The sequence below is a fragment of the Vanacampus margaritifer genome, chromosome 10 (genome assembly GCF_051991255.1).
Source record: "Vanacampus margaritifer isolate UIUO_Vmar chromosome 10, RoL_Vmar_1.0, whole genome shotgun sequence".
In the NCBI taxonomy this organism is placed as follows: Eukaryota; Metazoa; Chordata; class Actinopteri; order Syngnathiformes; family Syngnathidae; genus Vanacampus; species Vanacampus margaritifer.
In genome coordinates this window covers 10,827,751-11,116,108 of record NC_135441.1, presented here as the reverse complement: position 1 = coordinate 11,116,108, position 288,358 = coordinate 10,827,751, and the positions used below count along the sequence as shown (strand labels likewise).

The 288,358-nt window shown below is 38.3% G+C and overlaps 6 protein-coding genes and 2 long non-coding RNA genes across 14 annotated transcripts; 2 read left to right on the top strand and 6 right to left on the bottom strand.

Moving 5' to 3' along the window:
- Nucleotides 1-21,379: 21,379 nt before the first annotated feature.
- LOC144059197 (uncharacterized) lies at nucleotides 21,380-29,281 on the bottom strand. Its single transcript, XR_013295596.1, has 3 exons — nucleotides 29,177-29,281; nucleotides 26,270-26,340; nucleotides 21,380-23,583 (listed from the first exon to the last, which is right to left on the bottom strand). It is a non-coding gene; the product is annotated as an uncharacterized LOC144059197 (long non-coding RNA).
- A 1,108-nt stretch (nucleotides 29,282-30,389) lies between these two features.
- On the bottom strand, nucleotides 30,390-79,309 carry LOC144059346 (uncharacterized). Of its 5 annotated transcripts, none has more exons than XM_077578352.1 (17): nucleotides 79,184-79,276; nucleotides 58,295-58,344; nucleotides 54,683-54,765; nucleotides 48,571-48,733; nucleotides 47,934-48,060; nucleotides 44,095-44,235; nucleotides 43,939-43,998; nucleotides 40,433-40,591; nucleotides 39,461-39,560; nucleotides 39,152-39,377; nucleotides 38,584-39,070; nucleotides 36,234-37,455; nucleotides 34,663-34,766; nucleotides 33,861-34,014; nucleotides 33,644-33,762; nucleotides 33,405-33,498; nucleotides 30,390-32,069 (listed from the first exon to the last, which is right to left on the bottom strand). In XM_077578352.1, exons 2-17 carry the CDS (start codon nucleotides 58,342-58,344, stop codon nucleotides 31,567-31,569), a joined length of 3,792 nt encoding a protein of 1,263 aa, XP_077434478.1. In that variant the 5' UTR covers nucleotides 79,184-79,276; the 3' UTR covers nucleotides 30,390-31,566. The 5 variants fall into 5 exon arrangements, with proteins under 5 accessions (XP_077434478.1, XP_077434474.1, XP_077434476.1 ...); XM_077578348.1 differs by lacking the exon at nucleotides 79,184-79,276 and adding an exon at nucleotides 66,839-67,367; XM_077578350.1 differs by lacking the exon at nucleotides 79,184-79,276 and adding an exon at nucleotides 66,839-67,367 and having other exon boundaries at nucleotides 54,683-54,762.
- Nucleotides 60,015-67,399, top strand: LOC144059347 (uncharacterized). The gene is made up of 3 exons (XR_013295636.1): nucleotides 60,015-60,099; nucleotides 60,384-60,535; nucleotides 67,269-67,399. It is a non-coding gene; the product is annotated as an uncharacterized LOC144059347 (long non-coding RNA).
- Nucleotides 79,310-80,197: 888 nt separating the features above from the next.
- dcps (decapping enzyme, scavenger) lies at nucleotides 80,198-82,587 on the bottom strand. The gene is made up of 6 exons (XM_077577893.1): nucleotides 82,319-82,587; nucleotides 81,888-82,038; nucleotides 81,670-81,815; nucleotides 81,483-81,596; nucleotides 81,220-81,330; nucleotides 80,198-81,140 (listed from the first exon to the last, which is right to left on the bottom strand). The coding sequence occupies exons 1-6, from the start codon at nucleotides 82,517-82,519 to the stop codon at nucleotides 80,874-80,876; spliced, it is 990 nt and encodes a 329-aa protein (XP_077434019.1). The 5' UTR covers nucleotides 82,520-82,587; the 3' UTR covers nucleotides 80,198-80,873.
- A 136-nt stretch (nucleotides 82,588-82,723) lies between these two features.
- Nucleotides 82,724-88,902, top strand: ids (iduronate 2-sulfatase). Of its 3 annotated transcripts, XM_077578972.1 has the most exons (13): nucleotides 82,726-82,924; nucleotides 83,244-83,380; nucleotides 83,485-83,662; nucleotides 83,796-83,884; nucleotides 84,295-84,495; nucleotides 84,893-85,063; nucleotides 85,153-85,279; nucleotides 85,636-85,806; nucleotides 85,906-86,012; nucleotides 87,234-87,350; nucleotides 87,476-87,586; nucleotides 87,713-87,841; nucleotides 87,915-88,902. In XM_077578972.1, the coding sequence occupies exons 1-13, from the start codon at nucleotides 82,852-82,854 to the stop codon at nucleotides 87,993-87,995; spliced, it is 1,692 nt and encodes a 563-aa protein (XP_077435098.1). In that variant the 5' UTR covers nucleotides 82,726-82,851; the 3' UTR covers nucleotides 87,996-88,902. The 3 variants fall into 3 exon arrangements, with proteins under 3 accessions (XP_077435101.1, XP_077435098.1, XP_077435100.1); XM_077578974.1 differs by lacking the exon at nucleotides 87,915-88,902 and having other exon boundaries at nucleotides 87,476-87,511; nucleotides 87,643-87,761; XM_077578975.1 differs by lacking the exons at nucleotides 85,636-85,806; nucleotides 85,906-86,012; nucleotides 87,234-87,350; ... (1 more) ...; nucleotides 87,713-87,841; nucleotides 87,915-88,902 and having other exon boundaries at nucleotides 82,724-82,924; nucleotides 85,153-85,284.
- A 13,938-nt stretch (nucleotides 88,903-102,840) lies between these two features.
- aff2 (AF4/FMR2 family, member 2) lies at nucleotides 102,841-248,205 on the bottom strand. The gene is made up of 26 exons (XM_077578694.1): nucleotides 247,987-248,205; nucleotides 194,533-194,653; nucleotides 188,397-189,069; nucleotides 186,536-186,924; nucleotides 160,544-160,588; nucleotides 154,501-154,587; nucleotides 153,659-153,695; nucleotides 152,302-152,362; nucleotides 149,842-149,896; nucleotides 140,761-140,798; nucleotides 126,454-126,571; nucleotides 125,039-125,144; nucleotides 124,784-124,934; nucleotides 124,419-124,634; nucleotides 123,007-123,208; nucleotides 120,450-121,502; nucleotides 119,013-119,128; nucleotides 115,552-115,780; nucleotides 114,090-114,223; nucleotides 113,589-113,652; nucleotides 112,982-113,118; nucleotides 110,837-110,908; nucleotides 108,869-108,962; nucleotides 107,259-107,311; nucleotides 105,347-105,564; nucleotides 102,841-103,160 (listed from the first exon to the last, which is right to left on the bottom strand). Exons 1-26 carry the CDS (start codon nucleotides 248,037-248,039, stop codon nucleotides 103,039-103,041), a joined length of 4,644 nt encoding a protein of 1,547 aa, XP_077434820.1. The 5' UTR covers nucleotides 248,040-248,205; the 3' UTR covers nucleotides 102,841-103,038.
- Nucleotides 248,206-252,643: 4,438 nt separating this feature from the next.
- On the bottom strand, nucleotides 252,644-274,523 carry fmr1 (fragile X messenger ribonucleoprotein 1). The gene is made up of 15 exons (XM_077577191.1): nucleotides 274,105-274,523; nucleotides 271,607-271,659; nucleotides 271,400-271,493; nucleotides 271,165-271,236; nucleotides 270,237-270,385; nucleotides 269,527-269,620; nucleotides 269,220-269,336; nucleotides 268,931-269,101; nucleotides 268,102-268,180; nucleotides 266,847-266,998; nucleotides 265,036-265,122; nucleotides 264,669-264,894; nucleotides 262,974-263,168; nucleotides 262,310-262,389; nucleotides 252,644-256,325 (listed from the first exon to the last, which is right to left on the bottom strand). Exons 1-15 carry the CDS (start codon nucleotides 274,153-274,155, stop codon nucleotides 256,131-256,133), a joined length of 1,815 nt encoding a protein of 604 aa, XP_077433317.1. The 5' UTR covers nucleotides 274,156-274,523; the 3' UTR covers nucleotides 252,644-256,130.
- Nucleotides 274,524-274,959: 436 nt separating this feature from the next.
- Nucleotides 274,960-285,153, bottom strand: rab33a (RAB33A, member RAS oncogene family). The gene is made up of 4 exons (XM_077577192.1): nucleotides 284,692-285,153; nucleotides 280,113-280,253; nucleotides 279,570-279,650; nucleotides 274,960-279,215 (listed from the first exon to the last, which is right to left on the bottom strand). Exons 1-4 carry the CDS (start codon nucleotides 285,049-285,051, stop codon nucleotides 278,991-278,993), a joined length of 807 nt encoding a protein of 268 aa, XP_077433318.1. The 5' UTR covers nucleotides 285,052-285,153; the 3' UTR covers nucleotides 274,960-278,990.
- Nucleotides 285,154-288,358: the final 3,205 nt, after the last annotated feature.

Genomic DNA, 288,358 nt, shown 5'->3' with positions numbered 1-288,358 from the left:
CGTAACACCACCGTAACATCACCGTATCATGATCCTGAGAGTAGACTTGATGGCAACATGGCCAAACACACACTGCAGTATATACTTGCTATTCCCCGGAAAAAAAAGCCAGCAAAAAAGTGTAGCGTCTGCAATGGCAGTGAAACTAATCTGTTGTGCAAATCTTGCTGCGTCCCCTTGCACGCAGGGGAGTGTTACAAAAAGAAAAACTGTATTTGAAACAACCTACACAATTGTAAATAGTACCACGGTTGCACACATTTGTAAATAGTTTGCCAAATTGTTTTGTCAAATTGTTACACTGTTGAATGTAAATAAAACGTATTTTGCTATCAAAAAACACTTTTTCATTGTTGGTGGTAGTGTTTTACAGAAGTAAAGCACTATTTAGGTGTTTGTGGCATCATTCATGGAAAAAAAAAGGTGTCAAATTCACTAGAGTGCATGAAATAATATCGTTTCACAAAAAGCTTGATTTCTCCGTATTTTGTTTCAAAACAGAGCATTTGGGTGAAACTAACCATTTTCTATTGTTGATTACTGAAAAACGGAATAAGGTAGAAACAAACGAGTCCAATCTTTCATTTGGTAGTATGTGTGTTTCCATAGTCCAAACACAAAATTTTCTGTGGACCTTGAAAGATCAGTCAAAATGCTTAAATCGGCTGGCACCCACGGCATCCCTTTTCTGAAAATGTCTGGCAGTCAAAGAGTTAATGAACCAACAAAAAGCGAACACCACGTGGACAAAAGATTGCTCAACAAAAGGCGACGACGACAAAAAGGTGTACATCGTGGGAAAAACAAGAAAACACAAAATCACGCCGGAGGGCGGATAAAACAGAGAGAAGTGTAGCAGACAAAGTTGATTAAAGAAAAACGCTATTAGTCTAATTACTAGTGGTGTCCACAACACCAAGAAAGATTGCGGCTAGAAAGATAGCAGTATCAAAACGTCAGGTATGGTGAGTAGCGTCACGGAGCAATAACCCGACACTCCTCTCTGTTGCTGCCAGGCTTTTATTTTGGCCTGATGACCTAATGGGCAGCAGTAGTGTCGGCAGGATCTGCCCTCCAGCTGTCTCCCCAGCAACTGCAAGGGAGAAATCATTAACAGCTGAAAACCAAAACATAACAGCTCAGGTCTCAGGTAACAACCAATCACAGCTTCAGAAAACAGGTGAACTGTGATTGGTTGTTGTCTCAGGTAACAACCAATCACAGCTTCAGAAAACAGGTGAACTGTGATTGGTTGTTGCCTGAGCCCTGAGCAACTGTGATGTCATCTTCAGTCGACAACAAGTGGCAAAATGTCCGCCCCCTGAGATGGATAAAAACGGCTGGATTTTACTGCATAACTCATCTTGCACAAATGTAGTATTAATTAGAATCTCATGTTTAGACTAGTGAGGTCACATATAACATATCATTGTCAGGAAATGCTAAAGGTTGACTTCCACTTAAAATAAAATGAAAAAGAATTACAGTAAACTGTTTTTCTCACACTTTACATCGAGTGAATGGTCATTGTGTTGCTTCACACTTTGGCAGTATCTGACCGACAGATACAGTATAGTGTACATGGACATCTGTACAGTATAGATGTCCAAACTCCTCCCAGCCTGTCTCAACTCCTTGCAGAGGATAAAGAATGCAAGGCTGTGAGTACTGTTATATTGAATATTATTACAGACTCGTTCACTACTACTCCACACTGATTTTTCAAACGCATGATTCCGACTAGTTAGCTTAACGACTCCTTCACTATCATGTGGTTTTGCATTGATGAGGAGGCGGAGCAACATGTACCAATTAAATGAGGTTGCCGAATGAATTGAGTCTGTCATCGTAATTGATTTAAATGGTCTCCTTTTTCTGACTGTGCAGCTTTGGTAAGTGACTGTGCAGAACCCGCTGCTGTGAGAACGAGGACAGGTTTCCCTGTTTGGCCATGTTGTGCAAACGTTACCTGGCTGTCCCAGCGGCAAGCATACTGTAGCTGGAAATACCATCACGAAACAGCAGTTCTGAATTCTATCTGCTCAGATAATTTGCATAAGAGCGGTCCATTGTCTGTGAATATAGATTACTGCAAGGCATTCCTTCCACCTGTGATTTGTGAACATCAAATAATGTCAACTTTAAAAAAATAAATAAATAAAAAACTGAGTTGTGCATCCCCTACTGTCAGGTTAACTAGATATATAGGGGTGCCTTGAGATATGAGTTTAATTCAGCCACTGACTGTGGAAATCACATTTCTCCATTGAAACAAATGGGAATAGCATTAATCCGTTCTAGCATCAGATTGCACACATTTTTGTGTTTGTGTTTAAGCAGGAACGTAGCTCTGTATAATATTGGACTTTGTCTAAAAGAGAGTAAAATTTGAATTAAATTGAATGTAAAGAATTGAACAGTTTGTGCATCATGATTTAATGCAATAATCCATTATCATCCATCCATCGTGCTGCTTCTTCAGATGTGCACCACAATAATTCGATGTGCTCCTACACATACAGACAAAATGGTGGTGTAATGCACCTCAGCTGTGTTGATTCCACAAGTGACTCCTTTGCCAGTGGCAACGGATCACCGGAGTGGTTGTAAAATTGGGGTGGGAGGGGTTGGTCATATGCAACACAGAAAGGCAAAGGAAGGGCAGCTCGAAGGAAAATGCTCAACTTCGGAAGGGTTTAAGGCTAACTCAGTCAGCCTCATAACTTTGCCATCATGACAACGTTACACTCTGTTGACAGATAGACCAGCGCTGTAAAAGTCCCTCGAGCCCCAAGTCAAGTGTCCTCTTATTGGGAACTTCCTTTCCTCTTAAACGCGGAAACATTAGCGACTGACTATGGTTACACGAGTCTCCAAGGAAAAGTATGGACGAGGAAACATGAGACACTTTGCTTACAAATTCGAAGGAAACAAGCAAAACCCCGAGGATTTCAACCGAGAGACACAAGAACGTTGAAACTTCCAACCAGCTCAGTGTGATTAAGTTCAGTTTGGTTTGTTCATACCTTACCACAAGACTGAACTACTTGAAAACTGTGAAAAACTGCATCTTACCAAAATGAACCACACTTCGTAGTAACATCAAAGTATGTGTAACCACACTTTCGGTTTTACTTCTAAGGTAAAGTAAAGTAGCACTGATGGTCACACCCACCTAAGGGGTTGCGCTTGGGAATCATTTGGTGATCTAACCCCCCAATTCAAACCCTTAAGCAAATGGGACCCATTTTTAATGTTTAATTTTTAATGACTGATTTGTACTCAAAATATTTTCAACACTTAGGTTGGTTAATCCATCCATGTGTTATCTGAACCGCTTCTCCTCACAAGGGCCACGGGGATGCTGGAGCCTATCCCAGCTGCCTTCGGCATGTAGGCGGGTTACACCCTGAACTGGTTGCCAGCCAATCGCAGGGCAAACAGACAAACAACATTCACACTCATGGACAATTAGAGTGTACAATAAACCTACCATGCATGTTTTTTGCAATGTGGGAGGAAACTCGAGTGCCCGGAGAAAACCGACGCAGGTCCTGAGAGAACATGCATTGCAAACGCCACCCTGGAAGGCCAAAGCCTGGATTCGATCTCACGACTTCTGCACTGTGAGGCGGACGTGCTAACCAGTCGGCGGACGTGCTAACCAGTCGGCGGACGTGCTAACCAGTTGTCCACCGTGCCGCCCAGTTGGTTAATATTACATACAAATAAAAGATTAAGTGGTGGAAGAACAATACAATGATATTGACCATATTTGGACATAAGGGGTTTCTGCCCGACAGCGATGATACATATTTGTATTGCTGTTATTTAGCTTTGTTTTACACTGCTGAGGCCAGGTCGGCATTGCCAATGAGAATCTGTTCTCAATTGCCATAAATAAAAGTTAAATGTATCCTAACCAAACTGAACTGAAACTTTTTACTTGGTGGAAACAAGGCTTTTGCGGCCAACCACAACCACATGTTTATCCAAGGCGTGCATGGCACCGGTTTTCTCTTGATGTGCATCGCTTTGCCTTAGCTTTCGCAATCCCAAAGAAACAATTTAGCTATGATGGAAAGGGTCGATGGGTGGGTTGGGGGGCTGCATTTGCAGCGTTATTATCTTGTTAAGACCAGTTAAGAGTCCGTGTCTCTAAGGGCTGAGCACAGCCTGTCAGGAAGGCGTCACTTTGCCGTTGAACCATGAAGGCATTAACAGTCATAGACAGACAGACAGACAGCCACATACACAACACGGGTCTCCAACAGTTAGTTTGCAAGCTACCAAATGGTCCACAAATATGTGGTTTTAGTCCCTTCAGTTCTTTAGTGATGAAAAAATATACCTAAAAAAAGATGACCCTGAGATCTGTAAGTAAATACACCACAAGCAAATGTGATCCGTCACATAAAAAAATAATTAAAAAAAACACTTTGGTAAAAGCAGTTCTCATAGCGTCAGCAAATTATGTGAACTAAAAGAGAAAATAATTACTATCATTTATTTTAATGCCTTTTTCACAGCCGCAGACAGACCGACAAAAAACAAGGACATTAACTGCAATTTTATTAAGTGCATGGATTGAATGGATTAAACTAAAACTGGTTATTATTGTAATTTTACTTGAGCGTAGTGAGTTAGTGGTTAGCACATCAGCGTCACAGTTCTGGGGTTCTCGGTTCAAATCCCTGCGTTTGCATGTTCTATCAGTGCATGTGTGCATTTTCTCAGGTTACTGCGACTTTCTTCCAGATTCCAAAAACATGAGAGTTACATTCAGTGCTGGCTCGTCAATGGAGTGCCACTCCAGATGAGACACATTGAAAGGAACAAAAATCAAGTAATGAAAATGGAAAAATTAGAATAAAAATACCTCAAACTACAGTATATGACTATCTATGTATATATGACCAGCATAAATAGTATACAGTTATTGATAGATGAAATTGGTTCATTTATCTCTCACATTTCAAACGATGACACTCTTCCAGTTTGGGTTTCAATAGATCTTCGCTAAAATTGTGACAAGCGCAGTTGGCCCTCGAGCAATACACATGTATTAGGAACCATAGGGTGTTGAATTCCACCACCACCAGCCAATAATGTGTAAAGGGAGTTACTGTTGATGTTGACGTCAATTCCTGCTCGGCCATGAGTGACACTTGCATTTCACTAGAACTTGCCACATCCAATATGGCTGCCATATCAGATGTTGCTCAGCCAGGCTCCTACAGTGTAACAATATCTAGTTTTGTCTTCATATACAATTCAGTCAAATCACTTCAAAATAATCTCCAAGGATACGAGCAGGTATGAAAAATGTATGGAGTTGCTTCTCAACCAAATTTCGGACCTACAAGGACTACTACGGGTACTTTCTTAGGCTATCTTAATGCCTTTGGCTGTAAGTCGTGTGCGGGGACTTTGATTATTTTACAATCTATTTAATTATCTTGTTACAATATGTAACACTACAGTACAGTGATATATTATAGAGTGATATTTTGCTTATTAAAAAACACATTACAAACATTTTTGCTGTTTTTTTGGCGGGTGGCTAGAACAGATCAATTTCATTTCCATTTATTTCAATGAGGAAAGATGATTTGTGATACGACTGTATCTTCCTTGTCTTCCTTGATAACCGTGCCATATTATGCGTGGTTCAATTTAAAAATAATAACAATAATCCTCGTACCCTCAAAATTCTTCCCGATTAGAAAATTGAAATTGCAGTATTTTAGTTGCAGAGATATGTGTGAGGATCAACCGACAAGTGTGTGGGACTGCAGCTTTTCCCTGATTGTCCAGTTCAGTTGTGTTCGGCAGTGTCACTTGTAGCGGGCTTAATGAAGACAATCACTATGGAAAATGGATGGAGTTTTTCGCACTGTTGCCAACATACTCAAACATAGCACGGTTCTAAAAGCGTAAAATTGGTAGAATAGATCCCCCAAAATGTTCTTCCTCGTTGAAGTATTCAGCCCATGTGTGCGCATGGAAGTTGCACTTGGAGTAAGAAACCGAAGCAGCAGCCTGATTGCTCGGGGAGCCAAAAGACAAACATGGAAATGGACGACAACGGATGACCGTGGCTGACCTTTAATTACACACTGGGCCAGTGATTGGCTGTCTCTCAGAGATCACCAAATGGCTGTCAGATGCCCACTGGCAGCCCACTCCAAATCAAAGTGATTCTCCAATCAGCAGCATAAGCTTGGAAAAAAGAAAAGCAAGTGAAGGATGACTTGAAAAAGAGTGAGTGCTTCAAGTAGGTGAAATAGTCCTGGAATAGATTGAGGACTTTTGTCTACTGCATATTGTGAAGTAGGTAGTAAATATTATTTTTATTTTAAAATGCTATTTTTTTAAATTTTAATCCTGTAACAGCAAATGTTACTATAATGAAACAAATACTGTATAATAAAAACAATGCAAAAAAGAAGAAGGGATTTATTCAATTCAAACATGTACTATACAATTGCACATAATTAAAATGTGGTAAACTATTTTCCATCTTATCCATGAAAATAAATAAATATGTTTGGTTTAACAATTTTTAATCATGTGCTATCAGAAATTAAGCACTTTCTTTTGGTGGTGTTTTATTGCATATTTACTACTAGTGTTTTTCCATTTTTTTGGGCAATAACCTCCCATTAAACATTAGGTAAGCCGCATCAGTGTCAATTTTCTTGAAAACTCGTCTTAAAAGCCATTTTTTATTCTTTGGCATTCAACTCGGCGAGAGACTGCATAGTTTTAGTGTTTTTCCTGTTTTTATGTTGCTATAAATTTAATGTTTTAATTGTCTTGTGTTTAGCTGTTTTTATATATAAGATAAAATATAAGATTTTTACTTCATGTACAGCAGTTACTCTAAATAAAGTTTTATTGAGTTGAGACTTTAATTATGGTAACTTGTATTTAGAAAATAGAAATATAACATTACTATTTAATATTCTGATTCATATTTAATGTATTATGTTTACCAATAAGGATTTTAATTCAATTTTGTACTTTAATATTATGATGTAATTTGGTTCAGTTACTTTACTTTTGTTAGTTTTTTATTTTATTTTTACATTTTGTCACTCTTATATGAGAACGAATTTTGGTGGGGTCATAATTCATTTTCTCTTTACTTTGAATTCCATCTGCTAATGTAAATTTCTTATTCCTTATTTATTTATGTTAATTGTTGTTGCAGTATCATGTTATATATATAAATTTATATATATATATAAATGTAAAAAAAAGAGAAAAAAAAGATGTGTCTGTAAATTTAAATTATTTAAATTCTATAACAAAAAAATCGATTAAGATGTTGGTGCTGTGGACACATTTTTTAGGCATGGCAAGACGCTTGAGGCAAGCCATTATGAAAGCAGCATGAAAACGTCATTAGTGCTGCATTGAGTCAGTGGGCATCTTTCCGATTGGAAGAATGTGCTACCTTGCTCAAGGGCACATCAGCCTTAAATGTGAATGACGGTTGAGGGAATCAACCACATGACCACGTCTGCCAAAAAAAACAAAACACATTTTAGCGTGTCTAAATCAAACATTCATGTGGAGAAAGTTAACCGGAAAGCATTTGGGCCGCATCCAGCCATGAATGAATAATGTGCCAGCCCAGATTAGACCAACTCTATTTAAACATAATAGCAGATTTCCTTTAAATCACTGGCCAAACTCCACCGTTTAATCGGCATCTGAGGATGCTCTGCAAAAGTGTTGCCATTAGCCATCAGGCAGTTTGGGAAGTCTTTAATGTGGGTCAAGCTTGCAGACCTGCAGCTGCTCGGAATAAAAGCCCGAATCAGCAGCTCTGCCTGTGCTGGCTTCCTTATCTGCCCGCACAGCTGAGAAGCACACGTGCGCTTACTGCCAATCTTGCAGCAGCACAATTACTCAGCCAAGCATCGGAGTGGTCAGAAGTAGCTAGGTGCATTTGAGCCCGTTGAAAATACAATCGATTTACATCCAAAGCGGTATAAAAGGCATCATTAGATTTGTCACTTGAACAATGCTATAACAACCGTATGCTATAAAATTAAGAATTAAACCGGTGCCTTGAGATTCGAGTGACCGGACTTAGTTTTTCAAGAAATGAGCTGGTTAGAGAGCAAACTTGAGATACGAGTGCCGTATGATAACAGTGAACTCAGTAATTTACCTCACAATAAGCAGATTGGCAAATAGTAAGCAATCCATCAAAAAAAGAGCCTTCAAGCTGTTTAATTCAGACACCAGCCACCAGATTGACTAGCGATGAAAATAATTTGTTATAAATAGTTCCTGGTGAGTAGTAAATGTATATTTGATATGCAGTAAAATTGTAGTGTCCCAGTTTTTGATTTTTAAAATCTGGTCACCCTCGGTAAAACAGCACACGTAGACAAATAATATAACAATACTCACAGGCACATATTCTTTATCCTATGCAAAGAAAGATAAATATCACTATTACTGAGGAGCTGTAACTATCTCCATGTATAACTGTATGTCTGTATTATATGGCCCGCAGGTGGGCATGACACGCAGAGTTAGGATGCATGCAGCACAATGCACAAAAATGATTTAAATGAATCATGTATATTCTATTCAATTATGTCTGTTTACAATATTTTTCGGGGGCTTTGTACAACATAGAACAATGTTATAGAATAACATTTCCCTAACTACTAAAAAAAAAACATATTTTTTGCTCCGGCTGGTTCAATTCATTTTAATTGTGAAAAATTATTTGAGAAAGGAGTGTGTGAGATGAATTAAGCTCATATCTCAAGGCACCATTAACACTATGAAAAATGTTGATTTATTTAACCAAATCTGCAAATTTTACAAATGTTACTTCTATGCCGTCAATATCGTTCTTGTATCTTAATCTTGTATACATTGAGTGGCATAAAATCTATTACTTTAAAAAAAGAAATGTTTTTTTGCTTTAACCTCATTTTGTACAAGAGATCTTCAAATATATAATTCTCACTTCATAAGTAAATAATGCTGCTTTGTTAAAATGTTGATGTCAAATGAAATCAGAGGTTGAATACATCGGACGATTATCAACGGTTATCCGGTTAACAGGGTGAACAAAACAGGCTGTTCTGAAGAACCCCGATTTGAACCCTATTGAACATCTGTGAAAGTAGCTGAAACATTCAGTCAGTGACCATTGTAGGTTTTTAGAGGCAATTCAGCCCTCAAACGGAATTACCCCAGACAAGCAGAATTTGTAGAAGTTTTGCCGGCATTCATGTTGGAAATGTACACAAGAGTGCAAACAAGAGCCATATGCAAATATCAGAGAATTGTCCTTGGCTGCACATTCCCACTGGAGCGCCTCAACACATTCCCATTTCTCCTTCAGGATGCTAATTGATTAAAAATTCAACATTATGCTAATTGGAGGGAGACTGTGCTCGCAGGCGATAGTCCCCGCAGTAAATCAAAGTGGCGTCTTATCAGCTAATTAACTGCAGCGAGTTGTTTTTCAAACAATAACGACTGATTTCCTCCTCGGCAACAGTTTGTGTGTGTGTCTGTGTGTGGGCAGTGGGTGACATCTCTGGCTAACAGTGCGTGCACACACATCAGCAGTATGCAGCAGACACGCGGGGCCACCTGACCCCAGGGGGGGCCGCAGAAAAGATGAGTCAGGACGGCAGCAGGGTGCCGAGCATGACGGAGGTGCAGAGGGTTAATGCTGCAAACAGCATTTAATATGACACGCCGCTTAATAATCTCATTCATCAGTCTGCCGGTCACTTTGTGCAAAACTGTACTGTTCTGATGATTTTTTTTTTACATAATAAATATGAACATTCTACTTTAAAGTTTACTACATGACCCTGATGGAGTGCGTACGGATATCGGGTTTTGTTGAAAATTGTTGAATTAGAACAAAACAAACATTTTTTTAGGACTACTTTACTTTCAGACTTTTTGCTTTGACTTGAGGGCGCAAACTATGGATGGACTGATTTTGACGAATATCAGCATCGACAATTTTGAAGAATCATAGATCAATTTAAAACTGTATTAACTTAACTCAGGGAACTATTTCTAAATATTCAGCATTTTTTATCAGAGATGCTGCTGACACTGCATGGAACTTTCTGCACCTTTTGTTTGTGTTTGCAATTATAACAAAGATAAATGAAAACATTCAACACTTCAGATATTTTGAAGTTTTGGAAAAATGGCATTAACTGGAGAAAACAATTGGGAGCTATTTACTTGTTTAAGTTTTTATTAAACTTTTGAACGACATGCTAATGACCCTAGGAGGTCCCTCAACTTTTTGTTAAAATTTAAAAGCACACGTCTATTTACTAAGATTTAAAAAAATTAATAAAAATCCAATATTTTGCAAATCTTAAAAGTTGTTCAATAAATAGATGCTTCAAAAAATTCAACAAATTTAAGAGTTGGAATTTTCATTTTTATTTTTTTTAATTTGGGTGCCAAGATGTTCTCTTTTATTAAAAACTAATATTGGTTCCAAATATTGGCTTTTGGCTTCCTTGACTTGTAATAATCGGTATTGGCCCTGGAAAAAAAAAACATATCGTGCAAACATAAAAAAGGACTGTATTCACTTCACAATAAGCAGCAGTTTCTCAAATATTGCTCATCAAGAAAGAGGTCTCAAGTTGCTTATTGCTACTTCTCATTTACTGTCAAACATAATACAAAGAGAATTGCATGTTGTGTATTAAAAACAACCCAAATGCTATGCCATAGGAACTTAGCTGAATGCTAACAAACAACACAAAAAGACATTACAATGCTAGCGGTTAGCATAAAAATTAGCAGCTTTAAAAGCGATGAATGTTTAAAACACAAATGGTTGAGCAACATAGATCGGTAGATAATATAACAATACTCACAGGCATATATTCTAGAACAAATGACTAATATCACTACATATTTCTGTCCCTTATGGTAGCCTACATTGTAGTGGATGAAAAAGTAATATTATTGTTTATGCTTTATAATCTTGTTTATGTCTGCAAGACTGTTATCCTGTCTCCTAAAGGCCAAGACGGGCACACCAAAAGGAGCAACACAAATGAATTACAACATAAATAATATTTCTGATTTAGATCAGGGGATGACGCGGATCTTTGTCAACTGTGGGCTCTTCTTTCTTCACTATATGGGATTCTCGAATGTTTCCTTGCCCTTTTGAGAAATTTAGATCAGGGGATGCAGCTAATATTTTTGTCAACAAACAAGCTAGTTGAGGCAGACGTCAAGGCTCTGTCAGCCAGCCAATCAGGAGGCTGAAAAACAACGAGGCTAAAGGCTAACGTGTCGTCAACTCTGACTGATAAGACTTTTACTGGTTTACCATGTGGGCGTCTGCTAACACCCAAATATTGTTGCCACATTGACATGACATTAAATAGGATCGCCGGTGACCATCAGCGCAGAGGCGTAAGTGGACTCTTGTTAGATCAACAAAAGTCTTAAAACTGATCCTGGGGTTACACTTTGTAAAACCAGACTACTTGTTAAATCCCCAAATATGTACAAGCCTAACACACGGTGCTTAACAGAGAAATTCAGTGGCACTTTCTTAAGTTGAGATATAAATCATGCGTGTATGTTTGAGTGTTTGTGTGTGTGAGAGTGGCTGCAGGCCAACTCCATGTGTTCCTGTCATCATGGATTCAAAAGCAGCACATGACCTTCGCTAGATAGACTGTTTCCTTCCCACACTTCCTTCTATGTTCCAAATGTGCACTATCTAGCGAGCCAGAGGCTTCCTTAATGCGCACACACCGATGTACTATATCTATAGCATGTCCCTAAATAGATACTGGCATATTGCTAACGTAATTGCCTTAATCATTTTTCGTATTAGTAAACAAGGTCCGCTTGCCTAGATTCAACCTTTGTGGAGTACCCTGACCTGGATGACAAAGAATCTACACAGACAAAAACACAATTTTTAGTAAGCATATTGGTATTTTTAATTGATATTATGACAGTAAGTTAAAAGGCAATTATGCTATTAAGCTAACAATGTTGCTCTTGGTTTATAATGATGTCAACCATCATCACACTGAAGACGTTTGTTTATATTTAAAGGACCCCAGGATTGATGCAAAGTGGCACTTATTTTATAGTTCTGGTGTAAAAATTTTTTATCTCAGCAATAAAAATACCCAATAGTGATTCTAGGCTTGTTTTCTGACCTTATTCAGCAGTTTTAAACAACCTGTAGTCGGTCAGGTGAAGCTTTATCAATTTCCCAATCATCTGCTGAACTGTAGTCGTCACCTTTTTCCAGGTGGTAATTTTGCAATTTCGCTCTAATGTCAATTGTAGGTTTCCAAAAAGTGCAAAATCTTAGTTGTCATTGGACTTTACACCGATCTGATCGGCTGGCAAAATCGGTGATCGGCTATATTGTCTTAATTTTCCCGATCGATCAACGACATCATTGATCGGCTCTACGAAATGACATTACATGTTATATTTTGTTGTTATAAATTATTTTACATGGATTTAAATTTCAATCTATATCAATTATTTGTGGGGTTTTCATTATTCATGGGCCAAGCCAGTGCTTATCCACCGCAAATATGGCTACGGTAAATATTGATATAACATTAAAAATTAAACAATTAAAAAAAGATATATTGCTTCATCCTCTGATCAAATTGGTAATTGGTCCTAATTTTTTTTCAAACTCGTTGATCGCTGATTGATGATCTGCCGAAAAATCCTGATTGTGTAAAGCCTGGGGGAGTCATGCCTGTACAAATGATACCCCCCCCCCAAAAAACTGTAAAAGGAAGTACTGTATATCGTGACTTTTGGGACACACCAACTATTGTATGATGTATAAATTGTTTGTGACTGGGAAAGCACAGACAGAGCAATGTCACAAAAAAAGCATAGTGGCTAAATATGCCAAGGACTCATTTCTGCATTCCTCAGAAGTACCTGGGTCCCGAAAAGGTCAACAATACGGATTGAAGGTGGTCTTCAAATGTTCACTGCACAGTGCAGATCTATGAGCTACCTGGCCACGGAGGTCTGCTTGCACTTCCTTATATATGCACTTTGCATGCTTTGATCTGCTGCCGGACTGAAGCAATCAGTTTCTTTTTCTGCCATGTTGAGGACTATCAAGTGTATTTAAAGGGAATGACAGGAGCCACGTCAATTGGCAGCAATTTAAGTTGACTGCTTTCATGCCCACAAAGGTGCAAAACACCCTCGTTTAAGATGGACATGTTGGCTTGTGCACGTCAGCAAAAATGCCAACACTCGGTCTAACATGCCTCCACACAGATTTAGACCACGGCTCACGCTAGATTTGCCTACATATAAACAAAGTAGATGACTATTTCTTCTGGCAGAATTGTTGCTTTAGGTTATCTTATAAAAGCCTTTTATTATTGTTTTAGTTAAAGTGGTATTGTTAGGCAATATTTGAATTTACATTCCCACTCTAGTATTTTGTCTAGTTCATGTTCATTTAAAAACAAAACAAAAAAAAACATCAGAAATTACTAGCCAGTTACTCATTACTTGAGTGTTTTTTCGCTGAATACTTACTCAAGTAATTATTTGGAGAACTTCTTTTTACTCTTATTGGAGTCAAACTAACTGACAACTATAATTCGACACCTTGACGATGAACTGCTTACTCATAACAGTGTGGTAAAAAAAAAAAAAAGGCCCAACATTAACTCATTCACTGCGCTTTAAATGTCAAAAATTCATTTGAACTATTTCTATTAGTTTAACATTTTTTCCACTTTTGTTAACAAGAGTATGAAAACCTAGAACTTTCTATTACACATTTAGAACAGATATAAAATTTGTGATTAATCGTGAGTTAACTAGTGAAGTCATGCAATTAATTACAAATAAAAAAAAATTATCGCCTCTTGCCCCTCATTTTTAATAATATTTTTATTTGATTTTTTTATGAATTTATGGCAGTGAATGAGTTAGAAGTGGCAGGTTGAGCAGTGGCTAATTTGCATGGGACCTGACTGACCGCCCAATCAAAACAGACTAAAACAGGGTGTGTAAAATGTAATACTGTACTGTAATGTAATTTGTGATCATTTGATGAAATCAAGACACTTGTAAACCACTGTAAATTGTGGCGGAAAAAAAGGGCACGTCTCCTTTTGTTCCTGTCATTACGCACGCATTCATTACGCATGCGCTGCAAGACTGCAAAGGACTGGACTTGGTATGAATATCAACGATGATGCCACTTGTCACCTGGCAAAAAATGCACACGCGTGTTCTACATAACAAATGGCAGCCACGTATGATTAGAGACATGTTTATGCAGTCGCCATGGCAACAAGGTGCAGCAGCAGAGGCATTTCTCTCACAAGAGATTTGCCACTAGACTGGGTCAACTGTTCAAAGAGCATCTTCTTGTCATGTGTGGGAATAAGGACACGTCATGTAACATATAGACGGGCTTTGTTTATGTATGATGTAAATGATAGATAGACTCCATTTGTTTTTACATGAATTGCTAGTTATTGAAGATGGAAGATAATTTTTCCCATGATTGAGAAGCGCATCCCGTGCAAAATAAATATAACCGTATCCGTCTTTAGAGGTTTGGCGAGTTTAGGTATTTTATTTCCTTTTGGGTTATACAAACACACCATGGGCCATAAAATACATTTCTCATAAATGCGCCCGCAAACAAATCTGCTTCCTTTGCTACTGACGTGGGATACAGTGTTCCACAACAATCCACAAGGGCATTGTGTGGGCCTATTAAAAAAGGCCCTCTGGTTTAACAGTCAATTAATTAGCTTGTTATTCCCTCTTAAATGCACACATGTGCTCCTTAAAAATAGTGTTTTTCCTTATTGATGTCAAAATGCATCCAGGTTTACAGGCACTTTAATGCTTCATATGAAAATAATTAGACTTATGCTGAAGGCTATAAGTAAATGTAGAATGAGTTGCACCTTTGACATTTTAATAAAATCCCATTTAAACACGCTCAGCTATTATGAGGTTCAGATCAGCCATTCTGTCGGGCACCATTCTCCAAAAAGAGACTTCACCTCCAGAATGGCTGCTTGCATGAAGATTAAATACGTTTTGATTTGGTGGAGCCATGTTGTAAACTTCCTGTGTGCTTGCGCTGTCTGGCCTGGCATGAACACTATTATTATCCCAGCAAATTAGCAGCCCCCTACTCCAGATCCCGCCTTGCTAACCCCTCATTTCTCACCCTGTCTGGACGCTCGGACCCCGGGATCCCCCACTCCACCGACCACCATCAGCTACCATCCCCATCTAGCCAGATCTTAACCCCTGTGAATATTAAGCAGGCTGCAGGAATGCTTCAACTAAATTGGCAGCAGATGTCGTTGAGGGGATTTGCCGCTGAGGTGTTTTGTCTGCAACGTAAGCTGTAAAACATCGGCCGGGCTGACAGCTCCTCCAACGAAGCGGCACAAGGTAGCCCTGTGTGTGTGCGTATGTGTGTAGTTCTACTTGGACACAAACATGGCGGAACGCTCCACCTTCCGGTGAATGCTCACTTAGGGAAGGTTTCAGGGGACGCGCTGCTAAAACGGATTATTATGAGTTAAAGTGAATCTTTATGTTGTCATTGGGTATGAATTAGCTGGAAATGACCAAAGAAAGTGGCAGATAGCTAGCTAGCTATCTGCTATCTAGCTAAATAGATAGATAGATAGATAGATAGATAGATAGATAGATAGATAGATAGATAGATAGATAGATAGATAGATAGAAAATGGTTGATTGTATGTGTCAATATCCTAATGGCATAGTAGCTCAGAATACATTTTTCAAAAGAGACGTTATTTTGCTTAGCTGATTGGCTCAGATAAATTACACGGTTCTGCTGGCTCAAAGTGAGGTACTTTAAATACACACTAAGTAAAGTATGGATGCTGGCATTATAAAGTTATATAAAGTTAGCAGTAGCACACAAATAATATATTGTAGAAATCCAGTTGAAAACGTGGATGTGAATTTATCCAGAGATGACATAAAAAAAGAAAACGTTACATGGTATAATTTGACAAAATTACATGGACTTGGCAAATGTTTTTACCTGCCGGTCACGTCACTTTGACAGGAAGCAGGCGCGAGTTTTCATAGTGTCTGGAAAAAAAGATGAATGACTGACTATGGAGGACAAAATGATTAGGTCGTTTGCAGCAAATTCTAAAACAGCAGTTTCTCCAGGCTACTACTGCCGACATAAACTGTGACACATGTGATTTTTTTTTTTTTTTTTTAACTCTCGGACGAAATTATGAGTGCTCGGAACTCCTGCAAAACTCTTGGCTCCGAGCGTGTGGGACACAAGCTCAAAAAAGTCAAAAGATGCTAAGAGGGGCTTTCAAGTAGCTCAGTATTATATGCGAAAGGAAGCATTACTGATTCCAGTGCATGACCTTCTTAATGATTTAAGTATTTAAGTAGTCAGTATTTGGAATTGTGCATAATGCCCTCCACCTTGTTTAAGGTTCTAGCTGAAAAGAAAAAAACATCACGATACAATAAATATCACAATATGAACCTCACAATACGATATTGTGGGGAGGTTAGCCATATAAAAATCTCACGATACTGTGTAAAAACTCCCGATATTGTGCAATTTTTTTTTAAAGCACATAAAAAATAAAAATAAAAAAAAACCTTATGCTGGGACCCCCCCCATATTTTTTTTTATATTTAGTTTTTTTTGACGGTTATGTTGACAAATATCTGCTGGTCCACAGTGGCCAAAACATTCCTAATTAAAATTAAAACGCACTAATGAACTAATGGGTGGTAGAACTGCACAAATGGAAAACCGTTTGCTGTGTACCTGTATATAGGGCTGTATATATAGGCTTACAGTATTAAAATAATTTTGTGTAAAATCCTAAATTGTTGTGTGAACAAGCACTCTAAATGCACGGAATGTGTAGGCCAAAATAATCAGGTCATTGTTTTTTGCGGGGTTTTTTTAAGCTCATGCTATACTATCACAAATGAATATGTTCAAATCCAACAGAACCGAGTCAAGCTCTAACACGGGTAAATGTAGCGAACAGTTGGTTTATTTACTGACAAGACAGTAGTCAAAATACGATTTTAATTCATTGCCGGCCAAGACCCATCCAAGTCTTCTGCCAAGAATCCACTACGGCAAGTAGTTGGACGTATGTAAAGCCCAAGCTGACACTCAACTATTTACACTTCAAATATACTGTATACTGGAAGGCCTGCACAGGTCTTGCATCGGCTCGCGATTGAATTCTAACCACTTCCATCCTTGTGAATGTTCAGGAGCAGGAGAGAAACATTCATTTATCATTATTTGTTCCAAAACGTTTAAGTTCCAGGTAAATGTAGTTCTAGAACTTAAGGATTCTAATTATCCTGGAACTTTTGAAGGAACTACTAACTTTTTTTACTCCAATTTTACCTAATCGGGTAGTAGTTTGTGTGATTCTTAAAAAGTTCCTGGAGTAGTTTCCGAGGGATGGTCTGACTCACTAAATATTCTCAAGTTCCTTGACCTTCTAGTTCTTGATGCTTGGTTCTAAAGGCTTCCAATCAGTTGTGTTCATAGATGCAAACACTCTCCAAGATATTCTTCTTCAGTTGCCGGCCGGCCGCTGCCAGGACATAGAAGTACACTAAATACACATAAAACAACAATACTTAATTAACCATATTTAAAATATCATATGTAAAAGTGGTTCCATTCTAACCACACGCCCCCAAAAAAGGTCAATGGAAAAGGGATCACACAGAGCAGAGCAAGGCTGTTTTGGGGTACAACCAGTACTACATCTCTCCCGAGCTTTTACATTTTCCAATTTATAGGAACCTTACCAGAGGACAGCCGCCTTTACAAGATCCTTGTTCGCCTCTCTGATAAAACACCCTAGCAATATTATGTGTGTGTGTACTTTTCAAGTTTTATGATTTGTACCTAAACTCAATGGGATCCAAGAAATCAAGTCGTCAAGATGGCAGCCCGGGGAAAGCAAAGGTGCAGCTGATGTCGGCGGGTCCCGGCACCTGCTTAGGGACTGGGCGTGAGGGGAATGACGGGGTAAATGTGAGGTCATGGCTGTCAGCAGCCTCTCGATTATAGAGGCCAAGTGGGACTGTAGATATGAGGAGCTGGGTGGGTGGGTAAGGGGGAGAAACGGCTCTGGTGATGACGTGACGGAGGAACTTTGGAGGTTCCACACTGACGCCATCTGTAATTGTATGCTTTGCAAAGTGGGTTTTCCCACAATTTAGCATTTTTCCCAGGAAAAAAAAAGTTCCTCATCTTTCAAGCCAGTTTATGCCATCATATTTACACAAGCCTTTCCATAATTCCACATTTCAATTTCAACAGAAAATAATGATGCTGCCACATAAGGTATTAAGAGATGGATGCTCACTTCCTTCCACCCCTTACGTTTGCCAGCACTGCCTCAAGGGAGGCCCCACAACGTATGATTTGTTAAGAGATCCTCATCTTTGTTTATTTTTGCTTTTTTTATTTTCTTCATCGATTCCACCTCCTGTCCTCTCGTATTTATTTGCTTTCTTAACAGCGGCTCGCTCGTCACAGGCCGACGTTTTTAAAAAATGACCTCAGGCCTCGGCAAGGACGGGTGTTTATTTGTGTAGGTGAACCCGAAAGCACACGATTATTTTGCCGATACCTACGTTTAGGCGACAGGCTGACCTTGGCTTGCGTTACCTCCGGCCTTCAATGGCATTCCCCTGCCGCTCGCTGAAGATGTTTGAACTGATACAAGCGGCTTGGGTGTCATAATTGTTAGACCTGAGCTGCCATTCTTGGAGCGAAGGCATTCCTGCACCGTGTGATATTAATGGCATGTTATGTCCTCTACACACGTTGTTTGAAATGCTTTCCCTTCTGCACAAGCAAAGCGTCAAGTAAAGTCATGCTGAAAAGGTTCAGTCCGACACTAAATGTTTTCTAAAGGGACCCTCACCATTTCTTTTGTTTGTTTCTGTTTGTCAGTTTATTTCCCTCCCCCTATGCTCGTCGGCGGGAACCGTCAAGGCTAACTAAAAGGCATGAAAAGGCCACGCCGCTGCGGAGGCGCCGATCCATGACCGGCCTTTGAAAGTGTGCGCATTGAAATCAAGTTGTCCGGCTTCAAGGAGCAGGAGGTGCCACAGTGCTGCCTCGGGCCACTCGGTGTCACTGAGCACATTTGAGGGGTTAATGCGCATTTTTCCTCACTTGTCAAGTAACTCGTGATGGGGGGCACAGAATAACATAGTGCTGAGGTCACCACACTTGCACACAGAAGTAGTAGTAGTAGTAGTAGAAATAGTCCATTGTGTTTAGAAAAGCAGTTAAAGTGTTACTTATTGTTTTATCTATTTTGTATGAATTTATTCGTACACAAATGGATCCCACTATGAGTAGCGTTAAGTTTTGAGTCTTTGCCTACTTGTGTTTTCTCGATGACATTTCTGTGCCAGGGTAAGTGTAGATTAGCATGTTTGTGAATTTGGTAGCTGCACTACGCCTCCCTGGACGGGCTGGACTGAACTGGCCGCCCCGGCAATAAGAAGTAGACTAGATTTTAGACTCAGTAAAGGGTCACAGTACCAAATCAAAGAAAACTCCATCTAGACTTGCACTGGGAACGAAAATAGGGCCCATTTAGTTAATAAACATTCTCAGCTGGCCATTTCATTTCATCAGGCCCTGTAGTGTGCGTATTGTGTTTATTAGGGGTGTTAGAAAAAATCGATTCCAGAAAAAAAGAAGAAAAAAAATAACAAAGAAAAAAAAAAAGAGAAAAAATCGATTCAGCAATATATCGCGATATTACTGCACACAATTCTCGAATCGATTCAATATGCGGCCGAATCGATTTTTAAACATCAACAAAATGTCTTACTTAGGGTTAGGATTCACAAATTAAGCATGGAAGAATGTTATATTAATGGAACATTAAGCGTTAAAATTTTATTTCATATTTTATTTCAGTGCTGTTCAAACATCAAACAGACTGCAACCTGTTTGTTAAATGCAGTGGCTCAGTTATAACCCAGAATTTTCAGATAAATAAATACATTCTCATACAAATCTTAAAGTGTACATGTACAAGTTTACTACAAATGACTAAATTTGAATAAAAAATCGCAATAATCAATTTATAGATTCGTATCTGGATTAATCGGTATCGAATTGAATCGTGACCTATGAATCGTGATACGAATCGAAAGGTACTAGGCAATTCACACCCCTTGTGTTTTTGATCAATAAAAATTGATTTTTAAAATTAAAATTTTGAAAATATATTACAAAACGATGTGTTTAAAAAATAGATTGAGGCATGATGTGTTTAGGTACAGTTAAAGCAAACTTCATACACTCCACCCTTGTGAGCATTTGTATAAAACTGCAAACTAAAACCACACTCACTTGCTCCCAAAAACGTATAATAACGTTCTATTTTAAATATTGCCATGGTCCCAAAAACATATGTTTTTTTTAAAGGTTTTTTTATGCTAGAGCTTGCAGAAAGAAGGCTTTGATGCAGCCGCTGACCCGAAAAGGTTGCGTATACCAATGGTAGTCATTGCACACACAAACAACGGCCAGCAGAGTACAGTATAAGAGATCAACCAGGGCCATGTTGCAACAAGCTCTTTTTCCCAGTTGAAACGGATACAAATGTACTTTTTTTTCCTGATGAAAGAAGAGTCTATAATCTTTCTTTTGGCTTTTTATAGCAATATAACTGAATTTTCTGTGGACCTAAATCCAGTAAAACAGCCGGGAGCGAAGGGGGTTGCTTCAGTGAAAATGTCCTGGAGTGAATGAGCTGAACATTTTGTATCTTTGTAAAGATTGAATTTTTGGCACAGCTCTTGCACTGAATCTCATTAGACAGATTAATAGTGTAGAGAACATTGCTGAAGTAATAAGATCTTATACAGTAGATCTTCTCTTCAATGTGCATGATTTAGCATTTTGGCACGGAGAGAACAGGCTCAAGGCTTCCTTCTCAAGTCATCCATGTTTCACGTCAAGACAATTAAACAAGCCACCCAGTACAGTACCAGACATTCAAGCTATTACACACATAACCGCAAGTTCACTGACTGTGTGCTAATCTCATTTGATACATTACCAACCTCTTTACGGCAGTGCTAACAAGCCTCGGAGATCATTAATGGCCACGGAAAGTTCAAATCTCACGAAGATAAATGCAAGAGGGATCACTCGACATTAATCACCGCACTCCTTGCATAGTTTTATAGCAAGGGTTAAAGCCTTAAGCCCAGTGGTTCGCAAGTAAGTCTCAAATCCACAAAAGAAATCATGCAACGGATCTCTAGGAACACTTGATTTATTCAGGTTAATTCCAAAGTACATTCAGATGCTTGAAGTCAAAGCCCGAGCCAAAAAGGACTTACAGTAGCTACAAAAAAGATGAAAGAGAAGTTCACATGTACACATTATTATATATATATATGAGACCATACACTCAAAAGGCCTCCACTCAAAAAGACGCCGAGCCCCAATTACTTCCAGGTGAACAGTGTAAAGCAGCGCCTTGAGATATGAGTTAACTTTGTATTACATTTTTTGTTGGGTTGGGCTGGAAAGGATTCATTTCACTACATTTCAATGGGGTAAGATGGTTTAACACAAGTGATTTGAGTTATGCGCATGGTCACGTAATGAAACCTTAGGCAGCCTTGTATTATTACATTGTATTCAAACATGATTTAAAAAAAATATAAAATCAGGATAAAAGAAATCCACGACATGCAAAGTAGGCAACTCAAAGATAAAAAACATGAGTATGACATCTAACTCCATCCGTTAATGTCAAATATGCATGGGTGTCAATTTTGCATGTTGGTGGCCTATTTTAACTCCACCCACTCCCGCCACCCACCCTCAATAGCGCCCCAGGGGGGTCCTTCCCAGCTAGTAGATAACGTAATCTTAGTCAGTACATTTTTTGTTTGTGATGTGTCATCGGGAAAATATCAGTCAACACCCCTCCCATTGATGAGGCCCAGCTGGGAGCCCTTCATCGCGATTATGGGGGCACATATTTTGGTGCGACACCTCTGCAAATGCAAATACTCTATGAGGTATGACAAAAACTGGAATTTGAACAAGGGTGTGTAGACTTTTAATATACACTCTATAGCTAAAATGAAAGAATGTGACCTTTCAAGATTGCATGTAGTCATCTCATCCCGTTATTCGAAATAGTGTGGATTTATTGCAGCAGCGGTAGCCGCGGCTTTTAAATTGCGGGATGAGTGCAACATAACCGTCTTCAAATATGAGCTACTTGTTGCTCGTATTCCAACAGCCCGGTGATTATACTGCTGCATATCAGTGTAATGTGGCTCACATTAATGGTGAGAAGAAGAAGCTGGCAGCATCTGAGATGCTTTTACGGGCGATAAGGCGTCCAGTAATGGCACCTCAGGGGTCATTAAGGTCTGCTGTGCAGACACGAGGAGAATAAACAAGCGCCGCATGCAGCAGGCTTCCATTTGGTATTCACCATTTTAATCACGGATGACAAAACATCCAGTAAATAAAGAAAAGGGCTTGTGGAAATAAAAGGGGAGTTGGCGCCGTCTGAACGTCTTTCTGTCACTTACTTTCAGACACTTTTTTTGGGTGATGAGGGGGTTTTTGAAGTGTGGTGAAGCTACAAATGTGGGTAAAAGATGAGCAGGACTGGAGGGGGTGACTTTAACAGGCAAGCTTGGAAAAATACTGGCAGAGGCCCAGCACCCATTCTAATGAGGGGCTTGGAGGGTCTCAGGCCTGGCGTGGGCCGCCGGGGGGTTCCCTCGGTCAGGTGGTCCGGTCCGGTCATGGAGGAAGTGCGTGCTAAATTATGTCATTCCAAATACCAGCATGGCAGATGGTTGCAAAAACAAAAACAAAAAAACAAGGAGTATCTCACAGGAAATACAGTAACATCACACTCCAAAGCTGTTTCCTTTTAGATTTGCGGTGATGTAAGGCCTTTGTTTGAAGAAAATATCTCAATAGTGACGTCAACACCACAATAAGACGGAATAACTCAAGAGCTTGAGAAATTCCTCTTGTGTTATTCATATTTGTGCTAATGCCCTTGAACGATACCCTAAGTCCAATTTTCTCTCACTGGACACTGCATTAGGTACACCTGCATTCAGTGTACTTCAACAACAAGAATAGCAAATTATGAAACGTAGCAGTATCATGCATGCCAGATCCACCACACCAGCATCTATCGAAACTCAGACACAATTTGTTTCTCCCTCAGGTCATTGATTCGGTGGAGGCTGGTGTCTGTGGATCTCACTGTGCTTCGTCTGTCCTTTCTACCTTTCCTCAGTTTCTCCTTTGGGCCCTTGAGGTCTCCCTGATTTGTTGGAATTTAGATGTCTCTGGGGTTGGTGAAGGACTCTGGTTAGTGGTGGTTAGTGGTGGTTAGTGGTGTCTAGTCGGTGCTGGGCTTCGCTTTTCTTTCTTTTCTTTGGTCCCTCTTCGGGTCTCCTGGCGGCCCCACGACTCTGGTTGGATTTTGAAGTGTTCGGTTTAGTTGAACGGTATGGGAATTCTTTTTTTTTTTTTTTACACGCACGCACGCACACGCACAAACACACATACAAAAAAAAAAAAGGGAGAACAATGATGATGACATGTCAAATGATCAATACTGAGCTCTCCCCAAAAAACAAACAAAAAAAAAAAAACGAAGCAGTATAATAGTCATGCAGACACAAAGATGAGTAGTACTTGTTTTTCTACTAGTACAAGTCACAGAAAGATGCTGTAATATTAGTCATTTGAAGAGGATAAAGCAAATACGCCTGTGAGTATTGTTATTTGTCATTTGTGTACATACATTGCTCTACCGTTGAGTTTAAATATTAAGATATTCCTTCTAAAATTGCTGCTATTCATGCTAACTGTTAGCATGTCAGTTACAGTCTGTATTATTTTTTAGCATTGAAGGGACAGTGTGTACAATTTTTTAGATTTTTCCAATGCTCATTCGTTTGAAAAACTATTCATTTCAATAATACCGGAAAAATATGTCCTATCACATACACGTAAATTATTTTTATATGATCATAGGTCTAGTAATCGCTAATATTACATAGGTAGTGCTGCACATTATAGCAGGCTGACATGTTTCACCGCCATTTTCTTGCTATGGTTACCCGGATGAGGCAAACTTAGCGAACGTAGTAATTGGTGGTAGATTTGTGTGGCCTCTCATTTCAAAATGCACATGCTTCGAGCTTAGATTATTACATTCTATTAGTTTGCCACTAGATGGCAAACATTTCTATACAATGTCAAGTTGACTTCCCTAAGGCAAAGCTATGTTTTCACTTTTGTTTATCTTTACTTTGACAGTAGGCTAAACCTCAACTGCAAGTGGCAATGAACTGAGTTTGCGGCTCGTATTACAAATGTTTGCTAGCAAGTCACCAAAGTCAGCTGCACTAGACCCTTAAAAATGGGGATTTCACCAAGACACAAATCTGCTGCGTATTTTGATTAATACAATAATAATAATCATAATTCATTTTAATTGCATTTTTTTTTAAACAGAGATTGGGTGAGTTTACTTCTGTTGCCATTATTTCCCATAGGTTATTTTTTTTTCCATGGTAGTACTGTAGTTCTGTGAACTGTATGTAACACTTTTCTGTCTTTTACATTAGAAAAGTTATACCACACCATCGTAAACTACAATCACAAAACTAAACATCATGAGGACCATAAATGGCACCTATCCGACAGTGTCGATCAAATCCCAATTCCAGATCATGTGCAGTGGAAGAGTTGGTCACATGGAAAGAATTTTTTAAATAAACACGAAGTGAAATGAATTTAAATTTAAATGAAATCACGCCACGATCTTCGCATCGGTCATAATTCCTGTGGACACTTTTAAACAAAGCAAAGCCCTCCATGGCGCACCATAAGGGATTGTCTGTTTTCATTTCAGTCAAGATGGAGCTACACTTTTTTTTTTTTTATGTCATGGTGTCTGATTGATTTTTAATTGTAACAGTAGGTGAGGTCATGAAGTGAGCACCATTAATCACAGAGGACCAACGCATCAGTGAAGTGACCTGGCGCGATGTTTATGTTGAAATGGAAAACCTGCAGACATCATGATGAGCATCCATCTCCAGTTCATCCCTAACAATTGCACCACAGTGTCCTAATGTATTCTCATCTAATTGTACCAAGATGTATGTGACATTATCAATCAAGCATGGGCTCGAGCTCGACAAACCTTTTTTTAACACCTGAACCTCTCAAGGGGAAGATGGTAATGAAGGTCATTGCGTGTGGAGACATTTTGTATAAACACTGTATAATGTGGGGTAATATGAGCAAATTAATAAGCTTTAACCTTCCCTTTAACCCAAACCCGTCATGCTGCCTCATCCAGAACTCCATCTGTGGATTTTTTGGTGTGCCCCCATAAATTACATTCAAATCGTATTTCTTAGAGCCATGCTCACACTAGGCCTTATGCTCCACTCCAAGTAGAAATTAATTCCCAGAAGATTTGGTGTGATGGCGGCAGGCCAGAAGAAAGAATGGGTAAAAGACAGACAATGTCCCAAGTTTGGGATCAAGAAGAAAATGATGTAAAGCAGAACTGACCTACTGTACATAGCAAATCTACAACTGATGTCAAAGGGTATTGTAGTTAGCTAATTTAATATAGCCTACCAATGCTAATTAGAACATAGTGCAAAGCTCCTACATGTGGTCAAGGGTAGACACTGGCAGAACAAAAAGGAACAAAATAAACTCATAAAAAGCGCATTTACACTTGAGCTGCTATGGCCACAACTGACGTCCAGACACTCAAGATGCAGGCTAGTTAGCAGTTAGCTTAACAGCCACACGCTAGCCTAAAATCCGTACTCTAGCGGTTTCTCAAATTTGCGTTCCTGTCCGTTCCACATATCATATCAGCCGCGGCCCAAGTACTGTTCCAATTGAAAGTAAAGAAGAAAAAGAAAAAATAATCTACTTGTCAGCTATCTTAAACCAAAGACACAACAGTTGGATAGTGAAGGCTTGACTAGCAAACTATCCCAAGATGCATTTTGTGCTGTTATCACAGGAACACATCACAATCAATGGGATACACAACCATTCCAATTTACAAAAAGGTTGACATTCTTAAGAAAAACTTTCTCTTAGGAAGACCGTACTTACAAGCTCATACGCTGTGTTCTTCATATTGAGAAACTGCATCTCATTTGCTGATCCCCACATCACTCACCAGGCTGCCACAGACAGTGAAAGCCACTGGTATTAGAGCGTGGAACATAAGGACAACAATAATACCTGCAAATGTGGTTGTTTAATAATGCAAATATTATTTTTGTTATCTGATTAGTCGATTTACTGTCTAAATAATTAGTATAATAATTGATTCAAAAAATGACAGTCCAAAGCTAAGTTTAGCCCGGTTTATTGGTAGATGTCATGTCTTTGCTTCATGTGCAAGTACACACGCATGTTGCCGACTTGTTTGCAATATCAAATAGTCTGTAAAATATTTCGTTTCAAGGCTAATGTAAGACATGTTTGAAATGATATTTAAGTATTTTGGCATTGTAGTTTGTTTAAACCAGGGGTGTTCAAACCTTTTACTCTTTACTTTTTAACTGAAGGATGCAACGGCCACTTTCAATTATTTTTTTTAACTTTTACTTTTTTTTTTACAAAACAGGATCAATCTGTTGTAAGATGGCCATTTTTTAAACCTGTCACTTGGGAATCATACATGTGATATTTTCATAATTTAGACCTTGATACTGCAGAGCAGAAAAAAACATTTTTGCATGAAGCAATTAATTATCTTTATTCACCACAGTGGTATGCACAGAAATGTTACTTGTTTAATTGTAAATAGTTAATATGGATCTTTACATACGGTATTTAGAAAAGTTCTAGTTATAAAAACACATTTATTAGTAGCAAAGGTCATTTTTAGTATAGGATGTGCCGCAGGCCGCTTAAAAGTGGATGGTGGACCACAAATGGCCCCTGGCGCCATAGTTTGGACACCACTTGTTTAAACTATTAATATCGACAACAATAAACATGTTTAGGGGAGCATTAATTGCATTTTTGTTTTCTTTCGCAGGAGGGATATGCCCCTTCGGCCATCCATATATTACTAAAATTGTACTGTTTTAGTCTGTTTTAAAATTAACTTCGAGATCAAATATGTTTGTGTGTGTGTGTGTGTGTGTATAGAATTGCATTTTAATTATCCAACTTCCTAAAAAACAAAACAAAAAACAAGGTCTTAAACAAATGCAGCGTCATGTTCCGGCCCTCACTCCATGTGTGTGTATGTGTGTGAAAGTGAGTAATTACAGCAATCTCACAAGCTGAGCAATTAGCTGTGGCGGCCTAATGGGGATGATGCAGCTGTGCAGGTCGTCTTTCAGTGAGATCATGTGAGGCGAGGAAGACTCTCAGTTCCTCCTCGCTGCCTGATGACAGCCTACCAACCTGGCAATCTCATTTCCTCACAAACACACACAGACTCCTCCATTCCCTTTGGCATGACGGTTGGCGACTGCATGGTGGTGTGTGTGCGTGCGTGCACACGTGTTCAAGCCATTAGGGCCTTCTTTATTATATACAGTTGTGCACCGGGGGCTGATTCCACCGCAGTGTTTGTTTGGCCATGCAGGAGGATACAGACCTGAGGCATCCATCACACAAGAGACCGTCCAGAGCTGAGAGGTGGTCCTTGAGACGCACACCGCACTAATGAGAACCAAACTGCTTTGTTAAGCGACTGCGGGCTGACCACTGATGGACGTAAAGGTCCGTTACTTAAGACGCCGTCTATTTCAATCAAAGTCAGCTTGATATCCTTTCCTTTTCACCCACATCAGAGCTTATTTCTCTTCTTCTATTAGAAAAGGAAGTCTTCAGTGAGTTTAAATGTGTGTGTGTGAAGTGAAAAAAACTGTATTTAATAATAGAGGACATCAAGGGTGATAAATTCCAAAGTCCTTAACATCTCCCGCTGAAAGAGAGTGTAAAGTCAACATGCCAGTCAGCAGGAAGTCGCACACTGTTTTAATTCCGCTGCCACTCAACTTTCGTTTACTCCCTCACAGCCACACAGGGAATCTTAATTTTCATGATTTAATCTAGTTTAAAGGCCAGTGGCTAAAGCAAAGCCAGTTGTGAGATTTAAGGCTATTTTGGGACACTGGGCCGGCCATACACTTCGTTTAGCTCCAAGTTAGCTTCTGCTAATGGCGCTAGCACCTTTTTGTAGCCCATGAGCTTCCGTTAGCACCAAGCTAGTTTAATCTTTTTTGAATTACGTCAAAGGAGAAATGAGGCGCGGATTTGTGATGATGTTGTTCGTTGATTTTTGACTTGCATATTCTCAATTAAATATCGGAATGGTGTTTACATTTTATGTTTGTATAGAATTAAACCTTCCTTTTTGCTTTGAACATACATTTCTTGGTTTTATTGACAATCCACTTGTAACAAAAAGTTTTATTACAAATTTTTATAAAATGTTTTTTTTTAAACCTTATTTTTAAAGTCTTGAGCATGAAACGCAACCGTCTTTGCGTAGACACTACGTAACATCCAGGGCCAGCCCTATGTGATTGGTTGCTATTGTGTACTTCACTTCCTATTAGTTACGCAATGCCAACTGGACATTTTCATGAATTTATAAAACCCTCGGACGCCCCAACAGCACGTAAGAAAATGGTCTGTCCTCACAAAACAAGACACATTTGGTCACCCTAGCATATACTATAAATTAATTGCCTTAAATTATTACCTTTTATAGCCTTGACAATCTCTTGAGTACAATTTATATTGTAAATAAACATTTTAACCTTGCCTGTTGCCTTTATAAATACCTTAGAACAAAAATAAACCATACAGAAATACAGATTCTTAGTCAATAAAACAGAATCTTGAGCAATAGCATTGCTAAATATTTACCAAGGAGCGTTAGCACACTCCAGTGGTTGAAAATTGTAATTTTACTATTCAGGAAATTACACAATGAACATGAAATATAGCAACATTAGTTAAACAATAAATTATTGCTCTAAAACGAACCTCGTTCCCTTCTCAGCCAGGTGCTAAAGAATCATTCACTGAATTAGTTTTAAACTTCAGTTTTCTCTGATTTCCTGTGGCGCGCACATGTCTTCTCTGACCTAGAAGACGGCGCTACTAAGTACGTTGGTCACTTACGTCAGTTCCTACCGGTTTATGAGACCTTTTCCTGTATCCTTCAAAATAAAAGTATCAACTATATAATAATAGCACAATAAAACAACGCAATTCTGCAATACAAAAATTGAGAAAACAAAATTAATAGCAGGGTAATTTATTTACATATTTTGTTTGAGAAAACCTGAGGGAGGGGAAAAAAGTTTTTGCTTTTTTTTTTTTTTTTGCCCAGCAATCTGGCACCCACTCCACTAGATGGCGCCCTATGCGTCTGCCTAGTTCGTCTTGATTCTTGATTGTGGCATTTTTCCCTCTGGGAAACCTCATAAAATGTTAAGTCTTTTACTTAACTTACTTCTGTTGAACTCTCCCAATGAATGTCCGTTTTTGTTGCAGTTTTTAAATACTCGGCAAATAAGACAATATGTATTTCATCTATGTTGTGGCTTTTCACATTTGCCACATTTTTCTGCGCCATGACCTTATTTCACTTTTTCTTATTTCCCCATTCGTTGATTTGTCCTTCGCCCTTTGAAACCAGGCCTGGGTGGATGGGTATGTTGTGTTGGACGATTAAGCTGTTGTATGTTGTGCAACGCCTCCCCCTGCTGTCTGATTTGCAGCTCCACATCCACAGCTTGACCCTTTGAATGACTATATGTCCAACGTGATAATCAATGAGCAGCAGTTTATTTGACACCGCTTTTGTTATATTCCCACTTATCGCTCTTATTCTTTTCTTCATATTAACAATTTTCAGAGAGTTCATATGAAAGTCTAATTTAATTATCCGCTTTAATCCCCTGTCTGTAGACATGCTTTTTGTCCGTGGACAAAGTAGTCATCTCTTCCAAGCGAATAAACTGACTTTCCACTTCCGTACGCAATCTATTTATGCAGCCAATAGATTCCCGTAATTCTAATCGCATGATAAACAAAGGTGTCAAATTCAAGTCCACCCTGTGGCTTACCCCACCACCACTTTGCTGCGTTACCTGCTAATACAGGTAAAACATTTTTTTTAAAAAAAAGCATGGTGATGCTTAAAAAATATATATATTTATCAGATGTGAATTGAAATACAAAAACACAAGGAAATGATCTCATTTGTCATTTACTGCACCATATACTGTATGTACACGAAAAAGACTCAAAAGGCAATACAAAATAAAACATAGTGAGATAGATTAATTTGATAGCAATGCCATCTCTCTTGCCTTTCTTGATGCTTTCCTCTACATTAGCAGAACATGAATCTCCAAATGGCTACTGCTTCTATGTAAGACTTTCTGTGTCATTAACGTACTGTACATTTGTTAGTGATTAGATATTAAACAACCCGCATATGGCTGCCAACATGATGCAGTAAAAAAAAAATAAAAATAAAGACTTAAATCTGTGTAATAAACATTTTAAGATCACGTTCCTGTAGGATGACAGACAAAGACTTAAAATGCATTGACCACCTGAAAAGTAATGGTGGCCCTTTAAGGAAACGTTTAGGTGAAACACCAGCACAACTTTGGTCCGTTAACTTCTGGTCAAATCCCTCAAAATTGTATTAAATCCTAAAATAAACCTTGTCTCACTTGGCCTCTGTTAACCATGTTGGGCAGTAAACACTTTTCAACAAAAAGTTATCAAATATGGAAATTACGAGAGAGAGAAAATAACAGGTACAAGGGAAAAATAGACCGAATTTGTAATTGACTAATGTCAGAATTCTTTCCCCCAGGCATGGCCATGTTAGTTAGAGCATTACAAGTACAGACTGTTTTACAATGAAACATTTGAGGATCTTAAGAAATCCAGAAGTGTTGCTATTACCCGATTTAGATAAACTTTTACGGGTCGGTCTATGTTTTTTGTCCATTGGGGTTTTCACTTTTTCCAATATATATATTTTTTTAGTTTGGCCATTCATAATTTCAAAAAATATGTTTTTTTCTCTCAAACAGGCACTTTCTTATAAACTAAAAGTGCACACGTGTGGACAAACCTTTCAAGTTAGAGCTACATACAATATATATTTTGGAGGTACTTACCCTGTCATTAATGCAACATTTGCTGTACAACATCTTAAGAATTTGTGTGAGACATGCTTAGAAAGAAGAAGCAAGGAAGCAAGAGAGAACAATTAACATTTCAATAATGTGCAAATGCATTCAGACTCTTTATAGAGTCAAGTCATCAAATGTGAACCTTTTGGGCCTTCAATGCACAGGTCACACTGGACCAGAGTACCGAACCTTCTATAAGCCGCGCCCCGACTGTCACTGAACTATCTGTGGCATCTCACTCCAGGCTTTGGCCTTCTTCTTGGCCAGAGCCATCCACGGTGGCTCGTCCTGGGGCAAAGATGGAGGTGGGAGAGCGCGTTGAGATGCTGCAGACGGGCCGGAAAGTGCAGGAACTCTCGCAGCCGGCAGCGGAGGGTTGGTTCTTGATGAAAAAGGGGGCGAGGTGAGTGTTGTGTTGGGGGTCTGCGCTGGCTTGGGTTCTGGGGCGGGTTTGGACAGAGTGGGCGGCGGTTTGGAGTTAGAAGGAACTTTGATGGCAACTGGAACAGGAGTAGGAGGGGATAGGGATCGATAGGAGGGGGCAGCCTGTGGTGCAGGTTTGGATGAGATCGACGGAAGCGCTGGTTTGGGGGTCAGAGGGCAGGGAAGTGACTGAGATTTTGCAGGTTGAGGTGGCACTGAAGTCAAAGGGGACAGAGACTTCCTGGTCTCGTTTTCTGTACATGATGAAGGCTTGCTCATCTCGGATGAACTCACTGGAGGAAGAAAAAAATATCATTGAGTGCATGTCAGAGGAAAAATTTCAGATGATTTTTTTTTATTAAGAAATGCACCAAAAATGACTTCAATCATCAATAGACTATTGAAACTAACATTAAAATACAGCTGTCTAGTAGGCCAGAGTGGTCATCAAAAATGGAGGTTTTAATCATAAAATGTACACTATAATTAATGTTAGTATAGTGTGTGTATAGAGTAATAGTATTATAGGCAACTGTAACATTATGCACATATTTTAACATTAACACTACACTTAAAGACTGTATACACTATACTCAAATTATTCGTTTAAAATGGACTGCACATTCAATCAAATGATATTGCTTTATAAGAGTAATTAAATTGTTTAGAATGACTTGAATGAATCCAAAATGACTTAATTCAAGAAATTGCTGATGCACATTTAGCACTTATTTTTACTGGTGGAAAAATCTATCATTTGCGTTTATAATAATGATGCAGCTGTATAATTTATGTATACATTATATTTAAATAATAACATGTTCATTATTAGCATTTATTTTGTTTGCTGATTGGCTGAGAGGAGCTTTCAGTATAATTGACCAAATATTGTGTGGTCCCTTCAAAGGATGGATAGGGAATATCTTTGTCTGAATTTCTGTCCTCGTTAATGATCCTTTTTCCACATTTTTTCATGTTGCCATTGTCACAGTTTATTTCCGTCCTAAGTCCCAAAATGTCAATCAATGAAGATCTCAATTGCAGTTAAATATCTTTTTATTTTCAATTTGTGTCAACATGCACGGAGGCTAAAGCAACAAGTCCATTATGAGAAAAATACCATCCAAAGTACAAAGTAGGGTAAAAGTTGTTGGGAAAAAAATACTAAAGAAAAGGTAAGAGTAACAGTAAAAGAAAAGTAACCTTAGTCTCATACTTGAAAAACCCACTCATTAAAAAAAATAAATAAATAAAATAAATAAATAAATACAACTAATTGGACTCAAGTACAAAATACTGATGCCTCCCCCCTGCACACCAATGAAAGTCTAGCAAAGCTTTTTTTTTTTGTAATTCAAAAATGTTGAGAAATGAGAAATGACAAAAACAACAACAGAATTCTCAAAAGGGGGCACTTATTTATGGTGAGCACTGCATGTTTATATGAGATGTTTATAGTGTGTGCTCTGAAGGTAATCATAATTTACAACAAGGATGGAGCCCGCAAATAGAGTTTGACACCTGTGCTAAGACTTAACTCATTTTACAGTACTGACTTCAGAACGTGCGTGTAAGCGTGCACGAGTTTCTCCGAGAGCTCCTTTTTGGATGTGTGCTTGCGTTCAGACCTTTTGCAGAGAATTCAGGTGTTTTGGTGCAGATTTCCTTTTTGGATGCCGAGTTGACGCACGCAGGCAATAAAGGCTGCGTGTCCTCTTCCTCCTGATGACAAATGAAAAGCGGCACATTCATTTGTCATTCAAGTATGCACAGGCAGCAACCAGGGGGAATAAAAAACACAAATGACGATCATCAAAGTCCAAATCTGAATAATGTTTTTAGATTGAGAATTAAACTGACGACTTACCTTCTTGATGGTCATCTCATCCAATGAATTTTCTTTGTAGATCTTTTGTTTCTGTCTGGCCACGGAGATCCAGCTGGGACCCTCCGATTCAGCAGAATCACCACAAGCTGTGGCAGGCTCTAAATGAGACACAGGATTCATTTCATTGGAACTTGTTTGCAAATGTTGGTTTTATGTTCTCAAATGTGTGTGTACATGCACGTGAGTTTATATGCACCTGAGACACGCTTGGTTTTCAGGCCAGGCTCCCCATGGATATCTGGTTTCTTGGGAAGGGCAGGTTTGGTGCCAACCGGTTGGCTTATGGCGGGTTTGAAACTGGTTACTTCAACCTTGCAACTAACAGGTGGTGCTGAAGGCTCAACAGGTGGCTAAAATGAGGACATATCAAATGCGGTAATCGGTACAAGTTCACAGCTGCATTTCCCATTTCAGCCACTAGGAGTCACCAGATAAACATTGGAAACATTTCAGCAGGCTTTGCAATTCTTTTGCAAGAGCCAACATGCACACTTTTTGATTTGGAATTTGAAAGTAGTCCAGAATAAATAAAAAAAAAACCCTCTAAGCATATACACTAATAGTGCCAAAATAATTCCTTATTTTCTCTGTTACAGATATACAATTAAATGTTGTTATCGCTGTGGCATTAACTTTGGAAATTGTGAAGACTTTTTTGAAATTGCAATATCTATACACAAACATACTGAAAGTTGTGGGTGATTCACATCCGCTGTGCACAAGAAATTGGCCAATTTCATTTAAAGAAAACATTTAAAAAAAGTACTGTATTTACTATAAATAATTTTAATGTTAATCCATGTCAGTAATGGGGACGGGCAGAACAATAAAATGATATTCCACTAGATGGCAGTAGTACAATCAAGTTGCATATAACCCTGTTGCCATATACAGCAGTATCAGATTTCAGATGTCCCTTTCCCAGAACATTTCATCTAACCTGAAAGGTTAAAGAATGAACCCAGAAAAGACATCAGGAATCGAACATTGGTTTTCACCTCTGTGATTTCCTCCTCCGAGCTGAATCGGTGCACAATTGTTGTCTTCCTCAGCCGAACTCCAAAGGGAGTGTTGTAGTTACCCTCTGTCACCACAGCACTCTCTGTAGATAGAAGTCCAGGATAAACTGTACTTTAATTTTGGTAGAAGATAAAACTCTTTTAAATGGGATATATTATGGAACATTTACTTTTTATATGTTAAAAAAACAACACACAATTAATATGAGTATAATTGTGCAAGTGACATTTATTTGCATTCTCTAGAACAGAGGTGGGCATCGAGGGCTGGAATCCTGCAGGTTTTGCATGTTGCCCTTCTCCAACACAGCTGATATATGATCAGCTCATCAGCGAGCTCTGCATAAGCCTGATAACGATCCTGTTGATTGGAATCAGCGTGTGTTGGAAGTGAGAAACCGCCCAAAACCTGCAGGACTCCGGCCCTTCGAGGACCGAGATTGCCCACCTCTGCTCGAGAAGTAAGAAGAAAGCCACAAAAAGTCACCACATTTGCTGATCACTGCTTAAAAAAAGTTGTCAAAGGGGTTAGAAAGTGGCTTAATGAAGCTGTTGCTAAATTGGTTACATTGAGTAGCTGCTGCCCTTGGTCGTCACGGTAACAAATACCGTACTTGGCATTTGCACTAGACAGAACTTTCCCAGGTTTCAAACAGTCGATATTAAATGTGGTACCATATATATATTTTTTGTTTCATTAAAGTTTTTACCATTTGTGTATTTTTCCTGAATAATGTTAGAGACTACTGAAGTCAGTTTTGAAAAATTTGAGTACCGGTATGTCTCCAGTCCTAGCTACAGTGAACCGTACAGTAAATGATGCCCCATAAAAGGTCTAAATACCTTAAGATACCACAAGATGGCAGCAAAGGACTTTTTTTGTTGTCAAAATAACACAATTAGTTTCAACACGGTTCAACGGTGAATCTCGTCATGTCGACTTTAAATCTTGCCACACCACTTTAAATCTCGTCACAAAAGTCTCGGTGCATTGACTTTAAATCTAGTCATGATGAATTTAAACCCCATCATGATGAGTTTGAATCTCATTTTTGTAATCTTTTTTTGTTGCTAGGTGACAATAATATGCTGTTGTGGCAATTTAATGCTTTTATAATTTTGTCTTTAGCACAAAATAGAGTCAATTGGTAAGTTTTTCAGCAAATAACAGGATAGATAGAAACAAATGGGTGACTTTGTGAAAATCAATCTGCAAAAATTACCCATGAAGATCACAGTCCTAAAAAGCACATCTATGGCGTCGGGCCAAAAATTCACAAGTCACAATTAGTTTTTTGTTGTTTCTTTCTTAAAAAATCCATACTTTTGGTCAGTCCACAGGTATGGGTGTCTTTTTAAAAAAAAATAAAAATTTATTGTACAAATTACTGACCGATCTTAAGTGTTGCTCATGGCTTGCTCTCTTTGATCATGCAATGATGCAATGTTTTTGGGGTCTCCTGAACAGTGACGACTTTGGAGGTACAAGCGACATGCATATTTCAAGCACATGCAGTAAATTGACATCTCCACCCACAATGTTTTCTCACCTTCTTTGGCTGCAGTAACCGAGGCTTGTGCTCTGACTGGCTCTTGGACCACAACATTTGGAGCTTTGACAGCAGTCCCACCAGCCACTGCTGTTTTCACATTTTTTTCCATCTGGGTCTCCACCTCTGGCTCCTTCTTGGTGGTCTCCTCCACATCCTCATCCTCAGGCCCTGCGCTGGGGGCTGATGAAGAGGGCGGGATCTCTTTGGCCTCCCCACCAGAGAGCGATCTCTGCCAGGCGGGGGCGACGGTGAAGCGAACTTTGCTCTCATTGGGACGTTCAAGCGTCTGATTGGCTACTTCCCCCTCGGGTTCTTCCACCACAGCAGCTGTATCACAGATGGGCGTCACCGGCTCTTCTTTTACTTCTGTCACTGTGCCAGTGGTCTCTTCAGCAGCATGTTGCTCTGTTGTATAAAAAGATGCCACTTTGGAACCTTCGTCAGTTGGGGATAACTGAAAGGCAAATGTGCCTGATTTTGAGTTTGGAGAGGCGAGGTTTATGTGCACAGTAGTGGTTGCTGTCTTCGAGAAGGGCTCAGTGGGAACGTTGATCTGGGTGGGAATGGTGGTCTCTTCGGGAGTTGTACTGACAGCGAGGGTCTCACCGTCTTGTGAAGGACATTCAAAGAGCGAAGAAGACGAAGACAGTTGAAGTGATATTGTTTGGTTTGCTTCTATTTCTTCTTTCAGCTCCAGTAATTCTTCCTGCTCCACATCCCCATCCTTCTCCCGGTCTGCTTCTTCCTGTGGTTGTGATTGTAGCCCTGTGTGCTTAAAGTGGTCATCCTCCTCCACTTCCCCCTCACTTGCTTTCCTTCCGCGGTCGTTTTCATTGGGAGACATTTGGCTCTTATGGACAGAGTCGGCTAACAGATCACATGACTCTTGAGGTGCGGTATTCATGACATCATCTTCTGCATCTTCCCTTTGCACCTGCAATATGGACACATTGCAAACTTCTTGGCGTGCTTCATCAGGAATAATTTCCCACTCTTCTTCTTCTGACTCTTCTATCCACTGTTGATTTTCCTCGACCTCCTCATCCCCCCTCACCTCATGACTTTCTTCCTCCTTTTCAATATCTGTTACCTTCTGCTCTTCCTCAGTTGCTTCAGTTTCTTGTTCATCCCAGTGATTTGATTCTGTTTGGTGGAAGTCATGTTGTTCATCAGGTTTGACTTCCTGTGGCGAGTCTTGTGGTGTATCCTCTAATTGGACCTGAAAGGAGAAACAAATTAAATCATTTTTGCGCACATTTTCAACACAAATTAAACACATGGAGTACCTATTTTCTAGGGGTAATTCTTATACTCATCAACACACAGTAGGTCCTGCCTTAAGAGTCTGCTTTGGGTTTGGATTATCAAATGTTGATAATAATATAATGATGTTTGTTATTGTGGTTGTTTGCAGTGATGTACAGTCATTAGAAAATGTTTGACAGCGGGTCAAATTTGTATTTTACCAACTTACATTAGCTGCATCAGTATTTTTATCGAATATGCTATACATGTCTCTATTGCATTCTTAAAAAAAAATTAAAGCTCAAAATTTCCAAAAATGTTTGCACAAAAATTGCACAGGCAATTTAAATGTAGACAAATAAATACAACAGCAGCCTAAACATGAAAACGATAACAGCAAATTTAGTTGAAAGAGTTAATTAGTTAATTTATCATATTTATGATTTATTTATTTAGGGACACAAGGACTAAAAAAATCCCAAATTTTACATAAAATTCAGTATGATGCAGTGCCACTACTACTACCACAACAATAAAGACAGGATCTAAATACATTGTGTACAACTGCAATGTGAAAGTGTACCCAAAATTTGTCTCATTTACAAAACACATTTGTTCTTTTTCACTCATTTTGCATACATAAAAGGTGGAACATGCCCACAATGCAATGTGTTATAACTAGGGGTGGCCGAGTACCGATACCAGGTATCGGCATCGGGCTGATATTGGCCTTATTTCAATGTATTGGTACTCGCAACGGCGGCTGACTCTTGTGGCCGTGCTACAATCACGAACGAACTAGACATCATAAGAATAGAAAATTGCCGTTTATTTAATGCAATTTTAAGGAAAAAAAATCCATATTTAGATACTTCGGTCTTTCCATAAAATTATCATTTTTTTTTTGTTTTGTTTTTAAGTACCAAAAATACAAGTAGTATCGGTACTTGGTATTGGTAAATGTATCAAAGTCTGTAAAAAGGTGGTCCAATTTCAGTCTAATCAATTAAAATCAAAACTTATTTGTGTATAAATAAGATCATGGTAAGTTCCTGGGAATGGATGATATTTTAATAATAATAATAATAATAAAATAACATACACAAGGCTGACTGAATCTTTCCACGACAAGTTCCTCCTCCTCCTCCTCCTCCTCCTCCTCCTCCTCCTCTTCTTCTTTTTCATCATCATCTTCACTTTCCTGCTCTTCCTCAACATGTAGAGAAGGACTGGTCAAAGTGGCTGCCTCCTCCTTCTCCTCTTCCTCACTGGACTGATCCAACAGGAGGGTCTCACAAGGAGCAATATGCTGAAACGCAGGCTCATCCTTCACCTCCTCTTCATCTTCTGCCTCCTTGTTGTCTTCCTTCACCTCCAGGACAACATCCTCAGAGTCCACACATGAAGCGCAAGAAGGTAGAGATGTCTTCAGGGAGCTCAGCACTTCTTGTAAGAAGGAGCCGTCATCCTCCACACCTTCCCCAAATCCATCTTCTTCTTGATCTGGTTCATCCATGTTCTCCTCTTTTCCACTCACAAATGAATGGACTGTGAGGTCTTCGTGGCCAGCAGGGAGCTCTGGTGTGGCTCTGGAAACAGCAAGGATAGGGTTTGATTAGTAGGAGAAATCAAAACAAGTCAAATAAAATGAGGAACTGATGTTTAATCACCTGAGACTGTCCAGAGAGGAGCTTCTGGTACTGAGTTGGGGAGAGGGGGGAGGCTCAACGTCAGCTGCTACCACCTCCGATTGACAGGAAGCGCCCTGAGCGAGTGAGACATTCTGCTCTGCTTCGGACTCATCCTCTCCCTCTGATCCCTGCATCGAGGGCTGTTCTTTCTCCCGACCTTCTTCCTCTTCTTTGAGCTTTTGTTTAAGGACATCTCCAATTGCATCTGAATCAGCAGCCAGAAACAGATAAAAGTGACAACAGAGGTAGATGGTAGCAAGCAGGAAGTGTGGCAACATAAGCACTAACCTCTTATCTTCTCTTCCTCTTGTGCCTCTGAACTTTCTAGGGAGGGGATGCTCAACGATCCATCCATACCGTTGTGTTCCTCTGATTTAATCTCAAGCCTCTGCATGGAACAGACACCAAACGATCAGCAGGGCAACTATTGGTCCAGAGAAGAAGTTAGGAAACACGCAAGGTGCAAGGCAAAACTATCAAAGTGCATCATAAGGTTCTCAAACTTTTACACATCAAGTACTTGTAAAAAAAAAAAAATAATAAAAAAAAATAATTGAATTTTGTACTGTTACCATTTTTAGGTCACAAAAAAAGTAGAAAAAGTAATTTTGGACTGTATTGAGTGGTTCTGCTGTATGTGGTAACCAGCTATCCAATGAGGCATGATGTATGATAAATACAATAATAAAAAATAAAAAAAAAGTTAGTGAATAAATAATACTTTTGTTGTGCTGTGAATGCGGAAAAATTTCATGGTAGTCCACTGCATCCATGATGTCATTCCATTCTTAAAAGCAACAAACAAACAACTGCTCTTTCACTGAGGTGGACACTACTGAACAAAAGTCTTTGGAAACACCCTGAAAGAACAGTAATACATCAGTCAGGGTTGTCCTTGGCTGGTAAGTGTGCACAGTTTCGAGAAGGCCCTTTTCTATTTCAACTTGACTGTGGCAGTGAACATAATGATCACACCGGTCCATACTTATGTCTACATAGTCCAAGTTGTTCCAATACAACCTTGTGCAAACATGAATTTTCTCCCCAACAAGTTAGGAGTTAGGAACTAAAATGGGTCACAGCAAGTTTTTATCGGAGAGCTGATTGCCACAGTAAAAATGCTGAAAGCTATTTTATTGATCATCAGGCAGGCCAGGCACGCATCATTTTCAGCATGTCGATGCTAGAACAGTTTGGCTCCCAGGAAGCGACCGCTTTTCAACAGTATGAGAAATACGCAGTACATATCCGTGTTCTTACATTGGCAGGTTTCCTTCTGTTGCAGGCCTTGTGTCTCAGGCCCAGCTTGTGTTTGGCAGCAGCGTTATCCAGGCAGCCAAACGGGCTCGCAGGCTGGCTGAAATCTCCCGGAACCGCCACCAGGGGGCTCACTGCTCTGCTGGAGGCCGCGCATGACAGCTGAGAAGAGAACAGGAAAAGAAGGTTTCAATTAAATCTGTCACGTCACGTATTTAGCCATCCATCTTCTTTACTGCTTGTCCTCATGAGGGTCATGGGTGAGCAGGAGACTATCCCAGCTGACAGGAAGCTGATTGCCAGCCAATCACAGGGCACATTTAAATAAACAACTGTTCACACTCACATTTATGCCTTGTGACAATTTTGAGTCTTCAATAGAGATTCAAACACGGGAGGTCTCGATTGTGATTCAGACATGCTAACCGCTACTACACTGTGATGCCTTCAAGTGAGATACCATTTACAGAAACCTATGGATGATGTTTTTTCGTTAAAACAAATCTTAACCAATGATCTTGGCGAAATGAATCTCAAATACCAACAGTAACCACAGCCTTGTCCGCCATTGTTTGAGGAGATTCGTTCCAGACAGTGCAGCTCACATCACACATGAGTCACTGACTTGTTGTGGCTTTGAGAAGGAAACTTCAAACCATGAAATGATGGTTGGTTGGTGTTGAAAAGTTAAGATTCTTACTTGAATGATGAAGTCTGCAGATAGGAAACCAAAAAGGAAATAGAGCACGACTGTGTGTGAGTGTGTCCAGCTGTATAAATATTAGCTGTGCTTTAAACACGGCGCTAACACTTGTGGTGTTGATTATACTGCAAAGGCTGTGTTCTGCTCCATCAGGAGAAGATTTCAGAATTGGAAAGGTTTCAAGAAAAACTGAAGTATGACAAAAGAGAACTCACTTTCCAAGTGGAGGTGAAATGTACGCTGTTAACAGCGTGTTGTATTTAACCTCTTCATATTCCCCCCATTATGTCATGTTGTAGCCGTATTACAAATTTACCGACATGGAATATTTTACACTTTAGATTTCTTTCACATTAATTTTAATCCCTCCTCAATCTATATATCCATCCCGTGTGTTTGTATTTATGCCTTGCAATTGCAACCATCTTAGCAGGGTTATGTAATAGTTTGGGATTTTTGTTTTATTTTTAATTTTGTTGTTTATATTAAGTTATATTCAATTAGTTTTTAGAGCAAGTTTGTTAGTTTTATTAGTTTTTACTTTTTCAAAAATTATTTTTGTTTAGTTTTATTTGTTTGTTTGCAAGATTTAAAAAAAAAAAAGCCACTAAATGTTACGTTAAAAAAAGGGGGGCGGGTTGCCTAAGTGTGATTGCTCTAATCATGCATACCTAGGAATGATGTCTGGAATGATTTTGCATGATCACGTACGGCAGGGGGCAGAAGAGGGAGTGGAAACCCCGCACACGTCTGCCATGCTTCAAATGGCCAAGTGTGCATACGCCCTAAAATGCTCTGGAAGTCATCTTTAACAGCTGCATTCAGTTACTGTGGGGTTTTCATCATATTCCTGTATGTATGTAAAAGCATTTCAGGGTTTTTAACCCCCCCCAGACTTTTCTGTGCATGTTTGTTGCTCAACATTTGGAGTGGTTTCAGAAGGAAAAGTTCACACTTGCTAGAATAACTTCAAGTACATCATTTAATACTTATACTTTTGCTGACTGCACTTTCTGTGCACATTAAAGGCAGTAAACTTGTACCCATCTTTAATTGGGATATTTACTTTGCCATAGATCTAAAAAAAAAGCTTAAAAAAACAAAAAACAATCCCATTAGGTTTATTTAAGTGCTAAAGCATTAGCACTACAACAGGTCAAGAGATTCACAATTGAAGTAGAAAGAGTGCGGTTCATGACAAAACAGATTTCTAAGGGTTTGAACAAGGTGGCGAGATGGAGCTGAAGAGAGAAGGAGGTCAAAACACATGAAGGGGGCTTTTAGAGTAACCACAAGTGATTCAACTGAATCATGAGATGTTTTTTTCCGTCGTCATCACATGGGAAATATCTCAATTATACAAAGCTCTGCTGCTCAGCCTAAATTGTCCTCCTGGCTTTCATAAATCACATAAATGTTCTTAATTCTGCTGGCTTGGATGGATTTCCTGGCCTACATTTAAATACCTGACTTCTTTCTGCAAAGCATTAACTTTCTTTTCTAGAAAACTTTGTATTTGACTAGATCAAAATGGTGTCTTACATCTGCTGGCAGAGGGGAGATGACCAGGGCAGGGCTTGCTGAGCTTCCCAGCTTTTGAGTCAACCGAATTTAAAAGAATTAAATGTGAGGCCATGGGTTCAAGAAGACACTGAACCTAAAAACACCAGCAAATCTACAAGTGAATGGTGAAAAAGGAAAGACATTGCTATTGTAATGGCTCAGTAAAAAAGTCTACATCTCAACCTAATTCAAATTCTGTTGAAGGACTTAAAGAAAACTGTATCCAAGTAAAACCCAACCACACTCAATGAACTCATGTCATTTTGTAAAGAAGAACAGGCCAAAACAATGTGAAGGACTGAAAACATCATACTGAAAATGACAACTTTGAGTCGTCACTACAAATAAAGCAAGAGCAGGTATTAACCTTGCTTTGTTTTTATTATGTCCTTCCTGTTATGGCTTCATGTTGTCGTAGCAAATTGTCAGTTGCCACATTTCTGATGGAGTTCCCGTTCTATATCTACTAGGTGTGGGAATCTTTGAATGTCTCACGATTCGATTCCGATTTTTGGGTCTGCGGTTCGATTCAAAATCGATTTTGGTTAAGAATTTTGATTAAAAGTGATTTGATTGACAATTATTTTTGCTCCAATCTATAGATGTGCAAGGAATCGTAATGATCTACTCCAGTCTGACACGCTAATGCTAAATAGCGCGCTACTCGCGGCACTTTTATCACTCAAAAGAACGGCGCCACGCCGAAAAAAAACCAAACTTTGATTGGAATAACTTGATCGTGACTTTTTCCTTCTACACTCTAATGTGGCTACAACTTAACAGTGTATTAGACCGCATGAAACCACACTGCCCCTCAGTGGCCAAACCGGGTATATCATGAACAGCGCTCCAAATAAAGGCACACACAGACAAAGGCAAGACAGTATAAAATAATTGAAATAAAATAGATTTTGGGACATTTAAAATCGATTCTGAAGTGTACTAAATGAGAATCGCGGTTTTTATGAGAATAGATTTTTTGGCACACCCCTAATATCTACATGAGAGCCAGAATAGGTCGTAATCTATCACTAGCCTACGTTACTGCATTAGAAAAACTTGAATGAAATCATCCCCCCCAAAAAGTTACGTTGGTAACTGAACATGCTTACTTGTGCTGCATGATGATATAATCTGACACTACTACACAAACTACTTACATTAACCAGCGCTAGAACTTTGAAACCAACTCTCCAGTTGAATAAGACCAAGGCTGAGTGTTTGGTACCGTCTCTATGGTTACCTGGTCCTCATCACTGTCTACTCCCTCCAGGCTGACGGAACTGTTTCTCTGCACCTGATTCTGAAAGACACAGGAGGAGAGAAACACATTTCGGCATGTGTGAGAAGTTGTGGCAACAAAATGGGCCATGTAGTGCAACACCAAGGTTTGTGTTACCATGGCTGCTTGAGATGAAGTGTACTCAGGAGGACTGCAGGGCAGACCGTCATCCTCCGACATGGCTCCGGCATCTTCTGTCCTCTTGACGCACATCAGCGATGGGGGAGAGCCCAATCGGATGGCCTGCTTCAGCTGGAGCTGCAATAATAAAATATGCTATACACTGTATATGATTTTGGAATCCCAGTGTCTACTTGGGTTCGATTCCGCATACGACATTTCAAGGCTACATATGGGGCCCAATGAACTAGAATTAATGGTGATTATTTACTGTTTTTAATTTGAATGTTTTGTCTTTATGGCCTACGTGTTTCAATTTACAGAGGTCGCTGCTATTTTTTTTTCTCCTAAAAACACTTTTTTTTCTTGTTTTGGGGTGGACTGGAGCAGATTAATGGCATTTCATTCATTTTATTGTGGAACATTTGTACCGAAGCGTGGAGCTGCCAAAGTGGAGTAAAAAGTTTGTTTTTTCTAAAAACACTTTTTTTCCCTTTTTTATTTTTTTTATTTTTTAAGTGTTTTGGGGGGGACTGGAGCAGATTAATGGCATTTCAATCATTTTATTGTGGAACATTTGTACAGAAGCGTAGAGCTGCCAAAGTGGAGTAAAATGTTATTTTTTTCTAAAAACACTTTTTTCTTTTCTTTTTAAAGGGAAAAAAAAGGTGTTTTTAGAAAAAAAAAAGTTTCAATTTACAGAGGTTGCTGCAATTTTTTTTTCTCCCCAAAACACTTTTTTTTTAAAGTGTTTTGGGGGGGACTGGAGCAGATAAATGGCATTTCAATCATTTTATTGTGGAACATTTGTAGAGAAGCTTGGCGCTGCCAAAGTGGAGTAAAAAGTTTTGACTGGGCTATGCCATTCAAACATACTGCACTGTATTGCTAAAGTTCCTAGCTAAATACTAAAATATGACATTGTTTTCCCATAATGCCATGAGGTATTAACTTGTGCATGTGTCATTGGCTGTGTCCAAATGTGCACCCCACTCCCTATATATTCTAAATTTTGTAGTGGCGTCCGAATGTCCAGGGACTGGGTTGATATAGACCACAATGCATTGCAACTATGAAAAAAACATGGCGCGAGAGTCAAAGCGATGCATATACTACGGAAATCATAAATTCTTTTAAGTTGAAAATATGTACAACAAAGGAAATAAAGTACAGTTTTAAAACATTTTTATTCACAACAAATAGTCGGATATTTATGCGCCGGTGCGTCGTAACAGTAAACGGTGGTCATGTGATATGCGACGAGGAGAAAGTAGAATGAGGGCAATACATATTAGGCCACTATATAGTGCGGGGCTATGTGGTGAACGAGGGGTTAGGGGATAAGGGTGGACATTCGGACGGCGCCATTGTGAATTACAGCTACTTCACAGGTGGGCGGGACAAAGCTTGCCAACAGTGACACTTAAATAAGTAAACATTTGGTTAGAAATTTTTTAAACTTTAAACCGGATTATCTACAAACTTTCGCAGCTCCACGCATCTGTTATTTAGCTTGGCCATGCAACCAATTAACTGCCAAGCCAAAGTACCGCTGTACAGTATTTACTCTAATTATGACTTTACTACCGCATTCACACCCAGTAGGTCAATTATAAACTAGAATGCATTTCTTGTTTTTTTGTGTGTTTTCAGTACTGTATTATACACAGGCAGAATTCTGGCTTTTCCAACATTGCTCTATTAGATAGATTAATTTTTTTACTACATATCGTGGAATGAGATCGTATAGCCCATTATAAAGATATAAGTATTGTTAGAGGCAAAAACAACAGTTTGAGAGTGTCTTCCCATGTTTACATAGGACAGTCTCACTGGTGTAGAGTATGATTAACAGACAATGACTTGCAGTCACTACAGAGGGGTAAGTGTTTAATTTTGGCAGTGTGTGTGTGTGTGTGCGTCTGTTTGCCGGTAAGTATCACAGAAACTAAAACAAGCATACTTTAGTGACTGCTTCATGTTACTCTGATATTGTCAGTCAGTGACTCATTTATCAAAATGCAAAACACAATCTAACGAAACCCATACATTTTCCATTTCTTCATCATACAGTATTTAGATCTAGGCACATGAAAACTGATGGCGTTGTATTTCCATCACGCAGTGGTCTGCAACCTGCGGCTCTGGAGCCACATGTGGCTCTTTAGTCCCTCTCCTGTGGCAACAAAAACATACTTAGATATTTATTAAAAAATTTTTTTTTAGATAAAATATTCTTTAAATGAATTAATAATTAAATAAAAGAATAAAAATGAAATATTTAAAAAGTCCAAATTTTTACGTTATGAAAGGTAGATGAAAAAGTAAAAAAAAAAAGTACCATAAAATCTCCAAGAAAATTGCCAAAAATCTCCAAATACAATTGCAAAAAAGTCCGAAATTTTTTATTAAGGCAGAAAAGAAGATTTTTTTAAAAGTAACTATAAAATGTCCAAAATCAAAAGAAGAAATCCGAAAAATTATCATAGAATGTACACAAAATTGCCAAAAATGTCAGAAAATTGTTAGCAAAAAAGGAAGGGAAAAAAATTCTAAAATAGCCATAAAATGTCCAAAAAAGGAAGAAGAGAGGTTTCTTAAAGGTTTTTTTTTTTAAAAATTCATTTATTCAAAAATAATTCCTGTGCAAAAACGTTCAGACAACAATAATGTCATTATGTCATGACATTATTGATGTCTGAACGTTTTTGCACAGGAATTATTTTTGAATAAATGAAACTTTTAAATAAATGTTTGTTGGGTTTATTAGATAAAAATCGATTAAAATTGATTAAAATCGTAATCGTCTTGAATGAGTGCAAAAATCGAGATCTCAGTACATTAGACCAACACACTGTTTCGTTCATCACAATGTTTGAATGTTTTGCGGCTCCAGACATATTTTTGGTTATTTATTTGACCTAAAATGTCTCTTGACAGGAAAGGTTGCTGACCCCATCACACAAATTCACAACAGCTCTGTCATTCATCTGAAATTAAAACGTCATCAAATCTTAAGCAGATACAAGTTTTGACACGTGTCATGAAACAGAACGCACACATAAAAATACTTTGACTGGGATCATGTGGTGGGATGGAGGGCAAACATTCAGAAACAAGGCCACTCTGTGGGTGGCAAAATGTGCAATCTCTATCCAATGTGCAGCTTGCTTGTTGCGTAATGTTTTGACGCCAAATTTGGCTCCTTTTGTATCAAAATGACACGTCAGTTCAGGGTTGAGGTTATGGTCAAGATTTCTTGATCAAAGTTGAGTTGTTCTTTTTGTTGAATGCATAAATCTTTTACAAATAAACAGCTCATTCTTTCTAATTATGTTATTTGATATTGTCTTTCCTGTTAAACATTTGGTGACAGACACTGTGGAAGAAGCGAAAGTTTCTTCAGTGTCAAATCTTCTTAAGGGGTTTCATTGTGTAGACAGCTTAGAAGAGCAGTTTAACTGGGGGTCAATCCAAGTCTTAGTTCTTCTTTTTGTGGCCGCTTGTTGTGACACACAATGTCCTTTCATCTGTTCTTTTTACCATCATTAAAATAAAATCTGTTTGGACACTTTCTTTAGTTTTAGCTCCGACCGACTGGAATTTCTATTACAATTAGCACATGAAGATGCTATCACCATACAAGCACTCTTATATAAGCGATTTTACTGGTACACTTATTATTGTTATTATTCCCTAGCTTGTTTTTTTAAACTTGTGTCGACAATCTTTTTTTTTTTTCTGAATGGAAAATCTGAAATTGCCTTTCAACACTGACTGTGGCTGCAGAACACATGATCGCTCCGTTTGTGATCGATCACTGTTGTGAAGCGTACCTGAAGGGATTTCACTTTCCCATGAATGCTGTCCTGAGAAGCCCCCAGGGCTTCATTGGCCTCGGACGAGTCCGAGACAAAGACAGAGTCGTGTGACAAGGCCTTGCTGCCCAGGCTGACCTTTGACCTTTGGAAAACAGGAAATGGGGAGGGGAAAAAAATTAAAAGTCTCACCAAAACAGACAGCCCTTTTTCTTCTACCCGTGTTAACATTTCCTCCTAATGTGGTTTGTTCTTCCATTTTAAAACTGGGGTTTATCTATCCAGTGAAAATGTGTAGGAGCCACAACAGGAAGTGACGACACTTTTTTTTTTCTAAAGAAAGGAAATTAGGACTGTTCCAAGGAAGAGATGCTCCAATACTTAAAACAAACACAGGAAAAAGAAGTCCTTCATTGCAACTGCAAGATCAGGATGGAGACAAAATACTTTATTTCACATTTGCAAACAATATGAAGGAAAATAACACTTTAGATGACCAACAACACGTTGACTACTTTTGTAAATTCTCTCTCTCGACAAACATTAAATATAATCTGAATAGAATTTAAAACGTTATTCCTATTGACTGATATTACACGTCCAGCAAAGCCAATATGAGCATGTGTACAGTAAATATGTGCGAGCAAGATCTTACCCTTTCTCTTTCTCCGAGCGACTCAGCGTATTCTTGTCGGACGTTTTACTGATATCGTCACTCGACTGGCTGCCTTTAAGCTCGGCATGATCTCCCGACGGCTCCTTTTTCTTCTTCCTGACAAAGAAGTTTTTAAAAGTCTGGAACTTGGACTTCTTCTTTCCTGAAGGGACACATGAGAGGAGCATGTTTGAAATGTGCTTGCAGATTTCTGCTCTCCTGTTGGTCGTCTCCTGACTCATTCAAACAAACACCGCAGTGGTACTCTAATGAGGCAATCACGCACACAGCGTCTTTATACACTGCCGAAATATGAAGTGCAGTTCCAGCAATTCGCCTGTTGGCTTTTATAGCCCAGGTAGGCACATGAAGGAAAACCACATGTGCATGCGTGTTCACACAGATAAGCACATAAACACAACACACGCTGGCAAAGGCTTCCCCTCAAGTGACTGCGGCTCCATTAGCACTGTAGTGGAAAACTCAACAAGCCTTTTATGACATTTTAAACGCTTTTAGTGAGAAGGTCAAAATGCAGTTGTGAGGGGGGGGGGGGGTGAGTCGGTGAATAGTGGGTTGAGACAATGATACAATTTCAGGCTGATACACTGAGGGTGAGCTCTCTCTCTTTTTCTTTTTTTTTACATCAATAATAATTTTTAAAAAAATGCTAGTAATTATGGGACTGCTGAAAGCAGCACATATTACTCTCCACCCTAGAAAATCCCCAGATTTTTCCGCAAAAATGCGGCCCGTACCGTAGATCGCACCGGGACAAATGAGGTATCAAATGATGCGGCTCGATCTGACTCGGTGCGGCATTACTTTTCTAGGAATTCCGAGTTACCATGGCGACGCAATTCCCAAAAAACTCCCATAGGAAATGAATGGAGAAAGGGGGGACAAATTACAGATCAAGCACCTTTTTCCAAGACACGCTGCGCGCGCATACATTATCCGACCGATATGAATTTTAGCTCATTTTGTAGCAATTTTTCCCATCTTTAGCTCAGTGTCGAAATTTATTTTAAGGAATGAAAGCTCTCCCCCCTGTGCGGGTTCAAAGACAGTGAGTGAAATAGCCTTCTATTACACTCTGTGGAGCAATTAGGCTTTGAGTGGCGGGAACCAAAAAAAAATATTTCCAAAAGTCAAAAGTTTCACTTCAACTCGTCACCATGGCCACAATCTTTGCTCACTAGACATCAAATTCTCACATTTTGTAGTGACAAGTCTCTTCTTTCAGACAAACTAACTTTTATTTGGCTAAGGTGTCATTTAGTACCTTTATTTTCACTTTAAGCGAGGAGAAGTCGGACTAACTCGCCTATCTTTTCCATGTTAAATTCGCCTCCTTTTTCCTCTTCATTTTGGATAAATCATAAGTTTTCAACCTGCTCTCATTTGGTCATTTTTCATCCGATTAAAAAAGTGAGAACATGCTCGCGTTCCCCAAACCCTTGCCGTTCTAACGAGCCATTTATTGAATCTGCATCTTAAACCGTTAAGTCGTGAGAGGCTTTTGTTCGAGGTGTGGTCTCTCATACAATATCAATGGAATGTGGGTGCGTGACGTCTCCAAGTCAAATGTGTGTGCGTGAAAAGTGCATTTTTCTTAAAGGGACAGTGAGATACTTTTAGTTGATGTTGATTATGGTTAACTTCCACATTTCTTGACGATTCCAGTCGTTTAAATTTTAAACTGTTCAGCTCATTTACAAGAGTCAGAAGTCCCATTCAAAATTTCCGCGGGAATTTTTCTAGTTTTATGGATAACATACCGGTAATTCTAACTGGTTCATCTCAGTAGTTAGGGGCCCCGCAATAAGAGCAACATCATTTTGGCCCTTGGTCTTTAAACAGGCATTTAAGCTTTAAACATCAAGAATAAAGTAGAATACAGAATAAGAATACATAATAATTATTACAGCTCTAAAAATCTACTTTTTAAAAATATATATATATTTAGGTAAATAAAAAAAATATATATACACACTGTATATACTGTATATTAGGGGTGTTAGAAAAAATTCGATTCGGCAATATATCGTGATATTACAGCGCGCAGTTCTCAAATCAATTCAATATGCGTCCAGATCGATTTTTAAACATCAATTTTGTATGGGAATATTCAACAAAAGAAATGTTATATTAATGGAACATTAAGCCTTAATATATGATTTCAGTGCTGTTCAAACATGAAACAGACTGCAACCTGAATTTTCAGATAAATACATTTTCATACAAATCATACTGTGTACATGTACAAGTTTACTGATTAGTATGCTCAAAATTTGAGTAAAAAAAATAAAATAAATCGCAATAATCAATTTATAGATACGTATTGGGATTAATCGGTATCGAATCGAATCGTGACCTATGAATCGTGATATGAATCGAATCGCCAGGTACTAGGCAATTCACACCTACTGTATATATACTGTATATATATAAATATATATATATTTTTTTCAATGTGAAGTACATCGAGTTGCCTTGTGTATGAAATGTGTTATGTAAATAAAGCTGCCTTGCCTCGTCTTGAGGCTGTGATAAAAGCTGAATTGTTTTGTTTTACCTTTTCCAATACTTTATGACTTTAAACCTGCTGCTTCAATAAAAATCAAGTTGCTTTCTAAGTTGCGTATCAGATGCAGATGTAAATACCTGGACCTTGTGATCTCTTCTTACATATTCATCTTTTTCTGTGAAACACAAATGTTTTCATGTCTACGGCTACAGGAAACAAACAAAGAGGAATTTTCCTCACTATTCCATTATTTTTCGAGGGGGATGCAGGTCAAAGACAGCCTACCTCCCTGCCTAATTTGCTGTGTTGCCTAGTTATTTGGAATTAACACAAAAACAAAAACAAAAAAAAGGCCCCTTAAGGACAGCAGATCTCAAAGTTCTTTTTTTGGAAAAGCGTAAGTCATGAGGCTATTTAAACGCGGTTCATGGTTGTGATGTAATTTGAACAGAAAGGGCTCTTCAGTCTCTATTTGAATTCCAAACACATTTTAGACCATTTAGGGTATTACATTATATTGGGGTAATAAAACATATGACATGAATCCCATTTTCCATATTTGAGAGAATTCTTGAGCATTCCTTTAAGTCTCGTTTGAACCAAGTTACAGTTGAAAATATGTTTGGAATCTGAGGACGGGAGTTGCACATTTGGCCTGCGAACGCTTCAATCAGTATTTGACACATTTGATCTATATTAAATGACTACCTTTATGTCAAATATGAAAGAACGTATTTTTCCCAGTCATTGTTGTGTGTGTCGGAATGTTGGCAACTAATACTCATTTTCCTTTGTCTGACAACACAAAGTGAACGCTTTAGCTATACTTGAAGACCTTCCAGCATGCTCTTGATGAGGCTTCAGAGGCCTTTTGGCAATACAAACGCCAAAGTCAGCTACTCTCATTGTGCTATTTCAGGTACAATGTACCACCAATGCAAGGGTCTGCACACTGGGGCCGCTCAGACAATGATAGGTGAGCCTGAGTAACTGTCAGAAAAAAGTGATATTTTACCCAATTACAGTCTTTCCACATCCATGTTATCATTTAGTGTGATGGGAATTGACCCCGCAGTGGGAAAATGGTGACCTTTGACAGGGCAGGAAATAGAAAGGGAGGTAAAGCACATCAACACTGACATTGCATCAGCATGTGTTCGGAGTGAAACTATGAGGTCATGTTTCTGAGAGCAGTTGGCCTCGTGACTTTCAAGCGACTGGAAGGACAAAATACAAGAAAGCAGAAGAAAAGTCGACGACGGATTTACCAGTTCTGAATTAAGAATAATTCCTTTAACAAAAAAAAAAACAATACCAATGTAATTACTAAACCGTGGAAAATTAATGGATGGATGTCTTTTCATTCTGCGCTATTTATAGAATTTTATGGGGTAGATGCCACGGACTTCCGACTTTTACACATCAGCGCCGTTTCCGGCCACTGCTGGCCGCGTTCCAACACTCGCACCCCCGCACCCCGCGGCCCCCCAACCGCGCGCTCCCCCGCTCATCGGCGGGAGTGCGTCTCGGCTATCTGAAATGCTTCGGACACTGAGACAGACACTACACACTCGCAGCCTCGCACCTTTCGTCGGGAACGCGCAACCGAGGGGCGCAAAGGCGGAAGCGCAAGTATTGGGACGCGGCCCACATGTCGCAAACCAGAAAGGGAAACAAAGTTGATGGGTGAAAACCCGGAAGTCGGAAGTTGTGCTTCCTCCCGTCCATTTCGGTGGACCTCAATCGTATATGCCAGTGGTCCCCAACCTTTTCTGTACCACGGACCGGTTTAATGTCTGACAATATTTTCACGGCCCAATCTAAAGGTTTAGCTGATAAAGACAAAATAAAATGACAAGAAAAAAACTGTGGCATTTTCTCTATAATAATAATGAACGAAAATCTACTGTGTAATCATGTGCAACTTTATTAACGGCGTCCGTAACGTCGCACCAACAACAGAGTTGTCAAGTGAGACGGATGTAACAGACAGAATCCGGCCACTTTTCAAAATAAAACAGCATTTTCAAAAAAAATAAAAATAATGCAATTTTTTTTCTTTCGGTACCAAATGACCCACGGCCCGGTACCAAATGACCCACGGCCCGGTGGTTGGGGACCACTGGTATATGCTTCACGTAAAAAAAAAACAAAAAAAAACATCCGATCAAAACAGAATTTTGTTTTATTACACATGTATGGGAGATAAGTAAGTTACAATCATATCATCAGCGTGTTATTAAATTGTGTGACGATGTGTTGTGCTTGGACATGTGAGATAATCTTAGGTTTCTCTGCTTCTTCATTTCCTGCTGGCAGCAGCACGAAGGCCATCGAAATATCTGCAGCGGCCTGCCATCATTTGCTGTGTGTGACACAGACAAAACGTCATTTTCCTTCGATATAACATCCGAAGGCAAATATTGCTATCTTTTCTGTTAATCTTCAATGCAACCTCTAAATACTAAAGTTGTGAAATTATTTATTACATTAAAATCTGGGATAAAATACACCTCAAAAGGGGTGGGGCGGGCGTTTCGTATGTGACTCAAATCAAAGAGGGCTCATTAAAATATTTATATTTTACAATGCTTTCAATGATGGCTTGATTAGAATTCCATAACTAAATCAAATTCCCTTTTTGTTTAATTCACTACCATTGACAATTATATTTGTATTTTTTTTTTCAACGGGGCCAGGTGGGGGAGAATCTGATTATGCTCCACTGTAAATGTCAAACTTGGAAACAACTTTACTGATCCACATCCAGTAGATGACATCATTGCCCTATTTTATACAAAATAAACACAGTTAGAGAGTCCATTGGCGTAATAGCCGCATTTTGCGCAACCTACATTTTTCTACTGTCAATTATAAAAGACCGGGAAAAGGCAGAAAGGAGAGAGTCTATTCTGTCATTTGGCAGTTTTGGTGTATATGTATAATTATTGAAAATTTATATCGTGTGTGTATTGATCATTTTGAAATGTTCTAAAATGACTGGCATTAAATGAGTTAGAAGCTAAAACCTTGTCAAATCATCATAAGTGCTCCCACTGAACACACAACAAGATGGTGAACAGTTATAGGAGGAAAAAAAACAACAAGAAGCTACAAGAAAAAAGTAAAGGCACGTTAGAACAAAAAGAATGATTATAGATTAGATTTGACTGAAGCAAAAAATAACAATAAGAATAAAAATAAATAAATAAATAAAATGAACACGCGTACATGTAATCTAAATTCTTTTCTTTTTTTTGTCCAAGTCACAACCTCTGCTCCTTTAAAGGGAAAGCACAGCACAAACGAACCTGGAAAAGAAAATCAATTATCTATAATAAATTGGAAATCAACTATAGAACAGATTTTGGGCAATTCTGTTGACTGTAGTAAAAATTTGACGGTGTATACAATAGGTGTCTTTGCAGAAGTGACATTTCCCTGCAAACACAAGGTAAGGATAACATATAGTGTTTTCAAAAATGAAAGATACAGTAGAGCCATTAAAATGTGATATATGGAGATATGAGTAAAAGGAAAGACAGAAATGTGGAGTGTTTTGTGTTGAGAGAATGAATCTACCTGAGCAGTCTTCTGCAACCTCAGCAGGCTCCTGGTTGGCCATCACATCTGGAGGTCCTGATGCCATGGCGGCAGGGTCACTGCTGCAAAAGAGATGAGCACGGTGAGCCCCGACACTCCTGCAGTCATTTATTTGCTATCAGTTTTGCGTGCTGTAGGGGCTACATTGAAAAAGTACGATAACCATACTGTGTGTTCTAACGAGTTCTATTGGATCTTCATTATCCCTCATTTGCTCCGGTTGCCTAATCACTTGCAAAGGGATCAGACTCACATGATTATAATGTGATTCAAGTTTAATTCAAGTGAAAGTGTCTCTAATTTAAGTAAATGTTTCTTCTTGTGGCTGGATGGAGAAAAAAAAAATCAGTTTTCAGTTACTACAAGGGACTTCTATTTTTACTACAATCCGAGAACCTCAAACAAACTGCACCATCAAGTTAAAATAATCCCACAAAAACGTTTGAGCTATATTTAGCATCGCCTGCTGCCGATGGCCATGTAGCTCAATCAGAAAAAGGGGAAATTGTCATAATAAAAAAGCACCAGCTGTTTCTTTTTAAACGTTAATAATTGATCTCATACCAGGAAGTTTGATGCATGAGAGTACGGCCCGAAAATGTTGCAACCAAAAAAGCACTCAACGAAAGAATCATTGGAAGACACTTTTTTGTGAAGACAAATTGTCACGTCACAATGTTTAGTTTTCTTCCTTGGAACTTGATATTTTATAAAGGTGATCGAAATACAGTATGTTCAGTCACACTGTAGGGAAAATAATTTGATCTAAAGCAGTGCTTCATATGACTCAATAGTCTTTAAAATATATGTTTTGTCAATGTATTAAGCATGATTCAATTCTATGGTTTTCAAGTATGAGAAAATCATAATGCAAGTGTGAAGCTCACATTAATGATACATTTTGGGAACTTTTGAATCACTTCTGAATGTAAAACCTCACATAATACGACAGCACAGTTTTCATTAGAACAATTATGCATATTTTCTATTGTTTTTTTGTTGTTGTACTATATATACAGTATATATATATTTTTTAAGGCAGTCTACAAGTCAACCATGCTCGCCATTATGCTTGTTTCTGTTTTCACGAGTGTTCTCTATTTTTCCATTAAGGAATCTGTGTTTAGATGACATAATTGCAGCAAATGGAAAATTCTGGAGTTTATCAACATACTGACGGCCTCTCTACAACAACAAATATCGCCAAGCGCTTTGCAAAAAGCCTTCTTCACCATTCTGCACAGCAGAGAGAATTTGTTAAAAGCTAATTGCTTTGGAAGGAAAGAAAGAAAGAAAAAAAGTGTTTTCTCATGTCACACAAACATTAAGTCAGTGATGAGCTAGCTAAAAAATTGTGATGGAATAATTTCCAACCCTCATTTGTATGAGTGTGTGTGCATGTGTGTTTAATTGTAGCTTTTTTGGCAATTGTGTTTTTTTTACATCAGATCTTGTGACTGAAAAACAAATGTTGATTTTATGATTAAAAGTGAGTTTATACCTGTGCTTTTTGACTCAACCAGCAGTTGATTTAAACCACAGGCAGGGTCAGAAAATACACCAACCAGACGAACAGCTGGATCAACACGACAAGATTGATTTTGAGAAAAGATCGAATGGGTACTCGTGGCTCGCAGTCAGTTTTTTTGATCGACCACATCACAAGATTCCGTCTTTCAGTCTCCATCTGGCAACTGCAATCTGCCTCTGTTCTAATGGTGAGCTCTTCCTTTAGACTAAACGTGGTTATTCGCTGTCCTGTTTTAAAAGTGATACAGTTGATGTCACACTTGTCTGTGACACAAAGTCAAAGCTAATAATTAATAATAACTAATAATCTAAATTAATCAGGAAGTCTCGCCATCTGTGGCTTGGTACAGTTAATGCTCCAAACGACAGCAACTACTGGCTTCGCTTATCGTTTATTTGTCGACCTGTGCCAAAATTCCGTATCGAGTATTACAACGAGGAAAAAGGCAACGTCTTATACCAATGAAATCAAGTCATAGCTTTGATTTTCACAAGTCCCATCCCATCATTGTATGACTGTTTGCTAATGTCTCTCTTTTCATTAATGTGTAATGAGCCCCGTGCACATTTTTGTATTGGTCAATGCACTTATTGCAAATTTGGAGAGGAAAAGAGAGGACTTCCAGGGCTCCAACTGGCTAAAAAGATATACAAAAGATTCCTGGAACGTCAAATAAAGTAGCAGCTGCTAATCTTTTTAGGACTCACGGCATTCATTGAAAAGATCATCTGGTGTAGGCAATCGTCTCCGTTTTGTTGAGTCATTGCAGCTGGATCAAAAATCTCCGCCACTCGAAGGGCATCGATAAAAACATCTACTGCAGCCAAAATTTTCTATCATGCCCAGATGATTTAGGTTGTTGGAAGTTTTCTTGACAAACTTAAATTCTATAATTCTGGTGAGATAGTAATCAAGGGAGGAAGACGGCAGCAATTGATAGACAAAATTGACCTAGGCCACGTTTTTCCTTTCTGTTTGGGAAAAGTTGCACACATAGATAACAACAACTGATCTTGAAAATGTTCAGCTTTTTAACGCCATTTACATCTGCCAAGCTAGGGGTGCAGCGATTAAACATGTTTTTTCTGCCCCCAGGGATCCGGGCCGCGGCCGGGTGGGGGAGCTCCCGTGAGTCCCCCTTCCACGGCCACCCACTCGAGAGGCCATAGGCTGAAACTTTGGAAGCCGCGGGGCCGCCATCTTGGGACCCCCAAGAAACATATCTTGGCATACGCATTTCGCTGCAAAATGCCTACATGAGTAGCCGTAAACTGCACAAATCGCCAATTTAAAGGCTGTGGACGAACATTTCACCTGTAAGTATGGTTGAAATTGAAAAATGAAAAAAAAAAAATGTTTTTTTTTTTTTTAAGATGAAAGAAAAAGAGGGTTAATACCATCCACTTGTTATACATAGTGCCCAGGCCCTATTTTAAGAGCCTACGAGACGTCTATGTCTAAACTGCTGTATTTGTTTTAAAAGGCAGCAACTTGCAAAAAAAAAAAAAAAAATATATATATATATATATATATATATATTTTCAGTTTTTTATTGTTGTTAAAAACACACATTTCCAAAGAAGGTTGATGTGATTTTTTTTTTATGTCAACAAGAATAACCATAAAAAACGTAAAACAGCTTTTTTTTCTCAGACTATAAATCATACACCAAAATTTGAAACCGTTGCATCACTAGCCAAGACATAACACCATTTTCAGCATTTAGATTTAAAAGTGTTTCTAAAAATGGAATTTCAGGCTCCAAAGCACCTTTTTAATGTAAAGGAATGGCTAAACCTGCACACTGTTGACCTGTTTTGAGTTGAAAAAGCCTTTTTCCCCCACATTGCTTTTCCCAAAGTGTTAGGGTAATTGTGTTTAGCTTGGGCCTCTTGTGTCAGTCAACATTCTGCAATACCAGTTTTTGTGTGTGCATAAAAGACGATTACAATTTTCAACTCCAGAAGCCCTTAGCACTGTCCAATCCTAGAAATTGGCAAGGTTACATAGCCTTAATATTTCTGTGGAAACATCAGGGAGCCGAGGTCTAATTGACTGACCTTCGCCCACTTCCAAAGCTGGCTCCCCATGGCGACATCCTCCGCTTCATCTATGAGGACGATGGGGGGACGATGAAGAAGAACGATGGCGGAGAAAAGATGAGCAGTCACGATGAGGTCATGCGTGAAGAGCAAAGGACAGAAAGTGAGCTTATGAGAAAACAGTGGGGACAAATAAGGGAGAAGGAGCGCAAGAGGAGGGGGGGGGGGTCACAGATGGGGTTGTGGGAAAAGGCAACATGAAGAGAAAGAAAAGGCAGTTAGATAAAATGATGATCAGGAAGAGGAGGAAAGCAGACTTACAGTAAACACAAGAGCCCTTCCAGCATAAAGCACCAGTGTGTGTTTTTTAACCAAACATGGCAAAAAGCCCACTGCAGCCTCGTACACACTGACAGGCTTTTTACTGTCTTTTTACCAGCTTAATGTCTTGTGTGTAAGCTACTAATGCCGGACGGGGATTCTGAGGCGTACCAAGCAGAATGCACCCAATGTGTATGAGTTTAACATCTGAGAGTTACCTCTTTGTGTTGAAAGCAATTGTCACCACAAACCTGACAGGTCATCTTAAATATCTATCAATCTAAATCATCTTAATGCGGGAACAGGCAATGGCTGTGTGAATGTGCACAGCAATGTCCTACTTCAAGTTTGACCTGAAGTGGAAAGGCAAATAAATGCTGGATTTATTGTCACGGTACTTACTGATTTGTCAATTTACCGGAAACGTAAGCTGCTAGTCAAACTTCTTTTTAAGTCATCGATTTTACTCGTAGGGATAGTAACACATCCAAGCCGACAAATGACTTTTTGGACCACCAAATGTGAACTGACATCGCAGCAACAATCAAATTGGGAAGAACAGTGACAAGTTGTGAATACGCCTTGGTTGATATAGCATGACTCCATAAATTAAATACATTTGCAAAAACATTATGTCATGTGGCCGTCAGAATGGCTTACGCTGCCTTTCTACTGCACAGTATTGGCTAATAGCTAGACCTACTTGTGCAAAATTGTAGCTACCTGTGTGTAGAACACGGAAAAGCTAGCATTTCCTGAATTTACTTCACGGGCTGGTTGCTATTGGACATGTTACGCGCCAGGTGGCACGTAATTGATGTTGTGGCGCGGGTAGCACACATGGAGGAGGGGAGGGACGGAAAGGTGGGCACAAACGGGTGGACATGGGGAGGACACGCAACAACACAAACACACAGACACTACACCTCACGACAAATGAAATGGAATGGAGCCAACTGCTTCCAAAGTCCCAACTGCCAAAGTGACACCCGACTGAATACTCACTACACAAATAGGGAAACTACTGTTATGGCGAACACCAATGAGCGGAGAGACGACTTATGGCGAACGGTGCACTACACGAAAGACAGCGGACTTAACACAAAACAAACGAAAGAGGCATAAGGACTGCGTGGGACTGCGTGGGACTGCGTGCTGGAACCAAAAAAAAAAAAACAAGCAAACACAAGAGGACAAGCAAACAGCCACCCAGCTCCCCGACTGGAGGCAACAAAAAGCTTTTATTGAGCTGGCACACCTGAAGCCAATGCGGTAATTAGTGCTCCTCCCTTGCACCGATTGGTGGCCTGAGCCGGGGACGAGGACCACCAATCAGGGAGGAGCACCAATACACGCAAAAAAACGGCCATGAAACAACACGACACTGTAAGCCAACACATTATATGCTGAAGGCTGACGGCAAACAAAAGAAACCGACGACGGCGGCAATGTAGAGACTGAAGAATAACACTGAATCGTCTGAGCCAAGGGACAGCAATAAGGTAAGCTAATTTTAGCGTGTGTATGTGTGTGTGTGTTTTTGTCATTTCCTGAAGTGTATCCTCAAATGTTAAACTTGATGTGGTTTTCATCCCCTCATATTGCACATAAATTAGATACACTTGGAATCCTGGCTGACAGGTACAAGAAATACTAACGCCTCAATGTAGTACTAGGTTTTCCTGGTTTTGCTAATAAAAAGTATTTAAATCAAGTAAGTGTGGTATTGTGGAAAAAAGAACATTACAGTTATTGTTGGTGTTTTTGTACATTTGCATTTTCCCAGAACGGTAACAGCGACCAGTCCAGGGTGTAGTCTGCCTTTCACTCGATGTCAGTTGGGATACGCTCCAGCCTTGAACAGGAGAAACACTATAGAAAATGGATGGATGGCTCATTTAGAACAGGGGTCACCAATGTGGTGACCACGAGCACCAGGTAACCATGAGCATGTTCTAAAAATAGCTTACTAATGATAGGACATTGTGATTTTCTAGGAATAGTCTAGAAGAATTCATTTGAATATGTGAACATTGGCAGAGATTTATAAAAAATAAAGTGCAGGGGTTTTTCCCGGCTCAAATTGAGGCAGAGGTCGTATCATCCTGACTATGGAGCGTGACAACCAATACCATGTAAATTGGTATCAGAGCTAATACCAGTCGAATCAGTCGTACGCCCTCTGGACAATGTATGTATGGTGTTGATAAAGCGCTCTATTTACCGTTTTGATCAAAATAGTTTTCTCATTTGTTGGACTATGATATCTTTTTTGACAATAGTGCAATTAGTATTGATTTTTATCTGTTCCCTAATTACTGAGAGAAAACATTAACATGATCAGTCTCTTGTCATAAATGAATATCACTTAATAATAATAATAATAATAATAATAATAAAATGGTAACCTGAGCCTAATTGTTCATTCAGGAGCGTGTATCAAACTGTTAGGCTTTCCCAAGTGCTGTAGTCCTTATTTTCAAAAAAGTTGGTGATCCCTGATTTGGAACCTTTTTTTCTTTTTCTTTGTTTTTCCAAATGTTCCTGGCGCTTTACCAGGGTTGGAGAACTTTTACGATATCTAAAAACAATCAGCCCAATGAAATACTTCAAACCGCACAGTCCTCCTTTTTAAGGATTAAAAACGGAATGAACAAGACACTAGGAACTGAGAGGGTAAATGGGAGAAAACTGTGAAATAAGAGTAGAACAGCATGTCAAAGGCCCGAGCGAGAAGCTGTGGGTGGGTGGGCAGTGTGGAAAGGAGGATAAAGGGGGCGTCAAGTTGGGGGTGTGCAGGGTCAAGCATACAGGATGTGTTGCTGAGATAGACACAGGAAGGGCTCCGCTCATGCAACAGAACACTTGGGAGCCATTGTTGCATCACTGGGTCATGGTGCTCAGGGGGTTTGGGCGGCTTGTTAAAACTTATATACAACCCAAAATTGACAGGAATCAACAAAAGTGTTGTCTTGACTACACACTACTACAGTTTATAGAAGCCCTTTACGTCTGTGCTAATAAAGAGCACATGACTTGGTAGTTAATTTTGGCTAACAAGTTTGGTAAGGAAGAGCAGAGACCAGTACTTGCTGGCCCAACATCACAAATGTCCTTCTGAATGATTGGACAAACATTTCCACAGACACTTAAACATGTATAAATACTTTCTGAAGAGTAGAAGCTGCTTTAGTTCCGAAAATGTCTACAAAACAGAAATTATTGTGCACCAGGCAGTGTAGAAGTTTTCCTCTTGTATTGTGATAAATTAATCTAGAAGGATATAAACACTATGTAAGACTAATTATATAACGATGGCAACAAACAGTGAACCCAAAATATAGTTTAACACATATGAAAGAGTGGCAAACCTTGTAAATGTGTTTGACTCCTTTATTATTATGTTGAAACATTTCACAAGCTGCAGTCCCACGTTTCGTTTCAAACAAGTTTCATCATTCGGGAGGTCTGAACATGTTCAAAGTTGTAAAATGCAAAACCTCAAATGCCACATTCAGGTCTTAACTGATTCATTTCGCCAGGCATCTGACTGTTCTCTTTCTTTGCCCCCAAGATGACTGTCTAATGACTTGGAGTTAATTAAAAACAATATTTCAATATTCTCTTAAAACCACTAAGTGTCAACATGGTATTACTGAGCTGGAACACAACAGCCCTTGTCTATGAAGTGGAAATGTGTGTTTGTGCCAGAAACCTTACATAACAATGGATTAGCACATAAAAGCCTGCCTTTATTAGGCAGATAAAATAACATCAGTTTCACATATAAACATGCAGTCAGTATAAAGGTTTTCCTCAAAGCAGAAGGCCAAGTGAGACTATCAAAACGTGTGCTGAGGTTAGACATGTTGAGATGACTGCAGAACAGAAGGGATGTATGTGTGCAAATAAACAGCCAAATGGGTATAGCTTGTTCTTATGGCCCCTGCCCGAATGACGTAACACAAATCCAGCCTAATTCGCCTTAATTCCTCAATGAAACTAGTGTCACCAGACTCACTGCATTGCAGGCACACGCCACTTAATAATGGACAACTTCCAGGCTCAATAAGATGACTGTGACTCCACAATGACAAACGTCCCTAAGCTATATAAAAACAATTATCTGGACATAGAAGTACATGTCCCTATTTCTAAATTTGAATAAAAAGGCATTATAACTAAAGCCTTAAGCATCTCATCTAAATCCACACAGATTTCCATCCAGTTTTCTAAAAAGTGAGATGACAACACATTTTCATTTTAGAAGGCCACTAAAACCTACCAAAATGATTCATTATGACATACTGTCACAAACACTAGCCACCCAATCCTCATGTTTCCATATGCGCCTGATTTGACCACATCTCACATGCCATCAAAATGTTCACTGACTATTTAATAATTATTAGCATGACAGCCATGGTAATATCTGAATTTGAATTTCCCAACGAGTTCATTCAGAGGAAACCCATGATTGCACTAATAAATTCAGTTTTGCACAAAGCAAGCATTAAACCTCATTATTGGAAATTTCTTGTTACACATTCACACATACAGTATACAGTACTGTACTCTTGAGCATGAGATCACTTAGCTTCAATAGCCTGACCTTACAATTAGCCATTGCCTATTGCTGTCGAAGATCTGCTTCGCGTTATTCCTCATATTGCATTTTTGAGACACAAAACAAATTGTAGCTCTGCATAGCGAGGCCAGATGAAGCAAACCAGAGGAAGTGCAGATGGATTGAGTTTAGTAATGTGACGTTGGTGACTCGATGATGAACCACAGGTCTTCAATTTACAGAGTGAGGCGGAAAAGCAGAAGGGAATCGAGGCTAGGAGAATAACTGAGCAGATAAATGCTACATCGACACCAGCTACATTCTTGGATCTTCCCAAAATTGCATTCATTATTAGAACACCCATGGAAAAAAAGTAGGTACAGTAACATCCATCATGTTGCCAGAAGCCTCCCAAAACACTGTTGGATAAAAACAACAATTGTATCCATTATCAATTCAATTTAAATCCAAACCCTGCTTTGGGGATACAACACATATTTGTGCACTAAATCCAGTGCCTCCCAACCACCGAACATTAGTGTGCCGTGAGAATTCATCAGATGTGTCATGGAAAATTATCCACAGACTAAATCATGGCTTCCTGCAAGTGCGTCAGCTTTGTGCTCAACTAAACAGACCCATATTTCCCAATAAGTCAATTTGTGAGTCACTTGCAGTATATTAAAGTCACAATATCAATTATCAACAACAGACGAAAGCTTCAAAGTAGCAAGCAAATTTTATTATGCATCTATAGTTTTAAATGATATGCATATGACAACAAAATATATGCATGCGAGGTGCAGGTATTAGTTTTGTCCACTTTGAGTTGCCATCGTCACGTTCACAGTATCTATGCCGTTAAATGTGTGTGCTTTAAAGTGACTGAGCCTATACACTCTCTATCCTAACCACCAACTAAATTAGCCAACAATATTTGATTTACTGTGGTTGAACAATTTTATAATGTAATACATCTGTACTTTTTTATAGGCACATTGAACTTTACTCTCTTTTATTATGTGTGAAATGAACCCAAACTAAAATATTTGCCAACCGGGCGGCTACAACGAACGACATGCGCCAGATTCTCTTCATCGACCCGGCGCGTATCATATGTGATGCTAGCTCATCATGATATGTGACGCTAGCTGATGCTCAGGCCTATAAAGCACTGGGGGGAAACTGTATAGTTACAGAAAACCTAACGTGAAAGTGTCTAAATAATAGTCATAACAGTGTGCTATCATCTTGCCTCTGCTCATCTGTCTTTCCAGTCTCAAAGGAATCAATCAATCAGTCAATCAATCAATCAAGCAATCAATTCCTTCAGATGCTCTTCTCCTGTAGACAAGTGACTACAAGCTAAACGATCGTATTTTACTCTTTAAATTCTAGTTTTATTAGAGACATTGGCAAAAATAATGAGTTCAATGTACTCCGAAAGCTCAGAGTGATCTTTTGTGAGAATTTTGGTTTTAGTACTGTTTTGCACACATGTAATCCAACAGTCACAAGGGAGCTTGGCCACAAGTTGAGTCTTTCAAATAAAAAAAGGTTTGTAACAAAGTGAACTAGTCAAGGCCTGAATAGCTGCGGGGAAATCACTCAATTGGAAATGTGAGGAATTTGTCAGAGAGGATATCCTTAACCGTGTTCTACTTTTCACTGGAACAACAACATGACATTTGACAATGTCTTCTACACAGTACTTTGTAAAATAAAAATATATACCCGGTATAAAGTAAACTTAGACATTTGGTGTTTTAATGATTCGAACAGAACCTCTCTCTCTTCTCAAAGATGCTTGTAAACGTGTGCACTTAAAACTTTGAATGCTCATAGACACACGTTTACGAACCATTCTTAGGCTCTGGGATTTTCTCATCAGGCACGTCCATCCAACACATTCTCTTCTTCCCCCACCACCAATCACACACACTCCCCTGCTTGAATGCGAATGTGTTCTTAGCAACGGACCTTACAAGGACTCCAGACAGAACCTGACCAAACACTGTCATCAGTCACGCTGCCCTGTCTACGCTACATTCATTTACATCTGCATCACCATTCCTGCTAAACAAACTACTCCCGCACCAGCTGGCTTCTGCCTGTACAAACCTTCCATTCAACATTGTAAAATTAAACTACCGGTAGATTATTTTTCTTTAGAGTGTGTTATAGATGTAGCCCCCATTAATGTAAAAAAAGTAGCAACCTTTGCATGTGGTTCGTTTCTGATAGTCTGGGGGTGCCGTGAATGCAACATGCAACTGTTTTTATAAACTACGCACCGTTAAACAGTTGTTATGGTATTGGTGTGGTTACGGCAGGTAGTAACGGTTCCATATTGGCATTAAAGAATTGTTGCTAGCTTGCCGCATTAATTATGCCCTATCGCAATAAAAAATAAAAATATTAAGCAGCTTTGGTTGTTTATGCAGAAAGTAGTAAGGCTGGCAAGAGCAGCCCCATTAATTGCAGAATTCTCTGGGCCGTCTACTTTAAGCTGATTTTTGTGGTCTATTTTAGGAACAAATTGATCCGCAAGTACCTCAGCTCCCAACTTCTTTGTGTCAGTGGTCAAACAGAATCAGAATCCGGCACAATTTTAGTTTGCTGGCTGAAGCAGTTTTACAGCTGCAATGGAGCAACAGCATTATTCTTTGGGCAGCATTACGCCACTTAATTTTTTTCCGTTAAGTTGTCAAAGAAATAGACTCAAATGACAATCCCTCAATTGCAATGATTATGCTATCAATATCTCAACAACATATCTAATGTTAAATGTTATGACCGCTGCAAACACACAGTAATCAGCAAAACTGTGTTTTGACACCTAAAATAAAGAATAGGTCACTTACGCTCACTGTGTTACATAAACAAACCACATTTGTCTGTGTCATATCTGCCAAGTGAACCTTAAAAGCCTACATTGTTGCTGTGTCATGAAACTGAGGGCAGAAATAAAGAAAGTAAAATGGTAAGCAGTGACACATCTTGTATAAAAATGATGCTTGACTGTAGCTTAAATAGCTCAAAGCGCTTATTACACTAACCTCTGTGCTCCAATCACACTGCCAAGCCCAGCAAAATGCTATATATATGCTGTATAACCAATTCAAAGCACAAACTTTAAATCACTGAGGGACAAAAGCCAAAGCAAGCTATCAACTAAGCAAAAATATGACTGATGCTGAGTCATGTTCATCATTCTAATTTTCCTGCATCACAACCACGGACAAAAAGCAGGCTCATTTCTGAAATTGTGTGACCAATCATTTACTCACAGTGTAAAAAAATAAAAACGAAAAAATCAATTCATCAGCTCTGAGTCTTCCACCTGACTGTCAGTGCCAACTACAAGTCATCAGCTGTCTCAAACAAAGACAAACAAAAGCTTCATTAGACAGCATTCTGGGACAAAAAGACAGATTCAACTCTGTGGGGTGACAACGTGCCATACAAGTTAAAACCAGCACACTTTGATGAATACATTGGACTTTTACTAGCAGAGTGCAAACCTATAATTTGCTTCCAGAGCACGCCATCTCATCTCTGGCTACTTAACATGTAATGTGAATGAAAATGACATAGCAGCCTTTAAGAAGAGACGGATATCTTGTTCTGGTTGCTAGACAAATAAAGACTGACAGAGAAAACTTGAAACTTACTTTTTGCTCTTGAAGCATCCATACATTCCGGCCGTGCTGTAGAACGACTCAAATCTTGGTAGTTATAATCAAATCTATCTTCCTCTGGTTTGTCCAACAGCAGAAACTGATAATTTCCGTTGAAACTTCAGAGGAGCGATGACCTCCCTGTCTTAAAGTAAAGTTGTCTCTCTGTGTGAGATGATCATTCTCGTCCCAGTCCGACCATCCTCTGAGGTTCCTCCCACTTATGGAACTTCACTGTTGTCAAATTACATACAGAATTCCCTTTAACCAAATGTTGGCCAGGGAAAAAAAAAACTGGGCAGGAAAAGCAAGCCAAACTTTACCGCTCTAGTATTTGCATGCACAATACCACAAAAGCATTCATTCTTTTCAAGTGAGTCAGGATTTTGTGAGCCTTCAAAAACAGTTTCTTTTTTTCCTCCAGTAGTTTGTGAGCGATCCAATGAGGGCTAGAGTGCAGTGTTGAACTAAAGGGGAAACAATGGACTACATGACTAAGTGGCTGACGCCTGCATGCCTCGTTCCTCTCGTCCCGGTCACCATGGATGGTAATGCTGCAGAGGGAGGAGGGCAGGGGCAGGGGCAGGGGCAGGGCCGCAAGAGGGAGGAGGGCGAGACTGCCCACTAAACTTTCTCGACTCAACTCTATTTTATCTCCTTAAATTGTGTATATTCCAATTTCTTGCGGCTTGGTACTTGTTTAGAGAAAGGTTCACATGCTGCTTGTTTGTAGGTCTTACTGCTTTCAGTTTTGTGTTCTCAAAGTTGAAAATGAGCTATTAAATGAATGCTTTTCTTCTACCTAGTTTCCATTTTGCATTATTTTGATACAATTTGTACTTTGCTGTATTCATCTGACAAGAGAATCTGATTCCAGAACACTGCTTATTTTTTTGGGAAAACCAGAGCATGGCAGGCAGACAATTACATGTGTTTCAAAGTTCTAACCTAGATGCTTAATCATTTCTCGAATATACTGTAAACAAATGAAGAACTGTGAATTGCACTAGGACTGGTCAAGGTGTTTTATTATTGCTTTGGAAGAAAGGAAGAAAGAGATGAATGAGGAAAGCTAGGACCAGACTCCTGATGAAGATTTTATTACAGCATCTGCAGTGCCGTACAAGCAGATAATACATCACTAGTAGATATGGGCCGATATTGGATTCTGACAACAATCATAACCATGAGCAAAAATATTGCGGTATCATGGTACTAAAGGTATAGCTTTAATGTTTTTCTTTCTTTCTCTCTTTTTTTACACATACTTGGGTAAATATAAACACTATTCCATTGAACACAATGTACTTAATTTTTAAACCAAATATTTTTTTATACTTTTACAAAATGTTTTTTTTTACCATGCTAAGAGACAGACAAAGAAAAAAAATGTTTAGAACAAAGCTTTAGAACGGAGCTCATGCTGCTCATTTTTGTCCTTGGGGCTAACTAGTATCCCGGTGGCACCATTTTATTTTGTTGTAGTACAATACACATTAATCGACGGAGCAAAAAGGCATCTATCTGTATATGCTCTCGTCTTCGTCCCTCCTGCCCTTCTCCCGCCTGTGTGCAACTGCACAATCCTCCCCTCTCTGTTCAGCGTAGCTCCACAAAGTTTGTTTAGTGATCTCTGCAAGCAGCCAATCATCATGCATCAGGACTTTGTCTGCTTTGCAATCCCCTCAACTAAACTGTCTAAACTGTGAGGTGTGGTTGCTTTCAGTGACAGTTCGAAAACAGCATATGGCCTTCAATCAATGAATCAACCTATCTATAGCCTACATTCTTTTTAATAGATGTCAATCACACAATGATTTTTTTTGCTATTGGTAGGCTGAGAAGGTCCCCATCATCCGCAAATAGCAGGGGCACATTGTATACAATATATATTGTGGTGATATTTATTTTTATTTTGTCTTCATCAGCATACTCTGTATTGGAGTAATCCAAAAGTGATCGAGTTGTATTACTTTATTATTATTATGGTACTTGGATTAAATTACTAACTACATTTTTTAGCAGCTAACTTGTAACAGTAACGGGAAAAAAATCAAAAGCAACCCTCCCAACACTGTCTATGAAGCACACACTCAGTACTCACTGCTTACAACGTTAGCTGTACATGGAAAAGCCGATCCAAGAGCACTATAAAAAAAATTACAGCAAAGTACGTACATCAAAGCACAAAAACAGAATTCCACACAATTTGGAAAATAATGCAGCAGTCATTGCCTGTCATGTTACTGCTTTGAGATTTTACATCATTTTAATGCCATATTACCAATTTTTCCCCTTTGTGTACGTTCAAAAAAATACACACACCGACCAGTTACAAACATGCCTTTAAAAATATGATTTTCTCAATTAAAAAAAAGAAATGATATAGCGTTGGATATCATTACAATGTGCGAGTGGTCATAATGTTGCCAGCTGGTGCATATCGAACGGGATTTAACAGTTCCCTGCAACATTGTCATGCTCCACTTTCAAAAAATGAGTTTCCATTGTGCAGAAAAATCAATATCGCGGTTTGTATTGATGACTAAATGTCTGTGATGGGTCTTCCATTCATTTTGCAGCCACTGTATGCATCACTACTACCAGCAAGGGGACAAAAGCGGAATGAGTTAGGGTTGTATTGTGGTCACCCTGGTTCGATTTAACACAGACAAGGGACGCTTGACGGGCCTCGTGTTACTCATTTGATATGTCATAGCAGGGGGCCAAGAGACTGCAAACGGCCCGTTGCAGTTGATCTCGGTAAGTAGGAAGCTTACAGTAAATAACGACAGCAAGTCCAGCTCCACAGGCTTATCGGTGTGTGTATGTGTGGCAGGGAGGGGACATGAGGCTTGATCCTGAGCTGGCCTCTTGTTAGATCCTCCCATGGTGGATCCTTTCAGATACAACAGCATGCTTTTCAAACGAGAGGGTCAATCTTAGCCAACTGACAAGTTTATTGAAATGATTATAGGGTGGATTCGGTTCAGAGGAGGCACATTTCAACTTGCCAGGTCAACGTTTCCATGTAGGAGGATTATCAAGCTTTCAAAAGTAAAGAAGATTGTGGAATAAAGCTGTGCCGATCCACGCAGTATCAAATTTGCTCTAGTGACAAAAATACAGTGCTGGATGTGAAAAAGAAAAAGTTGCGGCACGTTTCTCAATCTTAACAAGCTTGAACTTAGTCTTGTCTGCGTCATACTCAATAGCGAAATCTCCAAGGTGTGTACAAGCATGACACGACCAACAGGAAATTTTCAAAATTTCCATTAAATGGCATGTGCATTCTGAGGAAACATGTTTTTTTTCCCGAAGAAATCATGAAAAAGGCACCAGTTAAAAGATTACAACAGAAAATTTGCTAAACTGTACCTGGCATAATATGCAAATATGAGCAGGATAACAGAGCAGATTGGACAGTGATAATCCTAATTTCATAATCTATAATATACAGTATCTAAATCATTATTTAATAGAAGTGATAACTGTGTGAAATGCATATTTGTACCATCAATATTTTATTTAAAAAAATTGTGAGCAACCGTCAACCTAGAATGCACCTTTAAAACTTTTAGTATTTTAGGGGTTTATTTTCATAGACCGGTGCACGAGCGCTCGGCGTACAAACAAGCATTTTAGTACCGGTGCAAGTCTACTCTACCGTGTTTGGGACTTTGTTGCACCTCTCTCGGCGTTCCGGTTGACACAGCAGCCGCAGCCCAGCGCGTCTGGCAATTTGGTAACATAAAGTAGACTACGCTCGGTAAAAAAATATAGGCGCATCCTCATTTTCTAAGTCTACAAGTTTAGTGTGTTTGTGAATTTGGTAGACAAATGTAGGCAATCCGGCTGCCGTGCCACCTGACGCATCTAGCAATTTGGTGACCAAAAGTTGACAACATTTTAGAATGAATAAAACCAGGTCTATCTAAGTGGCGCAAGTGGTGTAACGCAATTTGGTGGACGGATTGCGCACACCACGAATGTGTGGTGGGTGTCAGTGTACTTTATTCATAAATATGACAACAGCATTTATCAAACACTCGAACACGAATCATTATAAAAATCAATTTATTGAACAAATTATTGTCATTGTCATCTTAATAATGTTTTAATAGGAAATCGCCCGACCACGCAACAACTATGTGGGGGATTGAGGGGGTCACACACGGACGCATGATAAGGGATGCAAGGCAATCTTAGATTGCACACGTCACGTGCGCAGCCAACTACATCATCCACAAAGGGAAATCTTGCAGTTTACCGGTTATACACACACGTTGCACGTGGACCCCAGCAAGTCCATTTGTGCTTCCGCAATGTGCGCTCCCACCACCCTGATTTTAATGGGAATGAGGGGAGCCGCTTCATTTGGCCAGAAGTCGGCTGTGTTCCATCCAAGAATGGCACAAACATCCCCTACGCCAATTCTACCTATGCAGAGTCTTGGAAAATACCAAAATAAAGAAAACACCATTCATGTGCACAGTTAGACTGTGCCTTGCACTAGACTTACGCTTGGCATGAAAATAGGGCCCTTGCAGGAAAAAAAAAGAAGAAGCTTAAAACGTGAACTGCAAAATTTGTGTGCTCACTTTTATATTCACATAATATTTGATATATATTTTTTATATACATTTTACACATTCTGCTTTGTCTGAACCTTGGATGCTGCCTTTCCCTGCCTCGATTGACTCCAGATGGGGTGTAATTACATACCAGAAGGGCACCGAGTAAATAGAAGACCTTTGCCAAGGCTAATAACCAACTGTACATACATGCCAATCTGTAACTAACACAACACATCCCTTTCCCCCAAAAAAATGTTTCGAATAAAATGTAATGACATGTAAACCACATTCAAGCTTGGCTTCGGCTACTTAAAAGTAGGAAAGTAGGTCACAGCAAGTTGGCGCTTGGCTGCCAAACAATGGAGTGCACAATAATACACAGGTTAAACACACCAAAGGCAGACTGTGTCATTAGAAGTCATCTGGTGCCCTCACAGTTCTAACTTTGTAGTTAATGTAAATTATATTACCTTAAATAAAACCAGAAGTCACTTTACCATGGAATTCCACAGTAGCAAGTACAGTGGACTCTCCTAGCAATAGGAATTTGGGTTAAATCCATGTCTCAAATCACACAATTGAAGAAAAAAAATTCTAAACAAAGTTATGGAACAAACTGTGATTGTGTCCACTGTTGCTAAATACCAGTGATCATATTTTGGATTTCTCTCTTTGTATGATTTCATACATATTTTATTTGAGATATGTTGGTGAGACTACAAGCCCAGTTAAGTGGGAGATATTGACAGCATTTCCATTAGGATAATCAATGCAATACTTTCTGCACCACTATGCCCACTCACTGCCCATGCCATTAAGGCTCACAATTCCAGAGTTGGTGTGTGAGGGAAATGTGATGCTCTTTTGCTAAACGGTGCTTCTATAAAATTTCTACAGCGCAATGAGTAGATCGTCCCGTTTTGTCTGGGACAGTCCTCGTTTTTAAGCCTTGGGTCCGGCCTCCTGGGGGATTTTGCCAAACTCATTGTTTGGTCCCGCCTGTTACGCAAGTACCGTATTGGCATCCCGTTTTTTTTGCCTTTAAGTGTACGTCAATCACACAGTTCTCTTGGTGATTCATACAATAAACCCATTAAAAGGGAATTTGACTTCCCATCTACTTCCAAATTCACATTTGCGTTCTCATTCGCATCCAATCGGTAGCATGATAGATGTAGCAGGCGGTGACCGAAGCTAGAACTACTTGCTGCTTTCGCATTTAAGAATCATGGGAAATGTAGTTTTCACTACGGTCGTCAGTCGCTTGTCAGACAACGCCAGGTGAGCTTTCTAGCGGTTTATTTCCAATGATATAATGTGCGACAGTCACCGGTGCGAGGTAAATGGCAGAGCCACTCAGCCAACTTCCAATAGCTGTCGGGACGGAGCAAAAAAGATTGGATAATGGTGAGAGCATTGACCAGCTCTGATGAACAGTCAACCAAGATGGCATTTATTTAGCATTAGTGATTGATGCGTATGTCGGCCGTCTTTTGCATCCCCCAATGGATGAAGACAAAGACTAGCAATGGAATTTGGGTTTTTTTTTTGTATAATATACAGCATCCTGCTTTTTATTTATGAAAATTTGGTCAACTTAATCCAAAGCAACTGCAATTCTATATAAGATAGCATGTCGGATCATCACCACGAGGATCATCTCTGATGTTTTAAAAACACACTTACCAAATGTTTAAAATGCACAAATGTTGACTTTCTCAACATTAAACGTGTTCCTCCAAAATATGTGTGAGGATACATATTTATCAATTATGTGACTTTCTGTTTATACTGTACAGCCAAGAGGAATGTCGGTCAAGTGAGTTTCCCTCGGAAGAAAAAAGTAGATATTGGTATTTCCTGAACGAGTCCGGAGAACACCCACTTTGTCTCCTTGCACTTTTGCAACAGGGGAAGCCTTGCTCTCAAGCCATTAGGCCTTCATCTCATCTTTTGCAGGGTGGTTGGTTACTGAGGTCAAAGCTCTCTTTTGCACAGACCGCCAGTTAAGAGTATCGGAATTCCCCACTTTGGATTTCTTATCATGATTTATTAAAGCATTAATGGAATGTTGCCATTAGGCTGATAGAAGTTTTAATTAAAGCGAATTTCAGTGAAGCTTTGTTTATCATTGTGTTTGTAGTTTGCAGTGGTGTAGGAATTAACTGTTTTATACTGTAGATGGGATTATGAGGGCATTGAATAGTACAGTTTACATACATCACTGCAAACTAGTTACAATTCTGAATGAAAAATGTGTTTGCTCTGCTGCCTCAATCCTCATGTATCCTTAAAAATCAATTTGTTCGTCAAATATGATGGAAGTTAACAATCAGTAAATCTTTTAATTGACATTTTCCATCCATCCATTAACTTTATTTACTGCTTGTCCTTATATGGACTATCTGAGGAAACCGGGGTAACTCAGAGAAAACCCACACAAGCACAGAGATCACATGCAAACTTCATAAAAATGGGCAGGAGCTAACGTTCAAATCCTGCAACCTATAACTGTCAGACAGATGGTAATTATTATTATCATCATCATCATCTCTCTGAATGTTCTGAATATGCCAGTGTCACATTGTCAAGTCATTTTTATAGCACTTTCAAACAGCTGCAGCTTACACAACACATACCAAATTAACAATAATACAATTTGGAGCAAACCAACAAACCTTTTTTTTCCATTCCTGCCTACGCTTTGATTTTTGACGCGGTTTTAGATGAAAGAGGAAAGATTCAGCCTCCTTTCAACAGTTTATCAGAAACGCCATGACACACATCGTACATGACGTCCCAAATGTCTGCTATAAGCTACATTGAGCAGTTGATCTCAAACAGCACCCCTGCTGGTTGCAATCAAGCAGTGCAGTCCATATTTGCTTTGATAATAGGCTCCAGCACGTCTGCGACCGTCATGAGGATTAGCGGTACAGATAACGGATGGGTGGAGGGATTTCCGAGATGTGATAAGTAACAATCCAACTCTACATAATTCTTAACATATTAACTCATTCACTGCCCATTGACAGCTATAAACGTCAAAAATTCATTTGAACTATTTCTATTAGTTTAACATTTGTTTCCCACTTTTGTTCACAAGAGTATAAAAAACGCGATTTTTTTTTATTGTACATTTAGAACAGATATAAAATTTTTGATTAATCGTGAGTTAACTAGTGAAGTCATGCGATTAATTACAATTAAAAAATGTAATCGCCCGACGAGATGATTATTAAAAATTAGGGGCGTCAGGCGATTTACATTTTTAATCGTAATTAATCGCATGGCCTCAATAGTTAACTCACAATTAATCACAAATGTTATATCTGTTCTAAATGTACAATAAAAAATATTTTAGGTTTTCATACTCTTGTTAACAAAAGCAGGAATAAAATGTTAAACTAATAGAAATAGTCAAAATTATTTTTGATGTTTATAACCGTCAATGGCAATGAATGAGTTAATATCATGCTCATTCTGATTTAAAAATGATTGGTGTTATTGGAACATGGTATTGATATATATGACTACTTGAGAGTTGAGTACTCGTATGTACGTAATGTATCGGTCTGAAAAAAAAGTGGTATTAGACATCTCTAAAAGCTAATGCACACACTGTTCTCCTGTATGCAAATGTACTATCATTTGGCTTTTCCTGACCTACCCAGCTAAGTATATTTTTGAGTAATTCTTAAACAACAGCCGCATCAGAAAGCTATCATGGAAGATTTCCATGCTCCTCTTTTAACATCTCTTCCTTCTTTTTTATTGTGAGGTTTCTCTCCAGATCTCATTCTGTATCTTCATGTGAAGAGGAGGAAGAGGAGGAAGAGGAGGAGGAGTTCTGCGCCGCTGCTCTCTGGCGCCCTTGAATTCCACCCTACATCTGGAAGCCATCTTCTCTCTCTCTTTCTCTCTTGCTTTATCAAACACTCGCTGGTTTTTGGTGAAACTCTCTGCTGTAATGTAAATAACACTGTAATCATACCCCTGCCCTCAGTTTGCCACCCTCCATGCCGTCCGTGCGTGTATGTTTTCACATAGAAAACACTCTCCCACCTAAGAGCATCTTTTTCTTCCTCACCATTCCAAGCTGAGACTTTCTGCGTGTTGAAAACAAAACAATCAACAGTTCTATTCATTGCTTTACAATCAACTGTGTGTCTTCATTATGCTCGTATCATAGCTTACACTATATTTTTTTTCTAACATTTGTAACATATCTTTCTACTCTGTTATTTTGCAACGGTTGCCAACATATTTTCCCCCTTAAAGGGTTTGTATGATGCTCGCATATATAAATAAAACTGACTTGGCACAACTTTAAATTCCTCGGTTTGAGGTCCAGTGGGTTGCATGGTTTGATTTGAAGTTGAGTTAGTTTCTATTTCATGTACATTTTTTCTTAATCATAGCTTTGTTTTTTGATTGTTTGAAATCAAATATATTTTTAGTGTTTTTTGTATGTGCAGATTAAATGTTTTTTTCTGTCATGACGTAAACTAAACTCATGAGAGCTTGTATTATAATCATGTCAAAATGATTTTTGGATACTGTGCCAGTTTAAAATATCTCTAGTGCGGCAACATCAAAGCAAAAATGTAACGAAATGATGCCATTCATAGATGAGCGACCATCAAAGCCAAACTTGGAGGAAGTATGTTGAGTTGATTTTGTGTATAAAAGTTTAGGACACTGAGGGTCTCCAAGAGGGTCTGTGATGGAGGAAGTCAGACAATGACAGTTTTTATGCATTTGCACCATTTGAATTAAAACAATATAAAAGTAGAAAATTACATGTAACTGAGGATGTTTTACGAAAAATAATATGTAATTTACCATTTAGGATTACAGCTACCGGTAAGCATTACGTTAGCTTTACAGCGGTTCTGGGTTCGAATCTCGGTGTCAGGCCCTCCTGTGTGGAGTTTGCATGTTCTCTCCGTGTTTGTGTGAATTTCCTCGGGTTCTACGGCTTACTCCCACATTCCAAAAATATACATGTCATCTTAAAGACTCTAAATTAGGGGTGTAAAAAAAATACTTGAGTCACCATGGAGTTTTGCATATCGTGCTAAGTGTTCTATAATTTCCAACTGTATCCGACGGCAGTGTAGGCTACTATAGAAATATAAGTTGAAGTCCTGAGTTATGAAATAATAAATCCAAAATGTGCGGAAGGCAGAGAAGACAGCTAATTTGGCTGTTGTAATGTCAACCAATGCTTCTTGGGAATTAATCTTTTACAGTTGGAAAGCCTGATTATTTCCCTTTTAAATGGTGTCACATTTGCAAAATGCATTTGTGGGATGAGCAGCAGTGCTGAGTATGTGGTCAGGGCACATTAACATAAACTTAAAATAAATATTAGGGAAGAACACAAACTTATTATTTACAGTATCATTATTGTATATACATACTGGTTTGGCTGAGTTGACATCAAATTGGCCTGATGACAACAAGATTCAAATCCCTGCTCTAAGCTTCTAGATCTAGCTCTACATTAAATAAATGCTGGTCAACTTACATTTATGGCTTGATTGGTGGTAATTAATTAGATTAGCTGGGGAAAGTTCCCCAAATCATGAAAATACTATTACAAATTATATATATGATAAATTATGCGATTGGTTGGCAACCAGTTCAGGGTGTACCCCGCCTACCGCCTGAAGCCAGCTGGGATAGGCTCCAGCACCCCCCGCAACCCTTGTGAGGACAAGCGGTTAAGAAAATGGATGGATGGATATATTATAAATGATCACTTCTAGAACATTCCTAGAAAATCACAATGCCCCATCACTAGTGAGTGACTTTTAGAAAAGGCCTGCAGGCTATTCAGGTGGTCCTTGGGGGCTATCTGGTCCACGTTGGTGACGCCCGGGCCCACATCCAAGGACTATGCCACACTGTGTAGCTTTGCAAAGTGTCATCTTAAGAACAAATGGATTTGTATAAACGACAGATGTTTTTTTTATATTCAGAGAACAATTACTGTAAGTGTGAGCAGCTCTAACAGTGTGCTCATCAAGGGACAACCAATGGTGAAACCGAGCTTTTCCATGGCGACACAGTGTACATGTCACAGTGAATGAAAACAAGCATCAAATTGTCTACTGATGTACCATGAGTGATCACGATAGAGGACTGAACATGACATCTCTGTACACGCTCTCACATGGTTTGTCCAATGACCTAGTGAGAGATGACCTGATCAGGCCTCTCTAATCAGGATGCCTGGGAGACGTGCACATGCGCACAAATGCACTTCAAGCTTATCAGTCAGATTACCAGCACTAAAGCTTTCAAATGTATGTATCCCCATCCAAAATAGTTTGTCATATCTCTTGATCACATCACAATCAATTTGAAGGCCTACAAGAAGTCATTGAAGCATTTCAAGTGTGCTAAATTGACCATGTTCAAGCAGCCATGCCTTTTGTTGTCACTTGTGAGACAGTTTAGCACTAGTAAAATAACTTACATGTGACATTTTTGCCCCACAACTGCCTTTCACAAGTGACATTTTTACGCACTAGTACAATGACTGGGTTGCACTGACTAGTAAAATGACTACATTTACAAGTGGAGAAAAACTAGTTGACAACTGGGTGCTACTCATTAGTGACATAAAATCCTACTAGTTCATATGGCTCTTGTGCTTCATTATCTGTAGCAAGCAGATGTCAACTACAAGTTTTGTCACACTAGTAACATTTAGTTCCTCTACTTACTAGTGCACATTTCTATTTGTGTGCATAAATGTCATATAGTAGTGGAAAGCAGAAAAACAAAATGGGAGCCCAAGTTGCGTTACTAGTGCACCCCAGTCATTCTACTGGTGGGGCGAATTACTTGTGAATACAAAAGCGTACATGGACAATTCATCACACTAGTTGGAATACATCGCATAGGTGTCAAACTCCGGTCCTCGAGGGCCACAGTCCTGCAGGTTTTGGAGGTTTCCCTCTTCCAACACAAGTTGATTCTAATCAGCAGGATCATTATCAGGCTTATGCAGAGTTTGCTGATGAGCTGATCACATATCAGGTGTGTTGAAGAAGGGAAACATCCAAAACCTGCAGGACTACGGCCCTCCAGGACCGGAGTTTGACACCTATAGAGCATCAAATTAATGCTCTTTTTTTTTTTTAAATGTCCTTAAGAGGCCAGGTCTCCGTGTCACGCCCTCTTACGCGCGCGCACGCACAGCAAAGCAACGCAACAGGCGTACATCAGAATCCCTCAATCTGTGTTTAGGATTACAGTGGTTCCATCACAGTTAAAGATAACTGTTTAATCTGGGGCGCCCTTGACTTCTCTGTACTGTCACTATGTACTTTTTGTACAGTAGTACCGTGGAGGAACAGGACTAAAATATATGACAAGATGCCGTCACATAAATGTCCGAGGTGGTTCATGCAAACAAATCAACAATGAGCTGGCACGGGGCATATAATGGTTACAAAACTGCCTATTAAAAAAAACATAACAATTATGCACGTTTATATTGGAATGTTCTAAGGGGGGAGCAAACGCTTAAAAGTGGAATTGGGTGATGGGCAGAGAGCCTTAAACGCAAGTGACGAAATGACAACGTTTCTGACTGAAATAAACTACAACAAAGCATTTAATGGACCGCATGTATCGATCACCAATCACTACTCCACGCACTCAGCCCACAAACTCGTCAAAGTTACTCTGGCACACACAGCCAAAGTTGGCGTGCTAAAGGTTTATGAGAACAAAATTCACTTACGGTGTTTCCTGGATCTCAAACGGCCTCAGAGTGAAGTCATCTCTCAGTGAGTGAAACCAAGACATCAGCGCTGTTGGTGGACTAATGATTGGATTATTTGTCTCAGTCCTGCCCAGCTTCCTCGGCTCTCCCTCGATGCATTCAAGGACGCCTCGGAAATTTCCGCTTTACAAAAAGTACTTGACATTTCTTCTGACGTTTATAAAATGCGGGTGGGCCGTATGTTTCTTATCACACAATAATACATGAGGGTATTGAAATAAAAAGAACAAAGGACATAATCACATTAAAGGCGAAAAAGATGTTGTATTTACTATATTATATATATATACTTTTATTGTTTTACAACAATATCTTGACCTTATGGAAGTTGTACAGAACATGGATGGATGGATGGATGTTAATTGATTTATTAGATAGAAAATACATATAACAGCAATTGATTGCAAAATTCAATTTGGATTTTATTGAACTGAATATGAATTATAGCATAGGCAATTTCAATGGCACTGAATGAATTTTCGTTACGAATTACGTTAAATTGTTTTGGATTAAACACTGCCACCTAGTGTTAATTTTTGGGAACACAAAATATTTACTACACTGAAGCCTTCAAGGATTCAAGGAATTTTATTGTACTACCAGTCTACCAATGCACATTTCCACATGATATGGCACGAAATACGATTCAGAGGTCAAGTTTAGCCCAGTAAGAGTAAAACTTGAAAATAAAAAAAACTTAATCAGATTAAATACAAGTCCACCATCATCTTCTTCACATTAATGAAAGGTTATCTTTGCGCCAGCCCACCAAATGTTCCATTTCCTCTTTTTTTGTTTTAACTCATCATTGTTTGTGATGCTTCCCACTACCACTGTGTCGTCCGCAAACTTCACTATATGACAGGCAGTTTGGGATCCTGATAGTCTGTGGTCTGATGGTCAACAAGTCCACAACCAAGTTCCCCATTGATGAAACCTTTATACGTCAGAGAAAAAAAATGCCATAAAATGTCACTGATCATGATGGTTTATTTATTTATGTATTTTAAATGGTACTCTTTGAAGTCGACTGCTTCTCTAAACAACTGCTTGACTTATGAAAAAATGTATGACGTGTAACCACAACAACTGGAATTAATATTTTTTTCCCCAATGTACTGTACTGTATGTACAGTAAATGGCTATGTACAGTACAAATTCTACAAGAGAATGCCATTATCATGTGGTTCAGGGTGTATGTCAGCGATTTAAAGAAAATTACATTTCAATGAGTCCACTTTGACACTTTATATTATATAGGAAAGATTGACTTTAACATAACTTCCAATGCATATTTAATATTTACAATCTTCAGAGCATACTGTACGAGCTAAAACAATATGATACATCATTTGTCAGGTTTTAATTAGTGTGCCCATTTTCCAAAATCTATCAGCATCATTATAATTTCATAGGCTCTGAATCTTTAGAAACCACACTTTATAGAATCAGGCACAGAGGCCATTTATTCAATGATTTAGGTTGTAAGACAAAAAAAACTTTTTAAAAAACTCCGGCATAAAAAAAAGTATGTCGCTTAAAGTACACATTCACCCGCGAGCAAGCAGTTTTTAAAAATAAAATAAAAAACAAATGGTCAAATGTATAAAAAGAGATTAAAAAACTGTTGTCTCCTGCAGGGGGCGCATTATAACTTCCCAGCTTTCTTAAACTGGCCAAGCAATCCGTCATCTGCCCGCAGAGGAAAAGACAGAGTCCTGGTTTTATAGTAGTGTGGGTCGGAGTGAAGGTTCTGGATGACGTCTGTGAGGAGGTGGGCGCGCTCCACTCCACAACCCGGTGCCTCATAGCCAAGCTTGGTGAAGTGGATGTGAAGGTGGTAGTAAGATGGCTGGTAGTGCAAGTAGACTCTCATCTTGCTGGCTGGTAGGCTGTAGCGCTGCAAGATGGCCTCCTAATGACACATGGCACACGATTAGATCAGTGTATAATATAAGTATTAAGACTAAAGTTCTTCATAAGTGTGACGTCACCTTTCCTTTCTGCAAAATATTTTGAAGGAGTGGCAAATGCTCCGATCTTAGATCTCTCAGACTTTTGATGTTTCTCTGATGTGTGATGGCAATCAGGTACAAATTATCCGTCTGAAAGGAGACACAATATATTGAGTATAATATTGAGCAAAAAATGGGAGAGATCTTTTACTAAGAGGTCTGGGAATTATTTTAAAACCATGGGAAAAGTACACAATATGTCTCCTTAAATAAAGTACTGGTGTAGATCATGCATGTTTCACCTGTTTCTGGTCCCATTTGAAATCTGGGAGGAGGACAAAACCAAGCTTTGGGTCTGAATCTTCAAATACTATCCGCTCAGACTCTGCCTTCTTCTCCAGGATGTTGTATACCCACTAGGGAGTGAATGTGATGTCAAGAACAGTATCCCCACAATATAAGCGCTGACATTGTTTCAGGCTGACTAACCTGCACACTAAAACTCTGCTTTTGGATGAAGGGAAGAGTGATGGACTGGTAGTCATCTGCTGTCTCCTCCACCAGGAAGCTCTCCTGACGCTGGTATTTCTTCACATGCTTCTCAGTGGCTGGACATACCAAAGTCGCCTTCATTTCTGAAAATCACATATACACAAGTCATCCATCTTTCCTGCTTCAGACATTTGATGGATTAGTAATATGTGTACCGTTAAGATGAGGTGGAGCCTGGAGCCGGTAGGTGCTGTAGATGTCATTCCTTATATCAAGCTCCAGGGTCGAAGCTTTGAATATTTCAGATAGGATGTCTTCATTGATGGGAGTCTTCTCTAGGATGACTACAGCATTCTGGTCAGCGAGCTGATGATCATGTGAACAACCAAAACATAAATGCAGAGAAATAATAATAATCTAAACAAAAATAATGAACAGACTCAGGTGGACTCCTCTTCATATTAAGTCAAATAATTAAAAACCCAATAATGTAAATAAATCCCGCCAAAACAACGTCAAGGCAGGGTCGACAACAAAGTCTAAATTGATCACTCTCGTTCCAATACTACCGTTAAAAAAACAGCGATCGCGTTACGAATTAGCGATACATATTACAAGCTAGAAGCTAAACATTCATATTATTTACTTTTCCGTGGACGAAGATGGTTTTCTCCCTGGCAGAATCACTCAGCACGGTAGTCGTTTGAAAGCCAGACAGGACATTTTTTCCAGATTCCTCTCCATTCTCTCCTCGACCATCTTCATGGTCTGTTTTTGCCTTCTTGATTCTTTGAGAAAAATCTTCGGTTGCTTCAGGGTTATTTTCACGTTTAGAAACGTCCGCCATGTTTGACGGCACTTCCTCACTTCTCAAAGAGTGTCTATGGCAGAAAGAAAACTCCCTCTGACCCACAACAAAGCCGGCAAAATCGTGCGCTACAGCGCATGCGTGGAAACAGAATCTCTATTAGACTCCGCCTAGGGGCGGGGTTACTCCAGAGTAGACCAATGAGGATACATTCAGACTTTAATCGGAAGCTATTAAATAGGAAGAGCACTTATATGTTATTTATGTGATGATGTTTGGAGGCGACTGAAGCTTTGGAGCAGGGATGCAAAATCTATTTTACGTTAATTTATGTAGATGACTAAGGGTGCTAGCTGGGCGTAGAAAGCAACATGCATATTAACATTACTGCCCATAAATGTCTAATCGTCGTCCTTCACGCGCTTGTAGTGATTGCGAGACAAGGTAAACCTTCAAAGTTTTGAAAATTATATATTGTAATACTAAAGAACACGTGTTAACAACAAGAACAAGGGCTCAATTGTCATTTTTATTACTTCAAGTCAAGTGTTTAATCTTATTTAGCAGTGATTCGTGATAATTAGATGCTTGTTATCCACTTTGTCGCTGGACTAAGTTATAAAATAGTTCAGCGTTAGTTTCGATTCTAGTTTGCTTGCACAGATTTATTACTTCCTCTTCACATTTTACAGTTCAAGTTTAAAGCTCAGTTTTCATAATTTCAGTTGATGTTTGTCTAACATTTTTTTTTCTTTGCATATAGACAGACGAAATGTTCTTTTCATCATAGCTGACGACCTGAGGACATCTTTGGGCTGTTATGGAGACGTAACAGTAAAATCTCCTAACATTGACCAATTGGCATCCAAAAGTCATGTTTTTCTCAACGCATTTGCACAGGTAGCTAACTTTGGTATTTTAATACATTTTAAAATGTGACGCGAGCACATACTGTGGTCTTTGCTTGCACATTTGAATGTGTTTCTGCCTGTTGTTGTTTGCAGCAAGCTGTGTGTGCACCTAGTCGAACATCCATGTTAACAAGTCGCAGACCGGATACAACCAGGTTGTATGATTTTAAATCCTACTGGAGAGTGCACTCTGGAAACTACACCACTCTTCCACAGTATTTTAAATCACAAGGTTATGCTACCATGTCTGTGGGCAAAGTTTTTCACCCAGGTAAATTGAATTAATGACATACTGCATTTATTGGCAATTTTCTTCTCATGTGCTGCAATTTTGGACAATCTGCTTTGTCATCCTGCTTCCAATTGAATGTTGGGAACAATGGTTTTGCTGTATTTGTCTGCAGGCATTGCCTCAAACCACACTGATGACTATCCTTACAGCTGGTCCATCCCTGCATACCATCCTGCTTCATTTCGATTTGAGAAAGAAAAGGTACAGTACAGGCAAGAACAAAACTTTATAGGACATTACTAAACCTGTGTAGCCACACTGTCTTTGTTGGGACTAGACCACACTGATAGTAATTTCACAAACTGAGGCAATACAAATATAGGCTACAGGATGAACCTAAAATACACAATAACATTTACAGCTTCAATGAATAGAGATGCAGAGAGACAGGAAGAGTCACAAAAAGGCCTAAAAATGTCTGTCTTTGAAAATGATTCACTGATCAAACGTTGTGAACCTTCGAGAACAACAAGTTGTGCAAAGAGTACTTGAGTGGAGTAGTGAACAGTTAGGTGTGCACTCAAAAGTTCAAAGGTCAAATTAAGTTCACCTGCAAAGGTTAAAGAGCATTTCAGATACATCCTGAAGTAAATTTGTTGCTTTGTTTTCAGATGTGTAAAGGAGAGGATGGTCACCTGCATGCCAACCTGTTGTGTGCCGTGAATGTCACAGAGCAGCCTGGAGGAACGTTGCCAGACATGGAGAGCGTAGATGAGGCGGTGAGACTTCTGAAGACTCGGACCAATGATGACAATCCTTTCTTCCTGGCTGTGGGCTTTCACAAACCGCACATTCCCTTCCGGATACCACAAGTATGCAATGAAGTTGATCCACTTGTTGGGACATTGACTGCATGATGTTTTTAATACAACCAATTAACATACAAACTCACCTCCAAAAGTGTATTGCAACAATAGACTAAAAACATTTAGTTGGAACATCAAAAGATGAATATTAAAAAAATTTTATAGCATACTTTTGTACGCAAGTTTAATGGTATTAACGAATGTTAATGCAGTATAGCAATTTGAATGTAATGATGAGGAAAGAAACTGTAATGTGGAAAAACCACACTCCACCGATGGCAAGATGTGACGGTACACGCCATGGTCACAAAAACAAAACAATACAAAGTATGTCAACATTTAGACTTTGAGTCACACTGATACAGTATATGTTTTTGTTAGTGCTCTGACTTTTGTATTCCAGGAGTATTTGCGCCTCTATCCTATAGACCGAATGACTTTAGCCCCTGACCCGGATGTTCCGAAAGGCCTTCCCCCTGTGGCCTACAATCCTTGGATCGACATTAGGAAGCGAGATGATGTCCACAAACTCAATATCAGCTTTCCTTATGGACCGATTCCTAAAGACTTTCAAGTATGAATTTTACTCCTCGAACTTAAAAAAAACTAAATTCATTAGCATAATCGACCTTTTGTCTTTCCTTTTAATATGTTGTCTTCTAGCTGCGTATCCGCCAGCACTACTATGCTGCTGTGTCCTACATGGATGCCCAGGTTGGACGGCTGCTCAGTGCCCTCGATGCCCTGGGGCTGGCTCAGAGCACAATAGTGGTTTTCACCTCCGATCATGGTTAGTCATGACTCGTGCTTTGGAAAATGATTTGTGTGGGATGTTGTAGTTAAAACATGCCAGGTCATTGCTTTCACAGGAGATTTGTTTTTTAGTGCGTATTCAGCAATGTTTTTGTATAATGGGCGTGAACACATTTAGGTGCGGCTATTAAATGCTAGCCACCAGAGGGCAGTGTTGTAACAGTAATGATGCTATTTTGGTTTAGGTGAATACTTCTCAAGATATTTTGATGCAAAAACGTACAGCCCACCTAAAAGTTATTATACCGTATTCAATTGAAAGAAAACTGTCAAAGTAAAATCTTTACTTATTTCTTGGACACTTTTCGTGTTCTCATTCCCATTTTGTTTCAGGTTGGTCACTAGGTGAGCATGGTGAATGGGCAAAATACTCCAACTTTGACGTGGCAACACATGTCCCTCTTATATTTTATGTCCCTGAACCTCCCACATCTTACAGGGGGCTGAAAGAATCTACCTTTCCCCTTTTAGATGTATTTAGTCAATCAGAGTTCATCTTCAAGAGTAAGAACCCATTTTTCTCAAAACATGTTTTTTTTTTAGTCATAAATAATTTCCTCAATTTGAAGCTTCTTGAAATTGATTTAGTCATGTCATTTCCAGCTGATAAAGTTGTGGAAAATGTGGTGGAGCTCGTGGCTGTTTTTCCAACCGTCTCTCACTTGGCTGGCCTGAAAGCACCTGCTCCCTGTCCTGATGTTTCTTTCCAGGTATTTATCATGATGCTATAAATAACTCCTTTTACATTTTTTTCCCCCCTACAAACTAATAAAAAAAATCATTTAGAACCATGCTTGCCATGTTAGTAAATCTTTCACTCTGACCAAAATGCGGCCAAGATGAAGCAGCAAAATAAATGTTTTAGTATTCAGTGATTGCATTAAAAAAAAAAAAAGTGGCTGATCATACACATCCTAAATACTCCTACATTTATGGAATTTATTTTTTAAGACCATTACTTACCCTTAAAATGTAATCATTTGGGAGTATAATGTTATAAGACGGTAGGATCTTATCTGTTCCATCATTACTGTGCCTCAGTGCACAATACACAATCCATAAAGGAATGGCTGGAAACTCAAGACCATCAAACACCTTTGGGATGAACTCGATTGCTAGTGTGTCAATGAATGGACAAAACACACAAGCTGTTTAAGTCACAAAGGGGAGTTCAACTCCATGTTTTTTAATTTGTGTACAAGGCTGGGGTTTTCCTTTTTAATATATAATGTACAAACAGTTTTTATTACATATGTTGCATGCATGTCATCAATGACATGTTTGCCTGTTAAAGCTGTGGCTACTTAAGTAGCTTACCGCTACCACTATGTGAATGTGTGAGTGCATGAATAATGTATTCATTCCATCGTAAAGCATCTTTGAGTGTCTAGAAAAGCGCTATATAAATCTGATGCATTATATATTTTTTATTATTAATTGGCTAGAACAAAATAAAATAAGATTTTTTTTGTAATGCTATCAGCAGAGACTTTGATTCTTAATATTAATTCCTGTTCTTAATATTGTTAAATACATAAATGTTGTATAGCATAACAGTGCGAGAATGATTAGCTGCACTGACTAATTGTTGAAATAAGAGTGTAAGCCAACTGTAATTGCAGCAATATAATCCACATTGCACCAGTAAATGTACTGAAGGTAACAGGCCAGTGTTGAAAGCTTCTCATAAAAACAAAAAATCCCTCAACCAAACCAGTTTGTGTTCTTGCTCATGTGGTGAAAATTACCAATACGCACACAGAGAAGTTGATTGTCTGAAAAATAATTCTGGTGTAAACAGCTGGATGTCTTGATGCTGTTTTGTGTTCACATTAGAACTATGATAGGCCTATGAATACTCAAGGCATGAAAGTTTTTTAAGAATGATCTAACAAGATGTGGATGAGCGTTGACATTTCTTCTTTCTTCAGGAGCAGCTGTGTACAGAGGGAATGAACTTTGCACATGAGTTCAAACCTAAAAAGAAAAAAATTAATGAGGAGGCCGTTTCTTTCAGCCAGTATCCGCGGCCTGCTGACACACCACAGGTACTATCATTGTGATGCCGCTTGAGTTTTTTATGTGCACCGGACATACGATGTCCTAAAATGTTCACTGTACCGATCGATGTCTGCTTCAAGTCTACGGTGTCATGTTTGTCATCATCTGTTAGGAGAACTCGGACCTTCCTGACCTCAAAGACATAAAGGTGATGGGCTACTCTCTGCGCGCCTACGACTACCGATTCACTCTGTGGCTGGGCTTTGACCCCAAAACATATCAAGTAGGAATTCACTCTTCGATATAAGCACACAACATTAACTCCATCTTTCTTTAAAGCTTGTCTGCAGGATGACTGATCCTCTGTCTTTATGTGGTTGACATTTGCCACTATCGTCAATTTCTAAAGATCAACGTGTCTGATGTCCATGCTGGAGAGCTGTACATGCTAGTAGACGACCCCGGTGAGGACAACAACGTCTATCGTGACTATGAGCAGCACAGCATGATGATGAGGAAGATGAAGAACATGTCTCCTGTAAGTTTGCTAAGTTATGTCAATTATTTGAGAGTGTTCAGTGATGTGATTCATTGCTTTCTTTCCTGTCCAGACTGTGAGTGTACAGATGAGGATGAAGCTCCAACTCCTCTACCTCACAGCGGGAGTGAAGATGAGTGGAAGTAACGCATGATGACAGAGTGCACACAGGCAATAAAAGCCAGAGAAGGGAAAAATATTGACTTTTTTTTTTTCAAAATAGATGTAATCTACGGTTAAACTTTCAACATGAGCCATCTTTATTAATATTTGAGCTTCAAAGATCAAACCGTGTCTTAATTCAGTTGTAATTCAGCACTTTTTTGCGAGGCAGCCACAAGGTCAAATTTCCAACAGCATGCACTCTTGATAAACCGCTTTAATTAGTTGAAAATTATTCACTGAATTTTACACGCTGCTTCCTCCAGGAATTTTGATAATGAGTGTTGAACTTGTTTTTCTAGAAGTTTTCTCCACAGGTGTTGCGTTAACAGTGACATTTCCAAAGCACTTTGTCACCTTGTAAACATGTGAACTCATTTTGTGCGCACGTGCCATCTGTTATAATTCAGTACAAAAGTGTTTCCGCTCTACCTGATGTTCCACAGAATGTGTGTTTGTAAAAATGTATTGTTTGAAATATTGCCTTTGAAAATATGTATGTCACTCATATTAAACATACACACAAACAACGGTAAATCATAGTAAATACAGTATTTGGATAAAAAAAAGACATGAATATACAACAACTAAACAAAAAGCACTGACTAATATGAAGGTACTGTCGTAAACCAAGGATTGGTTTATTGTTTTCCTACCTGTCCTGACCCAGCAGTTGAGACTGTCCTAGGATGTATGACGGTACAATACAGTGTTGCAATGATAGCTTTGCACATTTTGCATTCTTCAGTTTCTCTGCTTCTGTGATTTTATATAAATAAAACAAATTTGTACAGTACAAAATAGTCAATTTTGACACCTCATTGTTGAACTTGGAGATATTACTCAATTACTGTGATGCTTTGCCCTTGTGATGGGAAAACGAAGGTTCATGAACCACTTGCAATTATTGAATTTTTTCACTCCTCCAGGTGGTCCTCAAGAGCAGGGTTATTATAGTTTTGGAATTTTCATATTAATTAGGTTTGATTTTTGTTTTTAAATTTAGTTAGTTTTAATTAGTTTCCGGGGTGGTTCTGTTAGTTTTGATTACGTTTAGTTGTTTAATAAATACTTATAGTTTAGTTTAGTTTGTTTTAGGATTATTTTTATTCCAAAAAAATTGTATAATATATTTAAAAACACCATGGTAAAATGAAAAAAAAAAACAAAGTAATTAATTTCTTACCTAGTGTTGCATTTCGTCTGAGTTAAATGAAAAAGGAGGTGAGCTTTTAAGTATGCAAAATTGTCTCCTAGGAGCGACGCCATCTGAAGATACTTTTCTATTGGCTGCTGCTAGATGAAGTCACTTCTGCATGACACACTTTCAAGCGTCCTTATTCCAGTTAATATCAAAATAAATCTAGCTAATATCACTTTTAAAATCATTCCCAAAAGCTCATGCATTAATTTAATTAACAAAGACTAAAACTAAGGACATTTTCGCTATAATTATAGTAAACGTAAAATGTTATTTCAGTTTTATTTATTTTTTTTAAAAGCATTTTTATTTTATTTCATTATTAATTCTTTTTATTTTATTTTTAATTTTCGTTGAGTAAAATAACTTGGCTCGAGAGCTGCTGTCCTGTTAAAGATAGTATACAGTATGATTGGGGTATCCATGTCCTAAAAGTAAAAACCCTGAAACCGTTTGGCTTTACCATTTAGCCACAGGTGCTTCTACTCAACAGGTGGAGACGAGCTAATTTAACTGCCAGTTGAGTAGAAGCACCTGTGGCTAAAGCCAAACGGTTTCAGGGTTTTTACTTTTAGGACATGGATTTCCCAATCCTGATGAATACTTGTTTTGTTGTTGTACATGTACCAGTCGTACCTTTAGCATTAAAAGTTTTTTTTTTTTTTTTAATGATGCTGCATAGTGTTTCAGGCCAATAGTAGCCTGTATATATTAATGTTGCTGTGACCACAGATCATCTAGACTACTTGAGTAGTGGATTTTAGCATGTGTGAGATGTACGGCGGCAATACACCCTCGCACCCCAAAATGATATGTGCTACCTGATGTGCAGCTAAAGCATAAAGGCATGACCTGTTAAACGTGGTCATTTGTATGAGGATTCAGATGACAGCCTCTCGTCTTTAGGAGTACCAGGGGACATGCATGGTGGCGTATCTTCTCCGCATGTGCACGTTTGCAGAAAACGTGCTTTACAAGGTCAATAATTTCAACCAGATTGCATTATTTCCATGCAGGAGAAAGTGATTCACCCCCACGCCCCCACCAGCACCTCCACCACTCTGCCAAAATGTTGGTCACGTAATAGGATGGTAAAACACACACAATGCCACAGGGAATAACAACAGCTGTTATCAATAAACATGCAATTCCTAACACTATTTTACAAAATGCTATTAGGCATGCTGTAAAGTACAGCCTTGGAAAGATGATGCTGGGAGTCCCAGCATGCTTAGCGGCACATTTTATCATTGTGCATAAGAATATAATTGCTGCAATTAGGTTCTGTTCAATTTATATTAACGTGTGCATGCAGGATTTGTGTTAATCGTGTAATTGTAATTACTCTTGGTTGTTTGATTCTAACTGATTTATTGAATATATTTGAAAGAAAATAATACACTTTTAAGAGAAAAAAGAAGTGAGGTCTATTCCAGTGTGTTATTCTTAGATTGTACTTGTGACCATGCCAAATGAGCTTAGAGTTCAAAGGTGCTGCAAATCCATACACAACATGACACTAGACAGCAAAATGATTTAAAAGCAAGCGCACCCAACCAGCCATTTCTATACGGATTGTACTCACTGGGTCACGGGTGAGCTACTCCAGCTATCTTTAGATGTGAGGAGGGTTACACCCTGGACTGCAGTGGTCACCACCCAGTCGCAAGAGACACAGACAAGCAACCATTGTGTTAAACTACATGTTGTCGGATTGTGGTCGGAAGGCAGAGAACCCACAGTAAAATCAAGCAAACGCCACGCATGAGGACCCGAGTTGAAACTTTAACCTATGACCTCTCAACTGTGACGCAGACTTGCTAACCACTAGTCGAGTGTTTGTAAAAAAATGTAAATTTCACATAAGAAATTCATTTTAGCACACAAATTGAAATTGTCTCATTGAAACGATCGCTGATGTGGGAACGATTAAATTAACCAGACGTGGCACCGTTCATTTTCAAGCTGGAAATACAGTCACTATTTTGACTTGTCAGCTAAAAACAAAAATATTACGGTTTGTTGCACGATGTGCTGTCGACAAATTGTTTTCTAGCTTCAATAACACTTTAATAACACTCATAAATGTAACTATTAAAGTAACTTGTAATTCAATTAGTTACATAAAATAATCATTTTACTGTACTTTTAAAAGCAAGTAATCAGTAAAATAACCAAGCTACTTTTTCAAGGTAACTGAGGCAACCCTGGCCTTGAGCTTTGTGGGATGCAGAAATTAGCTTTACCAAGGAGTATTAGCTTTCGATAATGCAAAAGGCAATTTTTTTGTTCAGTGAAGTTGTCAATGTGGTAGGGGTGAAGGCTTTTAGCACAAAAAAATGAAATTGTCTCATTGAAACGATTGCTGATGTGGGAAGGTTGAAATTAACCAGTCGTGGCACCATTCATTATCAAGACGGAAATACGGTCACTATTTTGGACTTGTGTCAGCAAAAAACAAAAATGTCAAGGTTTGTTGCACACTGTGCTGTCCACAATTTTTTTTATCTAGTTTCAATAACACTACTGAAGATAACTATTAAAGTAACTTGTATTCTAACTTAGTTACATAAAAAAACAAAACATTTTAATGTTTTTTTAAAAACAAATTAGCTTTAGCTAACAGTATTAGCTTTCGATTACGCAAAAGGCACTTGTTTGCTCAGCAAAGTTGTCAATGTGGTAGGGGTGAAGACTTTAAGCACCAAAAAAAATGAAATTGTCACATTGAAACGATTGCTGATGTGGGAAGGATTAAATTAACCAGTCGTGGCACCATTCATTTTCAAGTCGAAAATACAGTCACTATTTTGGACTTGTGTCAGTGAAAAATAAAAATATCAAGCTCTGTTGCACACTGTGCTGTCCACAAAAAAAAATAAAAATTCTAGCTTCAATAACACTACTGAAGATAAATATTAAAGTAACTTGTATTCTAACTTAGTTACATAAAAAAAACAAAAAAAACATTTTAATGGTTTTTTTTTAAAAAACAAATTAGCTTTAGCTAACAGTATTAGCTTTCGATTACGCAAAAGGCACTTGTTTGCTCAGCAAAGTTGTCAATTTGGTAGGGGTGAAGGCTTTTAGCACAAAAAAAATTAAATTGTCACATTGAAACGATTGCTGATGTGGGAAGGATTAAATTAACCAGTCGTAGCACCATTCATTTTCAAGACGGAAATACAGTCACTATTTTGGACTTGTGTCAGCGAAAAACAAAAATATCAAGGTTTGTTGCACACTGTGCTGTCCACAATTTTTTTAATCTAGTTTCAATAACACTACTGAAGATAACTATTAAAGTAACTTGTATTCTAACTTAGTTACATAAAAAAACAAAAACATTTTACTGTTCTTTTAAAAACAAATTAGCTTTAGCTAACAGTATTAGCTTTCGATTACGGCACTTGTTTGCTCAGCGAAGATGTCGATATGGAAGGGGTGGTACAGTATTTGTGTTTGGCGATAGGCCTATGCAGCAGGCATTTTGCAACACATAGACAAGTTTTCACCAAAATGTGACTGCCTCCACACGGAAAAATATAATCCATGTTTTCTCATACGGGCTTAAATGTATGAACTTTGCAGTTCGCGCCAGGTTTGTCATCAAATTTTAGGAGCATTTTGTCTGGTGTGTTTGGCTCTCAGCAGTTCAGCTTCAGTTTCATGTTGTTTGTATGAATATAAAGCAGTGGGTCACTGTGGCCGTGCCTGTCTTGTGTCAGCCTGGAAATGCGCCTCACTGGTTTCATCCGATCAATATTTATCATCCCGAGCAGTGATCTCTTACCACGATCACATTGATCTAATGACAATTACGTTAGTGTTTACCTGCTGCCTCCTTTTTGACATATGCAGCTGCCCCTTCTCCTCCAGCCACTCTGTCTTTGTCACACTCTCATTATAATTCATACACTGCTAATCACATTACCACTATGGGCTCATAGCCTGACAGGTCACCGTGCCTTTCTGTTAACATTGGTGACATACACAATTACATTAGAGAGATGGAGTGTGGGCGTGCGTGTGAAAAAGCTTAGCTCAGCTACCTTGCACCAGGGTTGGTCTCAACTGTGTGTACGTGAATGTGCGTTTGTGTGTGAGAATCAAGAAGAACAAGCTCACTTTCCACTTAAGTCCCAGAAAACTTCACCGTTTTCCTCATGGAATGTATCCAATACACATTAAATCTGCTTTTGGGGCTAATTGCTTCTCTCTGTAGGCTATTAACTTCACCTTAGTGGGAAATGATTCATATATTTTTATTGTGCAATATTTCATGAACTATTCACCTCAAACAGTAGAGAGTTGCTGTATAAACAAATAAATGAACTGAAAACATCACACATGCTGGATTTATTTTATATAGTTTTATGTTTTTTGTCCCTGAAGGAATTAAGCCCATGAAAGCCTGTATACGTACAGGGTTATGTGTGCTTCTATTTATCTATCTACTGGATTTCTTCTAGTATTCTGGCTTTCCCGACCTTTTAAAAATCAGCAAATTAGGTTATTTGAGGACTCCAAATTGTCCTTAGATATGAATATGCGTGCGCCCAGTCCAGGGTGCACCTAACTTCTTACCCAAAGACAGCTGGAGTTGGCTGCCTGAAGCTCACCTGTGACCTTTAAGGAGGACAAACCGTATATGGTGGTCCATTTAGAGAATGAATGGATGCTGTACAGTACCATGAAAAACTATTTGGCCCCTTTGAAATTCTTTTTAAGGTATATACTGTAGCTCTCAACCATATATATAGTTCGAACAATTTCCCTGGTCTGCAGATGAATGGAGTTTGTCTCCTGTGTCTTGTGTACATATGCAAATTTGGCTGTGTGAGCTCTTGCTCCTGATTGGTGGACTGGTCTTTGGCTTCCTCAGCGTCAGTTTTGAATGTTGTGTTTACAAACTGCAACGGAAATCCGTCGGACCAAGATAACCTAAGTGAACCTAAAATACACTTTTGGTGATTTGCTTTATTAAAATTTAATTATACTTAGTTTTTATTATGAGTTTTGCTTTTTAAATGCAGTTAGTTTTAAATTAGTTGTCAGAATGAGTTTGTTAGCTTTCATTTCATTGTAGTTTATTTTTTAATCAGTTCTGGAATTGGTTTTAGTTTGAAAAAACAACAACATTTTGTGCAATAGTAGGCCTACTTGTAATTTCGCGACCATAAAACTCGCTGGATTAAAAGGCACAGTTTCAATTATGTGTGATATTTCTGTATTTTCCTTTGGCCTTTCCTGTATATAAGTAATGTGTCAGCGGCACGGGAAATGCTCCAACAGTCAGTTAAGCAGAGCGCTTATCAAAGTCACACAACAGCATTTGCAGATTTTCAAACTGCACACTGCGTCGCACCTTAGGCGCACATTAACTCATTCACTGCCATTGACGACTATAGACGTCAAAAATTCATGTGAACTATGAAAACCTAGAATTTTTAACATTTTACATTTAGAACAGATATAAAATGATCTTGCGATTGATTACGATTAAATGCCCCTTATTTGAATATTTTTTTTAAATTAGGGCCATCAGGCGATACAAATTTTTAATTGTACAGTAATTAATCACGACTTCACTAGTTAACTAACGATTAATCACAAATTTTATTTCTGTTCTAAATTTGCAATGTTTTTTCCCCCCTAGGTTTTCATACTCTTGTTAGCAAAAGTGGATTTTTTTTAAACTAAAATAAATAGTTAAAATTATTTTTTTACGTCTGTAGCTGTCAATGGCAGTGAATGAGTTAAGGTGCTCTGTCGATTTTTTTTTTTAAACCAAAATCAGATAAGTACTTTATTGTAGAAACTCAACACAAATATTATTTAAAAAAACTACCATCCACTACTGAAATACAAGGTCTGTATAACAGTTCACAAACTTTTAAGTACAATATGTACATAAAACTGCTTGTGAAGTTAGATGCGAGCTGAGTTTTTTTTCTGGAGAGCTCAGTATTGTTCATTCGGTAATTTTACCAATTTGACATGTCATCATCATTGCTCTCCAGAAAAAAAAAAGGAAAAAAAAAGAAAAAAAAAGATGCGGGCTGAGTTCAGTGATAAAAGCTGGGAAGCCATACCAAACGCAAGCGCACGGCCATCGTTAACGAGCTACGTCATCCAGTGGCACTTTTTGGATGACGTCACTTCAAGGTGACACACAGTGAAAGGACTACAACTCCCAGACGATTGTTCAACTTCCCATTTTGCAGTTAGCAGCCATGCTGTACAGGTAATACTGAATTAATACATTTAAAAATCAACCCCAAAGGCTTCTTTATTATATTAATTGACAAAGGTAAAAACAAAAGACATATTCAATATTATAAATTGTTAAACTGCATTTTGGGTTTACTTGTGTTGTCTTTGACTAATATTTAAATTCATATGATACTGGTAAACATTTAAATGTAAACAAATAGCCTATGCCTAAAATAAATCACACCACCACAATTACTTTTTTTTCTTCTGGCCAGCCATTCAAGAGCCGTTTAAAAATGTCATGAAGTAAATAATTGGAACATACCACTGAGTGGATTGAGATTAAAAGTAACAATCATGGTCTGAATTTGTACAGCAGTGTAACATAATTCAAAATTGCATTTGCACAGTTTAATAATGCCGACAATACACAAAAGTCATTAAAGAAGTCTGCATAAACCGTTACATTTACATTGATACATAAATCCTGAAGTTATGATCGCTGAGGGACAAAATGGATCACTCCGCATCTAAAATTCAACAACACACACACAGGTTAATAGTCGTCATGATACATGTTTGGTCTGCTGATTTGATATGAAGATGCAAATCATTGGGCCGAGTAGTAGATCATAATGATAAATATCACATTTGCTCATAGGCAAGGTGTGAAAGGCATACGCTTTATTATTTCAAGTTCATGACTTTGAATATCGAGTCCTTCTTATATTGAATCTTCTTATTTTCTTTCTTAGCCTCCTCCAAATGTAGGCCTTTTTCTTTCATTCTGAAATGTATTCTATTAATATATATGCACTAAAGTCAATGAATTAAAGATCCACTGCAAAGGAGGCTAATAGTTGAATGAATGTAGAAATAAGTATCCATTAGCTTGAAGAGGATAAACATGCCTGTGTTAATGGAAGGCCTCTTTATAGCAAACAGACCTTGCTGAGTGCACCTGTGAGGTTTTATTCATTAAAAATCATGCTCCAATTATGAGTATCCATTAATGGTGTTCTTTATGACCATGAATACACTAGTAGCTGTAGATTTCAGATGTGCTACTGCTTTGTGAAAATTCAAGGTTTTACTTTTCTTCTTTACATTAACTTTCCTCCCCCACTGCACACAAAACTTAATTTCTCATTTTAAAAACACACGTGTATCTTAATGGTGTTAAAACAGCAGCCATTTTGGCAGTTGCTGCTTGTTTGCAGACCTTGCTGCCTTCCATTTTCAAAAGCATGCTCCATTAGCGTGAAAGCAGACAACTGACTACACCATTAGGGAATATTTATCTTGACTGGCAGATCAAGTTCAGACATGTGATCAAATTGAGCACTTCTTGGACTTCATATTGGTGTTTTGCAACCTTCTGTGAGTCAATCATCCAAACACTTCTAAACTACTGACAGGGAAGCAAAAAGGACCCAAAAGCACAATTCACAGCAAAAACAGCACTGGATTTATTGAGTGTTCAACAGGGATCCTAAAGCACAACGCTGGAAAAAATACAAGAAAGTAATAACGTTGAATCTCAGCAAAGCTGGTAAAAGCCGAAAAGAAACGTAGCAACAAAACGTCATGGCAAAAATGAACCCAGGAAGCACGAGAAACAAAGTGATGGGCAGATGAAGCTTTTTGAACACTCAAAGCTTTCCATCCAATTGGTTCACAAAAAAGTTCAGTTTGTGAGGCTTCATGTGCAAATAAAGCCCCCTGGTGGCCAAAGCCGTGATTGTTATTTGAACTGTGTTTCCCATCTCGAACAACAGTTGTAGTTGTATTAACAACAGTTACTAGAATCAAAACACTAACATGAGTTATTCTGTATGTTCTGGGTTTCACTTTTTATTAACATTACTTGTGTTTATGAAAAAAAAGAAAAAGAAAAAGAAAACAAAAGAAAGAAAACATCATTCCTGTGTTTGTTTGCCTACACTGTAAAAACCAACCAACAAAAAAAATTCTCGCAAGTATTTGCACTCACTCCAATTAAGTAAATTCTACTGCTCAATATCAAGTACTGTATATCACACTCACCAGAATTAAGTAACATTTACATGATGCAACTAAAGATTACATGTAGGAAAATATTAAGTAACTCTGACTAAATGTAATTATAAAGTTTCTTAGGGTAATGTAGTAAGATTTAGTTATTGTAATTAGGTTATAGCCATTGCCTATTTAGTAAATCTTAATAACATGAAATGGTTACCAATATGAAACAAATAGTAATTGTATTAACGTTTTTTTTTTTTAAACTTTACATAATTATACTGAATTCTTAACCCAATACATCTTAGTACTGTTAAAAAATTTGCTGAAATGAATACAAAGAACCATACACGCTCACAATCTCACCAAGGGACAGTTTAACACTTCTATTAACCTACCATGCATGTATTTCGGAATTTTTTAGGAAACTGAAGGCACGGGGAGAACATGCAAACTCCACCCAGGAAGGCCGAAGCCCGGACTCGATCTCACGTCCTCTGTCAGCCACCGTGCCGCCTCTAATAAACATTGACAGATCATTTTAAAGAAAGCCCTTTTAGTTTTGAAAAAAAGCAAAACAGTCACTCTGCAATAGACTCAAATTACAAAATAAAATACAGTTTACCTCAAATTTAGGATTCATTTATAATAAATTAATCAAAGTGCAGAAAATTTTTTGAAAACAAATTGAAATGAAAAATAAAATTAAGCACGTGAACTGAGTAAATCTTAATTATTAATTCAATTAAAAAAATTTGGGGTCTCACTGATAAGCTCTTTTACGCACAGAAAGGGGACAGAAAGATACGCAGGGCACATTCATAACAACGTTTTGATGGCAATGGCAGTAAGCTTAACTCAAGATAACTGATTCATAAAATACAATTCTTCCTGGATTTGGACATTTACAGCAGGAGACGGCAGGGTTTTGTGTTGAACACAGCAATAATGTCCTGATAGTCCAGAGAATCGGTCAATTCTTTTTCGAAAGAAAGCAGGGTTCAGTCTATCAGTCAACATTGTGGCACTGTTGCGTGTTTTGATCCTTTTGACAGCTGAAGATAGTCTTTCTACATGTTGTCATGGGTGAGGTGAGGAGCGCGCATGCAGGAGACTGTTGATATTGGTGAATACATCCCCGGGGCGTGCGTCGAGCACTTCGATGAGCGTTTCCTCGTTGGCTTTTGGCTTCTTTTTGAGCTGCTGCACAAACACCGTGTGCTCTGCGTCCCCCACGGAGATGGAAAAGTGGTCAGAGACGGATTGGATGTACGCACTTTGTCCTCAGCGCGTGACAGGCAGCAGCGCTATCATGCAGCCGCATGTGTCACACGTACTGTGGGCCCGGGTTAAAAATGGGTGGGCCAATGGAAAAAAATTCTTTAACTTTACGCCTTGAATTGAAATCTATTAATAATAGATGCAGTCACCAGGTTTGACAGATCACAGTGTATGTGCTATTATAATCTATTTACATTTCTCCTCCCACTTTGCCAAATAGTGTGTAAATGCCGCATCTTGCATATTCATTGAGGCAAACGTACTACCTGGATTAGGGCTATTTTATAATAATCATAATAATAATAATAATACATTTCATTTAAAAACAGCACCTTTCAGAACACCCAAGGTCACTTTACAAAGCATAAAAACACAGCAAAAGTTGAGCTAAAACAATAAAAATGAAGCTATTGGAAAAGCTGTTTTAAATAAGTGGATTTTGCACATTTGAAAAACGCAGTCCTTAGTGCACACTATAAGTAAATTGGGTTGTACATTTATCTTTGTGTTTTTACTGTGCTATGAGGTCCAAATGCTCCTGGTCCAGCCCATCTGTCAAAATTTCAAACCCATTGTGGCCCGCAAGTCAAAAAGTTTGCCCACCCCTGACCTAAACCGAACACTTCCAGCCAGTCGTGAGGCCGTCAGGAGACCCGAGGAAGGACCAAAGAAAAGAAAGGAAAGTGAAATCCAGACACCACCCACCACCCACCAGGCCACAAAAAAAAAAAAAAAAAAATAATAATAATTTTTTTTTTTTTTTAAACAAAACAAAACAAAAGAGAGAGCAATGATGATGACATGTCAAATCGGTAAAATTACCGAATGAACAATAGTGAGCTCTCCAGAGAAAAAATAAAATAAAAAATTACCTCAACATTTGCTGTAAAAAATATTACATGAAAAACACATTGCCCATTGAAATATACATAGTGTTTTTAAGTTTAAAAAAGAAAAGAAAAAGTAATATAAGTAAGAAACTAAGGTAAAATTAACAGGGGCAAAAAAAAAACAACATTTTTTTTATCAGTGTCTATGCACCTTTCAGATACTGAAAGGGAATTTTCTTTTTTTTCAAATTCCCTCTTGGATTTGCTCGACACATGCTTCGAACCCTCGGCACATTTTGACCCATCACTACAAAAAAAATCCTGCATCCCGTATTTTTTTTTTTAGGGGGGGGGGGTTAACGTATTTAACTGTTGATTTCCTTCCTATGTATTTACTTACACATTCACATTTGTGTTCTCATTCTCATCCGCATCTAATCGTTAGCAGGCCTGTATTTGTCCCACCAGAGCTAGAATTACTTCTTGCTTCCATGTCTAACAATCATGGGAGTCCTGCAGTCCTACTAGCTCGCCTAATACTGCGGTCGCTGGTCAGACCCAACGCAAGCTGCATTGTTTAACTGTCAACCAAGATAGCATTTAGCATTAGCTGAAGTAATAAGACAACCACCGTTCACCAGATTGACTAGCGATTAAATTTGTTACAAGTAGTTCTTAGTCAAAATTTATTATTTATTGTGTTTGATTTTCAGCGAAATTGTAGTATCTCGTTTTTATCTGGTCACCCTATTCCACTGTAATACATATTTCAAGAAATGGTAACACTGTATTTATAGCAAGCTTGTAATACTATTTGAACATTCCACCACACATGACACAAGTATTTGTTGGACGCTACCATTTATTGCATGCAACGTTTTTTTATGTCAGGCATTTCAGACGAACCCTCAAAACATCAAGAAAAAGAACAATGGAAACTTGACACTTTGAATCACGTATTTTCCTTAAAGCCAAACCCCAATGTCATCATACAGTAAATGCTAGTAAAAAGCTCATGGAAACATTTGATTTTACAAAAAACAATCTCATATTTGTACCAATATGGTATGGAAAATCACTTAGATTCAGTATTTGTTCTTAAATAAATAGAGCAATTCCCACTGGACACGAATAGAGGCACTTAAGTTTTTTTTTCTTCTTTTTTCTATTTTGTCAAATGTTCTTCACATCCGCATTGTCTTCCATACACATTCAGCAGTGGTTACATGACTGAGAACCAAAACACTCACTCTTAGATTTACAGAGACCTGCATGACAACAAAAAATAAATACAATCAAAATCAAATAAAAAGAAACTGCACAGGAGGAAGCTTGGAGTTTTCATGTGGTTGGATTTGTTACCGTGCCGATGCGACAGTGAACAAACGCACTTCTTTCTCTCACTCACACACAAAAAACGCTCACACAGACACGCATGACACAATATAGATGTTCACTATCTTGTTTCACATCATTCAATTGTCCGGCCACTTTGAACTGACACAAACAATCACAACAACAACAACACAACAACATTACTGTTTGCAGGAGTCACAGTCCCTATATTGTGGAACACAAACATCACTGTTGTGGAGTCTTTTTCCAAAGACTCGACAAACACTCCGCTGTACACGTATACACACAACAACACATCAAACGACCAAAATGTCCAGTGGCGATTTCATCAGATTCAATTTTGTGCAAAGTTGCCATTGTTGCACAGTCTTTTGGTGGGGGGAGTGGCGAGCCTCGTATTCTATACCCAACTTTGGACAGTTAGCTGGGTTGGTGGGTTACCGTGGGAGCCAGAACTGGATGGACTTCCCTAAAAATAACCGGTAAGACCTAGAAATAACTCAAAGATCCCCAAAATGTGTTATTCTTTGTGTGCTGAGATTGGTAGACTGATTATTCTTTGGTGAACATTTTCACTTAGAACAATGACAGAAAGGTCCCAAGCAAATTTTGATTATCTCCACTGGTTGGATTTGGTTCATGTTTTAAGATTTCCAACAGTACAACCAACAATTTAGGAACAATGAGGTTAAGATACTAAAAGAGGCATTGTCAGCAAATGATTGAAGTCAGGATTTAGTGCAAAGGCAATAGACATAAAAATAACTAATCCCAAGATTAGTTTTGCACATAAATATGCGGTCTAGGACTCATCAGACCACAGCAAAAACTTTCAATACTGTATTGTTATCTACATAAAGTTTCAAACGAAATCTGCAGATTAACATTGTAAAGCAGAAATGATCACTTTAGTTGCTGAAAATGCAACCATATTAGTTAAATTTTGAAAGAAAAAAAACAAAAAAATAACAAAAGGACACAATCACAAAAATCAAACTACTTTGCGATTAATTGCCACAGGAGAATTTAGATCTTAAGAAGACTAACACATGATGGTGACAGATGTGATTCTTTTGTTCGTCTATATAAATTATTTATAATTTTTCTAAGCAAGCCGGCCTTTACCTACGGAAGAGTATTAGGACCAGTGAAGAGAGAGAAAAAAAGTTTGGCAGCATTATGAGTTTATTCTCACTTTAATCTCAGAATTCTGACTTTGAAGTGAGAATTCAGACTTTAATCTCAGAATTCTGACTTTAAATATTTATATATGACTTTAAAGTCAGAATTCTTACTTTATTCTCAGAATTCTCACTTTAATCACACAATTCTGACTTTAAAGTGAGAACTGTCATAATTCTGACTTTAAAGTGAGAATTCTGACTTTATTCTCAGGATTCTGACTTTAAAGTGAGAATTCTGACTTTATTCTCAGAATTCTCACTTTAAAGTGAGAATAATAGTAGCACTAATAAAGTGAGAATAATATTAGCACTAATAAAGTCAGAATTCTCACTTTAAAGTCAGAATTCTGCGATTAAAGGCAGGATTCTCACTTTAAAGTCAGAATTCAGAATTTCAAGTGAGAATTCTGAGAATAAAGTCAGAATCCTGCCCAACTTTTTTTTTGCTCTTCATTGGCCCTAATTCTCTTCCGTATTTGCCTGTATGCCCCTTATCTACAGTACTTTAGCAGCTGGATCAATATCAGTACATTTTTCTTGGAGCCTTAATAGAGCTTCCTTCCAAGAGTCATCCTCTTTCATCACAATCAGCTTGAACATTCCCTTTTGAAAATGAGCCCATCTAGTTAAAAATACATCTAACTTATATTCCTATTCAGGGAGGAATTTAAACAGAGTATAATTGTTGTCTTTCCAAAGAGGCACATCAATTTAATTATGCTAATTTGTACTCAGTGAGTCACATTCAAATGATGTAGTTACTGTTAATTCCTAAGTGCAGATTGATTTTTGCCCAATTAATCCAGCTAGTCAATGCCATTACTTTATGACTGCATGTTGAGTCATTTGAAGGACCCCAGCGGGGACTAAAGCATCATTGTGTGAGTCATCTCTCTGATCCCAGTTCTAGCTCCCAGGCCCATTTTATGATTTTTCCTTTTTTTATAGCTGGCTGTGGTCCAGCGCCTACAGCAGGTGAGCCTCGATGCGGAGCCAGTGCAGCCCCTGTCTGATGTAACGAACCAGCTCGGTCATGCCGCTCTGCTGACTCAAAGGCTCCATCACCGAGTCAAGCTCCTGGAAGAACTCTGCAGGGAGACAAGGAGACACTCCAAGTGAAACATTTAACTACACTTGAGGTTCTTTCACTGATACAGCTGAGAAGATTAGCAAACGACATAAGAGCACTGAGGCTGTTTACAATAACGGGGTTGATGTTTGTGAATCCAACAGTGAACTCATGATGCACCATCACAATTTAATGAGATGCAATGTAAGACATGTATAAAAAACATCAACTGTAACTAAAATGTAGCTGTTCATACTGGCTATAAGGGAACCACTGCTTATTCACGGTTCGGCATTTGCAAATTCAGTTGTTTAAAAAAATGTTTTTTGGGGGGGATATGTCCCCTTTTCCTGGGTGGTTTTTGTAAAGGCCATCTTGTGGCAACTATCTGTCAATGAGCTCTGTTGAAATATGTTGAGGAGCTTCATTTAGAGTATTGTCATCTACAAGCCAATTCCGAAGCCCTTTTCGCACTGCACTTGCTCAGTGTGGAAGGGTCAAGCGACAGCACGGACCGACAAAAGTGTCCCGGTTGCCTGCGTGCCTTTCTTTGGCATAGACCGCACCTCAATACACAAAAGTATGTAATATTTTGAGAAAAAAATCATACATTTACAAGAAATAAACTCGCACATTTGCCACTTTATAAAGTGGCAAATTTGCGCAGAAAATCTGTGAGCTTATTTCTCGTAAATGTAACTAAAAAAAATTTGCGCAAATGTACCACTAAATGTCAAAAGTTTTTGAGTTAATTTTTCGTAAATTTACACATTTTTTTCTTAAAGTGGCAAATTTACGAATATATTTCTCGTAAATTTGAGAGAATCCTTGAACAAGAATGCTTTGTTATTATTATATAATTCATTGATTGTTCTATACCTGAACTATTGCATTGAAGTGTGGGAGTGTGCAGCCAAAACCTACACTGAATCCATCTTTCTTTTACAGAAAAGTGCTATTCGTGTTGTTTGTGGTTGTGGATACAGAGACCACATATTATTAATACAACTAAAAACTTTAAAATTTAATGAATTGATGGAGTTTAACCACCTTAAACTATTCTATAAAGCCAATCATGAAATTTTACCAGTCAATTTACAAACCAAATTTATAAAAAGGGAAAGTGAGTAAAAATTAAGAGGAACATATATTTTTTCCAAACCTAAATACAGAACAAAAAACAAACAAACAGATGTATTTCAACTCAAGGTGTTGGTCTGGATTGTAAAACAAAATCTTCTCAGTCTATTTGTTTTTGTTTTTTTTAATATAAAAGTACAATTACTGCAAATATATAAATATAGCACAAGGACACACCGTTTAATTATTTTGATTTATTTTGTATTATTGTTATACTGAAAGCGTCTTGACTGCTTGCTGTCATTCATTTTGTGTTTTTTTTTTGTTGTTGATCAAGGGCAGACAAAACAAGTTTTACTTCTTTCTGTCCCCTTTAATTTATTTTATTTTAAAGAGTGAAATAAAATGTTAATTAAATTGAATTTGAATTCAAATTTAAGATTTTTTTCTCAGAATATTCCCCCCAGAATATATATATATATATATATATATATATATATATATATATATATACCGATACTGGTATCAGCAGAGGCCCCGATACTGCATTAAAACAGTGATGTCGTATCGGTGAGTACTAACAAGTAACATGTCGATACCATTAGTTCTGACGCAAATTTTGACGATTTTGGATGCAGCATCTTGTGTCTTGCTCATGCACGACATTCACTGATGTGTGACGTGTTCACTGCATGCCGAGCTAACATATTCTATTGGCCCTTGAATGCTCTTAACCGTTGGCAGCTTTTTCATGTTGAGGAAAAAAAAGTTCGGTATCGGTATGGTATCGGGATCGGCCGATACTGCAAAGTTGGGTAGCGTAATCGGGGGCCAAAAAACGGTATCGGAACAACACTAATATATATATATATATATATATGTATATATATATATATATATATATATATATATATATATATATATATATATATATATATACTACACGCCTTCATAGGAATATGACGGTATTGTAGCCTTTTTTATTTTATTGTAGTGGGGGAACAGTTCAGTTCTGTAACTCAATTGGCAAATAAACAAGAAATGTTTGTTAGGTGAGTAATCATTTGGTTTAACTAAAAAAAAAATCAGTTACATCAAAACAAAACAGCCTTTTCATTTACCTACCTTGACTACCAGTGGCCAATCTTTCAGCCGTCTCCCAGTGCTCGTAGCTACGTAGGATGTTGTTGGTGATGTTTACATGACTGGCCGCCATGTGGTGGATGCGTTGTGGAATCGCTATACTGCCTGTTGAATTTGGTGCACCTCCTGATACTCCTCCCCCAACGCCGCCACTGGCCGGGGAGAGGCTGAGAGAGAGTGGAGATGGAGTCCCGTTGATCCTGTAACACACGGAGTGGTTGTGGGAACCCGTGAGATTTAAATCGGAACCTATGGGCTCAAGGTAGTTAGAGGAACATCAGGCGTATATGCACTCGGCGTAAAAAGTGGCGTATCTTCATTTTCGTGACGGGGCAAGTTTAGTATACCGTGTTTGGGAAAATAGAAAATAGACTAGCTGAAAGCAGATCTAACTTGTGGTGCAGGTGGGGGAGAAAAAGAGCTGTCACACAGGACGCACGATTGGAAGTAGAAGGTGGTTTCCAAATGCCAACTCCACAACTTTACATCAGATGGAAATCTTCTTGCATTTCCTTTAAAATATAATTTGCACATGCCAATCTACATGTCATCACCTGTGTGCTACACTCTAAAAACAGTTGGGTCAAAAATAACCCAATTGTGGGTCAAACAATGGATTGATCCTCTACTTGGGTAGATTTGACCTAACTTTAAGTCAAGAAATGGGTCTTTCAGCGTAAAACAACTCATCAATATTGGTCAGATCTTTTATCCATCCATTTTCTTAACCGCTTGTCCTCACAAGGGTCGCGGGGGGGGGGAGCTGGAGCCTATCCCAGCTGGCTTTGGGCAGTAGGCGGTGTACACCCTGAACTGGTTGCCAGCCAATCACAGAGCACACAGAGACGAACAACCATCCACACTCACAATCACACCTACGGACAATTTGGAGTGTTCAATTAACCTGCCATGCATGTCTTTGGAATGTGGGAGGAAACCGGAGTACCCGGAGAAAACCCACGCAAGCCCAGGGAGAACATGCAAACTCCACCCAGGAAGGCCGAAGCCCAGACTCGATCTTACGTCCTCATAACTGGGAGGCGAACATGCTAACCAGGCAGCCACTGTGCCGCCCGTCAGATCTTTTACTTGGGTAAAAAAAAAAGAAGGTTATTTTGTATAAAACAACCCAGAAAGTTGGGTCAAATAGACCCATTAAGTGGATCAGTCCATTTTTGATTCATAATTGGGTTACTTTTGACCCAACTGTTTTTAGAGTGTATAGTTAAAGAGAATGAGGGGTGCCTTTTCCATTGGCTGACAAACAAACTGGCTGTGTTCCCTCCCACACCGGCGCAAATGCACTGGGCGCCAACCTGTAAAGATTTTTCTCTCCTTATTTACTGTTCAACCTGGCGTTAATTATTTTTTAATTAACAATAATCACGTTACTGAAAATAAAAAGTGAGATGTTTTGTCGCAAAGTAATATTAAACTTTCAAGTGGGAAAATCTCCTGCTGCGTCACGTAGCGGGTGTGTGACTGTGACATTGACGTCGTGTCTGCGATTGTGGCCCTCGCTAAGCCACAGACTTGCTCCTCCTTGGCTACGCACACATCCCTCACTCACACGCTGAGGTCCGGTCCTGCTGTTATGCAGCGTCAGAGCTGTTTAAACTCATTAGCTTCACATCCACAGTCCCTCCATGCACCTCCTCTATCTATCACCACCCACTCCATCTCACCTCAGCCAGCACTCGACAACCCCTCCAGTCTTCTCCTGCTCAAATCTACAGCAATTCAATCACTCTCTTATTTTTTTTTTGTAACTTCCTGAGGGGTTTGTTTGTCTACAAGACTGTTAAGGACGCCATGGTATTTTGCAGCGGAGCGCCAGTGAATTCTAAAATCAAAATGATCTCAAGAGAGCAAGCATGTGTATATGTGTACTCACTTTCCATTTATCCTCCAGGGAGAGGGTGCTTGATGGGAGCTTTTGGCGGAGTTCTGGTATACAAAGAGACACATAAGAAAACTGCTTGAGAGTACCACAGTTGTATAATTTTGGTTCTTCTAACCCCCCTCCACTCCAGATATTCACAGTGTTCTTTGCCATGAGGTGCCATGTTGAACTTCCAGTGACCAGTATGAGAGTGTGTGAGAGTGATAATTCCATATTTACTACACACCTACCAGTACTACCCATTCACACGTGAGACCTTGTAACACCGAAGAGTCACATGACACCGGGGAGGGAAAATGGCTATTTGGGCCAAATTTGGACAGTTTCAGTTAGGGGTGTAATCACCTTTGTTGCCAGCAGTTTAGACAAGGGGACAGTAAATTTAGGCTGTTACACAAGCTGTACATTGACCATTCTATATTTTAGCAATGTGTCAAATTTTCAAATATTATGAATAATATAATTATTCAATAATTATGAATAAGCAATGTTTACTTAATTTTTGATTGGATTTGTATACAGTAATCTAGGCCAAATGCTAAAAAATAGCATTTGTTTTTACCTGCACAATGCACATGCATGTGACATTATGGGGGAAAAAATATTTAGCATTTAGCCTACAAGTACGTTCAAATGTATTTGCAAGTACGTTTGAACAAATATGTTTTGAAGTATCAGAACTGCACCACGATTTAGAATGGTTCATACACACTGTCACACAAGTGGCGCGCCAGAACCCTAATTTCTGATATACAGTAATTATAATTGATACAGATTAGTGATTCAATTGCAAAATAAGTATGCAGTTATACTGGAGTCCAATGAACTCTTCATAGCAACAGTTTAACTCGTGGGCAGTATTTTATTTTGAAAGCCAAAAACGGGTCACAATAACGCCTAGGGGTTAAAAATAAAGCTTTCCTGATTTTTATAATCTCATAGAACATTGCAGTTGAAAGAGAAGTTGTAAAGAATAAAAAAACACATCAGTCAGAAAGTATGCTACTATAGTTTTACCAAACCACTATTTTTATTTAATATGAAAACACCGTCAAATTAGCTGGATATTCATTATCTTACACTTATTTATTACCTTACACTTCGACACACACTGACCATTTAAAATGTGTACAGTATATTGGTGGTTTCCATTCGTTAGAATGTGATTTTATTCATGTTTTTGTCTCCTCAACACACACTGCAGCCTGAGCACTGCACGCATGCACACGCACAGCTCCCACAAATTCCCATTCCGTTGCTTCCCAGAAAACCAATCCCATCACTGCAAATGGCAACTGTGATAATGACATCCTCCGTAATTAATTAAACTACACATAATTAATCAAAACAAGTACATTAAACCCAACAATTCTCTCTAATGATTGATGGAGCTAATGAATGCGTTAATATCAAAGAGAAAGCATGGATTTTAATAATGCCATGCAAAATTAATGCACAGCACCATGAAAACGAATATGAAATGTGTTGTAATTGGCTTTGAATGTTTTTCACCCATAGTGGAAAATTAGTGAGGAAGAAAAGTCACTATCTCAGCCAGTGTGTGTGTGTGTGTGTGTGTGTATAACGTGTGTGCGTGTTACCTTGAAATACTCCATCAGCGAACGCGAGTACTTGACAGCATGGTCTTTCTTCAGATGGAACATCCGCAGATACAGCAGAGACAGACAGCGGTTACTATGGAAACAAAACCATTAGAAGGCAGATGAATCCTCTGTACAAATTCACCGTAAAAGCCTCATCCTCAACACTGTATTATCTTCATGTCGTGCAAAACAAACAAACAAAAAAAAACAGTCAGGTTTCATGTCCTCACAGAGTCAGATGAGCACCTATGAGGCACATGAAAGGCAAAAACACAGAATGTGTTTATCTAATCATCCGGTATTTTTTTCCCCCTTAACAGAAACAACAACGGAAAGAAGAACAGAGGTGAAAAGAAACTCAAAACATGTAAGGGCATAACCTTGTAAGGCTGATAGACTTATAAAATGCACATTTGTAATCTTATATATCCATCTGGCATGCTTCCATTGAGACATCTTGGAAAAAAAGAGAGACCAAGACAATCCAGTGAGGACATAGAGAAACTCTTAAGGCCAATAAAAAACATTAGCATGAATGTTGCCACAACAGTTTTATCAGAACTGGGCATCATTTTATCATTTACAGATAACCATAAAGAGCACTTTTCCTGATGGAAAATGTTTTTTTCCCTCATGACTGGCTTCAACGAGATAGAAGATGTCATGTTATGTATTTTACAAGTGTACAGTATATCCTCACATAGAGGCCTCTGCTCTAATAGACTGTAGAGTAGACGATGAGTCCCATTTAGCTGCTGAGTAGCCTACACAATTGACAAATAAATAACTCTTCTCAAATAGCCACCTTTTTTCTGTCGTTTAAACAGTGGACCCCCGCACACTCATATAGAGAGATTAGTTAGCACTATCAACTGTACAGGAAATGTACTCGTGTAATATTTATTGTTGGAAATTGATTTGTGATTTTAATGACCCATTCTAGGCTCTCTTGCATCCGCCCATGGGACTGCCAATGAAAATTAGCTTAATTTAGCTAACTTGGGCACATTTACATTGTGAAATGTTAATTAATGTGCATTGTCCTTTTCAAATAAATAAATTCAAATACTTGAGGTTTGGCACCTGCTGATTCAGATATTCATGGGTTGGGTTTTTTACCCCCAAAAAATGTGCTGTGAAATTACTTGTAAATATTTAAATAATATATGATGGATGGATGGATTTAAAATATTAAAGATTACTCTTATACCCCCCACCAAAAAATATATAATTAGTTGTAAATATTTAAATAATATATAAAAATGTTAAAGGTTACTTTCCTCTACTTTTTTTTAATTGTCAAAATTGAAACAGTTATTATATTTTGTCAAGCAGTTCCACAAAAAACTTTTGTTCCCCCAAAATATAAAATTATTTGTAAATATTTAAAAAATATATATTTTAAATAGTATAACATCCTGTACAACATTTTTTTTTAAATGCCAAAATTGAAACAGTTAAGTTAATTAACATTTTCTTTAATAAATAAATAAATAATATCCAACTATGTTCCATAGTGTTTATCCTGTTCAGGGTTGCACAGACCTGGCTTATATCTGACTTAGATAAAAATGCACAAACACAGATTCTCATATAGAGATAGACAGCTATTAACGCTGACATTCATATCATCACTAAGTAATAACTAAACCCACGCTTCCTGCACCAAAGACAGGTGAGTGAACCACTTCACTGTCTGTGACTTCTTGTTTGCGAAACATTAACATGCCAGAAATTGAACTAATAGAGTCCAATTATGTGTGACAAGATGACAATAAAACATTAATTAATAACATCAAGGTTTAATGAAGGGGAAAAAAAAATTAATAATAAAAAAAGAAAAAGAAAAAAAGAGAGCAATGATGATGATGTCAAATTACCGAATGAACAATACTGAGCTCTCAGGAAAAAAAAAAAAAACGGTTTAATGGAGTGTTCCGATATAAAGACAAATGGTAATCATACCACAATACAGCAAGTTTCTTCTCAGCTATGGTGGCTGAGTGGCTGGTGAAGTTCTTCAACCTCATGGCATACCTAGAGAGATGGTGGGCGAAAAAAATCCATTCATCAATATATACTTTTTTTAGTGCCTTGTGAGGCAGACATGATAAACTGTACCACATTGTGTTGATCATTAGTAAACAGGTACAGTACACTATTCTTCAAGGTTTGAATACATCTGGAAACTGAAAGGACACATTTGACCATTTATTTATTTATTTCAAAAAGGAGCTACAGGTCTGCCATGTTGCCTGCTGCCCTGAGTGACCAAATCAGCTCAGTGCGATCACTTCCTGAAGTGGTTATTCAGTCTTATGATATTCAGCAATGACAAATGAATCAAAGACGACGATTTGGGCATTTATGCTTTATTGATCTTTAAAAAAATAAGCTTCCTTCCTCCTATTCCCTCTGTTTATCTTAGCCACATTTTTTTTTAATGATGATCAGGAATTGCAATGATCAAGAAGTGACATCAAATGTACGCAGATGGATACTTTGGTGGACCCGTTTCCGTTTCTTTTGTTAACCTTCTTTTAATTTTAAAACATGACACTGAATTTTACAGTAATTGAAGTAATTTATATAGTGGGTGGCTATCTATTATCATGTGCAATTTGGTGCAGATCCATTTATGCATTTTACAAAAGTTTGCAAAGTGTTTTCGTATTCATTCCAAGTGTCTTTCTTGTAAAACTGAAATGAAATGGCAAAAGATTGAATGAAGTTGTGCACTAATAATCTATTCTCCACGGTCAGTGTTTTTAGAGCAGGTCAAGTATTCTGAACTAGAACCTATTTGTCAGAATTTCTTACCAGGGTATGCGTTATCTTGGGTTTAGCTATAGGATGTAGGCGCACATTTGGAATAAAAAAAAAAAGAACATATTTTTCCACAGCGCACTTTTTATGTATGTTTTTGTTGTCAGCATAAGCCTTAACCTCTTACTACTTTCAATGAAACTACAGTATATCATAATAAGAGCTGTCAATTTTTTTTTTATCAGATTAATCATATCTTAGAATTTTGATTAATCACGATTAATCACTTAATTAAAAAGGCTTTTGATCAATATTTTTTGCCCGCCAAATTTGAAGCGCACCTGTTAGGAGGACGTCTTCAAAAAATGTTTTGATCCAATGCACACTCTCATCTTTCTCTGTTTCTAATCAGTTAACTACTTGTATAATTTTAAATGAAAAAAATGACCATAATAGTTTAACATGAACAAATGTTCAAAATGTCATACGCAAACATTTATTAAATGCCTTACTTTAATGCATGTAGTAATGTTTATTGCTCAAACACAACCTGTGCTACCTTTAACGTAACCATCCGCTGAGCAAAAAGATCATTTGCGGTCAAGATTAATAGTGTGATTGATCTGCGTAAATACGTGATAAATTTTTTGTGATTAATCAATGAGTTAAGGCTTTAACTTTGACAGCACTAATAATAATACAAAATTATCTGGGTGGCAATTTGATTAGATCCAGAAGGTTTTATGTCAATGGCAATAATGTCTTCTTGTCCTTTTGTCTTTCCACCATTAGATAATATGCATCATTGCCACCTGGGTTCGATCTCATGCTATTGTGACCACGTCAAAGTATTCTTGAAGAAGATACCGAACCCCCAGTTGCTCCTGAGGCTGCGTCAACAGTAGGTGAATGAGTAGTCGAATGTAAAGCGCGTTGAAGGCCTCGTAACGTGGAAAAGCGCTATATAAATGAAGTACCGTTTACCATTTACCTTCAGGACATGAAAGCAACCTGATTTTTATTATTCAGTCTTGGTTTCCATCTAAGTTCCATTGTTTACTCCTGTTTCTGCCTCTATTGCTAATGTTTTGTCTGCAATTTATTCCACCTAAAGTGGTCTCGTTGTAAAAACAATATTACTCTCACTCAAGTTTATGTTAATTGTCTAAAAAGCTAATGAGCTACTTAGCTAACTTAGCTGTAAAAGTCAGTATTTTGGTTACAACTTGATTCCCTGCAAAAGCTAACAAACTAAATAAAAAAATCAGTATTATTATTTTGTGTTTCTTTTTTTATGCATTGTTTTAATCCATTTCACTTACTAACATGACTTCTAACGCATACCTGATTAGCTCGACGGTTTCCGAGTACATCGTGTATGGAGATTTGGCCTCAAGAGGATCACGCTCCATAGCATTTCCACACTCAATGAAAGAGAGCGCGCCGTCCGCGTAGTTCACCGCTTTACCAAATTTGTCCATCTACAAACAGAGAAGGAGAAAAATACAATAATTAGACACCTGCACGTTTAAAGGGCTTTGTGTTAGATAGTCTTCTCTTTGTGTAATCCCCCCACTAAGCCGCAAATCCGCAGATAAATCTGAGGAAACAATATGTAAATATAAGATAAATAACAGCTGACTACATTTTAATCAGATCATTATTTTAATAATGTAGCATGTTGGAGGCATCATCAGTCCTTGAATGTTTACTTGGATAAAATGGAGCACTACATTTCTGCAATATAGTCTTTGAAACAATGTACACGGCCAAGCTTAGCGCTAGCACTCCTATTATTATAGCCAGCACATGCGTTTTTATTTTTTATTCATGTTTTTATTTACATTTTTGTGTAGCTAACTCCTGGTATGTACTAGTTTGTGTAAGTGTCATTGTGTGTGTGTCCGTGTGTGTAAGATCTTTATCCCGTACTGCTTGCAGATAAACGTACCAAAGCGTCGGCCTTGTGCTTTAGCCTTTTGGCCTCCTGCATATAGTAGTCTGCACTGTGGACACTGAATACAGCACAGAGAACATATAAATAGGCATAAATAGTTACGTGTGGGTTGACAAGTCATTCAGCAAAAAAATAAACTCTTCTTCATGTTTTAGTGAAAACAAAATAAATACCAACATGGTGGGTCCAAATATAACTCAGGCAGGGTCACACGGTGCTTTATAATTGAACGCAGGAAGCTAAATGTCTTAGACAGCCTCAGGGAAAATGTTTTTTTTTCTGAGGAGGATCTGCTCTTTCTTACATGACTTGATTTATTTATTTTAGCTTAAACAGACTCAGCACTGCAATTAAATCATGAGTCACCTATTCAGCAAAATAAACAAAGTATTTCTCTGGTAACAAAGGGAAAAGTACAAGATAAAAGTCAAAAGTAAGCCATAATTACTGTGTTAGGGTTTTATTTATAGTAACTGTCTCTGTTCTTGTACATACGTGTCACTAAAGGACAGTCTTGGTCTCGGAGGTTCTGCAGGTTCTGTCAGAGGTTCTGACCACGCATCTGAGTTGGACTGCCCGTTGGCATGGAAACTGTCTCCACAGGGCTTCTTGCTGTGATGATCTGTTAGCTGTAGAAGAGAGGTCATTGGAAGACCACCTTTTGATCATATTACAATTTATACTGTATAAAACATAAATTCTGAGTTTAACAACAATAATAGGAAGCGGGTGTGGGTGGGGAGCAGGGGGGTCGTGGGGAGAGCGGGGTCTGTGGGCTGGTGGGGTGGCTGGTGAGCCTTCCGTACTCCGTTCTGCTGCGTTGGGCTTGTGTTGGGGTGGGGGGGGGTTCCGGGCTCCTGGGTTTGCTCTCCGGCCGGTGGCCCCAGCGGGGGGCCGGGGGTTGTGCCTTGGCACTGCCGTGGCTTGGGGGGCCCTGGGGGAGGCTCTGTCCTGGCCAGGGTCGACGGCTCCCCTCTTTGGTGGAGGTTTTCATGCATGCCAGATCCACCACACCAGCATCCACTGAAATTTAAACACAATCTGCTTCTTCCTCTGGTCGTTGAATCGGTGGAGGCGGATGTCTGTAGATCTCACTCCGCCTCATCTATCCTTCCTTCCTTTCCTCAGTCTTTCCTTTGGTCTCTTGAGGTCTCCCTAATTTGTTGGAATTGAGATGTTTCTGGGGTTGGTGAAAGATTCTGGTTGGTAACTGAGTGGGTAGTAGGTGATGTCTGGTCGGTGCTGGATTTCACTTTTCTTTCTTTTCTTTGATCCTTCCTCGGGTCACCTGACAACTTCACGACTAGCGGGATTCTGAAGTATTCGGCTTAGGTGAACGGTATGGGATTCTTAATACTCACACGCACGCGCATATGCATACACACACTTGCACGTGCACATACTAACGCATATACAAAAAAAAAAGAGGGAGAGCAATGATGATAACATGTCGAATCGGTAAGATTACAAAATGAACAATACTGAGCTCTCTCCCCCCCCCAAAAAACTAGTAAGAATTGTTGTTTGTTTAAAAAAATAACTCCTGGTGCTGAATCAATTTTTCATTAGGTTACAATTTGGTGATGGGATTATGAGGAAAAAGAGTTAAAAAATAATTAAATTTTTGTATGTGAATCTCAAGTTTCAACTTACTATAAATTCTGCATTCTTTGTTTATTGGCACTCCATTATGATATAATCATCACTGTATGCAAAATATCACAAATAATGATGGATTGTGAGTTACTAAATAACCACGTCTAAAATATTTTTTTAATAAATACTTTAAAATCTAAATTTTTCATTGATAAAATGTTCCACATTTTTATCTTTATCTTTATTGTCCGTAAACTGATTGAAATTTAAACTGACAGGAATTTACATGCAATAAACAACCAATAATATGTTGGCCAGTTTAGCAACTCTAGTTAACTACTGGGCACATCTTCAGACTTACACTTATGGCAACATTTCTGGCATGTGATAATCCTCTGCTATCTCCTCTCCTGTGTCTGTGTGTGGAGGAAGTGACGGGGCAAGGCACCGCTGAGGTGGCGCCGCCATCCTGGCTGAGAGATGAACTGCTCTCACAGGTACGTTTATGAGGGGGCTCTTCAGAAAGGGGGGATAGTAGTGGAGGAAGGAGCTTCTCATCTTGCCGCCGGGACTGCTTCCTGTTTAGAGATCTGAGGAACACACACACATGCACTTAAAGATGCAATAAATGTACCAGCGGATATCATGAATAGCTCGCCCTAATGTTTGAGCTTATCACATCGAAATGGGGTATTTGCACTTAATGCCGTGATGTCATATTTGTTGGGGATAATATACTTTCGTTCGGTTTTGAGCAATATGGCAGCTTTGTCTTTATAGTCTCAAGTAAACAGCTAAGTATGAGGAGTATGAGACATAAAAATGATCTTTTTTCCCCTAAAAGATAATAATACCATGAACATGGTTCCATCATCCTAATCCTAAAATAAACCTACCACAGATTCCCAGTGATGTTGAACTCATTCAGTATTGTATTGCCCAGTCCCAGAACCTGCTTGTTGGGTTTTGCAGTGCATGGAAACATTCAATTAAAAGGAGAAATAGACTCATTAAGAAATAGGTGTAAAACGAACTAAAAAAAAAACCCCTCTACGTTTGGATTATAGAAGGTAAAATGGGGTAAAGCTAACCACAATGTTAAGCAGCCCTTCATTTACACTCTGTGGTTTTCCGTGCTTCTGGATCTGAAACAGAACAACCCAAGACCTTTCTGGCCGGCTGTCTAGTAGAACTTAAATACAAATATAAATAAATAATAATCCCATGAATAACACGCACCTATATACAATACATACAGCCCCCCACCCCCTCCTGGCCCACAAATCACGCTTAAAAAGCAATTTGTTCTCTGTACTGTATTATACAGTCCCCTGATTTGCTGGTATCTTCTATTATGAGAGTGAATAATATGAGTAAATACAAATTCAAAAACATACCAATAAAGTGTAATTGCAGGTTAAAAGCTATACTCTTTTCCCATACCTATGAATAATGTCTTTCAATGTATTTTTAAAATCATTTTGACAAAATTTGGTTCTTGTACTGTACACTCTGCTAGAAGCTATTTTTTTATTTTTTATTTCTTTACTTTGCTTTTAAATCTCTTTAACTCTGTAACTGATTTTAAATATTGTACTTTTAATTATAGTTTGCAAAGCATATTGAGTCCAGTTGTGTATGAAATTTACTATAAATCAGTGATTCCAGTTTTTTTTTTTTTAACCCCTAGGTTCTGCCTAGATACTGATATACGTCTCGGTGCTACTCACACTGGTGTATGGAAGGTGCGAATGTTTGGCTACTTAAGTAGCTTACCGCCACCACAGTGTGAATGTGTGAGTGCATGAATAATGTATCCATTCCACTGTAAAGCAACTTTGTGTCTAGAGTGTCTAGAAAAACGCTATATAAATCCAATTATTATTATTATTATTATTAAACCATGTGCAAATGTTTGGTTTCTTGTTAAGCCCCCTGAATAACAACCCCCCCCCTCAATTTTTTTTTTCCTTGCGAAAAAATATTTATTCACAACATTTTATAGTACACAGAGACCACAATGTTAGATATTTTCTATCTAAATATCTGGAAATGTTCAGAATAACATTAGTATATGCATAGTCCTACCACTTACCTAGATACTAATCTATATCCAATGTAACCACAGCGTCCAGAGGAATACTGATTTATACGGTAACTTCATGCTGTATCTATGGACCATGTGCAGGTCTTACAGTTATGTAATGTCTTCTATGATGTGTGCTCCGTTTTTTTTCCAAGTTCACACTGTGCCCCCCTTTCAAGAACCAACTTTGGTCTTTTTATTTTCCCTCCCGCTTTCTATTTTTCTTTTTTTAATAAACAAAATAAGAAACTTGTGCCGGTGAAAGCCCTGTTGGTCATGATTGTCTCCATGTTTCTTGGACGGGTTGTGACTGGGAAAATTGCCCTTTCAGGGATCAATAATGTAATCTGAATATGAACAAATATGTTATTAGAATAAATGTACTTGTCATTTCACATTTTCTCTAAATCTCTTCATAACATGGGGAGCAAAACCAAAATTCTGAATGCTTTCTGTGCTATCTACCATATTATGTCGAGAGACTTCATTTGTAGTTGAAAGATAGTTTAGAAAGTCAAAGTGGTCTTTTCTTTTCTTTTGCTGATAGAACACAGATGATTAATCCCTCAGTTGCCCTATTGTAGCTCCTGTGACTCATATTGTTTGCAACACCAGAGATAATATTTTTTTGTTTTTCCTCTCCCGAGAAGCTCTGGGGGGTTGATGCAATGCAAAAGTTGCTGAGCTCGCAGAACAGCACCGCAGGCTTCGACATTAGTGATAATATACAAAACCTGGGAGACAAAACTAATTAGTGGCTGAGCGTGTGAGTGTGTGCGTTTGTCTGTGCGGTGTACAGAATAATGGATGTGAGCAATGTGCATGACTATGCTAATATGCATGTGTTTGTGTGTTGTTTCTAAATGAATGCTGGTATGTGTGTTTTCCAGGGCAGTCATGAATATTTTAGGATGACAACTACCAACCAATGTTAAAAGCACAAAATGACTACATGATATCTGCCAAATATTATGATGCATTTGATGAAATGTTACTTGGCCAGTTGTGGATATTTTCCAGCTTTCAAAATTGCAAAGCCGCTTTTCCCAAACGCTCATTTTCAGCCATTAATTTATATTGTCATGATTTCACCGACTGAGCGGCGATAATCTGTCAAAAGTCACAGATTAGAAAATGGTGAAAGGCTCTGAGTCGGGTAATCACATCAGCCAGTTTACAGCTACTATAAAAAGCCTCTTGGGTGAAATACAGACGCTCCACACACTGAGGCGTCTGGCGCACAATGTCGAGGGTTCAACTCCAGGTCACCCCGACTTTCCCTCCCATCTTCCTTGCTATATAATCTGCGATCGTGATGAGATGCTTAGTAAATCTCAGTAGATGCCACGTTGATTTTTATGCAACGAGACAGTCGGCTTCATCTGTTTTCAGAAATTCACAAAGAGGAAATCGTATGTCATTAGTGTCATAATGAAATTTGTGCTCCCCACTGCTTTCATTAACATTCAATTTAATTTAAACCACTGTGTAGTTTAGGGCTTTAAGGAGGTTTTAAACATGGATCTTTCGTCATCTCTAGCAGTGAGTTAGGTGTAAGCATAACAGTTGAAACTAGCTATGGACCAAAATTGACCAAGGAAGATTTGGACACTTTTGCAAGCTTGCCCTCATTCTCCGCACATACTGTACTGTATATATTGTATGTACTGACTCTTGAAGTGTGCCTTTGAACATAACAGCATGTGTGCTGGAGAGTACTCATTGTCAGTACTTACTCCATGGAGTTGTTTTTGTGGTTGTGTATTGGGGAGATACAAGGTGGAAGGAGCTGACAGTCTTTGTCCAATTGTAGCTTTTTATTGCTGCTGCTGGATGGCTCTATGTGGTCCAACTGGGAATAGAAAGAAGACAAACATGAGTTCGAAAGAGCGACGGGGATTGCGCACAAGCAAGACAAAGTCAATTTATAGCCATGGGCAGTGGCGGCTTGTCAGTAGAGGGTGCTAGGGCACTGCCCCACCATGGCCATCACAATATCACTCTCCTTGAAGATAAGAAGCAATCATGTACAATAAACATAATTTGAATTATTTGTATTTAATTCTAGATGAGCAGAATAAAAAGTCTTTACGGATTGATTAAAAGTTTCATATGTGCAGATGCTCCTCTCTAATGCGACAGATAGTGCAAAGCAGGTGGGCTACATTTCAGCGCCCTGAACTCCGACATCATAGCTCGGTGGCTCTGCCACCACAAATGTCTGCGTAGACATTGTTTATGGATGTCTACATACTGTATGTCACACATCACTACGACGTTCATTTGCTGTTGATCTAACTCAAATTTTACATCTAATCGTAACTCTGCAACTTTGAAGGTAAGTTAGCTAACCTTGGTAGCAAGTGCAGGACCAGGTATTTTGAGAGAGAGAGCAAGAGAGATAGAGAGAGAGAGAGAGATAGAGAGAGAACAAATAGAAGGCCAAGTTGATTTTTCAATAATTTGACTTTCTTGATTTAAGTAAATATATATATATATATGGGGGGCGGGGGCAGCTTTAGCTTTAGGGCCTGAATTTGTTTTATTCTGTATTTTGTATGCAATACAGAGCAATGACCGATCACTAATTTAATGTATGTATAGAAACTTAGCTCATTCACTGCCATTGACGGCTAAAAACGTCGAAAATTAATTTGAACTATTTCCATTTGTTTAAATTTTTTTCCCTCGTTTGTTAACACGAGTATGAAAAGCTAGATTTTTTTTATTGTACATTTAGAACAGATATGAAATTTGTGATTAATCGTGAGTTAACTAGTGAAGTCATGAGATTAATCACGATTTAAATTTTAATCACCTGACGCCCCAAATTTTTAATAATCTTTTCTTTTCTTTTTATTCATTCACTGCCATTGACGGCTATAAACGTTGAAAATTAATTTGAACTATTGATATTAGATTAACATTTTTCCACTTTTGTTAACAAGAGTATGAAAACCTAGATTTTTTTTTCATTGTACGTTTAGAACAGATATCAAATTTGCGATTAATCGTGAGTTAACTAGTGAAGTCATGCGATTAATTACAATTCAAATTTTTAATTGCCTGTCGCCCCTAATTTTTAATAATCCTTTAAAAAAAATGTATTTATGGCAGTGAATGAGTTAATCATGATTGTGCTGTTTTGGTAGAAATTTGCAAACAATTTTAACCTTATGTTTTCTCTTGTTCTTGCTGGTGTGCTTCTCTGTCGGGAGCACCAAGCCGCCAGTAGCTTGCCTCCTGTGTTTTCCTCCGCTCTCTCCTCTTTCCGTCCTGCCAGGCAGCCTTGGAAGCGTCTTGTCCTGCACTGGGGGGTTGTCCAGGCCTCTCAGCCCCTGACATCCCTTTTCTCTTCTTTCCATCACCTTGTCTCGCTCTCCTAAGTTGAACCTTTCTCTCTCCTCTCTGTCCGCCTGCCTGTCCCTCTCTGTTAATCTACTGCTGTCACACTGCCTCTCTGCGTCATGCACTAATGGCTCATTTTCTTCATTCTGCTGCTCCCCTTTAGGTAACTTGGGTCTTTCCCTGAGCCCTTGCCACTCTCTATCACCTTGTTTTTGTCTCTCTCTGTCTGACGCCATGACCCTTTCCCCTGGCCTCTCGCATCCTCGTCCTTCATTTCCGTCCTTTTCTATCATCCCCAGTCGAGATATTTGACCAAAACCCTGTCCTGGCACCCTGTTAAGCAAGCTCAGGTCAATTTTCACCCATAGAGTCTCCTGGTATTCCATAAGTGGGGAGAGGGGCAAATCTTGTCCCATGTTGAAGTGTGGTGACAAGGACTCCAGGTTCTTGCACGGTCCACCTAACCCTCCCGGGTCAGGTACAGAGGTACCAAATGAACCACTTATGTTGATAATGCTTAGCGTGTTACAGCTACTGCTACTAGTACCAGAGCCACTGCTGCTGATGCTACTAGCGCTACTACTAATACTGGTGGTTACACTACTACCATTTTCCACACAAAGTCCCTTCCCGCCGAAGACTCCCAGACTTCCCATACCGCTGGCCGAGCCAAAACAGTGAAGGGGGGGTGTGTGCGAGTTGGACTGAGGTTGCGTGTTAATTGCGGCACGTGTTGACTGAAGCGGCAAAGCAGGGATTTTCATGACTTCCTCTGAATCCGATTGGCATTCCGACGAGGAGGAGGAAGAATCTGTTTCGACAAACTCTTTGGACTTGGGTGTGATTTTGCTACTTGGGCCTCTGTGCTTTCTCTTGTCCTGTTTTTTTTGGGGACAAATAGCGCATGAAAAATAAATCAGACTGCAGCATTTCACAACTGTGGACAGAATAAGACATTAAAGATCATGGATGGAGAGATGATAAGCCTTATTACTTTTATTGGCTTATGTTGCTCACTGACTGGCCATAACATTCAACTTGGTAATCAATTAATTTTCTAGCACAGAAAAAAAAAGATGTTCTTGCTCCCAGATTGCACCGATATACTGCAGTATATCATCTGCTGTAGAACCTGGCAAAGTAAGCCAATTATATATTTTTACAGCATACGATAATGATGACAAACAAGGCAGAGCAGACAGACGTGTTTTACTGATGTGTGAAATGAAACATGTTTTGGCTCTCTATTGTTTGAATGTCGCTGATATTCACAGCACACGTGTCACACAAATGAGCACATGCATGTCTGTCACATGCAAATTGAGAGGCAGTGATACCATCTTGCCGTGAACACTTGGCAGACTTTACAAATTGTCAGTGGACCGTCCGCAGAACTCCTGAAGAAATGTCCAACCAATTGTACAGCCTTTTTAATTTTCAAAGATTTTGCATTCTATTAGCCTAGAATGCAAAGTAGAGATTGTACATGCTTTCTAACCTCAACTAATTAAGCCATGCTCATTAACTCAGGTCAAGCCTTTAGTGGAATAAATACAAATAATTTGTTGAACTTGGTTTGTTCCCTTGGCAAACATAAAAGGCATGTAAAAGAATGTTGGTTTGTGGTTTGAACTTCTGCTTAACTGAATCGTAAATTTTCAGAAAACATGGTAGACGTCAAGGTCATGTCTGTCTGGTTTTCTGCATCACAGATTAGTTGCTGTTTACTTGTTCTTGAGGTCATAAATGAGGTCATATATTTTTTTTTGCTGTTGAACTCTGCCTGTTTTCATTCATATTTTTTTACCGTTGTGTTTTCATGTTGTTTTTCAAAGGCAACAAACACAAAGCCCTAAAGGTGAACTCGATCACAACACACCGTCAGTGATGCGTAAAGAGATCGTTACTTCCTGTGTTCCTTTAAAGGTGCTCGTATTGATCTTTGGATGAGTCAAGATTACTTGAGGGATTTTATAACATTTGGGAGTTTTCATGACTTGATTATTTAAAAGCTCCAGATTTTTGCTTAGGATCCAAATCACTCTTAACTCAACCCAGAGGATATAAAATTTGATCTCAAACCCTTTGCTTGTTATGATTAGTCTTTAAACAACAATAATAGTAATAACAACACACAATTTTATTTTAAGCACTATGAATTTGTGTTTGCTTTCTCAATCTACTAAATCACAAAATTTTATCTTGTCATAAATTGCATTCTCACGCTGTATTTCAATTATGCTACAAACCAGGAAATATTGATCCAGATAATAGTCCTAATGCCCCGGCGGCTATGAAGATGAAGTGCTCATTAGATAATGCGAACTGACATTTCTTTCTACCATTGTTTCCATCAGGGGTGTAAACACAAGCAAAACTAACCTGGTTGACACTGACAGTAGGTATTGGCACAGTTGTTTGTTGTAGTGCTAGCGGTTGTGCAACGATGTTATTTGAGTTGGTGGAACTACGAGGTTCTTTCCTGGGAGCTGTTTTCCCACTGGGGGGTTTGGTTCTTGGCTTGGGCGGGTTCTGATGCTCCAGGGAGGCAGGAGGGTGCGGGTCCTTTTCCCTCACTGCAGGGCTATGGATCAGACAGCAATTGTGTGAAAGGGGATGCAATTAAATACACAAAAGATACTGCACAAAAAAAGTTAAATGACTAAACAAAAGTGCAATTTGACATTAGTTTAATAAAAAAAAAAATTGTTCCTAGCTGCTCTGTTTACTTTGAATGACAGCAAATTTCACTGCCCTCAAACTGAACACTGGCAAAAAATGTATTTGTACACTACATGCTAAAAACTTTGACTTCAGCATAAGCACGCCTCTTGGCATTTTGGGAAAAATTATCACCGGAAATCATGCACTCCAGAGATAATAATCCAACCATCCATTTTTTGAACAATAAATCATAAAAATTCTGAATATGTTTGCTTACTTTTTCAACATATTGATATAATGAAGGCCAAATGCAAAAAAAAACAACATCAACATTTTTTTAACTGCCGCATGTTCAAGTCAATACCCGATGGGATTATGGGGAAAAAATGCTAAAATATTAGCATTTAGCCTACAAGTACGTTCGAATGTATTTTGGAAATACGTTCAAACTTTGAACATATTTGCAAGTTTGAACTTGAAGCGTATTTAAATACATTCAAACGTATTTGCCAGTCAAAAATCTTTACTCCACATGGGCAGTTTCATGCTTCCATATACATATAATTTAAAGTTTGTCTGAAGTGTAATTTGTTTGTGGGATTTAATTTTTTTGTTTAATTTGGCAAGTAATAGGGGTTAATGGCCTAAAATGGAAATATACTCTCAATGGGCATCAAGTCAAGTCAAAGATGCCCACATTGTCCAAACACGGAATTTTAGGTAAATATTGCGTTTGTGAAATATGAACAAATCAGCAAGATTCACCTGTTTTTATCCATCGGACATTTTGCCGCTTGAAGTCGATTGAAAATGATATCACATTTCCCCAGCGCTCAGGTAACAACCAATCATGACTCACCTTTTTGTCTGAGATTGGTCATGCGAGCCGTGAAATTTAATTAATTAAGTTTAAATTTGAATTTCAAATGAGTAAACACATGTACTGTGCAGTAGCCTATGCCAATTCACTTCCTGTTTAGCTACCATGCCAAGGAGTAGTTCACCATGTTTGACAAATTATTATCTTTGCTTTTCCTATATTAAGTTAATGTTTTAAGTGTTTTTATTAGCTAAACAATAACAGGTGGAAGTTTTCCCTCAATGGTAGTGCAGTGTCCTTCCTCCCTCACCTTTGTTGGTTTGATCTGCTCCATGTCTGACTCTGATTATCCTCCACACTGTTCGACCTCTCTGTCCGTCTGGGCTGTTTCTTCCCTGTAGTGGTCCTCCTCGGTGTGGTGACCTCTGGTCCAGACATCAGTCCTGGCGACAGCCTCATCTTTGTCCTCTGACCCTCACCCGATGTCTTCTGGCTGAGCTTGGCCTTCGTTTTCTCTCTGCCTGGGCTGCGACACAGAAACGCGATTGATTTTTATTATTTTATTGGAAGAACATCACTAAGGTCACTCAACCTTAAATAAAACCCCCAAAATACAATTTATAAATATATATTTTATATATCTAATATTTTGAAACAGATGAATGCAGTTGATACCAGAATGTTCCCCTGGCATCTTTGTGCTCCACTGCTGGCGCTGTGGTAAGAGCAGCACCGCTGGCTCCACAAGGTTTGGTTTTGGCTGCAGCACCCACTCCTGTTGCTTCGCTCCGCTGTGAGAATGTTTCCTGACTCTGGGTGACAGAACCTGGGCAGTGGATCATCAGAGCACAGGCTTTCCAGATTAAACCAAGAGGATTAATGTTCCTGTTAGACATAGTCACTTTTACATTTGTAAACACAATTACTAACCTGTGCCATGATGATCTTGCTGTTGGGCCACCAGAGGTTTAGTTTGAGCTTGGACCTTATTCAACCAGCTGTCCAGCTGCCACTTGTTAGTTGAGGATGGCTCAGGCTGCAGGGAAGCAACAAATATTTTACATATAGCAGCACACTATGAATCTTTATACAGCTATTAGGGGTGTCAAAATTAGTGAATTAATTTTGAGTTAATTTAAAGGTCCTGAAACGTTTTTTTTTTAACGTACGATTATTGACCCTACTTGGAAAGCCTGTACTGGGGGAATTCCAGTCGCAATGCAACAGACACATCGACTTCAAAATTTAGCAGTAATAAATTTAACAATAATGCATATATTTGTGGAGACTGGAGTCAAGTTGGATTTTACACATTTTAAAAATGTGCAGAATTTTACAAGTTACTTCATGTTAAAGATTAGATAGCTCTTAATATGCACTGAGCTGTCATCAACGTCTTACAAATGCAATTATGCCATCTAGTGGCAGAAAAATGACTTCCAAACAAATCAATATCACACTTATAACTCGGTTCTATGAATTATTATGAAATTACTGTATCAATGACTAAAAGATGCAGCCATATTTCTATTTAACATTTTTCCCCCACTTTTATGTTAACAAGGGTAAGAAAAATGAGAAAAAACACACATTTTATTGTACATTTAGAGCAGATATAAAATAGAATATAAAATTGATAAAAAATGTTAATGAATTGCAAAGTTTTATTTTAATTGCAATCATAACAAATCAGGCAGCCTTATATTCTCCCCTAAAAAAAAATTAATGGATGGATGGATTAATGGGTCAATAGATAGCTCAATTTGACATCGGCCGGTATAAATCTGACTGTATAACATGAGCAAAAACATATCACAGTATTAAAGTTACAGTTCTAAAGTGACCTATTTTAAAATATTTCGGTAAAAAAAAAACAGCATTTTCATTCATTCATTCATTTTCCAAACATTCATTTTCCATTCATTTTATATAATGTTTGGTTCAGAATACATACCATGTTAAGTTGAAAAAAGTAAAAATAATAATAATAATAATAAAAAATAATAAATATAAATGATTTTTTTCCTATTTATTGTTGACTATTTTCACAATTGTAGATTGCGGTGTCAAATACTGTATCTACATTGCATTATACTGTATTACGGTTACCCTAGTCAGCTACCTGATTAGTTTGATGCAGTGCAGACAGGCGGGCCAACTAAAGTACTGTGTCTAAAATACAACTGACATCTCCATTAATTCAACTGGTAATAGGACAAGACAAGAAAAGGATACAGCTAATAACACCCACACATGGTCACGCATTTGTTCCTGGAACAATGTCTGTCAATATGTATTGTGTCTTTCGCAGCCCATTGTTAACACACGCATGCTTGTCATGGTACCTCAGGGGAGGTGGTGCGGGTGGCCTGGTTATACTCGCTGTCACTGGAGCTGCTCTCTGATTCGTCTGTGTCCGACTCGGAGCTGCTCTCAGATTCACTGCTGCTCCCTGATGCACCACTTTAGAGGATACAGAGCAGACAGATTTAATTGACATGTCACAAAGTAGCAAAAACAATAGACAGGCCTTGATTCACTTGACACAAGCAAAGCTCATTCATGTCGTCTTAGATCGCTAACAGGGTTACATCATGATTCACAAATAGATTCACTCATCCTCGCTTGTGCGTTGTGTCTACTTTCAATAAACCACTGGCTTGTACGTCTCGATGATTGTTTACGTCATTCACTCAATGCTTTCTACACTGAAAATGACTCAGTCAATTAATGTCGTACCTTCCGCTGCCATCCTTCATATGATAATACAATTTGGAGCCAATGTGTTATCATGTCATCCACCACATACTTTAGTAACTGCTACTCATATTTTCAAGGTAAGGTTGAAAAAAAAGGACAACAAAAATTTTAACGCCACCATTTGTAACCCATAACAATAGACAAGAAATAACATTGCATCCTGCACTCAACCCTTTTACAATTCTGTAAACACTCCCCTGTTTTCATCGCATCTAAATAAAAGGTGTTGCAGGCAACAGTGTGCAGCTCCCACAAAACAATAGTATACAGCAGCTGAGAATTTTTTTTTGTTTGTTTGTGTTATGAATTTTAAAAATCGTTCACTCCCAGCCATTTTCACTGAAGCAACAGCCTTCACTCCCGGCTGTTTTACTGGATTTTGACTGATTTTGCAAGGCCCACAGTATATGTTGTGTTCTATTACTATAAAAACATGAAACCTACCAAAAGCAAGGTTAGACTCTCTTTTTTCATCAGGAAAAAAAAAGTACATTTCTAAAACTATCTGTTTCAGATTTGCAGCAATTAGCATTAGAATATAGCTAAGTTTCATCATTATTCACAAATCTGTTTAAAACCGTGGGGAAAAGAGCTTTTTGCAACAAGGCCCTGGTTGATCTCGTATACTCTGCTGCCACCCACTGGCCGTTTTTTGTAATGACTACCATTGCTTCAAGCATTCTCTTCAGTTCAGAGGCTGCACCTTCTGCATGCTCTAGCATAAAAAAACAACAACATAAAAACATAAATTTGTTTTTGGGACTATGGTAGCATTTAAAATAGAACGCATTTATACGTTTTTAGGGAGCAAATGAGTTAAGTTTAATAAATTAATATGAATTAAAATTAATTTAGGGATCAAAAGTGTACTGTAAATGTAAAAAAATATATATCAATAGTGTACTATAAAAAATTGCCCATTTGGTAGTGAGATAAATCATTTTAGAATTTTTACATATTTAGTATACTGTTTGGAAAGTATGTATGTTGACCACCTCTTAATATATGAAGACATTCACTCAGAATTAACCAACACATGACCATTTCATTCAAACTTATTTGAAATAGTAGTTGTTAAAAACAAAAAGTATTCTACTTAATAAAGATTAACTGTCCCTGTAGAATTTTTCTGACAGATTAATTGCCCCGGAGAAAGGGGTTCACTTTGGACAAAACTAGTTGATGAAAGGTATCAGTCAGGAGACGTAAACATGTGGCATAACCTTGACATTACAAACAACAATACATTGATGCAAAATTGAACAAGAAGAAAATTGGTTAAAGAAGCTGCCAAGAGGCCAGTGGCAAAATGAAAAACTGATTGAAGATGTGACAAGTTATGGTTGTGTACAAAATGTGACAGAAATCTCGCATATGGTTGATACAGTACTTCAGACGAGCCATGATTTAACGTTTGGCAATACTTTCAAAATGTATGTTCAGCATATGTCTGTCACCTCATTAGTGCAGTTGTTAATAAGAAAATTTGTGAGTGTGTGTGTGTGCGTGTTAACATTTTAATTTAATTTGTAATATGGACTATTTTGCCTCTATTTGTTGAGTTCATGGCTTGAAAAGCTGACATAAAGATGTTAAGCAAATGAAAAGTGGAGTTAACTGGAATGAGATATCTTCCCTCAATATAAATATCAACGTGACATACTTAAGGGACCACATCAGAACGTGACGGACTGGGAGGGAATGAACTGGCATTCGTGTTCATCCATTGTGTTCAGCAGCCCCTCCTCCCCATAGCCCGTCACGGACATCGTGACAGACCGTGAAAATACTTAGTAAGACCTGATTATGGTGAGAGAAAAAAAAGTAAAAAAAAACATGGCATATTATGTTTCAGGCAAACGGAGCTGCCGTGGCTGTTAGGCACAAAGTGTAAATAAGGCCTAAGCACCACAAACTGTGTACAGTGTGGATTACTAGAACAAGAGTGAAATGAATTAAATATGAATGGTGATATATACAATTGTGCTCATAAGTTTACATACCTACTTATGAGCACAACTGTATGTCTCCCAAGTGGTGAATGCTGATGTATACAGTTGTGTAAATTTACATACAGCTGTACTCACTTATGAGCACAGCTGTATGTCTGTAAACTAGTGGTGAATGTTGACATATACAATTGTGCTCATAAGTTTACATACCAATTTATAAACACAACCGTATGCCTGCCAACTAGTGATGTATACAGTACATATTTTTTGTCATGACATTTTTATTCAGACAAAAATGAAACGAAAACTAAAATAGCAGTCATTCATTGAGACGATGACGATATCTAAAATTGACTGACAATTTCGTCAGTGACTAAAATTGAAAACAACACAGTGACCCGGAAGTTAGGTGAGCATCAACTTCCGGTGTCACAGCGTCAGAACAACGCCGCGGGCGAAAAACAAAAGCCACGGTATCGTACTGGGATGCTCTTACTGTGTTTTAAACTTTATTAAAGCAGCCTTACCTTTCATTTCATTCATTTCCCTGCAACACGGAACTAAAACAGAAGTGGATTCGAGCGATTCAACGGGATTAAAGACCACATTTTATTATCAGGAAAGGGCAGCACGCAAGTCTACAATAGCATTTCACCTCAGAGGATTTCGTGTTGGGGCTAAAGTGTCAGATGCCCGAAACCCGAGGCTGTTCTAAGACTTTTCCCTTGGATTAACTTTACGCCGCCTCCTACGAGGGAATCTATGTTTTTAATCGATGGGATGCTGCGAGACCTCACCGGAAAGTTGGTCAGTACATACTGGGATTACGACACACACGTACAAAAACACAAACACACATCACACGTTGCCATCAGCATAATTGAAAACAGATTATATTACTTATATAAGGCCCTCTATATCCTTATGATGAATTAGTGCAACATACCTTCATACCTTATGAGAGATTGTGTGGGCGTACGTATCTTAATTTCAGAAAACGGCCAATTGTAAACAAAGTGATCATATTACTATTTTAAGAGACTGATGTAGGCCTAAATTAGAGTCATGTGCCCAGTTCAACCTCTGAAAATATAAAAACAATCGCCGCAGTATTTTGAATTGGCATTCAGCCTTCCTACCCATAGACGCTCACTATAACAAATCTTAACATGTTAACTACTACCAAATCAATCGCCACCAGAATTGACATGCATCTCTAATTTAGATCTACATCAATCTCTTAAAATAGACATGCTGTTGTTACTTTATGTTTAGGGGCTTCAAAACAAAGAAAAAAAAATCTGGGGAAAATTTCACTGGGGGAAAAAAAATGGCTGGTGGAAATTGTGTTTGGCCACATAAAAAAAATTAATTTAGAGCCCTGCCACTTAGAAATTGTTCACAGACTTTATTTAATGTTCAAAAATGTTTGCATTCATTGTGCAGCTGTAAAATTATTATTATTTTTTATTATTTAAGTGAAAACTAAGTTTTATGATGGCATATTATTGTCAGTTCAACGTGTTTCATTGTAACAAGGTTTACTAAAGACACCGTTATGTTAAATGTGTCTTGCGTGTTAAACTACAGTTACACATTGGTGTGTTATAGTTTCTGTATAAAAGCTGAAAACGTCGACTAAATTCTCAATTCAGTTAAATCGCTTTTTATTTCGTCGACTAAAAATGGCCAAAAACTAAAATACAATAGGATGACTAAATTATGACTAAAACTTTAATTTAAGTCAAAAGACTATAACTTAAACGAAATTAACATTTCTTGTCAAAATCAACACTGCTACCAACTAGAGGTGAATAATGATGTACAGTTGACTTTTTTTCTAATTAGCAGAAACCCTCTCTGTCAAGTAATATGAATTTGGCTTTTCATATTAGTATCCTTTGAGTTCTTCACATTTCTAATTTCATCAAGTAAAAAAGACCAAGCAGTATGAGACATGATCCACCAATATTAAGCATTAATAGAAAATATAATCACATATCCAGTGATAATTGCTGAAATGCAGTCTTTTGAACCATTTCAATTATCTCTTTCTAGTGCTTTTGCTAGTTCATCTGTCCTTCCACAACCCTTTGAAATGGTCTCCTAGAGGCAACACAACCGCTGACACAACTTGAGAACACACAAACACACACGCGCGCAGATATAGCTAACGTGTGTAGCGCGTGCGTCTGAGTGTGTACGTGCAATTTCAGTCCAAGGCTGCCGTCACAGCAGGCACCAATCTGTGTGAGCAGTCAAGCAGCAAATCCATCAACTGTTCCTCGGGCAACACACACGCACGCACGCACTAGGCGCACACACATATTTATATGCACGCACACAGGAATTGTGATTCCTTCTATCATTTCTCATCTCTTCTCGTCTTCTCGCGCTCGTGCCTTTCTCTTTCAATTTTAATACGTTTTCTTCTCAGTTTTCGCTATTAGTGTCGCATGGTGTTTAACTCCTCCTGCACGGTTGTATTGTTCTCAGCTGATGAATTCAACTCCAACGTTTTCTTATTTTAGTTTTGTTCCAAGCTCAGCATAGTGACATGAATTGGGATTTATTTTATACGAAATAGCTTAAAAATGTTGAATAGGGAAATAAGTTCATCTATTTATTCACATCAGTTTATATTTGGCTCCTGTATTGATTTAGTCAAAAACTAACACATGGGATTTCAACGTATGCCCTTTCTAATTCGTTTAATGTTTATTTGAGAGTCAAGATCTATTTCCATTTGTTTTTAGATTGCCACACATAGCTGAGTGAGGAGCCATACCTCATTTAAATTTTTCTTTGGGTGTCAATGTCTATTTTCCATTTTGGTAAGTTACAACAAGCAGTAAATTCTGTATACTGGATGCTGATCCATTTTGTTTTTGTATAAATAGCATCATGTGAAGTCAAAGAAAGGGTGTTTGCTGCTCAATGAGACATTCAGTCGAGCACTCTGCAGCCTATTTTATTCTGGCACCATAAACAAGAGTGTTGCAGGAACAAGATGAAAGGAGCTGAATACATGTGTGAAAGTATTACATCTGGCCCGCTTCCCTCCACTCTCCTCAGGAATCAGGCAGGCATCAGCCGTCAAACATAATTTAGCACCGTTGTCTGTGCCAAATTGAAATGCGGCACCAGCTGGTGCAATCTGACAGGCAAGCATTTCACTGGACACCTTAAATACATCTCATGATGTCAGGTCTTAAATGAAGATACACTCTTCAGTTCATCCAGGGGCGAATTGGATCACTTTGCAGCATTGTGTCCTATTTTATGATGGACTCATTTGATGGGCATTTTAAAATTTCTAGATGTGAATCACTGATGTAGTCCTTGAAGCGGCTTACACACATATTGATTTTTCAAATATTAAAATGGGGACTCACACATGACTGGGAAAAAAATTGGCAAGTGTGTGCTAGCTACTTTTATGGTATGTGAGGGCCAACATAACAAATCAACCACATAAAGATATGTCACATCTTCCAAACCAGATGTCTGTTGTAGTACCGAGACTGACCAGTGATGGCGCCACAGGGCATTCAAACGGCCATAAATATACAAACAAGAAGAAGGATAGTAGAAGGTGGGCTATCAGGAAACAACCACAGATTTGCATGGTAATTATTAAAATATTAAGATTAATATTTACGATTGTCAGCCCCAGCAGTTTTTCCAAGCATAAAAAACACTCTTACTCGCAACACAGGATAATCAGTCAGGGTAATCTTTCAATCGGCGCTTTGTGGAATGTGAGTATCCTGCTTTATCAGCAAGGAACCGTATTTTAATTGGCGACATTAACTTGAGTTAAAATAGACATCACATGCTCTATTATTCAATAGCGGAACTTGGGAATTCCAGCAATTAGCAAAGAAAGGTTATAACGGTAGCACATATGAACTCATTCACTCAGCCATTGATGGCTATAAACGTCAAAAATTCATTTGAACTATTTCTATTGATTTAGTTTTCCACTTTTGTTGAAAATCTAGATTTTTTTTAATGTACGTTTAGTTTTGTACGTAAAAATTGTGATTAATCGTGAGTTAACTAGTGAAGTCATGTGATTAATTATGATTAGAAACCTTAATCGCCTGACGCCTCAAATTTTTAATAATATTTTCTTTTTTTTCCTTTTTTTTATTCATTCACTGTCATTTAATTATTTTTGAAGTTTTTTTCCACCTTTGGTAACAAGAGTATTATAACCTAGAATTTTTTTATTGTCCATATAGAATTTGTGATTAATCGTGAGTTAACTAGTGAAGTCATGTAATTAATTACAATTTAAACAATTTAATTGCTTCTTGCCCCTAATTTTTAATAATCTTTTTTTTTTTAATGAATTTATGGCAGTGAGTGAGTTAATATTGGAAATATTATGATAAACGTAGAAAGGATACCATTTATTGGCATGCATCTAATTAAATAATACCTATGTGGTGAGTGTGAATGGTTGTTTGTTTAATCCTTTGCCTCTCACCCAAAGTAAATAAGCTCCAGTTCACCCGTGATGTAATGAGGTAAAACACTACAGAAATGACACATTTAAGCAATGTTATCGAAGTACCAGAGGATTTACAGCCAATCAGATTACATTCACGGTATCTGGAGATTGCTATGATGTGCCGTTATGCATTAACTACGACTATTGATGTCTTTTTTGCATCTCTCTGCATTCATGGGTAATTTAGAGGCGCATGATGATCTGTGTGTAAGAATTTCCCTGAATAAAATAAGACAACATTTTTTCTTCAGTGTTTCAAACGAGATTCTTTTTTCCTTATCAGTAAAAAATGATTTACAACACAAAACTGTCTGTCTCTGCCTTTGTGTTGCAGAAGAAAATAATATATATAACCTTTGTCAGATTCTCAGAGTGCAGCCAAGCCTTTGGTATGCGCCTGTTGGTTTGTATGATAAAATCATCCTCAACAGGGGAAATGAAAGCCTCACAGCCTTGACAAAGTGAGCCGTTGGCTTGATATGCCCAATGGGCCTCGCAAGAACCCCGTGATCCTCAAAGGCGGCCGTTAAACGACTGATAGCGCCGCAGATAAGAGGCTGAAACTTAAAAAGATATACCGTACTTGTGGTCATATTAATTGTGTGTGTGTGCGTGTGTGTGTGTGTGCGGGGGGGCATGATAAAATAGGCTGTTTAAAAATATTTTCATAACATGACTAGAAACTGAGCTACGAATAGATAAATGCAGAATGGTGCTTTTGTTTTAAAATTGATGTGTGTAGTGTGGGAGTAGCTAAAGATTCGAAGAAGGCAAGTAATTAAAAATGAACCTAAAACAAATTGCTGATTTGCATTAATTAATAAGAACAATTTAACTCTTGGCAAAGTATCTGCAATTAATGCAAAATTTGATTACAATGCAACCACTCATTTCAGTTCCTGATGTGTTTTCAAATAATTCCTACACTTTACGCTCTGCCCCATTTCAATAGCCTTCATGTAGTCTTAATTAATTTCAGAGGAATTTACATCGGTTGTCTTGAATTTCACACACCATAAAGTTTATGTGATTAAATGTCGATGACTTCAAAAGGGACATTCTTGCAATTTTGAGATTGGAATATAAACAATGTTGATTTACATGATAACTCATATGTTAAAGTATATAGTCATAAACATTACGGATTTCCTTTTGAAGCTCTATTCTGTCAGGCTTGTTATGTTTGTTAAGGCTGAGTGTTGAAGGTGTTTAGCTTTCAATTGAACTTTTTTGGCAGCTATTTCCCCCCTAATATAGTAGTCATATTAGCTTACAACCATGTACTATGCCAGTTTACACATATGTATGTTCAATGTTTTGTTAGACATATTTAATTTTCATATTCATGAGTCAAATACACTAACGTCCACCCCACATATCAGCAGAGCACAGAACCTGTCTGCCTCAATCCAATCACCTTACATCACCTGCACCACAACTTAGTCTTGGTTTCACCAGGTCTACAATATAGTCTACTTTATATATCTATATATATCTATATATCTATATATCTATCTATATATACTGTATATATATATATATATATATATATATATATATATATATATATATATGTATATATATATATATATGTGTGTGTGTGTGTTTGTGTAAGGAAAAGCAAGATGTCCCAGCTTTTAAATCAGACATACAGATGTTTACATTATGTCAACGATATAAGTAATTACTTTCCTCCATGTGTTTATGCAAACTAACAGACACAATTTTACATACATTGACAAGAATGGACTGAAGAATAATTTGAGGAACCTATAATGTCCTAATAATTATGAATAGTAAATCAATCTTATTTTTTTCACAGATCTTAGCAAGGATATAAAGCATGTTGGTTTACTGCATTTTAAAATCTTTTTACATCTTAGCTGTTGAATTCCAAACAAATACTGTAGCTACCTGTAGTTACTCTTTCAGAAAATGATTCAAGCCTCCAGGCTACGTGTGTGTTACAGCGCATGATTGTGTTTGCCTTGTGTCAATTAACGAGCAGGAATAGAAGCAACAAAAGAGCGTCAACAGTCAATCGTTTTCTTCCTTCCGCCAATCGCCTCTGCAATAGACTAAATCGATTAGCTTCTGACATCAATGAACTGAGTAGCTTAGAGTCGGACGGACCTTGGATCCGATAAACAGCAAGATGTAGCAGAGTGTGACACGGGAGGATACAGTTCACAACAAGAGTTGAAGTCAGAGGTAAATATAGTCTCTCAAATTGACCAAAGAGCTGTGTGAAAGTAGAAGAGTCACGGTGGTATTTTGGGACGTTTGAGTGAAGATGTGGACGCCATCTGGACTCAGTTCGTCTGTCATCAAATCATCTTCCACTTGGCAGGACTTCGCCCTGCACAGCTGGCTCGAAAATCTTCCTCTCTGTCTCTCTTTAAATCACCCTCACACACTTGTGCATATCATGTGTGTTTTAGCCACCATTTGAGATTCGAGCAAACAGATGAAACGAGCCAGTACTATCTTTTAATGCATATTTGCTCAATCATCAAATATTGTTATTTTTCATATCAATTAGCTACTTGCATACTGTAAACATACATAAACTAGTTCAAATTATAGTTTATGTGTTGAATTAATTTTTTTTTCATTCACCAGAGGCCAAGCCAAAGTGCTACAATCGATATTGTAGGAAAAGCTGTAATACATTTCCATTTGTATATACGGTTTGTAGTGAAATTCACCCTGGTAGCACAAGTGTGTACATATGTATCATATCACACTTGATACACTTGACTGACATGATTAGTAGCACCACTTTGACCCCACTTCCAAAATACTACCAATAAATATGAGGGTGTTCATATAAAAGAGGAAAGAACCAAATTTAGATATAGATTATAGACTACAAGGGTTTATTTAAAATGTTTCACTCCACCCATGTCCTATACCACCTATTGATAACCAGAAGGAAGGAATGTAAACCACACAATTAGTGGGAAACTAAAGTATATATATATAGTTGAGCTGTATCAAATTGTTTACCATTACAAAGGTAATAATGTTAGGTTTTGATTTGGGCTGTGCACAAATCGTTGACTTGAATTGAGATTCGGCCTTTAAAAACGAATGTTGAATCAGAATTTTCAAGGAAGTCCACAAAATCATGTGATGCACGCTCTTCGAGAGCCGACACCTGGAAGTAGTTACGAGAATGTTTACCTGGCATTATCAAGCAATGAGTCAACAAAGCCCATCTAGGAAATGTATCAATGCCTTTGTCGTTACTTCACTGTTGGCCTCTGACCTAGTACGAACTAGCTTGCAAACTTGGATGCTGGATAAAAGAGACGAACAGTCCTAGGCTAGCTTAGCACTAGCTAGCTATTAGCACAACAGATACAACACGCAATGTAAATTTATCAAAAGCGAAAAAATACCCTGGATTCTGCTGTTGCCAGTGTATAGTGAGGGATTATGGAGGTAGAAGGAAGTTATTTTAAACTTAAAAGGAAAGTAGCGTGGCTGCCTCAGTCTTGGTACACTCTGTTATGTTTTCAAAAGAGTGAATACAGGGAGTCTTCAAGTTACGGCAGAGTTAAAATTCCTACGCTGGCGATGTAACCCGAATTTCCACTTAAGTCGGATTTCACCATTAAAATCGATATTTACATCAAAATACTTTGCACAGTAATTTTATAAAACATATTTGTGCCAACCGGAAGAGCCAGAACCAATATTTTGTGTTTCCACATGGACATCCATTACTTAAACATGGAAATGTGACGGGCTTGATGGCGAGCCGACCTGCTCGATGGACGTCCGTTGCTGGAGGTTTACAACAACACAACTTTAAATAACTTCTAAATGGTGTGATTGCTGTAGGAAATTAATGAAAAACAAGGTGCTACGGACGAGTCACGGGCGCCGTAAAGTCGAAATGATGCAGGTCGCGTACGTCGTAACTCGAGGACTCCCTGTATGAGGCTTGGTAAAGCCCTTTGGACAACATATGGTGTAGATAAAGTGCTATCTAAGAGCACTCCATTATGATCACATTGGATATTTCATTTTTTGGACTACGACATGTTTTTCAGCAAAAGTACAATTAGTAGTCTATGCGAATGGATTCGGGGTTTGGTGGTTAAATGGTAAACAAATATGCAAATGCAGATTTGTCCATCCATCCATCCATCCATTTTCTTGACCACTTTTCCTCACTAGGGTCACGGGGGTCCTGGAGCCTATCCCAGCTGGCTTCGGGCAGTAGGCAGGGTACACCCTGAACTGGTTGCCAGCCAATCGCAGGGCACACAGAGACAAACAACCATCAACACTCACAATCACACCTATGGACAATTTGGAGTGCTCAATTAACCTGCCATGCTTGTCTTTGGAATATGGGAGGAAACCGGAGCACCCGGTGAAAACCCACGCAAGCACGGGGAGAACATGCAAACTCCACCCAGGAAGGCCAAAGCCCGGACTCGATCTCACGTCCTCTGCAATGGGAGGCGGACGTGCTAACCAGTCAGCCACCGTGCTGCCCTTACGGATTTGTCATATAATGGTTATCTCAATATGAGCCCAAAATCTCTCAGCAGTAGTACACTTCAACATCACCACCACTACACACTTGTGAAGGGTTGCAGCAAAAATAATCACTATATTTAAAAAAAAAAGCTGAACACTACCTTCGTGTTTGATAATGACATGTTGAAGTCTTAATGATTTGAATGTGAGATCTTGTGAGGAGCGCTGATGTGACATCAAGTACAACACTGGTTCAAATTAACAATTTTATGAGACTTCAGTCATATTTTTTTATGATAATTTGTGTCAAATTCTAAATTGAGTAATTTTAGGGACATTCACATTAAAGGGTTACTCATGATTACTCTTCTTGCTACATTTATTCATTCTACTTTACACTTTGACTAAATGTGCTTCATTACTTGCACTAGTACAAGATGAACTATAAGACTCAATTGTGACATCATGAAACAAATATGATGGAATAATATGAGAAGCAGAACGTTTTTTTTGGAACTACTGAAAGAAGACATGGTAAATGTGATTTCTGGGATGGGTGATGGGGTTGTGCATTGCACTAGTAGAAAAAAAAATAGGAGTTAAGTTGTCAGAGCAAGATTAAAACAATAGCTGTATAGGCAGTATACATCTGTATATTTAGACATGTTTTGTGTGTGTGTGTGTGTGCGCGTGCGTGCACGTGTGTGAGTGTTTCTATTGGATATAGCCCATGGATCGCTTGCAGCAACTTCAGTTGCAGCATCCCTGTGGATACATGTCTGTGTGTGTGCCCGCTCTGCTCGGGCTCATTAGCAGCAGCAAAAGTAACACATGGCCTGAGGCACACACAGAAACATGGCACATTCTCTTTCTACCACACACACTTACACACACATTCACACACACACACACAGACTGAGAACACAAGGCTAATTTGTGAAATGTTTTGACATTCTTATGCACCAGTTGGAGCTTGACTTTTTAATGACAGGCAGAATGCATTTCTCTAAGCACATTAATATCTCGTGTAATTTATAATATGTGAAATAATTTTTTAATCAATGTTGTGTGATGTACCAAAGTGTACACAATATTCATATCAAAACACACACTAACAAAATCTAATGTCAAGCTGCAGATTGGCGTTACAGAACAGCGTTAGTGCTAATCATTACATTAGCTTTAATGTAACTTATTTTGTTAACAGCTATTAGTACGATATCATCAATCAAGGGTGTAATTTTGTAAGAGCAAGGACGCACCAACACTTCCTTTCAAAAGTATTGGAATATTAAAGCAAATAATTTTTTGCTGTAGACTGACAACATTTAGGTTCGACATTTAGATGAGTATTAATATGAGACAAAACATCAACATTTTTAACAATTTTAATTCCCGGAATTTATGTCTGTATCATTCACAGATTCAAAGACAGCATTATTTGTAACAAATCTCCAAATTAGTGTAAGTTTTGGAACAGATAAGAAAAAGGAGTATACAGTTTAGTTGCAAATGCTTTGCTGCATCAAGCCTGTGACCCACTGACATCACCAAGCCTTTGTATTTGTCTTTTGGGATGCTTTTCCAGGCTTTTACTGCAAACACAAAAATGTATTCTCTACAACAGGGGTCATCAAACTGGTGCCCATGGACCACCTAGGTAGCCCACAGGCCTGTTCTAAAAATAGCTCAGAAGTGATGATTTCCTAGGAATGCTGTAAAAATGATCATTTGAAAATGTAAACACTTCAGTGATTGATTGAAAAACATGGTGAATTTCCTGTCATTCTTGCTAATGACTTTTTTTTGTTTTTGTTTGCATTTTCCAGTGTGCAGACGTTACGGTACCTTCACTCCTACCCTCAGGAGATTATTGCTTGATGTCACTAACAGTTTATTTTATCGTCTTTCTTCACAACGCTGAACGTTTCTGTCGCAACTGTTGCTGTTTTCTTTGTTCTACCATTTCAACCACTGTCAACCAGTTGTCTGTGGCCAGAGTTTGTAATAACTCTGATCCATCTTCACTCAGCTTCACAATTGCTTGTTTAGAAAGTGCATGGACGTGTAGAACTGTCAATGTGGAGTAAACAATTTTGGCTGGACTATGTTCAGATCTACTGCAAAGTTATTTGAACGTATTGATAAAGTTGTTTGAGTATATTGGTCAAATGAAGGCCAAATGCTAAAAACAACTTGTTTGAGGTATTTTCCCATAATACTACAATTACGCATGCACAAGTCAATAAATACCCTGAGGCATTATGGGGGGAAAAAAATGTTTGTAGCATTTAGTCTACATTTTGCCAATACGTTTGAACAACTTCACCAATATGTCTGAATGAATTTATTTCCCCAAGTAACAGTACATTTACTTGAGTATAGTTTTTGGCTACTTTGCCTAAAAAGATGCATTGAGACCTTTTGGTTAAAATGGTTTCCTGCTGGTTTGGGACTTTAAATCACACATCATTTATGTATATATGTGTGTGTATTTAGTTAGTTAGTTAGTTGGTTAGTTAGTTAGTTTGTTAGTTAGCGGTATTATCCCAAAATTACACCAATGATTTCCCTGCTATTGTGGATTTGTCGGAGGGGTTCAGACAATAATCAAGGTGACAAACATCCAAACAGCAACATAAACAGAAACTAATGGGCTACATGCAGACAGATGTGCAGTGGTTTATGCATGAACCAACAAATAGTGGCACCTGCTGCCTTGTGAGGAATGTTTGTGTTGGTGCAAAATGGTGAGGGAAGTTCACAGAGCACACGGCATTGCAGATGTTTCGGATAATTACAGCCACAGTGCTTCCAGATTGCCTGATGGGGATTATGTTCACAATAACCTTGAAACACTCCTACTTCTAAAAAGTGCATGCGACAAGAGCAACTTTATTGAACAACAGAAGTGTGTGTCTTACCTCAGGGCTGTCGCTCGGGCTTTGGGCTTGTCGGATACCTGTCAACAAACGCAGACATGTATGTTCAAATCTTCTGCTTGTTAGTACCATGTCAATATTAGCATGTATAGAGTTGCCAAAATGTCGAATGACATACTATATATGTAGTTTATGAAAATTTGCAGAGACCTGAAAATTACATTGAAGTGATTTGCAAAAAATACATTCTTTATGATCAATTATAAATTAATAATATTTACATATAACTGTCAAATACTTGCTTTTTAAATATGAATACACTCAGTTTTACTAAGTGTATGCAATCAAGTGAATTAATACTATTAATGATATAGTAAACATAATTTGAGTGGAATGATTTTCCTTCATTATGACACATCATCCCTATCGGTCCATTTTATACATGGCTACTTCAGTTACAATAAGAAAACAAAAATAGTTAATTCAGTTTTACAATTTATTCATCTTCATCTGCTAATTAAAATAGATTCATATTTAGCTTCTTTTTCTGTCTCTCAAGGAAATGAGGTGATTAACGGCACCAGTGGTTTTGTGGTTCTGATAGTTTGAAGTTGAGCTACAGTCTTGAATAATAAACCTTGTCATCTCTTTGGCTCAGGGAGATTTGCAGGGTTCATGAAGAGGATCTGTGTGGGAATATATCCCGCAGGGGTTTAAAGAACAACACGGGCTGCAATTATTCACTTAATCCTCAAAACATGGCTGCGGCATGGACGGCAAGTCGGTCTACTGTTGATATTTGCTCTCAAGTTCGGATATGCTTCATTGCAGACTGGAATCAAAATCGCAATCTGATATGTATTGGCTGTCTGCCAAGTCAACCGCAGCATAAATACAAAATGTATATCTGATACACAACCAACAATGTGAGCTTAATGTTATCTTAATACTTTACATCGATTACTGAGGTATACACAGCCAAGCCTACCTAAGACAACACAAAAAAAACTCCATTGTAAATCTAAATTACAGCTGATTGTTTCAAGTGTTCTGTCAGTATTGTAAACATATCGAATAAGTAACTTGAAATGCACACGCAAATAGTTGAAAAAAAAAGCATATTGGCATTAAAGCTAGTGTTGTTCCGATACCGTTTTTTTGACCCCCGATACCGATTCCGATACCCAGCTTTGCAGTATCGGCCGATGCCAATACCATACTGAAACGTAAGTTTTTTTTCTCAACATGAAAAAGCTGTCCTGCCATTGGTTCAAAACATTCAAGGGCCAGTAGGATATCTTATATCTATCTATCAGATATCTATCTGCATCCAAAATCCTATATTAGCGTCAGAATTAATGGTATCGACATGTTACTTGTTAGTACTCACCGATGCCGATACCGCTGTTTTAATGCAGTATCGGGGCCTCTGCCGATACCAGTATTGGTATCGGAACAACACTAATTAAAGCAGAATTGGGCACTGGGACTGCAGTGTAAATCCAGTTTAAGGCCTTGTCACATTAAAAGTGCGCCGTCAACAAACCTATTCATTGTATATGCACTGCCGCGGTACAGCAGGTGGTAAACAAGGTGGGTGATTGCTGCTGTGACAGGTTCACTGGAATTGGAAAAAGTTCATATCCAATAGGTGAAATGGTGGTAGAGTGATTTCAGAGTGACAATAGAGATTTTCAAGGAGTTCTACAACGAAAACAATATAGAAACAAATCTAAGGGGAAAACTAGAGGAATCAATTAATGTATCCTATACGCTTTATTGTCATTGGGGGTGTTTTTAACATCCAAACCAGTGGGAAAATAACACAGGTTACTTCCTATTTGGTCGCTTAGCGACCAGCACCAAATATGGGCAAGCATGTGCCCCGCCACCAATCTCCCTGCGATGTCCAATCGTGTGGCGGGTGCCGTGAAAAGTAAGCGCATTGAGAGTGCTGGAGAAATGAATTTGGTCATTCATACACAAGTCACTGATTGTGTAGTATTTCTTCAGTGCAGGCAGTGTCAGTTTAGTTCCCACACAGTAAGACTGTAAATGTGAGTGTGAAGGGTTGTCTGTCTCTATATGTGCACTGAGACGGGCTGGCAACCCGCCCGGACTGTAGTCAGCCTTTCAACTAAAGTCAGCTGCGATAGACTCCAGCTTTCTGCAACCTTAATCAGGATAAGCGGTATAGAAAGTAGATGGATGGAGGATTGTTGATGAATATATCATTTTAATTGTCGATTGTAGTGGTGTAGACCTGTTTCTTATAACCCCCGTTATATAACTAAGATAAAAAAATTTTTTTTTTAAAGCTCTTAGTATGATGCTGTGTAATTTTAAACCAATGAAAACTATAAGTATCATTAATAACTCTTATGATTAATTAACCCTATGAAACCAAGCGTATCATATTAAATACAATACATTTTGAGTCCTCTATTTCATTAGTATAATCTTTTTCCCCCATTAAAACCCTGACGTATATGATCTGACACATGCATTGCACGGATCATCCATTAGAGGGCAGTATCACTCAATTGATGGCTTTTCCGGCGACCTTGCAAGATCGCGCCAAATGAGAAAGGATAGACACCTATACTTAGTAGGAAATTTTCTTTCTGATTTTTGGAAATACTAATATGTTTGCTATGTCTGTTTATTATAATATTTTTGACAGTTCATAAATGTATGAATTTAACGCATTGTGACGGGATACATCAATTATGATACAAATCCAAATTTCATGAGCAAAAGTTTATTTAAAAACAAAAACTTCAAAAGGACAGATAAATACTCTATTTACAAATAATCTGATTTTTTTCTCATATATTTCATGGTTTAGGCTTTATAGGGTACGTGAAAGAAAAATGATAAAAAAAATTATATTGTATTGCATTCTGCAGAATAGTACATTAATTCAGTTCCTAAACCCTGTCCTCCAATACTTACAGTATTTTTCAGATATTTGTGGATGCAAGCCCAAGTTCCATTTTCAGTTCTTTGGTCATAATTAGTGTTGTGTAAAAAGAATCAATTAATCAATACATTGGATTATTCTCTCATCCCCAATTAAATACCAGTGGTGGGCATAGGAAATAGACAAAAGTAGGTATTTTATAGGCAAAACTAAAGTATTGAAGTAACATGACAAATATGTGTAACCACTTACACCAATACCACGCGGTTCATGATTTCCATACTGACTTAGAGGGTTCAGTGCATGCTGTTGTCGTATTTGCATATGAAATATGATAACATCTATCACACATGTACACGGGGCTGAGAATGTCTGCCTGCGCCTTGATCAAATGCACCAAAATCACATTAGATCACCTGCGCCAAACCTTAGACATGGTTCCAGCAGGTGTCAAATGCTAGTAGCAGACTATTTGCTACTTTGTTGTCCCTTTAGTCAAAATGACTGCTGTAAAAAAAATGGCCCTCGACTTTAGTGACAGTAGTAGTAGGTAGGCTATTTATTTCCCATGTTCACTAAGATATGGGAGATTAATATATTTACACACCTGCTTTGAGGCCCACCAAGTCACTTTCACAGGCAATTTGCACCTCAACCCAATGAACTCATTGGTCGAGGCCTTTTAAGACATTGCTCATGTTTGCTGTAGTATGAGCTGACCATCAAGCTCGATTGGACCATCTGTTACAAGTTATTTCTCCTTCAAGGTCAATTAAAGAGGCACTCATCCCCATATCAAAATCCTTCTGTAGGTGCAGTTCTCTGTCAACACGTGTTTATTTTGGGTGATGAATGATAAAGAATAATTGTATTTTTTCAGCTTCCAATATATTATATTATAAGTAAAATTTGCTTGGAGGCCATTGTGGTAAACATAAATATAAATGCAACATAAGCATGCTTTTTTTTTTCTTCTCAAGAAAACGACTACATTTGTTCAAATAAACATCATCTGATATTTTTGTTTGCAGTACGCTCAGATTTTAAAAGTAGCATTAGCACTGACCCTAAGTTGACACAACATAAGAACATTTTCCAAGCTGGTCCACCAAAACTGTAGGCCCCAAAAATTGGTGATTAGGGACTATTTTCTTTCCTGTCCAATCCATCCAGTTCTATAGCACTTATCTTGTAAATGGTTACGGCAGCTAGCTGAGGCCCATCCCAGCTGACTCAGGGCCAAAGGCAGACCACATCCTGCACTGGATGCCACTCAATCACAGGGTGACGGTGAATGGGTCATTGAGTCGGGAATCGATCCCACAGCAGCCGCATGAAAATAAACTATGTGAACCGCGACACTACTATTGGCGAGTTAGTCCAAGTCACTGCAGCCAATGATTTTGATGCTGATATTGTTAAAATGTTTATTCTTGTAGCGACGGAAGATGAGGGCATGAAAGGCAATAAACAGAGTATTGCACAATAGTTGGCATTCCGTCAATATTGACAAAAGGTCTGTCAATCTGTCAATGACAGATGGCCATTTTGTTGATGGGAAGATTTCAAGATACTGATAGCTAACTGTGTTATAGAGCTCATCTGACGACAGACCGCAATGATAATGTTTTCCTCTTCTTGTAAATTCCTCATTATTGACTTTAGTGCTCAGTTCATTTATTTGACATCCACCACACTGTTAAACAGCTCAGGGTCCTTCAGTGCCCCATTTTAAGTCAGGCAAATTATTGAACAGCTAAGTGTCCTAAAAAGGTGAGGTGTAGTTCATTGATCGTGCACGGCGGTCGGCACTTATGACCGTGTGCATATACTATATGTGGCAACATTAGTGAGGAAAAAGATTAGTAACACAATGTCAAGCGTACTGAGTGAGTGTTGAATCTTTGTAAATCGAAGTTGAGCTGTCATTAAAGCTGCATTGTTCCTTGGGCTGTGTCCGGCCATGCTCTTTGACTTGAGTGCTTGAGTGGATGAGGTGGTTGACAGACTGACGATTGACGGACCGTGCCCATGAAATCTACTATTGGTCCTAAAATAGTGGCGATTGACGATTAGAGTTTGGTTCAGTTTGAAATAATTGACGATCGACAGTGACGGAAGAGTGTTCTAGCTATTGACGAATGACGGACGCTCAAAATTCATTGATGCACCCACTTCTGGTATTACCGTATTTTCCGGACTATAAGCTGGTTTGCTACTTTTTCCATGCACTCTGAGCCCTGCGACCAATGTGACGGTGCAGCTAATGTATTGTTTGTTTGCTTTTGCCGCGGATATCACTGTGAGAACGCGCACTCCTGATTGGTGGGCTGGTTTCACGCTTGTTCCTGGTTGGCTGCTTCCTCGGGCAAGCTATTATCAGTGGCAATACAGTATTATAAATATGGATGAAGTGCCTTTGACGTTAGACCTGCCTCTAACTCGATGCAGACATACTGAGGCTCTTCAACTCCGACATGGATGAAAACGACTTTAGTGGTTTCAGTGAATAGGAGGATGAATAAAAACAAGTACTTTTCTGCTATGTTTGAGCCGTTCTATTACCGTGTTACAGACACTGCTTGGAAGCAAGGTATGTACCTAAAAAATGACTGGTACAATATATTTCTGTGTAAGTATCAAATTTCACAACATACGGTATGTATCCGTTTTATAATCCAGCGTGGCCAATATGTGGAGAAAAAAAAATCCACAACAGGTGGGCGCGGCTTATAACCTGATGCGCTTTTTAGTCGAGAAAATACAGCAGACTAATTTCGTACTATTTTCAAATTGCTGCTCCAGTCATTAACAGAGTAACTTGATGGAGAGAAACGGTTATAAGGATACCAACGGTTAATGTGAGCCATATGACACAAGTGCCCCCCCTCACCCCTCCCTTATCACATTAAACAAAACAATATGACACTTATGTTAGCACGATGAGCTATCAGAAAGTGCATTTTGCGTTGAGCAGATTTGAAGTAGACATTGCCCGAGTTGTGGCCAATTTTACCAGCTGCAATTCAACTTTTATAGAAAGCCAGAGCGTTTTAGTGTGACCTTGCTTTGACCAAGGTGATCTGTCATCACAGAGAGAAATGTGCAGGGAGCTCGAGACAAAGGACATTCGTGCAGTGGTAATTGGGTTGGTGTTTTTCTTTCAGCTTTTAAAGTCACCAGGAACATCTCTCTTCTTCCCTTCTCTCTCTCTCTCTTCCTCTCCTCTCCTTCTATCAACCCCTCTTTCCTCTGCTCCTTCTTTCAATTCCCCGCCCTCCTTCGTGTCTTTGCTCAGTGCAAAAACATATTCATCATACTCGTCTGCTGCCCTCACAGTGCCGCGCCACAGAATACTAATGACAGTGTGTCTGTGTGTGAGAGGCTGCCAACATTTGCACAACACACACGCATCTGTGTATTTGATTATGAATGTATGTGTGTGTTGTGCTTTACTTGAGGCTATAAAAGCTTGATAATACACCGTGCACTCATTTGCTATAAGCCTATTAAGTGCATGCACAGGAAAATGCCATTGGATTCATGTCAGCCTCTCTCTTCTTCGTCTTAGCATCCTTCCCTCTCTTCATCACCTCCTGTCTGCACTGTTATCAGTATGTCTGCTCCGTCTTTGTCTCTCCAGTCGCTCTTTTTTTTTTTTTTTTAACTTTCTATTCTGTTTATTCTTCCCATATCCATCTTGCACTGTCATGCTGGAGGCTTAAAGCAATAGTTCAACAACTTTGGAGAGATTCACTTTATTTCTCAGGGTGAGCCAGGAAATGATTTGCATATACTGTAATGTCTGTGGGTTATATGTGAAGATGCAAAAGTGGGAGGAGATATATCAAGCACCTCTCGTTCTGAAAATAAAAATACCATTCAATCTTCCCGACCATATAGTCTGACTCACATCCTGATAAAACGTATAGAGTGCAACCTCCTAAGTTACACATCGATCCAAACCATTTTAACAAATGTGGTGCAAGAATGCACATAAAAAACTTGGGGGGAGACTTCTTAAGTGCACTTGAGCTCCACTGTAATCAAGTATATAGAGATGACGTGATTATGGAGGCCACTTGCCACAATTCTGTAATTAACAGATCCACTTTCAACATGATTACAAAAAACTAAAAACCACTAAATACAACCTGCCGGAATTTATAATTATAGCCTCGATCATCGCATAATTATTCAATCAGAGAGACAGTTAAAAAAAGAATGAGAGGAACTGGTATATTTTCATTAGCATTTCATGGACTCTTTGACAAGCACTGATGTGAGGGGGAGGCACAGTGGCCTGACCCCCTACTGGCATCATGAGTGCACAAAGATTGTGATTAGTGGCGAGTGAGCCTCTATGACACTTCTCATACATATTCAGTTCTTTTTTTATGTTGCTTTTGAATGAATGTGCTAAAGCCAATGGTAAATTTGAATTGTTCAATATTTGATTGCTCAGGGATGTCAAAACTTAAAGCACATCAGACTGCGCACAGAGGTGGGGCGGTGGGGGTGGAGGGGAGTCGATTTTTATTTATTTAGGCTATACATATGCATGTAGAAATATGATTTCTTTTTCTTTTAAAATATGTGCCTGTGCCAATTGCGGCATCCATCCTATGCCACTGTGTAAAAAAACTGTTATTGTTTAAAATCAAGCTTTGTTACAAGAATGCGCAATATACTGTTTTGTTTTAAATTTGTAATCCTTTTGCACATGCACATTTCATAACTACTGTAATTTGTCTTGTTTAAATGCACACAGATACACTGTCTGAACAAAAGTATTTGGACACACCCTAATGATCAATTAAAGCAGAGATGGGTAACTTAAATGCTGGAGGGTGCCACCATTTTTCATTAGTACTAATGTGGGCCACAAAGGAACGCACAGTTCCTAAACAGATGTGTGGCAAAAATGCGATTTTATACTGTATATGGCAAAATACGAGCATACGTGCAAAATACGTGAGCCTAATGTATTTCATTTTTGATAATACATTTCTCACTGCATAAAAGATCTACTATTCTAACCCAACAACAAGGGGTTTGAAGCAAACAACAAAATAACTACATGCATTTGTTTTCCAATGCATAAGGCTCTCTTGCAATTAACATTCGAGGGCATATAACTGTTGGACAAGAAATCAACATTCTGTGCAAGAATTCATTTTGTGCATTTTTCCCCCCACAAAAATTAATTCACTCAAAATGTTTAAATTATTAAGGTCCTTCATATCATTCAAAATACGGCAAAAAGTATTAGGCCTACTCACGTTGTAGTATAGGGCAGGATAGGACTCAGTGTACTCGACCCTGCATATTCGCAGTTTGACACCCACGGATTTGTGAATTTGCAGATTTTTTCCTTTTTTCTTCACATTTTGAATTTTCCCCATTTTTGCTAGGATTTTCCCTCAGTTTTCTGTTGAAAATGTATATTTACTATTAATCTGTATTTCTTTTAACAAATTTTTGGGGGGGTGAAAAAAATGAAAAGGTGTATTTATTTATTTATTTTATTTATTTTATTTATTTTATTTATTTTATTTATTTTATTTATTTATTTATTTTATTGTTTTTATTTTATTATTATTATTTATTTTATGTATTTATTTATTATTATTTTTTATTTATTTAAAAAAAATCGAATTGGGCATCCGAGAATTAAAGAATCTTAGAGGGTCAGCTACATTTTTTTTTATTTTAATCAATGCCTCTGTGATAATTTAGCCAAAGGTACTTTTCTGCTCAATCATGACTCTGTCCCAGTGACAGCCATAAAGGCAATGAATGGTTGGGTGTTTTTGTTGTGGAAGAATTTGGGAGCCTCAACATCCTTAAAAATCTTTGAAACACAAATTGTGAGCCAGGCTATCTTGTTCAACATCAGTAACCTCTGGATGAAAGGACAAAACTCCCAGGGCGTACTTGACACTGTGCAGCCAATACTCTACTACTGTTAGCAAATTAAAACAGTTGATTGCCAAGGTATGCATGATTCAACTGATGACAGGAGAAAGGAAATGAAAATTAATAGTGGATGAACGCTTTCAGTTAAACAAATTGAACAGATGTTGAGACTGATGAGCAAATCAGTCCAAAGAAGAACTGGTTGTAATTGAATGAAAGACAAATGGTGGCAGGCCAATATGACGGATAAATGGATAGACTACAGTCTAGAAGCAACTCACCTGTTGCTCGGCCTCTTCCTCATCACTGCTGATCTTTAGGTCATCCTCCAGCATTCTGCACAACGACAAAATAACATGTTTAATGGCAGCCCTGAACTCAACATCTGCTTGAATTAGATAAAATACCGCACACTGTTAGCTGCCATTCCCTTTAAAGTGCTGTCCTGGCAAATGGATTAATTGCATAGGCAAAGTCGCACTGGCTTATGTTAGGGAATGAGGAAGAGAACGGTGGATGAGGCATAGCGGGGCAGAAAAGCAACCAGATGTGGAGTATGGAGAGAAAAGCCAGATTGTTTTTTCACCTGGAAACGTTCTGTGTTGAGAAGTGCTGACCTGCTGCCAAGAATTCTTTGGTAACAAGAGGGTACGCTGAGAAGAGAGAGCCCACTGAGTCCAAATTCAACTTCTAATCGGGAGAAGTTGCTTTTACCCTCCATTTGCAGAAAAATAAATATATGTACAATGAAGACGCAACATGTACTTGTGTGCTAGATGACCTCCCTGGTAACAAATTATTTTGTATTTATGTGCTGTGCATTGGCAAGTTACCACATGTTTTATTGCTTTATATAAACCATCCACGCATGCTACTGTTATTTTAAGATAGCACTGCTATTGTTATGACAGGAGAATCCCCTAAAGGGATTTTTACTGCCTCACGAACTGCTCTCTTCACTGCTCTCGCCACTAAAAAACACTCCCCAATGTCGCTGTGTTTTCAGATGGGACCGTGCGAGTCGTGAATGAGCGGAGCGCAATGAGAAAAGCTTCACAGATAAGGGCGCAGTGCAGCACATAGGCGGTGATAGATATATTTGGATGAATGAAAAATGGAGCCATGCTTTATTTCATAAGAAGGCACAGATGGCTAGCGTAAGATAGGGAGGTAAGATGGAGATGATAATGACGGGGGAAGTGGAGGACAGGTACCCAGGAGGCTGAATGGTGGCAGAAGGATGGGAAATGAAATAAAATGCAAGCAAGGATGAGCAAATGTAGAACGAGCATTTAATCTTACACCATAGCTGGCAAGTGGGTGTTAAATATGCCAGAGAAGTCAAATCATCTTGGAACTCAAAGCAGAATTTCATCACCACACGAGTTCAGTGACTATCTACTGCAATGGATTCTCCACAAGTGTGTTTTACTTTTTATATGGCTTTTTTGTCAAACGTATTGTGACAAAGGATCTGGCCGCTCAGTGCAGGAGCAATAAAATTGATTGAACATCCATTACATGAACAAATCAATGTCATCAAGCAGATGCTGATAAAAACAACGACAAAAGCTTGAGGGCTGCTTTACATTTGATTTTTTATCCTGATGTGATTTAAAGTGTTGTTCGTAAAAATACTAAATTATGTGTTTACTACTGCAGAAGCGTAAGTCAGTAGGTTAGGGCAGACATGTTTGGACTTATGTACAAATTTGGATAATGTTGCCACGGTAGGACTGGGAATTTGTATTTGTATGGCAGTTAAGAATGCTATAAAAAAAAAAAAACAGCAGCTGCCATATTGGATGTGGCCATCATATTGTTCACAAAATCCAAATTCTATTCGTAAAATGGCATTTGAATGGCTTAATTCAATCAAATGTAATGGTTTACTTGGTCACATGAGTTGTGGCTTTGAGTGTAAAAATGGGTGAATAACGGCCAATATGGCTGCCGTGTTCCTATCAAAGGCAGGAGCCTTTTTATTGTGGTATGGATGTTTTGTATAGCACCTTCAGTAGCATTTTAATGTTTGAAAGCTGCTATATAAATAAAGTTTGATTGATTGATAGATAAAATGACCAAGTGTACAAACTTGTGTAGCCATGAAGCATGCTAAAATGTTGCCTATACAGTTCCTAAATGTTTTATTATACCTTATTTATTGAACTAGAAAAAAAGTAATTTAATCCTTCACAAACAGATGCATATAATAAAGCAAAATAGATTTGTTATTGATTGCTTAGCATTGTAGGACGAATGATGCCTGGGAATGCATCTAATATGTGACATCCTTTTGGTGGAGATTGGCAACTTTGGAACATGCACACAATCTGAATCTTAACAGACTTCTTTTATCGTTCCAAAGCACACGCTGAACATGTTCTGTTTGGTGGATTCAGCGTAACATTAATTTTGTAAAACAAAATCATTATGCCTGTGTGGCAGATTTACAAGCAGCGATTCCTGCCTTTCCAATCCCAGCCAGCCATGAATCCTGCTGTGTTGCTATGCGAGTGAAGTGGAGTGGGCTGCAGCCTGAGATGTTGCAATATGCCCCTGGCTCACGTTAAATTAATGTAGCTGCACTTTCCCGCTCTGATCCACATAATCTTTTTTTTTTCTCTCTCCTACCAGCACTGAATTTCATCCAAGAGTCAAACTTAATTTTACCTTGAGGGAAACATAACATTGGGTCAGAAATGGTGTGTATGTGTTTAGAGAGATAGAGGCACACTTACGACTTTTGTGGTGCCGTTGGTGGTTTCACAGCTGGCTTGCTAGCTGATACAGTACATCGCTCTGTAACAATAAAAAGGGTAGTATAATCATTCCACGTCTGTTTGTTATGCTTGCTAGTATCACAATACAAAACATGACAATCCACTAGTAATGCGTTTGTTTCCGTTAGTCAACCAATAAGGGAAGGTAAAAATTGTTCCAGACATTATTTCATGTTTATCAAAAGCACTATTGATTTTTTTAAATACTGTATGCTTATTGCCATGATTTACAAAAAAATATCTAAAAATATGAGGATCTTTTTTCCAGTAGATTTCCTTAGTGAATTTATTCCCTAGTGTTTCTTTTCTTTATTGTGTAATTTCTTCTTCTTCCTGGTTATTGCTTTTGCGAGCATTTTTTGCTCCCCCAGGTTACAACAAAACATTTCCTTTGCTGACTGCGGCATCCACATGAGTCAATTCCCTTCTTTCGTGCCTCAGAGACATATTTTGTTGTGACTCACAAACCAAAACCTGCTGTTTTGTGTATCAGTTTTTTTCCCCAAATGAATCCTTGATTTAAAAAAGGAAGGGTCCTGACAGGTGACAGGTAACTCAAATATCAACCTGCTCTCTTCTTTCTGCCCTTAACAATGCCGCTGTATCATTGTGCTTTAAGTGTATTGTAGAGCTGCACCGCATCATACTGACAGATGTTTCCCCCCGCGTGATGCAGTGCAGCTCTTGCACAACTGCTACCGGCAATAAAATAATACTTCCTTGACAGTGTCAATTAAAACAGAGCAATTATTAGTTTTTGATAAAATACTTGTACACAAGTCTGATTTTGAGTTCTATTTCAGCTCTGAACATGATTATTATGTTCAATAGAGCAACAATTCTCTCCTAAAGTGTCTCGTTGATTTGGATTGGTATTAAAAAGAGAAGCAAATTAGTATTTGTTGTAACTAAACTAAATCTATCTATCTATCTATCTATCTATCTATCTATCTATCTATCTATCTATCTATCTATCTATCTATCTATCTATCTATCTATCTATCTAACTATCTATCTATCTATCTATCTATCTATCTATCTATCCATCCATCCATCCATCCATCCATCCATCCAGCTAGCTAGCTATCTAGCTAGCTATCTGGCTATCTCTAGCACATGTCTGTCTGTCCGTCCGTCTGTCCGTCCATCCGTTGCCTGCCTGTCTGCCTCTCTAAAAAGGAATCAATCCATGTTTTTTTTACTAGTTTAAGAGAGCATATTTTAAATAATAGTTTTCTTTAGTCTTGTGGGTGGTACTGCCTTTCCCAATTAACACCGAATGTTGATGATTCCACTTTGAAGCTGGGAAACTTACTCTGGGTGTTGTAGCTTGAGGTCACATGCTGCGACTCCTAGGGTGAGAGAAACCGGATCAAAGCAGAGGCAAATGTGTTCAAGAAATGAACCATCAGAGGTCATTATTGATCTCACAGTATTAAATTGATTTCAGTGCAGTCAATTATGTGTAGTTCTAGCTACATTATAATGCAGTTGTATTTACTAGTGGTACTTAATTTCTCCACACAATAAAAACATTCATATGTTTCAGAACAGGTGGTAGTTTACATCTACTTCTATGTTATAATGTTTTTTATATAGTTATTTACACAGCCTTCACAGCAAACTTAAAAATACTAGCAAGAGCATACATTAGCCGCTAATCTAACTTCGCTCTTTGAAGTGTTTCCCAACATTTACTGAGCCAAGGAATTAATTTTACATTTAAAAAACCTCATAGCATACAATCCAACATCAGTAGGACAAAATGTATGTGGATGAAAGCATGATGATCTTGTCTCAATGTACTCACAAATTGAATTACTCTGAGCCTTTTTAACTAACAAAAACTGAATAGCCTACTCAGAGGAGGCCATGACTTATTCTGCTGTCAATAGGCAACAGGTGGATATACAAATTAATTGTACCTTCTACCATCTAATGGAAGATCATATATATACGTCGTGGGCTATATAGCTGAACAAAGATATATTGTAATTAAGTAAGTAGTAGTATTTATACTTGAACTTGAGATCAAATTCACGATGGCATGGTTGGCAAACGTATGATATTGGGGATTCTTGCATGCATTGCTCCCCTACACTGTGTTTTGCATTTCTGTTCTCATAGCGAAAGTGAGCGAGGCAAAGCCTTACTAACCTTGCTTGGAATGGGGAACTTGGTTTGATCAGCTTTTCCAGGGGTGTGAATGGCTGTGAGAGGGGGTGGCCAGGAGTGAGTCATCTCCTAAATTCAAATACACACACACACACACACACACACACACACATGTTATTAAGGGCATTTGACAATTACAGATAATCCAATTTACTCTAAACAAAAGAGAGCTATAAATTGTGTGAAAACAATTCTGACTCCAGTTTGCAATTCTGATGACAGGGATTTATTTGTACAAGCGCGTGGATGCAGAGGTAGCATTCAGTTATAGTTTTGTAGACTCACACAGATCCGACTGGACTGTATTATAACTCACAATATAAAGTGAGAAGTGTATTGGGAGTTGGCAGCATGCTCAGGGATCTGAGCATGAACTAAGTGCAGTGTTCAGTGTCCAAAATAAAAGCTGACTCCAGCTGGTTGTATTAAGAGCTAAACGCCGGCACTGCCGCAGCGTTGTGATTTAATCACTAATCACACAGTCTCTCTCAGTTCAATTCTAGCCTCAATGTGTGGGAGTTTCAATTAGTTAACAGAATAATCATCTGATGTATGCCTGCCGTTGTGTGTGTGAGTGTGTGTGTTAGTTTTGCGGCGCTAAACAATCTCTAAGGCACAGCAGTCTAGAGGAAGTTGAGAGATACTGTGTTGAAAAATAAAATGTATTTTTTTTATCCATGACAATAATACTCAGAGAGGGATTACATTAATAATATGTGTATCATTGTTGTTGTAGTTTGCCGTATGTAGAAATGCACCGCTTTATACTCGTGTGTTTATCCGATCTCATGTAGCTAAATGCGATTACCAAAACAATAAAAGCATATCGTAGGATGCATTGCAATTGTAAAAAAAAAAAAAAAACATGAAGTGACTATCTGTCGAACAGAGATGAATCAAAACTGAAAATAATTGTCAGAAGAGACCAAGGTTGTATTCAAGAAGAAACTTAACTCTAGGGGCTCTATATTCGTAGACAGGGCGAGCACCCGCTTCCATCGGCTGTGAAGCAAGTCTGCTGTGTTCACACCCATAATGGCGCAAATCACCCGTTTCAAACTGTACGCGTCTGTGAAAATACCAGTAGAAAGTATAGCCCACCCATGTGCACAGTTCAGCCAAGCAAGACTTGCTTGGGCACGGATATAGAGCGCTCAGTGCTAATTGAAGCAGTTTCCTAAAAATGCCATCCATCATTTATTTAACAACTACAGTGATGTTATGTAGCGTTGCACAACTTTCATTGGATGAAAGTATTTGGACAAAGTGACCAAAAAACTAATAAAACAGTCACTGTCTAAAAAATCTTTCTTTTACACACTAGCTCTGTTGGTCGCTTGCCACACAACAAATGAATGATCGCTGTACTTTTCTTGTCTTGACTTTTATTACCCTATTTTAACTTTATTTATATTTAAAATTTGTTCTTTAACCTGCCAATGGACTAAAAATGGAAACTAGCCAATCTGTCATATATATACATGTAAATGTCCAATAAAATGTATGGTCCCTTTTTAAATAATTAACATTAAATTAAAAAAATATATACTGCCACTCATTGTTACTTTTGCACCATATTTACTTTAATATCATTGTAGTCGGTTACTCAGCTAGACCATACTCAAGTAACACCGATGTAACTTTTGTTTTTGGAGGCAGTTATCTTATTGTAATTCACTTTGAACACATAAAGACAAATCTGTGACACACAGGTCACTGTGTGAGAGACGTCTACGTCACAGCTTCATCATCAGACATCTCCTCAGTGGATTGGATGACTCATCAGATGAGTCATGTTTATATCAGAGTAGGTCTATGCATTGGTGTGAGCTGATGTTTAATCCATTGAACTAGGGACTCCAAGGTGCACACTGTGTTGATGATGTAGTGCACATTTGTATAACTGCAATTCTTGTACTTTTTAGTCTGATGCAGATTGTGTTTCCAAGTAACTCTCTGACATGACTATATTGTGACAGACTGATTATGCATGTATGTGTATTTTAATTATGTGTATTTGCTTCTATAAATGTTAATGTGAGTGATTATCTCAGTAAGTCACAAATCCTCCCTCCTTCTCTCTCTCTCTCCCCATGCGCACATAGACTTGTATGTCAAAGTGATTTTGTGTTATTGTCATCTAGTCCCATGAACACTTCTGCTGTATTTATTCCACAAACCAAAAGCCTTCAGTATTCACTGGATATAAAAGGTAATGAGTCATCTGTTCTACATCTAAAAAAACAACCAACTATTTTTGCAATGTGCCTTTTAATGAGAAAATAACACTTAATAATGTTGTACAAACATGTAATATATGGAGGATAAATAAATAGAATGTAAAAAGCAAACACATTTTTGCCACACTTTTTGCTGCAATTAAATGGACATTGTGCTACTCCTCCTGGAGTGCAAGCAATGGTCATCTGGGGGCAAACATCGAGACTGTCTCACATGTACAGTATATACCCCATACTGAGACTCAGCTTCTCTGTAAAGCATGGTTAAAGGGTTTTGACAGCGCCACATAGTTGCTATTTATTCGCTTGTCAACAACATTCCCCATTAGATGTTAGCGTAGCACTAAGCTAGCGGACTAGTGGACTCCTGTGGACTGATTTTGCCAAACCCCATCAATTTGTGTCACTTTTACACAGGTCCCATCCTCATTTTTTTGTTTTTGTTTTTAAGTCCTGTCAGCAAGACAATAGTTTGGGCCACCCATGTGTACCGGTATTTCAATCACACAGTTGTCATAGCGATCCATACAATAAACCAATTAATAAAGAATTTAACTGTTAAATTCCTTCCTATTTACTTTCACATTCACGTTTGTGTTCTCATTCTCATCTAATTGCAACAAGCGTATTTTCGTCATACCAGAACTAGAACTACTTCCTGCTTACGTGTCAACAAATCATGGGAAACACTCCTAGCCTAATGCTGCGGTCGCTGGTCAGACCCAATGCAAGCTCATCTTTTCTAGTGACATATTTCCAATGTTACAACGCGGGACAGGCGTCAGGTAAAGGACTCAGGATAAAAGGTTGGATAATAGTGAGTGCATTGACTTCTTTAGCGCAAGATAGCATTTAGCATTAGCTATAAACAAAATTACTGGTCACCAGATTGACTAGCGATTAAACTTGTTATAAATAGTTAATTGTGAGAATTTATTGTATATTTGATTTACAGCAAAATTGTAGTGTCCTGGTTTATAATTTTGAAAATCTGGTCATCCTACTTAATGGCTGTGCTATGAAGTTGAGTTTGATGGTAAACTTCAACAGAGAGTGACAATAAACAGCTTGAAGTCTCGTTAGTTTTTTTTCTTTTGTTTTTTGTTTGAAGAATTAGTCACTAATTCTACATGCTAAACTTCTGCTTTATCTCGCAATTCGAGGCAGAAAAATCCTACACACAGTAGGCTACTATGTAAAAAGTCTTGATCAGAGCTATCCTTGTTTTTAATGAGATGCTAATTTTGGCAAGGTAAAGAAACTTTACAACTTTAATTCAGGAGAAACGTGCTGTAAAGTTATTGGAATATTTTTTTGTCTTGTTCTGTGTTAACTATCTGATGTCTGACAATATATACAATACACTGTAAATACAGTAGTTGGTGTTGTTAGAGTTGAATTCAGCTCTGAACTGTTTGTACTTTCCAATTATGAGCTGCTGAAGTCAAGTGTAGTAAGTACAGTTCTTTCCTTATTAATGTTACCTATCGAGTGTGCAACAGGGTGAACGTGGCAGCACGTTAGAGTGCATGATCTCACTGCATGGGGTTTCTCTGGGAACGTTGCCTTCCCGACACATTTCAGAAATATGTTTGTTAAGGTGAATTGAAGAGTAAGGCCCCGTCCAGACCGAAGCAAAGCCGGTTTCGTTCCTCAAACAAATCTCGTACACACAGAAGCATTTAAAGGCTTGCGTGTGTCCAAAAGAAGACGTTGAGGATGTTTAACGGCTGTAATGTATATGCCAAGTCTGGAGTGGCGCTGTAGCGCAGCCACAGGGAGTTAACGGAAAGCTTAGAAGACGAATCAGCAAAGACAAACATTTATTATTTTGAACAAACATGGCTTTGTATGTATCAAAACAACATGAACAAGACAAACACAGGAGAAGTGACAATGGCGGGTGATTCAAGTACAACACCACTTGTTGAACGTGGGGATAAAGAAGCAAAATATTTGCTGCAAAAGCATAAGCAACTAAGGAAGCTGCGCAAAACGACTACGACACGGCTATCCGCCATTGTTGTTGACAGACTGACGGTTCGCGCACAGTCACGCGAGAATTGGCGCATACGTCATCATTCTGCGACAATGCGTCGTCATCGAGCTGCCACCATTACGTCATCGCTGGAGGAGTATCCTGCATATGGCGTCCAGACGGACGCGTACGGGGCGCATATTGAAATCTTTCCACTCTGGAGCCCAATTTCAACAGTGTTCGGTTTCAAGCTCCGAAACCGCGCCGTCATGTGGACAAACGGCTTGAACGGTAAGAAACTTGTGAGGATACATTGAAACTGGCTTTCGTGTGGACGGGGCCTAAATTGCCAATAGGTATTGAAAGAGGAATAAAATTATTTGTCCTCTTTGCGTGTTTCAAAACTTGAAGAACAGATTTAATGTAAGAAAAAACACCTTTGCAAAAATGATTTTAATCTAACAGAGATCTCTGGACATCGTAACAGACTCCAATTCATCACTTAACAGGTGGAATTCAGAGCGCCGAATGTGTCTCTTCCGCGTATAAAATGGCTTCTTATAGTTAAAACCGACCGCCTCTCTTTCATTTGTAGACAAAACATACTCTCTGGGTACTTTTCCATGAGCGATGGCGAAAACAGAGTCAGGGGTGCGTGTTCGAAGGACCAAATGTGTTTTCCCACAGAGAAGGAACTTCTAGACCAAATAATATGTCCCAGCTTAAGGTCAAATTATACTGAGTTCAACACTACTTGCTTTACACGTCTATAAAACCTTTCAACATGGTTAATATAAAGAATTAAGATGTCAATAATGTATAACAATGGTTAATATATGAAAATAAAGAATTTAAATGTTAATAATATCTAACAGTATGAACTAGTGGCATCCAGTCAAAGATATACCTCGCCTCACACCCATTGTCATCTGGGATAGGCTCCAAATCACCTTCAACCCTAATTAGGACAAAAAGTATAGAAAATGGATGGATGGAGATAAAAGTACACCCAACTCAGAAATGTTTGTGTACTATCTGACCTATTGCTGTGTTGTGAAAGAAAAGGGAAAACAGCTTCAGGCATCTGCTCCAACGCACCCCACTTCACATTCTGAACTTGCTGCTCTTTCCACTTGACACGGCTTGAAACTACAGATTGAATTCAATAGCGCACCAATTTTATTGACATAAGGCTTCTCATGCAGCTCACAGCCCTCGATGTGTCACACAGGCTGTTGACCAGCTTATTGATTTGTGAGAGGGAGAGGTGAATGGCAGAGAGCAGAGAGCGATGAACAGGCACACAAAGAGAGGGTCATGAGAGAGAGAATGGAGACAATCCCGGTGATGGGTGACAGAGGAAAGTGAGCGATAAGTTTGATATCACATTATACAATATGCTGCCTTGACGGCTTGCAACTACTGTATCTGGGTTGGTGAAGTGATGACTCTACTCTCGCTTCACTTTGGGGACAGACTAAACTAAAGAGTGTTTGTAATGAAGTTATTCAATGCAATTCTTATTAGATGTATAAAACAAACAAACACGGGTAGAAGGAATGAGATATTTCTGCATGACGTAATTGGACAATTTTTCTCCATCCAGACCTTCCTGGCTACAATCTGTCTACCTCCAGAAAGAAAAACGTTGCAAGTTAACTTAAAACAGCTGATGATCATTGCAATTACTGTGTGTGTGTGTGTGTGTGTGTGTGTGTGTGTGTGTGTGTGTGTGTGTGTGTGTGTGTGTGTGTGCGTGTGTGTGTGCGTGTGTGTGTGTGTGTGTGTGTGTGTGTGTAAAACTTACCCGCAAGATCTCTTCTACACAGCTGGAGTCATTTGGAAGATTGACCTGCACATAACAAAGAAACTGTCATTATTAATAGAACACATTTGTGACAAGAACAACATGGCTTGAGTTACATGCAACAAAAAGGAAAATTTGTTGCTCCATCCATCCGTATTTTCTATACTGCCTCACCTGATACGAGGTCTAGTCACGGAATGGAGCCTTGAGATCCCATACCAGCTGAAAAGGTCAGCTACCTGAACCACTACACAATTAAGGCTCAATTTGACAGGCTCTAATGTTTACGGTGTTTAGGATTAAGTCACACATTCATAATCGCTTCACATGGGTGATTACAATTCCCTTAATTCTTCATTGTTTTCATGCTGCGTTTTCCACAGATGCTTCTGACAGTGGAACAGTTCAGTGGCGGCTTCAGTTGTGAGTAGGGATGTTCGATACCATTTTTTTTTAACATTACGAGTACACTACTTTTGAGTAGTCACCAATATTACTAATACTTTTAATGCATGAAATACCCCCCCACCCAAAAATAAAGAAAAATAAAGAAAGACCTATACTTCCCAATGTATAATTTTTCCTTAAAATTGCATGAAATTAATAAAAAAAAATCTACACTGCCAATTTCTCATTTCACCTGATTGTAAAATGGACATAATAGGCCACCATCATGAATACCTCAAAATTAGGTCAGGCATCAACCGATATGTGGTGTGGGTACTCACCCAGACCTATAAATGACACAGATAATCAATGTATGGAAAATAATCTTACACCATTGTCAAAATGAATTAATAAATATATATTTTCCAAAAATGTATTTGATTCTTTAAAAGAAAAAGAAATGAAAGGGGACACACACAAAAAAAAGAAAAAAAAAGATCAACACAAAATAAATGACAGCAAATAGTCAATATGGCATTAACAGCTAAACGTTGAACATGATCCCCAAAAAATGATGGCATGTGTTTTGTGAAAATAACAAAAATAAAAATAAATAACCAGTATGTTAAATGAGATATCGTTTGCCTTTGTTATTAGAAAAAACAAATAAGTCCAAATAGTTTGGGAGGTCATTTACAATTTTTACAGTCTTGTCACGCTGCAAAAAAAGATGCCAGGCACGCTCCACAAAGTGACTAGCAGTACTTTATCTATTTGGAAAGGTGGCATAACTAACCAAACGCTTGAGTTTTAGTGATGGTCCAAATAAAATCCAAGTAAACAATGAAACGTCTCCTATAAAAATGAAAGCATAAGCCAAACAAATGGCTTTCTTGGAGCAGCTGCTCTTTGCTGTGTCAGTTCAGCCAAAGTGCATGTTGTACTTCTTCCATTATTCGAAACAAATCATTATTGTCTCTGCTGGATACACACACTGCATTGTTAGCTAAATGTACCCCACACAAGTATAAATGCCACTGCCAAATGAGTGTTTGCAAAAAGCATTTGAAAACAAAATAAAACAGTGTGATGGACTCGTTCCTGGCTTGGTTCTCCCTGACAGGCTCAATAAAAAAAGGAGTGAGGGATAAAGGAGCAGCTGGAGGAGAGGAGAGCAAATCCCTCCATAACCATAACCTCGGTCGCACAGCATCACTAACTGCACCAACATGAGCATCGGGAAACATTTAGTGCCCGCCATAATGACGATGACATCATCCTCGTCCTGAATTACAGCTAATAAAACTACAAGGGACACTGGCATATGCTATGTAACAAAAAAGGACTTGACCATTATGAGTGAAAACATATATTGCTAATCGTTCTTTAATAATAGGGTACAACCATTTTTATAAGCAGGCTCAGCTTGAGCATATTAGCACACGGTATGTCATTCCTCTTTGTAGATCTAAAAACAATTAGGAGTTTATAAAGGTTGCATTAACTGTTAATGAACCATTTAGGCATTCATAACAACAGCATTATGATGACATCACACCACAATTAAGGATTTAACTAGAGAAGCCAAAAGACTCAAGGAAATCCCTAAGTGTCATATGCATTTTACTGGAACTAAAATAAGGAATGCCATGTATTTACGTCATCACATACTCATCCTATATGTCTTCAAACATGCCTGCACTCATTATTTCTAAGTTTTGGTGTGCATGATATGACCAGCCCCTCAAAAATAATCTGATGATGACTTGATGTTATAGTATAATGGTTCTGCGAGAAGATAAAAAAAAAAAAAAAACATATATAATACATAATGAAAACTTTGACTTCAGTAACTTTTGTTGGATTGACGTGAAAGTGGAATGTGTGACTGGCCCGTTACATGCTATTATTAAAATAAAACATGAATCAGACTGGAATTTCTCATTTCTTTTTGGTAAAAACTGAAAAACCCTAAAAGCTGGATGTTAAACTAGAGCAAAATTCCAAGTTATTTTTCATTTCTGTATTTCATTGGTGCTACCAAAGTTTAAGAAACATCCGTGAAAAATTAAAATAATGGAATCCTTGGTGCATTTCCTAAACCCTTTTATAACAGCCTAGCTTTTAGTTAATTTTCTATGAGGATACAAAATGAAACGGTTTTATTTTATTTGCCACTTGGGACTGTATTTTCGTAAATACTAAACGTGCTTGGCGTAAAAACTGGCCCATCTTTATTTTTGTGCTGGGCAAGTCTCGTTCACCATGTTTGGGCATTGTAAGCGTTCCACCAGACAATTTGGTAAGTGCAGGAAGTAGACTAGACCTTAGCCCTGCTAAAAGCAGGTCTAAGTTGTGGCGCAGGTGGTAAAGTGACTTTGGTGGATTTGATGTAAATGTAGGCAGACAGATTCTGTGTGATGAAAGTTATCGTATTTCATTCATAAATATGACAACACTGCATCAAACTTTGAATTAATCAATTAATTGAACACATTATTATTATCATCGGTCTCAAAGTGCCCCACTTCACAGCGGCCAACTTGACATCATCCACAAGTGGAGATCTTCTTGTAGTTCCATATAAATATAAATATACTATCTCCTGCGCTGAATTTAAAGGAAATGAAAGGAACCGCTTTGATTGGCCGGGAATCAATTTGGCTGTGTTCACTCCCACAACAACACAAACACTCACTTCTACAGTACCTGCGCATGTCTACAAAAATACCAAACAAAAGAAAACTCCACCCATCCACACCAATATATTTTCCATCTGTACATCTGTCACAGGAGTATGTAACTAGGGCTTGGAGTGTTTGGTCTTTGTTTCCACTTGGCTACATACAGTACACCTTCAGACAGGATAGCATACTGAATGTATCGTAATAAAATACACAACGCTCACACCACAGCCTCCAGGCTTTGCGAATAGCAACCAGCTGTAATAGATTTGAATGTGAGTGGTGCAGTGTGTGCGTGTGTTTGTAAAGTTGAGCACTGAGAAATGGTTACAGTATAATGCAGAAATTTACAAAAAAAGTAAAAAAACAAAACATAAATAAAGTCTCTGAAGGATGAGAAGCGGTGAAACTAAGAATGACAAGAACCCCCAAAAAAGAGTAAGAAGTGAGTTGGGTGCAAAATATAACCAAGGCAATTACTGAGGCAGAAATGCTTTTCTGTCTGAAATAGCTGCTCAGATGATAGACGTCGACACACATGAACACACCAACAATGGGTCCCTCTCCCTCTCACTACGCCTCACTTGCACACACATACACGGAGGTGTAGGGCTGCACTAAAAAGGAAAGAAATAATTATATGGGGGAAATGAAGTCAAAATATTTGGAAAAAATAAACAAGACTACAATCGTGAACTCATAAATGTGCACCTGTGTTAAGGTGCAGATAGATTGTCAAGTTACAGAAACTAAGACACCAGACAATTTTGTCGCATAAACGTTTTTCCTTGCATGAGAAAGAACTGCACAGACTTAAGTCACGTCTGTGCCATAACGAGAAATGTTTTGAACAAATATTTAATGATGTCACCCAATTAGAGCAGCACGTTGGTTCAGACCTTCCTGTGTGGAGTTTGCAGAGTTTCCTGGGTTTTCTCCAGCCTGCTTAGAACATTGTACGTATTCACCATGTGCTATGAATTATGTAAATAAGTAACTGTATAACACTACAGTTTTACTCTATGGATTTGAATTTACTTTTATTTTCTTTGTTTTACTTTGCTTTCTTCTACCAGGTTGTCATTGCAAATTGCTCTTAAATTAAGGTTAAATAAAAAATACCACAGTGTGTTCGCAAGCAAAACACTGTAAGTGGCGCTACCCATTCTTTCTAGATAAACTGGGATGAAAAGTTAGCATGTTAGCAAGCAAGCTCTCGTACCGTTGACAAAGATGAAACCCAGCCAGGCATAATTTTAATCTCTCAGGGTGCAGTTAAAATTCCACTGGCTAGCACTAGCCGATGACTCCTTGGCCATTGATATAGTGCCATACGAGTGTGATTAATAATTACTGTATTCTAACTACAGCAGTACAGATGTTAGATCGATTTCACCAAAACAAACTGCACAGTGAGCTCCCAAACACAAAAATCACTTTTTCCACTTCCACTGAGAGCTAATTTAGGGCAAAAGAATAAACCAGGATACTGACAGTGTTTGACTCACCGAGATGATTCACTGAGAATGAGAATCAGAAGAGCTTTATTGTCATTGTAGCAGGGTGCAACCCATCCATGCAGCCATACCAAGATTGTTCATAAACTGAAAATAGTTTGTATGCTGCCTCATTCGTATGCCGAGGTTCCACTTTACTCCACATTTCAGTATTCTCTGATGGGATAAATGTTTTCTGTGACACGTCTCAAATATTATGTAAATTATTGCCTGTGACAAAATTCTTCGATGTTAATATATAATTTGTCATGGATGAAGATTTCATATTGATGCTTTACTAAATTAAACTCAAGTGACTGAACCCATTCCATTGTCTCTTGTTTCTTTTGTAATGCAATTAAAAGATTTAAAAGACAGTTATCGTCCGGCGTACTAGCAAAAAGCTTATTTTTGTTAATGTGTTGAAAGAGGACACGCAAAGAAGAAACGACAAAAGTGAAAGGATGGGGAAAAAAACAAAGACAGTGACAAAAAAAAAGAATCAAATCTGCTGTATAATGCATGCAAACTTTTTTTCCCTTCTGTGTCCTCGCAGAGCTGTTAACTCACCCGCTCCACATCCTGTTACATCTCAAAGTCATTTCACAGGATTTCTTGTCGGGTGCTGACAAGGAAAAGGCTCATATTGTTGCAGAAATTACAAGAAGTAAGTGAACGCCGTCAACACTTAGAGAGGTCAAAGTGCGGCAAACTGTTGCTGTGCTGTCATGGAAAAAAGGAATAGCGTCAAAGTGAACGTGCCAGTCATCCAGTTGGTGCTATTGAAGTTTTTGAAGATTGAGGTCCAGCCGGGTTTGGAAAATCTTCAAGGATTTTTCTGCTCACAGACTATTTGTTTATTCGGTTTCATGTGCTCCTGTTATCATCCATATTTCAGCTGTTTACAGAGCTGCACTGACCGCCGTCACTGGGATTACCAGCATGTGAGACAGATCACAAGCTCTACTCATGGTGTGTGCGTGTGAGTCTGTGTCTTTGTGGGTGCGCCGCACTTTCACGAGTGTGTGAGGATGTTTGTGTTGTGTGAGGATGTCTGCGTGAACTGGTGGGACTAACAACTTGCAAATTGTCCTGGAAAAATACTCTCTTGCCGCATCAGATTATCTAAATTTGTCATTTTTATACATTTGGTAGCACAATTTATATATATATCTATATATAATAATAATTGTGGCAGCTGTGGCTCAGGGCGTGGAGACGGTCGTTCAGTAACCAGAAGGTCGGCCGTTTGATCCTTGCTCTTCCCAAGTCATGTGTTGTTGTGTCCTTGGGCAAGGCACTTCACACACATTGCCTCCAGTGCTACTCACACTGGTGTATGGAAGGTGCCAATGTTTGGTGGTGGCCAGAGGGGCCGTAGGCGCACACTGGCAGCCACACTTCCGTCAGCTTGCCCCAGGGCAGCTGTGACTACTTAAGTAGCTTACCGCCACCACAGCGTGAATGTGTGAGTGCATGAATAATGTATCCATTCCTCTGTAAAGCGTCTTTGAGTGTCTAGAAAAGCGCTACATAAATCTGATGCATTATTATTATTATTATTATTATTATTATTATTATTATTATTATTACATTCAACAATCCAAAAATGTCTACCTTTCCCAGAATTCCATATTTTCAACACAATAATCCTCATTCAACTGAATGAGACGACCCCCCCCCCCCCCCCAAAAAAAAACGTCATCTTTCCCGAGATGTTTCAGTTTCAAGCTCATTCGGAACATTTTGGCATCTATTTTCCCAATTCCAATAATTTCCTCTAACATTCTCAAAATTTGACACCTACCACAATCAAATTGCTGAATTTAAGAAATATTTCACATATTTTGCATTCTCATTTCACATTTCTTGAACAAGAGCAATTCTAACTTCTAAATATTAATCCCGTTTGGGAAATTTTGGGAACTAGCTAACACTTAACCCAAATTAAAACATATTTTACGTATTTACCTCCTCCTCCCACATTTCTTGACTATTCCATTTTCAAACAATCCAGCTCATTCAAAATCAGCAGAACTCCCACCCCACATTCCAATAATTCTAGGGATGGGGTACCGATATAGGGCAGATACCTGGCCTAATTTCAAGGTATCTGTATTCGTGACCTCTTGTGGCTGTTTTACAATCAGGAACTAGGAATTAGAAGAACAGAAAATTGCCCTTAATTTCATGCAGTTTTAAATTCTATATTCAGATAGTTTTTTTTTTCATTATTATTTGTCATTGTTTTTTGGAGGGGGGGATTTTATGTATCAAAAGTACTTGATATTGGTGTCGGTGACTATTCAAGAGTTGAGTGCTCTCTAAAAAAAGTGGCATCGAACATCCCTTGATAATTAAATTTCTCCCCAATTCCACACTTTCCACAATATAATTTCCAAATTAAGGCATGTCATAAATATTCTCTTCATTCCACATTTTTTGATCAGTTCAAACCACTCCAACTTTAAAATGTTCAGGTCATTCAGGACGTCTTCAGAACTATTTCTGACATTCAAAATTTCCCAAATTTACAAAATAAAATTCAATTGACCACTGACATCCTACATTTTAACAATTGACTTAATTCCACACAATTTCAGCGTAGCCTTTCAGAATTTACACACAATGTATTTTCTATTCTTTAATTCAGTGATTCCCAGCCTTTATTGAGCCAAGGTATGTTTTACATAAAAAATATATATATATCTCAAAGCACACCAGCAAATAGGAAAGTCACAAAAAGTGAATACACTTATTAATCATATATTTTCGGCCATCTAATTAAAAATAATTTATTTGTTCTGTCTGTCTCTATAAATTGCTGACATAAATAGATGAACAAAGACACAATAATTGTTTTAAGAACCAGAATTTATTGATCATCAGGGTCACAAGATTGCTGCAGACAAAGAGAATGTCTTGTTCCTGAGTACTGCCCAGGTGCCCTTGAGCAAGGTCGCGACCGGCCTACATCTAGCTGCAAGGGTTGCCTTTGCTCTGACATCTGCATATGTGTGACCTCGTTCTCTGCGTGATGTGTAGCATGAAATATGCATCAGTGGGATTTTTTCTTGATGGATTATAATCAGTTCAATAAATAACAGATTTTCGATTAAAGTAAACTTTTATACCTAACTTTACACAATTTCTATTATTTACTATTTACACTTTCACACACTACTGTGCACAACATTTTTCTCTTCCTTCCTCTTCTCATTTCATTTGTTTCTCTTTTGCTTACTTCCCCACCCAGCCCACATTTATTTAGCTTTCTCTCTCCCTCCATTCTCTCTTGTCCTTCATCTTGCTTTTCTCTTTCCAAGCTGCAAAGAAGCAGATAAGCGGTTGATGTACCATCCAATTAAATGTCGACATTGAAACATTGCTTCAAATAAGTCTGTCATTTTAGGCCTGTGCTGATTGGACTTGATGTACTATATGCATGCACTAGAGTGTGAGCAAGGTGTTGTGTGTATCTGTGTGTTATGTGTAAGTATACACTTAAAAAGGGGTTCATTTTAAGTTCAGACTGAGTTCGTGTGGATATTTTAGTTCCAGCTTTGGTATAATACAGCTCAACTCTCCAGCTGTACTATATTTTTCAAATACACTTTTTCCCAAGAGGACATTTCGGATAAATAAATCCAAACTTTGCCAATAGTTGGTCTTGACTTCTTCATTCTTCACAACTTTGGATGTTCAAAGGTCTGAAATCATAATTTTTAGACATGTGAAATTGATTATACAATGGTAGTCTGCCGACTATTATAACAACTATTAAGGTGCCCATGAGCATGTTTTCCTGAAAAGTGATAGTTTTAGAGATGCGAGGATGTCGACAATAAGATGTATAGTGTGCATGAAAGATACCTCTAGTGTATGTTAATTATCTTGTCAAAAGTCATGAATATGTTGCAAAAATTCTGAAAATCCAGTTGAGAAAAAGTTTGTTAATGGGACATTTAGGGAGAAGTTTTAATTTTTCATCGCTTACAACTATTTGTCTCTCTGGAATTAAATAGCACAAGCAAGTAAATCGAACTAATTCAGAAAATGAGTCCCACCAACCAAGAGCCACGTCTTCCAAAATGATGTCAAAGCAAAAAGGTAAGCAGAGCTGCAATGTGAGCTAATTTGAACCAGAGTCTAAAAAGGACTGAAAATTGTCCTTCAGTTCTTGATCCTTGGGGTATTTTAACAAAAGCATGTCACAGGCATGTTGTTAAGATACTTGGAAATGTTAAATTGTTTATGAATGTACCCTTTAAAAGTGTTATTTTAATAATTCCATCATAAGCGGTTTCATCAATCCCTTATCAGATCCCCAACATTATTTGGCTGTTAAAAGCGGATGAGCAAAGAAGTGAGGAGGGCAGAGTGAAGAGAAGCTGTGATCGATGCCATTGGACCATATAATTGCACCGAGATTGAACTGAGGTTGAATACATTAATTAGCCTTGTTTTGTGGTGAATCACAGCCCAGAACAAGTTAGCGACACCATATACTTCAGTCTGTTGAAATGTGACCCCAACAAATGTCGTTTATAGACGGAGTGGAAATTATTTTGGTTCATTCACCACACACATTTTACACATGTTGTATCATGTATCAGAATGCGAATCAGAATCATGATGTCGTCTGTTCTATTTCCTATTATAATTGCCTTCAAATGCTGCTGCTGTGTTTTTGTCTAGAGCTATTTTTTCCTATTTTTTTTTTTAAATCACATGCCACTTTATAGTTCAAATAGTCATTGCAAAATGTCCTTTCTTTGGCTTCTCCTGGCTTCCTACTGCATTCCAAAAATATGCTTCTGAGGAAGACTCCAAATAATAATGAGGAGTTGAATTATATATATATATATATATATATATATATATATATATATATATATATATATATATATATATATATATATATATATATATATATATATATTATATGTAGTCGGCGTTAAGCTAATGATGGTCAATGTCGATTAACCAACAACATCATTGATAATTTATTTATTTTTTTCAAGTTGCACTAGCTGTGTGCGTTTTCACCTCCAAACACAAGTTCGCTTACTCACATTCCCCACAATGCTCGATTACACTGGCTCCACCCCCTGACTTGTTCATCCAATCCCATTCAGATGCCTTTATGGCCTCTCAGACAGTCGGAACTGGTAAAATTCTAACACCAATGCACATAAAACAACTGGAGGCTCACTTCTTGTTAGAGTATTTAATAGTCATACATAATTTTGAAAATTAACACTACTGTGAATGTTAACACGTGCAGAGCACAGAGCCATTGAGCCACACAGTGGAATATCTGAATTAAATAAACATTTTCAGTAAAATAGGCCTCTAAAATGACACAAATATCCAGCCTGAACCAAATCTCACTATATAGACTTTAGTTTGGTTCAGCTGTCTTAAAAGATCCTATGAGCTGTACCTGGGATATTATAGCGGTTTAGCCAGTCAACCCGTACTAGTCAATAGTTTGGACACACCTTCCAATTCGCTAAGATGAGCATGAACTCTTTCTGTAGGTTCATCAAGGTGCCTCTATTTTGGTTGGCGTAAAAAAAGAAAAAGCAGTAGGATAAAGGACACATGCGGAACGCATCCCAATGGCATTCAAGTTGAGAGCAGTGAATAGGAAATGACTGACAGGTTTGTGTTTGTGTGTGCACAGCAACATTCAAGCTGAGTATATATGATTTGTCCTGTTGGCAGGAAAATACAGCCTATTTGATTTGTACTCTTGGCAGAATGTGTGTGCGTGTGTGGTCTCTCTGTGTGTGGTTCTCGGCATGATGCCTTTTTACCAACTAAATAAGTGCCTCTTGAAAGGGGGACAGCGGGTGGGTGATGGAGAGTCGTCAGCAGTACAATAGGACACCAATTTGTATTCGCTTATTCACTCACATTCATCAACTCTGACTTCAAATAGTTCTAATATATATATATATATATATATATATATATATATATATATATATATATATATAAAATATATATTATGATCAATTTGATTACAGATTATGACACTCTGTTCCCTTCGGGAGGCAACCTGATCAAGAGCAGGAAACCTGAATCATTTAAAACTAAACAGGAAATATTGGATGGTTCTTTATTTTACATATTTATTACATATACAATTAATTTACATATATATATATATATATATACGCATTGGGGCGGCAAGGTGTCTATTTTGAGGCAGGTTTCCGAGATGTGCTGCTAGCTAAAGTCAGCTATAAACACGCAGATTAAAGATGCACTTGTTCAGATAATTTCTTATTTTCATTTACTTCTATTACAGTTTTAACTTTTGTGCTGCTCGGAAATAAAAATCGACACCTCAAGGAGACTATTTTTAGAGAAATCTCAACATCGACATTTTTGTCCAAACTGTCTCTTTTTGTCACTGACTGAAAACTAATGTCGCCGACATGTGGACCGTTTTCTCGGAGCGGGTCACATATAAGATGCACAAGGCAAGGCAAGTCAGCTGTATTTATATCGAACATTTCATATACAAGGAAACTCAATGTGCTTCACATAATTAAAAGTACAACATTTAAAAGTATTTACAAACAAAATAACTAAAGACATTTAAAAGCAAAGTAAAGAAATGTGGCTTACTAAATGAATAGAGGCAAAGTTTTTAACCTGGATTTAAAAGCATTAACACTTCTGTTGGCAGCTTATTCCAGTTTTGTGCAGAATAACAGCTAAATGCTGCTTCACCATGTTTGCTTTGAAAGCAAAGTATAGTTCAGCGCACCCTCATCAGCCGCCATCAAATACTTGAATGCATACAGTATGCTTATTTTATGATTATTATTATTTTTGGAAGGAGAGAAACTGTAGACTGTAACAGATTATTTACAAAATGCATGCTAATCTGCATCCTTACAGCTGTGGCATGCCCTTAAGCAAGGCACTAAACTCCTCAGTCTCAAATCAAGGGCGAAGTCACCGTTTGCATGTCCTGTCACTCTGGCTTGATTTCCGCTGCCTGGATCGAATGACCCAATTCTGTTTTTTTGCTCCCAAGTGGCACATTTCAGATATGTTCGATAGTGTTAAAGAAAAATGTAATACGATATCATCTGCTATTCTCCTTTCAAATGTGGATGAAAATCCGATGTGTATTGAATAGCTGCCACGTGAGTGCAGCATGAACAGACATATTGGCCATAACCTGCCAATACAAGTCTGATGTCATCATTCACCATTTGCACAATTCATTGAAATCAATAACCTTTTTAACGTGGATCAATAGATATAGTCCTCCTTGATTTTGTGTCATAGAAACACAATAAAATGGGTAGAGCAAGCGCTGAACATGTGTAGGTGAGCAAGCAGAGACGTGTCAGCGAAACACTCAGGCAGGACTCTGGCAATAAGCTCAGAGCTGTAAGGACAGCGTGACTTCACATGTGCGCCGTGGGAGTCTTTAAATTGATGCCCAAAGCGCTAACGTTGTACTTTATACATTATCACAGAACCACATATGGGAATGAGCTCGGGCTCACTGTTATTTGAATGTCGTATTAGCTATGATCAAGCGTTTTTATGGAAATGCCGTCTGTTAAAGCTTTTGTAAGGAACAGTAGAATTGTGTAAAATCATTTCACCCATCATCTCTGCTCTGGTTTTGCATCTTGAATTATTACATTGTCTTTTTTCCATCCTTTTATTTACTGTCTTCCCCAATACACTCATTTTAATGTCTAAATCGGGGGATTTGAGGGTGTTAGGAGATGAGATGTAAACCACAAGTTGGTACTCAGTAAGATCCTAAAAAGAGAAAATAATCCAACGCAAGTATTTTTCTCAATAGCAACTCTCCTCCCTCTTAATCGTTCCATTGGCTGCCTCAGCTTTTCTCTCGGATGTCAGCATGCTTCCTCAATCAAAAACGTCAATGTACACTTCCATTTATGTTTTTTTAGAGTGGGGGATGTTTATTTTGAGATTAAGAAATGCTATTAAGAATACTGTATTGTAATTGAGCTGTTGGATGAAACAGATTGGCTATTAAAAATAAATGCCAAATCTGAATTTCCGGATTCCAATCAGAACGCCAAAACAATCATGCTAACTGGTGCAGAGCTTACAGTGTCATTTCTTCACACCATCCATCGTCCTCTTTCTTGTTACCTAGACGGCCTCCCTAGCCCATAGAAAAACCACGCACGTCATATGTGTGGAAGTGTGTTGTGCTCAAATAAGCATTAAATTCAGCAGTCGGTCAATAACGGTCAGCTAGGGAGTCTATCAACTCCAACAAGTCCTCCAACACAATACGGCCATATTGGTCATTTTACCATACCCGAAAATAGTTAAGTATTTAGTACTTCTTCATGTCTATTCATTGTCAGTTTTGGGATAGGATACTAATGGTTAGGGTTTGTATTAGGGTTTGAAGGAATATTAAATCACTATATTAAGTGTAATCTTTGCGTGTCCAAAATAATTGTATTCAGGATCTGATGAAGAAGTTTTCCTGCAAGAATTTATTTAGAGGCCTCTAAAGACACAGTCAGAATATCACATCAGAATGCAACGTGATGATTCCAAGTGTGTGACAATTGTATGAACATCGACTCATTTATACAAAAAAGATAAAAGGTTCCTCCTCCTGGCTCATGATCGAACAAAGGTCAGACATGTCATCTCCTAGATTGAACAAAGGTGTAAGGTTGATGGTAAACAGACATCTTTATACAGTTCCCCTTCTTGATTGGGGGAACAGAAGTAATCAAAATCTGACCCCAGACCTTCAGTCCCTAAATGACAAGAGACTCTGACAACATCATGCACATTGCCCCTCCAACAGCATTTGAGGGTACAAAGATCAAATAAAGTTCACAAAATCACCATCCCACTGTATTCTTTTAAACACTCATGATTATATCACATTGATATGCCTATAAGTAAATTCAAAAACAGTAAAACATCAAATTGAAAATGTTAAATGTCTTCAGGTTTCAATTAGGTTGTACATGTTACGACTTCACATGGGACACTAATAGTTGAGGTTGGGAAGTGGTTGTAGTATGGTTGATGTTACAAAACATGGAGTCAACATGGAAACAAGTACTGGCCTGTTAGCTTAGTTGAATAGATGCTTGTCTTCCGGCCAGATGACCCGGTTTCTATCACCATTAGCTCTCTTTATGGTTCAGTTTACAATTTTTTTTGCTATTTATATGGCCGATAGGGGTCGCTAAACTACAATATGTAACACGTGTTCGTAATTTGGCACGACCTATTAATGTGTTGGAGTACTGTCACATCCACGCCTTTGTTTATTCACTGTTGGCCTCTCACGTCATCCTAGCAAGGGAGACAAAATACGAAAATACCCAGATAGCTTGGCGCTAGCTAGCAATTGGTACGACACAAGTGGATGGATTTAAAATTGGTCCAAAGAAGACCCTGGGTTCTGCTGTTGGCCAGTGTACGACAAGGGATCCTCCAGGTATAAAGGAAAATATTCAAAACTGTCCACTGGCATGAAGGTTTGTAGAAATGTGCCCTGCCTAGGCTGGCAACTAGTGCAGTGTGAACCCCGCTAGTCACTTAGGATATGGTACAAAAGCATTTTGAATATCTTTTAGGGAGCTAAACAGCACCATAAAAGTCAAGGACATTTACAAATGCGGACAAAAACACAACCTCCTGCTAGCTTTGCAACCATGATCAGCTACGTTTGTTAGTGCTGGAAAAAAAAAAAAAATTTTGTCTAAATGTCTCACTTTTAACATGAGAGGATTTGTCTCTAGTGCCAATATGTTGTGTTGGTAGTTGACTTTTGGGACCTCTTCATTAGAGGATTCCTCAGCCAGTCTCTCGCATGATTTGTCTGGCACAAGTTTTAAGCCAGATGCCTTCCGTGACGCATTAGCAATAGCACTGGAAAGCGCCATAACCAGGGTGTTGGGAGCATTTGCCATGAATCGAACCCAAACCATTTTCATTCCATGGCACTATGATATGAAATCTAATTAGAAGTAATCATATAATATGAAAGTACAAATTAAAGTAAAAGATATCTAGTAAGTCTGCCTTCCATGTGAGTATTTAGTTTATTCATCGCAAGAGTAAAACAAGGGACTGTTGTCTTTATTGTCATGCATTCCCTTCTCCCTTTTCTTCCTCCACTCCATCGTCTCTCATCTTTCTCATCTCCCTTCTCTTAACTTCCATCCTTTTCCGTCTCGGTCTCTTTTATATTCATAGGATTTAAAAATGTCTGTAATAGCCCTGCTAGATCAAAACACTTCTTCTCCCAGTGTGTGTGCGTGCGCACGCTCTTTCTCCATGTTGTGTGTACTTATATCCATGTGTGTGTGTGTGTGTGCGCGTGCATGCGCATGTGTGTGTGTGTGTGTACGTGATTTGCATATCGCAGCTATGCTCTGATTGGCAAACTGGCAATGCCGAGTCCAGCGGGGCGTATTTTTTAAGAGGCCCTACCACATACACAAAGTGGGGAGCAGCCACTGGTCTGTATCAGAACCTAATGAATAATATGAGCGCGCGAGCAGCAGGGGTTCTCCATGAATTGTCCTGTAATGCCAAGAGCAATAAAGATTTTTATAACCATGTTTTTATGGGCACCAGACATAAGCTGTTATGAAATAGTCTGATATTTTACAAGCCGTTTGGTCTAGGTTTTATTGTCTCAAATGAAGTCGCCTTGTAATGTATCATATTTGACCAGTCAAGACTATCAAATGTGATGTTTTACTACCTTCATATCCTGGGGAATTAACATTAATAGAAGAAAAGTGTGTAATCTCTTATAATATCAATCAGCTATCAGCAATTTGATTAATGTAGCATAGCATTATAAATTTAAATCACGAAGAATCCAAAGAAAAAAAAAGAGAATACTAAAAAATTGGGTCAACCATAAATGATTGGAAAAATACAAGGATATGTATAGTGTAAAATGATGCAACAACTTGTAAACCTACACATTTGTAGGGATGCTAACAAGCCTTCATTTCAAAGCCCACGTGCGGTTGGAGTAGAAAGCCTCAACGCAATACATATTCAAGCCTTATGCTAGGCCCAAAGGCTGAGATTGGAGAAGGATCAGGGATACATCCTCCAGAATGGGATGCTGTCTGCCTATCACTCCCACACTGACCCAGTGTTTCTGGTGAAGGTGAAGATGAGACGTAGCCTTCTAACTTAAAAACAAGTGGACAAACAAACAAAAAATATTTTGTTACACAAACATTTTCTTTGCCTTGTTTACTTTTTATGCCTACTAAAAAGTTCAAGTAAGCTTTGAACAGAATAGCTTCTAAAATAAGTCACTTGAATCTCTTCCTATTTACAGCTCAGGAGATTTACACTCATAAGAAATATGAGGTTACATATTCCATGCAAATGCTCCAACTTCGGGGTGATGCTTGTATTTTGCCATTCATAAAGCAACATGAGAGCTTCCTCTAGCACATGGGCGTCCAAACTACGGCTTGGGGGGCCATTTGCAGCCTGCCATCCATTTTTCAGTAACCTGCGGAATATACTAAAAATGACATTCGACATGGCCCAAAAGGCTATTTAAAATATAGGAGGTGATAAGGGGAGGTGGGCAGAGTGAGAATGAAGGGTGTCAAAAAATAGGTATTGGTTGTATATTGTAGAGTTTTTCTAGATATGCAAAGATGTAAAATATTTATGACTAAAATAGCGACAATAATAATGTAGTGAATACAAATAATTCAACTAAAAAAGGTTTCTTCCACTTTCCAATCTGTGTCAAGGTCTGATTTATGAACATTAATGATTCTCAACAAACTGTTTTGAAAATGGGCAGCTTACTACAGTTTCCTATTGTTGTGGTTTGCAATGTGGAGATTGCAGGGGTGGATCTACTCTAGTGGGATACAGGGCTGAGGCCACCCCAAAAATTTTGAAAATCTTACACTACAATATTTACCTTATCACCTTTAACAGAAAGCAGCTATGCAACTAGAAAATAGTATAATAAATATTGCTTGATTTACTTATCTCAGTGTATTTAATTAATTGAAGTCAAATATTTACAAACCCCATACATGCAAGCCCTCAAATGCAAAAGGTTTGGACACCCCTGCTCTAGCACATCTCTGCTCTACCATTACACCAGGTACTGTATATTGAGCAGCAGGAGACCTGCTGTGAAGGTGCACAGAATTACTACTATGACCCCGAGACCACCATCCCCGGGAGCTGCAGTGTGTCGAGTGCTCTGCCCTGCCTCTTCTTGAACCAGCGACCTCTTATTCAGCAATGTGATAACAGTCGCTTTATCTGACCAGCCTCTTGAGAGTGTCCAAAGCAGAGGATGTGAAATGGAGTTTTAGTTGGGATGAGAGCTCTCCGAGGGTCAATAAGACACACCTTCAGACTCCCAGTGATGGCAAAAATCAATGCTGATCATTGCAGCTAATCCATTGCTGTAATGGTAATCCCCAGAGTAAACAGTTAGTCAGTTAGTCACAGTGTACAAACAACTGCTGTCATATACCACCCGTGTCTGTCAAGGTAACAGCCATGTAAAGAGAAATAAAGTGAGGCACTTGTGGCATGCTGCTTGTGCATCCCTACAATACATCACACAATACAAGAGCTCTGGAATATGACATGAGCTGTTTAAATTTTGAATATACAACTTCTATACAACTTCAATGGCTTGCAAGGAACCACTGAGGGTTCCATTCTCTGAATTATATTACATTATTTGTTAGCCCTAACACAAGTCCATGTTTGAGTGTAGACTTAAAAAAAAATCTAGACCATAGCTGTGGTGCTTATAAATTATACAGGTGGTGGTATAATGAATGTTTTCACGTGTGTGCATGTTTTTGTGTGCACGTCTTGGTCGTGACTTGACAGCCTGAGGGATATTATGCAAATGAGGCCAGCTGTTTGCTGCATTGGCAGACACGGCTGCAATTGAGAGAATGCCATGTCCCGGTGTTCCTCTGCTGTCATGATGCCTTGCCTATTCAGTCAAAGTATTTCAAAATACGTTCATTTTATACCCAGCCTTCTCTAGCATATACATGTTTTTTTTATAAGACTTTTTCATTTGTGTTGTTACAGTAATGGACAATAAAAGATTGTGTTTAAGGCGTCTTCCTTAGCCCCAAGGATCTTGAACGTTTTCCATGGACAATGCACGTGTTGAGTGTCATATGCTATCTCTGCTGCCAGTCATTGAAGCAGTTAGTATGTTAATCCAAAACATGACGAATATCTTGTTTTATATCCAGTATCTCCATTGAGTACACCTGTCAGATTTACCCCAAGATATACTTATATAAATATATACCTGTAAAGTACGAGAGCGTGTGAGAGGTATACAATGAAATTTAAGACACCTGCTAGGGCTGCTCCATTATGAAGAAAATATTAATCACGATTATTTTGGTAATAATTAAAATCACGGTTTTTCACGGTCATTTTTTGGTACAAAAGAAGAAAGTATTTAAACGTAAAAAGTATTTAGACAAATAATATTGGTTCAAACACAATAATTAAGTTCCTTTTTGGATTAAATGAAATTTATTAAATTTGTTATTTTAAAATTTAAATAAGGTGCAAATGCATAAATTTAAACAACTCAAATAACTCTTTTTTTTTTTTTTTTTACTAATGATTGTGCTGATTTTGTAATCGTGGAGTGTAATAATTGAAATCGTAATTGAATTTTGACTAATTGCACAGTGCTTAACTGCTACCTATTCACACCTGAGACCTTGTAACACTAACGAGTGGAGCAAAAATGACTAATTATGCTCAATTTGGACATTTTCACTTAGGGTAGTACTCATTTTTTTAGCCGGGGCCTTGCGTTATTTTGAGGGAACACACTATATGCTATATACTGACTACTTTTCATCGTGTCAAAGTGTCTTTTCTTCAGTGTTGACCCAAATAAATACCTGCAGAAATGTAAAGGGGAAGGGGGGGCACTCACTTTGTGAGACACTGTACAGTATCTATAAATCACAGTGAACTTCAGTCTTCAGTCAAGCATTCAATCTTACACAATAGCAAATATGCCTTAAATGTAAGCCACTCCAAGACAGTTGTGTGAACATGAAGGATCTTTGGACATTTCTGACTGACAAGATGAATAATAGCACATAAAACCTTAAAGTTCTTCTTCCAAATACTCATGTGGTCTTAATTATTTAACCAAAAGCCACACATTTGCATTCTCTACAGCTACATAAATAGAGGGGTTGGTTTATTTGGGCAAAAGAGACGCTGTATCATCATTAATTTTATGTGTATAGAAACTTACATCAAAACACTTCTGTTATTGGATAATTAATGCCATCATAATTGATTGTATGGTGTTTTGGGAGAGAAAGTGAGTACATTTATTTCCGGCTGCTAATAACACCGCCGCCACTTAAAAGGAATTATGACCTCAGTGGACAGGAAGAGATGCAGCCTCGCCGGTGAGGTTTTTAAGAGCGTGCAGTGAGTTTATCTGAGCTTTTCAAAGATAAGAGCGGCGGAGTGAATTAAAACAGTAAAGTTGTGGCCCACAGAACAGTCAGCTGGCAGATTATAAAACATTCCGTGGTGCTGCAGAGTGTGGATGATAACTCTCAGTAGGCTGGCCTCTTAAAGTGACCTCTTTCACATAACACAAACTCATTTGATCCATCGCAAGCATAAAAATATTGATCACTCTAGCGAGCAGACTGTTACCGACAGTAAAAACTAACATCTGCAATTTCATCACTGGTGCTGGCAAGGGATAGCAGTTATTTTAATAAAGGGAAATAATCATTTGTCAATAAATCAGAACATGCTGAGATAAATTGCGGCCTCAACATGCTGGTAAAATAATATATCTTTTTTCAAAATTTTTTTTCAACTTGTTTGACTAAAAAGGCACATTTTATGATGCAGCTCTTCTTGAAGAAGATAAGTTTGCATTGAAAGCAGCACATTAAATATTAAACTTGGTCAATAAATATAATCCACCATATTGACATTGTCTATGATCTGTGTGTTTAGGGCCAAACATGGAATAGAAAGGTGTCTTCCGGAAATAGTGTTGGACTGAAAATAAAATGTAAAGAAACAAATCCATTTACCTGATTGAGATTTAAACAAGATTTTATTACTCATGTCAGTTTTTATCAGAGTCCATTTTCTTTTTTTATCAGACTGAAGTGTCATGTGAGGGCCTTTTTTCAAGCAAAAAGGCATAAATGGAAGTCTACTCTGTGAGCAGAATATATTTTGTTGGCGTAGACTTATGCTGATTACTGACTGGAGGTCTAAGTCCATCCTGCTTCCTATTTACCGCTACATTAGTGGCGAGGCGCCGTGTGTGCATTTACACACGACCGACAGAAATGCCACAGCGGGTCTTCAAATCAGTGTGAAATTACATCAGCTCTATTCTTTGAACTACTTTGAAATGAAACCTGTCACAGCACTGTTGGAAATGTCACCTGTCAACTCAGAGTTTACCTTCTTGCCGCCTCGCTCACAGGCCTAAATATGCTTGAGAGTTATTTACATGTGTGTTTCAGACAAATGTCAGTAACGGAGTAGTGACCTCACATTAAGTGTTCCCGTGAAGCATCCATGTCTTTGACAGCCTCTTTCATCTCTCCTGGTTTAAAAGATATTGCCTTTCTTCGTTAATTTGAAATTAATGATGAGAGTGATTACTTGGAAAGTATTTTTTACACAATGCTATATGAAGGTCTTATTTTCTTACAATCTTCTCCTTGCCAACAAGATGTATTCATCTGTGCAGATTTATTTAATTCCTCACTATATTTTTCCCCCGATAGATCAGAAAGGATTTTTTTTTTTTAAGTAATGCTAGGAGTTACTCAAAGAACCTTTACAGTGAATGCAGACATTTGCTCCTAAATACAAAATACAGCTTTAAAGACGAAACACTGACAACTGTGCAGTAACTCAATTGGGTAGATACAGTATAGACTTGAATGTTTTTTTTACCATTTCAATTTTCATTATTTTTTGGGTGTGTGGCTGAAATGGCACCCAGTAAGGATATTGGCAGTCCAGGATGCCCGTCCCCTATTATGAAATAAATGAGTGCCTGCGTTTAATCAGTTATTTTGTTTTAATTATTTGGTCCATTTCTACCTCTACCGTGACCAGTTAGCTGGCTAGCTATGCTTACAACCCAAAAAAATACATATTCCCTGGATGCCATCATTTACGGAACAGTTCGGTGTCATTATTAAAATTTCCAACTGTATTATATTGAAGTACAAAGCATTGTGGGCTTTATAACTAGCAGAAAGTATGTCGCGCTACACTACCTGCGCCAATGCTTAGACGTGCATCCAGCAGACATCAAGTTTAGTCTACTTTCAGCCACCAAATTGTCAGGTGTGCCGGATGCATGTCAAAGGAAACACCCCTGGCACACTGGAATGCCCAGAATTACCAAAGAAGCGCATCTAGGCTTGCGTCAGCATAAAAATCAGGATGTGGTAGATTTCACGCTCAAGTGCAGCTATGCTCTCTATGAATACTGTATACAGCACAACTACTCAATTTTTCACCATTTTGAAGCATGATATAATATACTGTGTCAAATTCATAAGACATTTTTATTTTCACGTTACAGAGACTTAAGGTTATTGAAAGGATGTTTCCATTCAAAAAAAAAGTCAACTTGGTATGCATCCTACAGCACAAGTATTTCTTCAACTAAAATCCAAATAGAAAATCATGCCTTAGCTCCAATTTTAACAAAATATGCCATGTGCGGTCAGGAGATGTCATTTCAAGCCAAATTTCATTTTCAAGTGCATGCTTAAACATGAATGCTTAAGCCTCAACCAAGGTTACGCTTTGCAAATTAAAGTTTTAAGTGACAGAAATGTACAATTTAGTCAACAGTATGCATATCCAAAATAGATCATTACATTTATTATAGTAGTCTTTCGGACAAGGATATGACATTGTACTGTATCTCCTCCCAACTTTCAGCAGCATTTTTAGATCCTTCAGCTCATTGATTCAGTTTAACAACCGTTTCTTCATGCTTTGTTTGCTCCCCGCTCCCATCAGCCTCACATGGAAGACAGTGTTTGGAGCTCGCCGCTGAAGAAAGCAGAGCAATTAAATCCAGATATTTCCCTTAGGAGATGGTGGAAACCAAATCAGGTCTTATATTCACCAGGCGGATGCAGAATTGACTAACATGAACATTATGTTGCTCTGTGCCTTCTGGAGGAACAACTGTGTGCTTACACTTCTGCCTTAAATAGAAAAGAAAATAGAAAAGCTGCTATTGCCACACAGTAAATTGCATTATATGCGTACCATTTTATAGCAAAGTTATATATAATACTGTCTGACGTTTTGAACACAGGACTTTGATTTTTTTAGACTGATATTTTATTTCTTGTGCAGTAGTACTTGTGCATTTACTACTCTTTTACTTGTTAGCAGCATATTAAATACAGAACTATGATTTTATATTGTATTATGAAAATTATAGACATATTCAAATGTGTGTGTGTTGCATTGCGCGTGTGCCTGGGAGTAGGTTTAAGTCTACTGTAACCATGTGAGGAAAGGATCAATAATGTTATCAGTCGTCTCTCTCTTACGCTCACATATGCACGTGTGCACACACAGATACGCACACCCACACGCCCCTGGGAATAAAAGGCACAAATCGATAATTCTATAGTGCTAACAGAAAGCTTCCACAGCAGTTTAAAGGCGCACACACACACACACACACACGCACACACACACACGCACACACACACACACACACCACCACCACCACACGTACTAAGCTGTAAGACCAATATTGATTATCTTACACTATTTCATGGCACCTGAACTAATTTGGAAACTGTTACATGCAAAATCAATGATGGTGATTTAGTGGTCTGTACTTGTAGTCCTTTGGGGTTGTTTTGTTGGTTTTGCACTCATGAAGCTGCTGTTGGTGTTTATGGTTAAAGCCAATTTTGAGGGTGTCAATGTCTGGACCTAATTGTTTCCCTCTGAGACAGTAGATGAATGGAGGAACAGATGCTTACAATGTGTGGAGGCATGAATAGACAAACAGTGGTTCTAATCCTGATCTGAAGTGTCCTTGAGCAAGAGACCCCCAGTTGCTCCTGGCGCTGCCATCACCGGTAGGTGAATGAACAGAGTGGGAAAGTGTTTTAAGTGCCTTGTAGGTGAAAATGTGAAGTGAAAAGTGAAAGTCCATTTATAGCATGCTGCTATACTTGGAATTATTTGATTTACAGTGGCTTGATATGTTGAGTTCTCGCCCAATGACTTAGTGAATATGAATAGTTCATCTTTCCCTACATCTCGTGATTAATCAGTGCAGGATGTACCGGTAGTCTACCTTTCTCACAAAGTCAGTGTGTGTGTACTACAGACATGTTGCCAAAGGTAAATAAAGTCTGACTGCCGTTTTGCTTCTGATTACCGCAAAAGACTGCATAAGGGGCTTAAGACTTCATATACATAAAGTTCCTAGTTGCAGTAGACGCAAACAGCCATAACAGTAAACTCCACAAAATCTTGAATAAACATTCAGTAAATGATGTCAAGTCTGAGTGCTATCTTAGGATAGTAAAAGAAAATCAACTATACTTCCCACTAGCTGTAGATGAACCGCCACCTCCATATACAACTGTGATGAAGCAATTATTTGTAAAAGTAGTATTTATAGTAATATACCTAATTTCAACATGTGTTTTTGTCACAATGAAAACAAATTGGATCAAATCATCATTTGTTAAAAAATAAATAAATCAAAAGACGATGGAAAAAAATAACGTCAACACGTCAATTTCAACTCTTTTTCTGAGTTTATATAGCTCTCTACAGAGTTTAATTAACACTCAAAATAGTTAGAGTTGTAGTTGTAGAGTAGTAGAGTTGGTTCAACACTAAATAAATCAACTGTCTAACAGTAACTCGGACACTGTGTTAAAAATACACATTGGGGGGTTGAAATCAACTCTGCAACATCCATCCATCCTTCCATTTTCTTAACCGCCAAAATTTTAACACTTCAATTTTTGCAGTGAGCAACTACAAATCCTGAGCTGCATCTTGTTGCATTTCTATAGTTTGTCTCCTGCAACCTTTTTTCCTTTTGGTGCAGACAAAAGTAAAGGTCATTAACAGCATGCATTGACATGTGCATGAAAAAGTGTAAAAGAAGCATCTTGTGCTTGATTGGTTTTATTTGCTGTCGTTATACTCCTTTGCAATAAAGTCTGGAGGATAAAGTATATTTTAATTCCTCTGTCTCCCCACATCTGACTGCCTTTCTCCTTCTCAACACCATATGCTCCAAGCTCCATCTCGAGCTCATTTAGAAAGCAACGCGCACACACACCAGCTCCATCAAAGCAAGGGAACAGCTGCTACATTCGATAGGGATGACTACTCTCCTGTCACATAGTACACACGCACGCATGCACGCGCGCCACCAAGCTGGATGTTTCATGCTGTTTTGAAAAGGCAAGTGAGAGAGATAAAGATGGAGGGCAGGCTGAAGTATGAGAGTCAGAGAGAGCAGACTGGAAGGAGTTTGGGATTGTCCAATTTATTTGACAATACAATTGTGGCCAATTATGGTCAATCTGTAGCCGTCATGTATAGGTAACAATAGTACAAGTCAATTTGAATGAGAACAAGAGCTACATGACTTGTGAGGTGCTAGAGTTAGTGGTGGGTTTAAGCAAGGGGCGATCTCCAGGATGGAGAATACACATTGAATTAATTGGCCATTCAAATTGAATCAAGGAAATTATCGATATGCCAAAAGTGTTTAGAAGACTGCACAGGAATGGTCATCTGATAGGAGTGGAATTAATGTTCTTTTATAAATGCCCCCCCCCCCCCCCATTTTAAGTCTCCATTTTCTGTTTGACTATGACTATCGGAATAAAGAGAGTCAGCTTGACTAACACCCCAGATCTATTCCCAATAGTCAGATTTATTTTTCATCAACATTATACTGGACTTCAATTTACAAATAACACAACTATGGACATCTGTCCTCAGGGAATGTTCTTGGCTAAGAGTGCTTTCATCAATGATGTTATTTAGTGATACCCACTTGTTTGTTGTTTTTGTTGTAATGTCTGTATGTGCTGCATGTGACCAGGCTCTGCTATGCTCTCCTTTGGTCTTTTTTCCCTCCCTTATCTTCCCTTCTTATCTAAAATCTCAGGATGTGCATATGCAATGATAATCAAGATATTTCATTCCATTCGATATTCCATTCCAACCAGGGTACCATGGAAGATCATCAGGGTTACCATAGGCTATTAATTATCCATCCATCCATCCATTTTCCATCCTCACAAAGGTCTGGGGGGCTGGAGCCTATCCCAGCTGGCTTCGGGCAGTAGGCGGGGTACACCCTGAACTGGTTGCCAGTCAATCGCAGGGCACACAGAGACAGCTATTAATTATGACTTTTTAATTATTATTTCACTTAGTTTATACAGCTATGCTAGCAATTTGACAGACCAATAAAAAAAAACTTCCTTTAAATGCCAAAGGGTACATACAATAACCATGTTTATAAACTTCGCATTGAATAAGTCAGTTTGTGATTATATTGAGATAATTGCACCGTTTCCTACCTTCTGGTTGACAAAAGACCCATTCGACAGGGGCGAGAACCACAGAGCAAGCCAGAGTTTGATATGACCAGAATATTGTGACAACAATAATATCATATCAATAAAAAACAAGCAACAATCAGAATATTGGAAACGAAGAAGAAGAGGAAGAAGAAGAAGGAACCATTTTTCATCTCAAACACTTTCCAAGGATATGTCCAATTACTAAAGAAAGGGCTAATAAAATACCATTATTGTGAAGATGGTCGCTGTTGAGAGAATAGGTAGGTAGGTAGATTTACATACATTCTTTCTTCTTTTATTAGACATCAGCAATACTGATATTTGATCATTGATGTATAGCAGCAGAAATGAATACAAATCAATAATCTGTCCCACTTAATACCTTGACCATTCATGAGTATCCACCACACTGTCAGTGATCTGATAATAAAACAGAAACCACCGGTGACTTACATGCATGGGCTCCTTTCCCAGTCAATGCCACAAAATGCGGTATAGTATATCCATTCTGTAATTAACTGAGAATTAGCCCTGACTCTACCGCGCTAAACAACATTCTGAACAGCATAAACAGCATAGAAAATGGATGGACAAATAAACACCTTTAGCCATTCCTCCATATTCTTGTTGAAGTCCTGAGCTGATGACGCACAGTTTAATTCAAAATTATAAATAAACATTATCAATGCCATCGCCCACTACGGGCATGAATCTACATCGATTAATGAAATAAAATGGCTGTTTCCTTACCTCCGCAGTGTGGCTCAGACTCAGTTTTGGCAGTTTATTCTTCATGTTCCCAGAGTTTCCACCGTACGATTGACCACAGTTGAACCCCTCAGGCGCCGCGAGAAGTGGTTTTAATTGAGGAGAGTCGACAGGTGCCTGATCCTGGCCATCCATTGGGCGAACGTAGGCTGTTGGCTTCTGTTGCACTGCAATCGGCTTTCCTGATAGGCCACCAAGTGGGAATGTAGACGTGGGAGTGGTTAGACCAGGTACAGGTGCTGACAAAAGTGATGTGGAAGCCAGTGGGGAGGAGGACGTGGACAAGTGAGAGCTTGGTTCAGTTTCTATTGGGGAGCCGGATGATTTGCAATGACCAACATCCATGGTCGAAGATCGGAAATTTCCACCATCTGTGAGTGTGCACGAAAAAAGTGACCACGGTTAGTGGAAAACATTGAGCTGTCATGTACTCTTTAAATCTAATCCAGTGGTTCTTAACCTTATTGGACGTAATGAGCTCTACCAAATCTTGTAGTTGGGACACAACTATATTTAGAGCACTTTAAAACAACCACCTCTGTTTTCTTAAGAATCCTGCAAGGGCATCAGATACAATGAAAACAGCAAAGGCCCCAGAATTGAACCATGTGGAACACCATAGGTTCTGTTATACATGTGAATTCATTTTGACCATAGTCGTCTGACCTCTTTCTTTTATTGCTCAACATAGTTAGTGTGACGGGATTGCAATAATGAAGAAATCACACGACATACCATCACAACAGCCACAAGTTGACTACTGAGCGCAATTGCCTGCAGGGCAGGCCAAGCGATATAGCATGATTACCTCAGCCAATGATGGCCAGGTGGAGCTTATCATCACGAATCATTTGAGTCGGGTGTGTGTCTGACCTCTGCCAAACCCCTGAGACTGACTCACCAAACCACTAGGGTTCGATCAAGCCCAGATTAAGAACCATTTTTTAATAGCTAGAAATTAAACGGGAGGTCAACCATAAGCATTTCTTGACAATAATAAACCTCACTAGTCTAAACATGACATTCTGTTTAATATTACATTTGCGGAACATGAGTTATGAAGCAAAATCAAGCCGTTTTGTTCACCTCAGGGGCGGCCATTTTGCCACTTGTTGTCGACTGAAGATGACATCACAGTTGCTCAGGGCTCAGGCAAGGACCAATCACAGCTCACCTCTTTTCTGAAGCTGCGCAATGATTGTTTATGACCTGAGCAACTGTGATGTCATTTTCACTCAACAGCAAGTGGCAAAATGGCCGCCTTCTGGTGCTGATAAAAACTGCTGGATTTTGTTGCTTAAATCATAATCCGTTATCACAATATTAACCAGAATACTGTATTTAGACTAGTGCGGCTGCATAGAACATATTATTGTCAATATTTTTTTGGGGGGGTTGACTTTCACATTAAACACATCTTCTTTTTCACTTATGTTACCTACAACTTTCAGTAGCTTAGCAGGCAAACTGGAAGGAGACAAAGTGCTCTCCCAAGCGTATAAAAAATGAAAAATTCAAGACAAATGTTCAGTGGCACAAACTTTTTGTGAAGTTTTCACTGCTGCGCTTGCGGCTTAACTCATGTTTCAGTCTTGAGGCTAAGCTGTGCCAATCAAACTGGTGTTGAAACTTAATACAGGGTTGTGCCAATCTCCTTTTTGAACTTCAAAGAATGAATGGAAAATGTATTGAGTAAGATTTCCAAAAAGTCTCAAACTATTCCAAACAATATTAGCAGACCAAATATAATCTGTACCATCAACTCAACTTTTTTTTTGTTCAGCACTTCAGCAAAACAATCACCGTCTGGACATGTAAGCAAGTGACCTACTGTCAGACTTACCTGGGAGAGGAAGAGTTTTACTGGGGTGTGAAGAATGCCGTCTCCCAGAGGAGGTGGAGGAAGAGGATGAAGACGACGAAGAAGGGCTCAAATCTCTTTTTAGACCTAATTCCTCTTTCAGAGAGCTGAAAAGCTCCTCGTGCCTTTGGAGTTGCTGTTCTTCAAACATGGAGACTTTCCCCCTTCCATTTGCAGCTCCTGGAGCCTGACCTTGGCCTTGCCCCAACCCCAGATGGAGGCCCGTTTCCGGGGCGCTCTGCCCATGGCCTCCCTTCGCCCACTCCGTGGAGCTCCTGGACTTTTTGGAATTCTGATGTGGCAACGACTGCACACTTGATGACGCTGTTGTTGTTGGTGCAGGAGGCTGCATTGAATTTGAGGATGCCAAGGACGCACTTGCAATCCTTTTCTCCCCACCTCCCTCCGCTCCTCCCCCCTCGGCTCCTGTGCCTCCATTCAGGGTCTCATTGAAAAGCTGGGGCTCCATTGTGGCTCTCTCACTCGCTGAAGTGGTTGGCGTTTGCACGGTGATGGTGTTGTTGTTGGCACTGCTGCCTTTGGGGATTCCCACTAAGTGGCTCTGGTTTGAATGGCTGGTTAGCAGGTCTTTCATTTCTTCATAGGAGCCGAGCGTGTTCTGGACCCGACTTGCCAAAGCATCACCTTTATTAGTCTGAAAGAAAGGCAGAAGAGACGGTAAGGAAGAATAGTAACAGACGGGAGTATTAATTAAGTTTCCATCTTTCTCTTTGATTTCGACGCACTTGATGAAAAGGCCTCTACTCATTCAGAGAGGAACAGGAAGAGATGAATTGGTTGACCACTGACCAGGCACCCGGACACGATGATTAATTAAACACATGCCATCCTTAAGAGGGTCCAGTCCAAGCTGGAGCAGTAAAACTAATGGAGCAGGAATCATTATTAGCCTGACCTCAGGTTCTCAAGCAATCATCGCGAGGAGGACAGTCTGCCTTCTACTGATTTATGATCCAAAAGCCCCTTCAGCTGTTATGTGCTCATGCTGAGATGTTCTCCGGAATAGTTAAGAGTCTTTGACAGGTTCTTTAATGATGAAACCACACCATTTCATCATTCGCCGTTTCAGCCCGAGATCCTTTCCGAAAGGCAAAGACATAAAGAGCAGGCGTTGTTCCCTAATCCCCTCATGTGTCTTTTCAACCACGTGTTGCAAATATTAATCATCAGCCAAAAGCGGATACATCAAATGGCACTGTTATTCAGTTAATGAGCACGTGGACAAATGGCAGACAACTAATAAATAAACCAAATAAGTAAATAAAACTGGAAAGTTGTTAAACACAAGACAATGCTCTGTATTCGTGTCACTCGTTTTAATGTGCTCAACAAGTTGAATAATACAGTTTGTCATATACCTTCTTAAATAATTCACTCAAATCGTGCTTTTGTGTGTGTGTTTGTCGGTTTTGTTTTTGTCAACAATCAAATAGAGTAATAACAGGCAATGATCCAGGGAGAGATCTTATTGCTGAGCAGGGAATTCTTATAAAGCTTGCAGGCTTGAAGATTATCCCCACCATTGATTTGCTTTAACTGAATACAATGTAATCATTGGATGATAATTACAACTGTTACTGTTACCCTTTCATTGTCATGGATGGTTTTAGTTGTGCTAAAAGTCATGGCTCACCAAATCACTGGTTAACTACACGTCCGTTAGGTTGTGATTTATTTCCTGGATTAGTTCACTTACGTCAGTTCATTGTCCAATAAATGACACAGAGAGGTCAGACACTCAAATAGCCAATTCTGTCCGACTCTTTAAAAATCAGCCCTGCTCACCCCATGTCAGTTAAAGTGATGAATGAAGCAAATAAGAAGTAAATGGCTGAGTTTAAAATAAATCAATAAGCAAATGTGCCTAATAAATTGGCAGCAAAATTACTTTACAGCTCATACAGGAATTCTCATCTAATGTACAGTATTTACGTCTTCTGATTAATGGGACAAATGTAATTTCATTTACAAAAGAGTTATTATTTTTCAAATTGACACATAAAGGGAGGGCCCTTTTTCCTTGCCGAACATAAGTTTAGCACAAGTATTTTTGTAGACTCATGCAGTTAGAAAAGTGTCTTTGTGCCGTTGTGGGAGTGAACACAGCCAACTTGCTTCCCGGCCAATGGAGGCGGTTCCTCTCATTCCCTTTAAATTCAGTGCAGCAAATGTGCATAGTCTAGTCCGGAAGCATAAACGGACTTGCTGGAGTCAATGAAGGACATCAACAAGCAAAGTACGTTTATAAGAATATTAATGAGGGTGTTTCCAGCTAAATATTTATTTACAAACAAAGGCCTCTCTGCCAGGCATCTTAACGATGACCGTTTGCATCCCAAAAGATTGATACCATTTACAATGGTGGGGCGTGCCTCCAAAATTTTATTGTAACTATATAAGAAATTCTCTAATAGCAGCCCCCAACTACATCTTCTTATGTATTTCTTTGTGTGCTTCATTTTATACTGAAACAAAACAGTAGATCCATAAAATATAATTTAGGATATTTTCAAATCCTTTGTTTTAATACACACTATATAAACCATTGTAAGCTAAAGTTAGCTGCGAATAAATTACTGCGGCTTGTTTCTTCTCCATCGCCAGCTCATGAATAAAAATCTGGTGGCTGAAGAGGATGAGAAAACACATTCACAAAGAGGCAAAATGGAAAACAGAGACAGGGATGAATACCTGCATTTGTGTGTACGTGTGCTTGCGTGCGTGCGTGTGAGTGAGTGACTAGCTCACCCAAAAATAAATGCCAAAAACATATCACTCTTTAACAGGATTAGCGAGGGAATTAGCTAATAGCTGACAGAGAAAAAGTAAATGAGAAAGTCAGACAGTGACAGACACCCGACTGATACGAAGGCAGAGTGATGGAAGAAAAAATGAAAAAACGAATGAGAAGAAAGTTTTCTATAAATCCCTTGTGATAACGAAGAGATATAAATCTTTGAAGGTTCCCCATGCACTGAGCGAGAGTGGGCTGTGAGATTGAGGAGGCCCAATGATTGTATGTATCTGTAAAGCAACACCTTCGGTAAAAAACTGAAATCTTTAGCGGGACAAATAAATCAGCAGAGCCAAGTAGCAAAGTATGCTAGAGCCATTTGTCATGAGTCACAGCAGTAAGAGCTATATAGCAAGGGCATGTAAGGTATGGAATATGAAGCAAATAAACATAAACCCCTGCGGATGGTCAAGTCAGCTTTTTGGCCTCAGGGCGGACTAAATGCCCCATGAATCACATTTTCTCCTGAATGGTCACAGCATTCGGTTACAAGCGTTGCACCAAGAGCTCAGGTTTGATTAAAACCGTATGAGACAAAGTAAGTGTTTGAATTCACAAATGTCTGATGCAGTGACGTACAGCTGCACTCTATCATACTGAGAGGTGTTACTAACAGTGCATTAGTCCAATTGTGCATCAAAGACAAATTGTTTTACGTTCTCTCAAGGGAAGCTCACTGTCCCACACTTGGAAAAACTCATTTCAGTCAATTTTAGTTTTATGTTGACATTTTTCAGTCCCATTTTACTAGTAAGGATTTTTTAAATGCAAATAATCTGATGTCAGTATTTAACATAATAGCAGGGATAATATCTAACATACTGTAGTATATTTTTTTATCAGATAGATTCAACTTTGTAAACCTACTGATGTTGCAATGTTGCCATTTTCATTTTTAGAGAGAAAGGGCTTTCTTGTGAAAAACCTTCCAAGGAAGTGATTTTTTTGCTCTCATAAAATAAAACATTTGTTTCAGTTTAGAGGAGATTCTTAATCCTTCCCGCACCTTAAAATGCATCTTTAAGACCGCTTCTAATGTATTGACTCTTTGGCATGTTGTTAAAAAATAAAATAGAATAAAAATCTTCATTCTTAAGCCTAGCAGACCACTTACCACTTAAATGTTTACTTTCAAGACTTTTATTGACGACCAGAAATGCATTTGATTAGCAGAATTTGCTACTTGCCACCAATTTTTTAGGAGAGATAAAGTATAATGAGGTATCGGTACTCACACCCTCTTTATGGCTGTTTTACAATCAGGAACTACAAATTGGAAGTGAGAAGAATAGAAAATTGCCATTCATTTCATGCAATTTTAAGGAAAAATGTTTTTGGGGATGTATTGGGCTTTCTTTAAAATGATCTGATATTGTTATTCCAGGGAAATGTTATGTGTCAAAAGAAGCATTTGGTGTCTTTATCGGTGACTACTCAAAAGTTGGTACCGGTCTGGAAAAAAATCAAACATCCCTAATAATGAGGTTTTCACGGATTCTGTATTATTATTATTATTATTATTTATTTATTCTTAATAAATACAAAATTCTGACTTGGTGTAGAATAGGGATATTTAATCCATATTTTTGGAGGTCTAGTCCAATAACATTGAGGTCTACAACATCATAATGTGTAAGATATTATTTAGTCTCAAATACTTAGAATTGACATTTTTACTACATAGGGTCACAAACTCCCAAAAATCTGATTTGTTGTATTCAAAAAATATTTTTACTTTAAAAAATGTGCTTTTATGACACCAGTTTACCCTGAACTTTCTTCTTTGGACTAAAACTAACACCTAGAACGAGGTCCAGTGTTGCAGTATGCAATAGTATGATCACCTGAAGCCATATTCATCTCATTTGAACATGCTAGACTAAATGAATGAATTACTCATTCCTGACAGGTTAGAAGGAGTGATCTTTTTTCCTCGCTTTCTTATTATTGTTCAATCACTTAACCTTTTCATCAGGAGTGATGTGACGGTGTCACACTATCTTTCGCTTGAACACATACGCTCATATCCTGACCTGAGTTTAGCACTAATAACCACTTGAAAACAATTAATGGAAGCCTGGAGGCATTCTCATTATCAGTGTAACCCCTCATGTGGCAGCCTCAAAAATGAACCCCGAGCGCTTTCTAACAGTACAGAACCCGCTCTGTTTCTTATGTGTTCTGACAGTGGCACTCACACTCTCTGTCAAGATTCAAAGCCAGCCTGTCCCAAGGTCGACACACTTGGCGGCAAAAGCAAGTGAAGTGCTTAGCCGCAGAGAATGAGAGTTAAATCTTTTGAATCCATCTTATACACAGGGGGCAGTGGGTGGCCGTGGACTTGGATGCATGACTCAACACGTTCCGAGTGTCTCAGAGGCGCTTGCTGAGAAACGTATGCTTGAGGGTACAACGCTTGGCCACAGGGGGGAAGACATAATGAAAATATTAGACTATAATGATCTTCTTCAAGGCCATTACTGCCTTTATCTCAGCACAAATAATCATTTAAGTTCAGCCTGGTGTACTAAAATGTATTGAATATCAAGGTTAATCAGTAGTTTGCTGATTGCTTTGAATCACAAAGCAGCATTTTAAAGCGGCCCATCCTCACTAGTTAAGATCTTGTAAAATCATCCCATTCACCTAAATGAAAAGCTGATGTCAAGCATGTCCAATTGTCCTTGTCTAAAAATCAATCAAACTTTAAAAGCTGGTATAAAACTGTCTCCGAAGCGGCAGCCACAGACCATATAGTGTCCAGAATGCAGCAGTCCATGCCATGTAAAATACTTGATGTATCTTCACTTCCTCGACTTTTTGTCCAAATTTACCATTTGTTGTTTTTAGTAAGATATTTTTCCATCAAAACTTTTGAGGAAGTACATCTCCCGAGATTACATAATCTCATAACAATAATAAAGGCAAGAATCTCGTTTCAGAAGAATAGATGCAATGAAAACAGCAGTTCTTTGGTTATCAATCTTTCCAAAATCCCAAACTGATATTTTTGTTATATTTACCCCCTACAAACCTATGTAAGAATGCAAATTAACATAATTTTTTATGAAGTAACGGGGAAAAAAACAAATCTCATTTTTGTTGTTGTTGTCCTTGGTTATAGTTTTATCAAATTGTAAATGTTTGCAGTGACCTCAAATGGCCAAAACACAAACCCCCCTACCTTAAAAATTGGTGGCAAAGTTTTTTTTTACGTTTTTTTTTTGTCCTGACAAACATAAATTAAGGATGTGACTGTAATTCAAAACCATGTGACGATTCCAATCAGTTACTCTTACTTACTTTGTAAGGTTCCCCAAACAGGTTAAATCCAGTGGAGAACAAATCTTCATCCTGTTGGACCTCCTGAGTCCTCCTCTCCCATTCTCTCCTTTTCAGGACGCTGCGCTCGGACTCCAAATGGCTAAAAGGAAACCAGGAAGAAAACTCGTTAGTGTGGCCCACTGAGAACAATCCACGAGCAGAAACTACTGTCTCTTTATGTCTGAAATGTGGACAATATCGAGCACCAACATTGGCAAATAAAAGAATGATAGCAAATCCACAGTCCTCCAACCACCCATTTCTGACCTCCAAAAACAGCTAGACAACATATAGAGATAAATTGATGCACTTCATTTCCACAAAGTGAGGTGTAGTAAATAGTGTTGTTGGAAGTTGATTGCAAGATGCACTCACAAGTAATGAACTGTTGCATAGATTATTATGTTTCAGTCCCACTTAGGTTTTGAATAATGTCATTTATGCCAGTCTACTTAATTACAGTTTATTTATACGGGAAGTGTACAATAGAATATTATTTTCCACAACATGATTGCTCCATCGATTATACACAACTGATGAAAATTTATTTTTGTAATGAATTCTTGATATTGTCATGAAATAACATAAAATCATAATGTAACAATTTCTTGAAAATGATATGACACCTGAAAATCAAATAAAATTTGCACTTCATCAAAAATGTAACAAAACCTAATCATGTAATTATTTCACCAACATTGTAATAAAAATACTGACTGATATTGTAATAGCTTTTTTACCGGTAATATAATACCTGGCATTATGTCCCGTTACTATAACAACACTAAAACACTGATGTAAAGTGAGTTTAACACGTCCTTGATGGTTTAACAATAATACATGAATATAACATTATTAAATCGAAAAGAACAGGAACATTTAAAGTAGCACTAAGGAACTTTTCAACCTTAATAAAATATTTTCATAAATCTTCTGATGAAACATCGACTTAAAACTAGTTGAATGGTACCTTTGCCATGGCCTGAGGTGGTCTGTATCATTTTTACTAGAGGATGGTAGGAACACTGCCACACAAAAAACTACAAATGTGCTGACTGCTTTATGCCATACGTCACTTCCAACTTTACCCATTCGTTACAAAGACAAAAGTCAATCTGAATGTCAACGCTCGCTGGCGTGAGCTCAAAAATGACACAATGTGCTTGTCCTCACGGGAAACGTGGTCTTCCTTCCGGCATAACATTACCGCTTTTGTCCATATGGCGTCGCCATAATCAACGTAAACTGAAAGTTCCTTAGTGTTGCTTTAACCGTAACACTTAGCGCTCCTGGAAGTCTTTGCGGGCAGAGCAGTTCTAATCAAGTGGGTGGGGCTTACTTTGATTAACACTCTGCAGAGTAGCTTTAACACTAAATAAATCAACTCAAATAACTCCAACACTGACCTCTATCTAAGTCAGACAGTGTTAAAAGACACTTTCGGTGTTTAAATCAACTCTGAAACATTTAGCACAAAAGTTTTAACACTGATTTTTGCTGTGAATGTCTTAAAATATTTCTGTCATTTCATGTTGGCCATTTGAGTGGATATTCTTGCAGCACTACTCATTACAATCTCACAGAGTTCCTCTGCTGACGTTTGCGCCTCAAACTCGATTTTCACACAAGCGTCAACTTTGTTTGCTAAATATAATCTGAACCGCTGCTCCTCGGAGTAGCCGTGCTCTTCTCTTTTTTTGCTCTCCTCCAGCTCCTGTAGCATACACGCACGTGTCTCTTTCCATTCTCGTCAGTTCTGAGTCTTGAAAATGCCACGAAGATGCACAACTGTGCATTTGAGACTATTCATCAGAAGTGTTTTTTGATCCAGAGAAGCAGATATTCGAATAAGCAACAGATATAATACACAAAAAAATGTGTAATCAGTCTTTCTGTAATAATATTAAGAATGATAGATTCCGTAGCAACTCTTTATTTTCCTTAGTACCGTACGGAATCAGATGGCCACTTTCATTCATTCATTTTGAACTTTAGTGGGCTGTGTAGTAGTCCCGTCATGGAGTCATTGATCAAATCTGAATAAAGTCAGCTTTTAATCAGTTGTTCTACAGAAGTACTCATTATTGGCTTATACCTCACCCATGAGTGCTGCTGGGTATATGATTCATCATCATTTCCTGTGTAAAACCGCCGCAAACATTAATTGAAACAAGCGATCTGTGGAGAGTCGTCTTGGTGTAGATTGTTTCCCACATATCACCGTGTATTTCTAAGCAAAGCCTACGTTTCACTCTGCTAACCCAAAACCTTTTCAATCGGCTGCAGTCCAGAGGTCCACCGAGAAATCTACAAGCGGCTCTTAGAGCTTGAAAGTGTGTGAATAAGTGCACGCTACATGCACGTCTGTGGCCTGTTGACCCAGGAAAGGGCATCTGTTTTACCCAACGCGCTGCACGAAGAGGAGACAGAGTGCCTAATTAGCCATCAACACAATTAAAAGAGACGTTTTCTTTTCCTGCACCAGACCTCTCCTTCGACATTTAATCTCCCAGTAAGATGTGAGTGGGAGGTAGGAAGAATGAGAGAGGCAACGAGAAGGGGATGGATGGGGGGGGGTTGTCATAGAGGCCCTCCATGGTGGGGGGGGGGGGGACACTTACAGGGCAACTGCTTCTTAAAAAGGAAAGAAAATAAGAGAATGATGAAAGACTGAGTAGAGGGATGAGGACAGGAAAGTAGGATGAGATGGCGGCATGAGTAAAAAGTAAGAGAGCAATGGGAATTCCAGGAAAAATGATTGACAAGTCAGTGTGTGTGTGAGAGAGGGTTCATCATCTGTCTGTACACAGAGATAAGTGACAGCTCAGTAAGTCACATGACACTAAATATACAGAGCAAGCAGCATGCACACACAAGGGATATGTATATCACCATCATTAAGAAGATGAGATATTGACACACTACCAGTGAGAAAAGATTCACGACAATTAGGTTGCAATATCATTTGGCATAGTATGAACAAAACACGCATATACACATACGCCGATACTGGAAATGATTCCCAGGAATATTAACACATATACGGGGAAAAGAAAAACAGTGTAAATATAAAAAATGGCCATTCATTTTGATGACTGTGAGCTGTTTGGACTCTTACATAGGGAGGTTCAATATAATTTTTTCCCCTTGATCGATACTAGTACTGATATCGGATATCGGTCTGATATCAGCCAAAAAAACATTATCGGATTATATTGGTTAACATCCATAATAATCTCTGATATTAGCACTCATAGACAAGCAGTCCATTCCAGACTCCGTTCCTGATCTTCTATCCAGCAGCATCCGGATCCAGCAAGAGTTTGTTTTTATTGACTTTATTAGGGTTATTTCTTAGGCTCTTTTAATTTATTTTGTATGAAGTTGAATTTATGTAACCCACATTTTTGCAATAAATGGATCATATTTTTCTCAATCAACTTTATCAAGTCTCTTCTAACATTTCATAGTACCATTTTTTTTTAAGCATGTATGATTGCTATCATATCGGATCGATATCGGTATCGGAACATTATGCTAGGCTCCAATATCGGTATAATGTCAGAAGTGAAAAAGTTCACCCCTATAGAGTAGTCACTGATGCTGATACCACTATTACTTTTGATGCATAGAATTTCCAAAAACAAAAATCATTTTCCCTAAAATTGCATGAAATTAATGTCAATTTTCCATTCTTCTAACTTTTAATTTCTACTTCCTGATTGTAAAATGGTATTTGCTGCCTTTGTGAGTACCACTGCCTTAAAATACAACTGGGTATCGGCCCGATACGATGTCTGGTATCAGTAATCGCCCACCCTTACTCTTGCATTGATACGGAAATATGGTTTAGTTATGCTATTGGTGTATTTTATATCAAAATTGCACAAGTCTTGCCAAATGTTGTTCTTTCTTGATCAAACCAAAATGTAGACCCGCACAGGCCTTTAGCTGATGACAGCAGTGAGATGACTTCAACAGAGAATGAGGCAATCATGACTGCAATTATCGGACACAAATTATCGGTGTGTTTCCAAATAAAAAAAGCTGAAAGTCTTTCATATCAATTACAATGAAGAGGAAAATCAATTTCAACACTTGTGTTGTCATTCGGAGCGCCGCTATTCTCAAATTATGTCTATGACATGATATTGCATCTTAGACAATTATAACGACGCATTGATGCGTATTGCTTATTTTTTCCCCATCACTAACACGCACACACACGTTTCAGATCGCTGTCTGTCTCCACTTGACACAATTTCAGGGCACACGAGGTCATTTCCCAAGAAAGTGCAGCACTTTCCATCACAAGTTATCTCACAATCAGGACTTTAATGACCATATGTTATTGGCTTTGGTAGCATTACTATAGTTATAGCATCAACTTCAATGTAAAACCCGTAAAACAGGAAACTAGTGCCTCTCATTCCAAAAACTATGCACAGTAAAGACATTCCTTATATTTGTTTGAATCTTTATGTAAATCTATTTGGAATGTTGTAGATTTTTGTGTTATGTTTGGTGGTGGTAATGTCTGCCGTTAAAAGAAAACTACAAGAAACTACAGGCTTCAAGAAAATCATTTTTTGTTTTTTATTATATTGGTGAACACATAAAAACAGACACACACACAAACAACCTAATCTAAAGGTACTGTCATTTTCAAATGATATTAAAACAATTGTATTACCCTCTTCAGGTTTCTTAAAATGCCTAATCATAGACAGAAGTGTAATTAACTCTAAATATGTTTTACAGCCAAACTATATATTTTTATATTTACATTTCTTTTTTTCTTAATACTATTATTTAGTAATGCTGACATTGCAATTTAACAAGTATATTTCGATTGGCTTTTTTACCCTTTGCTGGTTTTGGTCTAACCACACATTCGATGCTTTGTGATACATTATGTTGACCACTGTAATGTTGACCACAAAAACATACAATACAATGGCAAGTGACTAAAATAACTTTTTTCTTCTCTCTCTCTCTCATATCATCTGGAATTGTGTTATAGTCAACATTCATAAAAAACTGGGGTGTTGGAAAGAATGTGTGTCAATAGTTAAGAACAAAGATGCTCTTGACATTCTAGTTTAAAAAAACTCAATTGATCTGAATTATATCATTCTTTAGTATACAAATGAAGGAGCAGGCAGCATATTGTTTGTGCCGATTTTTTTATGAATGAAACGGTGGCAGCCTTCAGTTTATTTTGTGTGTGCATGTGTGTGTGTGTGTGTGTGTGTGTGTGCGTGTGTGTGTGTGTGTGTGTGTGTGTGTGTGTGTGTGTGTGTGTGTGTCCTGAAGTAATGCTGATAGCCAGAGTAAGCTCTGGGAATTTAATCTCAACAGAGCTGTGCTGGTCTCCCCTGATAACTATTGGCACACACTCTTTTCTTTTCATTCACTCACACACACTCATGCATGCATGCACGAACACACATATGCGCTCACACAGCCTTATTGCCTTCTCTTGCACATTTTCAGGTGTTTCAACCAGCAATATTGAACTTGTATGAGGTAGGGCAATTGAGTCAGATTGCACTCTTAAAAATTCCAATTTCAGTGAAGTGATGTTGAAAGAATACAATGATTTGCAAATCTTTTTCAACCTATATTCAATTGAAAACATTACAAAGACAAAATGTGATGATAAACATGTTTTTTTTAATTATTTGATGCCAGCCACACATTCCGAAAAAACTTGGTCAGTGGCAATTTTACAACAAAATTACCCCAGTTTAACAGTCTTCATTGTCGTATTTTGTGCTTGCTAATGCACGACAGTTTTTCAAGGGGGGACAGGTCTGGACTGCTGGCAGGCCAGTCTAGTTCTCAAATTCTTGTGCTTCAAAGTCATGTGCAGAAAGTGGCTTAGCATTGTTTTGCTGAAATAAGCAGGGATACGTCCCAGGAGTTACTCAACTTCATACCATCATTGATGCTGGCTATTGAACAATGCTCTGATAACAATCCAAATAGTTCATAATTTGCAAAAACAATTGAAAATGTGGACTCGTCAGACCGTAGCACACTTTTCCACTTTGGGTCAGTCAGTCCATCTCCATAAATGAATTTCATGTAATTTTCAGGAAAAGTATTATATGAGGATATATATCTTTATCGGTATCTAACATTTGTATTTATTTTTTTCAAATTCAAACACACAAACAAACACAAAAATGTTTTAGTAGGGCTGGGTTAAAAAAAAAATCCAATAATAGATATCAAATTGTTTTTCCTTTTTGAGTCTGATATTGATTCATAAAACCATGAATCCATTATTTTAATATCTCTTTCCCCCATAAATGTATATGAAAATAGAATTTTAAACGTTGAGTTTTTTTTTTGGGGGGGGGGGGGTATTTTACTGTTTTCTTGACATGATTTAAAATTTTCCTACATTTATGAAAGACCTGACTTATTGTATTTTAAGATAATTCAAAATCTTTTTAATTTATATTTACAATTATAAAATTAGGATTATGAAAATATTTTCATCTCATCCTTGCTGATGCCAATGTTTGTGTAATACTAAAGTGATTATAACACGTTACATTCATTAATAAACTAAACCATTTAACCAGTTCCTTCCTCCTCAAATTTTGATTTTGAATTTAATGTTTGTGGAGTTTTTATCATGCCGTTGATATTTAGGAAGAATTGACGTTCCATAATTAATCAATACCTGATTGAATTGAAATGAATATAATTGAAGCATAAAAAAAATCTAAATCGAATCGAACTGAACTCTTGTGAATCGAAATCGAATCATTGAGGAAGTTAGAATCGATACCCAGCCCTAGTTTTTAGAAAAGTTTTTTTTTTGTGAATTTGGCCCCATCATGTTGTTTGTGCTACACAGTAGGCCTTTACACACAATTTGAAAGTCTCAGTTAAATGCTTGTGAAACCTTTGACAGTTCAAACATTGAAACTTTTGACTTCCAAGAGACAGATGACGCAGCAGGTCTACGGAATGTGCAGAACGTACTCCCTGTGTGTACTGTTCTTCTCTGCGCATGTCACCAAGAGTGTGTGGGTCCACATCACTGAGCCCTCATGCAGTATTTGTGTCTTCTGGGAAGAACTGTCAGAACAGTTCAAGGCAACTACTTGAAATATGTTTCAACTAATTTAAAGCCATCCAGACATTCGGAGCAAAGTTTTTTTCTTTTTCTTTTTCTTTTTCTTTTTCTTTGCCATCTGAGCTCGATGAGCCTGTGCACACATTTTTGCACAGTTACTGGATTAAAGTGTTCCTCTGGAGATGAAAGGCATTTGTTTCGGCTCAAGTGAATATATCACCATTTATCTCACATCTGAAACTATGTTTTGTAAATACACACTTTATAATTAGGAGAAAAAAAGCCAATTTATTGGATCACTTTGAAGCGAAACAGTCATAACAGTGAACACTGACAGCACGCAGCAGCTCTGCTCATTTAAATGAGAAAACATGCAAATGGAGGCTTTTATGTTTAAATGCTTCCCACAGTCCTGATGAGCTCTTTTCAGAGCAGATTGGATGATATGACACAGTAGGAAAGGCACAGGTGTTACTGAAGCCATTAATGGCGGCTGTTTTCCATTCAGGCTCCCCACTATGTTGTGGTAGTCAACAGAGCCTGCAGCAACAATGACGGAATACAGCCTTTAGACAGACACACATTCCTCAAGAAACACAAATTGCATAATAATAATATATATATATATATATATATATATATATATATATATATATATATTTTTTTTTTTTAAAGACATTTCCCTCAGGAGATTTATGTGGATTCTGATTTTGTTGTCAAATACTGCTGGTTGAAATCCACATTTCCATCGAGTGGCACAGTATAGCACAATTCATTTCAGACTGCGATCCACTAATCAGCGCAGCGTTTTCTTTTGTGTGGCCAGAGCAGATTCAGCTAGAGTACATAACCACTTTGGCAGTAGTTATTATAGCAGCAGGACAGCATGTAGCTACAACTAATTAAACTAAGCAGAGAAACACTAACATTATCTGTAAACACTAAACAATTAATTCAATTTAATTGAAACAGAAATGTCTCTCTCCATTGCAATTTTGTGTTTTTTATATATTTGTTTAATCATTTTAAGTGTAACTTTTGGGTAAAAGGAGCCTCATGCGACAGCTTGTATTCCGTGATTGGGGTTCCTCTCACCTTCTGGCGTTATTGTCACTTTTTGGGCTTTTTAGTCAAAATTGACGTTCTAACTGGCAATCATCCACCACTGATTGGCTGTGATTGCTCATCATGTGCACGTCGGGATTAGAGCCAGATTGTAGTTCAGCTAGACAAGAACAACACCTGGCAAACCAAATACATTTTTCATTCAATTTTACAAAAGAAGCTAGTAACTCATATTGTATATGGTGTAATTTCCTGGCCAAATTTTTGCCGTTTATGAGAGACTCTTGTCTTTTTAAAGTCTGTAAAAGCAAGTGTGTCGTAATGAAAATAGAAATGGTGGAACAAAGGGCTGTAATTGTGTGCATGTGTGTTTCCAGCGACATTTGCTGTGACCAGCGGAAAAACATAACTCCCATAACTCAAATTCTCAACCCAAATGTAAGCCCAGTTTAAGGATAAGAGGGGGGTGGCACATGCAAATGGCAGTGTTTTCTTTTGTTTTTGACAATTAACAAAATTGCAAAGAACCAAACTTACTAGAACACTGTGATCTAAATATACCATAAATTATGCCTAATTATTATAATTATGATTTCTCTTTCTTGGTTAAAATTGCAGTACACTTGCTTTGCCTCTGACTTTAAGTGGAACTTGCAAAAGTTGGTGGTCAGAAATGTCAGACATGCTGCATTAGTAAGCGGTTTGAGGCAATGCAGTGACATCATGACCTCATCAACGCCGTTCACATTCTCTATTTTCTAACCACTGAAACCCAAGTTGTCAACACGTGCACAGTGGCTTTCCTCTCCATCATTGCACCCTAGCTGGAGTTTCTTTCATTTTATGACTTAAAGTGGGCCCAGGTCTAGCTCAGTGTTCACCAAGCAGTCCGCGACCAAATTGCAGGGGATACATACACATTTTTAATATTTTACTTACAAGATGATAATTGAATAGTCTCAGTCATTATTTAAGCCAGTTAATAAAATGGTATGTGGGCGCTACTTGTTGTAGTATTTAGTTCCTCATCATTAAAGTTTAAATGCCTGTTAAATGGCTCCAATTTTTTGTGGTAAATGTGTAACTATGAATGAACAACAAAGGCATGTTTGTTTATTTTTATTTCATATTTTTCAATTTAATACAACCTTTTTAAATGGCACAATGCACATTTAAACTAAGGAGGCAAAATAAAATGGTTTTCATATAATCAGTTGTTACGTTCAGCTTTTGAAAAATCAACAACATGTACGAGTGAGGGGGTTACTCATGGTATGACAAAAGCATTCGGGGGTACTCGGGACTGTTAGACATTATTAACATTTTTAATTCTTTATTTCATATATTAACCATGTTGAAATACTTTATAGATGTGAAGTAGATAAAATAGTGTTGAACTCAGTATAATTTGACCTTAACCTAAGCTGGTACACCTTGTTTGGTCTAAAATTCCCTCTCAGTGTTTACGCACACACATTCTCTTCGGGAGCGCACACACCCACACACACACCACTGACTCTGTTCGCATCATCACTCACGGCCACTCTAGATTTTGTTTTGGGAAAAAGTACCCTGAGAGTATATTTTGTCTAAAAAATGAAAACAGGTGCAGTCTGTGTACGAAAACAATATTATGTAACATATTGTGTGAGAACCAATCTGTTCTTCTCATTCTTAGTAGGAGGAGAGAGGCGGTCTACTTTACTATAAGAAGCCATCTTCCCCGAGGGAGGGGGCACATGGGCACTCTGAAAATTCCATCTCATACGTGATGTTCAGTGTTGTTGCGGTGACCGGAGAATTCTCTGTTTAATAAATCATCCTTGCAAGGTGTTTTTTCTTACAAGAAATCTGTCTTCAAATTTTTGGAACACGCAAAAGAGGACAAATAATTAGCCTCTTTCAGGACAGAAACAATTGAGACCACTGGTCTAACTCGCACTACGTCCACCATTTTACAAGCCATCAAATTGCTATTGAGTTGGTACGACACAACTTGCCATCTTGAACAGGTAATCATTATGATTTACACAAAACACAGCTGAGCAGGACGGGCGGTGGGTTCACATGGTACAAGGTCAAGAACTGATGAGTCTGTCTGGTTTCTTGTTAATTTCTCCCTTATGTCATGACAGCATATGTGAAGTGGCAGTGGGATTGCGCAACCCTCTTGGCTGTTCACACATTAAATGCTGAACAAGTGTTGTACTTATTCATCCATCCATTCTCTTCACCGCTCATTATATTATGTCCTCATTAGAGTCACGGGTGAGCTGGAGCCGGTCCCAGCTGACTATGGGACAACCTTTCACACTCACATTCACACCTATGGACAATTTAGTCCTCAGTGAACCTAACATGCATGTTTTTGGAATGTGGGAGGAAGTCGGAGTACTCGAAGAGCAACAAGCACAAAAACATCCTAACTCCACGCATAAGGATCAAGATTCCAGGGACCATCCACAAATTATATTTCCAGAGTGAACAATGTCAATGTTGACTTGACTGGTAATTTGAGCCTCCAACTTGGATCTGCTATAAGTTTCTTACGGCTTTCGGCTGGATACAAATCTTTGGCAAGTCCTCTGTGGCTGTACTGCTTTTGAAGAAGTGCTCCTTTGCTATAGAGCGCCGCGGGGCGCAATAATTCCTCGTGAGTGGCTTTGTTGTCATTAGCGGCCATGTCATATATGCATGTTTTACACAGGCTGATCATGTGACTGTCCAAAATGGCCGACACTGTACGTAATGAAAAAATATTCATAAAAAATGCTGTAAAATCATAATCGCTCAACATAAATTGACAATTTTTTCAGGGAAGAGTTGAAATTAACCATTTTACAGAATAGCTGGTTAGTTTTTCATAAGTCTTGTATTCCTTTAAAAACCCTTGTCTGTAAACATAATGAATCTTTTGTTCATGCATCAAAAGTGATTAAACAGTGATTTTATTTTTATTTTATTTAAAAGTGGCCCCTCCAGTGTGCTTTTTAATGAGTGATTCCGAACATCTTTTGGAATAAATCATTTTATTAATTCAGCCTGCGCTTCTAACAGATGAAATGCACCTGATTATTATACCTTTATCTCAAGTGGTGATATGCAAAGCTCTTCATACTTTCAGTCTTCGCATTTTATTTAGCCTGCATTAAGCCGAGCGGCTCAATTAAGTGTAAACCCTCGAATATGCTCACTGTGTGTGTTCATGTAGTGGAGGGAAAGGGGGTGTCTGCGCAGCTTGTAGGAGTGCTTTGGAATGACAGGGAGGAGTGAGGGGGATAATGAGAGGGGGGAGGAGAGGGGGAAGGAAAGAGGAATAGCTGTCAGGCAGCAGACAAAAGCTTTGTTTGAAGTGTCACTTCAACGACACATTTTTGTCTGTGTGTGTTTGCGCGCGTGTGTGTTTTCTGGTTTGTGTGTTCATTCTGAAGGCATTAGACATCAGAGGAAATATCAGCAGGCATTCCTGGACCCACAGAGAAGAGGAGGATGCGCCACAATGCCATCAACATGAAAATATACAGCTTGTTCTTTTTCTCTGTTGTAAAGATGAACAATATCAAAAATCTCTGTGCGAGTATGTACGTGTTACACGTCACAGCGGGCGTTATAATGAGACACGGGTTTCAAAAACATTTTTACCGTCTGGCTTTGTTTCCATGCCCATCACACAAATGGATTTGACACTGATGGATGGATAAGTAGACCAAGAGCGAGGCCAGGAATAGGGAGACACGACTTCTTGGTGGGTTTTCACCTTTTGCGTCACATGTTAGAGGAGGAAGCAATGACTCAAATCATATAGGAATGTATTATTCTCTTATATGCATGCAGTTTTTCATTTGCGTTTATTCATTCCCTATTGTCCTGTGCTAAGAAAAAACTCAGTGTTTCCCAAATCCTTCAGATCTTGAAAGAAACGCTTATTCAAAAGACATTCCATGAGTCCTTGAGACGGAAATGTGCAACCTTATTATGAAATTTTCAAAATAATTTTCCAATTCATTTGCTTTATGTGACAAAATTCAGCATCAAAATGAAGACTATTCAGCATTTGATATGAGAACAATTTTGAAAAAATATTTCATAATTCAATACAGTATCTTTGTTGTTAGAAAGCTTATGCAACAATAACTTGAAAATGGGTTAATGGATATTGTGTAAATCTGACAAAATTTGGGTTACTACTACTTACTTGATCTTATTCCCCAAATTTCCAAATACAAATTTGGATTAAGATCTATGACACTGGTCTAAAAAACATACAAAATAACCACATACTATGTTTTATTCCCCCCCAAAGCAAAGGGCTCTCTTGCAAAAAAAATGTTTTTCATAAAAACCAAGTCACTCAAAATGTTAGTTATTAAGGTAGTATGTTTGTCCTGCATATCATTCCAAATACACACAAAAATCATGAGGGCTACTCATGTTGTCGTAGAAAGCAGCAGTGTAACAGTGTTAAGTGCAACTAAGCTACAGTATGTCTGCAATCTAGTGGTGAATGTTGATATTACAGCGTAAAGTACAGTCGATTCATGATCATAGTTTGGCTTCTGCGAATTTCCATATTTTCATATGAAAAGTATATTATAATTTATATTAATTATATATTATATTACAAATTATATTATATTATAATATATATATATATATATACACATATATATATATATCTACATAATGTAATATGTATATAATATAATATTATATATATTAGAGGTGTCAGTCGATTAAATTTTTTAATCGTAGACTTCAATAATTAATTGATGAATTAATCAACAATTGATTATTTGCAAAATAATGGCAAATTGTATAGCTAAATTTATATTTAAATTTATAATAATAGTGTACAATATTTTTTTCAAATTTTTCATACTCTTGTTAACATAAAAGTGGGAAGAAATGTTAACCTTTAAACTTTAACGAGGCATTAACGCGATAATTTTGACACCCTTAATATATATATATATATATATATATATATATATATATATATATATATATATATATAGTATATGTATATATATATATATATATATATATACAGGGTGTCCATAAAGTCTCTTTACCATTTCAAAAATCTATTAAAAATGCAATTGATTAGATATTTTATTTAGATTTGTTCTATTGTATTCAGCGTTTATTAAAGTTTTTTTTTTTACCTCTTTTAATACACTTCTACATGGGCACCATTAGTTGCACGAAGCACATCAAGACGGTACTCGATTTCTTGCCATGTTCGCTGTAGCATAGCCTCATCAATTGTGGCAATGGCATCAGTAATCCTTTGCTTAAGGTCAGTAATGATAAACACTGTGTGTTTTTTTTAAACACTGAATACAATAGAACAAATCTGAATAAAATATCCAATCAATTGCATTTTTAATACATTTTTGAAATGGTAAACAGACTTTATGGACACCCTGTGTATATATATATATAATGCTATCCTATATCCCTGCCCATCTATGTATTAGAATGGTAGTCCATCTTTTTTCAAAGCCAGTCCATCTTTTTCCAAAGCCAGCTCAATTTATTTAAAAAAAAAAAAGCTTGCAGTTAAGCAATGTGAATAATCTTTCATTGATTATTGATTGATTGACTCTCCCTATTACCCAATGCTGCAGAAGTTGTTAAGAATTTAAACTCAATTTACATGTGGGTTGCTGTATGCAAGCGAGTGTCAACCATTGTCTCACATTGACTCTGACTCCAGTTAAGATATTTGGCTAATGCTTTGTCACATTGGCACGCAATTAACACAAAGCTGGTCAATTATGATGAACTCTGAGAGGCTCCCTGAAATAATCTGGATTGAAGTCAACTGTCCCATCTGCTTGCGTATAGTTGCCTTCACGAATCAGGTGGTAGATTGTACTCCCAGATGGTCTGAAATTGTACCACTATACCCCCTTCCACTGCACACATGGCTGAGGTGCCCTTGTGCAAGGCACTGCAACTGCTCCTCAAGCAATGCAGCCAAATCCCATGTGTCAACAAATTATGTGTGCTTGCTCTTGTTCAGTGCAATGATGGCTCACTTGCAGATTTCCTGTAATGTATGCAAAAATATGCCTACTGTAATGGGCGGTGACCAAGTGGTTAGCATATCCACCTCACGGTTCTGAGGGACCCCATTTTCGTAGATAGGTGCCCATACGCCTGGCGTAAAATTTTTAGTTAAAAAAAAAATTTTTTTTAGTTTACCATGTTTGGGAATTTGGCGGTCCACGCAATCCCTCGTTGGACATTCTGGCGTATTTTATTGCACGACCCTGGCGCAACTGGCAATTTGGTGACTAAAAGTAGACTAGAATTTAGTCTAGTTAAGAGAAGGTCTAAGTTATGGTGTAATGCGATTTTGGTGAATTTCATTGAGACACGGGCAAATGGACGCATGAACGGGGGTGGAAGGTGGCCTCTAAGTGTCCATCCATAGTGGCTCACTAAATATCATCCGCAAGTGGAAATCTTCTTACAGTTCCTTTTAAATGTACTTAGCGTGCGCATGCCATGTCGACCATGTCTCTTTCTATGTTGAACTTAAAGGGAATGAGGGGAGCCGCTTCAAATAGCTAGGAGTCAGCTGCGTTCCCTTCCTTCTACCTGCGTTTGTCTAGGAAAATGCCAAATGAAAGAAATAATGGACAGATAGAATACTCTTTAATTTTAATCTAACTGAATGTCTCAAGGCACGTGGAGATGTTAAAATGAATAAAATAAAATCACTCATACATTTAAGGATATTTTTCAAACCAACACTAAAACCCTTGGTAAACCCTGTAAATGTGTCTATGTGCAAATGTGTGAGTGCATCTGTGCGTGCGTGTTAAATGAGTGTGCTGTACATATTTAATGGTGTGCCTGCTTCATTGTCAGTACTCAGACATCTAGTAATGGCTTTTAGGGACCACTGGAATAAAAGGAATGGAAAAAGCGATAAGGAGGAGGGATCAGAAGGGCGAGATTCTCGAGTGTGTGTGACACAATGAAAACAGGCCACTCAGACACATTTCCGAGAGCAAACACTTTTGAGCAGAATCATTGTCAGAGCAAACACGGACTGCCGTGTCTCCAAAGGACGTCACGCCACGTCCCTGAATTCGTTGGAAATGCATGGAAGGTCTCTCACTATGTTTTATAGAAAGACAAAATATCATAAGAAAATAGAATTTTAAAATGTGTCAACATCATGATAATCAAGATTCCCAATTTCCCACTTAAAATTAAAAATAAATAAATAAGTAGTAATAATAATAATAATAATAATAATAATAATAATAATAATAATAATAATCCCCAGCAGCACACTAATGAGGATGACTTTACTCTTGTTCCTAAATATAAAAAGAGGATTGTGAAGAATGTGTGAAAATTCACAGCAAAGGTGCGATCATTCTTGGTGTTTTTATTAACAATGCCTGTCCTATTATTGAGTGGGTAAGGTGCAGATGTGCAGTGGCCAGAACAAATGAAGAAGTTGGCTCAGTGAATGAATGAATGGATGAATGAATTCATTCATTCATTTTTATCTCTTAACTCATTCACTGCCATTGGCGACTATGGACGTCAAAAATTCATTTTAACTATTTATTAGTTTCACATTTTTTTCCACTTTTGTTAAGAGTGTGAAAACCTAGAACATTTTTTTACTGTAGATTTAGAACAGATATAACATTTGTGATTAATCGTGAGTTAACTAGTGAAGTCATGTGATTAATTACAATTAAAAATTTTAATCGTCTGATGCGCCTAATAAAAAAAAAGAAGAAAAGATTATTAAAAATTAGGGGTGTCAGACGATTAAAATTTTTAATTGTAATTAATCACATGACTTCACTAGTTAACTCACGATTAATCACAAATTTTATATCTGTTCTAAATCTACAATAAAAAATTCTAGGTTTTCATACTCTTAACAAAAGTGGAGAAAAAAAATAATAGAAATAGTTCAAATAGATTTTTGACATCTATAGCCGTCAATGGCAGTGAATGAGTTAATATAATATAATATAATATGATACTAATTAGTTGTCCAACAACTTGCAATTCAATTTAATCAAATATTGAAATGTAACCTACACGAAAAGTGTCAATTGAATTATTTTTTTCTTCTTCTATTGTTTCAAATGTAAACTGTACAATACAAATTTCCCCAAAACAATATTATTTCAAGTTATATGAAGGTTGTTATACATTTTATATGCTAATTTGAAAACCAATAGTCACCATAGGTACTTACCTTTATGTACTTCTTCCTCTTCAAGCAGGTCCACTGTATAAAGAGATGGATGACACGTCTTGCTCCAGTGTAGTTAAATGAAATGGAGGCCACCATCAGTTGAGCCTGCCTGTGATACGTGGAGATTGTGTTTTCCACAGCAGTCTGTAAGTCTCATGCTCAAGTCGGTTATGCTTCAGCTCAGCGGTGATACATGTACACCTCCTGACAGCAGTGACACCATTTTGCAATTCTGACCAGACAGCGGCCTTTTGGCGGGACTCAGGCTTCAGCGCTCCCTGGCCAAACAAAACTGCATGGTGCCTTTTCAGACACTGCAACAGCACCGCCACCTCTTTATCGAAGTAGGATTCCTTTTAGACTTCATTACTTTCATATTATTTTGCTGAATCCGTTATATTCAAGTTCATGTGTGTGTGGGGCATATTCATTTGTGACAGCTGAAGCAAATTGATTTAAATCTAGCACAATATGTCCTCAGTCATATATAAGCACAGTATTCTGAATAAATTACTGTTTATTTATTTCACATACAATAAAAAGTATAAGGCCTTTTCAAATTATAAGTGTGCTTTACTGAAGCTTTTTCACAATCTCAATACCAGTCACAAGTCTGAGGAAAACTCTATAATCTTGTATTTCCATGTCACTGAATCATGCTTTTGATAATGCAACCTGAGGTTGATGGAGCAGTGTGCCAAAAGCCACCAACAAGTTTTGTTTGGTCAGAGAACGTTAAAGGCTGCCTCTCACCAAAAGGTCACTATCAGGGCCAGGATGTCATTGCAGTCGCAGGGTGTACAGTCTACTTGAACTGTCGCTGAGCTGAAGCACAAATGAAGAGACATGCAGACCACTATGAAAAATAATAATTTAAAAAAAATCTCCGCTTACCTCAGGCAACTTGGCTACACAAGTGACTGGCCCACCAGCACCTCATCTTACTGCGCTGGAGGAAAAAAATGGCATCCACTCTACCTTCGTTGGACATACGCCAGGTTTTCAAATTAAGAGTATATAATGTATAACAACCTTAATACAACATTTTTTTATTATTATTCTACATTATTTAGTCTACATTTTTCATTTTAAACAGTGGCAGTGATCACATTTGATAGTGTCACATGCTGTAGCAAGTATTTTTTAAATATATATTTTTTAATATAATATTACTGTGTGTGTCATAAAGCATAATATGAAGGGAAAACACACGGAAGGCCATATTTCGCATAAGTTTGTTGATCGCAGTAAGTAGACATGGCAGCAAGAAAACAAACCTCTGTTGAAAAGTGCCGACTGTGGATTCCTGTACAACAAAGCAGAGCCTGCAGAGCTGCAGCAGACAGAGTAAGCTAATGTAAGCGTGTGTGATTATTATTAGTGTGCCATTTAAATATTTAATCATGCAAAATGAATACATTAAATAATGACATTAAAACATAACTCCATGCTCCCAAAGAAGATTTGATGATTCAAATCTGTGTATTTCCATTTCGTGAACAACATCCAGCGTCTCACATTAAAAGTCATCAAGCCAGTTTTCAGGGTAACAATTATCATGGAATCAACATTATCTTAAGATGTGTGTCATACTTTATGTTAAAATGATTCTACTAGCAGCGATGGGTTCATACTGAGGGTACATGAACATGAATAAACAACACACAAGTACATCAGAGAGGCGGTCTAAGTGGTTCGGCTGGGGTCAAAGGCATGGAGACAAGGATTCCACTGGGAGACATCTCTCCAACTCTTACTCGGTCCTCCGTGATCACCTTTTTATACTGGGACAGGCTCAACAAACATTACGCATTGTAAATGTTCTATTACTTTAAGTCTGTAAAATAAAATTGTAATAAACTCTATTGCCACCACTTCGCCTAGTGGGCTCACATTTCTAAGGAAACAAAAATTTGCCTGCACCTTTAATAAGTATGGTTTTGTCTGTAATAGTTTGACCCTGGAACAGATCTATTTATATTTCCATTTTTAGACTATTAAAAAAGAGATTGTTATGGCAGGCTGGAGCTGACGATGAGGAGAAAGCAATTTTGACTGGCAAATACTTGTCAATGTATTTACAAGTATGTTGAAATGTACTTGTAGGCGGGGTCTGTGCATGTGCAAGTCATTACCCCTCGGCATTATGGGAAAAAAATGGAAATCAAAAACCGCAGACATAACTGCACAACATAAAAACTACAAATAAAAAATGTTTTACTTATTCAATTTTCAAACATTTTGGTATAATGTTTAGTCCAAATGCAAAAAAACAAAAAGAAGCTTTGAGTAAGTCAATACCCCATGGCATTATGGGAAAAAAGGCTACATTTTTAGCATTTATCCTATGTTTGAATGAAACGTTTACTCCACATTGGCAGTTTCATGCTTCTGTAGATTGTCCATACAATGTATTGTGCTTGGGCTTTGCATTTCAACTATAAAATAAGATCAAATAAATTAACAATTAAATTAACAACATCGACATGATATTCAGGATTTGTGCCTTACGTTCTGCAAATAACATCATATTAAATAATATTGATACATTTTTAAAACTGTTGATTTTTTTTTAAATGCCTGCACAAAGCCTTTGCAGAATTTTAAGACTTTTATCTTAGATGAACACATTTTGCATGCATTGCCAAAGATTGCGCCTCAGCATCGAAGCCATCACAGTAGTGAACACAGCAAGCAAATCCCATTAGTGACACGCTGGAGCAACGGGCAGCTATCAGCACTGGGAAATCGAACTTGGGGCCCCCACGGTCACAAGCAACATTCTTGCATTTGTTCACAGCTGCCCCAAAATAATAAATGTTCCACACATGAGAAAATACAACTTGTAATCGGCAAAGACTGTAAGTGTCAATGGCATGTTTTGCAGTACAATAATTTGGCAGTACAACGCCATAGGAAGATTTATTTCTGCTTTTGATGGAACTTCCAGGCCTGCAAGCCCAGTGACAATATAATTGCAGCAAAAAGATGTGGGAAAATATCATGTGGTTGATTGGGAAAGAATGCATATTCTATATTAATCCCGCAAGATTGCATGCCTTTTCTTCTGTTGCCAGCACAATAATCGAAGGCAAATTCTAAATGATGGTCTGCACAAAATACTGATTGCTCACCGTTGCCTTATGAAAAGAATAGTGATTATAGTCTGATTTGCCAGATCAGTGGTGGAGGCTTTCTTTATCTCCTGACCTTCACATGATAATAATGAGGGTTAATAATTTAACGCACATTCAAAAAGAAACGCTACAGCCCCCTCCTCTTCCAGACAGACTCCCACCACCACACTTAATATGCTAACTATTAGCTGATGAGAAAGAATTAGTGCATGGCAAATTGATTAATTAGGTAATGAATGAACACACTTAACTACATCCTGTATGCTGCGGACACAGCCAAGTGATCAGATAACAGGTTAGAGAGGAAAGGACAAAAGATGGAGAGAGTGAAGAAGGAGGAAGAGGAGGAGGAGGAGGAGGAGGAGGGAAGTCAGACGAAGAAGGCGTGCGGGGATGTTAATGTTTGCAAGTCGTGGTCTGGCTGACACAAACACACACATACCAAAATGCGCACACAAGCACACAAACACACAGTTGATAAGAAAAACAATGTTAGACAGGCAGTTTATCATAAGGGCAGGATGAGACAGAGAAAGATTAGACGCCATCCCTGTGCGTGTGTGCGCGCGTGCACTATTCCCAGGAGAAAGTCAGTTAAAGATGAGACAAATTTCGTCTCATTTTGTATGTCGTGTGTAAACGTAAAGCACATGCAGCACATTTCACACTCTCCGTCGCAAATTATGTTATATCAATCTGTATCACACTTTCCGCGTACTGTCCTTAATAATTGTGAATGTTTTCCAAGATGGTCAACGTGTTAATCAGACGTGTCATCTCGTATGCAACAGCTGCAGGAAGATAATCACGCCCATTATCACGCTTTTGATCTTTTTGTTCTCAGACATTTGATGTCACATGCTTGTCAGAGCCGCTGGCGTCCTCGGATGCCGTCGCGAGCGCAATTCTTGTGCTTCCACAGCGATGGAATTACGAGATTCTGAAAATGTAATTGAAATGACAGTCGTGTAATCCTCACACTATAATCTTGCTCATTTACATGTCTGTACATGGTCACGTACTGTGCAATAATGAATGTTGATGATATGATGCTGATCACATGGGGCAGTTACAGAAGTGAAACAATTTACAGTATTTGGTACTAACATTATAGGTACAATCATTTCCTCTTGCATCCACATTGATTTTATGTTCTGAAATGACTGGATGGACATCGTAAAAATGTTTACAGTTGTTTACAGTACATAGCAAGGAACTCGCATGACACTATCGTAGAGCCGGACACATTCCAAACCAACCCCAAGTGGAAAATCCGCAATACAGAGAGGGCTTTTTTCTTCTTCTTTTTCTTTTTTACATAGTTTGACCCTTTAAACTATTTTAAACTGATGGAAAACGCTGAAACTTATGAAAACACTTTTTGAATAATTCCTTAGGGCCTGTTCTAACTTGTCCAAATAAGAGGCCAACTGTGCTTGCTACAAGCGTTTTAATTGTCACTTCCAGTTTAAGTTTCATGTAAATCACAAAGAGCTCTAATTTCGTAGATAATGCACGTGCACTCGCCATAAAAACTGCCACGTCTTAATTTCCGTGCAAGTCTAGTTTGCTGTGTTAGTGAATTTGCTAGGCCGCGCTGCATCATGCTGGGTTTTCCGGTGAACCGAGGACGTTTTCTTTCACACCTGATAATTTAGTGACAGGAAGTAGACTAGACTTTAGATCAGTTGAAAGCTGGTCTAAGTGGTGGTGCAGGTGGTGGATTTTCTAGCGAGTCTATTTATGCTTCCGCAATGTCAATTGTAGGCCTCTTGTGGGCTGATTTTGAAGGGAATGAGAGGAGCCCCAGCCATTGGCTGGGAAGCAAGGCAACTGTGTTCACGCCCACAACGGCGCATATACACATTTCAAACTATGCCTGTCTCCGAAAATACCCAAAATAAAGAAATGTGAACAGTTAAGACTGAGCTTTGTGCTAGACTTGCACATACAAAAATAGGACCCTAAAACAAGACTGAAATATTATATTTATATCTATTTTTAACTTGAGAAATATTTACAGTAGACGCTGTACATGTTAACGAATAGTGTAGTGGTTAACTCTCACTTCTGTGAAGGCAGCATGTAAAAAATTCTCACTTAGTCAAGGTGTTAATGTGAGTTAATGGTTGTCTGCGTCTCTATCTTCTGGGATTGACTGGTGATCAGTCCAGGCATGGTGTCGTCTGGTCCAAAGTCCCCTGAGAGAGGCCCCAGCTCGCTGCCACCCTTGAGAGGATAAGCAGTGTCGAAAACGGACAGACTGATAATGAACAGTGGCGGCAAAATGGCAAAGTGGTTAGCACGTCTGCTAATCTGGCCTTCCAGTGTGGAGTTTGTGTGTAGATCAAATAATTGAAGAACTTCATCCAGCCATTCATTCTCTACTAATTATCTTGACATCCGTCATGTCGTCCACGGGTGCCTAACCATTTTGACCCAAGATCTACTTTTCAAGCAGCCAAGCTCCAGAGAACGACCGGTTTACCCTGCAGCAACTAACCTCACACTTTATCTTGTTGTCTTCCCATCAGTAGACATCACACCGCTCTCTCTGATCCTCTCTCATAAGTGCACACACATGCCCAATGCACACATGCACGTCAATCTGCATGATGTCCAATAGTCATAAGTGACTAACCTGAACAAAACAGAAAAATAACATACGTCCACAGATCCGCAAATCTGTCTGCCTCTGTGCGCCTCGATCAAATTTACCAAAATCACATTAGACATGTGCCACAAGTTAAACCTGGTTTCACCGAGTCTAAAATGTAGTCTCTTTTTTTTGTCGGCGTAGCAGCTTGGTCCAATGGAACGGATCGCCCAGCTACATAGAGTGTCTACCAAATTCACAAACACGCTAAATGCCCCGAAACTGACATTTTGAGCTGAATGTGTATGAATAACTGTCTTTGTGCCAGCTTTATCTGCCCATCTCTGTTGTGTGAGGCAGTAGAGGGAAAAGCACAGTGAGTGTAACTGACATTTGCGCATTTTATTTCAACGAGGCTTTGAAGACTAATGCCCCACATAATCTGCCTAGCAACAAGGGATTGCATAAACATGATTGATCAGGATAAGCAATCCAAGACATTGCTGTGGTTCAGTCATTAAGTTTAATATTTAAAAAAATAATTAATGTGCAGTTGTCATCAATATAAGAGCAGGTACAGTATATGCTGTACTACCCGTGTGACTGATGTGCACCAACCAAATATATTTATAAACCATTCTTTATAGCCATTTTATGGCATCTTGCTGTGCCTTAATTACCTGTTGCACTCAACAACAAACCAAAAATACAGTAAGTGCCCTTCTAAAGTGGCAAAAATAACCTATCCAGCAGTTCCAACGTGACCTTGTCTACTCTGCTGCAAAATTCCACTCGTCCTGCTTTTCCTTCAAACCATCCCCCCCCCCCCTTCCTCCTCTTTCTCTCTCTCTCTGATTGCTACTGCCTGGCAGCATGAACAAGCTGTGCTGGGCACAACCGGATAAACACGCAGACACACACACTCACTTCTCTGTCTATCTTGCGCTTACACAAACTGGCAGGCTGATATGTGTGTGTGTCTGCGTGCATGTAGTATGTCTGAAAAAGATAATACAATTTTTGGGACTCCGGCATTACCTCTTCTTCTATGTTGCCATAGTAACAAGCTCTGGACCAGAGAGTGAGAGCAAGAAAGATGGATAGAGAGTCCCCTAAGGACACACACACGCGCGCACACACACACACACTGCAAACATGCTTATACCACCACCACCACTTTCTCCTCTCTCGCTCTCACACAAAGGCTTTTTTCAGCCAATTATCCACTGGTGGCACATGAAGGGTCAATAACGTGCTATCTGTAGCAAAGAGAATTTACCTCAAGCCATTTGGTCTTGGCTGTAATCGCTGCACACCATTCTGGCACCTTACATATATGCCCACTATGTAAAATGGCATTCTGTTATTGTATCCATTGTGCCAAATTGCTTTAGCAACATCTCAGCACACACACACACACAAATACGTGCACTCAAACATTACATGGCAGCAATGTGACATATTGTGACTAACCCTGTAGAAAGTGACAATAATGGGACTTTTAGTGGCGGTGCTTATAGTCACAGCAAGGTTTCTACGGGCACAAAATGTCTTGACATGCATGTTAAGACTGTGAAATGTGGCACTCAAATTGTTCTGGTTATGACTAATAGTTACTTCATTGACAGTAGGCTCGTTTGTTTAAGGACAAATTACATAGAAGGCTTTAAAAGGAACCCCGACTGTCATGACAAGTTTGCGCTATATTATTTATTTGGTTGTGACTAACATAACTATGAGATTCATTTTTCAAAAATCATTTCCAGTTTAATACATTTTGTAGAAACATTATTCGGACGTACGCCACCATTGTTGTTTTGAATGGCGGCTGGCTCTCTGCCGAGCAATGTGAAACGCCTATAAAGCCTTGTAGCGTTCCTAAAGAAACAACATGCGATCGGGAGAGTCACCCTCCCCCACGCCGCGCCCTCGTCATTCACCAGACGCATTCAAGAGTTTTGATCGTCCCTTTAGGAACGCTACGGAGGCTTACCTTGCTTTCTTTATAGGCGTTTCACTTTGCTTGCCAGAGTGCCTGCCGGCATTCTACGTCACTACGCACTGAATGCGTTGCGACATAAATAACAATGGCGGCGTACGTCCAAATTAAGTTTCTACGAAATGTAATAAACTGGAAATGATTTATGAAAATATATCTCATAGTTATGCTAGTAACAACCAAATAAATAATACAGGGCAAACATGTCATTACAGTCGGGGTTCTTTTTAACTCTAATAAGTGAGAGCATGTGTATGTTTATCTGTGTGTGTGTGTGTGTGTGTGTGTGTGCAGCTCACTTTTCCATTCTCATGTGAAAGACCTCCAATTGGGAATTGTGGCAACAAAGTCGCTACAGCTACATGATGCGGCTGTAAAAGAGTCACCGGCAAACATTTGCACTAATCTTGTTGTTGAGCCGATACACAGTGGTAGCATCTTTCAATTCTGCTCCTAATTTGGTTCCTGTTGTGGTTAGACTAAACCGGGACATTTGGTATGGAGCCACACAGAGAGTCTGAATTATTATTATTTTTATTGATCAACAGAGTTTAAAAGAAGTTTTGAAAATCTGCCGGTGTTAAAACTCATCTCAGTCACACTATACAGGAAAAAAAGTAAACTCACAAGCTAGCAAAAAATAAATAAATAAACGTGATCAAAGTGACAAATAATGAGACATAATCTGGCAACATAAGACAACATCAGCATTTCTACGAGTAGACTCACCAAACTCATCCAAACTTTTTCGGCAGTTGGCACACCGAGCCAAAACACAAAAAGCAAGCCTTTGGAGATTTTTGAAAGAAAAATAAGATGATCCTGTGATGAGACGAGAAGCAAGCGCAGGGCTCCCATCAATTACAACAAAAACATTCAGTGTAATGCACTGCTTCTTGATTATTTTCTGTTACGCACCTCCAGGAAGAAGAAAATAACTTGCACCCAAACCCTCCGCCGCTACTACAAATAGTATCAAACCTCTGCTCCACACAATTTATCAGTAATATACTGAAAATGAGTGGAAATGTGAATATTCACTTCACAAAAGTGCCCCTAGATTTTCTACTCATACCCCACAAACGTCAGGTTAGGGGCCACTGTGCTCCTAGTAAAGTAAAGTAAATAAATAAATAAATAAAGTTAATCAGGAGCCCTGTGGCAGTTAGGAATTAATTTGCAGCTTACAGGACTGCAGTTCATTTAAACCAGCAGAGAAAAGTGACACCAAAGTTGCAGTTTTTCGCTCATTAATATCAATGGTGACAAATTCCTTGGAGGATGAACTGTATGGTTTCATCGAGTGCTCAATTTATTTTTGTTGCTGTCGATTTCAATTTATTTTTACAAGTAAAACCATAATGACTAACAATCAGATAATTTGGTGTTATATAGAAGTGATTCAGGTTCCTTACAAATAATCATTAAGAGACAAGTACAAGACTAAAAAAAAAAAGTCCATTTGGCATTTGGGCAAATCAGCAAATAAAAATCTGCTAACATATTTTAATAGAATTGTTTTTTTTAATAGCACATTGACTCCCCCCCCCCTTTTCATTCCCTTATTGAGCAAGTAATAAATTGAAATTGATCATTAATTTGATCAGAACCAACTTTTCCTAAAGATATTAGTAGTAGCTTCTGCATTTGCCACAATATATTTTATTTATGGGCTCAAAAAAAGTGAAAAAAACGGGGGGGGGAAAACGTAAATTTGTTGCAAACTTTGCCTGTCATTGGTTGATGGCATAGCTACTAGGCTAGCTGCCTAGACTGAAACAAGCTAGCTAAAACAGCTATAGTAGCTAAAAGCAGTAACGTGGTAACAAATACAAATGAGTGGAACTATAGAGTGTCATCATTAAAATACACACAAAGTAAACGTAGCTACTAGGCTAGCTGCCTGGACTGAAACAAGCTAGCTAAAACGGCTATACTAGTTGAAAGCAGTAACGTGGGAACAAATACAAATTAGTGGAACTATAGAGTGTCATCATTAAAATACACACAAAGTTAACGTCTTTACAGATACTACCGTTGGTTAAAAAAAGGCTCTCACACAAGTAGTAGGGTAGATTTGGTCATATGTTCGTTTGTGTGGTTTTGGGACGTAGTCCACATTCATATCAATAATCAGCAGGGTTCTTTTGGCTGGAGACAGCAGCTTGCTAGCAGGTGGTTAACCTTTCGTAAAAGAGCGCGCATGGCTGCACTGCAAAAGCTTCTGGGCTTTTTCAAAGTGGCAGAACTGTCAACAGCCATCACAGATCTTTGTATGCACTTTCATCACCACTTACAGGTGCATGAATATCACCAGCCATTAATCTGATCCCTGACAAGAGCAATGTGGCCCGGTGGCATCGACATCTGCACCAATGACCTTCTTAGAGAGGCTGAGACACAAAGCTGACGGCTTGAGGCAAGCCACCGTCTTTCATAAACAAAAGCCACATTTGTGGAATTGTATCAGGTTATGTATTACAAATAGCAGCAAATTAATATCAAGCATCATATCATCCAGGGGAATGTATCTACACTAACAGCAGGTCAGTCGCAATGAACACTCAAAACTAGTTGATCACGATGAGATCTAGCTCTCCCAAAAGTCCTCTGGGCTCGCTTATATCAGTGGGGCAGTACAGACATGTTCTCTCTCCAACACTCAGATGACATCGTAATCCTGGACGCATTATGAGGCTCCTGAGCTCTGCCTGTGGTTCGCCTCCTGGAGGAAAAGCAATCACCTCCATGTGAAAGCATCCAAAACAAAGCAAGTGGTTATAGACTTTGTGGAAGTGCCAGTAAATGTGACAGGAGAGTTCATCTGTGGTTATGAAAGCTGAATGCGTGTCCATTAGGACAAGTGTTGGCTTTGTTACTGAATTACACAAACGGAAGAAATAATTACATTCGCTACGTCATGGTGCCCTATGTGACGCATTATGAAGTAAAACATCTGTAGTCAAGCACAATCTGTTCTCAGTGGCTGCTAGCCAACCTCACATTTTCAAACTATTTTCCCCATCCATTCTATACAGCAGGGCTGCTCGATTATAAAGAAAATATTAAACACGATTCATTTGGTAATAATTGAAATCACCATTAGGACAATCTTTAGTTTTTTGGTAGAAAACAAGAAATTTTTTAAAAAAACATTAAGACAAATACATTTCTTTGAATCACTATAATTATGCAAGTTCCTTTTAGACAAAACAAGAATTATTAAATTAGTCATATTAAAATAAAAAAGGTGCAACTCTTTTATTGTTTACGATTATGCCAATTTTGTAATTGTGGAGTGTAATAAGTGAAATAGAATTTTGATTAATTGCACAGCCCGACTATAGCCTCTAAGGCTGCGTATCGATTCTAATTTCCTCAATCGAGTTGATTTCGATTGACAAGAGTTCAGCTCGATTTGATTTCGATTTTATCCGATTTAATTCACATCAATTCAATCCGATATTGATTAATTATGGAACATCAATTCTTCTTAAATATCAAGGACATGATAAAAACTCCACAAACGTAAAATTTTGCGCAGGCAGTAACGGGTTAAATGGTTTAGTTTTTTCAATGAAAGTTATGTGTTATAATCACTTAAGTGTTCAAAACAAACATTCACATCAGCAAGGTGGATACGAAAATATTTTCATAATTATAATTGAATAATTAAACATAAACATTAAAATGGTTCGTTCATAAATGTAAGACAATACTTTTTAATTCATGTGAACAATAAATTTGAAGAAAACAGTAAGGTAAACAAAAAATGACCTATAACATGTTATTTTCTCATGAATTTATAGGAAAAATAGATATTAAAATAATCAATTAATGTTAATGTTTTTTTTAATCGATATCAGGCTCAGAGTCGTGTGGAGTTGGCCTCAATCACAGGGCAGCAATTTTTCCTCATAGGATTTTTTTTGCTTTGTGTTCTGAGCCAACATTAGCGTTATGAGGGGTGTCATTTGAAGCGTTGCGTTGAACTAGACAGGACTCAAGTTGATGAGCCAAACAATTAAGTTATGGCAAGTATTTAGTAAATATTGTCTCTTTTAGGATGTGTAAATTTGGCATGTTAACTGGCCACAACATTTAAATACTGAGAGCCAATTTCTAAATAAAACATTTGTATTCCATTCAGTACAAACTGACTTACCTGGTGAAATATTATAAAAATATAAAGTAAAGAATGAACTTTGCTATTTTAACTCATTCACTGCCATTGACGACTATAGATGTCAAAAATGAATGTGAACTATTTCTATTAGCTTAACATTTTCTTCCCATTTCATAAATTTTTTTTATGAAAGCCTAGAAAAAAATTGTATTTTACATTTATAACAGATATAAAATTTGTGATTAATCGTGAGTCAACTATTGAAGTCATGCGATTAATTACGAATACAGATTTTAATCATATGACGCCCCTTAATTTTAATATATATTTTTTTTAATTAGGGGCGTCCGGCGATTATTTTTTTTAAATTGTAATTAATCACATGATTTCAGTAGTTAACTAACGATTAATCACAAATTTTATATCTGTTCTGAATGTACAATAAAAAAAAATAGGTTTTCATACTCTTGTTAACAAAAGTGGGAAATAAACGTTAAACTAATAGAAAAAATGTTGACGTCTATAGCCGTCAATGGCAGTGAATGAGTTAAAAAAAAAAAGCTAGACATGGATATGTTGCTTAAGTCATCCAAACATGAAATTGATGGATCCCAGAAGATTACACACACAGTAAGTGTATGTTGTTATTCTTTGATGTTGTTTCTGTCTTTGCTGCATCTTAGAATTAGGGCTCGAGGAGAGGGCAGCCTATGTTTTTTTAGGCCAGTTTTCCCCACATGGCAGAGATTTAAGGCCCTTTACAACCCCCTGCTCCTTACACTTGGAAAAGAATGTTTTGTTTTGTTTTCCCGTCAGCTGATTCACGTCGACATCTTGCGCAGGCGGAGTGAAAACGTCAGATGTGACCGGGAATAGGTTTTCAGCTGTCATCCCCTCGCAGGCCCAGGCTGTCTGCTGGTGATGTGGCGTTTACACTCTGACACACTCGCTCGCCTCCACAGAGAAGTAACACTGCTAGCGTTTCGTCGGACTGAAGCAGCCGGTCAATACACCAGGCACGCATTGGCCTCCCATTTGTGAGGAGGTTCGCCATGCATAAAGATGAAAAACAGCCAAGTTTGCTCTAAGGGTTGAAATCTCATTGTTCAACACTTTAAATATATGCCATGAAATAGTTTGTTTTTTAACTTTTTTGAATGGAAAAAATAGACAAGGTCATAACGTGTAACGCAGCAAAGGTTGGATTTCTTTCAGATTATCATATTTTTTGGATTCCCTGCAAATATGAATATGAAGAACGGCATTAATATTTGATTGCTTTGCCAACAACACTGCAAATTGCAAGCATTTTCATACATGATTATTATTTTATACTGTAATCTGAATAGGCATCAATGAACGAGGCACGCTGGCGAACAGGTGAGCAAGGCTATAAGCTGCGGAATTTAAGGCAAGCAACTGAATAAAGAAACTCATTTAGATGTTTCTCGGGTTGGTGAAAGATCCTGGTTGGTAACCCGGTGGATAGTAGGTGATGTCTGGCCGGTGCTGGATTTCACTTTCCTTTATTTTCTTTGATCCTTCCTCGGGTCTCCTGACAACTCACGACTCTAACTGGATTCTGAGGTATTCGGTTTAGGTGAACGGTATGGCATTTTTAATAAGTTTTAGGTAAATTAATGAGTACACACTCACCACTGCACATACTCACACACATACAAAAAAAAAAGAAAAAGAGATAAAAAAAAAAAAAAGAGAGCAATGATGATGACATGTCGAATCGGTAAGATTACCGAATGAACAATACTGAGTTTTCTCTAAGGCAGAAAAAGAAAATAATAAATAAAGAAAATCGACACATACTGTAGCTCTCATTAAGATAAGTGAAGAAATGACATCCTATATAAATACCAGCGAGGCCAGAAGGCTTCTCTTGAATGATTTACTCCGAGAACATGCCTTTTGATCCTGAGAGTAAGTACAGTAAGTGAGACTGACTTTGAGGAGAAGAAAGGAACACGAAAAAAACGAAACGGGAAGGTAATGGAAACTGTGTGCTTAGTAAACATGTGGGAGGTGTAAGTTGGGCTTTGTGTTTATTTCTATTGCTATTTACAGTAACATTAACAAGGTGACCTGGTTTTCTTTCTGTCTTTTCTTTTGAGGTTCAAGCCCCTGATGAGCGAGAGACTATTGTTTGTATTCACATTTATTATCCTTATTATTTACTTCTTCTCGTTTGCCGAGTTTCCCTGGAGGGCCAGGAAGTGTCTGTAACACATCTAATGAGGTGCAAATGGCGTAAAGCTAATTTTATTCTGATTATTCTAATGGCGGTGCTACAAATATTGTGTAAAGTCAATACAACGCTCTTAAATCTTTAGGCTGGGAAATTAACAAGATACTTCAAGTAGCTGCAAAATATACGTTAAAGAAATAGAGAAAACAACACCATCCATTCTGCTGGATGAGAAAGCCACAGTAGTCGGTGCGAACCTATGCAGGCACAGAGAGAACGTGCAAACTCTACACAGGAAGGGCCCGAGGTGAGATTTGAACCCTGGACCTCTCAACTGTGAGGCAGATGCCGCCTAAACATTTGTCACCTTTACAAAAGTTAAGTCGTGCAGATAGAATATCTCAAATATACGTACATAAACATGACAAAGTGTTCACTGATTTGGTTCTGGAAAAAAATATTAGCATCAAAAAACGTCAAATAGGAATTTAAAAGTGTATTATTGCTGGCAAATGAGTGGACTAAATTAGGCGGGAAAATAGCCAATTAGCCATTATACAGGTGTTTGGAAAAAGTCTTACGCCTTATTTTATGCCTGTCAGATAGATAGATAGATAGATAGATAGATAGATAGATAGATAGATAGATAGATAGATAGATAGATAGATAGATAGATAGATAGATAGATAGATAGATAGATAGATAGATAGATAGATAGATAGATAGATCGATCGATCGATCGATCGATAGATAGATAGATAGATAGATAGATAGATAGATAGATAGATAGATAGATAGATAGATAGATAGATAGATAGATAGATCGATCGATCGATCGATAGATAGATAGATAGATAGATAGATAGATAGATAGATAGATAGATAGATAGATAGATAGATAGATAGATAGATAGATAGATAGATAGATAGACAACAACTTTTAATCACCATTAGGCAAATAGAATGAGTTCAAGTTAACTTGCGATTAATCATAAATGAATTGCAAATTATATATATATATATATGTTCCAAATGTGTAATAAAATCATATTTTACAACTTTTTATTTTTTGAATTTTTTTTTCCCAAATGGCTCCTCCACTGTATTTTTCTCCGGTTTAGACAAGTGTATATTTACAATTTGACAGTTCTTGAAAGGAATTCAAATGTGTGATGTCTGCTTCACCGGGACCAGACAATAGGGCATGACAAATTGTATTTACTTAATGTTCTGATTATTTGTTATTTAATTAATCGATGGTGTGTTTGCCTCGAACAGTCCAGACTCCTCGCTGTCATATCTGTGTGTATATCCTTCTTTAAGGTGTTCCTACAATTCTTTCTCCGTACTGTATTTAGCTACAGATCAGAGAAAAGAGCAAGAACAGCTCTCAGTTAATCCAAACCAAGCATGACTACAGATCAAACAAGAGTCCTCTCAAACTTTATTTGTTGCTGGCATTGATTGGCACAAACACACAATATTGCCATTTCTTGTTAAGGGAATCAGTCGATGAGCTGCAAACAGTGTGTCATTTCAGGAGGCTGAGTGTGGCAAACCATCGATCACGCAGCTTAATTATTTCAGCAGGCGATGCGAGACAAGTGTGAGGTCAAGACAGACAAAATCTTCCTTTGGATGAGAATTGCGATCAATTGAAAACAATATCAGGAAACGTCATAGAGTAGATAAGCATGTTTCAGTGCACTGGAGGACACAATAGTGTACGTATTTGAAATGAGACGAATGTCCTAACACAGCCCCAAAATGCATCACGTCAAGACAGCTGAAAAATGTCCTTGTAAAAAATAAATAAATAATTCCGCTGATGAATCACACTTCAGTCATCTGTCATCATTAGAGTGTGTGAGCCAAAGTTAATGAAAGTAAAACACAGCAGACCATCAGATACACAAGACAGCACCTCAGGATCGATACACACTGTGTACACACAACGTGTGAGGTTAAAGACGCACGGACACACATCATCCAAGTGCACACGCACACACACATACACTTAGCATATTGATCGAGGCCTCTGTTTGCCATTTTCCGAGCAGGCTTGATGTGAAGGCTTACAGGTTACAGCCAATCCTCCCCAAACCACACTCATCCATCTTCTGCCTAATGAGGCCCAACTAAGATTTGTTTGTTTTTTATGTTTTGACTTACTTAGCTGCAGAGCAATAAGGATAACATTTATCCGGTCGTGCATCCCTTACAGTTTTACAGGAGAAAGAAAAAGCTACTGTACATGGATCATCTTAGCTCCATCCATGAATGAAAAGAGTTGATCAGAAAACCTTATGCTGTTTCCATGCGCATGGCGCGTTCACCATCCTCACCCCTGCATCCTGCTCTGAAACACGGTTCTGTTTGCTGAGGGCTTCACTGACATTGAACAAGATTTTTTTCCTGCTGTTTTATTTAGCTTATACTGCTAAATGTCCTTCAGAATGTATTTGCTTTTTATTTGTATTTTTCTGTACCCACACCTGATAAAAAAATTTTTTTAAAAGAGTAACAGCAACAAGGTCTACTCTAAAATGCGCACATTTTAGGTTACAAGCAATGTACTGAATAATAAGAGAGTCTTAAAATGAATAAATATATTCAGTTTCATTATTTAGGCATGAATTTCAAGCCAGGGTTGACAAAATGCTGCAAAAACAACCCGACCTTGGTACTTGGTGTGTAATTTATTAGGGGTGGGAATCTTTGAATGTCTCATGATTCGATTCGATTTCCGATTTTTGGGCCTCCGATTCGATTCAGAGTCGATTTTCGATTAAGAATTTTTTTTGATTCAAAATGATTTGATTGACAATAATTTTTGCTTCAATCTATAGATGTGCAAGGAATTGTAATGATCTACTCCAGTCTGACTCGCTAATGCTAATTAGCGCGCTACTCGCGGCACTTTTATCACTCAAAAGAACGGCTCCAGGCTGAATTATTTTTTTTTTTTTATTGGAATAACTTTGATTGTGACTTTTTCCTTCTACTCTCTAATGTGGCTACAACTTAACAGTGTATCAGACCGCGTGGAACCACACTACCCCTAAGTGGCCAAAATCGGGTACAACAAGAACAGCACTCCCAATAAAGGCACACACAAACAAAGGGAAGACAGTATAAAATAATTTAAATAAAGTCGATTTTGGGACATTTAAAATCAATTCTGAATCGTACTAAATGAGAATCGCGATTTTTTTTTGGGCACACCCCTAAAATTTATGGCACATCATACGTGAATGTGTGTACAGTATGACTGGACAGGCAAAAATTATTTAGTATTTGTGAATGGACGGGCAGATTTTTTTCAGTGTGTTTATTCAGATGTTTACACTTTTTAGAGATGTGAATAGACAGACATATGGGGCCCTTTTTTTATGCCCAGCCAAAGTCTAGCTCAAAGTGCAGTCAAATTCTGCGCATGTCCAGGAAAAAGTTCCCCACGGGGAAAATAAAAGTATATCGTATCGTATCGTATCGTATGTTTGGCGTTTTCTTTTGTTTTGTTTGGTATTTTTGCCATTGATTTGATTATTATTAATACCCTACAGACAGCTTATTTGTTCCATATATTTGATGTTACTCTATTAGCCAGTCAATAGTCTTGAAGTTTTATCATAGGTACATACTGTATACAGACGCCACCTTGAATATGTCAACGCCGTAGCCATATTGGATGTGACAAAGTGGAGCAATTTGAGAAAATGCTTTGTTCACTGACTCGATTAGTATTTAACCATTGCTTTTGATTGTATTATGTCATTGTAACTCAATTTTACTAATTGTATCTGTTTTTTTATGGCTTATACAATGGCCACATCCAATATGGCAATATCGCATCAAATGGGCCAACCCTGTTAAATGGGTGTCTGCAGTAGAAATAAAAAGGAAAAGGGAAAAGACAAGAGCTTCATTTTAGATGTGCAAAGGGCTTATGGCTCACATTTTTCTGTTTTATGAAATTGGTTCAAATGGCCCTTTAGTTGCCGACCTCAATGTAATATGTCCCTCCATTCTTGCCATACTTTGATCTAAACCCTCCCTACCTGTAATGTATGAAAACAAAATGTCGCCTAATGTCTGAAAACTGTGATCAAACTGCCACATGACTCAATGCCAGACAAAAAAACTTGCAGATTCACGTGATAAATAGCAACACAAAAATAGCTCCTATAATCAAATAAAATACAAATTAAATTTAAAAACAGTTTTTTTTTTTTTTTAGATCTGTCCCTCAAGTGGGGGAGCACAAGCATCTTGGCAGGCGGGCATGGCCCAATATGGCCTGCCTGTGGGGTCGGGCCCGTTTCCACTGACTCAAATTGACTTCAACTGAAACCTCGGTCAAGATGGTGTTGGACACAGTAAAGCCCTGCACAGACACGCTGACACGCACAGAGTGAAAAGGCAACGGAAGAGAGCCACAGTCTCACAAATGACTGCAGAAAATAGACTGCTAGATTTCAGACTATGCCTCTGCAGATAATAGTCACATGCGAAGGGGAAGTCTCATCCTGAAATGAAAGATACAAATATGCATTTGGATGAAAAAGAAGATGGACATCATTAGAGATGGTAATATGTCAGGACAAGGACCAAGTTGCATTTTAATTAGAAATGTTGACAACTAATCTTTTACGAACCTCCGAAAAAAAGGCCACAGAGCGCATTGGGGGGAATAAAGAGAGTGAATGGTTTAATAGAAAAAGGAAGAGGATGAGTTCGTGAGCGGCAAAGACAGTGACACAGAACCTTCACGAACAACCTAAGAACGAGGTAATACATTTCTGAAGGGGAGCGGGAGACACAGACAGAAGCATTGCGGTAGCAAATGAACATCTTGATGATATATTCTCATTCTTGGGAAATGGATTTTCTCCATGTTAAAAAAAAAGACATCCAATGATATGTTTAGTGCATGATAATCGACATTTGAAACGTTGTAAGAATGATACGCTTGTCCAGGATGTAGCAATGTATTGGCTAATTTTCAGCTCAATTGACCGCGACTAGTCAATGAATCTCATACTGCTGGTCGTATTTACTCACCATCAGATCAAATTCATTTATTGATTGGGATAGATGAGGCTAGTTAGACTGTGTAAGGTTTGTCGTAAATGTAAAGCAAGGATGTAATCAAATGCACATGCACTCATTCTCATACTTATTCCCATCTAATGAACATAAACTCTGCCGCTGCATTCGAGCGGTCAGCTTTGGCTCACACACATTTTCAATCAAGCCACAAATATACCGCTACAGTATACTATTAATGCTATGGCTTGCTTTTATACACTACTTGCTTTTAACTACTAAGAGACACAAGACATATGCATCTATAAATGTCGTTTGAACTCTAAATCAAATCTTGACTAATTGCGACAGATGAATACTAGGACTTAAGGAGAGTAACACAGAAGTAGTAAAAGTCAGTCAGGAAGTTGTAAATCAAAGAAATGAATCAGACTATTACAAGACCAAAGTGATTCTAACGTTCTAAAGTAATGTTATGAGAATAGAGCTGTAAATTAAGCAGAAGACATTTGTCACATTTGTAACAAGATATATTTCTATTAGACAAGCAGTGTCCCAAAAAAATGATTTCACATTATGAATATAAAAATAAACTAATTCAAATATATTGATAAATATGGTATCAATATATATTCCCTAACTATATTTTATTATTATGTTCAGGCTTAATACCTAAAAAACTGGTCAAAGTTGGAGATTCTAAGCAATGAGGTAGATGCCACGGACTTCCAACTTCCAGGTTTCACACATCAGCGTTCTTTCCGGCCACTGATGGCCGCGTTCCAACACTCGCGCCCCCACCCCTGCTCCCCCCAACCGCAGGGCGTCTCAACTCTACAACACCACACACTGGCAGTCTCGCACTCGTCGACGGGAGCAAGCGCAAGAACTGGGACACGGCCCACACGGCTCAAACAGGAAACAGAAAAAAAGCTGATGTGTGAGAACCAGGAAGTCGGAAGTCCCGCCTCCTCTGTGGCATACACCCCAGTCACTGTTTCTTGCAAATTCTACATATTTAACTATAGTGTCTTTTGGGACTTCAGCCCCGGGTAATCACTACTATCAGCAGGCCGAAGGGATTATTTAAAGATCTGTGAATGTTCCTCTTCAGTTGGATTTGTGAGGACATACACCATCAGTAAAGTTTGTAGCTAAAGTTTAATAATGCTGCTACCTGATTGCGCGGCTCACCATCAATTCTACTGATTGACATCATGAGATTGAAAATGGTGTTGGACAGAACGATGTGTGAAAGGGCGCCAGCAGAGAGAAAACTGAGAATGGAGTAAAAAAAAAAAAGAAGAAGAAGAAGAATTTAAATGGACATGGTGGGATAGGGCAGCAGGATAGGTAACGTTTGGAGAACTCTGACCTTAACTACAATAAAGGATAGGAGGGGAAAACGTGGACGGGAAGGAAAAGGTGAAGGCAGTAGAGTTGAACCATTAGTGTTCACTTTCACAGTCGATTGCCTCTTTTTACACTGTTGATAGAAAATATTCATGAGTGCATAAATATGAGCGCTTAAAAGAGAATAATACTGCACCACAATCCTAAATACGCTAATAGAATAACGGTCAATACTAATATATTTCATATAAAATTTGTTTATGTCTTTCAACCTGATCAACTTTTTACCACAACCATAAATTATGTTTCCAGTCCCAGCAATATTTGAGTATAGCTATTTAAAATGGAAATAGCATGTCAAATTTACTTTAGTTTACTAAACAGCCAAGTAAACCTTTTCTAAAAGGAAGGAACTAGGGGTGTGCCCAAAAAATCGATTCTCATAAGAATCGCGATTTCATTTAGTAGAATTCAGAATCGATTTTAAATGTCCCAAAATCGATTGTACAGTATTTGAATTATTTTATACTGTCTTCCCTTTGTTTGTGTGTGCCTTTATTGGGAGTGCTGTTCATGTTGTACCCGATTTGGCCACTTAGGGGCAGTGTGATTCCACGGAGTCTAATACACTGTTAAGTTGTAGCCACATTAGAGAGTAGAAGGAAAAAGTCACAATCAAGTTATTGCAATAAAAGTATTTTTTTTGCAGCGTGGAGCCGTTCTTTTGAGTGATAAAAGTGCCGTGAGTAGCGCACTAATTAGCATTAGCGAGTCAGACTGGAGTAGATCATTTAAAATCCTTGAACATCTGTAAATTGAAGCAAAAATCATTGTTGATCAAATTGAATCAAAAATCGTCCTTAATCGAAAATCGATTCTGAATCAAATCGCACACCAAAAAATTGGAATCGAATCGTGAGACATTCAAAGATTCCCACACCTACAAGGAGCCACTTTTAGGGGTGCCGTCAAAGTATGTTAGCATACCTGCTCTGATTACAGATTAGATAACAGTGTTAGCAACATTAGCATCTGATAATAATGTCATAATAAGCTGTCAATGTGGAAGCGAGGTGTATCTGTGTTTGTTGATGACCACGTCGCTACAGTGTATTTTGATGCGTTGGTGATGAAATGCAGCAAACAGCAGTGATGATGCAATGACCCAAGAGGAATTACAAACCCAATTCTACTGAAGTTGGGACGTTGTGTTCAACAAATAAAAACAAAATACAATGATTTGCAAATCATGTTCAACCTATATTTAATTGAATACACTTTATGTCAACGTATTAAATGTTTAAACTTTGTTTTTAGCAAATAATCATGAATTTAGAATTTTATGGCTGCAACACGTTCCAAAAAAGCTGGGACAGGTAGCAAAAAAGACTGAGAAAGCTGAGGAATGTTCATCAAACACCTGTTGAACAGGTGAACGGGCTAATTGGGAACAGGTGGGTGCTATGATTGGATATAAAAGTAACTTCCCTGAACTGCTCAGTCATTCACGAGCAAAGATGGGGCTTGGTTTTCTCCTTTGTGAACAAGTGCGTGAGAAAATAGTCGAACAGTATAAGGACAGTGATCCTCAATGTACAATTGCAAGGAATTTAGGGATTTCATCAACTACACTCCTTTATATCATGGAAAAAAATTATGAGAATGTGGAGAAATCACTGCATGCAAGCGGCAAGGCCAAAAACCAGCATTGAATGACATATTCAATCCCTCAGGTGCCACTGCACCCAAAACTGACATCAATGTTGAAATATCACCACATGGGCTCAGGAAAACTTCAGAAAACATGTCAGTAAATAAAGTTCGGCGCTACATCCATAAGAGCAACTTAAAACTCTACTATGCAAAGCAAAAGCCATTTATCAACAACACACAGAAACACTCATCTAAGATGGACTGATGCAGTGCAAAAGTGTTCTGTGGTCTGATGAGTCCACATTTCAAATAGTTTTTTTTTGTTTTTTTTTAATTGTGGATGTTGTGCCTTCTGGGCCAAAGAAGAAAAGAACCCTGTATGGTTTGTAAATTATTGTACTGTATTCTGTTTTTGTTTGTTTAACACAACTTCAATGGAGTTGGCTTTGTGTTTAATTCATTAACTGCCATTGTCGACTATAGACGTCAAAAATTCATTTTAACTCTTTCTATTAGTTTAAATTTTTTTCCCACTTTTGTTAACAATAGTATGAAAACCTAGATTTTTTTTTATTGTAGTAGAACAGATATAAAATTTGTGATTAATCGTGAGTTAACTAATGAAGTCATGCGATTAATTAGGAAAAAAGTTGTAATCACCTGTAACCCCACATTTTTAATAATCTTTTCTTTAAAAAATTTTTTTTAAAAACATGATAAAAAAATTATTTATTTTTTATTTATTTATTTTTTAAAGAAAAGATTATTAAAAATTAGGGGCATCAGGCGATTAAAATTTGTAACCGTAATTAATCGCATGACTCAATAATCGTAATTAATCGCATGACTTTCTCAAGTTACCTCAAGATTAATCCCAAATTTTATATCTGTGCTAAATGTAAAAAAAAAAATTCTAGGTTTTCATACTCTTGTTAACAAAAACGGAAAAAAAATTTTAACAAATAAAAATTGTTCAAATGAATTTTTGATCTCTATTGCTGTCATTGGCAGTGAATGAGTTAATTGCGACCAAAAATGTATATCTCCTTTAATAAGAAATGCTATACATGATGTTTTACATAATACAATTGTTCACAAACTGCATTTCTGTTCAGGGCAATACAGGAAGGCGTTAATAAAATATCATGCTTTATTCATTTGGGACTTTACTAAATATTAATATTTCTGTTAAACCCAAAATCCCAAACCATTTAACAACTAATCCCTTTAGCTCTTCCTTCTCTGCATAGCCCACAGGACACACACACACACACATAAAGTACATAGCTGGTTTTAGGAGATGTGGGAAACGAGGGAATAAAAATTTCATTTGACTCTTTCTAGTCATACATTATGAAATAAAAAGAGCAAATAAACAAACGGTGTGTGACATTGCAACACAGTAGAATAGCTTTCCTAAATATTACAAATGTTAGTTTGCTTCTTCTTCTCTTCCATCTTTGTTTTCTGCTTTCAAGGATCATCTGTCAATCAAAAACAGCCTGTGTTGCTCTTGCAGGCAGCATCTGTCAATCAAGCAATGTTCCCGTCATTTAATGAGAGTCCCATCTCCGTAGAGTTTGACTTTTTGAGGCTTTTGCGCTTTTCTTTTTCCATGTATACTAATTAGACGCTCCCTCTTGTCTTTAGTCTGAATTAACGGGAATCATCAAGTCTCTCAGTTCTCTGTGCTTTCCCCGGAGAAGATAGAGCAGTGAATAACAAAGTTTTAATAAGGCCCTTGCAATAGAAAAGGCTTCGGAAATGAAAATGTTCCAATTTTGAATGGAAACATCTTGCAGGTGTGTAGGACAGTGCGGTCCACTGTCAGAAATGTGGCTGTTGTGTGTGAGAAGAGCATCATTAGGAGAATCTTGGCAAATGTCTCCAGGGTTCTTATGTTAACCGTGTGGAACAATTAGTGTCAAATATCACCCCCATCCCCACCAGCCCTCCCCCTCTCTTCTTCGACTCTTCGTCTTTCTCTGACTCTTTCTAGCCGCTGTAAATAATGTAATTTGTCACAGACAGGCCTCCATGTAGGAGATGACCTTTGGAAAGCTCACAGTAAATTGGCTCCGGCTAGAAAAGCTACGTCATTAGCCTCTCGCCGTCTGTGTGTCACCGCCGCTTTTCTTTTGCTGTCTGTCTGCATTCACGTTCACTTTTATTATTTTAGTTTAATTTGAAACCCGCTGTTTAATCTGTGCAGTCTTGTGAGACTCTCGAGCTCACTTTGTCTTTCTTCTAAAGTGGTGGAGTCAAACAGTGCAGTGGGAGTCTCTTCTGCGTTTTGATTGGATCATGATGGGATTTGTTTGACGGCACACTCTCAACTCTCTTGTTCTCAGTTGATTTTATATCCGGTGTATAGCACTTCTGTCAACTTTTCAGCCATATCATTAAATGTGGTCTTCAAAAGCCCAATTTTGGAAATATTAACACAACAGTTTGTATCCATCTGCAAATATTATGAGTGGGCTGGCCCATCTAAGTAGTGGGAGTACCCCCGACAGATCCAGGCACGGTTTATTTCATCATCCAATGAGCCCTTATCAAGGCTCATAATGAGGAGATTGAATTAGAAGAGGCTCACAGTCAGAATACTAACTAAAACTCTGTGTATCCACTTTGCACAAACAACAGCAAGCCACCTTGTGGAACAAATATGTACGCTAAATATCATTCATTAAAATCTACAGAAACCTGATGTAAAGACGTTTTACTTTTTTTTTTATGCTAGAGTATACAGAAGGCTTTGACGCAGCCTCTGAACTGAAGAGGTCGCTTAAAGCAATGGTAGTTATTACAAAAACGGCCAGCAGGTGGCAGAAGAGTATAAGAGCTCAACCAGGGCTATGTTGCAACAAGCTCTTTCTCCCCACTGTTTTAAACAGATTTGTGAATAATGATCAAATGTAGCTATATTCTAATGTGAATTGCTGCAAAATGGAAAAAGATAGAAATATACGTTTTTTTTCCTCTAATCTTGCTTTTGTTTTTTGTAACCATAGAACACAATATTCTGTGGGTCTTGCAAAATTAGTCAAAATCAAGTAAAACAGCCAGGAGCGAGTAAGCACAACAATGGGGATTTCTCTTTTTTACCTACAGTCTAAAAGATAGACATAACTATTAACCAAACAAATGAGTTACATTTCTCGATAGTTCCAAAATTTTAAGTAAACTAACCTAAGCATGCTGGTCTTATGCAGAATTTGGGCTAAATTCAGGTCCAAGTTCTCGGTCCAATACCTTTATTCGGATTATTTGAGGTATATACTTTATAGTTTATGTGTGTTCATTGTTTTTTGATTAACCAACGGTCAATAGACCAAGTCTATAAAGTAGTAGGCTAGAAGCTTTCATTTGCTTTACTGGGTGTTCTGTTCATACTCGAACAGGAAACATTTTTTAACCGCTGTTTCATGCACACGCTAAGTAGATCGCTATACGCAACAGGCTATTTTTGTGTTTGTGTTCAACTCTTTGAAAAAATTGGCAAGTTTAGTTATGACAAAGGAGAATAAATGGATAGAATGTTCGTCTCAGACATTCATTCAGCAACATCAACCGCGGTAATAAGAAGTGTGTCAGTTACTACATTACGTTCCAGTATTACATCACAGTGGGCGGCTTAAAGCGTTGGATTGGCCCCTACATAGCATATCACATATTTGAAATATTTTTTTTCAAAAATGGTTTCATACAACTGGAGTTTGTCAATTAATAACAACTATATTAATGTCATATTTATTTAACTATCAAGCTGCATTTGCGGTAAGTTGATGGAAATTATTTTATTTATTTTATTTTTATATTTATTTTTTTATTATTATTATTATTTTTTTTAATTATTTTTTTTTTAAGGGTGACAGAAAACATCCAAAATTTTGGCGTAACTGAAAATGATTTCATACATAACATAATATAATTTTTGACAAAGACTAGGGATGGGCGAGTAGGTATTGGTATCGGGCTGATACCCGGATTTATTTCAAGGTATCGGTACTTGGGACAGTCATTTTATGATTCGGAACTATCAGAAATTATCAATTAGAAGAACAGATAATTGCTATTAATTTCATTCAATTTTAAAGAAAATGCTATATAGAGATATATAGCTTTTTCTTTAAAATTATCTATCATTGTTTTTTGGGAGGGAACTTTTATTTATAAAAAGTAGTAGTGGTGGTATCGGTACTTGGTATTAGTATCAGTGACTACTCAAGGTGAGTACTGGTATCTGTCTGAATAAAAGTGGTATTGAACATCCCTAACAAATATTTATATTTATACTCTTTAAAATCAGTAATTTTACATCTTAAATACTACTGGCAATAAACCATGGCATTACCAAGACTAAAGTAGAAGTAAAGCAAATGCTTGAAGATTATGATTCAATTCAAGTCACAAGTGTTTTCCTAACTTAATTTCAAATCTATTTGCGAAAGTGATTCACAAGCTCTATAAATATTTTACTCAATCTGGTAATAATCTCTGGTAAATATGCTCTGCATTAGTTTGATACCACAAAACAAAAATAGTTTTATAAGAAATCTTCTGATTAGTTCATTTTTCAAATATGTTCTGCTATTCTTGAAAACTGCAAGATAATGCGCCAATACACATATATATATATATATATATGAAAAACTGCAGCATAAGCCTTATTCTTTCACATAAGCCATTAAGAGGCTGTTTTTCTTTAATATTATGTTCAATATGGGTTTTCCATAAGAATTTCTTATTTGGTCTTTGTACCTACACTAAGTGCTTCTTTGTGTATTGTTCTCTTGTGCCCTTGTGTGAGAGTCAGCTCTTGTCTAATAAAGTGACTGAATTCATTTAAGCTCATTAGATGTTTTTGTTTGCTCTGCGGTATGACGCCTACCAGCCAAGATTTTTTATAGCAACAATGGCTTTACAGTGAAAATCAATGCAGTCAGTCATTCTCAAATGATAAATGAAACCAAAATATTTGTCGGTGCAAGACAAATGGTTTAAACAAATCCCAATCCATAGATCTATGCCTTTGTTCATCAAAATGTTCCACATCATTAGTTGTGATTATTTTAAAGGCAACTCACTAAGCTACTGTGTGCTCTCACGGTGAGTTATGTTGAATTATTCATCCATTTTCTTTAGCGCTTATCCTGTTCATGGCCGCCACGGCGAGCGAGAGGCTGTCCTAGCTGACTCTGGGCAAAAGGCACACAGTACCAATAAAACTCACATTCAAATCATCACTTAGTGCAAACTTGCATACTTTCCCAATTGTCGAGCCACTTCATTTCATTTGGGTTAATAACGTGCAATGTTCCTTCCTTGACTACTAATTGTTGGTCATAATCATTCTTGGAATTGATTACATAGAGAACCTTTAAAGCAGATGATAAAAAAAAAATAATAAAGCAGTTTAAAGTGTGACACCCCAACAGCTACAGCTGATCTACTCAGCCTGACTGCTGAGAGGCAATCATGCAACTAAATATGTGTGAACTCCTTTCAAGGAGACATGCGACCTCTGGGCTCACCAGACACATAATGATGGTCTTTCCTGCTGTGGTGTAAATGACGGCGATGAAGAAACTGCACACTGCTAATTGAAATCTATTTTAGCCAGTACTGTGCAAAATACAATACTTTATTTTTTTTTATTTGCTGCTAGGCCAGTTTTAGTTTGCTAACTATAATTGCACTTGTTTAATTTTAGTCTTTTTTAAGCGTAAATATATGCTATCTCAGACAAAATAAGAATGTCATTCAGGACAGTAAATCAGCAACGAAAGTCTTTTAATGTTATAAAATCTAAAACATGTGTACTATCCTTATTTATACAACACCGTTTTATAAATCATTCTTGCAAACAACTGAGGCAAGCAAATAAATACTTTCAAAACTGTGAATAATATGAAATCTCCTTTGGCGTCAAGAATTGTTCATGTTTGAAATGTATCAGCAGTTTGTTCGCATTTTCACTGCAATCATGTTAGCATGCTGGCATTAGCATTCAGTTCAAACTTGCTTGGTCCACAGAGATGACAACATGGTGAGAGAGGCTCTAATTATGTATCCATACACTTCCTCTATCCTTGAGATCTGACTCCTGTATTAATCAGGCAAGTGGGTTGCATGATAGCAATGATTATACTCTATATGGACATAAACAAGTCCTCTTCATTTTGAAAGTGAACAGATACAATTTGTTAGTGTAAACAATTTGGGCAAGGGCCACTGACTTTCCTCTTCTGTCCACAAAGTAAGGTAAAGGCAAGACCTGGACACCTGGACATACTGTAGCTTATAAGTCATGTCCTTTAATTAAAATTAAGTGACAAAGTGCCCAAATGAAGAAAGACATCAAATCTGAGGATGAACGAACGAAAGTAAGCTCTACCTTAGACCAGCTGGAGTAGGTCTAAGTTGTGGCGCAGGTGGTGGACTGGACTGAGGGGCAGGCACACAGATTCTACATTCTGCTGATATGTGTGGTGGATGTCATCGTATTTCATTCATAAATATGACAGCAGCATCAAGCCCTCTAAATCAGTGTAGAAATCAACTCATTTTTATTATCATCATCTTTGTTATATCTTTTGGAACGCCCACCTGGCCCGGGTGGCACACACGGTCACAAAGGCGGCCTCGAAGCACCCACTTCACAATAGTGAACTGTGATAGGGATAGACCGATTATCAGCGCCGATATTCAGCATTTTGACAAATATCGGCATCTGCCGTTTTGAAGAATCATACGGCCAATAATAGATCAATTTCAAACTCAACTTCAGGAAGCAATTTACATTTTCAGTTAACTTTATGAGAGATGCTGTTGACCCTGTAAACTCTCTGCACCTTCAGTTTTTTTTTTTTGTTTAGTTTTTTAACAATTTAACACATTTTAACAAATTTTACATTTCAGATTTGTTTGAAATTTTGGAAAATTTTATTTACTGTAGAAAACAATAAGAGGACATTTACGTGTCTATTTAACTATTCAAGACATGCTAATGACCCTGGGAGGACCCTGAACTTTCAAAGAAAGCTATCTATTAATTAAGTCTAATAGTTTGCAAATCAAGTTGTTCAATAATCATATGCTTAAAAAAAATCTATGAAATTAAGAGTTGATGTTTACAATTTTTTTTACATCAATATTTTCTGTTTTCGTGAAAATAAGGATCGGCTCCAAATATAGGTTTCGGCCTCCTTGACTATTTATAATCAATATTGATATCGACCCTGAAAAAAACTTAGTGGTCTCATCTGTGATCGCCCTGGCCAAGTTTATGCTCACATTGAAACTTCTGCATGGACTCCAGAAAGGCTGTGCGCCTCTGTCCTGTGCTGAATTTAAAGGGAATGAATAAATGGAGCCACTTTCATTAACCAGGAAGTAAGTCGGCTGTGTTCACGCCCACAACGGCACAAACACAGCTTTCTACCTGTGCTCTATAAAAATACCAACATTTAAAAAAAAACCTCCACCCTTAGTTAGTGCACATTTAGACTGCACTTGGCATTAGATTTTCCAGGTTTCCGTCCCAGATGAACCCCAGTTGATGTGAGGGCTCGTGAGGTAATTTCACCATATGTGTGAGATAAAATTAACAATTTGTCCTTCTAGAAAGAACCTTCTTTCAGCATTTTCAGGGAATTCTTGGCAGTTACGGGATGAGACACAGCTTCCTTTCACAGCCTCTGAGTCGCTGATGATGTTAGTGTGAAGTAGCATCAAGTGGAGCTGTTTTGGCAAACGGAGCCTGATCATGGAGCGGGGGTGCAGATTTCAATGTGATGAATGATTTGAAGCTTGCTCGTGTGACTGTGGCTGATTGAGAGCTCGGGAGCGTTGAAAGGCAGATTGAATGTAGGATTGTGAGACTGAACACTGAATACATGCATTTCAAATTGACTCTATGTTGGAGTATTGAAGTCTTATCCCTTCACTTTTTGGGCTGAAGACAGCAAAATATGTTTTTCTACTATCACTAATAAATGTGCAAAAGATAAGGCAAACAATTAAATCAAGTAACAATAATAACAGTAATCGGGGTGTTTTCATGCAGATGTGCACTTTTAGACTGCAAAACGCCCAGCTGGGAACCTCATAGTGAGTTTATATGACATCAATTCTCTAATTACCTACTTCATTTGTGCAGACTATCACAATCAGCATCAATTAGCATCCTCCGCCACCTCCCCCTGATTCCAGTGCTACAATTAGCCGGCTACATGATGTCAGCTGAGAACAGGTTACATACAATGGAAGCCCGCTCACAATCATGCAAAGCGTTCAGATCCGCTTGCAAGGAGTGAGATGAGAGGAGGAGAGCAAGGAGAGTTGAAAGCAGGAGACCAATGAGAAGGAGGGCGCCTACACTGTTGCAGGGAAGGAACATCCTGTCAAACACAAAGTGCACATCAAATGTGAGCGCCTGACTTCTTACTATGCAAGTGATTTCCAAATAGAACAAGTCATTTGGAAAAAAAAAAGAAAAAAAACAAACAAAAACGTTTCTCAGCTCAGGCTGTTTTTTTTAACTCTGAGTGGCTGCATTAATCTCCTTTTAATGTTGAACAACGCTGATTCAGCAAACGACATCAAAAGTGCTTCCAGATACGGGTAAATGGTATTAGTTAAGAAGCAGCTCAATTTCCAATCACTGGGTTGGATCGTGATCAAAATAATGACCAATGTCCATATTTATCATCCATCCATTTCCTGAACAGCATACATACCCCAGCTGTCTTCAGGCAGTAGGCGGGGTACACGCTGAACTGGTTTCCAGCCAATCGCAATGCCCTTATTTATTCTAAAGTAAAAAACTGTTTGCAAACTAATCCTAAACAGTCGCAAATGCTGACCTAATGTAATCATGTACACAAAGTGGAACATTTTTGCTAAACACCATATGATCCACCTGTTTTCACTTAATGCATTTTTTTCCTTCTTTTATTATTGGTGTCAATGTTGAACTTAGTCGCCAGAGCGACGTGTGTGTGTTTTGTTTTGTTTTTCCCCTACTTTGTCACATGTGGGTCTATAGCAGTCAATCTCAATAGTGGGCTGGCCCCCCTCGGGGGCTGCTGTGCGATGCCAGGGAGCGGAATGTAATCACAGTGAACAATCCCCCCTGTTATAGAATAAAGTGTAATTGCACATCCACTACAGTAGGTGGCAGATTGAGCCAGGATGACATCTACTTACTAGGGCTTGGTTTAAAAAAAAAATAGATGAATTACTCAAATCAAATTGATTTTCTTTTTTATAGGCCGATATCAGTTCAAAAAATCATAAATCAATTATTTTAATGTCTTTTTTCATAAATTCACAAGATAGTAGAATTTTAAAGACCTAACTGTTTTTTGTATCTCGCTGTTTTCTTGAAATTTACAGTTTACTAGAATTTAAAAGTATTTTCTTACAAAGACCTGACTTATTACACTTTAAAATTAAATTAGACCTGATAACAATTTTATCCTGGTTTATAAGGCTCCCATATAGATATAGATGTGGCTACTGGCTAATATACCAGACAGTACATGACCAAGCAAACATGTTTTTCTGAAACGATCACTGTACCGGCCTCTCCTTTCATTCTGCCCCGGCTGTCACAATCTGTGGAGAATTATTTGTATTTTTCCACATTCCATGGTTTGAGCATCGTTAATGAGAGAGCTGCTGCTCTGGGAAATGTTTCTTTAACCTCATACGCTTCTAACTTGTCAAGAGCGTAAACAGTTACGAGTGTGTCTGTAATCAATTAAAGGTAAATTACAGTAGATTATTTGCATGCATTGTTTCCCTGTGCATACCACATTAGCAGGTAATTGAATCAATGTGGGAATGTAATGCTCTGTCAATCATGGGTTGTAAAGTCAATGGAAAAACTGGATCCATTTTTTTTAACACGTCATTTGGCAATGTATGCTTTTCATTGGATAGTGCTGACAATACTTTTCCATCATTCTGTCTTCCGACTGGCAAAAAGCTAATTGTATCTATGGAAACATGAAACCAGGGCGCTCTCATAATGACTGATTAAAATGAACTGTTTAAAACTGGCTGGTGTTTTCACATTTCAACTGAGCTGATGTGATTTGCATTTCATTCAGCTGATTGGCCCCAGAAAGCCGGAACGAAACATGTCGCTTCAAGAAAAGCATCACGGTCGCAGGTAAAACAAAGAAACGCTATCATCTTCTTTGTGCTGGATTTGGTTGCCCCTCTTATCAAGCACGTTGCTGCCTATGACTCCGATGTTTTGATGTACATCCTTATCAACCACCTAAACACAGAAAGTATTGCTTTTTAACTCTTCCCATCCCGTCTCAGGAGGCTGCCTCGCAGTAGCCAAGCATCAAATATGCTTCAAACATTTTTATTCTTGTAGTCAATCGCCTTTAAATTGTCACCAACAATTAAAAAAAAAGTGGAATTTAGTCAAGGGGTTGCACATGCTGCTTCTTGTTGTTGTAAATACACCTCTTAACTCATTTGCAGTTATTAATACAGTGAATGCTTTGATGCAAAAGTGGGGTGTGAAATGTTCGTGTATGTGTTTTGTTGCTGTCAAACACAATTACATTTCATTCTCTGCTCTGAATATACAAAAGTGAGATCAAGTTTACACTCAGAAATGAAGTTCAGTAGTCTGTTACACTCGATGCAAGAGCTGTATTAAAAATATGCCTACAGTATAGCTCAGTTTTGATTGACGCTGTCAATTTGATCTTAACCTCAATATTGTGGTTGTTTGCAGATGTGTTCCTAAAATTCTGCCTTTGTCACAAATGGCAATAAGGTAAACAGATTACAGTTGTACCTCAAACGGCCGTCGCTTTTTCCCCCTTTTTTTTCTTACCCTGACCTATAAGAAATGACTTGAGAATTGTGCTGGGAGTTTTTTTTGGGGCGGCAGCTGGAATGGATTAATGACATTTTCATTCATTTCAAAGGGCAGCGCTAATTAACTCATTCACTGCCATTGACGGCTATAAACGTCAAAAATTCATTTGAACTAGTTGTATTAGTTTTAAAAAAAAAAATCCACTTTTGTTACCAATTGTATGAAACCTAGATTTTTTTTATTGTACATTTAGAACAGATATGAAATTTGTGATTAATCGCGAGTTAACTAGTGAAGTCATGCGATTAATTACGATTAATAACTTTAATCGCCTGACACCCTGATTTTTTTATAATCTTTTCTTTTCTTTTTTTATTCATTCACTGCCATTGACGGCTATGAATGTCAAAAAATAATTTTAACTATTTCTATTAGTTTAACATTTTTTTCCCACTTTTGTTAACAAGAGTATGAAAACCTATAATTTTTTTATTGTACATTTAGAACAGATGTAAAATGTGTGATTAATCGTGAGTTAACTAGTGAAGTCATGCGATTAATTACAATTTTTAAAAAAAATAATCACCTCTTGCCTTTCATTTTTAATAATCTTTTTTTTATGAATTTATGGCAGTAAAGGAGTTAATGATATGATTTGACTTACAAGCATGGTCATGGACTGATTTCAATTCATAAGTCAAGGCATTAATATAATGCAGTGTGGCTCTGTCAGCACAAAATATACCACTTTTAACTTTTGACGTTTCAGTCCACTTGCATTAGGAGAACAATATTAAGCAGATGGAGCCATATTGAAAAAATAAGAAATTTGGGATTTTTTGGACCCATTTATATTTAAACTTCACCTCTAGGACTAGAGTTGAAACCTCATGCCTGGGCCAATATGATGTACAGCCAACAAATCATGCTGACATGTTTTAGGATTGTTCAGCCTTGGCGGATGTCTGAGTGCAATTCAAGTTATCCTCTAAAGGACGAATTTGTGATATAGCTCTTGTAAAGGCTCTCATTAGATTGTGCAGCTCCATCTATTGCTGTGCGTAAAAGCCTGCACCTCATTTTGCTGCCTCTCATTCCAGTGTGCAGCCTTCAGTGAAGAACCAATTACAACACAAGCGAAAACACAGTACAGATAATTGATGATAGTCACACCTGCTTCTGATGCCTTTAATATTACTTCATTTTATAATGAGATCATACAGTTATATGTTGTAAATACATGTGCTTTTTTTATATTAGTATAAAATCTTACAATTTACTCTTTTATCATGTATTCTTTGGAATGTCTACTAACAGTCTAAGGTTTTAAAGTCGGAAATATTTGGATCGGTCAAAATAAATATGATTTGGGGGAAGCATATACTTATTGGCTTTTATTTTGAAATGTTTAATAAAAATCATTATTATTATTAAAATAAATTCATAATATAGTCAGCATACAGTTAAAATACAGATTTAGTATAAAAAAACAAATTAAAGTATTTTATTGTGTCATCATAAATTAATGTATTTTACTAGAAACTATGATCCAGCAAAATACTGTAATCAGTAATATGAAATACAATAATTAATTAACTGGATATAAATTTACAGTATTAGACTGTAAATCATAGATGCAGTAAAATGCTGCAGGAAATGACAGTGTTTTACTGGATCACTGCTGCCAGTAAAATGCTGTATTTCTTTTTTTCTTTTTTTTTTACAGTATCAAGTTTGAGTGTGCTCCTCTCTGGCTTCTCTGGCCCCATGCAGCAAGGACATTTAACTGGAGTCGCATGTACAAACGGTGACTCACGACTGTGATCTGTCCATGCTGTCTTGTCACACGGTGCACAAGCAATCATGCACTTGCGACTGACACACTTGAACCCACACGTTAACACCCGAGCAGGGTTCATTATTCAGACCGCTCATTTGTGCACATTTCCATATTCTCTTTCCAGGAAAAAAAAAAAAGCCGTTGTCTGTGCCAGCTCCGTTTCCCATCAGGAGCAGCTGTCAGCCGCTGTGTGATGGACTGGTGGCAGAGCGAGGGCAACGTGTAGACACCCTGAGCTTGTTGTTCAGCCCTGAGCTGCTCCGCTCCAGCAGCGGGGGGTTAAGTACCTTGCTCCAGGGCCTTCCATGGTGGCTGCTGAGGGACAGCGTTGTGTGCATGCATGTGTCATTTTTTCCCCCTGTTTAGATTTTCCAGCTATAGAACACACCGTCAAAACAGCAGCACTGTAGCCAAGTTATTGTGGCCCCGCTGTAACACATGGTTGACCTGGAGATGTGGTGAAACGGAATATGATGCTCCTTCAACTGAGCTCTTGAGTAACAGGACAAAAAGACCATGAAATGTGGTATCAAAAAACAGAGCCAAGGCAGTATTTATGGAGCCGTATGTCACTGCTAACTGTTTCCTCATTTCTTTCATCAGTTAGGTGCAAACAGCCTAAACCAGGGGTGTCCAAACATTTTCCTCCAAGGCCCACATAAAGAAAAATTGAAGGATGCAAGGACCACTAATGCCATTCTTCGACTTAATTAAACACGCTAAAACCAATCCATCAAACAATTATGTATTTTAATTATTTTTGAAAAGCTACATTATAATAAGGTAAACAGTTTGGGCTTTTTCATGATTTTGGAGGGAGCCTTCAGCCCCTGTAACTTAAGAGAATAGATACGGCCCTGCCCTGAGTAGAATTCAATATTGAGGACCAAAAGGAGAGCAATCTGTAATAAGATGACAATCTTTAAAGCAGATTCTACTTGAGGGTCATATTGTAATTTCTTAAGAATAACTTTTTTTTTTTTTGCAAAAATAAATACATAAATCAAGAGAGCACACAAAGTACACACAAAATTATGAAAATGTGTCACATTGTATCGATGTTATATGTAATATATCATATAGTATACAAGTTTCAAGAAATTATGGCAAGTAATGTGATAAACTGAATTCACAAATCTTTGACCCGCTAAAAAATGGACAGTGGGCCACAAATGGCCCCCAGGCCATAGTTTGGATACACCTACTCTAGGAACTATGACTACCTATGACTGAAAGACATACATCAGTCACATTTGCTACACGTCCACAACACATTTAGCAATTCAATAGCTGTATCAAAAACTCACATTTTTGCCTTTTGCAAAGACAATCATCTCATGCTGACTTTGAAACTGCTCAAGATGTATTTAACAATACAGCGTATTTATTATTGTGGCTGTAGTTTGTAGTGCATCCTACTGAGATATGTTTTTAAGATGTTGGTTAACTCAGCGAAATATGATAAATACCCCTTTATTGTATAGGGTAACAGTTTTGGCATAATAATTGGTCTTATTATAGAAAATAATTGAATGCTATTAAACTGATGCATTGTCATCATAAATATAATGTGATGATAGGCCTATTGATCTTTAAAAATATTCTTTATTCTAAAGATGTTCTTTGCGTGATCTCATGTTCAGGCGGCCTTATGTTGTGAAACCGTACACAACACATCCTCACACTACGAATATTCAAATGCTGATAATGTCTCGAATCTTTGAAATGACTTCTCTTTAACACATTCCACCGGGAACGAACAACTCGGCGGATGCTCAAGGCTGCAGCATACTCACAGCACAAATGATGCCCATTCATCCCTCCATTGCAACTTGACTCGTGCACGATTGTACACGCAGACGCACTCGCAACTCTGGCAACAGTGTGATGCCACAACAAGCACACACTGTGGAACTTCCTGCTACCTGTTAACAATCCGTGCGCGTGATTGTGTTATTTGCATGTGGCTGCGCTGACCACTATATCAGCACATCCAACATTCCATCATTGCACAATAAGACTCCAAAAGCCGGTATTGCACGCGTGTGCACGCATGCATTTGCAACATCTGTGACACAAAGGAAGACGCTAAGCGGGACCCACTTTTGGCTTCATCTCCATCACTCGTAAAAACCAAATCGCAAGTCTTACATTGGAGGCGCTTTCGTGGCCACGTTGAATTTAAAAACATCACAGACACAATAAAAGAGAGAACTCACCATGGTTGTTCAAGCTCCCAGTCTCGGAAAAAGTCCAGTTCGAAAAGATCCATGACAGGCTTCGGCTGGCTTTGTGAGGCTGTTTAGAATCCAAAGCTGGTGCTACGTGGTTCTACATGGGCAAGTGACACACGCGGTGTGCGTGCGTGTGCGCGAGACATAGACAGAGAGAGAGGGAGTGAGAAGCAGAGTAGACACAAGCGGCTGCCTCTGCCAGGAATCTGCTACGTGGTCGAGGCGAGCTGACAGCAAGGCAGAGGAGGGAGGGAGACGCGCGCGCGCGCAAGCATCCACGCGCGCGCGCGCACGCGCCGCACACAAACTGCATAAACAAAACAAAAACGTTTCTTTATAAAGACTCATGTCTATGGTGAACAAAAGTGAGTGTCAGATTTAATGAAATACGGGTAAATTGTTGTACCTTCATCTGGCAATACAGTTCTAAACTCTGTCTGATGAGTCACCTCACATTTACACACATAAAAGGTGATTTTATTTATTAATTTAATTTTTTAGTTAATCACCACACTGTAAAAAAGAGTAAATGGAGCTTTCTGATTCAAAGTGGGGACATAAAGTATAAAAGCTCAGAGGCTGGAATGAGAGGATCCTTTGTTCATCTCGCTCAACTCAGTGACAGTGCCATAGCGAACATTTTAAATATCTGACTGAGTCTGAGTCCCACCACCCCTCAATAACATCGCCCCCACCCCACCCCATCCACACTCCAAAGAGATTTTTTTTATTATTATTTTGTGTAGAAGCCCAGATCATAGTCTGAATGATTTTAAGTCAGCCCATTGAAATGTTCCCACGTGGCTGAAATTATGAACCATAATAATGAATTATGCTGTTAAATATGTGGTCTGGAGTTGTCTACTGCTAGATTGTTTATATCAGTTAGGTTTAGGATTGTTAACGGGAAAGAAACAGAATAGATGGTGTCATTCAATTCCTTTAAGCAGCAGAAATGTACAGTATGGGCAAGTAACGAATCATCGGTATCGGCCGATACCTGGCCTTATTTCAAGGTATCGTACTTGCAGCAGCGGTTGATATCAGTATTGGCCACCCTCTTGTGGCCGTTTTAAAATCCGGAAATAGAAATTAGAAATAAGACGAATCGAAAACTGCAATTAATTGAAGCATGCTATATTGTGATATAGGTCTTTTTTTTTATTATCTGCCATTGTTTTTTGGGGGAAATTTTATGTATCAAAAGCACTATAGTGATATCGGTACTTGGTATTGGTGACTACTCAAGAGTTGAATACTTGTACTGGTATCGGCCTGAAAAAAAGTGACATCCCTAATAATGATTCCAAAGAAAAAAGTATTAAAAAAGAAAAAAACATAACTAGAAAGTCAACTGTGCTGAGATCTTGATTAATGGAGGGGATTGAGACCTTGGGAGCTTGAGGACAGAAAAATGCAGACAGCAAAGACACGGGGGAATATGAAACAGCGAGCATTAATGATGATGATGCAACAGATTGAGAGAAGCAAGAGATTCCCCATCTAAAATGTGGCAAATGCCATGTGCTTTCTGCCAGCTTCTGTCGTTCACAAATTCTCTGCCTGTGTCATTTTTCAGTTACTATGCGCTCATTTAGCATCTTCTGTTATAGTTTACAGTATTAGCAAAGCTGTTTTTTTCCTTTTTTACTTAAGGCATTTCAGAGTATGTCCTTTTTCAACAAAGTAATATTGAAGTAAAGGAGCCAGAGTCTTATCTTACACCTGTAGGCCCACTTCTACTTCTGTCTGCCAGTACTTTTGCCACCTCTGGCCAGAAGGGGCACCATGGTTGTTGAGTAGAGCAAAGCAGAAAACTCCAATAAGTTTACGAACCTTTGGCCACCAGGGGGCCCCCGAGAGTAGCTCGAACAGCAGGCTCCCTCTGTGGCTGCTGCAAGTGGAGCTCATGGTGGCTCCCTGGAGGTCCAAATCAAGCAGGCTCATGGAGGGCCAGGTTACTCGGGGTAAGTGAAAGGCCAACCATTGGAACGTGGTGCAAAAAAGAGAAAAAGCTCTGACTCTCAATGTGAAGAAAAGGGAAACTGGATAAAACATAAGCAGCAAAATGTCAGGTGTTGAAATGACTCCTAAAGAGTCAATTTCAACACTTTTCCCAGGTTTATATAGCTCCGCACTCTAGTTGAATTAACACGTCTAAATAAGTTAACCATTTTACACTGTGCCAAAACTTTTCTAAACCAGGAAATACAAAACCAGTAATTTAATGAACATGATAATAGGCCTATTAAGTCAAAACTAATTATTAGTCCCACTGAGCTGCAATTGAATTGACTTTTTTTTCCCAATTTTCTACTACATTGAATGTCATTAGCTTTCTTTGACAACTCTGCTCATGTTTCCAAGCTTGTCATCCACCTTCATTTGAGAGCAGGCCAGGAACAAGCGTGTCATTAAATGTTAGTGGATGACCATCCTGACTGCACTTGCCGTGACACGTGCCCAGCAGCACGTTTTGCTGTTTACGCCTTGTCTTGAGAAATGATTGACCAGATGGTCCAAACGTCTCACTCAGCATGTGTGGTGACGGTGGCGCTCTAACTGTGTCTTCTTTGTGTGACATCACTGTCTCCCACGCAAAAGCTTGCATGTTTTTAAGACGACAACAGATCAACACATACACGTCAAAATGGAGCACAAAATAACATTTGAGGATGCGCTGCGGGCAATGTGTGCATATACAAGAAGAGTGTGTGTGTGTGTGTGTGTGGTCTAAGGCAACATGCCAGCATTACTCTGCATCACACTCTGCAAGTACAAAGAGCAGGCTCCAACAGAGAGGATGAGGAGAGACAACAATATCTTATTTAACGCGGCAGAATTTAAGATTCAGATCTCTGCTGCTTTGTCCTCATCCCCTCAGATGAAGTGTGTCATTTCACCTCAGAGTGCCATGGGAATGGCCATAAGCATTGTGGCCACGACCTTGATACATACAATCCAGCTATTTTATTGATATAAAATACAACTTCACACACATAAAATTCACACCCCTGTCCAGTGTGTTAAACATCAAAATCAAACACTGTACATGTGTGTGTGCGTGTGTGTGCGCGCACATGTGTGTATGTGCGTGCGTGTGTTCTTGTTTTTGTCACATAGTGGGGCCAACATTCCAGGATTTCTCAGAGTTGTGGGGCCCACCCGTCCATGTGGGGCCATTTTGCTGGGCCCCACAAGTTTAGACCTCTTTTTGAGGGTCAAGACTTGGTTTTAGAGTTTAGGTTTGAATTGGGTTATGGTTGAGGTAAGGAATAGGGGTAGTTGGTGGTTGGGGTTATTGGGAAGGGGCTAGGAAATGCATTATGTAAATTAGATGGCCCCACAAAGATAGTAAAACAAACCTTGTGTGTGTGTGTGTGTGTGTGTGTGTGTGGAGGCTGTCGTGCGTGTGTGTGCGCGCGTGTGCGTGAGTGTGTGGAGGCTGTCCAAAACTAGGTCAGACCTTGAGAGACATTTAGAGAGCGAGAGAGAGAGAGAGAGAGAGAGAGAGAGAGAGGGAGAAAGAGAAAGAGAGAGAGAAAGCGAGAGCGAGAGAGAGTGTTTGAGAGAGAAAGAGAGAGAGGGGGAGAGGGAGACAGAGAGAGAGAGTGGGAGGGAGGTAGAGTCTATAAGATGCAAAATGATGAGATTTTAATGTTGAAATTGCAGAATGAGTAAGCGGTGCATAAAATGACAAAATGAGCCTGAAAGACACTGCGATAAGATGCCATTATGACAAGGATGTGATTAAAACCCTCGATTCCAATTGAACTAATCCCGACACAATCATTGCTGTTTTTCATAATTTTACCGACTGTTATTTTTTTTTCCAATTAAGAGAGGTTCATAATGCAACAATAATAAATATTACGACCTGAAACAGTTCCAAATGGAGACTCTTCATGCATGCCTCTCTTCATGAAGATACAGTGCAACACCTCCTCCACGTGGTTTCAAAGAATATTGCACTATTGTTTTTTTATTCACTGCAATTTTTCTTTCGGCTTTTACACTAAATGCATTTTTATTATTATTATTATTATATATTTTTTAACTGTCCTGTTTTTCAGTGCACTGGGGAAAGGGGATTTGATTTTGCATGTGTTGTTTTGGGTTGGACAATTTGTCTCTTGTGTTTTAAGTTAGTCATGTTTAAAAAACGAAAACGAATTCAAGTTATTAGTACTACTCGTCAGATAAATAGGTATACAGTTGGTTGTGTTGTATTAAAAATATTTGTCTGAAGTTTATTGTTGAGATGCATTTACCCATTAGTATATTTTATTGACTCGGTATTGTGCTTTCGTTTGACCTGTCTCACTAACGTTGAAGAAGAATAAGCAGAGGCAATCAGAGTGATGTGGGGAGGGGGGGTACTATGAAACGAGAGAAAGACAGCATGTGCGGTAGCAACTTTTTTTTTTTTTCTCCAAATCTGTCACTTTCATCAGAGTGGTAGGCCTATATGCCAAAAAAAACACACAAAAAAAAGAAGTCCAGACTAAGTCCTGATATCCCGGAATTGTGACTGAATCACTAGATACACTAAATACAAACATAGCCTATAGCATATTGAACTTCCTCGAGAGGAGAAAAAAAGAAGAAGAAATGATTGTCCAATAGAAAGACGAGAAAAGAGTTATCAGAAGATCAATTTTTGTTTATTGAAACTGCTTGCATACAAAATATATTGCACTATAACCAGACATGTAAACCCAGACACTTTAAATGCTAGTAAGTAGTATTTACAAAGGGGAATGGAAAAAAATGCCCGAAAGTGCTCACAAGATTTACAGTTGTTTATTTTATTTTTTTTAAAGACTACCCTGGTTTTAGTATGTACAGATTTTTCTTTTAATCTTGCCTTCCTGCTTCTCTGTTAAGCAGCCACCAATGTGTCAAGTTAGCATTTGTTACATTATACATTCTGGAGTAAGAGAAGAGACATTTGTTGCAGAGTGGCAAGCAAGAAAGTCTAGGTTGGTCATTTTCAGTCAAAACATGCCTTGACACACCATGACCCATCTCTTCCAAAAATGTAGTTTTGCTCATACGAATCAGGGAGATTTTTTAATTTAGTCCTTCACTATCCAAAGTTGTAATTCCAAGTGTGGCATGGGTAAAATTACACTCCTCAGATGGTTCGGATTGAGAGCAACTGGCCATCTACATTCAGATGAAATTTTAAAAGGTTTTAAACAACCATATCCAACCCTAATTACTCAATCAACTTCGTTGAAACATTTATGTAAAAATGCCCAAAGTCAAACACACTCCCCTATGATAAGTCGTGTCAAGTTTGCAAAAGTCCAGTTAAAATATTGTTTGACATTTTATTAGAAGGGGACAGCCATAACACTGTGACCAAGGTTGTCACTAAAGTTGCTATCAGTCATAGAGGAGGAATTGACACACAACATCCATTCTGCAAATAACATATACATCAATAGAAAAGTCTTCAAAAGGGTTGAATCCCAGCACTTCTGCTGCTTTGGATGCATTTAACCGACATACTTTAGTACAGGGTCGACCAAAACAACACACAAACCCAAAGATAATTTGCGGTGCCTTTCAAAAATTCAACATTATTTGTAAAATGTTGATGTCATTGTTGGTATCCCATTCAGGGTTTTCATAGGAGTTCCTTCACTTACATGTCTCAAGAGTTTTGTTTCCATTTTGTTTGTTTTCCAGCATTGAACTGATACAGTAATATAAATCTTGTCAGAACGAGTGGAAGAATGATGGCTTTCATCTGCACAGATAATTCCATCGCAGCAGCAGTTCCTTACCGACTATACATGGGCAGCATGCAAGTTTCCCACCTCCTCAATGTACATTTTTCTATTATAGTACAGGCTTTGACTTTTGCACCATTTGTTCATATTAACCCCATAGAAAGACAACAATGCACACAAGTTAATATCTTGCTGTTGAAGTCGATTTCAACTTTTAAAGTGTGTCCTTTTTATAGATTGGAAGTGGAAACCAACATGACACATACAATCTCAGCCTAATCTTTCCTTTTACTATTCTTGGGTTTATTAGCTTGTTTAATAAATGGGATTTTTTTCCCCTTTTCCTTTTTGAATGAAGGTTCAAGATTCTTTGTAATTTCTCCACTATTCATCTGAAATGATAAGGACTGCGTGCATCCGACATTTTAAGAATGAAATGATTCGATAGATTGCCACTATGTGGCGAACAAGCTTAAAAAAATGGAGCTTGTCAAAGGCTGAAACAATTAAAGCAGGTTTGATGCATTACCCCCGATTCACTGAAAACTTTATAAGCCCTTCATGTATTTGTAATGAAAATCCACTGCTAAAACAGTTACAATTGTAATTGTAATTTTAAGTTATTGTATCATTGAAAATGGCCTGCAGTGAGTTTTCTTCCATGAGACACTTTACAGTATAGAGCGTGAGGAAATCCTTCGTAGTTTTGGACATCTGCAGCAGTGCTATGGACATTCACTATCAATGTGACTCAACCGTGCTATGGAGCATTTTTTTTTTTTTTTTATACAACAAGTTTATTATTAAGAGACCTAGCATTTAACTGATATCAAACAGCAACAAAAGAAAGAAAATAAGGGTAAGTGCACATTCGAAACAATAGTACAATTGTTTTCAGACAATTTATGACATCATTATATACAGTATGCCACCCTATCTCCTTTTCAACAACACAAAACAACTGCATTCTGTTGATGCTTTATGGAAAGTTAAAAGATTATTTGTACTCAAACCACTTTTTGATGCAATGCAGAAAAAGCTAACTTAAAAAAAAAAAAAACTGCCTGGCTGCAGTGTGAAAGCTAAAGATTAGTGAAAAAGAATCACAATTAACTCATACTTCTGTAAAAGCAAGCACAATGGAAAGGAATATTGGCCTCAGAAAGCAAGTTGTGAGCACGAGACTTGTGTATATCCAGAGTGTGGCACAGAAAAGTGATGCACGGGCCTAAATAGTTGGAACTAATTTACAAATCAGTCAGTGGCTTATAAAAAGGGCAGACAGATGGAAACAACCGTTACAAAGACGAGGAGGTGCTGAAAATAAGATCCAATTGAGTTTACGCTCTGGCTTAATTAAATGAGGGTAATTTTTCCGTGACGGATACATAAGAATTATTTTAATTCATGCGGGAAATGGAGCTCCGCTTGACTCATCAAAACACACCAAGAAGTAAAAATGATTGACAGACGAATGCCATCAGTCAACAAGCCAGAGATTACAGGAACCAGATTCTTCCGTAAGAACTTACTGAGATAACCATGGTTCTTCAAAAGCTCAGAGCATTTTTGTGGAATTTGCTATATATTAAATTCAATGGTTTTATCTACCCTGACATTAGGTCAGTCAACACTGATTTGCCTTGTCATCATGAGCAGTGGCCACTCCATTGTCAAGGCTTCTTGCTTACCGTCTAAAAGAACAAGCTAGCTGAGATGTCGAAGTGCATCCACTATCCACCTAGACTTTTCCCAAATGACTTGTCAATGAGCAGCTTGGGGACGTGTGTGTGTTTGCTGTCCAAGGTCAGTTACTAAACTCACCTCGTCTACAAAGCACTGAGCTACACTGGACTACAGTACGTTTAGGCCACTACAGCGGTCACGGGTTGCCCTCATTGTGCCCGAACCATCTGGTCAAAAGAGCAGTTTCCAAACAAGTCGAAGGTCCAGTTCAAAAGAACGTGAAGGCGAGCATGAGCCGCATCCACGTGGCTTAATGAGCTGATGGAGAAAAGTGACACGTATAATTGAATATTAGATGCGTTTTGACATTGAAGTATGAAATTTGCTGGACAAGAGAGGCTGCTTTTACGTCAATAAACTTCATTGCGTTCTCACTATAGGAGGACTACATCCATTCGGTCCCAGACCAGCTCGCTGCACTACACTGAGCAGTACACAGATGTAGCACACAGGCAGTGGGTCTTCACTAAAATTACTCACTACAACCTTCCATGCTGATGGAAGCTCCTGTCTAATGTTATATTGACAAAAACGGAAAAAGAGAAGAAAAAAAAAATTGTGGATGGTTAAAGAGCGGTGGTTGTTTGTGTATGAAGAGTGTGGGTTCATTTGTGAACGTGAGAAGGTTCTCCAGTGATGCATCTACGACACTCCGTTCACCAGAGGGGGAGCGTCCTGCTTCTCCTTCTTCATTCCTCGGTCCCTAATGGGCCGCTGCTGCTGATGGCGTAGCGGGCCATCGCCACCGGCACTGTGCCCACCCTGTGATGAAGGCCCTCCTCCTCGCCCTCCCGAGGAATGCTGCACACTACGTTCGTTGTTCCCGTCCACACGAATCTGTGGTGGGGCGACACAAGCAAGTGTCATACAGCAAATAATGACAGTGAAAGAGAAGACATTTGCTCTCATGTGTGTTTGAAAAAAATAATAATTTTTTTTTGGGTAGTTTCCAACTTATAGGTGATGTTATGCTAGGCCTTTTATTTGAAGATCAAAGTGGCCGGAAACTGCCTGCCAATCAATTTTAAAAAAGAAAAGAAAAAAGGTGGGATTCAAGAAAGTATCCAAGCTCTCGTTACCCCCTTAACCACTGTTGAGCACCTGCACCCTGCAAGAACCAAGACAAGGGCAGGCAAAATCTTCTTAGAACCTTGACACTCGGGTCACTACCTCTTCCAGCGCCTTCCCTCAGTGGCTATCAGTATTACTGTATACATAGTATTTACATGACGCCAGCGACCCCCACCTATCGATTCAGCGGGCCTCTGGTGTGGCAAGCGGCAAGCAAAGGTTGAGGAGCGCTCGTGTTGCTTGCTACAAGTAACTTTGATTCATTCATTCCGGATTTTCACGAAGCGCTTCGCAATGGTGCAAAAACAGATGTGAAACGAAACTTCTAGATAGTATTTACACAATGTCATTTGCCCTACATTGTACTGTATGCCGTTCACGGGTCCATGGAATGACAAATGGGAATGGACAAAGGTGTCCGGAATGGCAAAGATACATCGAAAGGATTTCCAACCGACAAAGTCTCCCAAAGTGTGTTCTAACCATTTTGATTAAGGTAAGTATCATTGTAAGATGGTAAAAATGCTTTTACCATAATGCGATCGTGATATATGTGAGCTGCTAGCCGTGGCTAGCTCTCGCTAAATATAGATCTGGTGGTTCAACATGTTAGATTTTGAGATCTCTCCAAATACCCTCAAGGTCTCTTATTTTCATTTCCCAGCAGCCCAACAAGTTGAAAGTGTTGTTAAAGTGTACGAAAATAAGTGATGAATCAACAATGTTGCTGTTTTGGTTGTAACATGCTAGCACAGCTAGAGTAGCTAGCGCGATTGGGGAACTAGCCAACTTGCCGATATTCTTCACCTCGAATTCACAATTGATAAATGCACATAGCAACCAATAACATCCGAAAGTACAGAAGACGCAAGAATGTCCGTGTTTTGTAAGCCATCCTGCCTCAGAGCATTCGTTGGCATGTAGTCCGGTCCGGGCACTATCAGCAAATAATAATAATAATGGATTTTATTCATAATGCCCTTTATATCGCAAGACCTCAAAGGGCTACAAGTAGAGAAGAAAAATGACATGCATTTTTTAGTTATAAAAACATCTAAGAGGGGGGTCCATAGGTTCTGCTAAAAAGAAATGTCTTAAGAGTTCTTTTAAAACAGTCAATAGATTGTGGTGCCCTCAGTGGGTCAGGGAGGGCCGTTCCAAAGACGTGGGGTAGCAGCACAAAAGGCCCTATCTCCCATGGTCCTCAATTTGGACCTGGGTGTGTGGAGGAGCTTTAAGTGGGTAGAGCGGTGGGAACGTGTTGTGCTTTGTAGACTGAGGAGTCCTTTGAGATTGAGGGGGGCATGACCATAAAGGCATTGGTGTGTGAGGAGGGAAGCCTTGTATTCAATCCTGGTGGAGACGGGAAGCCAGTGAAAAGTGAGCGGAGGATGGGGGTAATGTGCTCATATTTGCGTACTCTCATCAGGATCCAAGCTGCAGAGTTTTAGATGTGTTGGGAGCCTCTGCAGGCTCTTGTAAGGGATCCCGATGAAGAGTGTGTTGCAGTAGTTCAGTCTGGTGGAAATAAGGGCGTGGACCAGCTTCTCGGCATCTGTGAGAAAGAGGATTGGACGGAGTTTAGAAATGTTCCGGAGGTGATAAAAGGAGGTCTTGCAGAGGTGGTTGATGAGCTGGCGGTCCATTTTCACTCCAATATTGGTTACTGTGGATGCAAGAGGAATGCAGGAACCAGAAAAGGTGATGCAGGTTATGGGTGATAACTTGGTCTGGTGAGGAGTGCCAACTAGGATGCCGTCGGTTTTGGAGCTGCTGAATTGTGCTCCAACCATATCTTTTTCTCTTCCAAACAGGTGGTGAGTTGTGACGGGGATGACGGTGATGAAAAAGGTGGGGCTGCAGCAGTAGCATTGGCATACAGCCGTGTGTCGTCGGCGTAGCAATGGAACGAAAAACCATGACGGCTGATGACCTGGCCAAGGGGAGTGAGATAAAGAGAAGAGGATGGGGCCAAGAACTGACCCCTGGGGAACACCGCAGGTGACTGTGTGTAGGTTTGATGTAGAGTGGCCCAAGGATACGTATTCTATCCGATTTGTCAAGTATGACTGAAACTAGCTTAGGGCAGTGTCAGCAAGTCTAGAGGTGTGGTGGAGCCGGTTGAGTAGGATGCCATGGTCGATTGCGTCAAAAGGTAGCGGATAGGTTCGAGCAGGATGAGGAGAGAGGGAGAGCCAGCATCGGATGACATGAGGAGATCATTAGTGACTCTTACAAGCGCAGTCTCTGTGCTGTGGGCGAGGCAAAAACCAGACTGGAATTTTTCGGAGAGATTGTTCAGTTGTGTTTTTGAAGATGGATGTGACTTACTTTCTCAAGCACTTTAGAAATAAAGGGGATATGAGAGACGGGCCTGTAATTTGAGAGGTCCTCTGGGTCAAGGGTATGTTTTTGAGAAGTGGTATGACGATTGCCTTCTTTAAAACGGAGGGTACATGACTGGTTTGGAGAGAGTGGTTTATAATGGAGGTGATCAGAGGACTTAAAACAGAGATATGGGTTTTTACCAGGGAGGTTGGGAGAGGGTCCAGGGCACAGGTGGGTTTCATTTTCCTGACGATGTTCAGCACCTCTTCTGACGTGACCAAAGGAAAGCCGTAAAGGGTTGGGAGATAGCAGATGTTGGGGTTACGGTTTGAATGGGAGGGCCGGAGAGAGCAGATCGGATGTGTGCAATCTTGGAGGTGAAAAAATCCCCCAAAAAGTTTGCATTGCTCTGCTGTGGGTAAGTGGGGGAGATTGTGGTTTGAGGAGATGGTTGACTGTGGCGAAAAGGTGTTTGGAATTGTCTTGACTGTTTTTGATGGCATCAGAGTAAAACTGTGATCTTGCCCTTTTAAGGGACTTTGAATATTGTTTGTTGTTGGTGCTCCTGGTAGATTTGTCTATGGTCAGTGAGGCCAGTGGTTTTGTAACGCTGCTCAAGGACCCGCCCAAATGTTTGTAATCCAATCGATTCCACTAATCAATCGTTTCAACGTGTACCGCTGCAAAGAGTGTTGAGCTAAATCTTCCGCATACATCTAGCTAGTGCGGCTTATAGTCAGGTGCGCCTTATAGTCCAGAAATTACTGTAAATTTCGTCAATATTCACATTCCTGATGAAAATATTGAGGAAAAAAAGCTTGTTGCAACATGGCCCTGGCTAATCTCTTATACACCTTTTTTTTTTTTTTTTTACTATTATTATTACTACTATGATTGCTATGATTACTAAGGAACTTTGAGTTTACGTTGATTATGGTGGCACCATATGGACAAAAGCGGTATTGTTATGTCTGAAGGAAGACCACATTTCCTGTGAGGACAAGCGCATTGCGTTGTTGTTGTTTTTAGCTCATGCCAGAGAGTGAAATTCGGGCCAATGTTGATCCTTGACTGTCCTTTAATCCAGGTATCTTCCCTTTTTCTTTTTTGTCTCAGACAACATTTTGTAATTGTTTTGCAGCTTTTGCCAGGAAAGCAGTAATCGTGTGTCGACATTCAAATTGAATGGAATTGTAACGAATGGGGAAAGGAGGAAGTGACGTATGCCATAAAGCAGTCTGCACATTTGGAGTTTTTTTGTGGATTAGTGTTGTATGAGCTCATGATAGCAGTTAGGTTTGAACAAACTGTCCAATGCTGCTGTTTGTGTATGTGACTTTCTTGTGAAGAGGCAATTAAAAATGTATCTGGCACCAGATCTGGAGCATGCAGCCTCAATTATTGCCATCACCGGCAAGGTCACTCTCCTAAAATGCGTACTTGGACAATGTGGTGGTGGGACTGTAGTTAGAAACTAAGGGTGTGCCATCTAAGGCAACCCACGATTTAATTGGATTACAATTCAGGGTGCTACGATTCGATTATTGAACGATTATCACGCTATTAACGATCATCACAATTTCACGATTATCACAATTTTCGATGCATCTTTTAGGATTTTTTTTTCTTACTTTGTGGCTACTTCATACTTTTAAGCATATATAAGGTATATTTGTCAGTATTCATTAATTAAAGTAGCCAAATTAATTTATGTCCATTATTTTTTGTTTCCAATCACCCAATGAGCTGCTCTTTTTCACAAGAAGGTGCAAAAACATTAACCGTTTCAAAGGCAGTACTTAAAATAAAAAAAATTGACTTCTCTATTAACAATACAATAAAATGTACTCTGGTGGAATGAAATCCAAATTTTCTGGAAAACATTAAACATAAAGTGCCTTTAGAAATAAATAAGACTTCTTGTAACCAAAATACTTTGCGGTGTTCACAGATTTCTGTACTTTTACCCGAAAAAACTTTCACTTATTCAGCTAATTCAGTTCGAACCAACACAAAAGATAAGTTATTCAGTAAATAATATAAAGACTTCCAAACAAAATCTTCAATGGGAAGCATAAATCCCTCAACAGCTTTAAAACAACATTCTACAACATCAACTGTTTTTGGAGGACGTCACTTACCAGCTCCCAATCGTTGCTCAACTCATTCATTAAGTGTGCCGTTTCCGTGATATATTATTCTGTAGCACCGGAAATTCACCCATCACGTCACAGCTGTCCTGCATGCTTTTTTCAGTGATTACAGCACTTTTGGTCATGTTGTACGGTTCGGGAACAGCTTTACAGGCAAAATACTTTCGCTTTCACTTTCACTTTCACTGTGGTGCGTCCGCACAAGAGCGCGAAAGCCCTGGTTGTTAACGACCGAATATAGACTAAAGGTTACGGTGGATGATGACATTCGTCTCGCCCTTTCAGAGCTGCGGGGAAGTTTTGACAGTCCTTCTTCTATTGTTTGCTGGTTAAGAGCAACAACTGTCGGGATTATTCTCCGCTAACCCAGGGTGGAAAGGCGAGAGGTGCTGTTACAGGTTTCCCGTTAGCATTTCATCCTGAGGAAAAAATCTGTCGCTCAGTAATTTCCGCTGCCGTCATCCTAATCTTGTGCATTTCTCTAGGTGTCCGGGCGGCAGGCGTCTCTTTTACTGCAGCGGTAGTGTTCCTGTCACTAAGTTATAATGGAAAATAATCGTTTTTGGACATTTAAGAATCGTAATCAAACCGTCAAGTGTTGAATCCCGATGAATCTAATAATCGATGTATTGGCACACCCCTATTAGAAACGTGTAGTTAGTAAACTTTTTGGACGCATACAAGTTTCCAATTGCTATATGATGAATTGATTACCTGGAAGATCCTATCACATCCCTTTAATTTACTTTTGTTGGAATATAATTTTAGTTAGTTTAGGTACAAACATTCAAACAAACATAACCTTTTTGTTGCATACATAAACTATTCTGATTTGCTCTCTAGCTCCATCTATTTTAGGGTAATTCATTTCAAGACATTTTGAGGGAGCAGTAAACTTGAATTTGACAACTATCCAATGCGTGGTAAGTAGTCAATGAATAAATCTGCTAAAGACTAACAGAACTAATGCATATTTTACAATTTTCTATTGCAATATTGAATTACTTTCAAGCAACTATCTTGTATGCTATCCCAGCAGACTTGTGTATAACAAGAGGTGGGGTACACCTCGGACTGTTCGCTAGTCAATCACAGGGTTGACACAAAAGGTAGCTAACCATTCACATTCACACCTTTGGGCATTTTAGAGCTTCAGTAAACCACCAACCATCATGCTACCCGATGTATCATAAAGTTTTTTTTAAACATTGCCTGATTAAATTACGGTGCAGTCAGCACTGCAGACACTATATGTATAAAGGACAGTACCTGTAAGGTGTCTTCCTGTGGTCTCGTCTTGGGTTCTCTGATATGACGAGGCCTTGGGTCGCTCCACTGCACATCGTCCCCTAAATTGGACAGTCCGAGAGAATATGTCAACTTAGTAATTAATTATTGATTATTATTACTATCATACTTAACTCTTTGACTGCCAGACGTTTTCAGAAAAGGGATGCCGTGGGTGCCAGCCAATATAAGCATTTTTGACTGATCTTTCAAGGTCCACAGAAAATTATGTGTTTGGACTATGGAAACACACATACTACCAAATGAAAGATTGGACTCTCATCTTTCATCAGAAAAACAAGTTTGTTTCTACCTTATTCCGTTTTTCAGTAATCAACAATAGAAAATGGTTAGTTTCACCTCTGTTTTGAAAACTCCTCCACTCCTCCATAGGATTTTACTAAATGTTATTTAACGTTTTTGGCAGTCAAAGAGTTAAAATCATGGCACTGAACAAACTTGCTCTTCCATTTGGCAAGCTCTTTGAATCCCAGGAATACTTTTCTGCTTTGTGACCGTGAAAAAAAAAAAAGACTTTTTGTTTGTCTAATTAGTTGCTAATTACGAGATCAGCTCCGATTTCCAATGACGTGATCCAGAAAACTCTACATGTGACACCGTCGGCCAATGATAATAAACAACTTACCTTTATAAGCTCCCCTTCCTCTTCCACCTCGCCCTCGAAGTCCTGCCCCACCCGGTCTCCTCCTGCCATCTGTCCGTCTTGGCAATGTCCCACCTCCTGTCATCAGCTCCTCTGTGGGTGCCAGGGACCAATCGCTGAGCTCATCTCGGTGGTCTGACTCAGTCTCTGAAGCGTTGGATGCCTCTGAGTTGGTGCCTAGTGGGCAATGCGCAAGTCAGGTCTCATAGTATGAAAATGCCCTTTAGTGGGGTTTTCTATCAATATAACCCCCCCCCCCCCCCCGGCGTGTCTACAATCCAACCAGGTATGAAAAAAAGTCCATCCGCAACTTCTTTAGCTTTCTCCTCCTTTCTAAAATGTGTGCTTCAAACGGGCAGATTAAAATTCCGTGACTTGCGGACGTCAATAAGACACGGACGTACACTCGACCCCGCCCCCTCGGGTTAGTGACACCGCCTCTGGTAAAGGTTTGTCACACTCGCAGAAATTCGAGAAGCTGTCTGCTTTACTGTTTGTAAATGTCTACAAGCATTCACAGCAAATCTGAGACATTCACGGCAAAATAACGCTCGCAGGAGAGTTGCCGGTTACCATTGCCTAAACAATGGCAAACTAAAGCTACGAAATAGTCTCTGTAGTAATGTTACTACTAGTAACTATTTTTTTTTTTTTTACAGTAAAACATTATGCCACTTTTTCCACATATTAATTCTCAAATGTGTAAAAGAGAGACTGTCGGGCTCAAATTGGTACGGTTGTACCACACTGTTTCGGCTCTCATGGCCAGTCCATGGCCCATTTACAACATTAGCACATGGCTACCAAGCCGAAATCACAGCCCCTTCGAGAGAGAAGGGCATGGCCTGGGCGTGGCCTGGTGAAGCTATTTACATAAGAGACACGCCCCTAAAACAGGCTGTTTTGAACAGACCGTTTTTTGGCGGATTTAGGGACAGCAAAAATATTAGATCCAAAGTAAATTTTGACGAGTGCATGTCAGAGACATGTCTTTTACACATTTGAGAACTATTTTAGTATGTGGAAAAGTTGAATAATACGAGGTCTTTAAACTGAGCATATATTAGCATACTTTACAGATTATAAAATGCTATTTCTTTTCCCATGATTTGACCCCTGCGGCATTAAGGTGACGCGGCTTATTTCTGAATTTCTGCCGTTAATATTTCAAGCCAAATCAACAGTAATCATCAATCTGCAAACATAATTAATTAATTCGGCTCCCATAATTGCTAAATTATAGCCGGTATTTTAGGAATAGGAACCACAACAAATTTTATGGGCACAGTCCATCAATCATCTGTCCATCAATTTTTACCACACTTCCATCACTACTATTTTCCGCTTGACATTGTTTGTTACTCTATTAATCTTTTCCTCACTCATCTTGTCCGTCACAAATAGTATTTGCACGCGGTCGGAATACTGCCGCGCATGGCCAACAGACTCAAGAGCTTCCCCTTTTTAGGACCCTTCAGTTGTTCAATAACCTGCCTAATGTAAAATGCCGCACCGAAGGACTAAGCTTTCAAGCCGTCTGACAGTCCATCAGTACTGACGGAATGCCCACCTCTGAAAATTACAGTCATTAGCTGTGCTGACCTCAAAGTTTCTATTCAAGTTCAACATTGGTGTGCCATATACAAGTACAGAACTGAAGTAGTAATGGAACAGCACCTGAGGCAAACGCAGCACCGCCTCCTCTCCGCCCTCGACCGCCTCGTCCTCCTCCTCCATAGGGTTTCCCTCCTCCTGCACCTCTGCCAAGGCCCGTGCCATTATCAAACACGTAGCTTTTGTCTTTAAGATTGCGTGGGCCCGTTCCTCCTACACCGCCTCCGCCTCCTATCTGTCTCAGCTGCTCGTCAATCTGAAGACGCTCCAGACGAAGTTGGTCCACCTCCTGTGGTCATTGGGAGGAATTTTATTAATATGCAAGAATGCAACAATGAATAACCATTGGACATGATCATTGCCAAGGTGTCATCTCATGTGAGACTGGTAAATGGTTTAACACAGCTGTTACATGCCATTTCTTGTGTACCTTCAGGTAGTTGAGGTGATAGTCCAGCAGTACCGTTGCATTTGAGATGCTTTCCTTGGTCCCCACAAATACAAAGGGGACCATTCCCTATGGCAAAGATTGTCAAAATAGAAATATAAAATTTAAGTATTTTTCACATTTGTACACGCCCTTAGGACTCAATTTGCATTGAAGCAGACTACACTGGTTAAAGGTACTCTCTAATGGTCTGAACATTGCACTTATATAGTTCTGGATAGGGCTGACGCGATATGCAATAAATCAATTAATTGCACGATAATAAAAAAACGAGCTTGATAAATTTGCCGGACGCGATAATTCTCAGGCATGTGCGTGCGTGTTTGTTTACAACATAAGCGCTGGTCCGTTGCTTCACTATGTCAGCCATTGGGTAAAGTGGCTTTTTTTCTCTTTCTATTCACTCGCTCACGCACACACAGTCTCCCGGGCAGGTAAGCGAACTCACGCCGCCTGCACCGACGGCATTAGCGTTGCTAATAGCCATATAGCATTATTGCCAGCAGCGCACCACAGCTATCGGTGTTGTTTTTATTCATTGCTTCGAAGCCTGCCGAAAAAGCAAGACTCGCTACGTCCACACACCCTCACAATCCTGTGCTGCTCAGTGAGATACGGGCTTTACCGAAGACACCAAGTTAACTTTCCTGTCACGACTGAATCCTAAACCGTGCTTAGCGTATTGAGGAGTGAATCATCTTGACACGCACACTCTTGGAGGCGGTGATGTGCCAAAGTAGTTACCCCCCAAAAAATAGTATCCTCTGCCGCGGGTACGCATGTTTTTTGATAAACGCATGAACAAGATACGTGTGTTTTTGAGTTTTAGAAAAAAGGTTTTGTAACAAGAAAAATAATACTTATCGCAGATAAACAAAAGAAAAGCAAGAACACGCTCACATTCCGCAATGGACTCTAGGTGCGTTCAATGACCACGCACGCAGTGGGAAATCTCAGCATACTTACAAAAAGCACATTTTTGACGTTTAAGGTTAGGGTTAGGAACATTTTCGAAAAATCGTCACTTTTATATGGTAAAAATCATAAGATCCGCGGCAGGCATGGGATACAAACCTCCTCGGGGGCAACCACCCCGGCACAACAGCGGCACATTTGGCGCATCACATTCAGCGTGAGGGCCCCTGAGTAGTAGGGACGAGCCATCATTTGGAAATAATGCGGACAAATGGAGCTGGTATCAAAGCTGAACGAAACTGTGGGAATTCTTTGGATTTATTTATTATATAATTTTTTTATGAAAACCGCAATATCATTTATCGCAATAATTTCTGGGGCAATTTATTGCCAAGCAAACATTTTTATCGTGACAGGCCTGGTTCTGGACTTAAAAAATGTGTCTGCAGGAAGAAAAAATCCCCCCCCCCCCCAAAACTTGATTATAAGCATGTGTTTTAATGGTTTCTGGTAGATTTTGGAACGGCCACATTTAGCTGACAAGACAAGCCTACGATTGCTCTTCAATCTTCCAGATCTTTGAACCCCAGGATTACTTTGCTGCTCTGAGTCTTTTTAAAATGAAGAAAATACAAAATTTTGTTTTTGTTCTACCACTCTACCCCTACCAAACTCCAAGAAACTCTGGAGTGTTCGAACACTCCATGCTGAAGGGATGTTACAAGCTGCTAGGCGCAGTCACAGTTAAAAAGTCAGGGCTCTTTGTAGTCATATGAGCATTGCATGATGCAGAAAATCTTTAACATTAACATTTTAAAACTCCACAATGCACCTTTAAATATGGTACTAATTAAGAATCAAGTTTATTTCTGACTTACATCATCCACTGCTGATGCTGTTGCAGCTGCCGCCACTGTGGACGATGTCACTGAAGGCTTTTTGTCATTTTCTGGTTCAATACGAACCCGCACCACTCCAGACTTATCAACCACTTCTTGGATCAGTTTACCACTCTTCCCAATCACTTTTCCTAGAGGGAAAAAGTAGAATCATTATCACAATAGACATACTCTATACAGGTGCATCTCTCAGAAAATTAGAATATCATTGAAAACACAATTAATTTTCAATAGTTCATGGAGTAAACTTCGAACCACTGAGCAATTGGCCAGTTATTTTTCTCCTTAAAAAGAAAAAGCTTCTGACCTTGGCTCTACTCTATGTAAAGTGTTTTTTAATGCACTGACTCAAGCGTCAATCCAATCCTCGTGACATTCTCCCAAATCCTTGAATGGGTTTTGTTTCAAAAGCCTTTTAAGGCCGGGGTTGCCTGAGCATCTTTGTCTACCATACTTTTTCCTTCTACTCAACTTTGTATGGCTGCAATGTGTGCATACAGAACTTCAATAGCCTGCTTTTTGAGCAATAACTTTTTGTGGCTTGTCCCTATGATTGTGGAGACTACTGTACCAGATTTAGAGACCATTTAAAGAATTAAGGTGGCTTCGCAATAGTTTGAAGTAAATGGATGATTGATTAGTGTGCAAAAACATCAATTTTTTAAATCCCCCAAATTCTTTTTGAAAACCTGCTGATAACTATTCAATGTGTTTTCCATGGAAAAGGGGGTGAAATATGGGAGAGAAAAAAATCTTGAAAAATCATTGTAAAAAAATTCCCCATGTAAGTTTATGTGAGTCGAAAAGTTTCATTTAGCAGTGCTTTACAGCCATCTTGTGGCATTTATAGGCACTTCCAAACCTTTTTAGTGGATTTTCACCATTCGTGCCAGAGCATAGTCCCCAACCTGTGAATAGTGGAGATTCGCCACATAAAAAATAATAATAAAAAAATTTAAAAGTATGCTACCTACTACAGTTATGTAAAGAAGACTAAAGACACTTCCTGATAATGTCACACTACTTGATAGGCAGCATAGTTCAGAGTTCTGCCGTTTCTCCTGGCACTTGAGTAATCATCAGTCACATTTATGCATAATCATTCATTTTCCATTCACTGCTCCGTAAAAAATAAATACATATCAACAACAACAAAATAACAATAAAAACGCTATTTAGTGGGGCACCGCACACTGCCACAGAGCTCATCCTATTTGTGGAGTGAATTTCTCACCTACTAAGTTCCGGGGAACTTTGATGACATCTTCGGAGAACTCCAGGAAACCCCGTGCAATACGGACAGCTTCCTGGTCCTTAGATAAACACAAAACAATTTTTTTTATAACATCTGTCTATAAAAAGTGTTTGTGTAAGACTATTATAGGGTTATGTGAAAAAAAATTTTTTTTTAGCCGACTTTTGTCCTTTTCCATTCACTTCAGACAGAGTAACAATTTGTATGTATGCAGCCTAAGGAGGTAACTTGTATTGCAGAATATACTGGCTAAACCTCAAGAGCTATAAAACATATCATCTTATTAATTATCAGTCTTTTAATTATCCATAGTAGGATTCCTACTCTGTATCTATTCATACGTAACAACATTTATGTTAGGAACTGTTGGCAATATCAGTTCCCAGCTCCCATTAGGTATTCTAATTCAGTGTATTATTAAAATGCAATGAATAGCAACAACATTACTCATAAAGACAAAAAAACTCAGCGTTAAGAAGTAGTGCCTGCAAATGGCATTATTGGCAACACATAAAGTTGAGAGTGCCAACGTATATGTGTATGCAAGCTACACCGAAGGAAGTGTGAATGCTTGCAGGATCATTGCATGGACAGCAACAGATGGACAGGAGTCAATAGAACTAATTCATTTACAATATCATAATAGTTTGCTCAAGTTGGAATAGTTTAGGGTATTTAACTTAAGTATGAGGGTGAAAGCCTTGAAAGACCATTCTAAAGCATATCTGTGATTGTTCGGTTAGGTCAAGTTGAAGGGTAGATGCACCTATCTATTGTTAGGTCAACAGAACAAGTTGGGCTATCATACCTCTCCATAAATATGGAAGGTGCAGGTCTCTTCATCCAGGTCTATATTAGTGACTCCAGGGACCTTTCGGGCTTGTTGAATGTTGGCCCCATGAGTCCCAATGGCGAGCCCCATTAAATCATCACGCACTACAAATTGTTCATGGAACCGCGATGCCAGCTGTCGGGAACTCTGCAAGCAACACAATAATAGTAAATAAGTCGGACTTCTACTTTTGATGGATGGGGAGGATGCAATTCATGTTCTACATTTAAAGCTTTAGACTCTGTTTTAGAGTGTGCGCGTGTACCTCCAGTTGTCTGCTGGCTTCTTCATTCCTCAGCATGAGTGACAGTTTGGTGCGGAGGCTCCTGAAGTGCATGTCACTCATCATGTTGGCCCGCTTGGCTGTGACCTCATTCACTGACTGTTAGAACAAATCAAAGCTCATTTCACATCATGGTGTACCTTCGAAAACCAGTGGATGTAAACACAGTAGAATGTTTGTATGAAGTCAAATACAAAGCTGCCATCGTTGCAGTATAATCCTGATTATTCCCACACAAATATTAAAAATATATATTGTACATACAATATTCAAAAAAAGCTACACAAACCAAGATGACCAGCTGCTTCTTCTCAGAGTCGTAGGTGACATTGAACGCTCCCACGGCCTTTTTGAAGTCTTTGTGTGCCGATTCCTTAGAGCACCTGATATCAAGGAGTCAAGTTATTGTTATACTTTAAATGCAAGGAAAATGTGCATCTATCCTGAATAAATTGTTTTGGGCACAATCATTGATCAAGCCTCTCCAATGACAACAATTTAGCTATTTAAAACATTCAACATAAGTATGATTATTCTTTTTTTTTCCTGTAGGTTAAAAATCATATTTGTTAACATTTTGGCTACTGATTTTAAACTCAGCCTTCAAATGACATTGACAGTTAATTCATGATTTAACAATGCCGGGGCAACTCCCGACTAGCCGACCACTGTTGTGTGAACGGGTGAATGTGTGGCTATGTAAAGCACTTTGGGCACTATAGCTAAAAAAGCGCATTATAAATAGCAGTAAAAAAAAAAAAAAATTATTATTTGTTTTTAATTCACGAATAGCATTAGCCAAATAAGTTTTACCCCTCACACCAAAATGAATAAAATCCCCATTTAGAACTTTTATTTTGTATATACAGCACTTGATTTTTTTGTGATATTAAAATTGGCTTTATGATCAAGATACTGTAAATAAACACATTAATTTTTAAAAAGCAATCAGTCAGGACGCAAATACTTTTTCAAGGCAGTGTATAAAAGCCATCTTACATGTGTCGTAGATCATCAGGGACATCCAGTCTGATTTTGAGGAAGGTAGTTTTGGTGGCTGGTTTGTTGGGATTGATCGGCCGTAACCGCTCCAGCGTCACAATCTCATTTAATGTTGCGTCACATGCAGCATACTCTATAACGTAAAACTACAGATACACAAAATATACATATATATATCAGCAGAGACTAATGAAAAAAAGGTATTAAAACACCCATAAATAGGAAATTTAAGGGCACATACAAATGAACCTGATATATCCAAAATGCTTACATGGGCCAATAAAAGTGAATCAACGCAAATACTTACATTATAATGATGTGGTGTCATAAAATTGTTTCAGACTGTTATTGAAATATAAAATGAGTAGCTAACAGATCTTTTTTTTTACCCCCAGGTGGCTCCAAGGTTTACAGCTCATAAATCTTTCATCAGCAAATGGGAATTAATTTGTGTAATTTTGACAATCGCTAGGACATTGGTGTGTGCTTTAATGGTCATTTTAAAGGTCTGATTTAAATCAAACTTCAGTTGCCGAAGTAATTATGTTGCACTTCTGAGTGCAGTAGGCTACTCAGACTGAGTGAATGATGACTGATCACGACTGCAGAATGACTACCAGGGTATTTATTAAATATGTATTGAACGTACAATAGAACATGGATTTACCCAAAAACGGACAACTTCATATTTTACCAACAGAAAATAGTGTCCAGTCCACTCAAAACTCCTATTTGTACAGTAGTTGCCAAAGTCTGTTAGTACCAGAATTGGCCGCAATTCTCCACAACTTCAGCACAATCAACAGAAAGAAAGAAAGACACATGCAAGTCTCTCCCACTACTAGACAGTTACGAAGGCATACTGTAAATGGAAAGCAAAGCAGAAATACAGAAATGAAAGTGAAATTGTTTAACTGAGTCATACCTCGCCTTTGACCATGCGAACCTTGGCCAGCCACCATCCACATGGCTCCTTGTCATTTGCCCTGGAATACACCTGCACAAACCCACACCGAAAATATTAGTCATCAAAAACCTGAACAAAAATAAAAAAAACTTCTTTTTTTTAAGCAGGTGCCACTGGCAAAACTGAAAAATGTAATCATTATTCTTTTTTTCCAGCTGTTTGGATGCAAACATGAAATCACTAAGAAACCCACCTCAACCTCATCACTCTCATTTATCTCTTTACAGAACCCTGTTGGAGGAGGAAATCGCACATCCTGGAATGGAATCTGGCGCTCCGGCTGCCAACTGGTATGAAAGCACACATTTAAGTTGATTGTTGCAACACTCAAACTAACTTACTGTAAATTGTTGTATTTTATATTTTACTGTAGTTTGCCGATACTGTCGCAATTACTCACTTGTTTTCGAATGCAACTGTGATTGAGCCTTCATGGACATCCTTCACAAATGCCTAAAAGAAACAAATTAAAATATGTTACCTGATGACATTCAGAAACATAAATAGTTAACATTTTGGTGATAAACTTGAGTGTAAATGTTTTGTGTGCTCCAAAAACTGATTACATTTGTTGAGACAGTTTGGCTTACTCACAAATTGTTAACACAATGGATTTGTACATATCAAATGTTCAAAGTAGGACACAGCATGCCCTGAAGGACTCCAGACAAAGTGGCTTGCCTGTGGGTTGTACAAGGTTAACAACCTATGAAGTAAATGATGCAAAGAAGCTCAACGTAACGGAGAAGGGGAGCAAACAAAATTTCCAATGAGTAGTCTGTCCTTGACCTAGTCCTAGCCCATGAATTGTCCAATGTCAAGTGCACATATGTTCAAATTGTTGGTACCCCAATGAAAGAGAAACCCACAGTGGTCACAGAATTAACTGGAATAACACTCAACTATAAATAAAAATGTAATGAATGACAATGTTTTTGCATTGTGGTTTAACAGAATTATTTAAAATAAACACATGAAACAGGCCTGGACAAAATTGTACTCATAGAAAAGATCGAAAATAATTTCACCACTGGAAAATGTTCAATCCTGGTGTGTCCTCAAATTAGCATCATAGGTGTTTTCAAACTTGTAATTCAGCCTGCTTAAAGAGTGACAAGTACTAAGTAGTCCCTGTGCTGGTTGGTGAGCACATAAAACATGAAATAGAGGAAGCAAAAGAGAGTTGTCTCAGGAGATTAGAAGAAATTTAGAGACAAAAACTATCTGCAAGAAGCTTGATGTTCCTGTGCCTACAACAGCACAGTATAGTTTTTTTTTTTTTTTTTAAATCATCATTATTATTATTCAGAAATGTAAGATCCATGGGACTGTAGCCAACCTCCCTGGACATTACCACAGGAGAAAAATTGTTGACAAATTAAAGAGACAGATAATGTGAATGGTAACACAACAGTCCAGAACAACAGCAAACGAATGCTCCAAGGTCAAGGTACAGTGTCGGATCACACCATCTGTTGTTGTTTGAGCCAAACTGGACTTCATGGAGGTGACGAAAAAGGACACCATAGTTGAAATTAAATCATAAGGATGCAAGACTGGAATTTGCCAAACTGCATGGTGACAAACCACAAAGCTTCTCTGAGAATTCCTACGGGCAGACAAGACAAAACTGGAATTTTTTGGCAAAGCACATCAGCTTTGACACAGACAAGACACCAAAAATAAGCATACCAAGAAAAGGTGACTGTCCTTACTGTAAAACACGGAGAAGGCTTTTTCATGCTCTGCGGATGTTTTTTTGTTTTGTTTTTTGCTTTTAACACAGGGTGACTTGAATCTGTGCAGAGTGCAATGAAATCTCAATAATATCAAGGTATTCTAGAAAGAAATGTGCTACTTGGGTGTCAGGAGCAGTGGGTAATTGGTCTTGCCAGAGGAAAATGATGTAAAACAAACTGCTTTAAAGAAAAATAACCACCCAAGAATAACTGAGAGCAAAACAGGGGATTATTCTGAAATGGCCTCTATGAGCTCTGGTCTAAATCTTATTGAATATCTGCTAAAGCAGGTATGTGGAAGTAACCTGTGACAACTGGAGCACTTCATGCTCATGTTGAGGAGCCCAAATTACCTACTGAGGGGTGCAAAAGTCTCACTGAAAGTTACAAAAATTGTTTGATTCCAGTGATTGCCCAGGCCTTTCATAAGTGTTTGAAAATCTGCTGTACCACTATTCAAATGCAATGTTTGATTATCATTGATTAATTTTCATTAACACATTTTCATATTATTATAGTTTTTCTTTCTTTAACAGAGGGATACCAAGACGTGTCTACGATGCACAAAATCTACATTGGAGAGTTGAAGCAAGAAAAGGGATCTACATTGTAACTAGTGTGCTTTGGTATAAATGAATTCCAAACAGTCGCAGTACGTTAGCAACCATCCTGGTCATATTACCACTGAACAGTTGTCTCCTTATTAACAGGTACCACTTTAAACCAAGCACCTTAACAGTCTTATGAATCCCGATAAATGTCAACAAAAGGCGAATTTCACACAACTTAACGTGCAGAACAACTAATCAGAAGGTTAGCAATGAACCGCCGATCGGCGACTGTTACACTGATATTAGATTCCATTCAGTTCAGCAACGCCACTGTTTCTATTGGTCGTGCTTAAGTACTGCCAAGGTTTGATTCACCACGAGAGTAGATTTGTTGTCAGCGCAGATCCGTAACGTCTTAGCTTTGTTTACAGTTTTTTCCGTTTCTGCATCCCGGCCGGCGGAGGGTGGAGAGGAGCACGGAGGCCGGAGCAGGTACCTCAATCAATGCTAGTCCAACTGGGAATTTTGCTCCTTAGCTAACTTGGCTTGTATACTTGATGTGTAAGCGTCGCGTGTTAATTTGCAAAGAGAGATATAGAACAACCTACCTTATAAAAGGCACCACTTGTTCCCCTCACTTCCACTAGTAGTTCATCCATGACGCAAGTTACCACAGCTCGCTAGCTAGCTAACCACCGTTAGCGATACGAGTAGCTAGCTAGCTGGCTAGCCTAACGCTAGCCAAGGCAGGATCTTGCTAGCTAGAAAGACCTGCCAGAAAGATGCAAGACGAGGGGTGCAAATAAATATTTGGAGCCGTAAAACGATCCCTTGCGCTGCAAGATCGTTAAATCTCTATTTGGTTAAATGCTAGTATACAAATTTGGATTTACGATGAATCAAAGTCGAAGCATGAAGACCGCGACAGGGTTAGCTCGTAGTAGGTAGTTAATGTTGTGTGATTAGTGGTCAGGCAGCTAGTGCTGCTTGCATCTATGTGACGTCTCCGGTTTCTTCCTCTACTGAACTCCGACGTTGCTCGCATTCAGGGAAGGTTGGTGCTGCTGTCCTTAGGTTACCCATAAGAATGCCAGATCTACGCACATTTATTTAAATAAAATAAAAAAAAGACTATTAAATGATCAAATGTACACAATTATATCATAATTGAATAATCGAGGGTCCGTCTTGATTATCATTGATTTGTTCTACCTCTTCTATATTTTACACTTGTAACGTGATTCATGCTAGACATGTTATTTGTTTTATGTCACGTATGTACGGCATAGATTTATGTCCTGCCATAGGAATCAACACCAAACTGGGGGGTCAGCACCTAGGATAGCGACCCTTTTCTCAAAAACGGAATTATTATTTCAAGCAGGTAACTCTAGTTCAGTTAATTTATTTTTGTAATTTGGGGACACATTAATCTATAATGAGAAGAGCACAGACCATAGAAGAATTGTTATGTTTTTTTATTCATTACTCTTGGAATGTTAAACACCCTGATCAAATTTTCATCATTTGTACATCTACAGTAGCATACAGATTTACAGGCAAATCCAAAAATCTTTCCTGACAAAATTCTACAACCTTTCCACAACATTTGTAAAAAAAAAAAATAATAATTCTATGAGCAACGTTTATGCATAGTGTGAATTGCGACTAAACAATTCCTTAACTGGATCTTAAAAATAAAAAAAACATTTTGTTGAATACTGATAATTTCCTTCACATTGACTCAGATGCTCTCATACTCCCTGCATCTGCACAATCCATTAATGGGCACATCTGCCAAGATGCTGCAAACCACGGTTGGAAAATGAAAGCGGAACGAGAAATGTAAGGCAAAAAGTATTAATTGAAACATACAGTGATAACTTGAACATGAGACTGATATGAAAAAGCTAAAAAGAAATGAGAACAACCAACAATATATAGAAAATAACTGTTGTTTGAAACCGATACAAAAGCCGTCTATAAATATCATCCTTGAAAGCTGAAATTAAATATACAGGGGGAAAACGGTAAATAGAAAAAACAGACATCCAATCCCTGTGTGGAAGAGGTTCATGCAGTAAATATATTGTGAGGTCCACATTTTGTAAATCGCCAAAAGAAATACATTTTCTTTTTGGCTAGAATTAACTGGATGGATGTTTCTTGACGCTGGGAATAAAGCATGTTCAGTAGTTTTAGAATTTTCTTTGCGCTGTGGTAATGTTACATTACAGAACATACAGTATTTAAGATAACCATCTGATAAGGTTTCCAGCAACGATAAAAGCCAAAAAAGGAATTTTGCTTCATAAAATCAGACACATAACACCTAAGGCTTTTGTTAGAGGTGTAACATAACATTCTGTCATTTAATCCAACATGTGCAGCATGGTACCATTTCTCGTTCATGCCGTGCAGCGTGCCATTTGACCTTTGTTTGAAATGAAGAACTATCAAGCATAACAGAAAGCATTTGTAATGGCAGGACAGTAGATTGACATCTTGAAATAATTTAATGTAATGGTGAGCCCCATTCTATTTAAAACCAATATGAAGTAAAGCCACATGAACAAAAGTCATATTTTAGATGATGTGTTTACATATTACGTAAAAAGCCAACTTTATTCTGGAAATAGTTTGACTTTATTGTTAATTTTTTCATTTGGGCCTCAACATTTCTTCATAATTTAAGGTTAAATTAAACAATTTTCATACCCAACATGAATAATAATTCCTTTCAAAGCAGGCATTGATTATGCATTAAAGCAGAAGTCAAGTCAAAAAAATTCTCAGCAATAGTACTGTAAGTTGTATGCACCCCCACAAGTCTAAATATGGTATGTTGATTTGATTAATACTGCATTTGTGAAATAAGAATTGAGAAGACTAATCCACCTGTCATGTGCCATCCAAGGAGGCTATCATTTTATGCAACTAAAGTTGACATCATGTGCCCATGGGCTCACAGCTCACCTATTTTCTGGATTTGGGCATGTGACATTTGCAAGGCATTCATTTTCCTTACCACTTCAAATGTTTGTAAAGTAAAATTACCGTATTTTCCGCACTATAAGGCACACCTAAAAGCCTTTCATTTTCTCAAAAGCCGACAGTGCGTTTTATATGTGGATCAATATTGGTTAAGTAAGCTTAAGTGAATGCTTAACGCAACACCAGCCTCTACAGTAGCTTCTATTCTACGCGCCTTATAAATCGATGCGCCTTATAGTGCGAAAAATACGGTAAGTGTTAGCTGTAGAACTACATTGGGGAAAAACATTTTAAGTGTAGTGCATATGATACATAGTAGTTGTAGTGTGCACACTAAAAATTGTTGTTTTCCTAATCCACTAACTGGGTAGCTGTTTTTTTTTTACCATATTTTTTTTACCAAAGCTGGAAGATTGGGTGGAAGTTTGGATTTGGAATTGTATTGAAGATGAAGTGTTGACTTCAGACCCAGGAGTAGGGGGTTCAAATTCTCATCAGTTGTTGGCCAAGCATCTTAGGGTGAGGCTTTTAGGATGCAAAATGATAGTTGTTATGATACATTTGGGGAGGGGCCTCTGCCAGCCAATGACAGTCATTTGGGTGAGTTTACCCCTTTCATTCAATGTGTAATAATGGTTGTGGAGGCACCTTGAAGGCCAGGAGACACGTACTTTCGAAATTCTTGGCTAACACAAAATTTTAAAAGCTGTCGATTTAACGCCATGTCAAAGCAATGATCTGGATGAATGAAAATATTCACAAGCACTAGTCATTCAGTAATATTTTTGAATATTTTTTTTATACAGTACAGCTCATTATGCTCTGCATTTATTAGAGTTAACACCTCAAGTCAGATTCATCTTACAATGTGTAACTAATGATGTACAAGCATATTAAAACTGAAGAACAACAAATCTAAACACATGACGAAGAAGATCCAGCCATGGCAGAAGTCAGTGCCCTCCAAAAGCCCCGTTAGTTTACTCAGTTTATAATAAATCCTGTAGACTACCATCTTCTGAATTACCTCCATATGACCCACAACACTGTGTCCCTTGACCCATAACTTACTGTGGCAGCTATCTCAATGTCAAGCATATTACGTGTCTGTGGACTGTAAATATAGTGATCATCACTTCTGTAACCTTGTCAGTGCAGTTTTTCAGATGTCCTTTAGTTAAATTGGGGGCAATGATACAAACACTGTAAGAGAGAAAGAGATGAAAATGTAGGAATTATTGTGCCTGACTAAAAGTCTCATTGCATTTGGGTGTTCTTGCAATTGAAGGCAAAATGGGATAAGCCACTGTACCGGGGGAAAGCAGTAGAAGGATATACAGTACATTATATAATATATACACACCATGCCAAACAAGAGAATACATTTCCCTTGTGGTTACGAAAGCAACAATTCTATAAATTTATTTTTCTTCTTGTGTGTTACTCACATTTACTGTGTCGAGATGTGTGATGTTTCCCATGTATTAATGAGTTCACAGTGATTTTTACACAAGTCACATTTTTGAAAGATCAAAATGATATCAACCCTGATACTATCTGACGCTTTTATACTACTGTCGGCTGACTGGTTCATCAAACTCAAAGATGCGTTTTTAAGGCAAAGGTAGTATGAAGAACATGGGAAATTCTATTTTGCAAGTCAAAGCAATATAGAAAACATTGAGTTAATAACACTGACAGTGTTAAGCCTGTGCTGGTTCTGTAAACAACTTTTCATCAAGTCATTTTGACTAGTCTTGTATACATACCATACTTACTCATATAGTATCCAGGGGTTTTAATTACTCTAAGGCGAGGCTGTGATTTGGGGCAGGCCTTTATTTGTACAAATGCTTTTAAATAATGAACTTCTAAAATTTCATGATTTCACAAATAATGATGCTTGGATTAAAGGAATATGCATTAAATACTGTATACATGTATTCTATATTATATTGTATTATTCTATATAATACTGCCTCGTATGGAAAAAAAATGCTCTAAATGCTGTCTGTCCAAGTCCTTGTTAACTTTTTCCTTCTCTCTCCATTGAAGTGTGTATCTTTCCTTGTCAGCAGACATAAGATCATTCTCTTCCTTCTTTCAATCACTAATTCTTTTCTCCGGCAAATACTTTTTCTTTAAACTCCACTGTTAACTTCATGTCGAGGAACCTGTTTGGTCGGAGGCCACTATGAGAGGAAATATCGGCACCTCATATTTCAGAACTCAAAAACTATGTAACCTTGATGTTGATCTTACTTTCGATCCATCATGAGCACATTTTTTCCTCTGCCCTTGTGCTAAAGTCCAGAGCAAAGGTTGCTTTACCTCCTCTTCTTTAAGAAATGTTGCTTTCAGTGTCAGTCATAAGCATCATCTTGCTCCCGAACCAGACTCTTGTTTTACACCATCACCACCCTCCTCCCCTTCCTAGTCATGCACTGTTATTCCGATGTACAATATTCCATTCCATTAAATCTACCAATTGCATTTTTCCTCAACAAAGACAATTACTCTTTGTCTCAGTCTCCTGTGTGAGTCGCACTCTTCCGTCCTCCCGTTGCACGTCTCTGTAGAGTAGAGATTTTTGGGCCTTCAGTCGACAGGCCAGTGACATGAAGATTGAGTTCACATTCTGACTCTCTTTTGGGTCTTTTGCAGATGTCTCGAACAGCAGCATGTTGTGGGAGTCTGCAAACTTCAACGCCATGTTGGAAGGCACCTAGGGAAGTGATTATTATGACAAATGATCTCATTTTCCATATACATACTTGTATTCATTAGGATAACGGGTGAGCTGTCGCCTATCCCTGCTAACTTTGGGTGAGAGGTGGGGATACCCTGGACTGGTCGCCATGGAAATCATAGGGCACAGATGGATACAACCATTAACAGTCCTATGGACAATTTAGTATCTAGTGCAGAACATGCAACTGAACACAATTTAGACGTCAGTCGTATTGAACAGATTAATGCTGCCTAGTGTTGCCATCATAAACAGTTAGTCGGAATTCGTAATATTCATTTAACTGATGATTCAATTAATCTGCCCATTTTCATCTTCTGCCATACTGACCTGTACTTGGTCCACTAAGTCACACTTGTTCCCCACTAGGACTCGAGGTACTGATGCTGAAACCCGATGACCGTTACACTCCTGCAATAAAAGGAAATACTTGATTCAATAACATTAAAATGACCAAGCAAATTATAGGATTTATCAAGCATTAAACATAAAACCTTTTTGTTTTTTGCTGTTACTAATGTCCAGTGTTCTGCAGTGTTAAGTCAACAAGTAAGTTGTTTAGCAGATTGGCTAAAATATATCAATGGTACTAAATAATAACAATACTGATATGATCAGTGCAGCTGCTATGACAACATGAAATTGCGTAAATATTGATTTAGAAAAATGGTGTCAGGTAGAAACATTACATTGAGTGGAGTTGAAGGTTGAATTAACATGTAAACATATTTGGATTGTTGTTTGTTGGAAAACTCAGATTCGTAACTTGAATTATTGGCATGTCAGCAAGCTAACCTCTAACAACCCTCCACAGATTAGCGTTAGAGATGGCGACAACACTGGAAACTTGAAAACTTGAATAACCAGTTGTACCTCTATCCATGCTTGCAGATTACGGAAGGAAGCCATTTTGGTGACATCATAAACGAAGACTACTGCATGGACATTGCGGTAGTAGTGTTCTACCATGGATTTACGAAATCGCTCCTGGCCAGCTGTGTCCCATACCTGCACCTGAAGATGAGATGAGACCTTTTTTCAGATGAACATATGAAATGATAAAAATGCCGTTCCCTGAACATCCTGTCTTATTATTTCTTGTACACAACTGACATGTATGTCAATTTTGGTTGCCATGGTGACAAACAATTTTGATCAGCAAAAACATGGGCAAAATGAGAGTAATTCAACAACACCACAGCATACAGCTGACTGCACTCAACTTTTAATAAAATATTTTACGAAAAACTACATTAACGTGTTCCAAGAAAAACAAAACAAAACAATGAATGCACACATCGTGCTTTCATTGTTTGCCATGAAACAAGGTACATATCGGATCAGAATCAAGATCTTCAATACAAACTAATGCAAATCTTGTGAAGTCTTTCAACATAGTGCGACTCTTGGCTGTGCTCCATTTATGTCACAACCTTCAAAAATCAAAAGCATCAGCAGGACTGAAGGTACCAACTGTGTCTACATTGGCAGGGGTGTAATTGAGTCCATTGCTTAATCACTCAAGTGCACTATATATAGAAAGAATTGATGCCCATGTCTGGTATTGCCAATGCCAAGATTAACATTTCATTCAGCCAGCCATCAATTTACTGTAATGCTTACCCAGTTCAGGGCCATAATGGGGAGCTGAAGTCTATCCCAGCTGACTTCAGGCAAAAGGCAGACTGGTCCTGACCTGACCTGAGCTGAACTTGTCGCCAGTCAATCACAGGGCAAATATAGAATACAACTGTTAAGTCTATCACTAAATGTGAAATGAGCCACAACACCATTCGTTACCTCATTGAAATTATACCTAGAATTTAAAATGTAATTTCTACTCATTTTTTACCCTTTTGGGGAAAATGTAATGAAAAAGTATCTGCTATATATATTTTTTTACTGAAATTGGCTCATAGCCAGCAGAGTGTACCCAACAATATTCTTATTCACATTCTCATCACCATTCTTTTGACCCTCTGTGCAGTGTTACATCTATTTTTATTCTAGATCTTTTTATATCCACTGCAAGTTTTTGAAATGTGTTGTTTTCTGTTATGCATCAAGTGACAGCTAAATATCCTTAACTAACTTTAATTGAGCCAAGGCACACTTTTTTTTTTAAATTAGAAAAATCCCACGGCACACCACCAAACAAAAATGTCAGAAAAGGTAAAAATACGGAAGTAAATTGAAATAATGATAACTTTGTCTAAATTTATTCACCAATGTGCTTACCCATTGTGAAATTTCGCCCTGTTTAATTAAACACAAAATATATATCGCCTACTTGCAGTAAGCCATGACTTACGGTAGTCTGTTGTATGAATGCGTCCCAGACTAAAATGATCTGTGGGGGGGAATCAGTATTCTTTGGCCCAATCTGGTGCCTCTAATTTTAGAAGAAACCACCATATGGGCCACCACACCTGAGGAAAATGTCTTATATATATATATATTGTGCTCTCACGGTCCCGTTCATAATGCGAGAACACCCCCTCGGCCTCGTGCTGACCTGTTACCTTGGTACATTAGAAAAACACCTTATTCCTAATGGGATGTTCTCATTTAACATGCATCACATACAGTTTCAATGATTAAGCCAAGCTGACCTAATAGAATAATAGTAAGTGTGTTTTTTATGAGTCAGCACTGCAGCATCTGGGGGCTAATGAAGGGTTACAGACAGGAGAAGGTGGTCATCTGAGACTCAAATAGGGGGATGGGAGCATATTATGCATGTGTGGCTTTGTTGACTCCACGCTCACCGGCCAGTTGCATATGGGGGAGGTATGATGGACCTTGTGCTTTATAAAAATAATAATTGAGAAGATTCAATAAAAATGTAAGCAATAATTTTAGGAACTTCATATAAGCACTTATATAGACTTCTTAAGATGGACCAGATTGTGTTTGCAGTATCAAATAATTTGTATGTTGAGTTATCAAACACAAGTTGGATTTCATTTACCGGTACACTACTGTTGGTTTTACATGTGTTGAAAATGTTACATCTCTATTATCATACAATTTACACTGAAAGCTCAATTTAAATGATTCGGTTGCAAAACTTTAAGTTATAATTTCGACAATAATTATTACTCTAAAGCTTGATTTCTCTTCATTTACAAAATTCAGAGTAATAATAATGCATTGGATTTATATAGTGCTTTTCTAGACACTTTACAATGGAATCGATACATTATTCATGCACTCACACATTGACACTCTGATGGCGGTAAACTACTTTAGTAGCCACAGCTGCCTTGGGGCAGGCTGACAGAAGCGTGGCTGCCAGTGTGCGCCTACAACCCCTCCGACCACCACCAAACATTTGCACCATTCATACACCAGTGTGAATAGCACTGGAGGCAATGTGTGTGAAGTGCTTTGCCCAAGGACACAACGACACGTGACTTGGGGAGAGCGGGAATTGAACAGCAACCTTCCAGTTACTGGACGCCCGTCTCTACACCCTGAGCTACGGCCGCCACTGCAGCCTGCCAGCAAGCATTTTGTAAGCAGTGATGCCTATTGAGTTGACTGATATGACTCCTATAAGTAGTTGGCACTATGTAGCACAAATGGTTGTAATCCACCTTACTTGTAGAAGAAGAATCACCGCAGAAGAAGATTGATTTAGATTTTTGTTAGATTTTTTTGAAAACTATATTTGAAAAATAAAATGTTTGCTGTGGTTTCCTAATTAGTTTAAAATCCCTTTTGTGTTCACTCAGATGATTTTGGGCAGGCAGCATTATACTTCTGTAGTTTTGCTACAAGTAAAAAATTAATTTGCTGTTATACAGTCTGTTGGAACCCGTTACTTGTAAAGCAAAGGATTACTAAGAGCATATGTGTTATCATGTTGAATGTGTCTTGCAATAATTGTAAGCTTTGACAATCCGTTAAAAGTGAGGTCTTAAGTTTTGACCGTTTGTGTTTGTAAACAAACAATTCAAAATGGACTCCTCCCATGGATCAACCCCCACTCTTCTCGTCAACATTGCGCTTGCCTTCAGCGACACACACCCCACTCTGTGATTGACTTTGACTTTCTGCCCAGATACGTCCCTCTTATGGCAAAACACAACAAAATAGCAAAATACAGGCTGAAGGGTGGGGGTTGATGACAAAATCACCACCACTAATTACCTGAAGCCCAGAGGTTTTGATTGAGAAGGATTTCATGCGTATACATCTAGTGTTTATGAAGTGTTTATTTCGTAAGTGAAATCGTAAGACCCCACCTTTAAATAAAAAGTAAAACGGTAACATCTATAGCGCCTGTTTGATTGAAAGTTATGCAAGCCTAGAAGTAACAATACTGTCTTCTTTTTTTTCTTGGGTCTGTAAAGGAATATACAATGAGACAAGTTATATGACCTGCATGCTTCTAAAGAGAAGCAGTGCACGCAACTCTCAGGAGAAAGAATGCAAGGCACATCACACCTCATCATCACCAAACCACAACATCTACAGCAGTCACATGCTGGGTCATTTGCTTTCTGAAAAACAATTAAATGTTTTAATGTTTGTTTGTTTTGGGAAGGGGGGGGGTGGGGGGTTATCCTTTTTTAAATAATAAAAACAGTCTCATGACAGTCAACCACTTACCATCATAAATAAAAAATAAATTACATCTTAAAATATATATTTATTTTTTATTTTTTTTATTTTTTTGCATTTAGGTATTTACCAATGGTTTAGATAATAACTCCGGCTTCCTGGGATGTAATTGAAAAAAATAGTTTTTTTCAAAGAAAGAATAGTTTAATGACATAAGTAAGAAAAATGTAATGCTTAAACATCTACTAGTATTTTAATATGACATTTTTCTATTTTTGTCATGACTTTTTTAGATAGAACTTTAAAATAAATTGACAGTGAGACTTCAAATTTTAAATAAAACATCCTTAAAATGTTTATGCTACTAATGAATGTTAAAGCTGTCAGCTAACAACAATATAATAATAATAATAATCAACCGGACACCTCTGATGCCATGAGTGAATGATCATCAATTTGCTTCGACCAACAAATTTGCTAAACAAATAGTAAGCAGTTTCTCAACATTACACTGTGCAAAAAAAATTTATTCATGAACAACAAAAATGTAAATTTATGAAGATCTCTCACTGCCGTTGCTTTTAGTAGTTTAACCACAGATGCTGTTATTGAATAACACCAATGCCACAATGATTGATTGATGTCGATTTATAATATCAATTTGGACATGAGCGAACACGTTGTTCCCTCTCTGTCATTGTTGACTTACAACATAGAAGTCATCTGGTAAAATTCGTCAATATGAAATCAGTGAATGATAGAGTTGTGTAGCTGTGGCATTACATTGAATTAGGCCTGGTCCCCTGGAAGCGAATGATGTGGATGAGGGGGAGGGAACAAGGAAACACCTCCGATTCGCAATCCAGACAAGCTTAAACGGTACCTTGATCGTCTCCCCTTCAATTTCCACCGCCTTCTCCCTAAAGTCCACGCCGATGGTGGCCTCGGTTTTGTCGGGAAAGCTGCCGCCAGTGAAGCGGAAAGTGAGACACGTCTTCCCCACATTGGAGTCCCCGATAACGATTATCTTAAAGATCCGCGTCTGGATGCTCAGTTCCAGGGAGGAGGTGCTCAGGTCCACGGAGGATGTGAAGCTGGCGCCAGCGTCGTTGCTACTGCTGGCTCGGCTCCGGCTTCTGTAAACATCCATGGATGATGTCAGAATGGTGACATTGTCGTCCGCTCGGATCGGCCGGGTTACCCTCCTTCCTCGGCTCTCCTCCTCCGGGGAATCGTTGGTCATTATGCCGGAGGAGGCGATGCGAAAATCGGGATGTGTGAGTGGAGAGTGGAGATGGACGAATGGATGGATGGAGTGAAGGGTGGGGAAACGGAAGAGAACGGAGGAAAGAAGGAGGAGACTTAGATGTGCCTTACAAGCGAGATTCTCTGTGGGCACGCATTTACAAACGCACGAGCGCACATAGGACTTTCTGTATGAAAACCAACGGAATACACGATTTTATAATACCGTATGCATAATCATCATCATTACATTTTACATTGTACTCTCATGTTCATTGGTCACTTCATTAGGAACACCTGCACTATCAAACGAGATCATGCAGCCTACAGGAGCTGTAGCCCATCCCAAATTGTGCTTTTATATATGTCAAATAAATCAAACATGTATTATGCAAATTAATTATTGATGGATTTTTTTTAACCAATTGACCAAAAAAAAAAGTGTGAACGTGGGAAAATAGTTCTCACGCTAGTCATGTGATCTGATTAGCTGCGTATCATCACATTCCATGAAGCAACATGGCCTTAATGCACAGGATTGCTGTGTTGTCAGATTCCAAACCTGATTAAGACAAAGTGGTTTCTAATTAAGTGCACTCCACTATAAGAAAATACAGTTTATTTAAAAATGGCACTGTGGTCAACATGTTTTCTTCTCTTTCAGATATACTGAGCATGGTGACACAGAATAATTAACCAGCCTGTGCCCCAAAAAGCCAACATGAAGCCAAGAATGTGCAAGTACATTCAACCTTAATTTTGTTCTAAATTTCAGTCAGGTATCAAATCTGAAAGATATTATTTGTATCTGAGTTTTCAGTATAAGGTTATTGATTTAATAATGGCCTCCGTGTTATGCATACCTTACATAGTTGTTGTTTTTTTAATGCAAGAATGCAGAATAAGATTTGAAAGCAAATGCCTTATCAATATAAGAAAGAAAATCTGTCACTCAGCATTTACAAAAGTGTAGGCCTTAAAAAAAAATGCTGCCAGACATTTAAGCCGCTTTGCCTCCATTTTGACACACTTGGATTTAATAACACACACTGCCAAATTGTCCCTTCTTTTTTGTTGAGATGGCAGTCTTTGTTATACACACACATACAATTTGCGAACAATCCCTCAGACAGACACAATCTCTTTTGCACAGACTCTTTCTTTCTCAAAGCGACAAACATAATCTCCCTGTAACACACATGCACAGCAAACACTCACACACACACACACACACACACACACACACAAGATGTGAAGAACAGTCCTAACATTTTTGTATGACAAAGCTCCCTTCTTACTTGGTCAAAGGCTTATTTGTCAGGAAGTGAAACAGAGGGAGACATTCACATTCTGGTGAACTACCAGTGAAAATGAATACAGATCTGGGTACAAAACATCACTTTGATTTATTCAGCTCTTGTATTGAAAACATTTAGTGGACAAAAAGTGGTAAACGGGTAATAATCCTGGAAATAATATTAAATCAAATGTATCTTTTACTGATTTACTGTGATATCAACAGAACTAAAATAGGTTTTTAAAAAAAAAAAACGTTATACTGTAAGGTTGAAAGTGATATTGTCTGTAAAACATCAACCAAATATAATTTGAAACCCATTTGGATATTTTAACATGACTATAAATGACACAGGTCTCACTGTTAAGTTTTTTTTTTATGTTACAGCATACTAATAAACACAAAGTCAGTGTTAGTCAAATTATTGAACAATCAATTATGTGCACTTAATTCAGTAATCAAGAAAAAAAATATTTCGGTTGAACCACAAACTTTAACCTCTAAATGGTGCTAAAAGAGAAGATAAGACAAACTGCTTTAGAACTCTTTAGGATTGGAACACCAGGAGATATCTGCATGTAACATCCACGAGCTAGGTGAGCAGGTGTGAAACTGTAAATCTAACTGAAGTGGTGTTTTGCAAAAACAGTAATGAAAGGCAAAGTTAATAATAATAATGTCTGTGAGCATTTAAATCTAACGGAAATCCATCTGCCTGCATGAGAGCTATAACTGCAGCAATAATGCCCCCTCAAGCACATTTAATAGAATTTAAGAGATATTGCTGTCTAGGTCATCATGCCACCATTTGAACCAAAAATAATACAAAAAGTACAAACACCAATTGCAATTAAGTTGGGAAGTTGTGTAAAATGTAAATAAAAACAAAATACAGTATCTGCAAATCGTCATCAATTCATATTCACTTGAATACGCTTCAGGTGACAAGATGGTCAATGTTCAAAATGATGACCATTATTGTCTTTTCCTTTTTTGTATGCAAATATTTTCTCATTTTGATGTCTGCAACACATATACCAAAAAAGCTGGCACAGGGGCAACAAAGCGCTGGGAATGCTGCGAAATGCTCAAAAACACCCGTTTGGAACATTCCGCAGGAGATGGAATATTAATTCATTAATTGTTAATTGGAAACATGTGAGTGACATTATTTGGTATAAAAGGAGCGTCCACAAAAGGCTCAGTTGTTTACAATCAAGGATGAGCCGAGGTTCACACCTGCGTGAGTAAATACTCCAACAGTGTAAGAACAACGTTTCTCAAAATACAATTGCAAGGAATTTAAGGATTTTATCATCTATGATCCATAATATCATTATATGATTCAGAGAATTTGGAGAAATCTCTGCATGTAAGCGGCAAGGCTAGATAACCAAAAGTCAATGCATATGACCTTCAATGCTTCAGGTGGCACTTCATTCAAAACCAAAATCATTGTGTAAAGAATATTGCCGCGTGGGCTCAGGAATACTTCATAAAAATAGAAAAATGAATTAACAAATTTTGTCTCTACAACTATAAATGCAAATTAATATGACCATGCAATCACCAACATCTCCGGCTTCTTTGTGGCCGAGCTCAGCTGAGATGGACTGATGCTAGTGGGAAAGTTTGCTATAGTCTGACGAGTCCACATTTCAAATTGTTTTTGAAAATCATGGACATTGTGTCTTCCAGGCCAAAATGAAAAAGGGCAATGCGTATTGTTATCAGTGCAAAGTTCAAAAGCGAACATTTATGATGGTGTGAGGGCGTATTGGTGCCTATCCAGGCAATGCGTTCTTCGGGGACATCCCTACTTATTTGAGCAAGACAATGCCAGGCCACACTCAGCGTGACTTTGTAGTAAACAATTACAAGTACTAGACTGCCTGCCAAAAGTCCAGTATATACAATGCCTATTGGAAGTAGTGTACCATTGTTAGCTCGTTAGCACACTAGCGCTCGTCCGGTTGCATGCTATCGTTGCTAGCACGTTAGCAGGCGT

Bases quoted from the DNA above. Each gene is read 5' to 3' on its own strand.
- ids (XM_077578972.1), top strand. From the start codon at position 82,852: ATGCATATTAACATTACTGCCCATAAATGTCTAATCGTCGTCCTTCAC. The intron at 84,496-84,892 runs GTATGCAATGAA...TTTGTATTCCAG, and splicing joins TTCCCTTCCGGATACCACAA to GAGTATTTGCGCCTCTATCC. The intron at 85,807-85,905 runs GTAAGAACCCAT...TGTCATTTCCAG, and splicing joins ATCAGAGTTCATCTTCAAGA to CTGATAAAGTTGTGGAAAAT.
- fmr1 (XM_077577191.1), bottom strand. From the start codon at position 274,155: ATGGATGAACTACTAGTGGAAGTGAGGGGAACAAGTGGTGCCTTTTAT. The intron at 270,386-271,164 runs GTATGACTCAGT...GTGTATCTGTAG, and splicing joins TTCGCATGGTCAAAGGCGAG to TTTTACGTTATAGAGTATGC. The intron at 262,390-262,973 runs GTAAGTTGTTTA...TGTCCAATTTAG, and splicing joins AGGAAGGGGAGCTTATAAAG to GGGACGATGTGCAGTGGAGC.
- rab33a (XM_077577192.1), bottom strand. From the start codon at position 285,051: ATGACCAACGATTCCCCGGAGGAGGAGAGCCGAGGAAGGAGGGTAACC. The intron at 280,254-284,691 runs GTACCGTTTAAG...TCTCATCTTCAG, and splicing joins TTGAAGGGGAGACGATCAAG to GTGCAGGTATGGGACACAGC. The intron at 279,216-279,569 runs GTCAGTATGGCA...TCACTTCCCTAG, and splicing joins ACTTAGTGGACCAAGTACAG to GTGCCTTCCAACATGGCGTT.
- dcps (XM_077577893.1), bottom strand. From the start codon at position 82,519: ATGGCGGACGTTTCTAAACGTGAAAATAACCCTGAAGCAACCGAAGAT. The intron at 81,597-81,669 runs GTTAGTCAGCCT...TTCACTCCCTAG, and splicing joins AGCAGAGTTTTAGTGTGCAG to TGGGTATACAACATCCTGGA. The intron at 81,141-81,219 runs GTGACGTCACAC...ATGTGTCATTAG, and splicing joins ATATTTTGCAGAAAGGAAAG to GAGGCCATCTTGCAGCGCTA.
- LOC144059346 (XM_077578348.1), bottom strand. The intron at 39,561-40,432 runs GTAAGAACACGG...TGTTCCATGCAG, and splicing joins ACAGAAGGAAACCTGCCAAT to AGGCTTGAGATTAAATCAGA. The intron at 39,378-39,460 runs GTTAGTGCTTAT...CTGCTGATTCAG, and splicing joins AGAGGAAGAGAAGATAAGAG to ATGCAATTGGAGATGTCCTT.
- aff2 (XM_077578694.1), bottom strand. From the start codon at position 248,039: ATGGATCTTTTCGAACTGGACTTTTTCCGAGACTGGGAGCTTGAACAA. The intron at 160,589-186,535 runs GTAAGGAAACAG...TGTTATGTGCAG, and splicing joins GTCTGAGCCACACTGCGGAG to GTCAATCTTCCAAATGACTC. The intron at 113,653-114,089 runs GTATGTACAAGA...TGCTGTATTCAG, and splicing joins AGACTGTCCTTTAGTGACAC to TGTCCACAGTGCAGACTACT.